The 288358-nt window shown below is 36.5% G+C and overlaps 2 protein-coding genes across 9 annotated transcripts; one reads left to right on the top strand and one right to left on the bottom strand.

Moving 5' to 3' along the window:
• The first annotated feature begins 83507 nt into the window (after positions 1-83507).
• Positions 83508-224721, top strand: Pde7a (phosphodiesterase 7A). Of its 7 annotated transcripts, none has more exons than XR_010050154.1 (14): positions 83508-83665; positions 159199-159259; positions 162860-162943; positions 189738-189889; positions 191960-192023; positions 204949-205044; positions 205551-205651; positions 212122-212253; positions 212450-212541; positions 214759-214903; positions 215732-215828; positions 216579-216659; positions 219846-221032; positions 222793-224721. XR_010050154.1 is itself a non-coding variant. In XM_063257390.1 (14 exons), exons 3-14 carry the CDS (start codon positions 160631-160633, stop codon positions 220049-220051), a joined length of 1266 nt encoding a protein of 421 aa, XP_063113460.1. In that variant the 5' UTR covers positions 159238-159259; positions 160337-160495; positions 160598-160630; the 3' UTR covers positions 220052-221659. The 7 variants fall into 7 exon arrangements, 6 of the variants coding, with proteins under 6 accessions (XP_063113461.1, XP_063113457.1, XP_063113458.1 ...); XM_063257390.1 differs by lacking the exons at positions 83508-83665; positions 222793-224721 and adding exons at positions 160337-160495; positions 160598-160646 and having other exon boundaries at positions 159238-159259; positions 219846-221659; XM_063257391.1 differs by lacking the exon at positions 219846-221032.
• Positions 224722-227703: 2982 nt separating this feature from the next.
• Mtfr1 (mitochondrial fission regulator 1) lies at positions 227704-274825 on the bottom strand. Of its 2 annotated transcripts, none has more exons than XM_063257392.1 (8): positions 274806-274825; positions 260530-260671; positions 252747-252845; positions 236815-236930; positions 234554-234786; positions 232110-232353; positions 231380-231548; positions 227704-230205 (listed from the first exon to the last, which is right to left on the bottom strand). In XM_063257392.1, exons 2-8 carry the CDS (start codon positions 260593-260595, stop codon positions 230137-230139), a joined length of 996 nt encoding a protein of 331 aa, XP_063113462.1. In that variant the 5' UTR covers positions 260596-260671; positions 274806-274825; the 3' UTR covers positions 227704-230136. The 2 variants fall into 2 exon arrangements, with proteins under 2 accessions (XP_063113462.1, XP_003480124.1); XM_003480076.5 differs by lacking the exon at positions 274806-274825 and adding an exon at positions 273636-273821.
• Positions 274826-288358: the final 13533 nt, after the last annotated feature.

Below are 288358 nucleotides of genomic sequence, written 5' to 3'. Positions count from 1 at the left end.
GATACACCTTCAAGATTTCTTGCATCCCCTCAGAGGTCTGGAGGAGGATTCCTGGCTCTCCACTCAAGTGGCTTACATCAAACCCTAAGAGAGGAAGACACAGTTTGAGCAGGAGAAGAGATTGATCAACTCTCATTAGTTGAGGCCATCCTCAGGGGAAGGAGGGTTGAAATGTTGTGATTGCAAGTGACTGCTGAATAATTGTGTGAATGCTTGCAATGGACAGTGAAAGTACTAGACCATTGTGCCTGTACTCTACAATGAAGGGTCCCTTTGGGACCCCAGAGCAATGGAGCTTGAGTGGGTCAGTCTTCTGTGGTTCTATAGTTTCATCATATGGCTAAAAAGTGATCCAATCTCTGTAATGGGGTCTGACCAGACCCAGATATCATATAGGTGCACCCATTTCCAGATGACCTCTAATTCCCATGGGAAGAGTGGCCAGAACACACGAACACTTGGTTCTTCATTTGAGGAGCACTCATCCTTTGTCTGTTGTGCCATTGTTCAAGGGTACACAACATACACCCAGAGTAGATGGAGTGAGTGCAAGCCAAAGGAAACCCATGGTCCTTGACTGTATGCTGAAAAGCCTTAGAAGAGGACTTTCTGATGACTATGGGGTGAAAATGAAACCTAAGCAGCTCTGTCCCTTTTGTGAAATTGAATGGTCAGAACTTTGCCCTGATTGGCCAACTGAAGGAACACTTGTTGAAGTTGTTCAAGTTGGAACAAAGTGACAGAATGAGGCCATCCTGACCAGTTTCCTCCTGGCTATGTCACAGCCTCCCTGCTTGGCTCCACACTTGCATCCTGCATAACAAAAAAACCATGCTGGTCATCAAAACAAACGCACAAGGTCATCTGAGAGACTCTCAAATTAAGCCCAAGCCAGAAAAGCTTTATCCCATTCTGCCAGCCGACTCTGAGTCTGACCTCCATACATTCATTAACCCAAATCCAGCCTCAGTGTCTCCACTGACAGCCCCGTCCTCTGCACCACAGTCTTCTTCTCCACCAGTAACATCTGATGCACCTCCTGAGCCCCAAACTGACACTGTCGTGGCATCAACATTGCCAGAAATATTGGCTGTCCTGTTGACGTCTCACCAAACATAAATTCCTGTCACCAAGCCACTCAGTCTCCTGGTTTAACCCTATACTTTCCAAAGGAAGATGATGCTTGACTTGCATCAGCTTAAGACAGATAACCCCAATTCTGAAATTCTAAGAACTCTCCTCTCGGAGGTATAGGCGTGGCCATTAACCATGCCACCTCACCACAACTCCCATGGCTGTCTGATGTCATGGGAAACACAAAAAGGCACCCAGCCACACATCAGCCTAATAGACTGTTAATCACCTTGGGGAGGATCTCTGTGCCATCATTGGCACAGCATCATCTTGCATGCTATGGTTCCCAACATTTACACCCTTTTTGAACTGTTACTCAGTTGCCTCAAGGATATAGTAACTCTTCCACTGTTTGGGGGAAAGCCCTAGCAATAGATCTGGCTCCAGGAATCCTGTTTCTCTGTCCCTTCCAGGTTCAGCACAGTACCCTAAGAAAGAAAAAATGAGGCTTCCAAACTGTAAAATGTCTATAGACTGTCAAACTACTGAAATATACCTCTCCTGTCTGTAACGATCTTCTGCGGTGCCAGTGCTGCCATGATTGCCCTCCACATGTGCTGCCTCAGCCTTCTGCCATTAACAGCTTACTGGTACACCTGCCTGATCCTAAAGAATGCCTTCTTCTGCCTTGGATTGGCTCCTGTGAATGTGTCCCTCTTTACTTTTACATGAAAAGACCCCAGGTCTGGACTCCAAAGCCAATACCAGATAAATAACTATACTACTAATCTCTATTAGTTAATCAAAAAGAACAGTTTATGTTTTCACTGATTGTCTCACCATTTTTTATGCCTAAATCTTGTAATCTTGTAACTACTATTAAGATAACAATAATAATTAACTAGTGTTAATTTCCTATTATTTTTTTTGAAATTCTGTATCATTATTAGCTTTTGTTTTTTTTTGTTGTTGTTGTTTGTTTTTTTGTTTTTTTTTTTTTTGAGAGGTGGTACCGAGGATCAAACTCATGACCTTGCATTTGCCAGGCAGGCACTTATGCTGCTGAGCTAAATCCTTGGCCCTGTTGTTTGTTTTTAAAAGAAAAACAAAAGCCAACTGTTGTAGTTAGGGGTTATGCAGAAAACAATTAGAATCAGGACATGGAGTTTATAATATTATTTTTATAATGGTCACTGGGAGTTAACACAAGAAAATGCAGGAAATCTATCTGCAATAACAAAGACATAGAATATTTAGTCAAGGGCCTAAATTCCACAGCATGTCCCACATGAGTCCAGTGAAAAACCCAGGGCTCATGACAATGCCTCCCATGAGTCCAACTGGAGGTACAGAGCCCACAAGAAGGAATCATGCCTGTCTCTTTTACGAATCTGTGCTGGGAAGGCCCAAAGGTCAACAGTGGAAACCAGAAAGTCCATGCCAGCGGGGTGAAGGAGCTGTGCTGGTGGGATGAAGGTTCTACGCTGGAGCTGAGAAGTCACACTCACAACAAAGACCAGGGCTGTCCTGAATGACACCACAGCCACCCTCAGCAACATGGAGGCTCCAAGCTCCTCCTACAACAAGCACAGTCTGGTATGTGCTAGGAAGCCAGTGTGACAAGTTCATCCTGGAGACGAAGTAGCACATGTCTTCCCCTCTGGATCCAGAAAGCAATGCTCAATGTGAGGACCAAAGCTTCTCCAGGAGAACCAACAGCTCAAACAGCAACACATAGGAGAACCCACAATGTCTCCATGCAACAACACATTAACGCCTTAACGTCTCAACACCTCCCTTCTCCACCTATTTATGCTGGCAACTTTCCTCAGGTGGAACATCTTCGCTCAGTGCCATGCTGATATAATTCAGCTGGCATTAAGTTGACCACCAGTTCTTAATCCATAACACCAACTGACCTAGACTCGACCAGCCAGAGGCTCAAAAACTTGTTTACACTCTTTGGAAAAGCCCTCACAGCTGATCACTGCACTTCTGATTGATGACACCAACCTGCTTACTGGAAAGACACAAAAACTCTGCTGCAATGTCTGGCAGAAACTGGCTACAAGAAAGAAACTCCACAAATCTCTGGGAGATTCTGGTTTCTATAGAATGTAGATCCTTGAGTTCACAAAAACAGTGATGTTGACTCAGACTGTCAGGCCCTGAGAGCACCCAGTGGCCTACCTGTGCAAACACTGGGATCCAGTTGCTAAGGGTTGCCACCCACTTTGCCTCCACATCCAGTCACTGGCCTTCTGATAAAGAAAGCTGACAAGCTCACCTTTGGCCAGGACCTAACTGTCTAAGTGCCACATGCTGTACTGGACTGAAGAAACTGAACCTCCTGACAGATGCTGCGTATACCCTGTTTGTGGATGGAAGTCAATTTGTTGAAAATGAAGTCCCATGGGCTAGCTACCCTGTGGTCTCTTTGGACAAAGTTATTTTGACCAAAGCTGTCCTGATGTTGCTTCCTGATGCTATTTGGAAACTATCCACCAATGATGCCAACACCAAAGCCCCCTCCAGGGATAAAACTAATGGAAACACCTTCACCATTTGTTCTAAAAACTCCTGCCACAGAGCTCACACTTGTACCTCTATAGCCAATTCAGGCTTCCATGTCTGTGTCACTGTTCCTGACTTCATACAGTATAATGGATTCTACATAGAAATAAAACAATCTTACAAAAAACAGCTCATAACAAGTTAAAAGACCAGCTATACATGTATACATTCCTACACACATATAACTCATATACATATGAGTTACCTCCACAACTTTTAGAAATCTGGCCTTAGATCTGCCAAAAAATTTACTTGGATGGCCCCTCTGGGGCTCACTCTGAACACTGGATGCACTCAGAACCCTGCTCCTGTCACTCTGGGTGCTGACAGGTCAATGTATGGCCAAAGCTTGAGGACAGTGTTGTGACTGTTTGCCCCAGTTTTCTCCCATTTGTACCTGATATTGGGTTATTAGCTTGATTCTTGCTCCCTACCCTTTTACTGGCCATGACCTTTGCCTTGGCCTGTGGACAGCTGCCCAAGAAAAGTGGAAAGCAACAAGTAAGGCTCTTTATACAGTTTTGTTAGTCAGACTTGTTATTGTAAACTGTCTCCCTCATTTAGAAAAAGCCTAGGGCTATCAGTTATAATTAGAAAATGTTTCTTGTTACTAATGTGTTGGCATTTAATTTGGGGGTCTGGAATCTGTTCAATTTAACCATGGGAAATCAAATTGTCATGATCTAAGGCCTCACTGAGTTTCACCTGATAAATACTGACAACTGGGAGATAATTCAGCCCAAAGTCTGGGATAGACATGGCCTAATAATTCTTGGATTTGATCTCTGCCAAATTATTACCATTCCAGACACATGGATGCCCTTTTGTCCAAAAGGGCCCAGAGGAACCCATAGGGAATTCACTCCGGCAGCCTTTGATTTCTATCTGTGCCCTGGGGACAGGTTGTAGATCCAGGATGGACTTCAACTGTCCCTCCTGAGCATGTGTGTCCATAGCCTCCTATTCAGGGCAGAGGGCAATGACAATTGAGCCTTTCAATTTTGGTCAGAAACAAAGAGAAAACAAAAATGTGTAGCAGGCTCATACAATATGATGTCTCCCTGTCTGTGACACTAACGACCACTCCTGGTATCCTGGTCAAACTTAGGAAATATGACTCTGGTCCACTAGAAAAGATCTAAGAGGATGCTTTACCAGCCAGCAATTATCTTTGCCTACAATCCACAAGATAATAGGAACAGACCACCTTAAGGTCACCCCTCAATTAGCTGAGCAAGACAAAAGTGATATAAAGAGGCAGCCTGATTCCCCCAGACATGTAACCTATGCTACGGTCTGCCCACGATATACTTACTACACAGATGTTTAGTTGCTTCTGATTGTTAGCTTTGTCTTAGGTCTGTACTCCCTTTTCTATGGAGCTCCTACATACGTGTATCCTCAAAAAGGCTCACACAAATGTAAAAACTAGTTGCTGTTTTTTTCCATTTATGGAAATGTAACTTGTGTTCTCCTACCATGTACTCCCATGCCTCCCTGTATTCTGGCCATCTGTCAAACGGCGGGAGCCTGACTTCTCCTAACAATATGCATTTCTCCTGTCCTGATGTGGTAAAAACATGCCTGAATAGCACCCAAAAAGGGGCCTGTGCCCTCATTATCATCCTACCACAAATATAAGAAGCCTGTGAGGGAGAGGAAAGAGTAAGTGTCCTGGCCCCCTTGGCCTCTCACAGGTTTAAGAGGGCCATCCAGATAATACCAGACCTAACAGGAGCGAGCCTAGGCCATGTGGTTAGACTGGGAACAACTGCTGGAGGGTCTAGGCAGTGGGACTAAACCAATTAGCTGAGGCCATCAACCAGGAACTCCAAAGTCTACATGATACAATGTCACCGTAACAGGACAAAATAGGCTGTCTTGCTAAAGTTTTTCTCCAAAATAGGAGTTTAGATTGAGTCTTTTTATAAGAGGGAAGAGTTTGTAATGCCCTAGGAAAAAACTGCTCTTTCTGTGCTAGTAAGTCTGAAATAATCCAAAATGGTTTGCAATAATGACAAAAGAGTTTAAACAACTGGGCTCAAGAACAAAACCAGAAACAGGTATGGTTCCAAGGTCTGTCTGACTTGATACCATGACTGGGCCCCCTGACATCCCTTATGTTAATAATCCTAATAGGGCCCTGCCTGATTAATCCGATGGCTCGCTTTATTTCAGAACAGATAAACAACAGTTTTCAAGTGGCCTTAAGTACCCTCTCTTGTGCAGTTTTAGATATGAGAAACAGCCTCAACACTGAAAAAGATTTTTCTAATTAATAACTAGGGGGGAAATGCAAGTAAAAAACTGCACTAAATAAATTGTTCTTTTTAAAACTATGTTCTTTAAAAATTGCCTGACTCTGTAATTGTCTCATGACTCTGTAATTACTTTCTTGACCCCCATAACCACAAGAGCATAACCAAACACGCAGGATGTCTGATTGTACCAGGCTTCATGATCATTAATCTGGCCTTGTAACCAATGATCTCACCCTGCAAGGTAATCAGAGAACTACCAGGCTGCCCTGTCTTGCCTTTATATCATCTGCTTATGCCTCATATAAAAATACTAGCTAGAAGTGCAGAGAGCCTGGCTTTGTTGTGGAAACTGATTCCAGCCAGGATCACTGCCGTAAAATACAGCTGTTCCCTGCCTCTAAATCTTGGGTGTCGTTTTGGTGTCTGCTTGCCATAACAAGCTTAAATTACCTAAAGGGCATTTCATTTTAGATGTCTGACAACCGTAAATACTGATAACTTAAATAATTAATGTCGTCCCAAAGTCCACCTTCAGATTTACTATTTATCCTATGGTACTGGCAATCTAAAGGTACCATGATTAGACATCACCTTCATACTTGTCTAAGGAGTATGGTTGTTGTCACCGTACTCCTCCCATACCTGAACGGTACCCAAAAAGGTGCCTGTGCCATCATTATCATCTTACCACAAATACAAGAAACCTATAAGGGAAAAGGAAAGAGTAAGTGTTCTGGCCTCTGCTTTGATTCACCTACATGTCCCTGAAATTTATTCCTCCTTCTCCACTCCTTTCTCTAACATACTCATGTGACTCTTTTAATAGCACTATTGTCAAGTTGTCTAACTGAACACATCTCTAGTGTCTACCTGTTCCATTTTTCTGTGCACTACTAATTTTTCTCCATCTCCACTTAAAAAACATTTCATCCTTTGCATTTACCTCTAAAATACAATTTATTAATCTGAAATGCTAAATCTTCTACAATCTGACTGTGATATATGTTGAAATATGTATTTAGTCTTCCTTCTCATGTCTTATTATAAAACTCCTAAAATACTTGGACTATCCAAAGTCATAAGAGTCATTTAGTATGGTAGTGAGTTGACTGATGGCTGGCAGACACTAAGTAGCTTCAAGATCATCATCTTGGTCAGAAACCTAGGATAGCCAAGCCCTGAGCACACAGGTGCACACACACCTTCGGCAGATGGACTGATCAGAACCCCGAGCCCCAGGACGGCTGGGCCCGGCTGGGCCCGAGGTGTGCAGGGGCACACATACCTTTGGAGGCATAGTAATCAGTGAAACCAGAAACACAGCAGTGTCTGAAGGAACAGCAAGGAACCATCAGGTAGGCCTTGGAGAACTCTGAGTACCAAAAACCAGTTCTAGCCCCGTATCCAGAGCTCAATACCCAGCACATTTCTGGGATCTAACATGTCCACTATTACAGAACTGTAAACACCAGAGGTATTTTATTACTTTTATTCTCCCTTATTTGCCCAATTGGCTATTCTTTTCCTGTCTGGTAGTAAGTCATCTTGTTTTGTTTTGTGTTTTGTGGTTATTTTTGTTTGGGGGCTCATTTTTTTCTCCACTCTATCACTGGTCTCCTTTCTTTTTCTTTTCTTTTTTTCATTCTCCTCATTCTTTCTTCTTTTTTCACTGTTTAGGTTTCTTACCTTTCTTTCTCACTTTCTTCTATTGATCCTCTTTCTCTATTTCCTCAATTACTTGTTGAATTTAAACTTTAAAGTTAGTAAACATTGCTTCTCCCCTTTCTGATTACTCCTTTACGTTGTATTTCACTCTTTCCCACCTGTGTCCTCCAGTTTTCCAACACCCAGGTGATCATCCTTTGACCTCCAGTCTTTACTATATTTGACCTCATTCATCATTTTATCCAGTCCATTACCCATTGTAACCTCCTGCCCCATACAGAAGGATGAAATTACTTCACTAAGGGGAAATCACAGCATACAAGTATGTGATATATGCTTGACTTAGTTATGTAACTTAAGAGTTTGCTCCTGTGGTCAGAGGTAGCAGGTTAATGGTTACTGTAGTTTGTCAGTAGTTAAACTGTACTTGAAACTATTGTTATTACTAAGTATACTCTAGTCAGGAGGTTATAATCAGTTTTTCTCCCCTATATGAGAACACTGTGATTGTATGGCATCATAATCATCACCACAGTCCAAAGAATTGAACGCTGAGCCAAATAGTAACTTTTCATCCTTTATAAATAATGAAGATAGGTTCTTGGCATAGCTATAAAGAAGCACCTACATTTAGAGGACATCTTTGAAAAACAGACATCTCTTAGGGATGCCTCAAAACTCGAGATAAAGCTATCTATCGTAAGAAATTGGCAAACATCAACATAGAAAACAAAACAAAAGAGAAAAGACATCCCTCCTACCACCTGGAGAACTACAGCAGCTAGTGGTTGTGTTAGTTACACCTCCCCCCACCTAGAGGGCCTCAGAAACTTGTTAGAGTATTGGCCATCCCTCACCCCACCTGGAGGACCTTGGCACCTAGCAGGAGTGCTGGCAACCACGCCCCACCCAGAGTTCCTCAAAATCTGGTAGGAGTGATCCATCTCCCCCTCTGCATTACCTCAGTGGGCTGGTGGGAGCATTGGTAAACCCTACCCCTACTGGAGGACTTTAGTGGTCCAGCAGGAGCCTGGGTGACCCATTCCCCCATCCAGAGGACCTCAGTGGGTAGGCAAGAGCACAGGTGAGTCACCCCCTGCCATAGCCACAGGGTCTCAGTAGGTTAGTAGGAGTCTTGGTGACCCTTTCCCCCACCTAAAGAACTCTGGTGGCATGCAAGGGTATGAGTGAGTCTTTCCCTCACTGGAGGAACTTAGTGGGCCAGTGAGAATGCCAGTGAGGTCTGTTCCCGCCCAAAGGAACGTGGCTTTGCCTGCAAGAACCCCAGTGACACACACAGTAGGACCCCAGCTGGGGCACAAAATGGATATGTAGGTCTGGCAGCTTGAAACAGTTTGAAGCCACAGTCAAAATATGAGCTAAGGGCTGGTTTATACCAATATTCATAGGCTAGTCAACCTGGGAAGAATCTAGGACTCACTCAACTGGCCCTGAAGGAGAAATTCAAGTGATTGGTTTTTCTCCTACACTGTGGAACCCAGCAATTGGGTAAACATCAGTCACACAGTAGATCCCTAAGAAACACATGATGGGAAGTGGAACTAGTAGGAATGAAAAGCTCTAAATATTACCAAAGAGGTGAAAATAACAAAACAAAAAGCAAAATACAATCTCAAAGCCCCAGTCCATTTGGAACAAGTTCAGGAGACACTGACATAGAAGAGAATGGAAGTTGAACACCTGAAATTTCTGAAAAGATTGCAAGCAAAATAAAGAAACAAATCCATGATGCTATACAGAAAATCAAATCAAAAATAATCTCTCATATAAAAAAAAGAAATGAAAACCTTTATGAAAGAACTACTCAGCATAGCTAGAGAAGACATAGATTAAAAAAATACACAAAAGCATAGGAAAATGATGGGAACTTTGAATGAACAATATAGAAAAGAAATAGAGTGCACAAAACAGGTTCAAAAAATATTGAGGAAATTAAAAATTCTATTGAAAGCTAGCAAGCTAGCAAAACCCCTTGAATGAAACTGAAAATAGACTTTCAGACCTTGAAGACAGGATCACAACTATTGAATAAAAATGATAAAAGAGATCTGGCCATGGTGGGACTTAGGCAGCTTATTCTTCCACTTCTCTTGGTAAGTGCCCCTAGCGTGCACCAGGAGAAGAACCAGCAGCTCCTGTGAGCCTACCAGCACAAGGGCTGAGAATCAACCCCCGCCCCACCTCCTGTAGCTACTGGGGATAGATGTCTCAGCATCTCTTGGCAGGATGATCATATGCACTATAGCTAATATGGGGGATTTCCTTCTATCTTCTGTTTGAGGGCAAAGGCTGTTTTCACTGTTTTGTTTTGTTATGTGTCTTTTGCTCTATTCAATACTCTCAATTGGTTTTATAATGTTCTGTTTTTGGTTTGATTTCACTATACCTAACTGACTGGACAACTATTGTGAAGATAACAAGATATACTGTAGTAACTATTACTCCCATCCCAGTATCCTACTGTGAAGTTCTGTACCAGTTTCACTTGATTAACTCTGTTCTGTCTTGTTCTGTTGTATTTTTACTACTTTCAAAATAAAATTTAAAAAAAGAAATAACGAGGAATAAATGCAGTAAAAAAATAAAAATTTAAAAATAACAAGGAACCAAGAAATAACAATTCAACATCTCCAATTTGATGCAAAGAAAAACAATGTAAGTCTAATAGATGTCAACGAAAATATAAGAGACATAAAAAACTATTTGCAGAAGTGATAATAGGAAATTTCCTAAGCATATGAACAAAATCTGATTTACAGATAGCTGAGGCATATATAATTCCAAAGAGCCATAACCAATATAAATCTATACCCAGATGTAATAATTAACATCCCAGAAGTTCAGCACAAGAACAGAATAGTGAAAGCTATTAGAGGAAACAAACATGACATATCAAGGAAAACCCATTAGAATCATGACTGACTCTCAACACAAACCCTCAAGTCAAGAAGAGTTTGGAGTGAAGTATTTCAAGCCCTAAAAGAAAAATGTATCCTGCAAAGCTATCTTTCAAAATTAATGATGAAATAAGATATATCCATGACTAAGAACAACTGAAGAAATTCATGATCATCAAACCAATTCTGAAAAGGCTTCTAGACAGAGACAAATACTGAAAGAATCAGCTGTAGATTGTTTGGAAAGACATAACACTTTTACACAATGGAGAACTACTCAGCTATAAAGAAAGAAAACCTTGAGGCTGTTGTAGGTAAATCGATTCAACTTGAGATCAAGCTCAGAAAAGTTTCAGAATCCCTTAGGTAAATAGCAGGTTGCCTCCCTAATCTAAAAACTAAAAGAGTTAGTGGGATACAAAATGTACAATGTACCCTGTGAAAGTGAAAGGAAAGGAGCTGTCTAAAAAAGGGAAGGCAGTGGACATTGTTAATCTTGTATCATGATTTGAAACCCATTTTGTTTTCATTGCTCTGTTTAGTTTGGTTATACTCTGTTCCAGTTTGTCTACTTGTACTAGACTTGAGGGCATAGACAGCTATTCCAAAGATAGCAAGATATACTACAGTAACCATTTTTAATTTCCTATTAACTTAATCTGAAGCCCTGTATTGCTTTCACTGACTTATTTTGACTGATTTTATTTAAATCTGTTTTGTTTGATCACTGTCTTGTCTTGACTGATTTTATTTGAATCTGTTGTTTGATAGTATCAAGTCTGAGAGTATAGGCAACTACTCTGATGATAATAAGATTCACTGTGATTCCCATTCTGGTTTGACCATTACGCTCTTTTGAAGTCCTATAATGTCTACAAGGTTTTGTTTTTATTGATTTTGTTCTGCACTGCTATGTTCAATTTTACTGTGCCTGATGATATGGGCAATTATATTGAAGATAACAAAAGACATTTGTAGATTACCTTGTATTTTGTTTTTAAGTCATGTACTATGTCCACCCTTTTGTTTTGAATGACTCCATTTTGTTTTTTCTCATTTGGTTTTATTTTTTTCAAAATAAAAAAAAAATACTGAAAGATATCCTAGATGGAGTATTGAAAGATAGTCCAGACACAGATAAAAAATGACCACAATTCAAAGAACAACAACAAAGAGAAACCACCAGGCAAGGCTAACAATTAAACAGAAGGAAAAGGAGGGCATTAACAGTAGAAAAATATCAAGATGAAAATAAGCCAGTATATATCAGTTATAACAAACAATGTAATGGCCTCAATTCACAAACAAAAGAAACAGGTAGGCAGAATGGATCAAGAAACAGGATCCAACAATATGATGTATACAAGAAACATTTAACTCAAAAAGAAATTCATGGGCTGAAAGTCAAGGGATGGAAAACAATTTTCCATTCACAGGAACCCATAAAAAAGCAGGGGTAGCTATTCTGTTGCAGGCAATGTAAACTTCAAACCAACAATGATCAAAAGAGATAAAGAAGTCACTACATGCTCATTAGAGGAAAACTGTAAGAAGGAGAGATAACAATCATAAATACATAGCACCAAATACAGGAGCACTCAACTGTATAAGGCAATTATTAATAAACATGAAAAATTAAGCAAGCAAAAACAATTGTAACAGCAGACCTTAATGCCCCATTGTCTCAAAGAGATGCATCAACTACACAAAATATCAGCAAAAAAAATTAGAACTGAACCAAAGCTGTGAACAAATATATTTACTAGATTTCCTAGATAATTCCATCTAACACCATCAGAATGCACATTCTTTTCTGTGCAAGGGACATTCTATAAAATAGACCACATTTGAGTCCACAGAACATGATTAAGTCAGTACAAAGTAACTGAAAATTTCTCATGCATACTATCTGACCATAATGCAATGAAATTGGAAAAAAATGGCAAAAGAAACTGCAAAAGCTCCATAAACACATGGAAATTAAATGACATCTTCTTGAACAACTAATGGGTCACAGATGAAATTAAGAAACAAATCAAACAATATTTAAAGCTAACAAGAATCCAGATAGTAAATGGTGCTGGAAAAACTGGTTTTCTATTGCCATGCACTAATATCATAATGGACCAAAGATCTAAATATTAAAACAGAAGCACTAAATCTATTTGAAGACAAGGTAGGTAGAAATCTTGAAGACATTAGGGTAGTCAAAGTTCATGAACAAAACCCAAACTGCATGGAAAATACTTCAAAGAATCAACAACTGGGATCTCATCTAATTAAAAAGCTTTTGCACATCAAAATAAATCACCAACAGAGTGAAAAGATAACACACAGAATGGGAAAAATTACAGCCAATTATCCTTCAGACATAGGACTGCTATGTAGAGCATATAAGGAATTGAAAAAAATCAGGTCCCCCAAATTCAAAGACTCAAACAAAAACTGGTCATTGGAGATGAATGTGCATTTCTCAGATGAAGAAATACAAACGTTGTTGGGAGTATAGGCTGTTGCAACCACTGTGGAAATCACTGTGGTGATTCCTCAAAAACTAGGATTGGAGGTCTTATTTGATCCAGCTAGTCCCCTTCTGGATATTTCCCCATAAGAACTGAAAGCATCAAACCACAGTGATATGTGTGCATCCATGTATATAGTAACACAATTTTTAATAGCTAAGTCTTGGAGACAATTTCCATCAACTGAGGAATGGATAAAAAGGACATGGTCTTTTCATGTAATGGAGTACTCCTCAGTCATAAAGAAGGATGAACTTGAGGTAAATAGATGTAATTTGAGGCCATACTCATAAGTGAAACAAACCAAACTCACATATGTAAACATTGTATTGTTTTTGTAGCGTAAGAAACGAAAAGTATAAATAAGATCCAAAATGTACAATACATATTGTTAATGTGAAATGGGAAGAAACTGTTCAAATGGAAAGAGAAACTTTGGTGGGGAAAGGAGAAAGAAAAAGAAGAAAAAATATACATATATACAATTTAGTTAAGATAGCTATCCTACTAATTTCTATTAGTTGATTGAAAAGAAAGGTTTGTGCCTATATTGTTTTATTATTTTTTCATGCTTATATCTTGTAATATGAGTAAAGATTTTGAAGGTGACAATATGCAATGTGTTAACCGGTGTTACTCTCCTACAAGTTTGTTTTGAAATTTTGCACCATTGTTTTTTCTCTTTAAAATAAGAAAAAGATAATGGCTGGTCACCAGAAAGACCAAGAAGATCAGAGGATCAGACTTTTAGCCCCTTCTCCCAACCTCCAAGGAGAAGAGAAGAGCTGAGGATTAAACTGACCACCAATGGCTAAGGATATAATCAAAATGCCTATGTAACGAGGCCTCCATAAAACCCAAAAGAATGGGGTTCACAGTTTCTGAATAACTGAACACATGGAAGGTCTTGGAGGGTATAGTGCCGAGAGCAGAGACACTCCATCCCATTTTCCCCACACTTCATTCTATGCATCTCTTTACTGAAGTATCCTTCATAGCAACCCAACAAATGTGTTTCTCTGAGTTATCTGAGCCATTCAGCAAGGATTTTGAGAACCTGATTTATGGCTGGTTGGTCCAAAGTATGGATGAAACGTCCTGGGGTTTTCAAATGATGTCAGAATTAGTGGAGAGAAGTCTTGGAAACTGAACCATCAGCCTGGGATTGGGGAGTTCTGTCTCCAGACAGATAGGGTTAGCAATGAATTCAATTAAAGAATACAGTTAGGGTTAGGGTTAGGGTTAGGGCAGCGCTGGTTCCTTGTTGGGCGGGAGAAATCTCCACTCACGTGACGTCAAAGTGTGTTGTTGAGTGAAAGTATAGAGAAACTAGAGATAAGTTTTATTTTTATGTTAACTGACTCAATATCTTTTCCCAGTTTTAAGAACTGAGAATTCTAAATGTTTATTACAAGCTCACTTTGAATCAAAGGCCCACCTCACTCTAGTGGACCATAATCTGGAAGCCAGGGTTATGCTCAAGTATGATTTTTCTGAATACAAAAGAGCATTTTTCTATGAAAGGATACAAGCAAGGAGAAAATTATTTCTGGTACTAAGAAAATGCTAAGTTATTAGCAGTACCAAGAGTGATTAGGGAGGCTTTGGCCTCTCCCACACCCAACTAATTATCTTCCGGCTTCCCTTAATGTATCTGCACATAAATGAGTGCATGGTTGTCCTAAATTTATGTGAATATATTCTCTTCCCATATCTATGCAGTCGGTACATCTGCTGTCTTCTGGGAAATGCTGCACCAGATAATGAAGATTCATGCAGGGATGACAAATTTGTTGGACTTCGACCATGGCCAAAAAGACAGCCAATTTGTGTTGCTTTATTTGAATATTTGTTCTGAAGTGATAACATATAGCAATAAATCTAAAATTTTAAAAGCCAAAGGGATGTCTCATATATATAGGATTGGTCCAACAGTTTGATTCCTTGACTCTTTTGTAAATTATTTGAATGAATAACAGATCCTATTGTATACTATGAAGTCAGAATGACACAGGTTTAGAAGCAGGTATATATATACACACACACATATATATATATTTACTAGAGTATTTTGTGTAGATTTAAAGTAGATAATTATGTCATAGAATAAATATTGAAATTTAGTATAAATACAAAGAATTGTTCTAAGAGATTAAAATAGAACTAATAAAAAGGATAAGAACTCAATATTAAAAGGAATTTGCAAAAAATAAGAAATGAACACAGAAATAATCTTCACATAGTGTCAAAGAAAAAAATTCTCTGACTAGATTTTGGAGGATATCTAATTTAAATATTTTTATGGATATATTTAGATACATTTCACGTAACCACAAAATTCATCCATGTAAAGCGTGCAGGTCAATGGTTTTTCATATACTCACAGAGTTAAGCAACCACCACCAAAATGTAATTATAGATTTTTTTACTCACTCCAAGAAAAGAACCATTAGCCACCATTCCTCAGACCCTGACAACTATGAGCCTACTTTCTTTTTCTAAGGATTTTTCTGTTCTGAACATTTCACATGCCTAAAATCATACAATATGTAAGCTTTTGTGATTGGATTTTTTTTTCATTTAGCATCTTGAGGTTCACTCATGATATATATCATTACTTCATTCTTTTTTACGGCTAATAATGCTCCATTGTATGACTAACCCACAATTTTTGTATTCATTAAACAACTGTTAGACATTTGGGCTTTTCCTATTTCTTGGAAATTATGAGTAATGTTGCTATGAACATATGTTTAAACATGAACATATGTTTTCATTTTTCTTGGATATACCCAGGAGTGGAATTGCTGGGTCATATGTTAACGGTATGTTTAACATTTTGAGGAGCTGCTAAACCCTTTCCAAAATGATTTCAGCATTTTATATTCCTATCAGCAATACTCGAGAGTTCCCCTCACATCCTTGCCAATGATTGTTAGTGTCTATCTTTTTATTTTACTCACCCAAATTAATATAAAGTGGGGTTTTTTACTATAGGTTTTGGTCATCCTGAGCCAAAAACTGAAACATTGAGTATCATTCCTTATGTCCCAGCTAGTTCTGAGCAAAATCTTACTTACAAAGATGTGTTATAATGGAGAGAGAGAAATGAAAGATATCTAAATAACTGGTACTCTTGTTTACTGAAAGGATTAAAGGAAGTAAAAGGGAAAGGATTAAGGATTAAAGGAAGTAAAAGGGAAAACCGTTATTAGCTCTTTTCTTTTATATTCATCTCTTGTTAAAATCAGTATTATCTGAATATGTATTACTTTAATAAAATAAAAATATCAAAAACCAAAATGAGGACTTCTAAGAATAAAGCAGAGCATAAGTAGATAGAAATCAACATCTCCAAGATTCAGAATCCAGACACTAGAAAATAACAATCTGTAAATAAAAGAAGGCAGGAGGTGAATACCCGGAACTCAGAAACAGTGTGAAGGAAAAATTGGAGCCCACAGAGAAGGTGAAAAGACAGACAGATCTCAATGTGACAAAAGGAGAGAGCAGTTTGTACTACTTCCCAGCTTCTAGACTCATAGCATGAAAAAGGAGGATCAAATGTGTGGAGACACAGTGAAAACAGATGACTACAGGGAAAGAAGGTGACTTTAGGGAGAAATACAGCAGTGGAGTGGGGCAGAGCTGTTGGATACTACAACAGTCAGTAAGTGACTCCTGTAGTGCTTAGTCAGAGTCCAGTTCATGGAGGGGTCAGCTGAATCCAGGACTCAGAGCAGTGATTAGCTGGCTTCATCTCAGGGCTCCTAGTATTGAAATCCCACAGTGACCGGGTGAGGAATAACCACAGGAGACATCCAGGGTCAGGAAGCCATGCTCAGGCCAGCAAGAGCTATCCAGAGTACTGTAGGCTGAACTACTCAGATCCCAGCTCCACAGAGAAGCCAGGATCACCCTTAATTTCTGTGAATTTGACAGTCCTAATCATACTGCAGACTTGCTGGGATTATCCAGCATGAATTTGGGCTCTGACTGCTTCCTTTTCCCAGTGATTTTATTGTAAAGGGAGAAAATTGAAAAGAGATAAGAGAAACAAATAGAGAACTAAATGAAGAAAAAGAAATTAGAAGTGAGGTTAAAAGGGAAATGAGGATCACCTAAGTCTTGGAAAACTGATGAAGACAGGAAGGTAAGACAAAAGGAAAAATCAAGAACAAAACAAAAAACTAATAAAAATGTTCATATTCATACTCACACAACCCCCGCTCCCAATTAACAAAACCAAATGAACAATAGCAATGCTCAAAACCAAATAGGGAAAAAATCCATTTTCCTGTGCTTTCAAGCTTATAGTTATTTTGGGGGTCTACGGTTTTGTGGTAGTGTCCAATTTATGGCATGGCCCTGCTCTTGCTGGTAGACAATAGAGCAGTGGAGTGGAGCAGAGCTGTTGGATACTACAACAGTCAGTAAGTGACTCCTGTAGCCCTTGCAAACAGTGCTTAGTCAGAGTCCAGTTCATGGAGGGGTCAGCTGAATCCAGGACTCAGAGCAGTGATTAGCTAGCTTCATCTCAGGGTTCCTAGTGTTGAAATCCCACAGTCAGAGTTAGGCTTTTGATTGGTAATCATTATATGAAAAGTCTCTTTAAAATAGCATGAAAATTTACCTGATAACTGCTGGGTAAGGCAAAGAAGATTAACATAGTGTTAACTGGAATCAGTGATCAATCAAAGGACAACACAAAAGACATAAAAAAAAAAAAAACCTGTTCACAAATGTAATAGTAGAAAACATTCCAGAAATGGAACAAGAACTTGAGACACAGATAATTGGGGCATATATAACTCCAAAAGTCATGATCAGAAAAAACTACACCAAAGCTTATAATGGCAAAGATTCCAGAAATACAACAAAAGAACAGAATATTAAAGTTAATAGAGAAAAGAAACAAATCACCTACGAAGGAAGGCACATCAGAATCATAGCAGACTTCTCAACTCAAAAACTTAAGGAAAGTATTTCAAGTCCTAAAGAAAACACTCTCCAACCCATATTGATGTACACCCACAAAATTATTTTTCAAAATTGATAGAGAAATAAGATATTCCTAGATTTTAAAAAAATGGAAGAAATTCATGATCACCAAATTAGCACTCCAAAAAGTTCTGAAGGCTATTCTAGAAAAAGACAAAGACAACATCCCAATAGAATGAGCCTGTTAGTCAAGGAAAGCCATTAACTAGAATGAACAGGGAACCAATAACAGGAAAATAGTATAACGATAAGGAGAAGTCAATACAATACACAAGTCAATGTGAGTGATATCAATTCACCATTCAAAAGAAACATATTGGCAGAATGGATCAAGAGACCAGATTCAACACATGCCACATACAAGAAACACATTTTACTCAAAAAAAAAAAAACCTCATAGACTGATAGCCAATGGACGGAAAACAATTCTCCATGTAATAGAAGCCCTTCCCCCACCAAAAAAAAAAAAAAAATCAGGAATGGCTTTCTACTTGTAGATAAAATGGAGTTCACACCAAGACACCCAAAGAGATAAAAATAGTCATTACGTACTTCTTAAGGAACAACCCAAGAAAAAGTGGTAATACTCATAAATTTACATAAGCATCAAATATCATCATATCTAACTATATAAAACAAATGGCAGAGGATATGAAAAATCACATTAACATATATACAGTTATGATGGGGCACTCCAGTGCTCTACTGCCACAAATACAACTATACAAAAAAACAAGAAAGCAATGTCAGAGCTAACATAAACCTTTGTGCAAATGGACCTAGGAGATGTCTACAGTGTTCAACCCAGCAGCAGCAGAATACACATTTTTCTCAACAGCATATGAGACTATATTAAAAAATAGACCATATAGCAGTTCATAAAGCATGCTTAAATAAATATAAAGAAACTCAAATTATCCCACACCTATCATACCTATCATACCACATGTAATGAAATTAGCAATCAATAGCAAAAAAACCTAAACAAACAAACAAACAAAAACTAACCAAACAAACAAACAAAACACACATGGAAATTAAATAACACCCTCCTGTGTGGAGGACCACCTGGATGACTCCACAAAATCATCTTCATTTTTGCTAAACCTGGCCCTTATTTCCATGTAAGTACAGAGCTAGCTAAGTTTTGTCCTTATGCCTTCAATTGACTTTAAGCAATGCAAATGGGTCATGATGTGTAGTCTTTGAAGTAAGATGATATGTTAGTGTTACCCTGTCCATAGCTCCCAAGAAGTATAAATGAGTCGAATGAGATAGCCATACTGTCAGCTGAGACCAAGCCTCAAGATGAGAGGCTATGACTTCTCAGGGCATAAACAATCACACATCAAAGCTGAAGCACCAACCCCAAAACACTAGATATTACTCCAGATTGTTATACAGATTACTCTTTCTGCCTCTCTCTCTTTCTCTTTCTCTCTCTCTCTCTCTCTCTCTCTCTCTCTCTCTCTCTCTCTTTCTCTGCATATTTGCAGAAGTGATTTCAGGCCTCCTACCTAGCCCAGTTCATGGCACTCATAACTTCCTGCTTTTCTCTCAGTCACTCAACCCTGAGCCACTTCCTTCTTCACAATTTAATAAAATTTGGGTTTGGTCCCAAGTCGAGGCCTTTGTTCCAGTTAACCATCATACTACCTGGATTTAGGACCTTTTTGGTTTCTCACGACTACAAATATGCCATAGTATCTATTTTTGCCATGTTTTGCTCTCAAAGTAATAGATAGGAATTAACTTGCTAGAATTTCCATAACTTTTCCATGGGATTACAAATGCAGATTCTTCTGGACTGCAATGAGGTCTAGAAGGGTTTTCTATACTCCTGAACAACCAATGGTTAGCAGCGGAAATTAAAGAAAAATTTAGTCAGTTTCTACAGTAAATGACAATGCCAATATGACTTGAAGAAGCTTAAGGGATGCAATGAAAGCAGTCCTATGAGAGAAATTTATAGGATTGAATTGCCATATCAGAAAAACTGAGCAACCTTAAATAAATAACCTACTCTCGAACCTCAAAGTTACAGTAAAAGAACAGCAAATTTAACCCAAAACATGTATGAGGGAGAAAATTTTAAAGATTAGAATAGAAATTAATGGAATTGAGACTAAAAAAAATACAAAGAATCAATTACTAAAAAGGTTGGCTTTTTGTTTTGTTTTGTTTTGTTTTTTTGTCTTTTTCATTTTTATCGGTACCAGGGATCAAACTCACGACCGCCTGCTTGCAAGGCAGGTGCTTATGCCGCTGAGCTAAATCCCCAGCCCCAAGGTTGGCTTTTTGAAAGATTAAATAAAATAAATGAACTCTTAGCCAACCTTACCAAAAAAGGAGGAAAAGACCCAGATTCATACAATTGGAATCAAAAGGATGAAATCACAATGGATCTTGAGGAACTCCAGCTGATCATCAATACCTACTTTGAGAATCTGTACTCTAATAAGATGGAAAACTAAGAAGAAATGGATATTTTCCTAGATATACATACAATACTAAGGCTGAATCTAGAAAACATAAAAATTCTAAATAACTCAGTGAAATCAAAGCCTTAATTTTAAAAAAAAAAAAAAAGCCTAGCACAAAGAACTCAGATATCGATGAATTTACAGATGAATTCTATAAGAAATTTATAAAAGATCTAATCTTACCATTCCTCAAACACTTTAATGAAACCAAAAGGGAAAGAACCAAGCTCGTTCTTGAAAGCAATGATTACCCTAATGCCAAAACCAGAGAAGGAACCTACCAAAAAATAGAACTACAAGTTAATATCCTTGATGGACAAAGATGCAGAAGTCCTCAATATGCACCAAATTATCAAGAATTATACAACATGATCAAATAGGATTCATGACAGGCATACAGAGATGGTTCAACATATGCAAATCAATAAAGGTAATAAGCCACATTAACAGAACCAAGGGTAAAAAAACATATGATCATCTCACTAGACACAGAAAAAGCATTTAACAAAGCCTAATGTCCATTCATGATAAAAACCCTACAGATAATTAGAATAGCAGACCTTTATGTCAATGTGATAAAAAGCCATCTACGACAAATCAGCATCACACTAAATGGTCAGCTTTCGCTCTAAAATCTGGAACAAGATAAGGGTGTCCACTATCACCATTCCTATTCAACATAGTTGAATAGGAAACATTAACTAGAGCAATTAGACAAGAGAAAGAGGTAAAATGAATATGGATAGGGAAGGAAGAACTTAAATTGTAATTATTTACTGATCACATCATACTGTACATAGAAGATCTCAAAAGACTCCTAGAATTAATAACAATTTAGAAGCATATTAGAATTCAAAATCAACATTAAAGATCAATAGGATTCCTGAATATAAGTAACACATTCAAGAAAGAAATTAGGGAAGCAACAGCTTTAAAAATAGCATCAAGAAAAAATGAAATATTAAGCAATCAATTTAACAGAGTAAGTAAAAGACATATACTTTGAAAACTATAGTACTCTGAAAAAAGGAGATGGAAAGATAATCTCTCTTCTTGGAGAGGCAGAATCAATATGCTAAAAGTGGTCATACTTTTAAAACTTATACAGATTTAATGCAACCCCAATCAAAATGTAAAGAGAATATCTACAGAACTATAGAAAACAATCCTACAATTTGTATGGAATCAGAAGAGACCTATAGTAACAAAAGCAATTCTGGGAAACAAGGGCAAGGCAGGGAAGCATCACAATTCCCAATTTTAAGTTATACTAAAAAGCTGTGGTGACAAGAACAGCATAGTATTTTTTCATTTGAGAAGTGTGTGTTTATTTCAGATGCTCAATTTTGGATTGGGTCTTGTATAATTTTTTTTCCAGTTCTTTATACATCCTAGAGTAAACAGTGTTCAGCGTTACTGGTTATTAGAGAGATGAAAATTGAAACCGTGCTGAGATTACACCTCACCCCAGAAAGAATGACTCATCAAGAAATCAATCAGTAACAAATGCTGCAGAGGTTGTGCAGGGGGCGGGGGGGGGGGGTGAGGGGGGGTGGGGGGGTGGGGTGGGGGTGGGATCCTTCTCTGCTGTTGGTGAGAGTGTAGACTGGGGCAACCACTGTGAAATTAGTGTAAAGAGTCCTCAAAAACCTAGGATTTAGAGGTCCCATTTGACCGAGCTATATATGAGCATATATTCTGGAAGAATTAAAAATATCATACCACAGTGAAGGAAGCGTAGTGGCACTGACATGAGTTTGAGGCCAGCTCTGGCCACACAGTGAGTTAAAGGCCAGGCTGAACCACAGAGTGAGACCCTGTCTCAAAATAAAAGGCCATCTAGAAACCGTCTAGAATGGGTGGCACTTAATCCAGGCTTCAGCCTGGGTTAGATAGGATCAGCACCCCTGATCTCACAAGGCTAATAAAGAAAGCAAATTCCAGAGATAAGAATCTACAATTAGCAATGTGCTTTTGCTTGCCCCAGAAGGCCAGAACTTTGGAATGAAGAGTGCAATGTAACTAACCATCATAAAAAGCATTTATAGAGACAGCGCTCCTTAATTGTTCTAGGATTTGTAATGATCTACAGCTTTACATGGCTGTAACACTTCATTACATTGTGAAAGAAGCTAGACTCTTTTAACAGCAAGTACATTTATTAGAAAAGAAGATAGTTATGAAATATCCTCATATCTTTCCCTTAAAAATTATAAAGAAGAGACAGAATAAAATTAAAAACAAATATAAGAAAATAATAAAGACCAAAAAACACAATCCCTTATCAAAATGCCAACATCATTTTTCATAAAAGTTAACATTTTGATTCTTACATTTCTGTAGAAATACAAAAGACTCAGAATAATCTAAATAACTTTGATAGAGGACCAAAATTAGAGCTCCAACCCTCCCCAATTCCCATGACTTATCATCAGGTTACACCAATCATGACAAAATGGCATTAATATCAAGATAGAAAAACCACCAAGGTACCAATATGAAGTCCCAAAATAGATGCCCACATAACAGACAATTGATTTCTGGCAAAGATGCAAAAGCAATTAAGTAGAGAAAGGACTGTACCTTCAATAAATATCCTGGAACAATTGGATATCCACATGCAAAAAAAAAACAAACCTTAGAGCACATCAAAAATTTCTTAGGACATCCAAAAGTTAACTCAAAATGGCTCACAGTGGGTTAAAGTAAAGAAAGAAGTTGAATTTGTAAATATATTTAGGATGAAAATTATGCTGTCCTAGACAGAATCCTGGATAACTAAGTAGGGAAGACAATTCGATTTAATAATCCATTGAATTTTAACTATATAGTTAAAACATGTAAGTTTTATGGTCATATAGCTTAACCAAAATCTCACTAATAAAAATAGAATCTACATTAAAAATCAAATTTTTAAAAATTTATAGGCTTCAGAAAACATATTTTAGCTTTAATATTCCTCCATTATTAAGCAGCAAATATTACAGAATGGAGAAAGGAAGTAGAACCAAATAAACATTGTAAAAATTATAGTATACAATCAACTCACATTCTTCCCCTGAAGTAATCCCACCTACACATTTACCAGTTACATCCATCATCAGGATATGTGTTATTATTTGCTTTAAACTACACCTTATGCTCCTTACATAGTTTAAAATACTTTTGACAGTATTTACCTTGTTTTATCAATTTCATTTCTTATTGATTAACTCATGTTAGATAACTAGGATCAGTTTGACTTAGCTTATCTTGACTCATTTAGAGGCTGAGGCATGTTTTGTAGAGATAGGAGCTTATGCAATTTGGAGGCCTTCTTCAAAGAAAGGAGTGCAAAATGAAAACTTACATTAAAAATCTAAATGATAATAGAAATTTAAAAATTTAAAAGCTCGGGGCTGGGGGTTTAGCTCAGCAGCATAAGCGCCTGCCTTGAAAGCAGGCAGTCGTGAGCTCGATCCCCGGTACCGATAAAGAGAAAAAAGACATTTAAAAAAAAAAAAAATTTAAAAGCTCACTCTGGATGGACATGCACATTGGCCCCTAACCAACTGTGGATCCTGGCCACCGACACCAGCCAAATCTGAGCAGGCTCTGCATTTTGCTTCACTCTCAGAAGAAGACAGCAGAGGCATGAACCAACTGACTGACTGACCTGACTGTAGAAGAGGCCTCACCTAGGCAAAAAAGGTGAGCCCAGAGGGCTGGCAGATTCAGGGAGAAATTACAAACCTGGCCAGCATGCTAGCCCCCAAGAAAAGCCCACAAGTATTGAAACTACAGAATCAGTGTGGCTTTTACTTTAAAAGTGACTCCTACATGATAGGATAGAATTGGAGAAGAAACTCAGCAAAAAGCTTGCCATACTGCCAGACAGTGTTTAATCTGACATTGTTTGGGGAAGGGATTAAGACTGCCACAGAACAACTATCTGAACAACTGTAGTTCAGGAATTTCAATGTTGTCCTCCCACAGTGGCTGGATGAAAGGTGATCATGGCAGAGAGCCACAGGATGGGTGTAAGTTAAATACAGATCCTCTGAGAAGTTCAAACTCAGGTGCAAAAGAACATGGGCCACACTCTTCATCATAAGAAACCAGGCCCAGGGAGAGTTGCTTTCAGAGGTGGCTGGATGTGAAATGACTAGCAGCAAGTCTGTCTGTCTCCTAATCCCCCCACCCTGCTGCCTACATCCAGCAGAGACCAGTGGTGTGAATGCTCCTCCCATCTACCAACATAAGCAAGGACACACCTCAGCTTAGCCAGTTGCCATGGACTGGGGTGTATGAGCAGAGGGGCCTCTGGAGTAGGACGGACACTTCACAAACTCACAGGCTATAAAACAAGGAAAGAAAACAACAGGTTCTAAAACAACAGAACCTAGAAAAAAACATACATTAAAAGATACAGGTGAGCCAGGTAATACCAGCACTCAGAAGGCTAAGGCAGGAGGATTATTGCGAGTTCAAAACCAGCCTGGCTACAAAGTGAGTTCAAGGTCAACCTGAATTACGTAGTGAGACCTTGTCTCAAAAGACACACAAAAAATACAGATGAATTTCTCTCTTGACTCAAATTTTTTCTTTTTTTTTCTCCCTTCATTTTGAGGGAAGGTTTTTTTCCCACATTTTTCTCCTTTTGTCCCTTCTCCTTTTTTCTTTCGTTTATTTTTTCCTTCATTTTACTATTTTCCCTTTATTTTTCTTGTTCTTATTCTTTTTTTTACTTTTATCTAACACTATTAATTTCCTTTACTCCTCAATAGGATCCTTTATCTCACTTTTCTCTCCTCCTTCTGATCTCTGTTTCAACAATTGATTAATTTTTTAAATTTTACTTTTTTCATTCTCTGGTTCACCACTTGTAATGGTTGATATATAGTGTCAGCCTGAGAAATCTAGAAGCTTAACTAAGTAATTCAGCAGTTCTACATTCTAGTGAGTAGAGGACATGCCCTTATCACTCTAGAATGTTGTTCATTATGTCAATTTGAGAAGTTTACAAATTAGGGCAAGGAGATGGTGTGAGTGCTACACCCACCCAAGGGTGGGTGCCTACAATATAAGGGAGGATAAGAGGCATGTTCGTCCCTCCTTTTTGGCTGTTGCCGTTGTAGATTTCTTCTGCTCGCTTGAACTGTCACCCCTGTGTCATGCCATCCTTCACTGCAGCCAGTTGCCTACAAACTGAATCCTCCACAAACTGAGCTGAATAAATTCCCTTCCTTAATTTTGAATGCCAGATATTCTGTCTTAGCAATGAGAAAAAATAACTAAGACACCACCCTCTGTATCTTTACTGGTATAACCATTAAACTTTGTTAATCTTTAGATAGTTAACTCTGTGTTACAACTGTTAAAAATTGTTCTACTGTTGGGAGAGGTAAAGTTGTTGCACTTAGAAAACATTTACTGAATGTCAATATTTGGTTTCTCTTAGTGTTTGTACTATAACCATAGGTCCGTTTCCTGTGGCTAAAGGTGGTACATTATTGGTTTTCAGGTTATGTTAATATGTAGTTTGCCCTTGATACTACTATTTTGCTGATTTTAATGCTATTGATAAGATGGCATAGTTGTTATTAATTGGTTTTTTCCATATGCCAACATCTTGTTAGATTTTAGTCGTTAATAATACAGAGAACGAGATGCTAGATCAAATACACTGCACCTCCCCAACCAAATAAGCAGAGGTAGCTGGATCTTGGGAGAGAGGCAAAGATCTAAACTAACCACACTGGGGGTACACAATTGAAAAACAGACACTAAGAGGCATCCACACTAGGAAATTCATCCAGTAAATAAATAAATAAATAATAAAACAAGATAACAAAATGTCTCCAAGAAGTCTCAAAATCTCCACAGCTAATCCATGGATGACTGAAGGGAAAGAAAACAAAAGCCACACAGATAAATCATTCCAAAGAATAAAAGAGATTGAAAAAAAAAAACAAGATCAATAAGATGTTCAGTGAGTTCAATGATGATATAACTAAGCAGATAAGGGACTTAACAAAATGATCAGTGAGTTCACAGACAACACTAACAAAAAGCGAGCTGAGCTAAAGAAAAGAAAACAAAATATGAGTGACCTGTTCAGCAAAATATTACAGTTCCTGAAAAAATACCACACAGAAATTCAGGAGACTAGGAACTAGCAGATAGGGCTGCTGTCAGAGACCAACTGTGCAGAGACACCTTCAAAACAATAAGAGAACATAAAAAACATATCCAATGTGCTTGATGATAAGAAGACTAGAGTTCTAGGGTTCATTAGAATTACTGAAAAATCAGAAGATGATATAAAAAATCAGTTTGGAGAAAAAATAGCAGAAAACTTCCCAAATATGGTGAAACAATTTAACAACAACAAAATTGATGTGCACAGAATGGCCACAATCAAAACAGAACCTCTCTGTGATACATCATAGTCAAACTCTTAGAAGTCCACACAAGGACAAAATCTTAACAGCTGTTAGAGAAAAGCAACAAAGCACTTCTAAATCCCATTAGAATTATACAAGACTTCTAAACACAAATTTTAAAGGTCAGCAGAGCTTAGAGTGAAGTGTTTCAAGACCTAAAACAAAAAACAATTTCCAAACCAGACTGGCATATCCTGCAAAATTATTTTACAAATATGATGGAGAAATAAAGTAATTCAAAGACAAAAAGCACCTAAGCAATGTCATGACCACCAAAACAGCACTTCAAAAATTCTCAAACAGATATACTAGATACAATGAAGCTAACAATGTAAAATGTCTAATACAATGAATACATCAGGAAGAGTGAGCTTTTAACCAGAAGAGAAATCACAAAAGTGATTTATGTAATGTAATGTAATGACAAATAAATTAATAACTTTGAGAAATAACTTATTGTGAATAGTCTTAACTTCCAAGCAAAGGACACAGATTGGCAGAATGAATCAAGAAACAGAAAACAGCTGTATGCTGTTGCATCACTCAGTGTTTTATTAGAGAAACAGATATAGCACAAGTCATGCAAGTGTACAAGAAATTATAACATTGGCTTACAATGGTCAGCCACAGGGTTAAGTAAGGAGGCTTGTAGAGGGTGTCCACACACTGAGGCTGAGGGTCTCGGGTGAGGGTCCAGCTTACAGAAGTGTCCATGCAAGTCCATATCAGGAGGCCAACAGGTCTGTGACATAAGGCTGAAGGGTCTAGGCTGGAAAGTTGAAGGATCCAAAGAAGCCAAAGAGTCTGCTCTAGAAGCCCGGAGATTATGTCCAAATTGAAGGCAAAGAGTAGAGTTCCTTCATCCCTTCTCACTTCCCTTTTATACCTTCCAGGTGATGAGCTGCCCTACGGTGGGTTCCAGACATCCTAGGATGTAGAGTTGCTGAGCCAATTTAATTAAGCTTCTAAACTTCTCAAATTGACACAATCAATTGATCATTATAATCCTCCCCTTGTCATAGTTGTTGTAATCATGGTTTACAAGGGAAAAAATTTAATAAAGGAGTATAATATATAGAATTATTTTTACAATATTTACCCAGAAAGTTAAATGCAAAATAGTGCAGGAAATCTGTACACATACTAGAGACCCAAAGAATCTACCTGGGGGCCTGGATCCCAGAGAAACATCCTTCATGAGTCCACCTAAAGACAAGGAGCCCACAGCAATGTCCTCCACAAGTCCAGCTGGAAGCCTAGAGTTCATGACAATGTCTCATGCAAATCTGTATCAAGGATTTTCACTGGGAAGGCCCAAAGGTCAGTGGTGGAAGCTAGAAAGTCTGGGCCAGTGGGATGAAGGATCCAGCAGACTGAAGGATGGGCACTGAGCCACGAAGGGAAGCTCAAGGTAAGGATCCGAGCTACCCTGAAAAGAACTTCAGCCATCCTCAGCAACAAGATCCCAAGCTCTTTTGACAATGAGAACACTGAGTTCATATCAGGAAAACAACACAACAAGCTAAAGGAGAATCAAAAGTACACCATCTTTCCCTCGGGTTCTCCTTTTATGCTGTTGGCAACAATCCTCAAGAGGGCTTTCCACACCCAGCACCAAGCTGACTCAGTTCATCCAGGTGTTACAAGTTGACCATTAATCCATCACAGTTGTATATAAGAAACATATTTATTCCAAAAGGAAATTCATGGACTCAAAATCAAAGGAAGGAAAACAATATTCTATTCAACAGGATCCTGAAAATAAGCTGAAGTAACTATTCTATTATCAGATGAAGTGTTCTTCAAGTCAAAACTGACCCAGAAGAGCCAAAAAAAGTCATTACATAGGGGCTGGGGATTTAACTCATTGGCTTAAGTGCCTGCCTGGCAAGCACAAGGTCATGAGCTTGATTCCCGGTACCACACACACACACACACACACACACACACACACACACGAAGAAAGTCACTACATATTGGTTACAAGAACAATTTAACAAGGAAAGGTAATTATAAACAACGAAAAGAGAAGTTTATACCTGAAAATGCCCAAATCAGAAAAATGTCACCAAAATATTTAATCTAATAATGCACATCAAGGAACAATCCAGATTCAAATATAGTACAAGGAAATTATAAAGGTCATAGCAGAAATTAATGAAATCAAAACTAAAATAACAATACAAAGAGCAAATGATTTGACTAGCTGGTTCTTTAAAAAATATAAACAAAATAGACAAACTTTAGCCAATCTGATCCCCTAAAAGGAGGAAGAAAAACCCCAGATCAATATAATTATAGAAATGAAAAGGTGAAATTAAAGAAGACACTATCAAAATTCATAAGATTAGTCACTACTTTAAACAAGTGTACTTCAATAAATTGGAGAATTCAGAAAAAATGGGTAGATTACAAAAACCAAACCAAGAAGACAAAGTACTGAACAATCTAATAATGGGCAATGAAATTGAATCAGTAATAAAAATCCTATAATAAAAAAAGCCCAAGTTCTGGTGGATTCACTGCTGAACTGTAGAATTTCAGGGAAAATTTAACACCACTGCTCCTCAAACTTGTTAAAGATCAGAAAGGGAAGGAGATTCCTAAAATCATTTCTGGAAGCTAGTATTACCTTCATTACAAAACCAGACAAGAATCCAATGAAGAAACTCTACTCTAGGCCAATCTCTTTAACAAACATAGATGCAAAACATTGTCAAGATAATGGCAAAGAATGCAACAAATCATTAAAAAGATCATACAACATGATGAAGTAGGTGTCATCCCAGAATTCAAGGATAGTTCAACATACACAAATTAATAAATATAATGCACTACACAAATAGGAGAAAGGACAAAACTCATATGGTCATCTCAATAAATGTAGAAAAATAGATAAAATCCAATATCCTTTAATGATAAAAAAGAAACCTGCAGAAAACAGATGATAGGGAGGACCTTATCTCAACTTACTAAAAGCCATTTATGACAAAATAATAGCAGGCATAATATTAAATGGAGAAAAATCTGGCAGCTTTCCCTTTATCCACTGTCCACTGTCCACTGTCATTACTCAAATTCAATATAGTACTTGAAACATTCACCACAGCAATCAGGCAAGAGAAAGAAATAAAGGGTATTACATATAAGCAAGAAAAGAAATTATCATTATTTGCAAATGATGTGATTCTCTACATAAGTTACTCAAAAAAGTTTCCCCAAAAGACTCCTAGAAAAAAATGATGAAATTCAGCAATGTAGCAGGATACAAAATCAACACACAAAAATCAATAGAATTTCTGTGCACCAATAATAAACACATCAAGAAAGAAATTTAGGGCTGGGGAGTTAGCTCAGCGGCATAAGCACCTGCCTTGCAAGCAGGCAGTTGTTAGTTCGATCCCTGGTACCGATAAAAAGTTAAAAAAAAAAAAAAGAGCAAAGAAAGAAATTTGGTAAACAATACCACTAATAATAATTTCAAGAAAAAACCTTAAGTATCAATCTAAATAAGGAAATAAAAGACCTCTACTACAAAACTGTAGTACTTTAAGAGAGATCAAAGATGACATCAGAAAATATAAAACATCCCCTATTCCTAGGTAAATAGAACAATGTTGTCAAAATGGTCATGCTTCCAAAACTAATTTTTTAATTTAATGAAATCCCAACCAAAATACCAACAGCATTCCTCACATAACTAGAGAAAACAATATAAATATTCGTGTTGAACCAGAAGAGACCCACAGTAGCAAAAGCAATCCTAGAAAACAAGAACAATGCAAGAGGCATCATAATCGTGGATTTCAAATTATATTATGAAGCTACAATGATAAAACAGCATAATATTGCACAAAAACAGTTCCATGTAGATCAACAAAACAGAACAAAGAAAGAATCCCAGGCACATATGCTGATTTGATCTTTGGCAAAGAGGTTAAAACCACACACTGGAGGAAATACAATCTACTTAATAAATGGTGCTGAGAAAACTGGCTATCCACATGGCAAAAAATGAAAATCAACCTATATATCTGTTCATGAACTAAACTAAAATAAAAATGTATTAAAGATATAAATATTAAAACAGGAAAAATTTAGAGAAAGATAAAATAGATAACACTCTTGAAGACATAGGCACAGGCCAGCACTTTTGAAAAGAACCCCAACTGCACAAGAAATAATGTTGAGAATCAACAAATGAGATCATATCAGATTAAAAAATTTGTGTAGCAAGGGAAACAACCAACAGAGTGGACAACATATAGAATGGCAAAAATATAGGATACAGGATATATAAAATATAGGATATATAAAAATGCAAAATAACAGACTGCCCAAGATAAAAGAGCCAACCAAAAAATGAGCAACTTAAATAAATGGACACTTCTCAAAGATGTTCAATAGTCAATATATGTGAAAAAATATCCAGTGTCTCATCTGACCATTAACAATGCAAACTATAACTCTGAGAATTCATCTCCTTGAATAAATGGCTGTCACCAAGAAATCAAACAATAATAAATGCTGGCAAGCCTGCAAGAAAAATGAAACTCTTAAACAGTGTTGATGGAAATGAAAAGTACTAAAATCCCTATGGAAGTCAGTATGGAGATTCCTCAAAATCTAAAACTAGAAATTCCATTCTATCCAGCTATTCTTCCAGGCATCTTCCTAAAAGTGTTACAGACATCATATTACACTGATACATCCATACCCTATTTATAGTGGCACAATTCATAATGGCTAACTTTTGAAAGCAGATTATATGTCCACCAAGAAGCAAGTGATTTGATAATGAAAATGTGATATTTATATACAGTGGAGTGCTACTCTGCTATAAAAGGGATAAATGAGTCATTTATAGGAAAATGGATGCACTTTGAGTAAATATTAAGTGAAATAAATCACACACATATATATACACACAAGCTTAAGTACTGGATTATTTCTTGTATGATAATCCTAAATCAGAAATAAAAATCAAAATAGAACACAGATACAGTAAAGACCTGACTTACAAACATGAGTTGTGAACTTTCACAGATAGCGATTATTATAACTTGTGTCTAGATGTGCCCTCAAAGCCTCATGCAGTCAATGGAGCTTTTTCAGAGGTGGCTGGAATCCAGAATGTGACGCTGGGATTGATTCACAGTGCAATGCTAAACTCAAAGGCACTAGGATTAAGGGTGTGAATGCTACCCACCCTAGGTAGCCTGGATAAAACATGAGGGCTAGAAAGAGGTGTGGTTAGCCCTTGCTTGCTTTTCTACCTTCCGTGCAACATGAACTGTTTCTCCTCTGCAGTGCTGTCTGCCATACCATCCTGCCTTGGAGCCAGGTGATTATGAACTGAAACTTCTACAAACTGTGAGCCAAAGAAACCTTTCCTTCATTAACTTTGAGTGTTGTGTATTTTGGCTCAGCAATGAGAGAAGTAACTAATACATCAATGAACTTTGCATTAGGAACATTCATAGATATGAGCAAATCACAGCAGAATCTCGGGTGTCTGCCAGACATTATCACTGGGCTTACTGTGCTTAAAAGTAAACATAGTTTGTTTACAGTACTTTTATGTGTGTGTTTGATTTTTTTATGCTTTACATTGTATATTTGTGTCAAAGGTGTATAATATTCAGTTTGTCAGGCTTATGATTGAGTTTGACTTAGGAACATTCCCCCAAAATGGACTTCATTCATTGTTGGGGGCTTACTGCAATAAGAAATAGGAAGATAAATGCAAATGGGATGAGGACCTAGAGATGGAGGGTGGGGCTGGAGAGGGAGAGCCAGATTCAAGTGAGAAATTGGGTAATAAAAGAATTGCTATGTGTTATATGCATCTACCAACTTCCCATGAGAAATATAACTGCACAAATGTATTACTAATAAAATAAACCTTTAAAATTAAATAATTTTTTAAAAAAATTCATTATATCTAAAGATGCACTGCCAAGAATGAGAGATAAGTGCATTCAAAATGAGAGTGTTTTAAGTATTTTGATGGGGCCTAATTGCAATGTGCCTTAACTGTAGTACATTTTTTAATTTAAATAATCACCATATTTTATGATCACTTCTCATTGATATTTACTATAATTTCTGTCAAATAGGGAGAGGGGTGGAAGGGGTAAAGAAGAATTAAGATGTGTTATGAACATGTACCAACTTCCATGATGAATGTAACCATTACATACTACAAAAATATTCTAGTAAAAAAATTCTAAGCCAAAGGTTTTAAATGCTGATGAATTCTATAAATATTACAAACTCTGGAAAAAATTATTTATCTTTATTAATTGTTTAACATGTCCTTATATTAATTTCCTTCCACATTTTTTGATACAATACTTTTGATAGCTTCTTTATATAATAGCTATTTTATCATATCATTTTCTACAAGGATTAGAAAAACATTTCACCCTATTTTGCAGTGTATTTGAACCATATTTATTTAGGTACTGACGTTTGTAGTGCATGAATCACCCAGTCTCATATACAGTTATATTTGCTGATTTTCTATGGCATAGTTTTGTGATCGAACCTAAAAGATTCAAATCACCACTGTGACACACAATTCTCATCACAAAAAAAAAAAATATGTATTGGTATGTTGAGAATTATAGATATTGCATCATCCTATGTATTCTCATTACAAAACTATACATATGCCTAGAATTCAACACATACTGAATCCTGTGCTTGCAACTGTGTACATCTGACAATTGGAACATTTTTCCATACATAAGCTTAAGATATTTCAAATATGTTTCTCTCACTTATCTATATAGTCATTGCAAGAAGTATAACAGGACACATTCACAAAGTCTGAACATTGGCTTTTTCCCCTTATGTCAAGGCTGGGAGTCTCAGCATAGTAAGTAGTAGACATATTATTGTATACATTCTTTAGCAGAACTTCTGGTTATAACTTTATCCTGCAAATGACTATAAAACACATAAATACATTTGGCCCTCTGTGTCTGAATGTTCTATATCTGCTGACTCAACTAACCAAAGTTAGAAAATATTCTAAAAGAAATTTTACCTGTATTGAACATGTACACTTTTAAAAATCATTTCCTAAATAATAAAAAACTTACATAGAATTTACATTTCCTTAGGCATAAGTAATTTAGAGATGGTTTAAAGAATACAGGAGGATATAGATAGATTATATGCAAATACTACATCATTTTATATAAGGTTCTTTACCACATAGTTTGGTATCCTCAGGAGTCTTGGATTTAATCTGGATTGCAGATTCTAAGTGATGGTTCTATATCCCATGAAACTTAAATGTATTACCAATTTAATCTCTCCTTATCAGGAATCTAAAATACATCTATCCAGCATCACAAAACGTAAGTTGAGTGAGAGAGAAGGGAAGTCAAAGGGCTGAGAGAGTACTGTTAACTGACAGAGCCTAAAGTATCTTCCCTTAGCAAATTTTATGAAAATAATGTGGAAGCCCACGCAGACAGCTCTCACTGAAAACAGAGCATTTGTCTCTATTTTGGCTAAAGTTGGCCCTGACTCAATGTACGGATGTGTACACAGCTGGTACACAGCTTCTCAGTTGACTTTAAACAATGCAAATGGGTCTAGCTGAGGTGCTGATGTCTAGTCCTTAAAGCAATACAGGTCAGTGATGCCTTGCCTATAGCTTCCAATTAGTATGCCTGAGCTAGGCGGAGTGATGTGCTGTTGGCTGAGGTTGGGCCTTGAGAAAAAGGCCATGACATCTCAGAGCATGAATAATTACACATCAAAGTTGAAGCACTGATCCCAAAACCAAAGATACTCCTCAAACTGTGTTATGCAAATTACTGTTTCTGCCTCTCCTCTACCACACACACACACACACACACACACACACCTCTCTGCATATTGCAGAGATGCTATCTCACCTCCTACCTGGCCCAGCTCAAGCACTCATATACTTCCCACCATTCTCACAGTGGCTCATCCCCAAGCCACTTCTCTCTTCCTGAATTAATAAAGCTCACGTTTGGGCCCTAGGTCAAAGCCTCCATTCTGGTTAGCCAATGTTCTAACTAGACATAGGACCCCATTGGCTCCCCACAGTTTCAAATATATGTTTACCTTTTTATTCTTGCTTTGGGTTGCACTGGAATTGGTAGATTGGAATTCTAATAACTTTTCCCTGGGATTACAAATATAAACTCCACCAGACTGCAATGAGGGCTGGAAGGGCTTCCTATAAAAATGTATGAAGTGTGAATTCAGTGTTCATATCTGTCTCAGATTTTATAAAGATCTGTCTCACAGAGACCTGAACCTTCTGCATCATCAGCTTCAACCAGTGTGCTCCTGATTGCATCTAGCCTCACTTGCAACATGTGTACGTGGTGAGCAATACATACAGATATTTCCATCTCCACATAAACATAGACCACATGATCTAAAAGGAATCCAGGCTGTCTCTCTAGAAGAGAAAAAATAGTTTTCACTTTTCATTACAACAAGTAAATTTTACAATTGGAGATATGTCCTTCTGAGTCTTCAGGAATCCTCAATAAAATGATCTTGGGGCAGTTAAGAAAAAGTATCTAGTTGAAAGAAAAAGGGGACAAATGCTCTGTATGCTGGCTGGCCTGCCCACACAGGGCCTGCCCACCCCTGGCAGTCGGAGCAGCAGGCGGGGCCTGGAAGAAGAGGCCTCAATAGGGGAAACGGGAAATACCAAAGATAACCTGCTACTGTCTTGACACTATGTTAACGCACAGGACAGAGCTACTGCGTGCCCTAACATAAATCTAAGTGGAGAGTCAGCAAGCTGGATTTATACGTATAGAAAACAAAAACAAACAAAAAAAGCGGGCAGTGTTACAAAAGTGTTTGAACTCCTGAGATAAAATATAATATGTAATACAATATATTTCCTCCAGATTAATCAAGACATACTTGTATATGAAGATAGAGCAGTGATTAGATGTCTTCTTACCACGTTACTCACCAGTCTGTGATACACTATGAGAGAATGCTGGAAATGCATTCAGAGGGAAAGACGAGTCACAGATAGTGCAGATCTGAGGGCTGCTCTTTGAACGTTCTTTACAAACTATGTAGGCTATTTAAAGTCTTTCAATCCCTAAGAAAACAGAAATTGTGAGCTTCAAATGTACCTTAGAAAAACCCAGAAAAATCTCCAAAATATTATTCCCTAATATGTTCTTTTTGAGTAATTTTTCCATTTCCATGTAAGTAGGAATAAAATAGAATTTTTCAAGCAAGCTAAAGTAATTTTACAACTCTGAACTCCTACAGGCAATTAAGCTAGGAAAAGCAAAACTTCTTGAGATTAAAAATTACACTTTAATGATCCTTAGAACACTAACTAAGAAAAATCATGGATATCTGACTGCTCCCAATATTTATTTTCCTAGGCTGTTAAGATCTCCTGGCAAGGGGCTGGGGATTTAGCTCAGCGGCATAAGCACCTGCCTTGCATGCAGGTGATTGTGAGTTTGATCCCCGGTACCAATAAAAAAAAAAAAAAAAAGAATCTCCTGGCAAAAGAAAGTTTCCCTTCCTTCCCTTTTTATTCACTTTTGAAAATGTGACTGTGCAGACAAACTTCTCATACTCATTGTCTTGGTGATGTCACATCATCACTGTCCAGAAGCACCTTTGAGATTCTATTGTAAATAGGCTAAAACAATTCTAGGTTGAGTTTTGTTTTATAAATGTATACTATTTTATAGCTACTTAAAATTTCAGATGTGATATTCAAAGTAAAACGAAATGCTGAAGGCAATATCTGCCTGCCTTACACATGCTAGATGTGCTCTACGGCTAACCTACTTCCCCATCCCAGGCAGTGACATCTTAAAGCAGGAGCATAAAATGAAATTTAGGTAAATCTAGTAAGGCCAGATAACATGGTACAGATTTTAGAAACCAGTGCCAAAACCGGGCATGGTGGCATATGCCTGCAATCCCAGCTCTTGGGAGACCGAGGCAGGAAGATTGTTGTAAGTTCAAGACTAGCCTGGGTTACAAAGTGAGCTCATGGCCAGTCTGAACTGCATAACGAAACCCTGTTTCAAAAAAGACAAAAAAAGAAAGACTACTTAATGACATGCTTTACAGTTATGAACACAGAAATCACCTGCAAAGGTAAAAAGAAACAGTAATTTTGGAAAGAAAAACTTTCAAATAATGTCACTATTTTAAGAAAGAAGATTTGAAAGTACAACTACATAAAAACATATTGACCTATTGGCAGGACTAGAAAGTAGTATACAGTAATGAAAAGAAAGAGATATTCTGGGATGACAGAGTGATATATTGTCTCAAAAAAGTTTTTAGTCTTGTTCTTGTAGTACCTCTATAACAACAATCTGACAATGGGTGAGCTATCTTGTTGGAAAAGGCAAGGCAAATAGTCTGGCTCCCGACAGAGGATGTGCCTGTCTAATTTTTTAGACCTGAGCATTAGGGAACCCACAGAATGGGGCTACACCCTCAAAGGAACAACTAAATCTGGAAATTTATCTCAATAGCTCAGTAGGAGGGAAGCAGTAACAAGTTATTGCATAAGATTAACACCCCTCAAGGAAAAAGGATAGAAAATAAACAGGTGAGTCCTCTCTTCTCAAGAGCCCCACAAGCTTCATTTACTTGGTAGCTATGAAAGAGAAAGACTGAGTCTATCCCAGAAATAACCACCTACAATAGGCCATGTGAGCCTTCATGCCAAGTTCTAACAGCCACCTACAAACTCAGGGAATGGATCAATTAATAAGTGATTAATCACATTATTTTAAAGAAGAGATCGGCATGAAGAAGTAAAAATAGTATTGTATCACTTTACTGAAGTATGTGTCTAATTTTGAATTTGAGAAATGCAGTGTTGAAGGGATCTAATGCAGAGTGCCACCCCAGACAGCAGACCTACCTTAGAGACACATACATACCCCATGTCCCAGAGGAGTAGCCCTTCTCCAATGAGAAATCTGACCCACAGTAGAGCCATTACATTTAAGAGAGCCAAACCAGAGCATACCCCTCCTACCTTGAGAGAACAGAGTTGGAGGAGCCCCATGTGAGAAAGCTGGCCCAGAGAGGTGTGCCTGACATGAGGAGAGCAGATCAAGGGTGATGCTCCCCTACATAAGACAGCATATTTGCACAGAAGAATCAGGGCCTCCATCTGATATGATAGAGCCAACATGCAGTGGTGCTACTCCCATACGTGAAAAGCTAGACTCATACTGAAGAAGTGAGCTCCATGCCCTCAGAAGAGATCCCATTCAGAGTGGTATCCCCAAGTGAGAGGACCGACCCAGAGCAGCGTCGCTCCCATGAGAGAGTTGACCCCAAGTGAACCCTCACAAGAAAACAGACCCACACCAGGGGAGCAGCACCCTCCCCCAATATGAGAGAGCAGACACCTGAAGAGGAATGTCTTCCTGCTCCCAGAAGGGCATAATAAGGGGCAGCAGATGCAAAGAATAACTGTTTCTGAACAAAACTCAGGAGACAAGGGAGCAACCGTATCTTAGACTGTTAGAAGTAAGCCCATCATCCCACCTGAACCCTTGCCTTGTGACCTACATTCAGGGAAAAACAGAGGGCTGATCATGCTCCTCATTTACCAAAGGGAGCAAAAATATGCCTTGGCTTGAGTGGTAACCACAGACCCGGAAAGCAAACAAACAGGCCTGTGTGTATATGGGCTCTTCAAAGACCCATGAGTTGTACCTCTAGTCACAGAAAATCATGTCTGGCTGGATCCCAAGGCTGAGGATTGTGGAAATGAACCACTCATCCAATAACACAGGAATTTTTTTTTTTTTTTTTTTTTTTTTACTCAATCTTGTTTTATTTTCCTATTTTGTGCTATTCTTATCTTTGCTTCATTGGGTTATTTTCTATGTGAGCCTTCATGCCAAGTTCTAACAGCTACCTTCTTTTTCCTTTTATCTTTTTTCCCTTTCAACATTGTTTCTGCTTTTTTCTTTCTTTATGTCTTGTTTTTTGCTGATTATCTCTTTCTAATTTTTCTTTTTTATGTTGACTGTTCTCTACCACTATTCATTTCCTTTTAATCCTTGTCAGGACCACTTTGTTACTTTTATCTCCTCACAATCTATCAAATAATTTTTCAAATTTTGCTTTTTTTATTCTCTAGTTTTCTATTCCTTTCACCTTTAATTTGCATAACTGAAAGCTTTATGAATCTACAGATAAAAGTTATACTTACACTATTTACTGCTATTGACTACTGTGCTGTTGTTAGTAGAGACAAAGTTGTTTCATTTAGTACATAGGTCAATATTTGGTATATCTTAATGTTCATACTATAATTATGGATCTCTTCTATAAATAAATGTGCTACTTTATTGGTCTTTAGGGTTTGATCATATTCATTTTTTATTTAATTCTATAATTGATGCTGACTTAGTTACTATAACCAGGTGTTATAGTTGTTGATACTCATTGGTTTAGATGCTAATATCACAATTGCTTAGAGGCCATTAACAATATTAACAATATTGGGAGAAATGGTAACTGAGCTAAATAGGCTACAAATTCTCATTTCAAGCAACCAGAAGTGGTTGGATCCTGGGGCAGAAGCAAACACAAGTAGTTAGCCATGCCCAGAGGACACAATTGAAAAGTACAGATTAACTAAAAGAGGCTTCCTACTAAAAATAAAACTTTCTACTACAGTAAATCCATAAGCCTCAACACAAAGAAAAGAATCCACCAAAATAGAAATATAAGAAGACAAGCCAAAAAATGCCTCTAAAACTCCCAACTCCCCCAAAGCCAATCCAGGAGACTTCAAAGAGAAGAAATGAAAAGCGTCACATCCAAATTATTTGAATTGGCATCAGGAGTTGTTAAACAGTTAAACAAAGTTATTATCAAGCTCTCAGAAGATATAAGTAAAAAGATATTGAATAAAATTATCAATGAGTCTAAAGAAGATAGTAATTAAAAGATAGTAGATCTAATCAAAACAATATAAAATATTCGTGAAAAGGACTAGAGTTTATAAGAGGGCTTCAGGAGATTCATAAACCTATTAGATGCTAGCCCTGGTGCCACCCTCTGGGGGTGCATCCTGGCTAGCTGCAGTGGTGCCCAGAGATTCTAAACTCTACCAAACCAGGCATAAAACCCCAGCATTACACTCCAGGGGTGCACCCCATCTAGCCACCTGGGTGCTGGAGGTTCTGAACTCCAACCAATCAGTCACAAGTCCCCAGGACCAGATTCTGGGCTTGCATCTTGCTAGCTGCATAGATCCCAGGGGATCCAAGCTCTGCCCAGCTCAACATTCCAGAACAATTCATCAGGAGAACACCCAACCAGCCACACAGGTCCCAGAGGTACAAGCCCTGCCCAACCCAGAGCTCCATACCCATCCATCAGGGAGTAACCAGCCTAACTGACAGGACCCAAAGACCCAGCACAAGACCTACATCACAAGACCCTGGCACTATAGTTTGGGGTGCCCTGGCTAGTCATATGGGTATCAGAGGATCAAAGTTCTGTCTAGTCCAGTGTCCCAGTGCAATCTATCAAGGGGGTTCCTGGCCAACCATATAGGTCCCAAAGGAAAATGACAAAATGAAACAGCAAGATGCAGTCTCAGTCCTCCAGCCCACTGAGAATAAACCCAGGAGACACTGACATGAAAGACATTGGAAACCACAAAACTGAACTTTTTGAAATGGTAGCAACTGAAGCAAAGAAACAATTTCATGAAGCTGTGGAGGAAATCATGTCAGATATAATTATTCAGGTAAAACAAGAAATGACAAATATTTTAAAAGAAATATTGAGTGTATCTAAAGAAGATGTAGATTAAAAAATAGAGAAAAACAAGAAAATGATGGAAACTTTGAATGAACAATATAAGACAGAATTAGAATGCATGAAACAGATTCAAAAGAATATTCAATAAATTAAAACTTCCATTGCAAATTGGCAAAACCACTTGAATGAAGCTGAAGATAGACTCTCAGACCTTGAAGACAGGGTGAAAGCTTATGCTCATGAAAGAAAAATAACAAGGAACCAGGAAACAATAATTCAACAGCTGCAAGATGATACAAAGATAAACAATACAAGACTTGTGTCAACAAATAGCAGGGGTCAACACAAATGACATAAAAATACTGCAGAAAAAATAGCATAAATTTTCCCAAACATGCAAACAGAATCTGACATATAGAAAGTGAGGAATATAATATCCCATTATTCATAACCAAAATAAATCTTCACCCAGACATACAATAATTAAGATCCCAGAAATTCAGTACAAGAAGAGAACACTAAACACTGTCAGAGAAAAGAAACAGATCACCTATGAATGAAAACCTATCAGTATCATGGCAGACTTCTCAACACAAACCTTCAAGAGGAGCTTGCAGTGAAGTATTTCAAGACCTCAGTGAAAACAAGATTTATTTTCTCTGGAAAACCGTCTTTGAAAATTGTTGGAGAAATAATATTTTTCCATGACAAAGAACAATTGAAAAAATTTGTGACCACCAAACCAATACTACAGAGTACTGAAAGATATTCTAGAAGGAGAAAAGGATGACTACGCTTCCAAGAACAATAGCAGAAAGAAACCACTAAGCAGGGCAAACAAGTAAACAGAGAAAAAAAGTGGACAACCACCAACAAAAAGATAACATGACAAAGATAAGACAGTACATATTAATTATATTAATCAATGTAAATGGCTTCAAGTCACCAATAAAAAGAAACAGACTAGCAGAGTGGAGTAAGAAACAAAATCCAACAAAATGCTGTATACAAAAAAACAAATTAAACACAAAATAAAATTCATACACTAAAAGTCAAAGGATGGGAAACAATATTCCATGTGACAAGAACCCAGAAAAAGGGGGGATACCTATTCTATTTGCAGAATATGTGAATTTAATACCAAGAATGATCTAAAGAAATAAAGAAGGTCACTACATACTTGTTAAGGGAAAATTTCAAGAGGAAGAGATTACAATTGTACATATATATGCACCAAATATGGGAGCACCTAATTATGTAAGACAAATTTTAAAAGAAATGAAAAACCAAGCAATAATACAGTTGTAATGGGCAATCTTAACACCTCATTGTCACAAAAGACAGATCAACAAAACAAAACATCAGCAAAGAAATAACAGCACTGAATCAAACTTGTGATCAAATGAACCAGTAGATGCTTCCAGAGTGTCCCACCCAGCATCAGAATACACATTCTTTTCAGCTGAACATGGTCATTCTCTAAAATAGACCATATACTAGCCCACAGAACATGTTTAAGTAAATTCAAAGGAATTGAAATAATCCAATATGTGTTATCTGACCACAGCACAATAAAATTGGAAATCAGTGACAAAAAACTCACAAGAACCCCATGAACACATGAAAATTAAATAACACTCTCCTAAGCAACCAATGTGTCACAGAAGAAATTACAGAAGAATTTAAACAATACCTACAATTGAAAAAAATGCAAATAAAACTTACCAGAACCTGCGGGACACAATGAAAGCAGTCCTCAGAGTGCTTTCCACATCAGGAAAATGAAAAGAAAACAAAGAATCTAACCTTGCACCTCAAACTTCTAGAAAAAGAAGAGCAAGTCAAGCCCAAAGCCAAAGAAGGGAGGAAATTATAACGATCAGAGCAGAAATCAATGCAATGAAACTAAGAAAGCAATACAAAGAATTAATGAATCAAAGAGTTGGCTCTTGGAAAGAATAAATAAAATGGAAAAAACCCTAGCCAAACTTATCAAAAAGAGGAAAGAAAAAACTCAAATCCATGCAATAAGAAATGAAAAGGATGAAATCACTACAGAATCTATTTAAATACAGATTATCAATATCTATTCAAAAACTTTTATTCTCATAGGTTTGATAACACAGAAGAAATAGTTTCCTAGAAACATATGAATTACCAAAGCTGAATCAAGAAGATGCAAAACTGCTGGAGTAACCCAGTTTCACCTAATGAAATTGAAAATGTAATTAAACCCTTATCAACAAAGGAAAGCCCACGTCCTGGTGGATTTACTGCTGAATTCTACAAGACATTTAGGGAAGACTTAATGCCAATGCTTCTTAAACTCTCCAATGAAATTGAAAGGGAAGCAAGTCTCGTTAACTCACTCCTGGAAGCTAATATTACCCAAATACCAAAATCAGAGAAACAACCAACCAAAAAAGGAATTACAAGGAAATCTCCCTAATGAACATAGATGCAAAAATCCTCAATAAAATACTGGCAAACAGAATGCAGCAATCATCAAGAATATTATATACTATGATCGAGTGGTATTCATCCTAGGAATGCAGGGGTGCTTCACCATATGCAAATCCACAAATATAATAAACCATATCAACAGAGTAAAAGACAAGAATCACATAATCATCTCAATAGATGCAGAAAGAGCTTTTGACAAAATCCAACACTCATTCATGATAAAAAAAAAAAACCTACAGAGAATTGGATTAAATGGTCTTTACCTCAATTTGATAAAAGCGATAAATGATAAACCAACATTCAACATCTTACTAAATGGACAGAAATTGAAAACTTTCAACTTAAAATGAGAAACAAAAAAAAGATGCCCATTATTATCACTCCTATTCAAGATAGTTCTGGAAACATTAACCAGAGCAATTAGGCAAGAGAAAAAAAACTAAAGGAATAAGGATAAGAAAGGAAGAACAGAAATTATTACTATTTGCAGATGACATGATACTCTACATAGAAGATTCCCAAAACTCCATTGAAAGATCTATAGATGTAATAATCAAATTGTAGCTGGATACAAAGTCAACATTCAAAAATCAATAACATTCCTGTATACAAACAACAAACTGAGAGAGAAATAAGAAAAATCACACCCTTCACAGTAACATAAAAAAAAAAAAAACAGAAACAAATACTTAGGAATCAATCTTTAAAAAGGAAGTAAAAGATCTATACATTGAAAATTACAAGACTTTGAAAAAAGAATTCAAAGAGAATTTCAGAAAGTGGAAAGACATTTCTTGTTCATGGATAGGAAGAACAAACCTTGTGAAAATAGCCATTCACCCAAAATTGTTATACAGATTTAATTCAATTCCAATCAAAATACCATTAGCATATCTTAAAGATCTAGAGAACTCATTCAAATCAGACCAAAATAGCAAAGGCAATTCTGGGGCAACAAAGGCAGGGCAGGAGGCATCACAATCCCTGATTTGAAATTATACTACAAAGCTACTGTGATAAAACCAATATGGTACTGGAATAAAAACAGACCTAAAGATCAATAGAATAGATTAGAAGATATAACCACACCTACAAACACCCTCTCAGCCACCTTATCTTCAACCTAAAAGGATCAAACATGTTCACTGGAAGAAAGATAGCCTCTTTAATAAGTGGTGCTAAAAACACTGGCTTTCCTCATGCCAACAACTAAAACTAGACCCATGTTTATCACCATACACTAAGCTAACTCAAAATGGATCAAAGATTTAAATATTAAAACAGAAACACTAAATCTGCTGGAAGACAAAGTAGGTAGAAATCTTGAAGACATAGGTGTAGGCACAGAGTTCATGAACAAAAATCAAACTACATAGAAAATATTTCCCAGAATCAACAACTGGGATTTTGTCTCATTAAAAAGTTTTTCATGTCAAGAGATATCTTCAACAGAGAAAAGAAATCCCACAAACTGGAAAAGTTCTCAGACAAATTTCCCTCAGACAAAAGACTTGTATCTAAAACACATAAAGAATTAAAAAAAAAAAAAAAACCCTCAGGCCTCCAAAATTCAAACATCCAACCCAAAAATGGGTATCTGAGGGTGAATACACAGTTCTCAGATGAAAACATACAAATGGCAAATAAATGTATAAAAAATGCTCAGTATCATTGTTTTTACAAGAAATGCAAATTAGAGCAACACCAATACTACACTTTACTCCACAAAGAATGGCCAAGATCAAGAAATCAACCACTAACAAATGGTGGAGAGACTAGGACATGGCTGGGGAGTGTAGACTGGTGCACCCACTGTGGAAATCAGTGTGGAGTTTCCTCAAAAAACTAGGATTAGAGGTTCCATTTGACCCAGCTATTCTATGTCTGGGCATACTCCCAGAAGAACTGAAAACATCATACCACAGTGATATATGTGCACCCATGCTTTTAGCTGCACAATTTGCCACAGCCAAATCTTGTAAACAATCCAAATGCCCTTCAAATGAGGAATAGATTAAAAACTTGTAGAGTCCGGGCCCCTGATCTTGTGTGGATTGAATTCCAGCACAAGGGGAAAACTTGGAAATTTGCTCGCAGGCTGTAAGACCATGCCCTGCATCTGAAATCACCCTAAGATGCACAGGAGGTACCAGCAGGCCTAACTGGGCCATGCCCAATGAACTCCAAGCAATAAGCAGGGCCCAGAATCCTGTTCCGGGCCCTGACCACATGTGGGTTGAATTCCAGTGCACAGGGAAGCCTTAGAACTTTGCTCCAAGGCAGTAAGACCATGCTCCGTGTCTGAAATCACCAGAGGACACATGGATTCCCCACAGGCCCAACTGGCCCACACCCAGTGAGCTCCAAGTGGCAAGCAGTTACCAGCAGTCTGCCCGGGAGCCAAAAGTGGGCCAGGTGATTCCAAGTACACTGAGGAAGCTTTAAAACATCACTCAAACCCAGAAATAGGTGTGAGTCCAGCCTGCACTGAGGAGTGCCACACCATGCTAGGAACTTGACCCAGGCGGCCGCAGCTTCCTGCACAACCTCCGCAGACCCTGGGGAACACCTGCTGCCCTGGGACCTTTGCATGCAGTCACCCACTTCCTGAGTGACTTCAGTCAGCGCTAAAGAACGCCAGGCTCTCCTAGTACCTTGACCCGCGCCCGGTGGGCACCCAGGCCCAGGACATCTGCTGGCCCCTTGGAGACACTCCCTACCTCTTGGACCTAATACTGCTATTCATCTTCAGCTCCCATCTTTTCTCCCAGAACCTTGGACTACAGCAAGTTAACTGTGCTAGCTTGAAGGGAAATTCAGTAACTGCCTCACCCACACAGAAGATCTCAGCAGGCTCTGGTTATTGTGGTGAGCATGCCCCTAAAATAGAGGGTATAGTGGGTAAATAGGGTTAGTAATAAAGCTGCCTCCAACTAACTGTAAGACCTTGGTGAGTCTGGCAAAAGTGTGGGTAACCCCTGCCTGCACACAGAACGCATCAGGCAGGGTGAGGAATATGCCAACAATGACCCCCCTCCCAACTTGGAGAAAATCTAAAAGGCTCTTGAGACACACAGGCACACAAAAGGGACACAGTAGAGCCTCAGCTGACACAAACACTATAGACAGGGAGATTTGGTGACCTAGAATAACCTAAAGATAAAGTAACTGAAGGAACTAAAAGTTGACCTACCTCAATACTACTAGGCTTGTCAGCCTAGGAAGAATATAGGACTCTCCCAACAAGCCCTGCAGTGGAAAGTCAGGTGACTGGCCCACCTCTTCAATGAGGGAGCCAGCAATTGGACAAACATCAACCTTACATTAAGACCTCAAGATACACACTACCAACAGTTGGCACTAGTGGGATTGAAGGACCAAATACAAATTCGAAAGGGGAAAATGACAAAAGGAAAAAGGAAAATGCAATCTCAAACATCTAGTCCACCAGGAGCAAGTACAAGAAACATTGAAATAGAGGACTTCAAAAGTAACACACTGGAAATCTCTGAAAAGATAGCAAGTGAAATAAAAAAAAAAAAAAACTCCATGAGGTTATAGAGGAAATCAACTTAGAAGTACTTTCCCATGTAAAGATAGAACTAACACCTTAGTAAAGGAGTTGCTGAGTACAGCTAAAAAAGAAATAGAGAAAAAAGTACAGGAGCACGGGAAATCTTTAATTTTTAGAGAAATCTTTAATCTTTAGAGAAAGCAAGCAGAATTCATGAAACAAAAGAAACAAAAAATTCTATTCAGAGCTGGCAAAACCATTTAAATGAAGCTGAGGATAGGATTTTGGACCTTGAGGGCAAGATTGCAATTAGCAATCATGAAAGGATAGAACTTTTAAAAATAACAAAACAGAATGAAATGACAAACCAGCAGCTGCAAGATGATGCCAAGAACAACAATATAAGATTAATAGGCATCAGTGAAGATTTAGGAGTCAATGCAAATCATATATCTAAAATATTCACAGAAGAAATAGTGGAAAATTTCCAAAACCTGGAGAAAAAAATCTGATATGCAGATAAGTGAGGCATATAGAATGCCAAACAGTCGCAACCAACATAAATCTACACCCAGGCATATAATGATTAAGATCTCAGACATACAGCATAAAAACAGAATACTATAAGCTGTTAGAGAAAAGACACAACTCACCTATAAGGAAAGCCCATTAGAATTGTGGCAGACTTTTCAGCAGAAACCCTCAGGCTTTGGATTGAGCTTTGAGTGAGGTGTTTCAAGCCCTGATAGAAAACAACTTTCAACCCAGCCTGATGTACCCAGAAAAACTTTCATTCAAATTTAATGCAGAAAAAAGATACTTCCATAACAAAGAACAATCGAAGAAATTCATGTCCACCAAACTAACCCTAGCAAGAGTACTGAAAGACATACTAGATAGAGATAAAAATGACCACAATCCCCAGAAAAACAGAAAGAAACCACGAGGTAGGGCAAGCAATTAAACCATGGGAAAAAACAGAAAGCAAATAACTGGAACATAGCATGGCAAACTCAAGCCAGTACATATCAGTGATATCCATAAATGTAAATGGCCTCAATTGACCTATCTAAAGAAATAGGCTGGCAGAATGGATCAAGAAACAAGATCCCACAACATGCTGTATACAAGAAACATATCTGACCCAAAAGGAAACTCATACATTAAAAGTCAAAGGATGGAAAACAGTATTCCATGCAACAGGAACCCAGAAAAACGAAGGAATAAATATTCTATTTGCAGATAATGTAAACTTCAAACCTAAAATGATTAAAAGAGATAAAGAAGGTCACTACATACTTGTTAGTGGAAAAATTCAACAAGAAGAACTAACAATTATAAATATATATGCACCAAATGCAGGTGCACACACCTATATAAGACAGATACTAATGGACATGAAAAACCAAATACACAAGAACACAATTACAACAGGGAACCTAACACCCATTGTCACAAAGAGATAGATAAACTAGACAAAAAGTCAGCAAAGAAATAACAAAACTGAATCATATCTGCAAGCAATTGGACTTAGTAGATGTTTGAAGAGTGTTCCACCCAACCACATTGGAATACACATTCTTCTCAGCTGTGCATGGGACATTCTCCAAAATAGACCATATAATATCCTATAAAACATTCTCAAGTAACTGCAAAGATATTGAAGTTATCCCATGCATATTTGACCATAGCACAGTGAAATTGGAAATTAATGGCAAAAGAAATTGCAAAACCTGCATAAATCCATGGAAACTGAATAGCAACCTTTAGAACAACCAGTGGGCTACAAATGAAATTAAAGAAGAAATAAAGCGATACCTACAATTCAATGAAAATGCAGAAACAAAATACTGCAGTCTTTGGGATGCAAATGAAAATGGCCTTAAGAGGGAAATATATAGCAATAAATTGTCATATCAAGAAAACAGAATGAGCACAAATAAACAACCTAATGCTTCATCTCAAGCTTCTAGAAAAATAAGAGCAAGTTAAACCCAAAGCTCATAAAAGACAGGAAATTGTAAAGATTACAGCAGAAATCAATGTAATTGAAACAAACAAAAAAAAAGAATTAATGAATCAAAAGGCTGGTTTTTTGAGAGAATAAACAAAATTGACAAGCTTCTACCTAGGCTTATCAAGAAAAAGAAAGAAAAAGCCCAAATTCATGCAATAAGTACTGAAAAGGGGGAAATTATTACAGATTCCATGAAAATTCAAAAGATCATGAATACCTACTTTGAAAATCTACTTACATAGAGTGAAAAACTCAGAGGAAATAGACAGATTTCTAGAAACATGTGAATTAACCAAAGCTCAACCAAGAAGATACAGCAATTTTGAATAACCCAATATCAGCTATTGAAATTGAAAGCATAATTAAAAATTTACCAACAAAGAAAAGCCTAAGTCCGTATGGATTCACAGCTGAATTCTACAAGAAATTTAGAGAAGATTAGATGCCAGTACTCCTTAAACTGTTCAATGAAGTTGAAAAGGAAGCAATTCTCCCTAAATCATTCCTGTAGGCAAGTATTACTCTGATACCCAAACTAGAGAAAGACCCAACCAAAAAGGAGAACTATACAATTGCACTAATGAACATCGATGCAAAGATTCTCAAGAAAATACTGGTAAATAGAATGTAGCAAATCATCAAGAAGATTATACATCATGAGCAAGTGGGATTTGTCTCAGAAATGCAGGATGGTTTAACATATGCAAATCAATAAATGTAATACACCATATCAACAGAGCCAAAAACAAAAACTACATGGTCATCTCAATAGATGCAGAAAAAGTTTTCGGTAAAGTCCAACACACATCCATGATAAAAAAAAAAAAAAAACCCTTCAAAAAATCGGAATACACAGTGTCTATCTCAATCTTATAAAAGTCATCTATGAAAAACCAACAACCAACATATTAAATGGACAAAAACTGAAAGCTTTCACTTTAAAATCAGGAACAAGACAAGGATGTCCACCATCACCAGTTCTACTCAATATAGTTCTGGAAACACTAACCAGAGCAATCAGACAAGAGAGAGAAATAAAAGGAATAAAGATAGGAAAGGAAGAAGTTAAATTATCACTACTTGCAGATGACATGATACTCTATATAGAAGATCCAAAAACCTCCATTAAAAGACTGATAGAAGTAATAAACACTTCAGCAGTGTAGCTGGATACAAAGTCAACTCTCAAAAATCAATAGCATTCCTGTACACAAACAAAAAACTCACTGAGAGAGAAATTATGGAAATATCACCCTTCACAATAGCAAATTAAAAAATGAAATACTTAGGAATCAACCTAACTAAGAATATACAAGACCTCTATACTGAAAATTAGGCTCCACTAAAAAAGGATATTGAAGAGGATATTAGAAAATGGAAGGCTATTCCTTGCTCTTGGTTAGGATGAACCAACATTGTGAAAATGGCCATACTCCCAAAACTGTTATACAGATTTAATGCAATTCCAATCAAAATACCATTAATATACTTCACAGATCTAGAGAAAACACTCCTAAAATTCATTTGGAAACAGAAAATAGAATAGCAAAGGCAATTCTGGGCAACAAAGGCAAGACAGGAGGCATCTCAATTCCTGATTTGAAACTATCCTACAAAGCCACAGTGATAAAATCAGCATGGTACTGGCAAAGAAATAGACCTGAGGATCAATGAAACAGATTAGAAGATGCAAGCGCGATTACAAAGACACTCAGCCACCTGATATTTGACAAAGGGGGTAAACATGTTCACTGGAAGAAGGATAGCCTCTTTAATAAATGGTATTAGAAAAATTGGCTCTCCACATGTCAAAGATTGAAACTAGATCCATGCCTATCACCATAAACAAAACTAAAGTCAAAATGGATCAAAGACCTAAATTTTAAAACAGAAACACTAAATCTACTGGAAGACAAGATAGGTAGAATTCTTGGAGACACAGAGGTAGGCAGAGAATTCATGAACAAAATGCAAACTGCAAGGGAAACACTTCAAGGAATCAACAACTGGGATCTCATAGTATTGAAAAGTTTCTGCACTTAAAAAGAAATCACCAATAGAGTGGAAAGAAAACTCACAGAATGGGAAAGAATTTTAGCCAGCAACCCTTCAGACAAAGGACTTATATCCAGAACATATAAAGAATTGAAAAACATCAAAGCCCCAAATTCAAAGACCCTCTCCAAAAATGGTCATCTGAGATGAACACATAGTTCTCAGATCAAGATATACAAATGACAAATAAGTACATGGAGAAGTGTTCACCATCACTGGTCATTCAAGAAATGCAAATTAAAACAGCATGTAGATTTCATCTCACTCTGGAAAGAATAGCTGCCATCAAGAAATCAACTGATAACAAATGTTGGCGAGGCTGTGAAGGAACACTTCTCCACTGTTGGTGGGAGTGTAGACTGGTGCAACCACTATGGAAATCAGTATGGAGAATTCTCAGAAGACTAGGACTGGAAGTTCTATTCAACCTAGCTATTCCCCTCCTGGGTATTTTCCCAGAAAAACTGAAAAGGTCATATCACAGTGATACATGTGCACCCATGTTCATACAGCACAATTTGTTAATAGTTAAATCTTGAAAACAACCAAGATGCCCATCAACCACAGAGTGGATGAAAAAGGTGTGGTATTTTTATAATAGTTTTGCAACAAATATAATATAATCCTAGAAAGTCTATCTTCACAGATTCTCCTGCATAGAATTACACTGCTGCATGCAGTACAAGGTATCTTAACTTTTGTTGAGGAAAATTCATTTTAGTTTGGAATAAGAATTTTAAGGTTGATTAATAAAAGGGATAATTTCAATAATGTTTATTTTTTACTAAAGTGATTATGGCATTGAGCTTGCCTCTAGAAAGCAGTAAGTCCAAATTACTCAAACAATACTTTTAATGGATAATTCCTTCAAATGGGACTTTGCCAAATATATCTTAGAAGAACAAAATGTAAATTATATCCAGAAAGTAAAACTCAGAAATTAAAACAAAGTGCATTTATCAAAACCAAACCAACTGAAAACATCAGACCACAGTGATATGTGTGCACCCATGTTTATAGCAACACAATTGTAATAGCCAAATCTTGGAAACAACCCAAATGACCTTCAAATAAATAATAGATTAAAAATGTGGTAATTTTATACAATGGAGTACTACTCAGCTATAAAGAAAGATTGCACTGAGACACTTATAAGTAAATGGACACAACTTGAGACCATACTCATAAGTAAAATGAATCAAACTCACATGTGTAAATAACGTATTGTCTCCCTAGTGTAAGAAACTGAAAAATTATATATGTCCCAAACTCTACAATAAATACTGTGTAAGGGTAAAAAACTGCTCAAGGAAGAAAAGTAATTTGAATAAGGGAAAAGAGGAAAAAAGGAAGAGAAAAGGAAAAAGACATAAATTTGTGTGTATATATATACAAGATAAGTAAATCCACTATATTACTAATTGTATTAGTTATTGGAAAAGAACAGTTAATACTCATGTTTAGATCAATTTTGTGTGTCTATATATCTGTTAATTTAAGCAACCTTTTTGAAGATAACAGTATACAATATTACAATCATTGTCAAGTTCCTGTCATTTTGTAAACCTATACTGCTATTATATTTGGTTTCTTGTTATTTGTCGGTCTATATTGCTTTTTTTTTCTTTTCTGTGTCTTTTTATCTTAAATTTTAAAAATTAATGAATAAATAAATAACCAAATCAAAACCCTCTTTGACAGACTTGCCACTAAAACATAGACCTGGAAAATCAGCAATTGAAATGAGTTGGAAGAAATTGCTCCTCAGAATTTTGCTACATCATAACTAGAAGCTTCCATTTTAAAGGCAGCATCTAAGATATACCAATCTTTACCCCTTTACTGGAATTTAAAGTGAAAGGCAGTCTGATGAAAACAGATGCCTTGATCTGTCATTATCATCTTACTATTATCAGCAATACTGCAATTTTTCCTTGAGGCAAAAAGGGAAACTAGTTTGGCTTGTAAAGCAAGCCTTAGACATTTCATGTGGTCACAATTGGACTCTGAAATGTCAAAATATGTTAGGTAGGCAAGTGCTACTGAGCAGCATAACATGGAAAGATGGCTTGTATTCTCAGTTGTTTACGTCCAATTTAAATAATGTTAACAGGTAAATCAACCTACATGGTCTTGAGAAATTTGCTATAGCTCTGAGAATTGTTTTCTCATCCATAAAATGTGAATTCCAATAGCCATCTCCATGAGAAATAAGTGAAATAATGTTTACAAAATATGTCTAGCACATAGAAATAGCTCCAATGATGAGTAACCACAGTACATGAATAATGACATGTAACTCACTCCTGCTTTATCTTTTCTTTTCTTTTTTATCAGTACCAGGGATTGAACTCACGACCACATGCTTGTTAGGCAGGCACTTATGCCATTGAGCTAAATCCCCAGCCCCAACTCACTCCTGATTTACAGGACTGTTCTGAGGGTAGTTTTTGGCAGATGGCAATATAAATCAGGGAGAGAAACCCACAGAGCAGAGCCAAGCTGTTGCTGTGATGATGAAGTCTCTGACTAGAATAATTTAATAGAAACAATGATACTTACATCGGAACAAGAGAAAGGAGGGTGGGGGAAGCCATCCTGAATATTTTCAGAGCTCATAACTACATTTTGCTAATCAATGACTGACAAAATCCGTATTTTGAATATAGGTTTCAGGGATTTTTTAAGTCAGGAAGGAAACTGAAAGAGATAACTTACCCAATTTTATTTTTTACACAAAGAAACTAAAGGCTAGGGAGACAAAAGCTTTTCAAAAAGTACACAGTGACAACAGTGGAACATAAAATGGCTGCTTTCTACAATAGTTCTTTACCCCCATGACTCAATACTATCTGTCACATAAAATTGATTAAATCTTCATGAGAAGTTTAGAAATGTCCAAGCCAGGTGTGGTGGTGCATGACAGTAACCCCAATGTTTGGGAGGCTGAGGTAAGAGGATCACTGTGAGTTTGAAGCCAGCCTGAACTATATGGTGAGACCCTGGCTCAAAAAAAAAGTTTAGAAATGTCCAAAATGCTATTAGGAAAAAGATGAAAAAAACCCAGAAGACTGGACAGTAGAAAGCATTCATGTAGAAAACAATTAATTTCTTTGGAATTTTTTCTTATGAAAGTCAAGAGCATGTGAAAAATGTCTTGTGGGTTTTTTTATATACAGTGGAGTACTACTCAGCCTTAAAGAGGGATAAATTCAAGACATTTCTAGGTAAATGGATGCTCCTTGAGACCATACTCTTAAATGAAATAAATCACACATGTGTAAATATCACATTGTTTCTCTGCTGTGAGAAAATGAAAATGTAAATAAGGAAAAAAATGTATAACAGATATTGTGAAATAGGAAGAAACTTCAAATGAGAAGCAGAATTAGGGAGGAGAGAAGGGGAAAAAAGGAAAAATGAAAACAAAGCTTTTGTAAATATTGAGGGGAAGCGGGGTTGAAAGGAGGGTAGGGAATAAAGGAAAAAAGAAGAATCAAGATATATCATGTACAGGTACGAAGTCCCTATCATGAATGTGATCATTATACACCCATAAACAATTTTTTAAAAATATTTCAAAGAGAGATTCACAACAATAGCAGATATCCAAAAGCAAATGTACACTTGTTATATATAATGGGCTTAAATTGATAACTTTATAATAATCTCTGTGTAAATGATGGACATAAAAATATGTAAATAACAGAAGATATTTAATATATAAAACACTTTAGGACAACTATATACATGTCCAAAATACTAAACAATAAGGAATTCATTACAATTTAAGACCATTAATGTAAGCAATTTTACAGAAAAAACTAATAAATCTTAAATTGCCTTATTATTCTTAAAATTAACTTTCAATCTTTACCATCATACAAAATGCACTCTTGAAATTAACTTTCAATCTCTATCAACATCTAAAGTGTGTTGATACATACAATTAAATTATTGATATAATGTGTTTATACCATATTTAATATTAATTTTCTTTAAATTTGTTTCATACGTTGGTTTTCACAAATCAGCCCAATCTATATACTTGCGAATCTTAATGATTACAAATGCTGGCAAAGTATTAATACCTAACTAATGTGTTCATCTTGTTCCTTGCTTCCTGCTTTGTATTACCATTTTAAGTGCTAACAGAAATGTTTTGGTTTAAATGTCCTCCACCTAAGGCCACCTTTGGAGTTATTTCCATGAAGTGTATTCTTTAATTTACAATTACTAATTCAAAACAATATGTGAATAACAATAGCTAACATTCATGGTGTTCATTTTATGTACCGTAGATATTATCACAGTTATCCTAAAGACACCCTGTGAGACAGTGATTATCTTTAACCTATTTTGTTATACTGAAACTAAGAGCAGTTGAACAATTTACCCATGGTGATACAGAAAATAAATGTGAGAACCAGACTTGAAACTTTGTTCCACGTTGCTCCAAAGACCATGCACATTACAAAATATTAGTCATTCTTAACCTTTGTTATCTCAGGTCTCCTTCACACACTTAAAAATTATTGAAGTAAGAAAAGAAGTTCTAGAAAATAAAAATGAAGATTCAAATAAAATGATCATATTCAATTGCCAACAATAACAGCAACTGGAATTTGAAATTAAAATCATAATATCATTTATATAAACACCAAAAACAGTAAAATACTTTGGTTATAATTTAATAAAATACTTGCAAGAAATATAAGGAAAGGTTTAAAGCACAGATTAAGAAATCCAAGAAGACCCAAATAAAGGGAGAAATAGTTCATGTATCTGAATACAAAGTCTTAATGTTTTCAGTATATCAGTTCTTCCCAATTTGATCTTTGGCCTCAATGCAATTCCATCCATGAAGTTTATTTTATAGCCATCAACAGCTGATTCTAAATTGGTAAGGAAAGGTTAAAAAAAATAAAACTACAATAGCCAATACTGTTGAAGGAGAAGAAGGAAGAAGTGACACTACCTGACTTAAAGGCTTGCTATAAAGTTACAGTAATCAAGTTAGTGTACTACTGGTAGAATACATAGATCAATGGAATAGAATAGCCTCTTAAAAATATAATTAATGAAGGGCCAGGGATATAGATCAGGACTAGAGCTCTTGTCCAGCATGCACAAGGTCCTGGGCTTGAGTCCACAGTGGTGAAAAAGCAAAAATAACAAACAAACAAAAACAAATGTAGTTAACTGATCTTTGCTGAGAGAGCAATGATAATACAATGGAGAAAAGATAGTTTTTGCAACAAATGGTGCTATAATTGGACAATCACATGGAAAATAAGTAAATAAATAAATCTAGATACAGGATTTACACGACTCACAAAAATTAACTGAAAATAGACATTTGTAAATGAAAAACTAAAAAAACTCCAAGAAGGTAACAAAGAATAAAAATCCAAGTGACCTTGTGTTTGGCAATGACTTTTTAGATACAATATCAAAGGCATGATTCATGAAAGAAAAACAAGCAAGCTGTGCTTCATTAAAATTAAAAGCTGCTCCATCAAAGTCAATGTTAACCTGGTACCGATAAAAACGAAAAAGACAAAAAAACAAAACAAAACAAAGTCAATGTTAAGAGAATGAAAAGCAAAACCATAGACTAGGAGAAAAAATCTTTGGAAAACACACATTTGATATTGGATTGGTATACAAAAAATGTAAAGAACTCTTAAAACTTAACCCAAAAAAGATTAAACAACCCAATTGTAAAAGGAAAAAAGATCTGAACAGACATACCACCAAAAAATATTCAGATGGCAATAAGCACAGGAAAAGAAATTCTACTTCATGTATCATTAGAGAATCATCAACTGAAACAATTAGATTTCCCTGTACTTCTCTGAGAATATTAACTCCAAAACATTAACAAATGCAAGCGCTGGTGAAGATACGAAGCAAGAGACACTCTCTTTCATTGCAGGTCAAAATGCAAAATGGTACAGCAAGACCATCAGGTTTTTTTGTTTGTTTGTTTGTTTTTTAATTGGTACCGGGGATCAAACTCAGGACTGCCTGCTTGCAAAGCAGGTGCTTATGCCACTGAGCTAAACCCCCAGCCAAAATGGTACAGCAACACAGTAGAGAACGTGGCAGTTTCTGACAAAACTAAACACACTCTTGCCGTACAATCTAGCATTGACACATTTTGGATTTACTCAAATAAATTGAAAACTCATGTCCACATAAATACTTGCCTATCAATGTTTATAACAGCTTTATTCATAATTACTTGGAAGCAACCAAATTTTCCTTCACTAAATGGGTGAACAAACATGTAAAATTCATACATTGACATATCATTCATGCTAATAAATAAATAAAAATAAAAAGCTATAATGTCAGGAAAAACATAAAGGAAATTTAAATGCATATGGCTAAGTCAAAGAAACCAATTTTAAAAGGATACACAGTCCAGATTTCAACTACAGGACACTCTGGAGAAGGTAGGAGTAGGGACACAGTACAAGGATTAGTAGTTGCCAGGAGTTCAGGAGGAAGAGAGAGAACCAAGAGTGACTGGGTGAAGCACAGATGTTCAGAGAGTGAGACTAATCTATATCACTCTATGCCTCGCCATATGTCATTATACATTATCAAAAACATGTGAAATGAACAACAAAAAGCGAATCCTAGCGTAAACTACGGAGTATTGTTATAAGAGTCTATTAATATTGGTCCATGAGCTGTAACAAACGTACTATAGAGGGGCTGGGGATTTAGCTCAGCGGCATAAGCGCCTGCCTTGCAAGCAGCCAGTCGTGAGTTTGATCCCTGGTACCGATAAAAACGAAAAAGACCAAAAAAAAAAAAAAAAAAAAAAACAAACGTACTATAGCTATGCAGCCTTCTAATACATAGAAAGCCATTGTGAGTGTGGGAGTGCACCCCAAGAGAGGAGATTTATTTATTTTATTCTGTTTTTCTATACATACAGAATTGCTCCACAAAAATCAAGTTTATTAACTTAAAAAATGTTTTTAAAAAGTTACATTCAGTAATAAAAAAAAAACTTTGTGGACCTCAAGAGTGTTTGTTTATGTGTTACATCTAGCAATATTTACTATATTATAAATTTACATTTTAGATATATTTACCTAAAAATAACTATAATAAATCTATTACAAGTTAGCATAAATAAGATTTATGAAAAAGAATTATATTTTCCAAAACAAAAATAGTGAAGTTTTGTGTTTTTTCACATTTTTGCAAATCTTTTAAATATTTGAATTAATAGAAGACAATCAGATTCTTATATTTGCTTTTCCATTCAAACTCCTGCATTATGTTGTTTGAAGTATATGAAGAAAATCTGACCTCACATACATGTGCATTTGGGAAGGGGCGTTATAATTTTTTTTTTTTAAATCTGTACCAGGGATTGAACTCATGACTGCCTTTTGCAAGGCAGGCACTTATGCCTGCTGAGCTAAATCCCCAGCCCCGGGAGTTGTAATTTAATAGGCTTTGGAGACAGTTTTTGATATTCTTTGATGTGACACCCAAACTTAATGAATGGTAATTTGTTAAGGAATAATGCAGTGTGGAACTAGGGCCCTCCAGGGACTTTTCATATTGATTACATTAAAATCTACTGGGCTTTCTTAAACTCTAAGTAGATCCTTTTACCATATAGCATATTTTTTTTTCTTTTTATCGGTACCGGGGATCAAACTCACAACTGCCTGCTTGCAAGGCAGGTACTTATGCCACTGAGCTAAATCCCCAGCCCCAATATAGCATATTTTTTGTAAATCAAAAATTAGTCATTTGTGAAATATTGATTCATTTTGTTACATAGATTTTTCAAATATATTTTATCACACAATAGAAAAATTACCCTTATTACTATCACTGATGATTACATAAAATTATTTGAGAATTAAATTCATGGCAGTGGGTCACAATTCTCAAAATCCTAATATTTCCTTTGAAGTTTATATTTATCATGGACAATAAATATGGTGAGGTATTTATCTTGAGGTAACTGGATATTACTTCATTTTAGAGAAGATATCTATCAGATACTGACATTTTAATAACCATAAATTGTCAGCTAATCCTTCTTTCAAGTAAAGCAGTGCTTCATAAAAACCTCAGCTGCATAAATTCCCAGCACTGGCACAACTGTTTTCCTTGCAACAACCATCGAGCAGTACAAGGATTTTACACATGTCTCATTTCATTGTGCAATATATTTGGAAGTGGACTTAAGAGTTGATATATTGCAAAATAATATTTTTTACCCTAATGACATGCATAAATCAAAAGTGGCATTTTTGGAATGTGTACATTGAGGTATGTTGGGAGTCAACAATTTTTTGATCATTTCTGTTATGCCACCATTGCAAACATAAACATAGTGAAAAAGACAAATATCTTTGTACTCATATAAAAATAATTTACATCTTATATACACCCACCCTCCCCTGAAAGGGAGATTATGGACCACACTTTGAGAACCATTGAATCACACTTTATTATTAAGGGTATAATGAATATAATTGCTACCATTGATATGCTTGTCTCAGGCATATATTTAATTTCTTAAGATGTGCCACTGTTCATTTATTATTAATCATTTTATTCAACATATAGTTTTTGCATGTTAGGTATTTGTCTTAGTTACTGTTCTCATCACTAAGACACACTATCCAGCACCTGTAACTTAAAGAAGAGTTTATTTTGGGTCACAGATTGTAGAAGCTTCAAACTATGGCCAGCGAGGCAAAAGTAGCATGGTAGATGGGTCTGCTGTGGAGGAAAGATGCTCATCTCATGGCTACCAGGAAGCAGAGAGTATAAAAGGAACAACCAGAAATGAAGAGAGATACTTCCAGGTCACACTTATGGTGACAGGCTTCTTCCAGTCAAACCCTACATACCTATAGCAGTTATATTGTCCCCTAACATATTTTCTAAAAACATGAAACTTTGGGGGTCATTTTAAGTCTAAACCATAACATTCCTCCCTGGGTTTCAAAAAACTCTCTCTACACATCTCTATGCAAAATGTAGTCAGTCCACCTCTAAGAGTCACCAAAATTTTTAACAGTTTCAACATAACTGAAAAGTTCAATTACTCCTTTAAGACTCAAAGCAAACACATAACCATGAACCCTATCAAAAGAAAGTTAAACACTTCCAATATACAATGGCACAGGCCAAACATTTCCATTCCAAAAAAGAGGAATAGGGGAATAGAAAGGAATGGAACAAAAGCAAGTCAAAATCCAAATTTAAAAGTGCATTCAGCCAGGGGAGGGCGAGGCTGGGCCCGAGCGGAGCGAGCGCTAGGAAAAAAATAATTAATTAATTAATTAATTAAAAAAAACAAATTTAAAAGGGCAAATATTCAATCATGTAACTCAATGTCCAGCACCTAGGGCAAGCTGCAGTGAGATGTGACCGCCGAAGGACTTAGTTTCAAATCTATTGCATTGGTGGTAGATGTAGCTCTCATGGCCTCTCTCTTGGGCTGAATTTGCTCACTGCTTGCAGCTGTCCTCAGCTGTTCCTCATTTATGCCCTCCCTAATGTTCTTGGGGCCTCCACTGTAACTCTGGCTTCACTCTCTCAGCTTCATGCACTACTCTCTCAGGGGCACACTGCCTGGCCTTTCAAGCCTTCTTCTGAAATCTGGGTTTAACGTTTCTTGACCCCAAAACTCTTGCATTCTGCGTGACTATATATACTCAGCACCATATGGATAATGCCAAGATCTATCACCAGCGTGATTAGTGGATGGGCTCCCTGGTATCACAGTAGTAGAGATCCTGAGTGCTTGGGTGATTGAGCACTGTAAACTGAGTCCCAGGGAACTAATTCCTTAGGCCATCAATCAAAGAGTGAGGACTTGCTAGTCTATCATGTGCCCTTAAGACATCTTTCCTATTGTCCTGATGTAAAGTACTTAGCTTCTTTTTAATGCTACTCTTCTCAGCAACTAAACTTGCCTCTGGTCCAACTATGCCAGGCTTACTTTTCTGGGGAAACTGAAAACTTTATGGATTTTTTCTCTTATTTTGAATATAAGCCTGACTAACGGCAGTGAACAGTATGCACGGTATGGCCTGAACATTAAGCTGTCTTAAAATCTGCCCTGTCAGATTAATTAGTTCACTTCTCTTGTTCTCAGCTCCTGAGCAAATGCAGACAAATTTTTTGCCAGCATACAACACACGTGGTCTGGCATCCAGTTACCAACAGAGCAATCTTGCCTAATTGAAATCCTTTAGCCTGGTCCTTATCGTCTGCCTTTTTATTGACATTCTGGTCTTCTGAGCTCCAATCAGAATCTCCCATCAAACTCAGCATACAACAACATCATAAGGTTGCTTCTCGAGCACCACATTTGAAAGAAAAAGATTACAAAGAAAATCTGCTCAGATTCTGAAACTGAGAGTAGATAAGAAAAAACTTGAAGTGGGGAACTGATATCTCGTCCAGAACAAAATTTAGATCTTTATACAATTGTATTAAATGTCACAATGAAAAATAATTTATAATCTGATTTTAAAAGTCAGTGAGTTAATATATGTTACTAATGGTTTGGATTCTGAATGTCCCCAAAGGTTTTTTATGTTGTTGCTATTGGAAGATGGGGGAAGCTTTGAGAGATGGGACCTAGTGCAAGGCATTTACGTCACGGGGGATAGGACCTTGGAGAGGATAGTGGGATCTCAGTCTCTTCCTCTTTCTTCGTTTTGCTTACTACTTATGAGGTGAACAGCTTTACTCTCCCACAAACTGATGAAATGAAGAAACATCTCAAGGAAAACACTACGCCCACCAAGGATTGCCCAACAAATTATTTCCCCAAGTTTGTTTTCTTTTGTTCAGTTGACATGTGTTATGGATTGAGAACTGGTGGTCAACTTAATGCCAGCTGGATTACATCAGCATGGCATTGAGAGAAGATGCTCCACCTGAGGATAGTTGCCAGGATAAATACGTGGAGAAGAGAGGTGTGGAGGGTTGAGGCATTAAGGAGGCATTGTTGGTTTTCCTACAAGTTTCTGTCTGAGCTGTTGGTTCTCCTGGAGAAGCTTTGGTCCTCACATGGAGCATTGCTTCCTGGCTCTGGAGGGGAAGACATGTGCTGCTTGGTCTCCAGGATGAACTCATCATGCTGCTTCCTGGCACATACCCGACTGTGCTTGTCCTTGGAGAAGCTCGGGGCCTCTGTGTCACTGGGGACAGCTGTGGTGCCTTTCAGGATAGCCCTGGTCTTTTGTGAGTGTGACTTCTCGGCTCAGCGTAAACCCCTCATCCCACTAGCACAGTTCCTTCATCCTTCTGGCATAGACTTTCTGGCTTCCACCGCTGACCCTTGGGTCATCCCGGCACGGATCCATAAAAGAGACAGGTGTGATTCCTTCTTGTGGGCTCTGGACCTCCAGTTGGACTCGTGAAGGCATCATCCTGAGCTCTGGGTTTTTATCTGGACTCATGTGGAACATTGCCGTGGGGTTAGGCTCTTGACTAAATAATCTATGTCTTTGGTGTTGCATGTAGATTTCCTGCATTTTCCTGTGTTAACTTCTGGTGACCATTATAAAAATATTATAAACTCCATGTCCTAATTCTAGTTGTTCTCTTTGTACAACCCCTGACTACAACAGAAATTGGCACCAGAGGAGTGAGGTCATTGCTGTTATGTTGACATGATACTCAAGAGACCACTGTAGCCGTGATCTGCATGGGCACAGGTATAAGCCCATGCTGGTAACAGATGCTGCCATGCTTCATATGATTCTAGTTTTACAGGTATGCAGAATGCAAGAGTGATGGATCCATGGAGGTTTTTCACTAAAATTTCAAAATAAACCTTGGAAGATCAGGCAGTATATGTCAGGGTTAGAGTCCTTACAAGAATCTTGCAGTGGTGCAATGCATAATATATCTATGTAAGTGACATTGAAGCTACATTGGAAACCCCAGGAAAGCACAGGTGCCTGCAACTTGCAACACAAGCTGAGAGAAACTGTAGACGGTATACAAAAATCTGCCCCGAGATTTCACATAGAGTGCAAGTAGCAAAGCCATAAGGATCGGGTTGTCAAGCCTTTGGGAGTTCATCCTACAAAGTAGAGCCTTTGGGCTGGACATGAACATTTTGTATTTAATCTCTGCCTTCAGGGTTTGGTCTTCATTTTGCTCCCTCCTTACTATTGTCCTATCCCACTGGTACACAATTTTGGAATAGAAATGTTTCCTTGTGTTGCCCACCACTGTATCTTGGACATATGTAACTAGTGTGTATATGTGTGTGTATGCACTCACAAGTGAATTTTCCTTTAGTCTCAGATCAAGCTGTCAAAGTGGTGACAAGAATATAGAAAATAAAGTCAAACACATAGTTTCAGATGAAAATGGGGATTCTATTGGAAACTGGGCAAAAAACCATGCATGTTAAATTCTGGCAAGGAATTCATCTCCAGTTTGACTATGCCCTAAGACTTGAAAAAGGCTGAAATGAAAGGTGACAATTGAACTGGTAGAGAAAATTCCACAGTAGCCAACTTTCAGACTGTGGTATTGGTACTTTTGGCTGCTTTTAGCCTGATCTATACTAAGAACCAGGGGGATAAAAAGCAGTTGAATGATTTGAAAAATTTTACTAAAGAAGGGAAGTGCCTATAAAGTAGAAGCCAAGAAAATCTTAGTTGCTGAAAATATTGATTATTTTTAAAAAGATAACTATTTTGCATCAGTCTTAAAAGCATCTTAGAAATTGGCCGGGCCTTATCCTTCAGAAGCACAAGGGTATAAAAGGGTAAATTCTTTTTTTTTATTTTTTATCAGTACCAGGGATCGAACTCATGACCGCCTGCTTGAAGGCAAGTGCTTATGCTGCCGAGCTAAATCCCCAGCCCGCAAAAGGGTAAATTCTTTTCAAATATTTTGCTTTGAGAAGAGAATCCTTTCTCTCAGTTGAGGTTAGCCAAATTTAGCCTTTCAGATCCTCAGAGCCATGATCAAAGGGTCAGCCTACTGCTTGAGTTGGCTATAGACCTTGGCATCATCAATGTGATACTGTTTTTTCAGGCACGCAAAATACAAGAGTTGTAGGGTTATGAAGGCTTCCACATTTCAGAGGAAGACGTAGGAGGCCAGACAATATGCCCCTGAGAGGGCAATGTATGATGCTAGGAAAATGAAGCCAAAAGTTCAGTGGAGACTCCAGGAAATTGGAGTGCCAGAAATGTGAAATACTTACTTGGAAAAACCACTAGCAGTGCATAGAAGCTGCCCAAGACAAAAGCCATGAGAACTACAACCAACAAGGCCAGGCAACAGGACTTTCCAATTCCTTTGGAGCTCATATCTTACCATAACCTGCCTTGGATGCTGGACACGGAGCTACATACTTTAATGTTTGCTTTTCTGGTTTTGGTTCTGTTTGATCCAATTATTTTCTGTCTTTTGCTGATCTTTTGAAATGCAAATGTTTATCCTATGCCACTGTATGTTAAAAATATTTAACATTTTTTTAAAAAATAGGGGCCCACAGATAAGAGTTTGACTTGAAACTCAGAGGAGACTCTGGACGTGTAGGTTTCAGCAATTAGAACTGTTAGGACAAGAGAAATTCTTAGAGATGAATTAAATGCCTTTTGCATAATAATCTAAAATTTGCCTTGCAAACACATGAACCTTTTGTGGGGCAGGTATACTGTATTATGATTTAGATACAAAATATCCCCCAGAGTCTCACATGTTTGGATCATGGATGTGGCATACTCATCAATAGTTTAATTTACTAATTAGACTGATTAGTTCATAGCTAACCTGCAGTGATGAGGTGGGTGCTAGTTGGAAGTGGGTCACCAGTGTGTGACCTGGAAAGTTGTATTATTGTCCTTGGCTCCTTTGTCCCTCTCTGATTCCTATTGGTTGACCAGCTTTCTTCTGTACACCTTCTTCCATGCTTTTCTTGCCTTGGAGCTTGCTGGCCATGGACTGAACTCTCCCAATCTAGAAGCCAAAATAAATTTCTCTCCTTTTAAATTGCAGGTGGTAGGTATTTTGTCTTAATGACTGGAAAGTGACTAATACTCCACCACCCATCTTGGGGAAATGCCTATTAATAAAGTCCTATGAAATATATATCGCCATTCACAAGTGCGTTAAGATAGTTGGTTTTACAGTACTTAAGAGACAGATTGCTTTCAGCTGAGGAGCTCAGGAAAGGCTTCATTGAAATGTGACATTTAGACTGCATCATATGACATAGGATTCAATCTCAGAGGGGCTAGAGGCTCAGTGGAAAGGAGTAGGTATTCAGTTTAGAGGAAGGAGTATGAACAAAGGCTTGAAGAAAGACTGGGAAGACTTACTAGAAGTTTTAGATGTCAGAGTGAGAGGTCTGAGGATACAAGTGGCTTCAAAGATTCAGATGTTAAAAAACTTGTCCCAGACCAGAGCCCTCACCCTCCCTTGCTCCATTTGAGTTATTTATTCTCCAGAAGAACTCGTATATTTTTTCATTGATAACTTTTATTTATGAATATGGGAACATTTATTCCTATTTCCTTAGGGAATGTCACCACTAGTACATTTATAAAAGGGTTTGGGATTCCACTTAAATGTGATGGAGTAATGGAAGGTCATCTGACGATTCTTTGGCAGATGAAATTTTTCAGATTAAGAAAAACATTTCTTTTATGTAACTAAAATTTGTCTAAGGTAAAAGTAAAGTGTCTCTTGTAATTTTTTCTAGAGGATTTTAATGATGTGTTGTTGGGAGCCTGCCGTATTACCCATGAGAATATAGCCACAAGATGGCGTCCGCCTACCGCCTCGCTGCTCCCCCGCCCATCGTGTGCCCAAGATGGCGCACACATCCTGCTTCCTGGTTCTTGCTCGGCTTACTGTCCCCGCCATATATGGTAATGATTGATTGCTTCCTTGTTGCCGCCCAATCGCCTGTCCCCACGTGTAATCCCATGATTGGATAACATTAGCTATATAAGCCCAAGTATAGGAAGTGCCTGACGCACAACACGTAGGAAGCCGTCAAGGACGGACGTGTATTGAGGTTGTAGCCCAGTCAATAAAGGAGCCTGCAGAGACAAAGTGTTCGTGTGCCTCATTCTGCGGGACAGACGCGGCGCCGGACAATGTGTGATTTTGTATTTTAAAAAATGAATCTACTTATAAATTATTTTCATTTAAATTTTTGTTAATGTTTTAGTTTACTTTTTGGCTTATGTATTCCTTTGTTGCTCCCTCTCCTCTAGTGTGTACTAATTTTTCTTGTACTTCTGAATTGTAGTCTGTTTGGTTCATCTTAATTATCAGCAGTTACATGGCAATTATATTATTTTGCGACTAGGACTGGATAAATTGCTCAATCCAAGGAAACATATACAAGAGCTAAGTTGTAAAAGCATATTATTGTCAACAAAGTAAATATGTACTATTGACAACATTCATGTCATTTTCTTTAGGCCCAATCTGAATTAAAGAACCAACATGTACAAAGTATCAAGAAAAATTATAAACATACAAAGTTCAACTTGGTAAACAACTTCCATTTTTTTGATCAACTTAGTATATTAGAAATAAAAAGAGAAAGTAAGCACCACATACTTTCAGAAAAGTTTTTAAAAGGCTTTCTGGGAAAAAACAATAGACAAGTAAGTGTACAGTAGGAACTCCAGTGAGACAGATAGACTACAGTACCTGTAGTGAGGGAAAGCTGTTACTGTGCTCCAGGAATGTAACACACTTCCCACACAGTTGGCAGCCTGACTCCATAGGTGTTTCATTCAAGAGCTCAAGCAAAGGTGTTTGGCAATGAAATCTTGTAGCAAATACCTGTCTCTATCTTTTGTACATGTCCTGGGTGAGGTAGAGAAGATGTTGTGATAAAAATGTCTAACATGAAATTTACATTTCAAAGTATGGAATTCAGTGGCATTAAGTACAATCAGTGCTGTGCAATCATTACCAAAATTTCCAGATTTTTCATTCCAAACTTAAACTCTGTACCCAATTGCATTCCTCTCTGCCATGGTTTGGATATAGCTTGTCTCCATCAAAACTCATATTGAAATATAATTGCTAAGTAATGGTATTTAGAGGTTTGTAGGGCTTTAGGAGGTTCTTTGGTCTTTTAGGGGGGATTAATGTTTTCTCATGGAAGCACATTCTTGCTCTGGACTAGTTATCTTGACAACAGGTCATCATAAAGCAAGGTCACCTCTCACTTCCTGCCTCTTCTCTCTTGCATGGGTACAACCTCTTTGCAAATGCTTGTTTCTTGTTCCATGTATTAGCCATGTTGTGACACAGAATCAGATCCTCACCAGAAACTTAGAAGTTGCAGATGCCACACTCTTGGACTTCTGGAACTGTGAGATAAATGAGTCTCTTTTATTTATCAATTTCCTAGCTTCAAGTATTTCGTTATAGCAAGTGAAAATGGACTGAAAACATTCACTGTCCTCAGTTTCTGGTAACTTCTAGCCTACTTTTTCTTTCTTTGGATTTGATTATTCTAGTTACCTCATGTAAGTCAAATCATACTGTATTTGTTGTTTTAAGTGTGGCTTATTTCATTTAATACAATGGGGTATTAGTTCCTTCACACTATAAGCTATATCTAAATTTCTTTCATTTTAAAGATGGAATAATATTCCATGCATGTATTCATCACATTTATCATCTGTTGATGGACATCTGAGACATTTTATTATTGATCCGTTGATGGACTTTTGGGTTTTTACTCTTTGTGAACAGTGCTACTATAAACATTGGTGTAGAGTATCTGTTTACACCCCAGGTTTAGATCTTTTGAGTATAATATCAGAGTGCAGTTACTGAATCACATGGGAATTCTATGTATAAATTGCCAAACTATTTTCCACATCAAATGAACTATTCTATATTTCTGCAAGTGATGTCTAAAGTTTACAATATCTTCATATCCTCACCAACATCAGTTATTTCCTGTTTTGTATGTGTAGATTGATGGCTATAGATACATATTTTTTAAATCCTTATGGGTATAAATAAAATGTTCTGTTGTTGTGGTTTTGACTTGCTTTATCCTAATGGCATATGATGTTTATCTTTCCAAGTGCTAACTGATCACTCAAATATTTGGAAAAATATCTGCTCAGTTCTTTTGCCCATTTTTGAACAGTTTGACTTTGTTCTGTTTTTGGTCTCAGGAAAATGATTTAAAACTTTGACTTTAGACATTTAATTATTCCATTTTCTAAAGTCAGTGACCACTAATGTTTGTTGTATTTCTTTTTCCCCAAGTGAATAAATTTCACTGTAAACTAAATTGAATTTTGAACATTGATTCCTATAATAATTTTGGACTTTACTAGCTCTTAGACAATGTTGATGTTTCTAAGTAGAAAAATTATTTTAGTTAAATTTTAAAATTTTATTATTGTTAAATATCACATATAACTTATTTTAGTATATCTTATAAAATTTTTATATTATTGAGTTTTTTACCTTAAAAGTAAATTCATTTTATTGGGCACAGTGGCATATGTCTGTAATCCCAGCACTGAGGGAGGATGAGGTTGGCAGATTGCAAGTTCAAGTTCAAGTTGTCAACTTCATGAGATCCTGCCTCAAAATTTTTAAAAAACAGCTGGGAATGTAGCTCAGTGCAGAAGCCCTGGATTCAATCCCCTGTACCACAAAAAAATTGTTGTGACATTTTTCAAGAGTTATTTTACTGTATCCATCAACTTCAAAGTTATTTTTTGTATTTGATCTAAGAATAGAGATTTAAATGGATGTCATCTTGTTTAGAGAGAATTTCCTACTTTTGTAATCTAATGAATTTCAGAGAATGTGTAAGAATCTGATAATTGTTATAATTTTAACTTAAAAAGACATGACATTTGTAAGTTTAGATTACCTAAAAATTTTCATTATATAAACGTGCATAGCACTGCCTTCATAAACACTGGAAGGCATCACCATCTTTACTTGAAACTATTTAAAAGATGTTACTTTGATTTCTTTGCTTCTACTCTTCATCTCTAAACTATTGTCTATTAGAAGCTAGACAGATCTTTAAATCATATAAAATACATATGAATGTTACTTTGTTAAGCAAAACCAAAACCGAAACCAATGGCTTTCCATCACACTTAATTCAATTCAAATCTACAAGGACTTCCATCAGTTTGATCTTTTCATCCTGCTTGTAAATCACTGTCTCCCTCTGTACTGGACTTATTCATGCACTAGTTACCTGTACTGGTTCTATCAGGAAGCTCTCTCATTCCCAAACCTTACTCCCTTGATGCATTCAGCTATTTGTTCAAATGTCATATTCTCAAAGATGGATTTCCTGATCTCTGTGTATGACACTGTAGTACAATGTCGCTGCTTTTTTTTTTTTTTTTTTCACTGCACTGCTGTGGTTTGGGTAAGTGTTCCCTAAAGGCTTATTTATTTATTTATTTTGGTATCTGGGATTGAACTCACAACCTCACGCTTACCACGCTTGAGCTAAATCCCTGGCCCTAAAGGTTTGGTCCTGGGCTGACAGCTCTTAGGAGGTGTGGAATCTTTAGGAGGCGGGTCTTAACTGGAAGAAATGAGAGTTTTGGTGGTATGTCCTACAACCCCAGCTCTTCCTCTTCCTCTTTCACCTTCTGACAACTATCCCGTGCACTGCTACCCCTACAAGGCGCTCTCGCTATTGTTGCTTTACTACAGGCCCAAAAGCCAACCACCACCTGCAAAACCCCAAAAGGATAAACCAAACATTTCCACTTTTTATGTTGCTTCATCTCAAGTATTTTTTATAGTGACAGAAAGCTGACTACTATAGCATTTAATAGTATCATATTATGTATTTATTTTCACATTAGAATATAGGACAGAGACTTTATGTGATTTTATTCCCAGGACCTAGCAGAATATGTAATGAATGCATGGTATTTAGTCAGAAAATATTTGGTAAATACACACATGGAAAATACTGGCATTGAAAAAAAAGGACTTCCTCCCTCCTATTAGAATTTTGATGAAAAATCTGTATTTTAGTTTCTTATGGCTTGTGTAACAAGGGACTAAAAACTGAGTGATTTCAAACAATAGAAATTTATTCTCTCATGGTGCCAAAAGTCCAAAACCAAGGTGTCAATGGGTTGTTTCCTTCCAGCAGTTCACTGACAATCTGTTCCATGTCTCTCTCCTAATTTCTGGTGATGGCTGGCAATATTTGATGTTACATGACTTGTAGATACATCAATCCAATTTCTGCTTCCATTCTCACTTGGAGTTTTCCTCATTTTAATACCTTTGTATTTCTATCTTCTTATATGGACACTTCAACAGACTGTATTAAGAACCAACTTAGAGCAGTCTGTTCGCACTTTTATTTTAATAGTTTCAAGTACAATAATCCTATTTCTAAACAAGGTCACGTTATGAATAACTGGGCGGGCTGGTCCGAGTGCAGTGGTGTTTACATCTAATTGATCACAACCAGTTACAGATTTCTTTGTTCCTTCTCCACTCCCACTGCTTCACTTGACTAGCCTTAAAAAAAAAAGAATAACTGGGCACTACGACTTCAACGTATTTTTTATTTTGGAAAGGTAAGGGTACAGACATAACTCAGTCTATAGCACCCTATAGCCAACTGCTTTAGGATCTTAAATAGTTCACTATTTGAAATAAACATCTATTTGACCCAAAAATGGCACACTGGAAACAAGAAGCGATGTAAATAACACACTACCTTCTTTAAATCTAGTATTATTTTATATAAAAACAATAGTTAACAAGTTCAGAGACCCTTAGTGGAAAAAACTGTTTAGTAAATGATTTTCAGGTTCATGTAAAATATTTTGCAGTTCTAAGTAAGATTCATTCTGTTCAGCATTTTAAATTATTATTCATGGGAAGTGAAGAAAAGGGTACTTGTTTTTGTAATTATTCTTCTATAGAGATATCAGTAGAGAATAGTGTTTTTAAAAATGGAAAGTACATTTCAGTCAAGTAATCACTTCAATATTTACCACTAGAAACTAAAATTTGTGATTCCATGTTTGCTAGTCCTCCCATATCTTTTTAATAAAGAGATTTTACTGTACCCCCAAAGTAATTTGATTTGTTGTTATTGTTACTTTGTAGTCCTTAAGTGTGAAAACAAACTTAGAAGAACCGATCCTTCATGAAACATCTCCTTGTTTCAGGTACAAAGGACTGAGTGACACCTCACAGCCTAGCATACTTTTTGTCACTTCAGGGAGAACCTGGACGTGTCCCACCCATGTTTATTCTTTAGAATAAGTTTCTAGATGAATTATTAATTTTAATTCTATGAGTTTTACCATATTAAACAATGATTGTCGAACAGGAAAAATCACAAAAATGTTGAGTTTTTAATATTTATTGTTTATATAAAAGCAACATTTCAACATTGGTTTTTGGTGTACAAAGTTTAAAAAAGAACAACAGAAATAAATTCTTATATCTACTATAATGAAAATACCACTAGTATTCTGGTACTCTACAAAAAAAACTATTTCAATTATCACATCTAAGGCTGTCTTCACACATGACAATAGCACATTTATACATACGTATCACTTACACTGACAGCACATATATTTTACTTTCCTGACCTTTTCGTAGGACATACTTGACATGTGGCTGGCCTTGTCAACAGGTTCTTATTATATTATGCAATGTGTAGTTAACAGGAACATAAAATATCAATAAAATGAAATATTAAACTTTGAATATAAATAGCATGTTTAGAATAAACAACATTTTCACATCAGTTGTGAATTACTTACAAAACCTGAAAGATAATGTTGGAAATAAATTTCTCTATGAATTAAAATGAAAACACCAGTAGCACTCTACCAAAAAATCTTTACTTCAATTATCACACCTAGATAATAAGAAAATAGATGTCAACAAAATAAAATATCAGATGTGTAACAAGTGCTTAGAATAGACATTAACATCTTCACATGAGTCGTTTGCTCATTTACAAAATCTAAGATATAACATCACAAATAAAAACCTATGTGAGCTGCAGTGTAAACACAAACAAAAGAATCTGTGCTTCAACTGTAACACCCAAGGCAGTGTTCACATGACACTCGTATGTTCCATGAACACATCTCACACTGACAGCACATGTGTGTGGCTTTCCTTTCCTGTATGGCAGCCACTCTTGTCACTTTTTTCTATTTTCTTAGGAGCCTCCTACTATGTTGTATAATATGCATTTAGCAAGATATCAACAAAATAAAATATCAAATGTGTGATGAGAGCTTAGCATAAACACTGAAATTTTCATATCAGCTGTTAGCTTGCTTACAAAGCCTGAGAGATCCTCAGAAATAAAAACCTATGTGAACTATAATGAAAATAACACTGGAACTCTACAACAAAAAGATCTTTGTTTCAATTATTAAAACCAAGGCAGTCTTCACACATGAAAACTGCATGCTTGGGGGCTGGGGATTTAGCTCAGCGGCATAAGCACCTGCCTTGCAAGCAGGCAGTCGTGAGTTCGATCCCTGGTACCGATAAAAAGGAAAAAGACAAAAAAAAAAAAAAAAAGAAAAAGAAAACTGCATGCTCCATATACAAGTATCACTTACACTGATAGCACATATGTTTTGTTTTCCTATCCTTTCTTGTAGCGCACAGTTGACATCTTTTTGGTTTTCATGTGGTCATACTAGGTCTTTGGAATGCTGCATCTGCCTATTCACCTGTCAGCTCACCAGTGTGATCCACAATTTTTTTTTTTGCATAGTTTTTCCTCCACTGTAAATGATCTCTGATGAGTTCCAGTCCAATCCTCTAAGAAAATTTCTACAACTTTTTATGCACTGGTTATTTTCTTTGTAAACTATCAAACTACTTATGCCACATATGTTAAAGTTCAAGTAAAACACAACCATTGGCCAATTCTCTGTGTTTCAAATGACATCATAGTTGCTACATAACTCATCAACAACATGTGCTCCACCTTTGGTTTCGTTGTAGAAAATGTCCATCTCAGTCAGGGTTGCCTTTTTTGATGTTTCCCTATCATTATTTCCATCATGGTGCAATGTTGACATCAACAGTTTTTCTTTGCCCATATACGAGGCCAATGTACATCTTTCTGAAATCCAAACATCGTACTACACAATTCTAAATTGCAACATTTCATTTGGAATTTCTGATTTCTGTGTACAGTTCCTGTGCTCTGTTAGCAAGTGTGTACAGCCAACTTGTGCTCTGTTAGTAAGTGTGACATCAGTTGGAAACCAAATGTCAAATGCCATATTCTGATTAGTTTGATGTTGTTCACAACATCATTTGGTTTATTACTATATGAATAAGAACCTGATGGCTGAGTTCCAGGATAAATGTCTAACTTGAAAACTTAAGTCTTCACATCCACAAGGTAATAAATTTTTATACCATGTTTTGAACCATTGCTTTTCCATAAGTCTTACATTCCAGTAATTGCCATGAAAAATGCCTGCTAAGAACAACAGACTTATGAATGCTTTCAGTACAGCTAGTGAGGTATCCATAATAAATACACTTTTTAATATGGCTATTGGTGCAAACGGAACATTTTACTTGCATTCAGTTTTTATGTATTTCACAGAGTCTGAGGTATTCTATCTGTTACAATTTCCAACACTGAATAGTAGTGCTGGTATTCTGTCAAACATCTTTCACCCTTGCTGAGACCCTCATTTTATTTTTGGACCTAGTTCTAACATTGAATTGTTCCACTGGGCTGCATGGCTAGTTTGCAACATGTCGACTAGTCAAACGTGTACTCACTTTGCTGTTTTGTCATCTGAACCAAGGAGATTTGCATTCCCTGTGTCTATATCATTTGCTCCACTTCACTGAAGTTTATTTAATTCCCAGGACCAACGTCGAAGTCATCATTGCCCATCATCATCATCATACACTCACACCATTCTTCTACTATGAAAGGGTCTATTTTACCACAATGGATCATCTTCATAATTCATACATGAGTAATCTGATGATTCACTTTTAACTGTCTCCAAAACCTGCAAATCTGGTTTTTCATGTGCCATAGTACCAAGCTGGGTTACTTCTACCAAAGAAACTAAAGGAAAACTTTTTTTTAACAAATCCTGGAGTACAATGGGTCTGTTGGACCCTTTGTGATGCTCAGGTAAACATACGCAAAAACTGTTCTCTGGAGGATAATGGAAGTGTAAACCCTGGCTTGACACTTTTGCACACATGCACACATCTTGCATTTTGTCATACCAACTAGGTAAACACAAAGATTTAGTTCTTGTGTTCCTCAGGGAAAGGTACTGAGACACACACCCAGCTACTATTATGCTAAAGTAAAAATTTACAATAGAAAAGAGGTGTATATGTGATACCCTCTGTTATGCTTGGAGGGGTTAGTTACTGTACTGGCTCCTAAGGATATCATAACAAATGACTATAAACTGTGAGCTTAACCATTAGAAATTTATTCTTTTACAGTTCTGGTCACAGCAAGAACAAAGTTGAGATGCTGGCAGTGTCATATCCCTGCTGATTACTGTATAAAACAATCTGTTTCATTCTTGTCTCCCAGTTTTTGATGGGTTGCTGGCAGTTCTTGGGGTTCACTGGTTTGTACACAAAACACACCAATTTCTGCCTTTATCTCCAATGGCCTTATTCCCTTTGTGTACGTATGCCTCCAACATTCCCTTTTCTTATAAGGATATCTGTCATTAAATTGCAGGCCCAGCCTAATCCTATATGATCTAATCTTAACTTGGCTCCATCTGCAAGACTCTATTTAGAAGCTAGGATTTCAATATACTGTATCCTTTGCCAGACACAATTCAACACACTGCTTTTTATCTGCATGTTTTGCACATACTTTCTAGAGTTCAATAGTTCTACTAATCACATTTCTATACCAATTTTTTCACTGCTGAGGCAAAAATGTTGCTTCACTGCTTCTAGTTGTTTCATGATTATTTTACTGTATTATTAAATCATATCTAATGTTTTATATTATCAATTAATAGTCTACTGTGAAGTTAGGAACTTTGCTCATACTGTTGCAGGCAGCCGAGTTAGTAAGACAGGGCTAGGTCCTCAATGGATACCTGGCAACTGCAGGGGGAGACTGACGCCTCCTGCTGTGGGCCAGGCCTCAAGACAAAAGACCAAACAAATGCACCCATATCCTGAGGATTGATACCCTAAATAGTTCCCATCCCCCTAGGGAAGAGTCACTGCTCCTTAGGAATGCCCGCTTTCTACATGACTGGTTTCATTTGTCCCTAATGTAATCAATTTTACCTGAACTATTGATCTTGTTGGCTAACTATAGTTTTTTTTTTTTTATTTATTTATTTATTTTTTTTTTGTCTTTTTCATTTTTATCGGTACCAGGGATCGAACTCACGACCGCCTGCTTGCAAGGCAGGTGCTTATGCCACTGAGCTAAATCCCCAGCCCCTGGCTAACTATAGTTATGTCCCACCTCATGCCCATCTGCCTTGTGAGCTCCCAGCCTTCCCCCACTTTGAACCCATGGGTTTACTCTATAAAAGTCCTTGGAAAAGACAGAGTCCTTGGTAACCCACTCGGGACCCCTTCTGTCCCTCTTCAGATGGAAGATTTCTTTCAATAAATATATTTTGCTCTTAACCTCTGTTGTTCCTAAAATTCATTCTTCAATTTTAGAGAACATGAGCTCGTACCTGACATAGTAGGTTGGGAGTTTCATTCCCCTATATCATTCCCATCTTCCCAACACACACACACACACACACACACACACACACACACACACACACACACACACACACATATTCATCTGCTTCCCAATATAGCTATAACACATTTAAAAATCAATATTCAGTGATTACATTATAAATATGTAACTATTATTTAAAGAATGGTCATATAATATATGATGGTTAAAGTCCTTTTACAACTTTTTCTCAGGGTTAATAATTGAATTTTTTTTCATAAACTTCTGTACAGGAATTTGCTTAGTCTCAAATTCTTTGCCAGAGTGTCTCTCACTGTTTGGCCACGTAAGGTCGTGGGTTAGTTTCATTCTTTCTCATATCCCCCTTCTACCCTGCTCTTACATAATGCTGCTGTTTTCCAAGTTTTCTTAGTAGCTATCACCTAGGAACTATCATTCTGCGGACTCCCTTCACTCTTGCCTTGAAGTTTCTGTTTACTCCATTCTATTTCTCTCCTGGTATCATCCCCTTTTCTTTTTACACTACAAATTTCTAATACTTTTTTGAGAAAAAGTACATTGGTAGGCAAATGCTTGATTTCTTCAATATCTGAAAAATAACTTTGTTGCTCTCTCACTACTAGTATGGTCAGCTATCCAGATCCCTAGCCAGAAAATCCATTCCTGAGAATTTTGAAGGCTTTATTTCATTGTTGACTAGCTTTTCATTTGCTGCTGAAATTGCTTTTGCCATGCTGATTCATGATCTGTTGTATTGACCTGCTTTTACTGTTACTCTCTGCAAGATTTTAAATTTTAATTTTTTACTGATTGTTCTAAATTTCACTATGTTTTGGTGTGATTTGTTATGCTAGGCACGAATTTAGCTGTCACCATCTGAGAAACGAGCATCACAGTTTTTCCTAAGTTTTCTTATTTTCTTCTCAAAATGTTTTTTTTAGTTCTTTTCTTTCTGAATCCACTCTTATTAGGATGTTAAGTTCATTGAGTTGGAACTCTAATTTTGGTACCTTTTTAATATTATTTGTATCATTAGGGAAAATATCTTCAGCTTTGTTTTCTAACATATTTATTAAATGTTTAAACTTTACTCTTATCATTTAAAGTAAGTATTTTCTGGGTGTGATGGCTCACATCTGTAATCCCAACACTCAGGGAGGCTGAGACAGAAGGACTGCAAGTTTTAGCTCAGTCTGGGCAACTTAGCAAGATCCCGTCTCAAAATAAAAAAGAAAAAGAAAAAGGTTGGGGATGTAGCTCCACATACAAAGGAAGCAACATACTTAAAATCAGGCTCAAACATGTCTTTAAAGACACAAGTACATTGTATGAATATGCAGCCCAGCTACTCATAATCCCTACGATTATTGTTTCCTTTCAATTCAGGTCCAAGGCCACAAATCCCTATAACCTGTTGAGAAAGTTATTGGGGACTCAATTACAGGTATTTCTGTATTTTAAGGTACAGAAAGTAGATAGCTATAGTATGATAGCTCATTTATGGGGAGATCCTGAAGATGGTAAAGAGAAACACGGTGACAGAACTTGGTGCAATGTTTTTACTAGTCTTGCTCTCTGAACAAAAAGAAAGAAATACAACTCTATTGATTCACAGGCAATACCTGTTTGGCTAGATGAGCTTGAATTTAGAAAGCTGATGATTAGAAAATTGATGACAAGGAGGTCTAGAAAAGAGGACATGTGGATAGGGTAAATAGGAAGTTGAGACTGACACTTGACACTTTCCGGTCCCCTGTGCTATTTTAATCAACTTACCAAAAAGGAAGATATTTGTATCTTAGTGAATACTGACCAAAGAGGAACCTTATGAGAGGACAATTGTAAAAACCAAGTTGGTGAAATGATTTATTCTGTATCCTCACCTCTACTCCCCTTTATTTCTACCTTTGCCTAATGGACTAATGAAGAAAGGGCATTGCAGCAGGATGGAGGTTTGACATGGGTCCAGACCTTGGATTTTCACTCTAAAAGGCCAGTTTGGCTACCGGTATTATTGAGTAGCCAATTTTCTAGCAACAAAAATCAAGTCAAAACCTCTAGTCAGCAAGCATATTACATTGGGCAACATAACTGTAGTCCTTTTTTTTCACTAAACACTTAATCATGAATTTCTTTGTTTGCAATACTTCTACTAAAATCATCTATAGACTTACAGAGTGCTTTAGTCACCATCTTGCTATTACAAGAAACTCCTTCTAACAAAGCAAAAATGGGTTTAATGCTCATTATAATTCACTGATTTTACTATCTTGCCCACAGTAGTAGCTGGTCTGATATGATAGAATTGGCCTTTTTCTTTCTACTGTGGTTAGAATCACATTATTAAAAAATTGTCATTTTAACTATTTTAGAGTATATAATTCTACGGCATTAAACTCATTTACAATGTTTTGTAACTATCATCATCTGCCTCCAGAATTTTTCATCATTTCTAGATGAAACTCCATACATACTAAGCAGTCCTCCCTAACCTCTCTACCTTCTCCAACCTCTATCAACTACAGTTAGTCTTCAGTCTCCATGATTTGGCCATGTGATATTTCACATAAATAAAAGTATCATTATATAAACTTTTGTCTGTAGCTTTTCTTACCAGGTTTTTAGAGCTTATCTATATTGTGGAATTGCAATGGCTTTTTAAAGACTCAATAATCATGACACTTGTACAGCTGGCAACATCTTAAAAGGCCAGATGTTTTTCAAGCTTCAGTATGTGTTCTAAATAGGTGACCGATATGTAGTCATGACCCAGGATTCCAGGTATAGGCTTGGTTCCAAGTGAAACAAGTCCAAAAGTTTTGTTTTACACTCTTACAATTTTGGGCACCTCCCAAAGACTGCACCAAGTCTGAATTCAAGTAAACTGGAAGCTGAGACTGACACTTGATAGTTTTGGAACCCCTGTACTATTTTAATCAACTTACCAAAAAGGAGATTATTGTCATACCTGGAATGATTAATTTTATCAAATAGAATTTGGTGGATCCTATCCATCTACTACACACTAGGAGAAAGGAAGAATATGCATAGAACACAGTGCAAGCAGTTCTTTGGGGATACTACTTGGTATTTAGCAGTCTTGCAACATACGAGTTAATTGGAAACTATAACAATCTGATAGTTTCTTTTCTTAATTTTTTTTTTTTATCTTTTTTTCATTTTTATCAGTACCAGGGATCGAGCTCACGACTGCCTGCTTGCAAGGCAGGCACTTATACCGCTGAGCTAAATCCCCAGCCCCAAAGCCCCAATCTGATAGTTTCTATGCTAATGGCTCAAACTCTTCAGGAATAGAGGTTTAGGTCATACCATAAGACAAGAAACCAGCTAAAATTTTTGCTGATGACAAAAGGAATATAAAGCAGGTAATGGAAAAGAAAGAAGGTAGTTATTAGTAATCACTATATTACCAGTTGCAGACACAAGGACTGTAGCAGTTATGAGTTTTCTTTGATATATTTGTGTAAATATATTAACCATTATTTTCTCTCATTGTCCTAATGTGTTCATCGTTCACATTATTATAGTTCATCATTTAAAGGTAGGCAGACCTATGGCTTAGTACTTAAATTGAAGGTACTCATCAAGAGGATTCCTAGATCACTCCAGGAACTGTACATCCTCATTGGGAGTAGGAGTAGTGAGCTGATTTTGGTTGTATGAGAAAAAAGTCACAGCTTACAGGCATAAGTATGATCATGCTATGGGCTTTATTTGAAAATTTAATCAAAATTAATGTGTATGAAGGTCCAGGTAACAAGAGGACTCAGTGGTTTTATACTGTTAACTGTGCGAAGCTGAAACTACATTTCCCAGAACTCTCTTTTATGGCTTGGCCCCAAGAAAAATTTGCAAGATTTGAAAAGTGGATGTGGAGTAATTATCCAGGGAAGATCTATGCGGGTCCCACACACCTTTACAACTTATATATATTCACTGATCTGACTCATCTCACTGCCAAGGAGCAGTAGCAGGGCCTGCAGCTTCTCCAGTTTTTCTGCATTCAGAGGTAGGCATGTGCAACTCCTCAGGTCAAGGCACCGGTTCCTTCTATCAAGTCTCTTATTCTCCAGTCTATCAGCTGAGGTACTAAAGAATGCACTCTTCTGCATATTATGTCATGTAGGGCACAGTGAAAGAGATTGGTTCCAGTTTTTCTCACAGTTTCTAACTTGCTTAAGCTTCATTTCACTTTGCACCCAGCTTTCCTTCCCATTGCCTGCAATGCTGGCTTACACCTGTCTTCAAACCCACTAACAGACAGTAAGGCAAGTCTTTCTTACATGAATTCCCCTTTATGGTCCTGATTTTGTGATACCATAATCATACCTTCCTGACCTTTATCATCCCACTTTCTCTATAATATTTTAATAAACAAGAAATCCCTGCAATAAATCCTTTATTCTATATCATTTTTGTTTTTTTGGTAATGGGAACTGAACGCAGGACCTTGTACTTGCCAGGCAGGCACTGTGCTGCTGAGCTATATCCCCAGCCATATTCTGTATCACCTTTAGCAATTCTGATTCTCAGAATCAACCCTAATAGATACTCATTTTGGGTTTTTGTTATTGTTCATAATTTTCCTGGATAACTTTACAATTTTATATCCTTTTTCCCATATGATCATAGAATCAGCTTATCTAGTTAAAAATGTTTGATACTATGTACCAGTCATGTTAAAAGTATAGATTAATTTAGTGTGAAACTGATTTTTATTTTTAGCAGGTTGTCTTCCAATTCAAGGGTTTGGTATTCATTTTTTTCTAAACATTCAAGTTCACTTTTGTACTTCTCACATATAAGTTCCCGTTGTATGACTCTTGTGTCTTAAGTTATTCTTAAGCACTTCTGGTTTTATAGCTTTAATACAATTTCTTCCATTAGTTAGAGCTTGCTCTCTATGATCATCAATTTTATGTAAAAGTCAGCTATGTTATAATGTTCAACTGTTTAGTCAAACCCTTCAAGATGTACTGTAAAGGTATTTTTTGGATACAAATTGCATTTATAACCTGGTGACTTCAAGCATAGATTACCCTCATTAAAGTTGGGTGGTTCCATCCAATCAGTTGAAGGCCTCGTCAAAGACTCAGATTTTGGGAAGAAGCAGCAATTGTACCCTGTGCTTTGATACAAAAACTGTATTTGAGTTTTTGGTTTGTAGTTTGCCCTTCAGGGTTCAGACTCAAAAGTGTAACATCAACTCTTACTTTAACTTCCAGCCTTACAGATTTCAGACTTGCCAGGGTCCTCAATTACAAGACGATTCCTTAAATCTCTCTTTCTCTGTGTAATACATAAAACGTATATGAGATATGTTTTATATTATAGGTTATCTGATGAGCCCTAACCAATACTTTCAAGCACAATAAAGAACACTGAAAACAGATGGCATTTTGGTCTTGAGATACTACATAATAATGTGGGAAGTGCCCAGCATTGAACAGACAATTCATTGTGGAAAATAACTTATGTAGGGAGGGGCTGGGGTTTTAGCTCAGCGACACAAGCACCTGCCTGCAAGCAGGCAGTAGTGAGTTCGATTCCCAGCACCAATGAAAAAAGAAAGTAACTTCTGCTTTTGGAAGCTCATTCCTTATGCATAGAATTGGGATAAAATTACTCAACTTATATAGCTATTCCATAAAGGTAAACAACATGCCTAGGATATCTACCATGATTTCTGACTCACACCAAATGTACAGTAACTTATTATGGTGACAGAAGATATACTGTTTAGTTCCTACTTAGTGTTCTGAGTTTTGTTAAGTGATTTTATCAAACTAAGTCTCTTAGATGCTATTACATGCAATATGGCTACACTAATACCACACTAACTCCATCTTCTGGGTAGTTATGTGTACACAGAACTTAAACATTACTTGACGCTAGCTCCTGCCACCTAACTATATAAGCTGTGGGGCAAATTTGTTTAGTTTTCTTTCTTTTTTGTTTTTTTACTCGGTACCAGGGATCAAACTCACGACTGCGCGCTTGCAAGGCACGAGCTTATGCCGCTCAGCTAAATCTCCAGCCGCAATGGAGCCAATTTGTTACCGGGGCCTATTTTCAATTTAGATATCAATAACTGCCTTACGAGTTGTGCGAATTAAAAGTGATAACCAGAACATGCTAAGTATAATTCCAAGCATATAGCAGATGCTCAATAGATTTACCAGATATTATGTCATATTGATTGTCCCACTGAAAGCTTCATCACCTAGTGAAGACAAAAGAGGACACCACCACTACAGAGTTATATCTCTTTTAATGAAGAAGGCACACAAGCAGGAAAACAGAGGAGTTTTGGTTTAAGTAATATAAAATAAAGAGATGTCATGAGAAGATGATAAAAGATCTCTCAGATGTCTCATTTTGCGGACCATTTGGTACCGGATCTCATCATCAGGCAGAGGTTGTGCAACACGATCAAAAGTGTGCTATCTTGCCAGTGCCAATCATCCCAAATAAGTGCAAGACTGAATACTTTGAGAACTGAGCCAAATCGGCCTTTGACAGCAGGTGTTTGTTTAGGTTGAAGTAACAAGCAGGAAAGCGTTAGGAACCATCAACTGCTGCTGAAAAACTGACGGTTTGAAGAGAAATGCATCCAAAATGAACAGGGCGGTTACATAACTAGCTTACCAAACAATTTAGAAGCTCTTCACTTCTTTCACTTCCTAACATCAAAAGCTAAAAACAAAAACCACTTGTCGTTAGGAGAACGCTTCCCGCCCCCCTTTGTCTTCTAAACACCATCCTTTCTCATTGTTCCTTCATTGCATGCTCCCCGTTTTTTCTTTAACCTTGTTTCTTTCTCCACCATGCAGAGACCCCCCTCCTCACTTTGGGGTTCTCCATTCCCTTCTCCACCCCACTAGACTGCATGGCTTCGGGCCTCACCTGCCAGCGAAGCCCTGGCGACCTGCTCCACCAAGGTCCAGGCAGTGACGTAGCGGGGTAGACGGGGCTCGCGAAGTCCGCTGACGTCACTGCCGCAGCGGTCACGAGCAAAACCCAAGAATGAGACTTTAGGGAGGCAAAGGAGGCTGCGCCCCCGCGGCCAGGGCTGAGCACGCCAAGAACGCCAAGTGCTTTGACTTTCTGGGGTCGCCCGACCGAAACGGTGTCTCTTGCGCAGGCCGGAGCAACCTACACTTTCAGCGCGCTCCAACGCCAGAACGCAGCACTGACTACGAAGCCCCGAACCGCGGGGCTGCCCGCGCACGCGCGATTGGCTGCGGGGAGACGGAGGCGGGAGCTGCGGGGCGCGTCAGGGGAAGGGGGAAAGGATGCGCGCGACGGGAACGGACCTGGCCGAAGCGCAGGGTGCGGCGCAGGACGAAAGGGGCAGCGCCTCGCCTCCAGTCCTGCTCCCCGCTCCCTGGGCGCTGCGGCGGCGCGGGGCGCGGGCCTGCGGCGCGGCGTCGTGACGTCACAGTGGCGGCGGCGGTGGTTGGCGCAGGGTCCGCGGCTGCAAAGTGTGAATTACGCCGGGCTCGCGCCGGCGGCGGAGTGAAGTCAGGCTCCGGGGGAGGCGAGGGGAGGGGCAGGGCTCCGGCGGCGGTGGCGGCGTGGCCCGAGCTGCTTGCTGGTCCCAAGCCGCGCGCGTCCTGCTGCTGGCTCCAGCCGTCCTTTCCTGCACCGCTGTGCTCCGCTCGTGCTGGGCTGACTCCGACCCTCTCCTTTCGGCCGAGGAGCCCTGCGGCGGCGCGATCTGCACTCCCGACTGTGCCTGTGCTGCCTGGGCTGGCGCACCGTCCCCACCAGCCCTGAGCAGGACGCGCGCGGGTCCCGGTGACTGGCGCTGCGGCGGCCCGAGAGGAGGAGGCGTGAGCGCGACTCGGCGGCCCGGGGTCAGCGCGCGCCCGCCCTGCCCGGTTCTTGGCCCGGCGCCCCCGAGCCGCTGCCCCCTCCCAGCGCAGGGGCCGGCGGCCGCGGCAGGGCGGGCGCCGCGCGGAGGCAGGGCGGGCTTATTCAATGGAAGTATGTTACCAGCTGCCGGTGCTGCCCCTGGACAGGCCGGTACCCCAGCACGTCCTCAGCCGCCGAGGAGCCATCAGCTTCAGCTCCAGCTCCGCGCTTTTCGGCTGTCCCAACCCGCGGCAGCTCTCACAGGTAATCGCCTCTGCCGAAGCGCTGGGGCCCACACCGGGGGGCTCCTCGCTTTTGTTTCCAGTGCCCACCGGCTTCATCTCCCTACACCCCAGCTCTTGCCGCCTAACCTGACCCCAGCTTATCTATTGTTGGGGGATTCCTAGACTGGGGCTTCGAATTGAGAGCCTTTCTTTTTCATTGCTGCTGCTGTCCACCTTCAGTTCGACGGCCTTCTCAGACCTGTACCCCTGGGGACCTCGCAACCCCTCCCAGGCCATCATTGTGCCCAGCAGTTTAAGCCTCAGCATAATTTTGCCCTTTAAGGTTTTCTCGATGTCTCCTTTCGAAAGTTGGGCCCCTTCTTTAGCAGCAGCCCTGGAGCACACCTGTTCACCTCTGTTCCCCTCACCCCGCACACCTGTGCCAAGCTCACGCCCCTCCAGCTCTCGCGCGCACTCGGCGGTGCTCTTGTGCTGCGGTTCTCAATGAACAATAGGCCCAGATACCCTGTTGCCCTTTCTCCCCTATTCCTGCGTTTCTACAGATGGGCCTAAAGTGGTGTCAGAGGTACAAGTCTGCGAAGTTGATAGCTACAAATCGGCTTTGTTTTTAATTTGATGCGATTTTTGGAGAGGAAACCACTGAGGTGTACTCACAGGAATACATTTTGAATGGCTCAATACCAATTGCTCCTGAGAACTTAAATTTTTCCTATGGTGATACCTGTGTCCCAGCTTATTACTGGCTGGTTTTAATGGCAAGATTTAGAATGGAAGACAAAAATAATTTTGCTTTGTTTATGAACTGAGTGCCCTCACCGCTTTCTCTCAGAAATTATGTGGTCCTGGTCACTTGTTAATCAAATTGCTTATTTGATGAAATTTCTCTCTCCAGTTATGTTGTAGGTATCTTGAGCAAGGTCAGTATTTTTTTTTTCAAGTAGTGTGCACAACACCTTTTAGAGATTTTCTTTTATAATTGTCTAGTAAATATCACTTGTCATCCACCTGAGTTCCTTGTAGAAAGAGCAAGAGCCATACTAGTTGTTTTCTAAATTCTTTTTATTTGAAATCAGACTTCTTTCAGAGCACAAGATAGGATGCTTACAAAATCAGTGTAGGCTTGTAAAAATTACTAAAATGTTAAGTGGCATTTCAAGTAATATTACACTGTTACCTACTATGAAGGTTGGTTCTGCGATCTGCATTTTTAGTACTGCTAAAGTATTTCAGGTTACAGAATTAATGTTGAATAGGTATTAATACACAACTAAAAAAGGTTTTTAATAGTGGTAATTAAAGTTCTTTACTGATAGAAACTTTATTTCTAAATATTATTTTATTTCCTCAGATCAGCAGGCACATGATTATGCCTATTTCTAATTACGTCTAAATAATGGATTCACAGGTCATTTATAAATTATAAAATGCTTCAAAATTTTTCTGCTCCCTTAGGAGAAAATGAATGAGAAGGAAGATTCCAAGGGATTTAAAACAAGGCTGATGCCAAGATGTCTTAATTAGTCTACAGGGACCAAATTTAAGTTCTACTCTTTTTTTTGACTCATTTCCTAGACTTAGATGTAAATGAGTTATGAAAATTTAAAAGTATGATTGTGGCAAAAAAAAAGCAAATACTGTAGAATTACTCTATGTTTACTAACCCTTGAAATATAAAAATGGGGAAAAAAACCCAAAATATATAAGTACTTGTTATACTTTGAACAGAAATTTTCCTAAATTGACACTTTTTCTCTGCTCAACATTGCTCAGTGTTACAGTGATGTTAAACTTAACAGGATGCTGAAATGAGTATATTTACTATTATGAAGACTTTACATAGTGTTTAATAATAGGGCATATAGGCATTTAGCTCACTGGCATAAGCGCTTGCCTAGGTCTTGAGTTCGATCTTCAGTACCACCAAAAAAGAAAAAAGAAAAAAAAATAATAAAGCCTATTGTGGAGTTGTTTGGGGATGGGAATTTGTAATAGGAAAAGGAGTTTAAAAAAAGACTTATTCAGAGTACTATAAAATAAACATTTGCTTAAATCAGAAGCTTCCTTTACCCCTGAATAAAGTTAAGCATGAAAGTTATAGAAATTGTAAAGAGTTTGTAATTTATAAACAGCTTACAATTTTACTTGAGACTTAAACTTTTTAACAGCTTAAGTAAAATACTTCAGTTTTTCCAATTTTAAAATATATTCAAAAAAAACACATATTCAAAACTTTCTCTTTTTTGATTTTTTTTTTTTAAACAGGCTATCACTATGCAATTAAGGCTCTCCTTGTACTCACTATAGTTCACACTGACCTCAAACTCTCTGTGATCCTCCTTGTTCAGCCTCCCCAGGTGTTGGGATTACAGGTGTATGCCATCTGGCTAAAACTAGACTTTTCAGTTCTTTCTTTTTATCATGGTGGAGTGTAGCTTATACTAAGAATTTAATAAATATCTTGCATGATTGAACAGGAAATGAAATTATCTTTGACTGAACATCAGTTCTAAATAATGGTGTAAGGACATCATAGTAGAACAGAGATACATTTATCTAAAATTTGGTTTAGAACTGGTAATTGCAGGCCAACAGACCCGGGAAATAAGCAGAAAAGACTGAGCAACCAAAATAGATTGGGAGATCCTCTGAAGGCATGTGAAACTGAGACAAAATTTTCTAAGTAGCAAGAAATTTGAAGTGGAATGAGAGGCAGCTACCAGCTATTCACAGGGTAGAAATTGATAGCTGACACACCAAACCTGGGAATGGGAAGAAAAACCCTTCCAACTCGGCAACCTGGGGACTTTTAGGCACTTGGGTATTGGACAACACAATTATTAGTTATAGTGATGTTAATAGGTTCTGGTTTTACAAGTTGGAAGATTTGTACTTTTTGTTATTTTTATTTTTTAAGATTTCCGTGCCAGTTTAAATGTTGGTTAAGTGGACAAGCTTGAATTATCTGCAAAATTCTTTTATTGGAGCTGTAGCTTTTTTTTTTTTTTTTTTTTTTTTTTTTTCTTTTTCCTTTTTATTGGTACCAGGGATTGAACTCACAACTGCCTGCTTGCAAGGCAGGCGCTTATGCCGTTGAGCTAAATCCCCAGCCCGGGGAGCTGTAGCTTTTTTAAGGACGGCAAGTACAAGAACATTAACTTTTTATTTTAAACCAGGTTGTATACTACCTTTTCAAATAGTTGATGTTTCTTTTAATTATTTGAATATGAATAAAACCCGTTCCCTGCTGTATTTGGATATCTAGCTGACTTTAAACATTTATCTTTCAGTAGAAAGTTCTTACTCACCACAGATGCTTTCCTTAGATAGGGGCTCAGAAATGTGGAAGTTGGGTTAGTGTGTTGATACTAATGCCAAAGCACTGCTGGGGTCGAATGGGGTGAGGGATCAGTCAAGATTTTATATCTGCTGGAAACATCCAGTTTTAGAATTTTGTGGTTTAATTTTTAAAATATATCATAAAAATGTCATTGGACAAATTATTGGGATCTAACACATAGCGTGCTTTTAATACCATAATAAGCCAAATTTAGCATCTTGCCTTTTTTTTTCCAGTAATAAGAACTGAACCCAAGGCCTTCACATTGAACCACAGCCCCATCTTTTTTTATAGGCATGTGCTACCACACCTGTTTTCTCCTTTTTCTTGAGATACTATATTCTTAGGCATGATTCAGCACACCCCTAATCCCATCCCTCTGGGAGGCCAAGGCAAGAGCATTATAAGTTTAAACCCAGCCTAGTAAAATTGTCTCAAAAACAAGACGAGCTGGGGATGTCTCTGTGTGAAGGCCCAGGGTTTAAGCCCTAGTGCTGAAAAAAAAAAAGAAAAAGAAAGAAAAGAAAAGAAAAAAGAGGCACAAAAAAACTATTTTACTAATATTTACTCACAAAATACCTATGAGGCTGCTTGTAGTTAGTATTAAAAAGTAAAAAATTCATAGTTAAAAAAATTCCTTGTGACCCTGTCTCAGCCACATTTTCTTTTGTCTTCTTACCTTACTGAACATTAACAATTTCCAGTTATAATCTCTGTCCATTCTTTCTTTTTTTAACAGTGTTCATAGTATATCACACGTTTTCAAGGCCCTGTCTGTGCCAGAATAGTTTAGAGCCTCTTGGATCAAAGCTAGTTCCTCCTTCTAGATATCTGCAGGGTTGTGGTGGGAGAAAAGCGAAGGTTATATGTGGTGTGGTTATTGCGTTAGATTTATCAGGGTGTGCTGAGACCCCAAGGAAGGAACACCTAAATGGCTGGGATAAATCAGGGTAGCTTCATTTAGCTGTAGAGGCTTAGGCAAAGTATTACGTGTTAAACAGGTGTTTCTAGATAAATTGGTGAGTGTCGGGGGAAGAGGTCAGAGGGGTTCCATTTATTCAGATACACAACATGTAGACCAGCACTGTCCTGTAGAACTATTTGTAATGTTGAACATGTTGTCTTCACCATCCAGGATGATAGTAGTTAGCCATATGTAGGTATTGGTCACTTGAAATGTAGATTATATAACTGAGAGAATGAATTTTTAGTTGTTTTAATTAAGTAACTGCACATCACCAGTGGCTACTGCAATAGCAGAGCAGATGTATAGATCATTACTCTATAGGTCAGAAGGACAACAGTTTGATCTGGCATCAACATGTTCTCCAAATGTCAACCATTTATTTTCAAGTTTTTCTTGTACACAAAACTTCATTTAATAAATTCCATAATGCATTTTTGATAAAGTTTATAGAATCACTAGGTTCAGTCAAACGGTAAGAACATTTTTAGGCTTAATCAAAACACTATGCTTTGACTATGCTAGGGTAAATGATCATAACCCTTTAATATCCAATCATAGACATTTTGCTACTGTATTGGATGCACTGTGGTACCTGAGTTATGTAAATTATAGTGAACAAGAGGTTTATACTTTTTGCATTTCTTCTGTGAAATTTTATTTTCATTACTCATTCATATATATCCAACAAAAGTTTGTAAATATACTTTATTCCAAGTTGATGGTATAAGTATAGTAGCTTCTCAAAACCTACATTTGGGAGCTGATACAAGGGATAATGTAGGCCATTAGTGGTTCCCTTTGTAAGGGACCTGTGCCAAGGATTTTGTGGTTGATATCAAAAGTGTCTCTGGTTTATAGTTAATTTCTTTGGGATTTTTGAATTGCTGCTCCATGCCTCCACCTACTGGCAGAAATAGCTCTTCATTTCAGAAGATGATGGGTAAGGAGGGGGAGGAGATAATTGAAACAGGACAGAGTATGATAAAGAAAATAAAATTGTTAATTCGATAACTGAAATTCAGCAGAGCCAAAATAAGAGTTTTGAATAAACTGAACTCCAGCTTAGAACCATATAAAGTACTTGGCAAAGGGTGCTTACTAAAGACCCAGTAGTAGTCTTGCTTTAGTGATAAGTCATTTCTGGTTTTGGAGTAACTTCTGCATTGCAGGATACTTTAAATTTTGTTCTTAATCTTTATAAAAATTAAGATAGATGGTATGGCTCAGATTTCTACCAAGGGTTAAAATAAGTTTTGAGACAGTAACTTATCTTTCGCATCACAGGAGCCTTCGGAAAGTCCTATCATGTTTGATCTCCCTCACTTTTAATCTGGTCTGCCTCAGTGGTGGGTAGTATAGTTAAAATGGTAAATTCATATATTACGGATTTCATTGGCTGATGGGGTAAGAGAAACTGACTGAGGTGATCATTTGAAATGGCTACTTTCACTCTGGCCTTTTCAGATCATATCTGGAGCATTCTGTTCTAGATTCTGTTTTCTGGAAGATATAACTATATTAAGTCCTCCTCTGAAGATAGTGTCTAGATTGGTAAGGTGATTTGAAACTACTTTGAAGAGTGACTGAATAAATTATAGACACATTTATTTAACTTGAAGGGAAATAACTCAGATTTCAGGAGGGGAGTGGATGGAGATGGGGAGTTGACAGTGAAAGATGATAGAATATTGCTTTCTTCTGAGATGTAAAGCACCACTACACTAATGAGGAGATGTAGGGCAATACAGATGTTGGTTTCTCATGTGTTTTCAATTACTGCACCTTTTCCCGAAGTCACGTGAGCTCTAACTTAGAGAAGAGACAAATTTAAAGTTATTTGTGCAAAGTAGCACTAAATAAAAATGAGTTAAACTTGAGATCACTCTAAAACCTGTGCATTCTCTTCTATTTCCTGTTGTCACATGTGAAGAGTGTTGTCTTAGAACATAGAGTAAGGACCAGTAGCTATGTTTGGGGAATAGAAAAGGAATTTGTGTTTGACCACACTAGTAATTAAAAAAATGGATGCTAAAGGAAAGACTTCATAAAGTATTAAAGTGTATTAGATGTTTTAAGTGGTGTTTTTAATCCTTAACAAAAATTTTCTTAAGCTAGATGACATTACTCCTATTTTACCAAGCAGTATCCTGGGCTTCCAGACATCAATACACAGACTTTGAGGAAGGCTTGTCCTGTTGCGGTTTCCTCACCAGCCTTTTTTGCTTTCAAATTCATGGATTTTTAGGAAGTGAATGTAACAGGTTACATTTGTACAATGTTAGTATGATTGTAAATTGTAAATTTTGAAAATAATTTGATAATTGAATAAAAAAATCAGTACTTTGAAAATAAATACTTTTGCTTGATAAGTTTTGGAAATCTGTCCTCAGTAAATGGCTAGAAATGTTGGTAAAGATTAACCTTTCAGAATATTCAACCCATTATTATTTATAGTTCTGAAAAATTGGAAAACAAAAATAATTCACAAATCTTACGGAATTCAGTTTTATTTCTGTGTTTAACAACTTAGATGCTTTGATGAATTTCAAGAATTTATAGCAATGTAGTTTAAAAATAGCTAAAGAAATGTTAGCATTTTTTATTCTGTATTGTGTAACTACTAAAATGCTTTGAATAATTGGAACAGTATTGACTCACACAGGAGAAATGCTTCCAGTATTATTCAGTGAGGGAAAAGCCCCAGGGTATCTAATGATTATCCCAGTTTTGTTTTGTGTTGTTTTTTTGTTTTACAATAAGACACAATAACTTTTTCCTTGGGAAAATACCAACTGGCAGATGATACCACCAGTGCAGCGTGACACAGGTGTAGTGGGCGGTGCCTCCTAGAGATGCCATTCTTGTGAGGCTACAGCAGGGGCTTGGCTGAGGCCGCAGGGCTGGCAGAGGCAAGGCTGAGGACCATGAATGGATCCATATCACCAAGCTAGCCACTGATCAAGGTCCTAAAGAGCACATCTCTGAAGGAGAGCTTGCTCTTTTCCTTGCCTATCAAGGAATCTGAGATCGTTGACTTTTAAAGGATCTCTCTCAAGAATGAAATTTGGAAGATCATTCCAGTGCAGAAACTGACCAGTGAGTCACATTCAAGGCATTTATTGCCATTGAGGACCACATGGGTCGTGTCAGTCTCCAGTGCTTCAGGAAAGTAGCCACTGCCACCTAAAGGGCCATCATCATGACCATGCTGTACATTGTCCCTGCACAGAGAGGCTACTCCAGGAACAAGCTTGGCAGGTTCTTCCACATATCCCTTGTAGGATGGTAGGACACTGTGCCTCTCTGCTGGTTTGCCTTATTTCTGCCCCAGAGGCAGTGGTATTGTCTTAACCCATTTCAAAAAAGCTGCTGCAGATGGCTAGTGTCATAGATTGTGACACCTCTGCCAGGGGCTGCACTACCAACCACACTGGGTAACTACTAGGGCCACTTTTGATGCCATCCCAAGACCTACAGGTACCTGATGCTCAACTTCTGGAAGGAGATCATGTTTGCCAAGTCTCCCTACAAGAAATTCACTGACTATCTTGTAAAAACCCACACCAAGGTCTTTGTGGCTTCAGCATCAGGTTTTTATGCAAAAACAAACAAAGCAAAACAAAGAAGAAAATCTTACTATATGCATATGTACATACTATTGCATGCTTGCAGAAAAAAAAAACAAAAGCTAAATGTATTCTAATCTGTTAACTGAAGCTCTCTAGGTGGTGAAAATATAAATGATTTTTGACTTTTTATTTACAATTTTATGTAATGTCAGTATTTTCGTATTCACATAATTCTGGTTTTTAACCAAACTACTGTAGGACTAAAAAAGTCAAGCCAGTTGTATTTGGACTGAGATCTTTGGTAGATCCATAAGATTATATGGATCCTATGGCTGCTCCATAAGATTATAAATTCTCAGTGACAAAATGATAGCTTGGAAGATACTTGGATGAGGATAGTATCAAGAATTGACTGTTCCGGTTTCTTTCAACTTCACCATTCTTAAATCATTTGGGTAATTCATTTATATGCATGTGGGTATGTCTATATAGCTCTGATGATTGTGGTTTCACCCTTTGTGGGAGATGCTGGGAAGTAAAATGGTAGTTTTTGTTTTGAAGAAAGGCTATGTCTGGTTACTTTTCTCTTGATGCTAGGACAAAATACCTGACATCTAAAATGAAGGAAGGAAAGGTTTATTTAGCTTACAGTTCTTGAAGGTTTCAGTCCATACTCAGCTGGTTCCAAGGCAGGGTTGGATGGCTAAGGGGCATCTGTTCATGGCAGCCACAATCCACAAGAGAGAACAGGGTAAAAGATCTCTTTCCCTCCTTTGTATGCTGGCTTCCTGTCCCTGGGAGGTGCAACACTCAAACTGCCAGTCCTAGTGCTAGACAATGAACCAATTACAAATGCCAAACTCAAACACTTGTAATGAACCAATTACAAATGCCAAACTTTTCACCTTCGAAACCCACTCCCATGACCACATGAGGGGGGACATTTAAACACAAATCATAACAAGCTATAAATTAACAGCTAATAAAGAGGTGTTGAACAATGGAAGTGGCAAAAGGAAAAGAGATAGGATGTTAGGTCTTAGGAGTTTATTTCCTTCAGGAGGGTAGAAGAAAATGTCTTTTTTAGCTTGGGAGACCATGTAGATGATGAAACTAGACACTACATTTAGAGGGGAAGAGGAGAAAGGGTCTGTCTTCCACCTGCCTTTCCTTTTTTCTTTCCTTCTCTCTGTGTTTCTCTCTTCTTCCTTGGTGCAGAAGGAGCTGTATAAGAAGTTTACTGTGAGTATGTTGAGTTCTTATGTCAGGGAACAAGCAAGTGGAGAATACATTAAGTAGTGTCTTTAAGAGGAAGTTTAGGGCTAAGAGCAGATTCTGAAATTTATTACAAGGGTTTAAAAAACATTTTTTCTATATCCCTTCAAAAGAATTTAGGAAATAAAAGTCATACCTTCTCTCACTCTTTGAATTTTTCTTCTAACTTTGAATATTTGTAAGTGATGTGATTTCTGATGTATTGTTTAAATCTCAATTTTTAAATGTATGTTGTTAAAATTTAAGTATGGTTAACAATTCAACATCTTCCATTGTCTATTTCAAAAAAATGTATGAGCAAGCTCTTTTAAGTATTTCTTTTTCTCTTATTTTCATTTTAGCTTTTCTACATATTATTGCCCCAATGTATTCTTTTATATTTGAAAACATTTTTATCAGTCATGTTATATTTTTCAGCAACAATTTAAGTAAATTCATTAATGAATTCAGTAGGTAGGAATGAAAAGTGTTTTATTTTAGCACCCTGTTTTTTGGAATTCGATGGACACAATTATAATTTAGAAATACAAAATTTCATGTATTTTGGACTGATTTACTAATGCACTTATGGCCAGTAGACAGTCAAAATAGCATGAATTATGACTTTTTTTTTACTAGTACCGGGGATCGAACTCACGGCTGCCTGCTTGCAAGGCAGGTGCTTTATGCTGCTGAGCTAAATCCCCAGCCTGAATTATGACATTTTAAGTAAATAGTAACGTAAAATTTTGTAAGGAATGCATTTTTAGTGGTACAGATGGGCTGATTTTTTTTCTCAATACTGGGGATTGAAACTAGGCGTGCTGTACCAAGGACTGTATCTGTAGCCCTTTTTATTTTTCCTTTAAATTTTGAGATGCTTTCCCTGGCTGGCCTTAAATTTATAATTCCCTTGCCTCAACCTCCCAAATAGCTGGGGTTACAACACATGCTACCACACCCACATAAGGCTGATTTTTTCGATTATTATCTTTTTTTTGCAAATTTTATCAGTAAAAAGAAGGGGTCTTGCCTTGATTTTGTTAATATTGAAAATGTGTTAGCTTTCTGTCACTATCAGAGAAAACCGAGTTAAGTATTTTATAGAGGAAAAAGGCTTATTTTGGATCCTAATTTTGGAGCTTTCAGTTTATGATCAGCTGCTAACATTGCTTTTGACTTATGGTGAAGCAGGGTGTTGTATTGAGAGCATATACAGAGCAAAATCACCAACAGGAAATTGGAATCTGACCTTTTTCTGGGGTCCAACCATTTACCTTTGGGGGACAGTTAAGATCCAAGATATAACAGAAAATACTGAGAAAACCTATTTTTGAATTTAAAAGATGGTAATATAAATTCATTAGTAGTGTTACCCACTTTTCTAAATTGTATGCTTAAAAGTAATCCATAATTAAAATTAATGGTGTCATGGAGCAACTGGATCTGATTCGCTACCATTTTCAAGATGAATATTTTGAACTATCCATTTGACAGGCCAGGTGTTGCTAGGCCCCAGGGCAGTATTCTGTAGTAAGTTTCAAGAAGTATGACAGGTAAGATTTTCTTTTAGAAAGTGGCACAGGATGGGGAGGAAAAAGAAAATCAGCATATGTTGTCAACAGAATGGTTCTAAAAACTGTACATGTGGAAATTGAGGACCTACTAATTTCCTGAAACACTATGCTCATGACTTCCAAGAACATGCATGACACAGTTTGTAATCTGCTGGTTTATTTCAGTTTTATATGGCTATAGCTCTCAATTTTGTGGCCTGGTTTTTGATAACTCCCAGTATTGAACTGTTATATTTACTTTTCCTTAGGAATGTCAAAATATTAATGTTTGAATGGAACCATATAAATATAATTGCATTCCATCATTTTAAAGGTTAGTGACAGATTGCATAATTTTGTCTAAAGTCACATAATTAGTAGAGAAGTTAGGACTGTAAATTTTGCTCAGCCAATTTTTAATCTGTTGCTTTTCTTACTATATCCCAATTCATTCATTCATTTCTTCCTTTGTTTATGTGGTAAAGGGGACTAAACCCAGGTCTTTTGCACTGTGCTGCATCCCCAGTCCTCCCCCACCCCCGGAATCACTAAGTTATCCAGGCTTGGCCTAAAGTTGTCCTGTATCAGTCTCCACAGTGCTAGGATTACAAACATTGGCCACCACACCTAGCTAACTTATACTTTAGAGTGAACTTATAATCAACACTTTTTCACTTTGGAGAATAAAAGAGAATGTTCCTGGTATACAAAGAGCTCACGCTTTAGAGTTTTATATATTTTGTTTTTATGAAGTGGTATGTGTTGGAATTTTTAAAATTTTTCTTTTAATTTTTGTGTGAATTCTTGAACATAATGAACATGTATTTTAAGGAAAACAATAAAATTCTTAAAAGTAGTATAGAAAGACATTACTATTAATAAGAACAGTACAAATTTTAAGAAAATAAAACTACGTATTATTAGAAAACTCGATTCTAAGAAGAAGCAAATACACAACACCTCATAACAAAGGAAATGTAAATAAAAGATTTTGGGAGGAGGTCCTGGGATGACTATCTTATTGGTGAAGACTGAAAAAACCTAATGTGGCAAAGGTTGTGAGAAAATGAGTATTCTTATGTGGAGACAGTATATCATTTGATTCAACCTTTTGAGAGCTGTATTGCCCAAATGAAAATTTTAAATGTGAATACAAAAATTTTCTGCAATCCTGGAATTTGTCCAAAGGGGTATTTATTATTATTATTATTATTATTTTGAAGTTAGTAAAATACAGCAGAACAAGATAGAATAAAGCCAGTCGAGACAGTGCAGTGAAATTGGGACAGAACTTCAGTGCAGGATACCGGAATACCAGTAACAAGTGCCACAGTATATCTCATTATCTTCACCATAGTTGTCCTTTTCAATCAGATATAGCAAAATCAAGCCAAATATAGAATATCCTAAAACCTATCAAAACAATATTGAATCGAGCAATACAATTAATCAAATCAAAGCAAAATAGTGACAACAATGTTTGCCTTCAAAGAGATGGTAGAAGGAAATCCCCGATATTTACTATATTGCGTATGGTCAACCTCCCAAGAGATGCTCAGATCTCTGGTCCCATTTGCTAATTAGGGGAGGAAGGCGGTTGTTTGTTTCTCAGCTCCCACCACCCCTCAAGGCTCACTGGGTTGCTTTCTTTCCCAGCGGCCTAAGTTCCAACATGGTGCGGATCTAGGGAGATGCTGGCTGCCTGGTTCTCTCCCTGGGTCGCCTGCTGCTGGCTCCAGCCACAGCTACTTACCAGGGAGGCGTGCAGGTTCCAAAGGGGCATTTTAAAAAATTTTCTAAGATACATGTAAATAAATTTTTTTGGTTCTATTTATAACCTTGTAATGGTGAATATTTGGTTTTATTTCAGTGCTCATCTATGGTTAAATTAATGCTAATTTGACAGAAAGTTGCAGTTAATTGAAGCTATATAGCCAAGTTTGTTGTAGAAAAATGTAATAACACTGAGTGTGGGGAGAAAATAATGACAATATGGCATGATGCATTAGCATGTTAATAGACCTTCCTACAGAACATACGTATTTCTAGATAAATCATGGGGGATACTGTATACCAATATGTGTATAATGTTAATAATAGTTATCACTGAGGCATGAGATTTCTGGTAATGTTTATTATCTTTTTATATTTGTGATTTTTGTTAATAAAAACATACCGTTTTATAATCAGAAACCAACAAAGCTATTTTTAAAAACCTTTGCAGTAGGGGCTGGGGATTTAGCTCAGCGGCATAAGCATCTGCCTTGCAAGCAGGCAGTCGTGAGTTCGATCCCTGGTACCCATAGAAAGGAAAAAGACAAAAAAAAAAAAAAAAAAAAAAAAAAAAAAAAAAAAAAAAAAAAAAAAAAAACCTTTGCAGTAAAGAAATAATTTGTACCTGTTAAACTATCATTTATGTAGAATTTTAATATATGAAGAGAGTAAGGTATAGTTAGAAGTTGGTTATTTACTCTGCTATATTCCTATATGCCTGGCATATAGTATGTGTTCAGAAGTATAGTTTATTAAAATGAAAGTGTATATTTTTTATGTATGAAAGAATGCACTGTATTAGTGAAAAATGAAGACAGAGTGGGTATAATAGTGGCTATATTACAAAAATATTTTTTGCCTACTTCAGAACTTAGAAATTAAGCTTTTTACTGCAGTTTAATTCAAATATTTGAAGGTCTCTGTATGTTTAACTCATATTTATTAAATCTAAAACGTCCACAAGAAAAACTTACAGGTTAAAATCTTAGAATATTAGTGTTAGAACAGGCATTAGAGCTCATCCCCTTAACATGCAGATGAGTAATAGGTTAAGACACACCAAGGCAATACAGAAATCTCTTCTGTGCTGTATATGTGATTTTGGCTCTTCAACCTTACTTGAATATTTTTAGAATGGGATGACTAGTTTATAAAACAATCTGTTGTGGTGTTGAATAGTTTAATGAATTCAAGAATTCATATCCAGCAAGAACCTCAGGATGAAGCTTTATTTGGAGTAAGGGTCTTTGCAGATGTAATGAAGTTAGATGAGAGTAAGGATTAGGAAAGGACCTAAATTCACTCAGATACACAAGGAAGAAATGGTCTGAACATGTTTCAGAGAAAACTCTGGAGGCAAAGATTGTAGTAGTGCAGCTGTATGCCAGCCACTCCAAAGATTGCCAGGAGACAACAGAAACAAGGAAGAGGCAAAGAATATTCTCATCTAAAGCTTTCAAAAGAGACATACGCTTTTCCATACCTTGGTTTTTTTATATTCAGTCTCCAGAACTGTGAGAAAGTAAGCCACCGGTATATAGTACTGTTTTACAGCAGCCCTATAGAATATAATGGCTGTTTTAATTTTTATGTTCCTTCTTTGAATTGGCAGGTGTTTACGGAGCACTCTTAATGTGCCAGTATTGTGAAAATAGTTTCTGTTTTCATGGTTGGTGCTCAGTCCTGTAGGAATAGTAGTAATGGAAATCCATAATTACAATACATTCTGATACTTATTCACTGGATAGTTTATAAAGTTCGGAGGGGTGGTACTGGAGAAGGAGAACTAGGGCAGCTTTTACAAGGTGAGATCTTTGTGCTAGAATTTGAAGACACTGGAACTCAACTAATGTGGGAATTTTATCCTGCCACCTCTAGTGCTGTCACTCTTGTCTGCACAGATGGCTGAAGTAATTTCTAAAATGCACTCCGATCATGTCATTCTGCTAAAAATACCAGTGAGTTCTTATCATAGTTAAGATAAAATCCAAACTCCTTTTTTGTGCTGTGACCCCCACATAATGTGGTTCCTGGGCCCCTGCTGTGTCTTCAATCTCATTTCTTTTCACGGCTACCTATGAATATACCAGCCTTGTTTTTATCTTTGACTTTGCTTGTCCTATTCCCTCAGACTCAGGCTTTTCCCATGACTCCATGTGCAATTATCAGCCCAGTATTTGTAGAAGAACCTTTTGTGTCCCAAATAAAATAGCAGCCCTTCTCCATCTGTTGGTTTTTTTTTTTTTTTTTTTGTCTTTTTCCTTTTTATCGGTACCAGGGATCGAACTCATGACCACCTGCTTGCAAGGCAGGTGCTTATGCCACTGAGCTAAATCCCCAGCCCGAACGTTTTTTTAATATGGCACACACCTTTAACTTTAACTTTCTTCCTCTTGCTAGCCTCATCTGCCATAGAATATGTGGTCTGGAAGTGGAACTTACTTCTTATATTTGTTCCTGTGTTCCTTGTGTGCAAAACAAAACAAGGTTTTTATACAGAAAAATGAAGGAAAACTTTTTTAGTTTCATTCTTCTCGTTGGAGGACGCATGCCACCATGTTTCCTTTGGATGAATCCCAAATTGTACCCATAATTTCATATTATAATTCTGCCTTCATCATTATTCCTCTTCTGAATTATCTTCTGAGGAACTGAAACTCTCAATCTCTAAATTTATAGAAGTCTCTTTTAAGAATACACTCAGATTTAGAAAAGTAAATTGTTCACAGGGACACAAGTGTTAGTGGTATTTCTAGGATCTGAACTTAGATCTCTTTCTAACTAGAGCGCCTCTGTGCTGTGCTAGTGTGGAGGCTGATGCTTTGGGTGAGTGGGAGGTATAACTCTAGAATTAGAATAGAAGCCTGTTCCTTTGGAATAGAAATAGCACTTATTGTTTGTTTCTATAAGAAGAACTGGGTTATATTTGTTAAAAGGAACTTTAAAAAGTAACTTGAAGAATTTTTTTGGACTAGTGTTAATATATGCTTGTTATAAAATACAGGGAATATGCCAGAAATAGAGGGAACATCATCTGTAGTCCTGGCCCCTAGAGATTAACTAACATCTTAGAACATTTTTATCCACTAGTTTTGCTATGCAGAAATGAAATATTGTGCTGATAATTTTTATGAATCTTTAATTTTTGAAATAATTTCCTATTGTAAATCCTAAATTAAAAGATACTGTCAGGTTTTCTAGAATGAATAGCATAGCCAAGTAAGTACTTTCTTGTCCTTTTTCATTGTGTTTAGTTTCTGTTTTTGCTAATAAACTTACATGTTTATTATTAATTAGCTGCCGTGTGTCATCCATAAATTATGTCTGTTGCCTGTTTTTCTGTGGGCAATTTAATCAATTAAATCAACTTCTGAATTATACCAAGAAGGGAAAATGGATATTTTGTCATATTTACATCATATTTATGTAATACCTGTGTCATTTTTGCCTTAATTTTAATAAAAGTGTCAATTTATACTGTTAACTTTTATTTAGTAAATCATCTACTTAATGATGTAAAAATGGGGTTGTTTTATGGATCAAACTCATGACTTAGCGCTTGTGCCACTGAGCTAAATTCCCGGGCCCAAATTTTCAGTATTTAAAAATTTTCAATAATGTAACTTTACCATCTACTTATAAGTCTGATAACGATCTTTTTTTTTTTTTCATTTTAATCATTGCAACACATTATTGGCTAGTTATCTCCTTATATTTTCAATATATGATAAAAGGAAAGTGGCAGTATAAATTTGTTTTCTGTAGCTCAGTACATGGAACTGCAGGAAAAATTTTATGCTTGGGTAGTGTATTGAAAACTTAACTATTTGAGAAGCACATGTATTGCTGAAACCTTTTCACGGGTAAGGCAGTCATCATGCAGGCTCCCCTGCAAGCACATGTTTTTCATTTTTGGTACTTATAATTTGAAACAACTTAAGTCTTTAAATTTTAAAAGAGAATTTGTACTTTTTAGTAGTTTATTATGTAGAATTCAACAACTGAAGATGAAAGCAGAACATAGATTACTTAAAATGTGTTTTCTGTTTCATTTGTTTTTCTTTTATATCACAATGAAAATATACTAAACTCATTTTAAGGAAACTCGGGAAGTAACTGAGGATTTTTGTGGCAGGCCTCAGTGCATTTCCATTTGAGATCATTTTAATACCTCTTTCTCTTATGTACAGTGTTTTAAAATTTCTTATTTTAATGTTAGACTTAGTGCAGGATCTACTTGGGCTGTACCATCATATTTGGAAATATAAAAATATGATTTTGTGTTTTTAATTTTTTATATCCTACTTTTATGTTTCATGGAACATATAAGGTGTGTGTGCTGGGCATTTAACTTATAAATGTGTGCATTAAGAAAGTTGATAGCTGTAATGTTTTTTCACACACGCACATAAATGGTGGAAGGAGTTCATATAAAAAGGTATATAACATTTCAAAAGGTTCTTAGTGTCTGCTCCTGAAATACCAAGACCCCTTAAACATAATCCTTGCTTCCTGAGTCCTTACTCTCAGCTTTTGACTGCTATTTTAAGTTTCTTAATTAACTTTGGTTTTAGTCATTAAGATTACAGCTCAGGATTAACTCTTAGCACCATTGCCCTTGTCCATTAGTCCGCCCTGAGTTCAGTTACCTTGGTTAGCCTACAAGATGAACTCCTTAAATGCAGACAGCTTATTTAGCTCTGTTCATCTCAGTGTTTACCCAAGTGGATATTCAGCAAATTTAAAGTACAACAAACTTACTAGTTGTGTTGGTGTCCTAGTTCTACTGAGACTCTAGCTCACTCTTGTACCCACCACTTCCCCCTTTTTCTAAGCTTCCCCATTCCTGCCATAGCATCAAGTCTTTATGTCATCTCAAGACATCTGTTAATTCTTAGAATGATGACTAAAGGACATCTGGTAAGGCTCTTAGGTGGCATTAGCATTCAAATGTCCTCTATATCAGAAATGTAGTATATGATGGAGTTAGAATGAAGATCAGATTTATAAACCTTAAGATTTAATAAAAGGTCTCTGGATTTCTCCTGGAGTCTTGGTTGTTGGAATAAGCTGACCGATCATTGAGTAACTGAATGACTAATGGCAGCCCTTATCTTCAGTCACTTTTAGGATATAATCCCAAGCCAACACTCTGGCTTTGTTTTTGTGTGGCTACAGAACTAGAGAGTACTACAACAAAAGGAAATTAATAAAATTTTTGCTCATTAGGAACTGGATCAGCTTCATTTGATATCCTGTAGAAATACATAGTATGAGCCACATATGTAATTTTGTTTTCTTATAGTCATATTCTTACAAATAAAATAATTAAAATTTAATATATATCTTATTTAACTCTATCCAAAACATTAAACATATAATCAATATTCTAAACACATTAATGATTTATTTTTCAGATTTGAGATATTAAGTCTTCAAAATCCATTATTGTATTTTATATTTGGAGCACTCGGTTTTAACTAGCAGTATTTTAAATGCACTAATCACAGGGCTAGTGATTGTTAACGTGACAGCAGAACTTTATAAATCATGACATTTTATGGTAGATACTAGGAAATCAGAAATCTCTTTAATTAGATAAATCTGTAATAGTACTAGTAGTAGGATATAATGGGGTTATGCACATTACCACATGTGTTAAATTCAATTATTAGGCATGGTGATATCAAGATTCTGTATACATTGGTTGCATTGTTATAGAGAAAATGTTTCAAATGTGAGTGGATAAGAAAACTGAATGCTGTTTTCTTTTGGTTTGACTGTTTCAGTTTTCTTGGTTTGGGGTTTGGCTTTGGGAGGAGGAAACGTTAACCTTAAATTGCTGTTCTCATCCTTCTTCAAACAGATTTTTAGGTTGAGGGAAGCTAACTGCTGGCTGAGAAAAGGCATAAAGCTTTTTTAGGGTCAAGTTTTCATATACTGTATCTCATTGCATTGAAATTTTGTTTTTACTAAGCATACATATGCAAAACAAAGCAAAAGGGCTCTTTAAAACGTAGAGAAGACCTAGTTATATGGATCTAGTCTTATTTGATTAAAGCTATACTAGTGCTTCTGAGAAACTTCAGTGGAACGCAGTGGCTGGTTTGTAATTGTTTACCAGTTTTAATGTTAAAAATTGTTAAAGTAAGCAATATTAAAAATCTGGAAAATGTCTATTCATAGTCCCTCTGCCATAATTCTATTTTTATGTGTTTACTCTGTTTGTATGCATATTTAAAATAGTTGTGATACATGTAATTTTCTAGTGCTTTGCAATGTAACACTTTTTGAATGTGGATGTGTAGTGTTAGTTGGTCTTTATACTAGTGCTGCATTTTACTGTCTCATAATGTCTTGGGAGTGTATATAGGCTGGTAAAACAATTCTGTTCTATGAAGTAATACTGGGATTTGTGCGGCAAGGTTAGTGAGCAGGAAGTTAAGCCATTTTTTTGTTTTGTTTTTGCTTACTTTTAAGTACTGAGAATTCAGTCTCATGGTCACACACAGCTTTGACTCTGGAAAATGGGACCTAAGTGGCTAGTAATATGTTCAGAAAGAATATGAGAATAGATTTTTGTGAGACAACTAGTGGTTTATGCAGAAGTTACATAAATTGGTCTTAACAACTTTTGTCAAAGGAAAAGATTATGATTACAGTGAATAATTTTTTTTTATTTTAAGTATTAAGGATTATATAATTTATCAGATGTGTATATATTAGTTTAATTGATACTCCACTTTGCTGAGTTTACAGTGATTTAAATATTTTACTGTACTACTTATAAGAACATACTAAACACAACTTTCTTTATATTTTGAGTTGTTTCCCAAAGAATAGATTTTGTAGAAATAGAATTACTGGGGGGCTGGGGACTTAGCTCAGTGGCATAAGCACCTGCCTTGCAAGCAGGCAGTCGTGAGTTCGATCCCCGGTACCGATAAAAAGGAAAAAGACCAAAAAAAAAAAAAAAAGAGAGAATTACTGGATTAAACAATCTGAATATTTTAAATGAATTTTTATGTCAATGATAGTTTTCTGAACCAATCATTTTATTGCTCAAGAGAGTGACTAAAGACAACTTTGAAAAATGCTATTGAGAGTAGAACAATGGAAACAGATGACATTCTAACCTGAGACTACTTACATTCCAGTCTGTCCCAGGTTGTTTGGTATGTATGTTCTGCCAATGTTAAATAGGAAATAAAGGCCTCAATTTTAAGAGACTTGTTTTCAGACAAATTGTTGATACCCAGTTGCACTGTCTGTAAGTTTTTAGAGGTGAGGCAGGACTAGTGGTTTATCTCAGAAATCCTGAACTTTAAGTAGTATTTAGATCATAAACTCCATGTTTAGAGTACTTTTTTTTTTAATTAAGGAAGTCTTTCACTTTTTTGTTAGGTTAATTCCTAAGTATTTAATTTTTCTTAAAGTTATTCATGGTATTTTTTTTTTACTTTAAAAACAAAAAAAGGGAATAAAAATCATACAGAATTTCAAAACAAAATAATAGGAGATTAACACTGATTAGTATATTGCATATTTGTACTCAATGTATGTACCATTGTTGCCCTGAATTGTCATGGTTTGAAATTTTGTTTTTTTTTTTCTCTTTGAAATAAAATGGATTTGAAAAAAATATTGTGTATTGTTATCTTCAAAGTAGTTGTTCAGATTACAAGATACAAGTGTGAAAAAAAAGGATCAAACAGTCAAACAATGGAAGCTGTGCATGGTATTTTCCTAATTGTTTTTTCAATAGGTTTATTACTTTTGAGCAGGAATTTATTGATTTTTATTTGTTGATTTTTTTTTTATTCAGATACCTTGCTGAGTTTATTAGTTTTAGGAGTCTTTGGGTATAATTCTCTGAGTCTTCCATTTAGAGAATCATGTCTTCTGCAAATAAGGATAGTTTCACTTCTCCTTTTTCTGTGTGTATCATTTTTGTTTCTTTTTCTGTTGAATGATAGTGGCGAATGATTGATTTCTTGTTGGACTCAATGAAGGCCATAATGCTGTGCAATGATATCCAAAGTATTTAAGAGAATAGCTGTATAGAGAATTCTATACAGTGGACCCTTGAGTTATGACTGACTTCACATACGAACAACTTGGGTTATGAACAGAACTTAAGTTTAACTTATAAAGTCTTGAGTCACACCTGACTGCCGGTCACTTGTATGGTTGTAAAAAAGACTCATGGTGCCAGAAAAGTGTCTGTAAGTGAATGTAAGTGTCTGTCTGTGCCCAGATTCCTGATGTTTTTATGGAAAGAAACTTTCCTTTCAAACAATAACTACCTTCCATAACTTATTGATGAATATACAAGGAAAATTATTGGTGTTTCTGATAAATTACACATATCACACTTTTTTTTAATGAAAAGGTTAGTTAAGGATTGCTTTGGGAAATTTGGAATGCATTATAGGTATTTACATCATTTTTTATCGGAAAAATAGTCTTGATTTACAACCAATTTGAATTCAGCGGCCCTCATGAACTAATTGAGTTCATAAATCAAGGGTCTGCTATATTTAGGAAAACTGTCCTAAAAATGAAGATGAATTAGGAAGATAATGGCTTGGTGAGCAACCGCAAATCACGCTCTGAGATTGAGAGACCAGACATCGGAGTATAGTAGCTTTGGGAAGAGGAAAAGGTAGGTGGTGGATCCCTGAGACCCAGGAAAGTTCTGAAGGGAGAATTGGAGCCCACAGGGAGAGAGAGTGTTGGGCTTTGTGGCAGAAGAGGGAGGTGGCAAACTGCTTACTCCTTGACTTCCAGCTCACTGGCAGACTGCAGATCTCCCTGACTCCCAGCTTGTGGTATAAGAGAGGAGTCTCAAACCTACAGAGATTCAGTGGTGGCAGGGGCTCCAGGAGACTTCCATAGAGAAATAAGAGTGGGGCAGTCGATGTTAACAGCTGGTGATTGATGTCCCCAGAAAAGGGTAATTGTCTGGATGCCCTTTTAGAGGGGGATTGCTGAACCGGGTACTCAAGCAGCCATGAGTTGTCTTCATCTCAAGGCTTCCAGTATTGGGATGAGACCCTACCCTAAGAGACACCAGTGATCGAGGAACCAAGGTCAAGCCAGCAAAAAATACTCATAGTATTGTGACCTGAATAATTCAGGTCACCAACCCACAACCACCCTCCAAGATCAACCTGAATGTCTGTGGAGTTGAATTGGCACCCCACCCTATTCCTATGCGAGCTTCCTAGGATTATACAGCATCCTACTGATCCTACTGCAAGCTTGCTGGAGTCATTCAGTACAGATCTAAGCTCTGCCTGCCTCTTTTTTCTACTAGTAACAGCAGAGACACACACTGAAGTGGACACTACCACAAATCTGTGGACACAAGAAGATAATGAGAGGCTTGAAGTCACAGAGAACTCTCTCACTTTTATCATATGTTGTTGTTTTCTCATGAGTGTTCACATTGTTTTTAGGTTAGGTTGGTGTGGTTTGTTTTCTTTCTTGTTTCCCTCCTGTCTTCTACCTGCTGAAAGACAAAAGAGGTCACCTTGCTTCTGGTCTTTGTCTTTTTTTATTTCTCTTTTTCTTGCTATACCTTTTAAATCTTCTCCCCAGAGGGTAAAATTGCTCAGTTAAATGGCTATTTACTATATATAATTATCTGTTTTAGATTTTGTCATGTAACTATAAATCTTGTTCGTATAGTTAGAGGGGCCAAATTGATAGTTACCACAGTTTGTCATTTTCTAGGCCATGCTTCTTCCTGTTGTTATTACTCATTGTTTGATCTGAGCCAAGGTGGCATAGTTGTTCTTCCTTATAAGACAAAAGCAAGAAGTTCTGAGGGTTATAAATAATAACATTAGTCTAGAATAAAAGGACCAGGGCCTATGCCAATATACAGCAATTTCTTTTCCCTAATAAATTGAAGAGGTAATACCATCTAACAGACTCAAAAGGCAAAAGCTAATACTTCCAGAAGACGTCTCTGAAAAATAGTGGTTTCCTAAGGAGTTCTCGTACTAGTAATAAAGCTACCTACCATAAGCAATTTATAAGCATTAATATAGAAGAGAAATTTTTTAAAGAATAGAAAATGAGAAGATGTAGAAGCAACGATGCACCCCCAAATCTCCAGCTTACCAATGGTAAACTCAGGAGTCTATCAAGTAGATCACACCAAAACCATCCAGTTGGGTTCTGAAATAGTAACAGTGGAAGTTACAGCAGAGGAATGAGGGTCTAGAAAAAGAAAGAAAAATCTAAAATAATTTCTCAGCTGACCAGAGAGATGATGGCCATAATGAAGGACATGGTTAGTGAACCTAGAATACATAAAGGTAAACATATAGAGGAGCTTAGGAAAATGATGGAAATCATGAATGCCCAACATAGAGAAAAAATGGAATCCATGCAACAGATTCATACAGATATCTAGGAGCTTTAAAAATTGTATTGAAAATACGCAGAGTGGGGCTGGGGATTTAGCTCAGCGGCATAAGCGCCTGCCTTGCAAGCAGGCAGTCGTGAGTTCGATCCCCGGTACCAATAAAAAGGAAACAACAGAAAAAAAAAAAAATATGCAGAGCAGAACCATCAATGTGAGGACAACATTAGCTCTAGAAGACAGGTTTGTCATTAGTGATAATTAAAGAATTCTTAAAAATAGCAAAGGACAATCAATCGAACTGCTAGACAATGCAAAGAATAACATAAGATTGCTCAGAATCCATTAAAAAGTCAAGAGTCAGTGCAAAAGACATTCTAAAAACTGTTCACTGAAGTAATGACAGAAAAACTTCATAACCATGGAAAAAGAAATTGACATACAGATAAGTGAGGCATACAAAGTACCAACTAACCATGATTAGAAAAAAAAAAAAAAAAAAAAAAAAACACTGCACCAATGCATATAGCAGACAAAACTGTTAAAAAAAAGAAACAAATCACCCCTTAAGGAAAGCCCGTCAGAATCACAGAAGACTTTTCAACACAAATCCTTAAGTCAGGGTGAACTTGATGTGAATTATTTCAATCCCTAGAAGAAAAAGACCTTCAGCATAGGTTAATGTACCCCCACAATTTTGAATTATCTTTCAAAATTGATGGAGAAATAGGATATTTCATTCATACATATTACCTGAAGAAATTAATGGCCACCAAATCAGTCCTTCAAAATGTTCTGAAAGGTATTCTAGAAAAAGATAATGAAGACTACAGTGTTTTTAATCCCCGATACAATGAATGCTCCAGGCAAAGCAGGCAATCAAACAAGGAAAGGAAAGGAGACCAACAACAGGAAAAAAAAAAATATGACAAGAATAAATCAACACATATCAGTTATAAACATCAATCTAAATGACCCCAGTTCACTAATCAGAAGAAACAAATTTCCACTGTGGATCAAGAAACCAGATCCAACAATAAGCTGCATACAAAAGCACATTTAATACAAAAATTCATAGACTGAAAGTCTAAGGATGAAAAACAATATTCAATGCAAGAGGAACCAAGAAAAAAGCAGGGGTAGCTATTCTATTTGCAGACCGAGACAAAAAAAGTCACTATATACTTGTTAGGGAAACAACCCAAAAGAATGAAATAGCAAACCTGAATATACATGTACAAAGTACCAGCAAAATGAACTATGTAAAACAAACCCTAATGGATATGAAAGATTAGTATTAAGACTGTTGCAGTGGGGGACCTCAGTACCCCACTGTTACAAGTAGGTCATCTAGACAGAAAAAAGTAATATCAGAGTTGACCTATACTTTTGAACAGATTGACTTAGTAGATCTATAGTGTTCCACCCCACATCATCAGACTACACATTCTTTTCAGCAGTACATGGAATTTTCTCTAAAGTAGACCACAAACTAGCTCATAGAATATTCTTAAATAAATGCATAGGAATTGAAATTATACCATCCATATTATCTTACCATAGTGCAATGAAATTGACAGTCAGTGACAAAAGAAACCACAAAAATGACATAAACACATGGAAATTAAGTAATACTCTCCTGAATGACCAGTAGATCATAGATCAAATTAGAGAAGAAATTAGTTTCTGCAGTTAAGTGCCAGTACAGCATGCCAAAGCTTATAGGCCATAATAAAAATAGCTTTACAAGGAAGATTTATAGCACTGAATTTCTATGTCACAAAAGTTAAGTTCAAATACCTAATGTTGAATGTCAAGCACCAAGAAACGGAAATTAAGTCCAAAGCATGCACACGGGGAACTTACAAGACTCTGAGCGAAATTAATGTGATCAAGACTAAGAAAACAATACAGAGAAACAATGACTGGAACAGTTGGTACTTTGAGCAATAAAATAGATAAGCCCTAAACCTTATTTTTAAGAAGCTAAGAAAAGACTCAAGTCCAAGCAATTAGGAATGAACGGGGTAAAATCACAAGACACCCTACAGAAATCTACTTTGAGAACTTACTTTGAGAATCTATAATAATATGGAAGTCACAGAAATGGACAGATTCCTAAATGAATTGCCAAAGCTGAATTAATAAAATACAAAAATTCTAAATAATTCATTGTCATTGTCAGTGATTGAAGTTGAAGATGTAATTAAAAACCAACAAAGAAAAACCTAGGCCGAATTCTACAAGAAATTTCGAGAAGACCTAGTGTCACTACTTCTCAAACTCTTTAATGAAATTGAAAAGGAAGTAATAGTTCTAACCTCATTCCTGGAACTGAGCATTGCCCTGATACCAAGGCCAGAGAAGAACCAACTAAAAAAGAGAATTAAAAGTCAATCTCCCTCATGAACATAGATGTAAAAATCCTCAATAAAATACTTGTAAACAGAAGGCATCAAATCATTAAGCAGATTATATACCATGATCAACTAGTATTCATCCCAGAGATCCTGGGATGGTTCTATGTATGCAAATCAGTAAGTGTAATTTACCATATTAACAGAACCAAAGACAGTAAAAGATCACATGATCATCTCAATAGACACAGAAAAAGCATTTTGTAAAAGCAATACCAGTAAACATGTGGTCTTTATCTCAATCTGATAAAAGCTATCTGTGACAAACCAACAGAGTTCGCTTTGGTAGCACATATACTAAAATATAAGACCAACAGCCAACATCATACTAAATGGACAAAAAGTGAAAGCTTCCAGTTTACAATCAGGATCATGCTGAGGATGTCCTTTATCACTGCTCCTTTTCAATACAGTTCTGAAAACATTTTCCAGAGCGTTTAGACAAGAGAAAGAAAAAGAATAAGTATAGGAGAGGAAGAAGTTAAATTATCACTATTTGCAGATATGATGGTCTTAAAAGACCACAAAAACTCCCTTAAAAGATTTCTAGATTTAATAAGCAAATTCAGTAGCATACTTGGATAAAAAGGCAACACTCACAGATCAGTGGCATTCCTGTACATAAATAACAATCTCAGTGAGAGAAATTAGGAAATCACGACTTTTATAATAGCATCAGGAAAACCATGAAGTACTTCAAAATCTTACCTACTGAATACTACTCTGAAAAAGGAGATCGAAGAGAATATCAGGAAATGCAAAGATATCTCCCATTCTTGGGTAGGAAGAACCAATATAGTGATAATGGCCATAATTCCAAACTTACAGATTTAAAGCAATCTCAATCAGTGTACCAACAGCATACCTGACAGAATTAGCAAAAACAATCCTAAAATTCATTTGGAGTCAGAGGAGTTTAGAATAGCAAAAACAATGTGCAGCCACGGCAAGGCAGGGGACATCACAATCCCTGCTTTGGAATTGTACTACAAAGCTACCATGATAAAAACAGCATGACACTGGCAAAAATAAAAAACAGACCCAAGGTTCAGTGGAACAGATTAAAAAATGCTGAAACAAGCTCAAACATACTTAGCCACTTTATCTTTGACAAAGAGGCCACATACCTTCACTGGAAGAAAGTCTTTGTAGTAAATGGTGCTGGAAATACTGGCTTTCTACCTGTCAAAGATTAGACCTAGATCCATACTTCTTACCATGCATGCACTAGATAAAACCTGAAGTGAATCAAAGATATTAAACACGTAATCTACTAGAAGATAGAATAGGGAGAACTCAAGACATAGTTGTCGGCAAAGACTCTAAAACTCCAGTTGTACCGGACATATTATGAAGAATCATCTCATATTAAAAAGCTTTGACAGCAAAAGAAACCACCAACAGTTTGAAAAGACCTCCCACAGAATGGTAAAAAACTTGCCAAATGTTTCTTATTCAAAGAGAATCTAGAATATATAAATCAAAAAAGATCAGACAGTCCCGTCCCAATTTAAAGACACAATGCAAAAATGGGCATATGACATGAATATACAATTCTCACATAAAGTACAAACAAATATATGAAAAACATTCAGCATCACTGGTCATTCAAGAAATGGCAATTTAAACAATGCTGAGATTCTGTTTCCACAAAGAATGGCTATTATCAAGAAATCAACCAGCTACAAATGCTGGCTGTGAGGAAAAAGTAACCCTTCTGCTCTGTTGGTTTGAGTATAGACTGGTGCAACCACTATGGAAATCAGTGTGGAGATTCCTCAACAAATTAAGACTAGACATCCTATTTGACTTAGCTATTCCCCCTTGTTGGTATCTTCCCCTCAGAAAGAAATTAAAACATTCCATGGTGATACATGCACACCCATGTTTATAGTGGCACGATTTATAGTAGCTAGATCTTGGAAACAGCCCAGATACCAATCAATAGATGAATGAGTAAAGAAGATATGATGTTTTTATATAATGGACTACTACTCTGTCATAAAAAGGATAATCTTGAGACATTTCTAGATAAATGGATGCATCTTGAGATCATACTTAAGGGACATAAAGCTGACACAAGTTTAAGTATCTTCTTTCTCTGGTGTAAGAAACTAAAAGAGTAACTAAGGAACAAACTAATAGGTAATTGGAAAATAGGAAGAAAAGTTCAAATAGAAGGGGACAAGTTGTGGGGAGAAAGGAAAGAGGAATAAAGCTTAAAAGGGGAAAAATGGAAACAAAAGTTTTAGCACTAAGGAGAGGAAGACAGTTTGAAGGGAGGGGAAGTAATTAAAAAAGAATCAAGATACAGTATGTATAGGTACAAATCCCATATGATGGATGCAGTCATTACTTGTATCTAAAGTATACAAATGAAATAAATATGTTCTTGCATTAAGATTGGAAGAATTTCTAGACAGTATTTTTGTGATTTTTTTTTTTTTTTTTGTCTTTTTCCTTTTTATTGGTACCAGGGACCGAACTCACGACTGCCTGCTTGCAAGGCAGGTGCTTATGCCGCTGAGCTAAATCCCCAGCCCGAAAGTTAATATTAAAGGCTAGAAATACATCTCTCTTCATGTCTTCCTTAAAAAGAATTGAATTCTATCAAAAAAACAAATGTAATGATGTCTGTAACATTTCACTTCTTTCCTGTGTTCATCTATTTTTCACGTTTTCCTTTCTTGGTCTATAAGATAAGACTGATAATAATGGTTGTCAGAATCTTTAGTTTCAGGTTTTTCCACTCTTTGTTTAAGACTCCAGTGCACTTTTCCTTTGTGTGTTTTAGTCTCTTCTGTTGCTGGGGCAAAATACTCAACATCCACAGCTTAGAAGATGAGAGGTTTATTTGGTTTATAGTTTCCAGCGGGTTCAATCCAAAATCTGTTAGCTGCAATGCACAAACAGCATGTTGCAAGGGCGTAGGGAAGGAGGCTGTTAGGACGCAGAGAGAGAAGGGAGGAAGCGGGGACAAGAGTGAGTCTCTCCAGTTCACACCCCGCAGTGTTTGTCTGTTCTGAACAGGACCTTCCTGTAGACACGTGAGACTTTGAGCAATAATTTTAGGTGGAAATTGTAACTGGATTTTATGTATTGATGTTCAATATATTAGAAGTTAAAAGAGAAGTTTACTTTAAAATAGCAGTGCCAATGCATATTAACAAATACCAATTTTTATCAGAAAAAATGCATTTTCCCAAGCAAAATAGGAGAGTGGGTTGATTTTCATTTTCACATTCTGTTTGTGTCTGCCATCATAGACGATTAAATTGTCACACAGGCCACTGCACTGAACCTGTTGCAGCATGCTGCTGTGACTGAAGCATATGAAGAAAATCTGGCCTCAGGCAGCTATAACTGGAAAAGGAAGGTTTTTTATTTTAGTTTTCAGTGTCAGGGATCAAAATCATGGTCTTGCCACTGAGTTACATCTCTGTCATTTATAAAATTTTTACGTTATGAGACCTAATTATGCTAAGTCATGAAGTTGCCCACTTAGGGCTCAAACATGCCCCTGCCTCAGCTTCCCAGAGTGCTGGGATTACAGGAATGGGCCACCACACGTGCCAGAAAGGTGTATTTTAGAAACCTTTTCATCTAGCCATAAAGTTCCATGCTACACTGAAACTCAAGTGTGAGTATTGAAAGGGTTATTTGCAATGTGGAATGTGAAACATCAGTAAATTTTTATATATTATGTTAAGGTCTGTCATTCTGTCATCCATTCTGATGGGTCTTTTAACAATGTATAATTTTATCTCTTGGAATTAGTGAAAGGATCTGCATTCCTGGGATACTGTTTGACAGTATGGGACTGTTTTATCATTTTTAACTTTCACTGGAGTACAAAATGAACATAACTTTTTAAGTAAAAAGATTTTAGGACACAAAGTTCCTTCCGTGAGTATAGGTATTTGTTTTATACTTAAAGAGTTACTTTTGCTTATTTTTCCCTAAAATAAAATATAAAATAAAATATAAAATTTTATTTTATACTTGATATCTTAAGTTTAGGTCCTATTTATCACTAGTGGATAATGAGATACAATTTTCTGTCTAAAGTAGATTTGAAAACAATAACAAAAAGTCTTGTTAGGACTGTTGAGTATCACATAGGAGTATCTTGAAACAGCTTTTAATTAGTATTTGAGATTTCTAAATTTAATTCCTAATGTAAGTTAGAACTTAATCAACCAATAACAAATACTGCCAGGTTGTAAGAAATAAGGAACCCTCCTCTACTGCTGGTGCAACATAGACTGGTGCAACCACTGAGGAAATCAGTGTGTAGATTCCTCAGAAACCTAGTATTTGAAGTCTCACTTGACCCAGCTGTTCCCCTTCTGGGTATCTGCCCAGAAGAACATCATACCACAGGGATATATGTGCACCCATGTTTATAGCAACACAATATGTAATAGCCACATATTGGAAACAACCTAAATGCTTATCAACCAAGGAATGGATAACAAAATTGTGATCATTTTCTACAAAGGAGTACTACTCAGCCAGAAAGAAGGCTAAACTGGAGACTTTTCATTATTTTAAATATTGTTTTATACTTCTTATAAAGTTAAATAATTTAGAAGGATATAAAATGTAGTTAAAGAAAATTTCATATCACTTCAAGAATTAAGCAATATTTAAGGTTGTTTGAATACTTATCCTGAAAATTTATTCTCCTATACTTATAAATGTTATATATATTTGTATTATGTGCATGCTTATGGTTATGTTTTAAACAAATGGAATCATACAATATAGTTTTGTTAATACATACATCTGGCACATCTATTATCAGTATAGTATATGTGTCATTCTTATTTAATATAGTTTAGTATCTGTTACAAAGTTGATTGTGTAAAGATCATTTAAAGAAATGTTTATTAGTAATGAAAGCACTTTTAAAATTAGTTCCCACTCAAATTGTTCATGATCCTTTATGAACATTTTTAAATACAAAACAGTAAAATTAGTTTTAAACTGAAACTTCATAGCTTATAAACCATGCAGGTTTTTATGAGAAGTTACAAATGGATGTGATACTAAAGAGCTCAAAGATACTTACAGATTGTCAATTGAAGAGAAAATTATCAAAGATGATGAGGTACCAGATCCTTTAGCAGGCAGGTACCAGCCTGTTTGTCTACCAAATAATTAAAGAGAGACCTTTCAAGAAAAAATGATGAGACTCTTCTCTTTTTACAAAACTATTATTGTTTTTAAAAGTTGCACCAAAAATAAACTTGCTGTATGTGTGTGTGTGTGTGTGTGTGTGTAAGGAATGAACTCAGGCCCTCAAGCATGCTAGCTGGGTAAGTGCTGTCAGTGAGCTACACTCCAGCCCCAGATTCGTTCTTTTATTGTAAGAGTTTGTGTAGGATTGAATTAAATGTTGCTTTAAAAAGTCCAAATCTTGAAAATCAACTATAATTTTCATATTTACAATTATATTTTGGTCCCTAGTCCAAGAGGATTCACTAGGTCTTTTCCTAGTACCAGTCATCTTTGCAAAACTGGAATCTCATGACTTCTGTCATGTGAATGTAATACGATCAGATCTCTACTGGTCAAGAGAGTTAGAGTTTAACCCTCTTTGGTAGCACTCAAAAACTTTTGTGCAGTGAATATCTTTGTATATATCTGTACATTCCCATGCAAATGTATTTGTGGTATACATTTATAGAAGTCTAGAGGTGAAATACTTTGAATCAGAAGCTGAATACATTTACAATTTTGTTGTCTCTAAAATATTTACACAAAATTACATTCTCACTGCAAAACTTTTATTTTTCGACTTTTTTATTAAACTTATTGGTATGTTTTAGGTGTAAATACATAATGATTACATTCACTATAAGAAATTTGTACTTGTATATAATATAATTTAATTCTCTCTCGCCCTTCCGCTACCCTCCCTTTAACCCCTCTTTCCCTTCTTATTTATAAAAGACTTAGGTTTTTTGTTTGTTTGTTTGTTTTGGTACCGGGGATCAAACTCATGACCTTGTGCTTACCAGGCAAGCTCTTAAGACACTGAGCCAAATCCCCAGCTATAAAAGCTTTGTTTGCATTTTTTCCTTACCATTTTTTTTCTTCCCTTTCTTTCCCTTCCCCCTCACCCCTTTCTTATTCCTCTTCTCATTTGAACATTTAATTCCTGTTTCACAATGTCTGTTATACATTTTGGTCCTTATTTACACATATTTTCTTTTTCTTTTTTTTACATATTTTTACGTATACCTTATTTACATATATGCTACAAATACTTTCATAATGACTCCCTATTGTCTAGGTCTTTTTTTTTTCTCTCCCTTTGAATTAACACACTGAGTACGAATAGAGGGGTGTATGGTGTTATCTGAATCTATTTAGTCCTTGGGGTTTGGATAGCCAGAGTAGGGGCAGTTCACATAATGATGGGTCCACTTGAAATTTTATGTAGTGGTTTTGGAACCTGAGTTGGCTACTGAGAATTTGAATAATTAGGTAGCTATTTCTTTACCATCTCACATGTATATGTTCAATAGCACTAAGGTATTATGAATTATGAATTTTATTTTTGTCAGTGTGATACATTAAAAGTTGTCTTGTTACCTTTGTTTTGCTTCTATTTAATATGGGATGCTTCTATTTAATATGTGATAGTTTTTAATTAGCAGTTATTGCATCACAAGCTTAATATTACGGTATTAAGGAATAAGCTTCTATGGTGATGTTTTGTTTAATTGCTTGAGTTTTTATGATGTTCTTTTTGTAATACCTTTTTCCTGGGTCATTGTGTTGTTCTCCCCTCTAAACATACTGGTGTTTTGTTTTTTTAAGGACTAGGCCTTGTACATGTTAATCAAGCCCTCTATCTCTGAACTACATCCCTAAAGCTTCTGTTTGTGTCATGTTTAAAATGTTATCTGTTATCTTTTCAGCTTCAAGATATTCATTCTGGTGTACTACAAGTTTTTTAAACATTATTCTTTATGATTATATTTTTATAGTTTGATCCTTGTCTTATCTGGAATTTGTTGTGGTATAAGGAATGAAGGAGAGATCCAGCTTTTTTTCCCCCTCTACTTATTAGCTGACTTCCTCTATATCCTTTAGTGGATAGTGCACCCTTTCCTCATTTATTTGAAATGCCACCTCTGTTAAAGTGAAATTCTTGCATTTATTTTGGTCCATTCATGAATTTTCCGTGTTCAGTTGACGTAGATATGTGCCACCATCAAGCATTTTAAATTACTACAGCTTAGTACTTTAATTATTTGGTAGGACTACTCTTTTTCCCTATTTGATTTTACCTGTTTATCACTGTTGTATTTTGACATAAAGATTACAAGTCAAACACTCTTCCTTCTCACTGCTTACAAACTATTACATTGGTATTTTTACCAGGACTGTTTGAATTTGTAATTTTTGATAAATTAGCATTATTAAACTAAGAATTAGAATTGTGCTCATCGTATTCTAGTCTTGTTTGGGATCCTTTATATAAAGATTAAAATTTTCTTTATAATGTCCTTTATAGTTTTGGCCATTTATACCCAAATTTATTTTTATTTGGTTGCAATTTTAAATGGAATCATTCATTATATTCTCTGTTTGTTGTATGTAAGCACACTATTGATCTTCGTGTGTTAATTTTATAAATCAGCTGTGTACTGAATTTGTCTCTGTTTTCCAATACCTTTTACTTGATCATCTGCAAACAATGATAATTTTCCTTTTTTGTTTAGGAAGTATTCATTTGGGAATGGTGCTTAATGTATTCAGAAATTTGGGGACATCTATTAAAAGCTTAACATTTTCTTTCACCTTTGCCGTAATACCTACAGTAAACTGTCTTAGTAGATTGTCTCAAAATTCATCCTTATATTCCTTGAGTGAGTCTTACTTAGTTGGATATTATTTTAATGATTTTTCTTCCTAATATTTTATTAGAATTTGTAAACAAAATTACTGAAAATGATTTGTAGATTTGTTTCTACTTGGTGTCAAGTTCTGGTAATAGAACTCTGTTGACATTGTTTTTGACTTTTTGTTTGAGTTTCTCTTATTATTTTGTGTGTCTTGTTTTTGACGTAAGTTAAAAACAGAAAAGCAGTGAAGAAAAGAGATTTAGCTTTTTTTTCCTTCAGATACATGTTCAAAGCAATTAGCAAGTTAACTTGTAAACCAGTGAAACTGGTAACATTGCCCTTATCAAGCTATCCTTTGTATCACGGTAGAAAAAAGTACAGCTGGTCACGACTGAAAATATGTATGCAATGACGTACTGACATACGTCACTTCACTTGATTGCTTCACCTACTTTATCTCACCATATGAAGAGTAGTGATTAGGTGTTGTTAGCTGCATGAGAAGATTTAGGGTCAAAGAGATTACTGCTTGATAGAGTAACGAACATGGCCAGTACCGTTTAGCTCGAGAGCTAGAACACAAGTCTGCCCCATGCTTCCGTGCTCCATGCCTCATTTAATGACCTACTTGTTTAATGACTAAGACTTAATACCAAGGCACACTGTATTTATGACCTGCGACTCAGCTTTACAATCCTTACCTTTTTTGGTACAGTTCTGTACATTTGTCATGCAGAAATGAAAAGTGTCTGCAGGCTATTGTACTTTCAGGTACATTCACTGAGCATGCTGTGCAGATAAAAAGCATACATAAAAAGAAATATATTTTCCAAATTTGTATTTCTGTATTGTCTGATAATGGGGAAAACTAAGCTACCTGATACCTTTTGAGTAAGAATTTGCTTTTTTGCCTCAATAACCAAAAAATACGTAGTTTGCCTGTTGTGATGCAGAAGGGAGTGATTTGGAGGATGGTCATCTGAGACCTGTTGATCACATGAGGTAGGCAGAACAGCTGTACCAAAGGGCCGGAAAACTTCATCAGTGCACTCTTTCTATTGAATTCACTTTTTAAGGGCTGTTTGCTTCTGATAGTTCCTCAGATGATAAAAAGCAGATTCACTTGGAGTTAAATAAATGCTCAGATACTTGGCATCATGTTGCCTTTGAAACTTTTTGATGTATAGAAATGTCTTTTTTTTTTTAATACTGGGACTCAAACACAGGACCTTGATAGGTAGGTGCTTATGCCACTGAGCTGTATCCCCAGCCCTAGAAATGTCTTATCTCAGAAGGGTGCACATATTTTCTCAAGTGTTACAGGTACACTTCCAAATAATTGAACAGTTAACTATCACTGTTATTCTTGACTCTGTGATTGTTTTATCTGTTTAAATTTTGTCTTATGCTCCTGGCTAGGAAGCTTCTTTACTATGTACTTTGTATATCGTTCTACCCTCCAAGATACTTACTGTAGACAGAGCAGTGCCTCCATCAATACTGGTCCACTGTCAGGATATTTGGCATTTCCAGTCATTTTTGCAGAGTCAAGCAGGTTCATGGTTCTGTGTAATCTTAGTAGTAGTATTTAGTTTTATTGGTCCCTTGCAGTGACCTGCAGAAGCCCCATCATTAATGAGCCAAAATTGCAGATTCAAAACACAGCTTTCAGCATTATCAACTGTGTGATTAACGTAAACTTGAAGAATTCATGGAAGCTGCTAAGATGCCATAAGAGGTCATATGAGAAAGTGATAGGATTAGATGCTTTATTAATTTGCTAAAGATTACATCTTGCAGGGCTGGGGATTTAGCTCAGCGGCATATGCACCTGCCTTGCAAGCACGTGGTTGTGAGTTCAATCCCCGGTACAAAAAAGAAAGAAAGAAAGATTGTATCCTGTTTGCATCTGCCTTATAGTCATTATTGATGAGCACGTTATATCATAAGATACTCTACATTTTCTGAATAATTTTCACCTTTACCTTTTCTGACATGTGAAGGATCAGCATTGCCTGAACCCACCTGATGTGATGATTTGTTGGTGACTGCTGTATTTTACTTGAAAGGTTATTGGACAGTATATGTTCTTGAGAAAAACAAATCATTTTCATTGAACTATTTTGATAATATGATGTTTAATACAGATATTCCTCATTTAGTGACCTGTTTAATGAAAGTTTGGACCTAAGACAAAGGTACACTGTTAAGACTTATGACCTGTTTTTTGTAACAATTCTATACATCTTGATAGAGCTTCAGCGTTTTTATTTTGTGTGCAACATACCTGGTTTATGCAATACTGCAGTTTTCGAGGATTGTACTGCACAGTACAGTGTTTCAGTTTTGTATTCCATTACATATTACATAAAATGTACATACTCTTACATACATATAGTACCACATGAAGGAGTTATGCAAATAAAAAAGAGTCATTAAATTGGGAGTTTCCTTTGACCATTTTGTTTTGTTCTGAATATTGCAATATACATACTATATATAGTTTCTCATTTAGGAGCCTACTGAACTAGTGACCTAGTCATAGACCTGGAACTCATTAAACAGGAGTATCTGTATTATTATTTTGGAATACAGTGAATGCTATTTTATGAATTAAAACGCATGTTTCAAAATAGAGACCTTGGCTCACATTATAGCAATTGTATGTGAAGAAGTTAGCACGTGGAAAGTATATTATAATTCAGTTTATGACCACAGTATCTTGAGGTATTTAGATGGCATGTTTATATCTTCATACTACAGACAGCAACACAGAATCATTCAGTTTAAAAACTAACTATTTTTCTACCTGGGAATGGAATAGGTTTTTCCTTGATACAAATGAAAGAAAAAGATAGTATCTTCATGTGCTCATGAACAAAATATACAGTACTGAATTTCTTTTCTAAAAAAAGATCAATTTTTCCCTTATTACTAAGTGATAATAACAATGAAAATGATCATAATGAAAAATTAAAGGGAAGAACAGACAAAAATACATAAAACATTTGTAATTTTACCATGAAGAGATACTGGTATTTAGCTTAACAGTTTCAGTATCTATCCATCTAAACATATTTTTTTCTCTTACTGTACGTAATATTTTATAAAGTCTTCAAAAATTATCAATACTTTTGCATATTAAATATTCATAATGAAAAATTCTGGAGGCTTTTTCTAAAATTTTGGAATGTATCTAGTATTTTATTGGTAACATTTTAATTTTAATAAACAACTATTATGGGAATAGAAAGGTAAATTTGATGAAAAGTTAAGTTTGAAATGGGCTTTATACCTAGTGATATGTGTAATTGTGTACTGACCATTTTATTTGCTCATATTAGTACGTTTGTAATACATGATGAATATATTTATCCTGGGGAGTTGGTCCATAGTATACAGCATCTTATTTTTACCGCCCACCCTATCTCTAGATTCCATTCTTATCTGCAAAAGGTCTGCTTTCCTGTTTCCCATCACCTGCCTTTTTTTCTCTTTAAGAGTATCTTGAAATAAAAACCCTGATTTGTAGTTTTTGTTAGTTACTTTAGTATACACACATAATTGATTTGAAAGAACAAACATAATGTTAGTAAGTGAGGAGTTGAGAAGAAATCCAACCTTGGCTCTCCTGAACTAGTGTGAGCAGGCTCCCACAAACTGTTGGCTGTATCAGCTAGAAGTTTTTTAGTTGTAGAAAACTGATTTACCAAGAAAACTGAAACAACTCCTGGATGTGGTTAACTCAGCAGCTCAGAATCATTGTAACCCCTTGTCTTTCTTTTTGTTTTGCTCCTTTTAGTCTATTGGAATTGTGTCCACACTAACTCCAACATGTTACAAAGTGACTGTGGCTTTAGCAATCCCATGTACTCACATGTGAACTTCCAGGGGAAGAGAAAGGTTCTCTGTCTTTTGTGTAATTTGTAGAGCTCTCAGTAGACTTCCCCACACCTATTTCATGTAACCATTTCTAAACCTGTTTAGATTATTCTGTTGGACCAGTTAGGGCCCCACTGTTCAGAACTGAGGCTGCAGCCGTACTACTATTCCTTCAAACAGGTGGACGCCCAGACGCCAGAGCCACAGTTTACTTCTTTCTCTAAAGAAGGCTTACACAGCCAGCAGTTTTGCCGTACAGGGGCTAGAGATGATATTTCTAATCATATTACTAGCTTTAATATTTAACTTTTTAATTTTGATAATGTGTCACTAGTTTTTTTCATTTATCTAGAAAAAAATTGCAAAGGACGACAGTGTTCTTCACAGCTCATTCTTTGAGGCCAATATTAGCCTTGTACTAAAACCCAACAAAGACATCACAAAGAACAGGCTGTCCACTGTATAGTTTAGTAATACAGAAATTTGAAGCAAAATGCTGGCAAACAAATCCAGTAATGTAGAATTTCACATCATGACTAAGTAGGATTTACCCCGAGTGAAAGATTGATCTACCATCAAAAATCAATTAATATAACATTCTACCTAAAAAGAATAGAAAATAAAGCCACACAGTTACCTTAATAGATACAGAAGAAGTCTTTGACAGAATTCAGTACCATTTCATTATAAAACTACACAGAAAACTAGGAAAAGAAGGAAACTTCCTTACCTGATGAAAGTGTCTACAAAAGACAGGCAGTTAACATTGTACTCGATGGTGAAGATTGGGTGCTCTCATGATATCACAAGCAAGATCAGTATGTCTGCTTGCAGATTTCTATTGAATATTAAGACCCAAGCTCGATCAGATAGGCAAGGGGGAAAAACATCCAGACTGGAAAGGAAGAAGTAAATGTATCATAAACGCCGTGGTTGTCATAGAGAAACTGCTAAGGAATCTGCCAAAGAATTATTGGAAGTAGTGAATTCACCAAAGTTTCAGGATGCATGATTAATATGCATATTCAGTTTCATTCTATGTACCTGAACAACTTTAACATGAAGTCAAAACAACTTTACTTTTAATAGTATCAAAAAGAATAGAATATTTAGAAATAGATTTAACAAAAGGGGTCTAAAATGTATTCTGAAAATTGTAAAATATTGTTAAGATTGAAGATTAAAATAAATGACAAAATGTCCTATATTCATGAATTAATATTGTTAAGGTGGCAGTGCTTCTCAAATTGAGCAACAGATTCTGTAAAATCCCTGTGGATAGAAGATCCCAGCTGACTTCTTTATAGAAATTGATACGCTTATTTGAAAAGTTATGTGGAATAGCAAGGAATTCAGAATAACAAAAACAATCTTCAAAAAAGGAGAACAAAGTGTAAAGGCTCACACTTGCTTATTTCCAAACTTACTACAAGCGTGACAGTAGTCTAGACAGTGTGGTACTGGCATAAAAATAGGTGTAAATCAATGGAATAAATAAAGTTGAGAGTCCAGAAATAAACTGATGTGTCTATGGTCAAAGGATTCTTAACAAGGGTGCCAAGGTCGTCGGTGAGGGAAAGAATAAGTCTACTGAAGAGATTGTGTTGAACAACTGGACAGCCACATGTAGAAAGAAGAGGTTTTTGTTTCTTCAGTAAGTTTATTTTTATTGGAACATTGTAGGTATGCATAGTGATAGCATTCATCATAGGGAATTTGTACCTGTACATAACATATATTGATTCTTTTTTCGTATTCCCCTCTCCCTCTTAATTTACAAAAGGTTTGTTTCCATTCCCCCCCCCCTTATTTTCTTTCCATTTCCCAGGATCGGTTATACATTTTGGTTGTTATTCACACTTTGAGTTTCTCATACCAGAGTGGAGTGAGTTTCTGAACATGCTACAACTGGGGTGGAGGCAGTCAGAGCCCCGACTTTGGTAACTGATAACACAGGTATAAAATGTCCAGTCCATGCACAAGCAGGTTCATGCAGAGAGGCGCCTCGAGACAGCTTCATTGAAGATTTGTATAAACACATTCATCTGGCAATATAAATTAATATTATGGTAGGACTTTATGAAGATTTAACTTTTAAGATGTTTGAATATGTATAATTATGGAAAAATTTGCATACTGTAAAATTTGGCCTTTTAAAGTATATAATTAAGTAGTTTTTAGTATGTTTGCTAAGTTGAATTTTTACTCATACCTAATTCAGACCAGTTTCATCACTTCAAAACAGAAACTCCATTATTTAGCAGTCATTCCTTACTCCCGTTTCTCCCCACTCTTCTTAGTAGTCTATTCTGTGTCTACATATTTACATATTATATGTATGTGTTTCTTTTAATACAAACTTGAAATAATTAGAAGTATTTAATAATCAAATTTAATCAGTTGGGAAATGTGTGAACATTTGTTTTACAGCATGTACTTTAAATGATTTTAGATATTCTATATTTCTGTGTAATATAAATCAGATAATTGGTCCTTGTTGGATATTTAAAATGTTTACAGTTTTACTATTAATGCTGTAATGAACATCTTTGTAGCTAAGTCTTCAGGCTCATCCATGATATTTCATTAAGATTAATTCTTATAAATACTATAGCTCATTGGAATATTAGGTGCAGTTTTAATTCTTTGGAGAAACATTTCCAGATTATCTTTTGTGAAGTTTGTACCAATTTTCATTCAATAATGTAATATATACTTGTATGTATTTTAAATTATAGTGATGCTGTGAATAACTATTTTGTTTTGATTATATTTAATATAATTCCCAGGTAAATGTTTCTTTGAATAATTTTGAAAAAAATGCTTTTTGTTCAACACTTTAGAAATTTTAACACAGTCGTTTTAAAATCAAATATGCTTAAAACAGTAATAAATAAAATATGAAATAAAGCTATTGGTACCAGCTTCTAGGTACCAAACAAGGTATTCTTTAAATATGTATTATTTTTCAGTTGTTAACTGCCTGTTCCGTACTGGATTATCCACAGAATGAATCAAACTTTTCATCTTTATCAAATTTCCTAGTTTTTATGACTGGGCTTGGTGGCGCAGGCCTATAATCCCAGTACTTGAGAGGTAGACAGGAGGATCGCTGTGAGTTCAAGGCCAGCCTGAATCCTGTCTCAGAAAGAAAAAAAAAAAAAAAAAAAAATTCCTAGTTTTGTTTTTTAAAGCTTCTCCAGTAAATCTTGAAACAACCAATTCCTTTTTTTTATGGATAAAAGGTAAAACAAAATTTTATATCAGAATAATAGAATAATGACAGCTAGTAAACTACATGTTATTTTTAAAGTAGTTACTCAGGATGCAAGACATGGGCATACAATTTTCTGCCATAGCTGTTAGCACAAACCTTTTTTAATGAACTAAGAGACACTAATAGTATAACTAGTTTGCATTTTTTTCTTTCCCCTACTGCCCTTTCCCCTTTTACACATCCTAGTTCCTTTTTCCTTTTGAACAATTCCTTCCCATTTCACAATATCTGTTATACAGCTTAGAGCTTATTTATTCTTTCAGTTTCTCACACAGAGAGACTGTATGGTGTTTACACGTGAGTTTGATTTATTTCACCTATGAGTATGGGAAACAACCAATTCTAATAACCAAAAATGAATAAATTTTATTTTTCTCTTTATGCCCATGTGTTGAAGCTGTTAAAATTGATAGAACTTTTTGGGGCAGGAAGGAATTCATTCTGAATTGAGAAAAATAAGTTGGATAATGTGACACTGATAACACCAAAGCTGTCTTCAGGAAATTGTGTTTGGAATCAGGAATAAATACCAGGTAAACATGAAATGATAGGGTTAAATTTGTACCAGGAGAAAGAATTTTAAAATGGTATTCTTTGTCTTTTTTGGCAATAGAAAGTATGTTGTAAGGTAGGGAATGATAAATGTAAGGCACTGTATATGCAGTTTGATGAGAATTATATTTTACTCTATGATATATACCTTTTTTTAAACTTTGATCCTAGAGATATTTCTTGGCAGTTTGAGTTATATCAGCTTTTTAGAAAAATGATATACTAGTGCACTGATCAGTCCATATCTGTACTCTAGCAGGCCTGTAGGAGTGAGCAGGTACTCTCAGCAGTGGTTCTCAGTTTATGGCAGCAAATTCCAGGAGATTGGAAATTTGCAGGGGATTCAAGAATGTATATACATTTATTTCAAACATGAATTAAAAAATACACACATGGATAAGTGTTTTCCAAATATAACTGCCATAGATACTGTCGTGCTTAAATGAAATTCATTTAAATATAAATACCAAATTCATAGTAATATTTCTTTTTTGAACTTTCTCAGTCATTAGATCTAGAATAAGACCTTTTATGTAGAGCATTGTAGTATTTTGACATTAAATAGGAGTTACCATATTTCAGGTTGAACACATATATCTCAACTCTTGAAAGAGTAAAATTGTAATTCAGACTATGAAGTACTTGGACAAATTTTTGACTTTTAAAATTGTTAACTGCACACCTGGTTACTTATGCAGACAGCAGAAAATTGACTATTACTGTTGGATGCCATGAGTATTAGCTAACAGAAATTTGAAAAGGGGAGCATTGTGGTCAAACTCCTACATAATGATAATGTTATGTACTTTAAAATATTCTTCTATCTCTTACCACAATTTAGAGAAAGTTGGCAGTTTAAAGAAGAAGATTAACTAATGGCTGCTTAGGAGAGAGGGGAAGCCATTTTAAAGAATTTGAGTCAAGTCTTTTATGAGTTTGAATATATTATCACACCATTGATTAAAAGGAGTTAGGTGATTTTTAAAGGTCTGCAAATTTAGTGAATAAGTCTTTATTTGCACTGTACCAGAGAATAAGAGCATCTTGGTTAATTTCCTGTATCTTTACAAATGCCTTATTTCTTATGACTGTGTGTCCACGTACTCCCATTATCCTGGTAGTGAAAACTGAGGTTTAGGGTTTAACTTGCATTGAGACTATGGAGATAAAAAGAGTAAATCTTAAATTTGAACTGTCATCAGATGAATCAAGTCTAGTGCTCTCTTCTAATTTTAATAGATTATTTACATGAATTTTATACCTAAAAGAATTCCAGACTTTAAAAAATGGTATGCAAATATTTTTTCCTTGCATTTTTTAACAGTGGTAAAACATAACTAATACAAGAGCTATCATTTTAACTATAAGAATAAAATCTGGGATCGCAAAAAAATAATAAAAGTAAACAAAAAACAAAACAAAGAATAAAATCTGGGTCAGGCATGGTGGTACACACTTGTAATCTGAGCACTCCAGAGATTGAGGCAGGAGGATCACTGTGAATTCAAGGCCAGCCAGTTACTAGTGAGTTCAAGGTCAGCCTAATTGCATCACAAGTCCCTGTTTCAAAAACACCACAAAAGAATAAAATTTGCTGTCACTAAGTACATTCAGAGTGTTGTATGATCATCACTGCTATCTATTTTTTGGATTTTTCATCATCCCAAAATGAAACTGCACCCTAAACAGTAACGCAGTGTTTTTCCCTTCCACAGCCATTGGCAACTGCTATAATATTTTTTTTGTCTCTAGGAAGAAAACATTTTTTAATCAGAAAGTTTTGTTGGTGTTAGATGATATATGTTAACTTTTAAATTCCTTCATAGAGTGCTAATTATAAATACAGTTCTTTTGAACAAGAAGTACCATGTACTTCAATGCCAATTAAAAGTTATTTTTGCCCTCTTAGTTCTTCACTATATTTTAAACAAAGCATTGTAATTATATATACTAAATACAGAAGACTTCCTGTTCTCTTCACTTTATTAAATGTAAGCAAATGATGTTAATTCAAGAGAAAATAATTCTTTTTTTGAACCTCACTAAACTGTTTTTATATATTGTTCTAGTTAAAGCTCCTTAAATTGCATTAGTCTTAATTTCCTTTATAAGTAAATTCTCAAAATGGTAGCAAATCCAAGAGAGACCGTGTTTTTGCCAACTTGCATAAATTTATATCATGTTCTCCTGGCTAATAGTTACCCAAATGCTCATTATTTGATTCAAGCTTTAAAAACAAATGTGGATTATAATTATTATTGTTCGTTGTATCCCATTAGTAGTTATTGGCAGTGGCTTTATACTTGGAAGATCCAGACTTTGTCATTTTGTTGTTGTTGTTTTTCCTTTACTCATGGGGGTCTGAAAAACCTAAAACTCGGGTCTATCTACTTTATTTTGACCTTGAGGTGAAAGCCAGTATAGAACTCTGCTTATCTTGTTCTAATCTTGACTTTCCTTAGGTTTCTTTTTTACTGAGTGTTCCTTATTTATTACGTATTCATGAAGTCATTTCAAAAGATACATTCAACGTTACTGCATTTTCTGCTGTTTTCAGGGCATACTCAGTTCTTTCAAGTTAGCTCACTGTTTGCAAAAGAAATATTCTTAGAGACTTTGCTACACAGATGCAGTGATCCTGCCTAGGATATAGTAATGATAGGAAAACAGATTTTGTCTTGGTTAGCCACTATTTTCTTATTTTCTTCTAAATTAGTGTCTGTTTCATAATCAGGTGAAAGAATTTTCGGTATTAGTCAATATAGCTTGCTTTCATTTTAAAGTACTAAAAGAGCAGTGATTGTGAGTAGGGAATGTTTGAATCAAATCTTTCTGTCCTCTGGTCCAAAAGTGATTCAATTTGGTATTTGTTGACCCTTGTCATTTGTTATTTGTATTGTATTAAAAGTTTCTTTTTTTGGCTTCACCGTTACTGAGGTGTGGAAAGGCAAGGTATATTAATCTCTGTGTGTATAACATACAAAATAGATGGCGGTTGCTAGTTTGACTAATTACCATTTGTGAATTTTGGCCTTTTACCCTCTGGTCATCTTTTTTGTGACCCTGATGGATTTGGGTGTTTCCATCTTTGTTCTCCCTTCTACTAATCTTATATAGGGTCTTAATTAATAGAGGTCTTCTCCCAAATCCCTCTCTCCAATCCTACTGTGCTTCCAGGCCTTGAGACCCACATGCCTAACTACTGAATGCACATTGGTATCCAAAGACACTTACCCTGCTAAGACTTTAAAACAAATTCGCCTCTTAACTCCCCTCACTTTTCTCTGTCCTCACAGCCACTATCTTTTGAACTAGGGAACCTCATTTCTGGATTAAAGTGATAGCCTTATACATCTCCCTGAAGACTGAAGTCTTCTACGATGCTAGGACCCAGAATATTTTTCCCAAAATGCAATTTATTACTTCTCTTGGAAAAAACTCTTGGGAGTTCTGTTTTGTATATAATTCATATTTCTTTACATGACTGACACAATCTTTATTATTTCTCTAGTCTCCGCCCCCTCCTCACTTCCAATTTAAGTTTATATTTATATTACACTTCCTTTGGAACTCAGTTTTATTGAAGTGTAATTTACACACAATTTGATGAATGTGTGAGCATCCATGTGCCATATCTAATCAGGATATTGTACCAGTCAGTCACCCTAGAAATGTCCTCTGGGCCCCTTTGCAGTCAGTCTCCTACGCCTGGCCTCAGCTCTAGCCTACCATACCTGACTCCCAGCACTGTTGATGAGTTTTGCCTGTCGTAGGACTTCATTTAAATTGATTATACAGAATATATTCTTTTCCTGTATTCTTTCTCTTAACAGAGTGCTTGTGAGATTTATTTCCTGAATGTATCAGTGGTTGGTTCCATTTTACTGCTAAATATGTTCTGCTCTATGTACATGCCTTAATTTATCCAGTCATCGGTGAATGTATACTGAACTTTAATATTTAAGTCAATTTTTGTGTACATTTTCATTTCCATAAGAGTTCTCAGTGCTCCACACTCCACATCACTAGCTATTATCGATCTGTTTTTTTAAATTTGACTGTAGTTCTAGGTGTATAGTAGTATCTTGCAGTTTTTACTTTACATTTATCTAATGATTAAATGTGTTAGACATTTTTCATATATGTATTGGCTTATTTGCACACTTTCTGTTTATTCAAGTCCATTGCTTTCTCCAAATAAGTTCTTTTTGATAGATATCTCAGGGTTAGGATTTTGACATCATCTTTTATGGAAACAATATGGTATATTTTCCCATTTATTTAGGACATTAATTTTCCTAAAAAAGGTTTTATAATTTTTATTTTGCTGATCTTACACGTGTCCTATTAAATTTACTATACACATAAGTATTTTATATTTGTGCCTGCTTTTGCAGATGAGATCTTTAAAATTTTATTTTCCACTTATTTCTTATTAGTGTAAAAAATACAATCAAGCTGGGCATGGTGATGCATGCCTATAATTTCAGCACTTTGGAGGTTGAGAGAGGAATATTGCTGTGAGTTGAGGCCAGCCTGGGCTACAAAGTGAGTTCCAGGCCAACCTGAACTGCATCATGTAACTCTTATCTCAAAAACAGAAAAGAGGGGGCTGGGGGTTTAGCTCACTGCCTTGCAAGCAGGCGGTCGTGAGTTCGATCCCCGGTACCGATAAAAATGAAAAAGACAAAAAAAAAAAAAAAAAAAAAAAAAAAAAAAAGTCCCTTGACCGTAGTCTTTAGGATTTTCTACAAAATTATATTGTCTCTGAATAAAGGCAGTATCTAGTTATGTTTCTTTTTCCTGCCTCAATGCTCAGTCTTTGAGTTTCAATACTATGTTGAAGTGGTGGAGTATATATTCTCATCTTGTTCATAACCTTATAGCAAAAGCATTTAGTCTTTAATTGATAAATATAGTTGTAAAATACCTTCTTAGGTAAGGAAGTTTCCTTCTACTCCAAGTTTAGTAACAGTGTTTATTATAAATGATTATCAAAATTTTTCAAATGCTTTATTTTAATCAGTTAAACTGAGTTTATGATTTTTTAAATTGTATTAGTATTGAATAACATATATTGCTCATTTGCTTGTTACATTAATTTTGGATTCCCAGGATGATCTGCACTAGTGATAATACATTTCTTTTTAAATATTGTTACAATATTGTCAAAAATTTTTGTATCTTTATTTTTTTAAAATTAGTACATAAGTTTAAAATTTTTCATGCATAATGATAACATTTAACCTATAGAATTTGTACCTGTACATATCTTTTTTTTTTTTGGTTCTGGGGATTGAGCTCACGACCTCATGGTTGCAAGCACTTACATCACTGAGCTAAACCCCAGCCCTAAATGCTTGTCATCTTTTATTTTATTTTATTTTTTTAGTACTGGGGACTGAATTCACGATCTCCCACTTGCCACGCCAGTGCTTATACTGCTGAGTTAAATTCCCAGCCCTTCTGTACATATCTTAATTCTTTTTTTCACATTCCCTTCCCTTTAACCTTTCTTTCCATTCCTACTTACAAAAGCTTTCTTTCCATTTCATTCCATTTTCTTTTTTTTTCCACTTTCTTCCCTTCCTCTTCCCCCACCCCTTCCCTTGTTTGACCATTTGAACATTTTCTTCCTATTTCCCAATACCTATCCTCCATTATGTTATTTATTTACCTTTTGAGTTTCTCACACTAGAAAAACAATGTGATATTTAAATTTGTATGTCTGATTTATTTCACTAAAGTTTATGGTCTCAAGATGCATCCATTTTCCTACAAATATGTTTTAGTTACTTTTTTCATTACTGATATAAAATGCAACAAGTTAGCAACAAAGTTAAAGGAGGAAAGGTTTATTTAGCCAACAGTTTGTAGAAGTTTCTTATATAGGTGGCAAACATTACCCTACTACTAAAACCGGAAAAAGACCCAACTAAGAAAGAGAATTACAGGCCAATTGCTCTAATGAACGTTGATGCAAACATCCACAATAAGATACTAGAAAAGAGAATGCAGCAAATCATTACGAAGATTATATACCACAACCAAGTGGGATTCATACCAGGTATGCAAAGATGGTTCGCCATATGTAAATCACCATATTAACAGAGCCAGAGACAGAAATCATATGATCAGCTCAATAGGTACAGAAAAAGCTTTTGAAAAAGTCCACCACCCATTCATGATAAAAATCTAGAGAAAATTGGAATAGATGGTCTTTATCTCAATCTGATAAAGGCCATCTATGACAAACCAATAGCCAACATCATACTAAATGGAAAACCATAGAAAGCTTTCTAAAATCAGAAACAAAATAAGCATGTCCACTGTCCCACTCTCCTTCAACATAGTCGTAGAAATGTCAGCCCGAGCAATTAGACAAAAAAAAAGAAACTGAAAGAATAAAAATAGGAAAGAAAGAAGTTAAATTATTATCTGTAGATGACATGATACTTTACATGGAAGACCACAAAAACTCCACTAAAAAAAAAACTGGTAGATTTAATAAGCAAATTCAGTAGTGTAGCTGGATCTAAAGTTAACATTCAGAAATCAATAGCCTTCCTATACATTAGTAACAAACTCACTGAGAGTAAAATTAGGGAAACAGCACCTTTCACAATAGCATCCAAAAAGATGAAATACCTAGGAATCAATCTAAGGAAGGATGTAAAAAACCTCTATATTGAAAACTACAGTACTCTTTAAAAAAAAAAAAAGAAATTGAAGATTTCAGAAAATAGAAAAGTATTGCTTGCTCTTGGGTAGAAAGAACCAATATAGTGAAAATGACCGTGTTTCCAAAACTGTTATACAGATTTAAAGCAATTCCAATCAAAATTCTAAGCACATATCTCACAGAGTTGGAGATAACAACCCTAAAATTCATTTTCAAACTGGTTAGAATAGCAAAGAATAACAATAGCAAAGGCAGTTGTAGGCATCAAAGACCAGGCAAGAGGCATCACAATCCCTGACTTGAAACTATAATATAAAGCTACGTGACAAAAACTGCATGGTGCTGGGGGGGAAAAAAAACAAAGATCAAGGAAACTGATCACTAGATAGTGAAACAATTCCAGACATACTCAGCCATCTTATCTTTGTCAAGGTGCTAAACATATTCACTGGAAGAAAGTCTCTTTAGGGCTGGGAATTTAGCTCAGTGGTCTAAGCACCTGCTTGGCAAACCTAGGTCATGAGTTTGAATCCTGGTACAAAAAAAAAAAGCTTCTTTAATAAATGTTGCTGGAAAAACTGGCTTTGCACATGTTGAAGATTAACACTGAATCCTTAGCCATCACTATACATTAAACTAAATTTGAACTGGATCAAATATCTAAGTAATAAGACAGGAACATTAAGTCTGTTGGAAGAGAAAGTACATAAAACTCTTGAAGATATCATTGTAGGCAAAGACTTTGTGAATAAAACTCTGATTGCACAGAACCTATCACAAAGAATCAACAACTGGGATCTCATCTTATTAAAAAGTTTTTGGATAGCAAGAGAAACTACCAACAAAGTGATGAGACAACCCACAATGTGAGAAAAAAATGTTTACCAGCTGATCCTCAGACAAAGGGTTACTATTGAGAACATATAAAGAATTAAAAAACATCAGACCTCCCAAATTCAAAGATCCAATCCAAAAATGGGCATCTGAGATGAATACACACTTCTCAGATGAAGAAATACAAACAACAAGTAGATATATGGGAAAAAATGTTCAACATAACTGGTCATTTGAGAGGTGCAAATTAAAACAACATTGAGATTTCATCTCATCCCAGAAAGAATGGCTATTCTCAAGGAAGGAACTGTGGGGAAAAAAGAACCCTTCTCCACTGTTGGTGGGAATGTAGACTGGTGCAGCCACTGTGGAAACCAGTGTGAGTGTGGAGATTCCTTTAAAAACTAGAATTGGAGATTTCAGTTTGACCCAGCTATTCGCCCTTTGAGTATCTTCCCAGAAGAATTAAAAACATCCTACCACAGCAATAGATGTGCAGGAATATGTTGATTCTCTCTCTCCAAGAATTGGGGATCTTTCCATTTTCTGATATCCTCTTTGATCTCCCTTTTAAGCATACTGCAGTTTTCATTGCTTAGGTCTTTGACTTCCTTTGTTAGATTGATTCCTAAATATTTCATTTTACTTGATGCTACTGTGAAAGTATATTTCCTAGTGACTGCTATTTGTGTACAGGAAGGCTATTGATTTTTGAGTGTTGACTTTATGTCCAGCTATGCTACTGAGTTTGATTATTAATCTAGAAGTCTTTTGGTGGAGGTTTTGGGGTTTTCTTTGTAACATATTATGTCATCTTCAAATAATGATAATTTAACCTCTTCCTTTCCTATTGTTATTCCTTTGGTTTATTTTTCTTCTCTAATCAATCATTCTGGCTAAAGTTCCAGAACTAATTGAATAACGTTGGTGATGTGTACCTCCTTGTCTTATTCCTCATTTTAGAGTGAAATCCTTTAGTTTTTGTCTATTTAGTATGATGTTGGCTGTTGATTTGTCATAGATAGCTATTAGCAGATTGACATAAAGACCATCTATCCCACTTTTCTGAAGGGTTTTTTTTTTTTAATTACAAATGGGTGTTGGTCTTTTTAAAAATTTTATTTAAAGAGACTAAACAAAACATACAATGGGTAGAAATAATACATACTTTCAAAGAAAAAAAATAAACAATAAGAAATCACTAGTTAATGTTTACATATTGTCCTCTTACAATAGTTATTCAAGATACAAAAGTGGGAATTCAAACAGCGAGACTGCAAACAGTTCTGTTCAACTATTAAATAAAAACTTAGTAATATGGTTATCAATCCTATATACTTAAACATACATGCAATTATCCATAGTTTCATTTAGTTGAGATTAAACAAACCCAAGCAGGATAAAATTACTCTGAACAAAGAATATTATTTGCGGGGTTTCACATCATGGCACTCTGGGATCAGCACCAGGTACCGTAGTGTGTCTTTTTCTTCATAGTATTCATTTCATCCTGTGTCATAAGATCAGTTCTCATAAGCTGTTTATACATTATACGTATAGACATGTATTTCTGTCTTTTCTATATTAAATGGAGAAACAAAACAAAGCAAGACGAAACAACACATATTCCTATAAACACATGAAACAAAAAAGACATATAAAATCACTATACAAGGAGTTCTACCATGGTTACTGTGTTGTCTCTTCAATAGAATTGGCTATATCATCAGACATAGTAGAATTGAATATATCAGTGTATAACAGTATTAATAAAAACACAACTTTGTAAATAGTGTCAAAAACAGGTAGTAATCAAATCATAATGGCTATTGTAGTGAGTCTTGTCATCTTCAGTGTAGTTGCCTATACTTTCAGACTTGATACTATCAATCATAACAGTTTTGAATAAAATCTGTTGATACCAAACAGCAATCAAACAAACCAGATTTAACTAAGATCAGTCATGATAAAACATTATAAGTCATAAGGGTTCCACATTAAGTTAATAGGAAATTAAAGATGGTTACTGTGCTATATCCTGATGTTTTTGAGGTAGCTGTCTGTGTCCTCAAATCTAATGCAAGTAGATCAACTGGAACAGAATAAAATCTATCTAATAAGAGTGGTACAAGTAATATGGGTTTTAATTCTTGATATACTATTAACAATATCTTCTGCTGTCTCTTTTAAGACTACTCCTCTTTCACTTCCCCAGGGTGCACTGTGCTTTTTTGGGTCTCAACAAAACTCTCGGTTTTAAATTGGGGTAGAGGGGAAACCTGCTGTTTACCTAAGTGGTTCTGAACCTTCTCCATCCTGGACTTGATCTCTAGTTGTATTCCCTTACCCATTAAAGCCTGTCTTTCCAACCTATCCACAAATACTGGTCTAGTTGCCCCTATTACTCTCTGGTTCCCTGTCACATAGAGCATTGTTTTCTCATATTTGATTTTCAGTCCATACACCCTTTTTCAGATTAATTATATTTCCTATAAAGAGCGTCTTGGTGGACCCTACCTCCTGATCTACTCTGCCTGTGATTATTTCTTTTTTTTAATTAAGTGTATCAAGGCCATCTATATTAGAGATTATAACCAACTCTCTCTGCCTCATTTCTATTGTACTCTTTTTCTGCCATTAGTTGTCTGCTTGTCTTCACTCTGTTTTCTGCTCCATTCATTGAGGCCTCTCTGCCACTATTCCTGGAATCCTGGTACTTTTCTCTCTCTAGAATGTCCTGCAGTATCCTCTGTAGAGTTGGGTTGGTGGTCACGAATTTCCCCAGTTCCTCTTTGTCTTGGAAGCATCTTGTTTCTCCATTAATTTCTAGAGACAGTTTTTCAGAGTAGATCAATCTGGGCTGCAGGTTATTTTCTTTCAGGGCTTGGAATATTTCGCTCCATGCTCTTCTTGACTTGATGGTCTGTGTTGAGAAGTCTGCCCGTAATTCTGATGGGCCTTCTTTTATAGGTGATCTGTTTCTTATCTCTAACAGCTTTTAATATTCTGTTCTTATATTGAATTTCTGGGATCTTGATTATTACATGCCTGGATATGGGTCTGTTTTGGTTGTAGGTGGCTGGAGTTCTGTATGCCTCATACATCTGAATATCTTTTCCTTTTCCTATGTTTGGGAAGTTTTCCTTAATTATTTCTGTGAATAGCCTTTGCAGTTGCTTTGTTTGTGCCCCTGCTTCTTCATTCATTCTTTATTCTTAAGTTATAGATCCTCTTGTCATCTTCTAGCCTTTGTATTGTTACTGCTTGTTTCCTTGTTTTTTTTTTTGTTTTTTGTTTTTTTTTTTTTGTCTTTTTCATTTTTATCAGTACCGGGGATTGAACTCACGACCGCCTGCTAGCAAGGCAGGTACTTATGCCGCTGAGCTAAATCCCCAGCCCCTTCCTTGTTATTTTTAAGAAATTTTTCCTCTATGTTCCCACATCGCAAACCTGTCCTCCAGTTTGGATAAACTATCCTTAGTTTCTTTCAAGCAGTTTTGCCAGCTTTCAATGGAGTTTTTAATTTCCTGGTAATCTCTTTGAACCTGCTTCATGTATTCTATGTTTTCTTTATATTCTTCATCAAACGATTCTCCCCTTCTTGTGTGTTCCTCCATTCTTCCATCTGTGTCTTCTTGAGAGGTGCTTAGCACATCTTTTATTAATCTATCTATTTATAGCTTGCTTTACTTGGTTAAATATTTCCCTTTTGAACTCGTCTATGAGGTCCCGAAGATATCTCTTTATGTCCACTGATGCCACTTCTGATATTGCATGTTTGCTGTCCTCAGTCTCTTTTGTATTTACTTTTCCTGGATCAATGTTCTCAGGGTTGGGGAATAGGGGCTTTTTCTTGTTGCTTCCTCTTCTCATATTTTTTGTTTCTTCCATACAGGTATATGTAGGAGGCCTCGGTCTCTTTCCTTGTTGGTTACGGTTCTCTGAAGCGCACTGGCCAGGTGATCCTGCCCCCTCCAGGGTGCTATTATGGTGTAGACAAGGGCGGTGTATGCTGACCCCTCCCCTCTGGGTCAGTCAACTTGCTAAGGCCTTCACTGTGTTAGTGTGCGCCGCACTGCAGGCCGCTGCAGGTCCCTGGCTGGCTCTGCTCTCTGCTGGTCTCGCTGATCTCTGACTTCAGAGCACCTGCACTTCAGTGCAATGGGTTCCAGGGAGTCAAAGCAGTGGGAACCTGGTCAGCCTGTTGAGTAGCAGCTGCGCGAGTTCATGCACACCAGCCAGTGCAGTTCTCTGGTTTGTTGCTCCCTTTTGCCCTTACCTCCCCACCAAGGTCTTCAGGCTTGCCTGCCACCAACTTAACTGTGCCCGTGCATCTCCGGGTTCCAACAGTGCTTCTGGCTCAGTGGGACTGGCTCTGGTGAAAGTGCTACCAGCTACCACCTTCCTCTGTTCCACTTTTTCTTTTTTTAAAATTCTTTCTGTGGGCTTTGTTTCTCACTTTATTTTCTTCCTGGGTGGACCTATGTCTTTCCTGCTTTTCTTCTCCAGAATGCCATATTCCAGCATCTGGGCTGTTTCTCTCAGAGAGGCTTTCTACTCTGCTGCTTACTGTTCCACCATCTTCCCAGACTCCTCCTGGGTGTTGGTCTTTATCAGTTGCTTTTTCTGATTCTGTTGAGGTGATTGTGTGATTTTTGTTCTTTGTTCTGTTTATGTGGTATATTACATTTATTGATTTGCATATGTTGAATATCTGTGCATCACTGGGATGAATCTTACTTGGTCATTTTGTGCAATCTTCTTAATAATTTGCAGGCTTCTGTTTGCCACTGGCTTATTGGGGATTTCCACATCTATATTCATTAAGGAGACTGACCTATAGTTTTGTTTTTTGCTGGATCCTTCTCTGATTTTGTATTGGGTAATGCTTGCTTCCAGCAGTGAGTTTAGAAGTATTACTACCTTTTCAATTTCATTAGTGTTTGAGAAGTAGTGGCATTAGATGATCTCCAGATTTTTTGTAGAATTCAGCAGTGACACTGTTAGAACTTGGAATTTTCTTTGTTGTAGTTTTGTTATTATTATTATTATTACTTTTCAGTTTCAGTAACTGACACTGGATTATTTAGAATTTTTATATGTTCTTGATTCAGCATTGATAATTCCCAGTTATCTAGGAATCTGTCTTCTGAGTTTTCCATGTTTTTAGAGTACAGCTTCTATAGATTTTGATAGTCTTCCATATTTGTGTAGGATTTATAGTGACTTTACTCTTTTTATTCCTAATTTCATGGGTTTAGGTTCCCCTTTTAAATAAGATTGGCTAAGGGCTTTTCAATTTTATTTAATTTGTAAAAGAACCAACTCATTAATTCATTGATTCTTGGTATTTTTTAGTCACATTAATTTCTGCTCTGATCTTTATAATTTCCTCCTTTGTGCTTTGAGTTTAACTTGCTCTTCTTTTCTTAGAACCTTAAGATTTAACATTAGCTTATTTATTTGACTTTGCTGTTTGCCTGATGTGGGGTTTCTCCATCATAAATTTCCTTCATAAAACTGCTTTCAGTGCATTCCGTAAGTTCCTGTATGTTGTACTGGGGTTCTTGTTTCATTGTACAAACAGCTTAATTTCTTCTTTAATTTCATCTCTGACCTATTGGTTGTTTAGTAGGGTATTATTTAATTTCTTTATGTTTATCCCATTTTTGTGATTTCTTTTGCCATTGAGTTCCAATTTCATTGCATTTTGGTCATTATATGCCTAGTGTAATTTCAGGTTTTTTTTTTTCTTTTTGCAATTATTTAAGCATGCTCTATGAGCTAGTAGACGGTCTGCAAACCGTCTTTTGCAAAAAGTTCCATGTGCTGCTGAGAAGAATGTGTGTTCTGTTGTGGGACAGAACACTGTAGACATCTACATCCATGTTTTTCAAAGGTTTGAGTCAGCTCTGATATATATTTCTTTGTTGATATTTCTGTCTTGTTGATCTGTTTGTGACAGTGGGAGTATTGTGGCCCCTCACTGCAGCTGTCTTACTGCTAATCTGTTTTTTCCTGTCCATAAGTGTTTATTTTACGTAGTTCATTATTCCCTTAACAAGTATATAGTGACCTTCTTTGTCTCTCTTTTGTCTGCAAATAGAATATGGACCCAAAAAAAGAATAGCCTCTTCTTTTTTTCTTTGTTCCTCTTGCATTTAGTATTGTTTTCCATTCTTTTACCTTCATTCTGTGAGTTTCTTTTTTAATTAAATGTGTTTCTTATATGCAGCATATTGTTGGATTGGGTTTCTTGATCCATCTACCATCTGTCTCTTGAATAATAAATTGAGACCATTCACAATATATAACAGTTATAACTGTTATATATTGACTTACTCTCATTATATTATTTTCCTGGCATTGTTTTCCCTTTCCTTCCCTTTTATTTAATGGCTTTCCTTGCCTAGTAGGCTTCTTTCATAGGGATTCATAAAATTGTTGTCTTCTTTGTCTTCCAGAATATTCTGGTATGCTGGTTTGATGCTCATGAATTTCTTCATGAATTCTTTATCATGGAAGTATCTTATTTCTCCATCAATTTTGAAAGATAATTTTGTGGGGTACATCAATCTGGGTTCAAGGTTGTTTTGTTTTAGGACCTGAAATACTTCCATCCAACCCCTCCTTAACTTAAGTGTTTTGTTGACAAATCTGCTGTGATTCTTTTGGCTTTTCTTTTATTGATGATTTGTTTCTTTTCTCTAACAGCTTTTAGTATTCTGTTCTTGTGTTGAATTTCTGAAATCTTGACAATTATATGCCTTGATGTAGTTTTTTTGAACCTTGTTAATGGCATATGCCTTACTTATCTCAACTTACTTTCTCAAATTATTTTTTAATGTTAGGATGCTTTCTGCTGTTACTTCTGTGAATAGGTTTTTATGCCCTTTGTGCTATCTTCTAATTCTTAATCAATTCCAGTTAATCTTATGTTAGTCTTCTTTGTATAATCTAACAGTTTGTGGATTGATTTTTAATGGTCCTTTGGTATTTCTAAATTGTCTTTCATTTGATTGCTAACTACAACCTTGTCTGTAAGTCTGATAGTCTGTCTTCACATTGATTGACTCTACTCTGTATTTTTTTTAATCTGCTGGATTTGTATTTGAGCCTGTTTTATAGAATCCTTTTCTGTTTTGGGCATTCATGGTTTCTATGTCATTCCTAAGCTTTCATCTCAGTGCTCCCTTGATTGCCTTGAGTGAGTTAGGATTTATGAATTGCATCTTCTGTTTTTTCACTTTCTATTTTTCTTGTTTGTCTCTGCAATTTAAATTGCTTATGGTGGACAGCTCTATTACTACTGCTGAGATCTCTTATGGAAATGACTACTTTTCAGAAATGTCTCTTAGTCGTAGCTGGCTGGTAGCTTTTGAATTTGTTCCAGAGTCTGCTCGTCAGTTTATTAGAGATGAAAGATTCCAGACTGTTTGTCCTGGTACTTAGTTCTTTGATACTGGACTATAGTATTATTTACGATCCCCAGACAATCTAGGTATTGGCATAGAAGGATGATTAATTAATCAGGAGAACTATGTCATCTTGGCTAAAGTGGTACCATCAGTAATAACAACAGCACCAAGCAGACTGGAAAATGATAAACTGATTAACTATTAATTTATCACCTTTAACAAAAGGTACATTTATAGTTCTACAACAAAATCTAAGACACATCAGAAAATTATATACATTAGATATCCACTCACTAGAGTGCTGTTACCTTCAGGGGAAAACTTTTAAAAGGGATAAGTGGGAAAAATAGAGAAATAAAAGAGAAAGAGATTAGATGCAAGGTTGAGGGACACAAGAGCACTACCCAAGCATTGGGAAACTAGTGAAGACATGAAGAAAGAAAGAAAAAAGAAAACAAAACAAACAAAAAATCTAAAAGCAGTGTCACACTAAAAAAAAAATAAATGAATAGAAAAAAATTTTTCTCTGTGACTTCAAGCCTGTAGTTATCTTCTGAGGTGTACAGTTTTGTGGCAGTTTCTAATTCTGTGCCTGACTCTGTTCTCAGTGGTAAAGAAAGGAGGTAGCAAGATTACGGATCAGTGATAGACAATTGCAGCAAACCTACAGCAGGCTGAGTCTCTAACACTTTGGTGTCTTTTGCCTGCCTGACCGCAGCTTCATGACCCCAGATGTCTCTCAGGTTTGTTCCTCAGCCAGTCTTGGTTGGAGTTTAACACTGAGCATCCTAAGATGACGCCATCCCCCAGCTGCTCTGAGCCCGGGGTTCAGTTGGCTTCTCCCTGGAATAGTATCAAATAGGCACTGTCTCCAGGGGACACTGTAGTGACGAGGACTGGAGTCTTCACCACTTGTTGTAGAGCACAACGTCCAGTGCTGCTAAAGGCCTCTACAGTGTCACCCACTTTCACTTTGATTTTCTTTTCTGTCACTACAGGCCAGAAGCTAAGAGCCAGGACCCAAAGAGGATGTGCAGATTATTGCCTCCTCCTTTTTCTGTGTTTTGGTCGTCTCTTCACTTTCTCTGTGGGCTCCAGTTTTCTCCTCAGAATCCTCTGGTGTCCTGGGGATCCACCTCCCTCACCTCCTTTTATTTTCAAGTGATCATTTTCCAGTATCAGAGTTCTGAATCTTGGCGAGCTTATTTTATCTGCTTATTGCTCTGCCATCTCCCTGGAAGTCTTTTTTAAAATTATTGTTTAATTTTCTTTTTAAAAATTATTGTTGTTCCACTTTTGTTGCTGTTTTGTTTTCTTTTGTTATCCGCTTCTGGAGATTAAACTTTGGTCCTCGTCCATGCTAGACAAGTTCTACCACTGAGCTACACACCTAGCTTTTTGTGGATCCTTAAAAGGGATATTGGTCTGGTTTTCTTTCAGTTGTCATTTCTCATTTTTTGGTGTTAGCTAGTTTTCAGCAATTTGATTGTTACCTATCTTTGTATAGTTTTCTTTTTCTATGTATTTTCCCTGTTGACTTTATTGAGCTACTTTGACATATGGATTGGTAATTGTCATCAGATTTGAAAATTTTTGACCATTATTGCTTTAACTATGTTTGCTTCCTTTTCATTTTGAAAGTCCAATTACTGTAAATGAGATCACTTGATAAGAACTGTTTTTAGTTTTTTCTCCTTCTCGTCCTCTCTTTTTTTTTCTTTCCTTCTGTTCCTTCCTTCCTTCCTTCCTCTTTTCCTTCCTTTCTTCTGTATGTTTCAGCCTAGGTGATTTCTAATTATGTTCCATTTTATCTGCTTTTATACCACACTGGCAATTTTTAAAATTTTAGTTACATCTTTTAGCTATAGATGATCCTTTTTTATTTATTTTAATTTTTTTAACTAGTACATGTTTGAGTACATAATGCTAACATTTTCATGGGGGAGTTTGTACCTGTACATATCATATCTTATTTCATTTCTCATTACCTCCCCTCTTTATCCCTCCCTGCTTTCCAACTCGTTTCCCTTCCCATTTGAAAAAGATCTCCCAACTTCCGGGAGAACATGGCGGATAGATAGCAGCAGCTTTGGAGGCTCTCTGAGCAACCACACTTAAAATCCAGGAATGGTGCCAGGCGAGAAGTCCTAAGCAAGGGGAGATACACCCTGCCGACCCAGGAACAGACTAAACTAAGAGAAACCAACTGGAAATGCAATCCTGATGATATAACAGGAACAGATAAAGTCTCAGTGCGGAAGCTGGAGCCCGCGCCACTGGAAGCTCTGATTTGAATTTCCTGCAGCTGCTGCTGCATCCCAATCAGCACAGCAAGGAGAGAGGTGCGAAAGCTCTGAGAGTGGGAAGCGGTGAATGGAGTTGAGAGCGGGACTGGCCAGGATCCCTGCATCAACCTGCGGTGAGTGAGCGAATCAGAGACCCTTCCACAGAGTAGGAGGCTTCAGCAAAGGACATACTGGGAGCGGGCAGATTAGCCAGAACAAGACGCTGCAGTGTCCTTGGGCATATATTCCCCTCTCAAGCAGGATTGGTGGGGAGTGCCTGGCCTGGGTGACGCCACTGACTTAAGACCCAGTAGGCTAGCCCAAACCAGGTCCCAGTGCCTGGAGGTGTACCCTACCAGTGAAGCCTCCAGTAGGTTGACCTGGAGGGGCGGGCCCAGCAGAGGCTGCCCAGGTCTGTGTCTCCCTGGTACACTGCAGTGGGTGGGAATACCTAGCCGGCTCAATTCAAACAAAGTATAACCGATAAAGAAAGAAACTGGGCCTCCTATATACACTTGTATAGCAGGAACCAAAAATATGGGAAGAGGGAGTAACAAGAAAGGGTCCTTGGCCCCCAATCCTGAGAAACATGCAATAGCAGACACGGCACCAATAGACGTAAAGTGATATCTCAAGAACCTCATAGACGAGTTTAGGAATGAAGTTATTAACAACCTAAAGCAAGATATAAGTAGAATAGTTAGAGAAATGCTAAGCACCGCCCAAGAAAAAACAGATGGTGGAATGGAAGAACAGAAAAAAAGGGGAGAATTGTTTGATGGAGAAAATAGAGAAAACATAGAATACATGAATCAGGTTCAAAGAGATTACCAGGAAACTAAAAACTCTATTGAAAGCTGGCATAACAGCTTGAAAGAAACTAAGGATAGATTATCTGAACTGGAGGGTAGATTTGTAATTACCATGTAATAATGAGCATGAAATGAAAAACTTCTTTTTTTTTTTTTTTGGTCTTTTTCATTTTTATTGGTACCAGGGATCGAACTCACAACTGCCTGCTTCCAAGGCAGGTGCTTATGCTGCTGAGCTAAACTCCCAGCCCTGAAGAACTTCTTAAAAATAACAAAAAAACAAACAGCAATAATACAAAGGCTAGAAGATGATAAGAGGATCTATAACTTAAGAATTAAGAACATAAAAGAAGAAGTAGGGACAAACAAATGGACTAAAAAAGCTATTCACAGAAATAATCCAAGAGAATTTCCCTAATTTAGCAAAAGGTAAAGATACTCAGATGTATGAGGCATACAGGACCCCAGCCACCTACAACCCAAATAGAGCTACACCCAAGCATATAATGATCAAAATTCCAGAAATCCAATATAAGAACAGAATTTTAAAAGTCGTCAGAGACAAGAAACAGATCACTTACAAGGGAACACCCATCAGAATTAGAGCAGACTTCTCGGCACAAACCATCAAATCACGAAGAGCATGGGGGGAAATAATTCAAGCTTTGAAAGATAATAACCTCCAGCCAAGATTGAAATGTCCTGCACAACTGTCCCTGGAAATTGACGGAAAAACAAGGTATTTTCAGGATAAAGAGGAATTCGGGGAATTTGCAACCACCAATTCAACTCTACAGAGAATACTGCAGTATATTCTAAAAAAGGAAAATACCAAGATTCCAGAAACAGTGGCAGAGAGGCCACAATGAATGGAGCAGAAAGCGAAATGAAGAAGACAAACTGACAACAAACGACAGAAAAAGATCTCAACAGAAATGAGGCAGAGAAGATCGGATGATAGGAACAGCTATTTTGGAGAAAATAGGACATCATAATAGGTAGTGCCAATTTTGTATCATCTTGTTTTGAAGTCCCATCAAGCTTTTATTCTTCTGTCTCCATCGGTCTTAACAGGTTGTATCTTATTGGATTTTATTATATGTGATAATATAAGTAAAAACTTGTATAGACAAGGAGATTATACAGAAACCATTGTTCATTTTCTGTTAGCTGGTTCTAAATACCATGTAATGTTGAATGGTTTTACAGTGTCTTGATATGTTTGGTGCTACAATATACAAAGTTATATTCAAAGATTTCAAGGAAAAAGTCAGTATGACTACTTTTATGTCAGGATATCTTGAGGTGAAACACTATTTTGCTTAAATGGTTATGTTTTGACCTGCACTGTTCTGTTGTTATGCCCTCTTTTATCTCAACCCCCTTTTTTTTCTTTTTTTTTAAAAATTATTTACTTCTTTATTTTTATCTTTTCAATTAAGGGAAAAATAAATTTTAAAAATAGCCGGAGACATTATAGTAACCTACTTTGATTTCCTGTTAACTTGATTTGAAACCCTGTATTGCCCTCACCATCTTGCTTTGACTGATTTTCCCCTATTCTGCTTTGTTAGATAGTACCAAATTCGAAAGTATAGGCAACAACTGTGAAGACAATAAGATCCATTATGGCACCCATTCTTGTTGACTATTATCTTCTCTTAAAGTCCTGTAAAGTCTCCAATGTTTTGGTTGTATTCTTTACTGTTTTGTTCAATTTTATTATAACTGATATAGGCAATTCTTCTTAAGATAGCAAGAGGCAGTATGGTAACCATTGTTGATCACCTTGTATTTTGTTTTTACATTATCTGTTATGTCCATCCTTTTGATTTGATTGACTCTGTTCTGATACGTCGCATTTGGTTTTACTCTCTTCAAAAAAAGTAATAAGAACTGTGGAAGTAATAAAACCCAAAATGTGTAATTGTCATTGTATAAAAGAAAAGAAAAGAAGGTGCTCTGAAGGTTATAACTACATATATGTTTGAGTGTATAAGATGGATAACCATATTACTGAGTGTTTTTGGATCATTGAACAAAACTGTTTGCACTCTCACTGTTTGAAAGTCCACTTTATATGCTTCAATTTTGTAACTTGAACAACTATTTCTAAGATGAGAATATGTAATCTATTAACTAGTGATTTCTTACTGTATATTTTTTAAATTTTGTATTACTTGTACCCTTTCTCTGTTTTTTTCTTTTTCTTCTTAAATTAAAAAAAAGATCTCCCTACTTTATATTATTTATATTTTATTTTGCTCTTTAATTATATTTTGGATTTTTTATATAAATCACGTATTTAATCTTGTGTGTCTGATTTATTTGACATAACAGTGTTCTTGAGATGCACCTGTTTGCCTGTATATACCTCAGGTTTATCCTTCTGTATGGCAGCATAGTCCTCAATCATGTATAAATACCGTATTTTCTTTATCCATTCATCTGTTAGTGGGTATCTGCTGTTATATAGTCTATTTTCAACATTTAGCTATTACAAATTGTTCTCTTTTAAACATGGGTATGCATGTATCACTGTAATAAGATGACTTTAACTCTCAGGAAGATATTTAGAGGGAATTTGAATAGGTGTATCAAATGGATTTTCTGTTTTCAGGTTTTTGAGGAATCAGTATACTGATCTCCTTGGAGGTTCTACTAGTTTATACTGTTAACAGTATAGAAGGGTTCTTTTTTTGCCAAAAATCTTGCCAGCATTTGTTAATGTTTGATTTCTTAAGCACATTTGTTATTATTTGATTTCTTGATGATAGCCATTCTTTCTGAAGTAAGGTGCTATTTCAGTATTTTAATTTGCATTTCTCTGATGGTCAGTGATGTTAAACATTTTTTCTTGTATTTATTGGCCTTCTGTACTTTTTCGAAGTGTCTATTCATTTTGCTTGCACACTTTTTGATTGGGTCTTTTATTTTGGAGAATCTGCTATTTTTAGTTCTTTATATATTCTTCTTGTGAGTCCTCTATCTTGTTGTGAGTTAGCGAATGTTTTTTTCCATTTTGTAGGATGTCGCTTTACTCTGTTGGCTGTTTCTTCTCCTGTGTAGAGCTTTTTAATTTCATGTGATCCAATTGTTCTTGGTATTATTTCTTGCACCAAAGTTCTGTTCAGAAAGTCCTTGCTTATGCTTTTGTTTTCAAGGGTTTTATTTTATCTTCTAGAAGATTGTTTCTGTTTTAATACTTTAGAACTTTGATCCATATTGATTTTAGTTTAGTACATGGTGAGTTATATGGGTCTATATTTAATCTTCTGCATGTAGTTATCCAGTTTTCCCTGCTATCTTTCCACTGTACATAATAGCTGAATGTGTCTGGTGTTGTTTCTGAATCATCTGTTCCATTCCATTGATGTACTTGTTTGTTTCTGTACCAAAATCATGATGTTTTTATCACTGTAACATTGTAATGTAACTTCAAATCAGAGATTATGATGCCTCCTGTTTTGCTGTTGGTTAGAACTGTTTTTGAGTCTCTCCAGCTCCATATGAATTTTTGGATTGTTTTCTTTAGATTTGAGAAGTATACTATTGATATTTTGATTGGGATTGTGTTAAATCTGTGTGTCAGTTTTGGAAGTATGACAATTTTGACTGCATTAATTCTATGTATGTAGGACCAGGGGATTTCTTCCCGTTTTCTGATTACCTCCTCCGTCTTTTTCAGAGTGATGTAGTTTTTTTTGTAGAGGTCTTTCACTTCTTTGGTTAGGTTAATTATTAAGTGTGAAATTTTTCTTGATGCTACCATGGATGGTATTATTTTCCTAATCTCTTTCTTACTGAGTTTATTATTATTGTGTAGGAATGCTATTAACCGAGTTTGATTTTGTATCCTGGTATATTTCTGAATTTAGTTATTTTAAGCCTATGTTAGTGATATTTTGTATCTTATATAGAATCAGCATGTGCTAAGAATGATACTTGGACTTCTTCCTTTCCTATGTGTACCTCTTTTAGTTGTTTCTCTTGCTCTGGTTAGTGTTTTGAAAAGTGTGTTGTACAGTAGTAGTTAAAATTGATATCTTTGTCTTGCTGATCTATTGTTTTTAAGTTACAGGACTTTTTTCATTGTGTGCATGTTTTCCTTTAAATCTTTGAATGTATTTCTTATTATTTAAAATAATATTTACATTTACTTCATTTACAGTAATCAAAAGTTGGTGAATGAATGAATGAGCAAAGTCTTCCATATGCACTCAATAAAACATCACAAAATGCCAAAATAATAAACAGTTGGTGTGGGACACTGAGTTAATCTTAAGAGCATTCTGTTGAATGAAAGAAACCAGATGTTCAACTACTTGCATATGATTCTAATTTTATTAAATTCTATAAGTGGCAAAATTTCAATGACAAAAAGAAGGTTGATGTTTGCTAGACTTGGGAACAAGAGAAGGGTTGGGCTGCCAAGAGTACAAAGTGATGGAAGTTTTTCTATCATGATTATTGGTAGACTATACACATTTGTCAGAATTTGCTGAATTAGATTCTCAGTTTTAGTGTGTAAGTTATACCTTAACAATGCTGATTTTTAAAAGAATTATAGTTCACTATATTTTTATGTCTTTATAACTTTGTGATGAAATATACACAAGAAATGTAAGAAAAAAGCAGAAATCATTAATGCTATAAAACTTTCTATGTGTAGTTAAAATATTAAGGTTCTATAACAGGTTTTCAAGTAAAAGTCTAATTTAACTTATTATTTAGAGAAATATAAATACAATATTTATACAATTACGAACATTCAAGTTGTGAACTTTCTGCTGTGTAAGATTCACAGGTGTAGTGTACAGCACTCTGTCAGATTATGAATGAATCTGACTTTGAAACACTCAGAATGGAACTTGTTCATAAGCCAGAGATTTATTCTACACTTAATTTTTGAGCACTTCCTGTTAGCTGAATATTAAGGGCCAGAGATCTAGCTAATATTCCATAAGATAGAAATCTTGTGTCTGAAGAATATATTGCAGAGGTAGTCATGTAAATAAACAAATATGACAACAGTATAAACCTTTGTATAACAAGTAGTAGCAATAAACTCCAGGTCTATTATAGCATCATTTTTAATCTTCTTCTAACTCTATTATCTTGTTTTGCGTTTTTACTTGTTTTCCTCTTGCAGCTTGAGATTATTTTCTTTATTATATATTTTGTTTCATCATTTTCAAAATTATATTAAATTTTGATCTGGCAAGCAAGCAATTACTTGCAAATCTAGCGGATTCTTCTATATTTATAAGCTTCTTAGTGTGTATCTCCAGTGATGCTGTGTGATGGAACTACACAGATGGGCACTTCTGGGTCTCCATGGAATGTTTTAGATGTTCTGAGAGGTCTTTTTTCATAGTTGGCTGGAATTCATCGTTGCCCTTTCTCTGGTTGTCCTTTGCCTGGTAGTTATCCTTTTCTGGTCTCATCGAGTCTACTGTGGGCATGCCCTGCTTAATATTCAGCCACAGACTAGAAGACCCACCTTCCGACTTGTAGAACTTATTGTCTCCATAGCTCTCTCTCTTCTCTCTTACTCAACCCTGCCAATTCCAGGTGCCTCAGCCTCAGTGAACTCTAGTTTCTACTTCAGCATTGTGAAACTTCTGTACACTGCAAGATTTCTTGCTCCACATCAAGAGTTGTGACTCTTGGGGCTGGGGATTTAGCTCAGCGGCATAAGTGCCTGCCTTGCAAGCAGGCAGTCGTGAGTTCGATCCCTGGTACCAGTAAAAACAAAAAAGACAAAAAAATAAAAGAGTTGTGACTCTTACAGGAAGAAATCTGGGAAATCATAGGACTCATCTTGGGGATTTTTTTATCCCTTCTCTTAAGTATCAGAGCCATGCACCACCAATTCCTGTTTAACTTCTGAAAACATTGTTCCATAGTTTCATATTAAAAGCCCAACTTTCTAGTTAATTCATGAGGGGAGCATTAGTCCTGTACTAGGTTCCTATAATTTATTGAACCTTGTTTATATTTTAGTTGGCCAACATCTAGCTAACCTCTTACAATTTACACACACTGGTTTTTCTGCCCGGAGCCTTTTCCCTACCTTTTGCATCTGTGAAACTTGCTCTTTAAGAGTCATGTTTCACATCACTTTTTCCTGATAGTTTTCTTTGAGGTTACCAGATCTGGGGTGGTATTTGAAATTCTCATAGCACCTTAAATTTGTTTGTACCTGTAATTAGGTGGTGTACATTGTATCCTCAGGGCCTAACAATAAAGATCTCAAAAATCAATCTCTCTTCTTTCAACTATTTTGTGTGGAAACAAAATGTGTTATTCAATTCAGTGTGCCTCAAGTATATTTCAGAATTTTGGGGGCTTCTCTGATTAGTTTGGAAAGTGAAGCAGTTGCCACCTGTATTGTCTTCTTTTTAAATTGGTCCTATATGTACAGATTAGTAATTTGCTTCTTTAGTGTCTGTGTTATAAACATAATACATAGTTAACCACAAATAGCAGTCAGTAAATAATACTATTTTTAGAGGAGAACTCCCCCACTCCCCAACATACAAATAGGTCTTATTAAAATATATCTTTCAAGATAAGCACCAGTAACCACCTCCTTGTTTTGGTGGCTTTGAGGAAATCAGTGTGGCAAAGTCTCATGTGGGATGTGGTTGGAGATATACCTTTCCACTGAAGAGCTTTTTTTTTTTGGTACCGGGGATTGAACTCAGCACCTTGCACTTGCCAGGCAGGCGCTTATGCTGCTGAGCTAAATCCCCGGCCTTTGAAGAGCTTTTAATAACAGTACCTTTCTTTAAAAGACATCTTTAGGGCTGAGGATTGAGCTCAGTGGCATAAGTGCCTATCTGGCAAGCGCAATGTCATGAGTTTGATTCCTGGTACGGAAAAAAAAAATACTTGCAGAAAAAGACATCTTTAATTATTAAATTCAAGAAAATATAATTATATAATAGTTTTATCTTTTTTATAAAAAAATATTTCTAGTTCTCATTTTACTTGTTTAGAAAGATTTGTCATAAATTTAGTTCAGGTTTGCTTTAAATTTAAAATTGAAATTGTTGGCCCATAAGCAATTATAAACTGTTCATTTATAGTACTGCAGATCTTAGAATTGTGAAGGTCATTTGACAATTGACAAGGTGAAATGACCTTGAAGGTCATTTGTTCTAGCCTGCCCCTTGAGCTCCTTGACAGAGGCCAGTTACTGGCAGCTCCTTTTAGTTGAGATGGTTTTAACTGAACAGAGTTGTTAGAAAATGTAAGTTCTTAGGCAGTAATAATGGGTCAAATCTTATTTTCTATAAATTTCTCTTAGAGTTCCCACTTCTGCCTTCTATAAATTTACAGATTTAAACTACTTGTCAGAGTATTTCATTATATAGCAGTTTAATACCTGTTTTGTCCTGCTTTAAAAAAAAAATTGGGGGGCCGGTGATATAGCTCAGTGGCATAGTGCCTGCCTGGCAAGTGCAAGGTCCTGAGTTTGATTCCCATATATATATATTTTTTAAGGCCATGTATTTAGCTCAGCAGTGTAAATGCCTGCCTGGCAAATGTGAGGTCATGAGTTCCATCCCCAGTACCAAAAAAAAATTTTTTTTCTTTTTCATCTCATGCATCTGTTGTAAAACTCTTCTTCATTTTTATCTGTCCAGTATGTATGCATCTTATAGTGTGCTCTACAGACATGAATCTAGTGTTCTAAATGTGGCTTATATTAAGGACGTTGTTACATTCCTGATTTATGTATTTGTCTCATTCTTCATGCCTTCTAAGATTATTGACCCGAATTTAGACATGCTGGCTTACTTTCTCTCCAGAAAATTTAAAATCTTAAAATTTCAGTGAGGCATATGGTGCACATCCATAGTTCTAACTGAGGCAGGACTATCCCTGAGCCCATGTCTTCAAGGCCAGCCTAGGGCAGCATAGTAAGACTGTCTCTTAACACATACACAACTTTTAAAAAATTTTTTTAAACACCTATTTTCTTTGCCATATCCATACATTATTTTATGCTAAAATTTAAGCTGTTTTTCTTCTAGTTTTTAATTCAGCATGCTGGTTTATTCTTTGTTTTTTATTTGTAGATTTGGTATATTTTTGTCTGTTCTCCATGCCAGAAAATAAATTGTGAATTAAAAAAAGGTCAAATTTAGCATTCTTTTAGTTATCTCCAGAATTGTTTTACTTGTTTAACATCACATACCATTATCTCTGGGTATTCTTCTTTGGTCAGCTAGGAATCCTCCTAACTGTATTGCGGAATTCACCTTGCTCTTCTTGAGGATGTCACCAGAGGCTTTATGTGCATCCTGGCTGAAATTAAAGTGCCCTATCTGTGACATTTTCCTTGTCCAGTATACCAGTAGCAGAGCTTACAGAGTATTTGTTGAATGTTCCTTTTCTATGTCCAGAGTCAGCAGTTGTTGGGACTATGCTACTGTGTTTTTCTTTTTACAGTTTGTGGCAACCTTTGCTAGTATGTTTTGTGACAATTTTCTACTTTCCTATACTTTTTAATATGTTATAGTTAAATAAGCAAGCTCTTAAATTCTCTTGGTATCATAGGACGGTGTTTTGTTTTGAAAGAAGACAAATATTTGTAAAATGACAAGGTGCTTTATTATTTCTTGCATGCCAGGAGGAATCACGGGGCTGTTTCCATCAAATGTTGAGATACCATTTAAAATAAAAGCATAATTCAGGACTCGAAATCTACATGACAGAAGCGTCATGGGGTAGTAAAATTCTTCTATTACCATAGCTTTTAAATAATCTTTGTGGTTGTTGTTGCTAATGGAAGCCTAGTAGGGTTTTTTTTTCCTCAATTTTGTATCTCTTAGAATTCATTCTTAATTTTATTTCTTGAAATTCATTTGAAAAATAACCCCTGGTTTTTAGAAAAAGAACCAAACCAGAATACCAGTCTGGTTTGTTATTAAAGTAGGTTGGGATTCAAGGTGATAAAAGTACAATTGAAATGGTTTTACTGAAGTGTTCACATTTTTTGTATCATAAATTTGGTTATAGTTTTCTATAGACACTACATTGTATAAAGAGCTGTGATAGGCTATTTCTGTCCATGGGATTCCAAAATTATAGACACTGATGTCAATGCAGATGAGGTTAACCTAATTTGGTCAACCAATAGGGACATGCTGAGTCTCTATATGGATAGCTAAAGGTTATTGCCAAGATTGACAGGTGGATGGCAGGGAGTCCTGAGGATAAAATTTGCTCTTGGATTACTTTCCTAAGAAACAATTACCAAAGTCATACCTTTTTTTCTGCTGTTCACACTCAAAATGATAAGGTCTATTTTTAATGTAGATTTTCAAATACTGTATTAGCCTTATATAGTCCCAGAAAGACAAAGATTTATATTTTATTCTTTTATTCTTATTTATGAAAAATCAGTACTAAATACTGATCTTTCAATTTATTGTTTAAAATAGAATAGTCAATTTATTGTAAGCCTGTCATGTTTTACTAAGACTTTGAGACTCTTAAGAAAATAGTTAATATAAAAGTACATTTATTATTAGTGTAAGAGGCAACTAATTTGATAACAACCTTTGTTTTATCTTATTAAAAATGTTTTATTGAGAAAAGCATTATAAATTACACAGATAAATTAATATTATTGTATATTAAAAAGTTAAAGCCATTAGATTCATGACATTGAAAAAGTTAAATGTACTATTTTGAGGGAAATGTTTTGACTGAGATTCTTGTGAGATTTGAGTAATGTAAACGTGTCATTAGCAATGAGGACTCTGATTTTAGGTGTAAACTCAATAGCTAGTTTTATTCAAATAGCATATTTTCTGATCTGAGAGGATCGTCTTGGTTATCTCTGTGTTACAGTGTGAGAGATACAGTAGAAACAAGAAGCAGAAGCTGGAATAATAGTACTAGGAAATGAACTTACTAGCTAGTGTGAGAAATGGAGGTCAAAAATCTAGTACTACCAGGAATGAAAGGTTTCCCAGGCACTCAAGCCCAGTGCAAGCTTGCCCAGAAGACACTGTGGAGTTCAGTGAGGCTCAGAGGTAAGGTGAAGCTCAGCAGTGAGGACATTATCATCTTTCGATCATCTTTCAGGTGTTTTAAAGAAATTTGCTAAAATTTATAAAAACTCCACTGTGAGCCAGCTATTCAGAGAGAGAGAAAGAGAATTTAATTACCATGAAAGAGAGAAAAATACAGCACAATGAGGTAAATTTTCCTAGGGTCACTCAGCTCATGGCAGCAAAGAAATAGGCTGTATGCTCTCATCTCTAAGACCCGTAGAGTTTTGAGATAGTAAAAACATAATATCAACAGAAATTCATTTAAATGAGAGAACCACTGGGGACTTACTTTATTTCTTTCTTCCCCTTTCAGTCTTTCAGTTAGACTAGAAGAAAATATAGTTTCTTGTGCTTCTGTAAAACCAAAAAGACTTTTATAAAAATATTTCAGTATTACATAAAAAACAGTGCAGTAGTCTCATATTTGCTTCCCAAAATCTGACACTGTTCAAGCAGCTAATTAGAAGTATGAAAAGGGAACCATCTCTGGGCTAAGCCTCATGATATGGATTTTTTTCTTTTTTTTTTTTTTTGTACCAGGAATCAAACTCACAGCCTTACATTTGTCAGGCAGGCACTGTGCCCCTGAGCTATGTCCCTAGCCCCAGCATCATAATACGGTAATAAGTTGATTTGTAGTATGCAACTCATGCTAGAGTGGCAGGGAGTAACCTTGAAATCCTTGCTAGCCACTGTCCCTGGCTGCACATAACACTCCCACCTATGAGAATCTGGCTAAAATATACTCTGTTTCTCTCCATTCTTGAATATCTTGGGTGTTTGATTGTCTGAACCTTATTGGAACAGAGAGTAATCAAAGGCTCCAGTATTATCATGTCAAACCCACTCTATGAGAAAATAAAAATAACATCTTGTTTCATGCAGGGATTAAAATATTATAGTTTGTTAGTTGTATGCAAGAAGTAAAAATTTTGTGACCATGTGTTACGAATGATTTCATTGTAGGAAAATATTTAGATGTGTATGTTAATCTGTACTTCGTTTCGACATGCGGAATTCTTATAAGTAAACTCCTAGTGCTGAGGATTGGGTAATGAAAGTAACATTACTATTTAAAGTATTTGGACTCTTTTTAAATATTTTAGAGCCATCATTTGTCTACTGTGGGTATGCAGATGCTTTGCCTCCTCTGGACTGCAGCCTGCAGCCTGTCATCTCCCACATAGTCGTTTCTTCAGTCAGTCCAGACTCCGTCACCTCTCCACAACCTCTGCAGTGGCAGCCTCCGTGCACATCAGCCCAACCCTGAACAGAGTATTCTTTCTGAAATCAGTATCTGCTGAACGTTTTTAGCAGGATAGAAACAAGACACTTTCACAAGGCTTCTAGGAGGCCCTGCAGGCTTACCCTCTGTTCCCTACTGTAGCTCCATCAGGACCCCTTGTGCCCTCTGATTACCCACTGGGCTTGCTTTCTTCCTCTGGTACTTGCCCTGTTCGGTTTGGCCTCACTCCTTGGCCCTGGGACCTGCTCTTCTGGCCGCAGGATTGTACCTCCTCTAGTCCATGATCTCACCCCGTCATGTTCAGCTCAGGGACATTTCTGTGACTGGAAAGATGTTCCTGTTCTTAACTAGGTCAGACTCAGGCTTTCTTGGCAGTTCCTTCATGAGACTTGTTACAGTGGCAATTTTATGTTTATCTGCATAATTGTGTTAATGCAGACTATGAACTGTGCCACAAGGTCAGAAGTCATGTCTACGTTTACTCAGCCTTACTATTTGGCATAGTTCTGCACATAGTAACAGTTCAGTAAATATATGCTGACTACTTGAAAATTTGATGGAATTCTTTTGTTCAGCAATACTACCTGTATACTGGTAGCTGCAAAGGGAAGTCATGAAGATAAGTGAGTAGAAATACACTTTTAGACAGTTGTGAAAGTATAACATACACCAAAATATTATAAACTAGATTGTTGAGTGCTTTAGAAAACAATATACTTTTTAATTATTTGAAAATGCCCTATTAGACCGACCTTTTTCAATAAACCCAAAGTGAATGAATTATAAAGTAGCACAGACAATATTTATGATAACCTCTGGCATTCACAAAGTAATCCAAAGGAAATAAAAATTTGAAGAAATTTGTTATTAAAAATTAAAAACAGTAAAATACATTAATATTTCTAAATACAAGAGTGTCACACCTGTGAAACAGGTCTATGTGGAAAGAAGGAGGAAATTTTTTGTCTTGCTAAATATCCTTTGAAAATCATTTGCAACCTGAGATCTCTTTTCTCCCTATTTTGTGAGATTGTTGGGTCACACAGGAAAGTTTCCCCTCTTCCAAAAGTACTTAAGCCCTTCTGCCCCAGCAGTAGGATTGTGGCATTAGGCATGCACTGGGCAAGAAGGCTGGCTGGGCTCTGCATTCCCACAGGGGTCAGCTGATCGCTGTTGGAAAGCAGCTGCCTGAGGCTTATGGCAGGCAGTGGCCCTCTCTTCTGCTCTGACAGCTGCTTATTTTCAGACTCCTGAGAAGTCTTTCTTGCTCATTGCTCCCCGGGGGAGGAGAGAGATTATGCAGCAGGCTTTTGATTGATCCAATGGGAATTACATTGATCTGGTGTCTGGCCTTAGTTCTTATCAAGTGGATCACGTCTAAGGTAGGCCATTTTTATTTTGAGGATTGTGACATTAATCATTTATTTGCATATTTGATAGGAATGAAGTAACTACATAATTGTCTTTTTCATCAGTTTTTATTTTATTAATTAAAGGAGCTATGAGTTCTATCAGCTAAAATGCTTAAAATTACTACTTGTAATTTTTATTTTTACCTCACTTTATTCCTTGTCAAGGGCTTTTTATGGTATCATTCCTCACTATCAAAGTAGCTTTTCTTAGTATCAATCCCTTGAAGAAATTTTTATGATTAAGAAGTCCAACTTTTATTATTATAAAATTAATGTGGACTTTGGGTATACTCTTTTTAAATATTCTCTTTTGGAGAAAGAAAATTTACTGTTGCTTGTATTTTAAAATTATAATTATTGAGTATTTCTAAACAATGATAAACTTTTTAAAAACTAAAGCTCCACCCTATGTCATATTTCCCTTTTAAGATCTTGCTAATAATAAATGTGTTCCTTACCTATAATATATTGATGAAAATATAAGGTTATATACGTCTTGCTTTTGATTGTTTAATAGTAAACATCAGGCTTAAGAAATGCTTGATAGAATGCTAACTGCCCAATTGCCATTTGGACAAGTGCTTAAAACTAAAGAAATATTTAACATTATACTATTTTAAATTACTTTTTCTGCACTTACATAAAAATGATATCTGTCATCTACCATCCATCTTTTTTCTTTCCATGTTAAAATATTGAAGAGTATTAAATTAAAATGTGTGAGTCAGTGAGTCAATTAAAATGAGACCATCACTATTTGCTAAGCACCACTTTGCTAAGCAACATAAAGCTCCTGAAAACTTAATTTGTTTTTTCAAGCAATATTTTAATCTCTGCTATGTATTTGCACATTTTGGTATGTTTTAAGCATGCGATCTCTTACTTGAAGTAGTCCTCTTAATGAATATAATTGAAGAAATCTCTTTAAGAAACAAAACATAACAAAAAAATCTACTGTTTTAAAAGTTAAGGATTAATTGTGTCCTACTGGCAGCTATTTACTTGGTTTTTATTTTTTTAAGGATTGGCTTGCCAAGTTATGGAATGAAGGTCAAGTTAATATTAATAATGCACTAGTTGAATTGTGGATTTTTAAGTGGCCCATCAAAAACTAAATTTTTAAACAAAAGAATGCTAATGTCTTATTTTTTTAAAAATAATGTTAGAGGAAGAATAGGAAATGGACAAGTGCAGTATTTGAATACTTCAGGCAGTCAAGCACAAGTGTATTTTTCTAACATGTAAGGTATATATATTCATAGAAAGCTTATTGTATGTATCAGAGAGAACTGGTTGGGAACTTCAGCTGTGCTTATGGTACTGCTGATATGGTACTGTTTTTTGGTATTATTACCAGAAATTTTATTTAGTGCTACCGTGTTTAAACCCTTTAGTCATTAATTCACTTGAACAAATGGAACAAACTAAAGCCTACCTTACAGAGTTATTTGGGCAAAATGAAATTTTGTATGAAGGCACTTACAACATTTTCTGTTATTGGTTTACTTTGTAGGAAAAATATACTTGTTTTTGTGTACTAGATCATCTAATAGAAAACTTGAGCAAAATAAATAGTAGTACCCTAGATGTGTTCACTGCAATTTAAAACATGTCTGTCAGTGCAAGTTATTAACTAATACAGTGAACAACTTTTATGCATTTTATCATTTGCCTTCAAGTCAAATCTTTATGCAAGAATGATTCACCCAGATTCAAGGTGAGTATCTTATCAGAACTCAGAATGCCTGTGAGCACAGACAGTGTGGAGGCTTTGGAACCTTACAGTTTAACTTGTTTATGCTGTGGCTGTCAGTTTCTGGTTAGCTCAGCCTCGCCCATGTTTTGACCTATACTAGTTTGCTTTACAAGCTGTTCCCAGGATGGCTAAATTAGGAGCCTCAGTTATTTCCATTCACTGGTTCGTTGAGGTGGGAGTGTGGATGTGAGCTCAGGGTAGTTGGTGACAGGAGTTTAATGAAATTTATTTAACTGTTTTTATTAAGAATAAAATTCTAAACAAAAAATAAAAAAATTCTAATGCATAGTTTTTAAAATGATAATCTTCAGAGTACTATATATTAAGTGTATGCAACAGGCTTAGTATATAAAGCACAAATTTTTAAAACAATGATTCTAACATAGAAGCAAAATTGTGTTGTCCCAATTCACGATTTGTAGTGTATTTTTCTAAAATGAGTTATTTTGTTTTCTACCAAAATTGCTTACTGAATTTAATAAAATACTCATTGTGCTCTTAATCCTTAAAAGAGGTAAATGATTTACCCAGATTGTATTCATTGATGGGCTCAGACTTAATTTTTAAAGTTTATTCTTTTTTAAAAAATTGTCTCTGTTGGATTTATTTAGTAATAACTATGTCTTGTTCTTCAGTATAGCATGTAAGCTAAATATCTGTAGACCAGCCTTGCTTAATACTCTTCAATTAATGGGAGGATTTGAGTAACTTGTATATCCTTAAGTAATTTGTTAATACATACTTAAATGTTTTTTTTGGTAGAGTTTTGCTAATGTTAATATAGGGCCTACCTTTCAAATATCTAAATTAGTGATTCTCTAAGTAAGTCTAAGTGATTACCTTAAAATAAATTTAGTGTGCCATAACTGCTAATCTACATGATTTTCATTACTCATTTTTTCTATTGTTAGAAGTCATGCTAAGTAGGCTGCTGGAGATGTGTTCTGTATATTTCAGTCACTTGGAGTCTGTGATCAGGCTTTACTTTGTAAAGGACTGTTATTTTACTTTTAATTTTATTTTGTGATTATATAATGACTCTACTTTCTACAAAAACAAAGTATAAAGCTGTACATTGAAAGGATCCCACCTACATCTGTCCCTCACCCTTAGAGACAACCAGTGTTGATAGATAGAATTTATTTTTGTTTGAAATGTCTGTTTCTCTTACATTTCATGAACTTAAAAAAAAAGAATACATGAAGTCATGCACAATTCTAATTGATATTTTTATCTTAAATCCTAAGTATTAAGGATATAATTTAAGGTTCAAGGAATTGTTTTTGCATACTAAATCTTTATAATTTAAAAACTTTATGGTTCCCTTGAGATTTGTAAATATTTGTTGAGGGGCTGTAAGCCCCATGCCAGAGTTTTTGAAGATCATTAATCCAACAGTCAAAATGCAAATTATGCTTTTAATGTGTATTTCTCTTTTGAAAGAGGTTGAATACTTTTCTTTGCACTTATTAATGAATAATTTGACCTACAGGTTTTAAGTCTTACATTTATCACATTAAGTATTACTGTATATTCTTTAAGTTGTTTCTAGATTCTCTTTTGTTTTCCTCATTTCTTTGCAATTCCTTTCTTTTTTATATATTGATCTCATAGTTACAGTTTCGTTTATTACTGCTTTTTAAAAATTCTTTGACCTTTTAATTAAACTACTTTTATTGATTCCTACCATTGTGCCAGGCTCTGTTCTGAATGTTGGAATTTGCCTTAGAGCTGGTGATACAGCAGTGAACTGAGCCCTTGCCTCCACAGAGCTTAGAATCTAATGAGACATTTGTTCAGTTTTGTTAAGGATCATGGGCACGACATGGGCAATTTAGTGACTCAGTGAGACCTTGTCTCAAATAAAAATAAAGGGAAGGCCTGGGAATGTAGGTGCAGTACAGAGGCCCTGAGTCTAATTCCTAGTAACCCCCCCTCCCCCCGCAAAAAAAAATCAGTTTGGATCACTCACAGTTCATTTCCATTCTGAATCTAGTTCTGTGGTACTATTTTTTATTGTATTAAAAGTATTTGTCCTTCAATTAGACATTTCCAGAGCAGATACCACATGTAATTCCCTTTTATATGTCCAGCTTCTCTTGATCAATGCTTCACAAGTAATATATAATAAAACCATACTTCTCTGAAGTGATTTCATATTACATTTCATTATCGTATATTAAAATGGGTTTTGTTTTGTTTTTTTCTAGAGGCGTGGAGCTATTTCCTATGACAGTTCTGATCAGACTGCATTGTACATTCGTATGCTAGGTAAGCCCTGTTCGGTTTTCACTGTCTTCAATTAATTTGATTATCATATATTACTATTTGAGGTTCATATGTCTTTCATTGGGTAGTTTTTCATAACTATTTGTAGAAGAAATAACCTATTGCATTAAAATTTAGAGTCTAAAAACCAATGTTGAATGTGATATGAACAAAGAAAGGCATTTTAGATTTATAGGTAATTGAGAAATCACTAACTTAATAACTAGGATGCTTTCATTAATGCTGTTTTGTTTTGTTTTGTTCTGTTTTGTTTTGAGACAGGTTTTCACTAAATCACTGAGTTACCAGGTTAGGCTCAACCTTGTGATCCTCCTGCCTCAGCCTGCCAGAGTGCTGGGATTACTGGAGTAGACCACATGCCCACCTTATTAGTATACAATTTTATACCAACTTTGAATATTTTTTGTTGAAAATAGGTTTGTAGAGTTGCTAAATGAAGGAGATGAGTGCCAGCATGGATGAAGATGAGACCATAAAATACCTGATCTGATAGACCTGTATCTGGAGATACTTTGTTCTCAGTTGACTGATGTGTAAACACATGCTTGACATGTCTTTTCCTTTCTTTGCCAGGGCTGTCTCTTCCTCCATGCACTCAGTGACCCCTTTCATATTATTGAACTATATGTCTATCGAGGGTCCAGGAGGCAGATTTACTCAGCTTTTGTTAGAGGAGTCTCCTGGGGCTCCTTTCCTCATGCTTAGAATTCTTCTGTCTTTATATTGAGCCATCTTTATTTTTCACATACCTCAGTATTTTTTAAGCGTAAATATTATGCAAGGTTTTGATTTTGCTTTTTTCCTTTTAGTGTACCTTCTGTGTCTTACCTGCCTCAGTTCTAGTTCAGCTTTTTCCTCTTTACCTGTTGTATCTCATTCTATGAACATGTTTAGGATTTTCTTATCCTGAAAACAGCACTAGGTATTTTAATAGAGAGTGTGATGGATAAATAAAGTGAATATTTAAATTTTTTTTAAAAAATTATTAGAGTGAAAAACACATGGCAATTTATGCTCCTCAAAATATTCTCCTCCCTTTACGTGTGTCATTCTTGCCAGTGTCTGAAGCAGTTCTGGAAGTCCCTATTTCACGTGTGTCTTCAGTTGTGCTATCATGTCTGCTTAGTATCTTGAATAAGCTTAAAATACTTACCTTTCGTGGACATTTTGACCTTGGGGAAGAGCCAGAGTTGTGCAGTGCCCAATCCCGTGAATAAGGTAAATATGAGGACACACCTTAGTGCTTTTATGAGCCTGCCTTTCTGTTGACTGGTACTTGGCAGCAGCATTTACCGTGTTTTTTTATTACATCTTACAAAGAGACAAAGAAGAATTCTAGAACTGCTTCACAAAATGACAAGAATGACAGGTAAGTCTGTCTGAAGTAAGAGGGATTAATGATAATTTGTACTTGCACATACTGAATGTTTTGAAATTTAAAATTTACCATACATTTTGATCACCTGTTGTCCTTAATTTTTCAAAACAGCTCCACATGGGTATGTTTGGATATCTCAAATTTAGCATGTCTTAAAAAAAAAAAGATTTATGTTTGCTAGGTGTCTTTGTTTGGTAATCTTTTTGCCATGCTGGTAAATTTAACTGTAACTGTAGTTTTCCGATTCCTGACTTTTCTGTCTTCTACACTTCATGTCTAACTCATCGGCTAACCCCTGTTATGGTGCACACCACCAATATACACGTAGAATCTCATCAGCTGACGTTTCGCCCCAATATAAACCACATCTATTGCTTCTATTTGTTAGCTAGCTGGTCCTGTCTGTCCTGTGAGGCCATAAAATACCTGATATTGTATCCACCGGTCTTGTAGCAGTCAGAAGAAACCTTTTTAGGCATGTTAAGTCTTCTTACTGTCTGTTTCAAATCCGCTCGTGGTGTTTTATGTTACTGTAATAACCAGAGCTGCTATAATGACCACACAGGCCCAGTGTGTGGCTCTCTGACCTCAGCCCCTACCAGTTCTTTCCCTCACCTTACTCCCGCCACACTGACCTCTTTGTCTGTCTTTGAACCTACCAAGTGTACCGCTGTCTCAGGGCGTTTGTACCTCTGTCCTTCATCCTTGGAAACTGCTTCCTCCTGATACATACGGCTTACTGTCGCCTTTCCCTCATGTCTGTCCTCGTACACATCCTTTTCAGACCTCACCTCCCTGTTTTACCCTCCCTACTCCTCTTACCTTATTTGGATTTCTCAATGGCTTCTTGCCATTTTCCATAGAATGAAGTTACATATTCTCTGTTTTTGTCTCATTCAATGAGAAGATAAACTTCATGAGCAAGGACTTGGCTATGTTGGTCACTGCTGTGTGTCCAGCGCCTACTACATATAGGTGTTTAGTAAATGATTGTCGCCGTGTGAGAGGAACACGTGGAAGAAGCAGGCAGCCATTGTGGAACAGAGTCATGTGAGACAAAATGAGCCTGGAAGGAAGGGGTGCTCTTCCAGGAAGGCCTTCCAGACAGAAATGCCAGAGTATGGGGACTGGGGCTGCAGAATTGGGAATATGAACTTGGAGGCTGTCAAAATGTAATGAAAAAAGTGCTTTTTTTGAAACTCCTAGAACTAGATTGTGCTTTGTGGCCTGGAGCCTGCTGTTTAACTTCTCAGAGGCCAGCTTCTGTGTCTATAAAATGGAGATTAAAATTGCCTGAACTGCCAGGCGTATAGCTCAGTGGCACAGGGCCTGCCTGGCAAACACAAGATCAGGGGTTCAATTCCCAATACCAAAAATTAAAATTAAAAAAATTTCCTGAATTTTATTAGAGAATTTAGTAAGGCCATTCCTGTAAGACAAAAAGAGTGCTTGGTATATGGCTGCTATGGTCATGTTGTGAAATAGAGAAATAAATCTTTATGTCATGTACGTACATGTAAGCACTAAGCTTATAAAAACCAAACTTTAAACCAGCTAAAAGCCTTGAGTATATCACTGACAGTGAGATAAGAGAAGATTAATCAGCTGCATATGACAAAGTCTGTAACTTAATTTGCCACATATTTATGGAATTTTTAACTGTGCTTGAAAGTGAATAATGTACTTTTCTATTTTTTGTGTCCCTTATAGTTCATAGTATAGTGCTAGACACAGAACAGGCACTTAATAGATATTTATTTCTTGCTGTGGTTTTTGAAGGTTTTGTTCTGAGGATTATCTGGCACCTATAAAGTAGATTTTATTTTCCCTTTTAACTCCATGTGATGTTAGGTTGGATTATCATGCATGTGAATTGCCTCGCCAAAGACAATAATAATAATTATTATTCATGGTAGTAAATTTTTTAAAAAAGATTATTATCCAGCCTTGTAATTCAGTACTGAAAATTTGTGAACCCCTTCAATAGAACTCCTTGCTATGGGGCTGGGGATTTAGCTCAGTGACATAAGTGCCTGCCTGGCAAGCGCGAAGTCATGAGTTCGATCCCCGGTACCAAAAAAAAGAACTCCTTGCTATTATATCATTAATAGGCCATTATTTAAATAATACCCCATAGGCCTCCTATGCATGTATAAACTTCTTCACAAATGATAGGCTTCTAAACTTACATTGTGTTCTTCCAGGAGATGTACGTGTAAGGAGCCGAGCAGGATTTGAATCAGAAAGAAGAGGCTCTCACCCATACATTGATTTTCGTATTTTTCACTGTAAGTGTTGGCAATCACAATGTTTCCTTCAGACTTTCAAAATTAAACTTCAGGTCTTCATAAAGGCAAAAGGAAGACAAGAAAAAACTATTTCATGTTAGAATATTTAGGTCATAAGTGTCACTGTATTTCTAGATGATGTTAATAAATTTTTAGAGATGATTAGAAAAGGAGAGTATTAAAAATATTGATAGTTTAATTATCAGTAAGTAATCACATAATTAAAATGTTAATAGCCAAAATAGTTTTTCTTCTCTTTTCTAATTTAATTATAAAATTACTTTGGTAAATTCTTCTTAAATTAAGAAGAGTTGATCTTAGAGAAACGAAAAGTAAGCAGGAAAGCCTTCTAGGCAGAATTGTAAAAACATGGTTGGGGCTGAACTTGGAAGTTGTGAAAATGTAATAGAAAAATCTTTCAAAGAATTTTTAAAAATCAGTTCATTACAAATGGTTTGTTTTCCTTGCTTCAAACAAAATGTTTTTGTGCAAATGATATTTATAAAATTAACAAGGTTTTTTTGGTTTATTTGAAAATACATATCACCTTTAAAGATACTAGAAGAATGCACACTTTAAAAGAAAACATTTGATGTGTGTCTAGACTATCATGAAGAGAAAGGGAAAAAAAATGAATTGTTAACCCCCTTAATATTAAATACATTAAGGAGTGGACTTCTGGTAATGTTGGAGAATGAGCACTCTAAAAATTGAGAAAAGTGGACAAAATATGGAAGACATGTATTTGAATATACCAGAATACTAGTAAGGCAGAAAGACAGAAAGAGATGACCCTAGCATTTCAAACCACCTTTTCCTTAAGTATTGTGCTGATTCAAAGAAAAATGAGTAAGAAACTGAGCAGAGTTTTGATGGGCACTTAAGTTTAGGGAAACAAAAACAGTTATTTAGAACCCACTACAGTTGAAGGGTTAGTGTTGGTAAACCCTCTGTGCTTAGATTGGAACCCCAAATTGCCACCTGCATCATCTTAGAAATTAATCCCAGCTTTGAAGTATCTCATTCAGTGATTATATTAAGTTGGTCTGTCACTGTAATACTTGTAGCCATGGGTGGAAAAGAGATGTGCTTATCCTTCAAGTTGCTAGCAGTATCCTTAGCCCAGAGAAATAGCCCAGGTAAAAACTGGTGAGGTTTTACATTCTTGAAATGCATAGTAAAAATGTGCAGGAATACTCAGGACCTCCATGGAGGATTCTTCTTCCAATTGTAGTAACTCCCAGGTTATCAGTATAAAACAACCACCTTTTGTGTGTATGTGGTTCTACGAGTCAGGAATTCACTTAGATTCTGTTAGATTTGACTTGCTTGTGCTGTACAATATATTGGTCTTCATTTGGGATGGTTTAAAAAGCAGAGATGACAGGGATGGCTTCACTGAGTCCATGTCTAGGGCCGTAGTTTTTCTCATCATCACCTGGGGCAGGGACTTCTAGAATGGCTTCTGCACTCTGAGGTCCGATGCTAAAACAGAGAGGACTAGCATCTCTGTAGTTGTCCAGTCTATTTCTGTCTCTGTCTGTCTGTTTCTCTCTCTCTCTCTCTCTCTGTCTCTCTCTGTCAACAGTAGTTTCAGGGTGCATTTCAAGAGAGAAGCAGTGTATGTAGACACTGTCAGTCACCGATGGTGTGGGCCTGGACCCTGGCATAACATCATGTTTCTGTACTTTGCTAATCAGTCTTGTCTGACAGCTTGCTTGAACTTATGGAGAAGGATATGAACCTAGGTATCAAAAGGAGTAAGGTTAAAAAAAATTAATCTTTGAGAGATAGAAAACAAATACCATCAAGCCAGGGATTTAGCTCAGCGGTGTAAGTGCCTGCCTAGCAAACTCAATGTCCTGAGTTCAACTCGTGGTACAAAAAGTAAAGGAAAAATATATACTGTCAAAGGAACAGTTCTGAGATTGACTGAAACATTTAATTTTTTCCTCTCGTTCCTCCTGCTTGGTCAGTAACTCCACAGGAAGCACTGGCTTCAGAAGCAGCTTCATTCTCAGCATCCTGGGACAGCAATGAGAGCAGGGCTGTGCCTGCAGGCTGCAGAGGGGGGTCCGAGGGACTGTACCGTGAGGTAGTGCTGAGGCAGAGGTGTTTCATTTGGGGCAGAAACCAAGAAGCTAGAAGACAGTAGAAAGATAGCTCTGATGTGCTAGGGGAAAAAAATAGCTGTCAAAGTAAAATTTCATCTACAAATTCTTTAGGGGACAGAGGAAATGGAACACATGTCAGGTTATTTGGGTAAGGCCAGCATAATTTTGACACTGCGCTCTGATGTGGTGAGGACAAGAACAGAAAAATCACAGCCAGATCCCTCATGAGTACAGATGAAGTATCCTAAATAATATATTATTAATTAAATTTGCAATATGTTAGAATATATTTTGATCCAATTTGTATTATTTTAGGAAATATAAGTTTGGTTATAATATAGAAAAAACTGTAATTCATTACATTAATAGAATAAAGGAAAAATATGGGTAGAACAGTGTGCTAAATGCTAAAATGATAGTGCTCTATGCCAATAAAACCAAATGCTAAAGAAAAAAAAACTTCTCATGAAATTCAACATTCTGTGTCAAAATTTTAAACAAATTATGAATTAGAACAATAAGTTAAGTAATCTGAAGAACGGTATCTGCAAAACCTGCAGCAAACATCATATTTAATGGTACAATATTAGAACTTTCTTAATGAGAAGAAAGGCCTAGCCAACACAATAATGTAAGAAAAAGAAATGAAAGGATAAAGCTTAGAAAGTGCTATTATTTATGGATGTTACAGTTATATACCCAGGAAGTTACTAGGATGAAGCAGTGAGTTTAGCCAGGACCAAAGTCAATATATAATTGTCTTTCTATAACGCAAGACTGACAAAATTGAGATAATATGTAATTTAGATTTCTGTCAACAAATCACATATGTAGGGACAAAAATCTAATACACGCATGACAACATAGAAGACTCCTAAGTCTTTACAAAGAAAAGGTAAATGAGTGAGAGGAGAGAGATAAAAAAATATAATTGAGATATGTTTTATACATTTACAAATTCCCCATGATGAATGTGAACATTATGTACTGCAAACATGAATTAATAAAGAAAAATAAAGCTTAAAAAAGGACCTAAATGAATGGAAGCATAAACTTGCATTCATGGATTTCAAGATAAAATTATTTATATGTTAGTTTTTCTCACATTAATTAGTGAAATCACAGTGAAAAACTGACTTTTCAAAGTATAATCAACAAGCTGATTCTAACACTTATATAAGGACTGAAAAAGCTGAAACTAGCTAAGACAATCGAGAAAAACAAATTATGAAATTTATTTCCAGATATCAAAACTCAAAGTATAATAGTGGTTCAAGACTGACAGATAATGGCACTTTATAGAGTACAGAAACATGTACACATATGTGGCACTTGATTTGTGACAAGTGGTAGAAATGAGATGGGTAAAGATAAATGGTGCTTAGTCAAATGATTATCCATATGGAAGAAAATAAATCCTGGCTCGTCTTTATACCAGACATGAAAAAAGTCAAATTTATGTGGATTAACTTTGTCAAGTTATGCTGATAAGTGAGATAAGATGAGGAATGAGAATTAATTTAGTTGTGTGAAGGTGGTAGTAGCAGAAGCCTGAGATTAAAATAGATTTAAGAGAGCAGGAATTAGATATGGTGAGTAGAGCCAACTCTCTTAAGAGTTTTGCTGCAAAAGGGAAGAAAATCAAAGCTAGAAATTAATAGCAAAGCTATAAGACAGTTAAAGACTACATAAAAAAAACTCTGAAGTTTAGCTAAAGTAGTACTTGTAGGAAAATATATAGCCTTGAAATGCTTGTATTCAAAAATTAAAAAGAATAAAATAAGTCAAATAAGTAGTCCAATCAAGAAGTTAGAAAAAAATAAGGTATAACAAGAAAAGGTGAAAAAAATATATTAAAGATAAAAAATAAAAATATATTAGAAAACTAAAATAAAAATAGAACTATGAAATAAACTAAGAGTTGATTATTTAGAATAAATTGATAGTTTAAGAAACAATTAAGAGAAGCTAAATACATAATACTAGAGGAGGTAATCCCCATAGACAGAGAATTAAAAAACCCGATTCCTTTTTGTAACCTTAAAATACATTTGAACAACCACAAGATCCTAAAAATTTTCTTGAAACTTGCAGTTTATCAAAACCAAATGAAGAAAATATGAATAAACTAAGCTAGCAATATAAAAATGGGGTCTCAAGACCCTGGGGGCATTCATGAAGTTAAAACTGTATTTTCATATTAACATTAACATATTACTTGTTTTTTCACTTTTATTCTCTCAAGGGCAGAGTGGAATACAGTGTGAGGCTGCATAATGTGGCATTCACATCAAAGCATATTAGCAGATATGAGAAATAGCTGAACAATGGATTTATAAAAATATGAAACAGTGCCATCTTCTTGTTAGGCCCCCCACCCCCAGTTATCCCCCGCGCCCACCCACCAAGGTTGAGACTTGTTATGTTTTCCAGCCTGGCTTTGGAACTCCTGGACTCAGGCACCCTCTTGCCTCAGTCTCCCAAGTAGCTGGGATTACAAACATGTGCCACGTTCTTGATTTTTGCTACATTTTTTTGTTGTTTTGGAAAACATCTTTTTTATAAAAATCTTTTATTTCATGTTACCAGGTGTGGTGGTACACAAACATATTACAGATGTCTTGCTTTATTGTTATTTATTGTTACAATACTGGGAATAGAACCTATGGCCTTCACACTAAGATACACCTTTGCCCTTCTATTTTTTATTTTGAGACAGAGCCTCTGAGTCACTAATTTGTCCAAGGTAGGCTTGAATTTGCAGTCTTCCTACTTCATCCTCCCAGATGTATTCTTATTTTTAAGTGAAATAATAAATATTTTACAGTTTTATTTAACAATTCTATATTTAATTTCACAAAATTAAAATTCTCAAAAGGTTAACAGAAACCAAAAAGTAAATAAAAAACCAAGTTCAAACTTACAGCAAATTTACTCTCCTGCTTTTTTTTTTTTTTTGTCTTTTTCATTTTTATCGGTACCGGGGATCGAACTCACGACTGCCTCCTTGCAAGGCAGGTACTTATGCCGCTGAGCTAAATCCCCAGCCCCTCCTGCTTTATATTTATTTGATAACAGCTAAGATTCAGCGTTGCCTCACATTTATTCGATTACACCTGATTAATATTATTTTACTGTGAATTTGGCAAGATGTCAATATTTTTCTAAACATTCTGCATTTTTCAAAAGTATCTGTTGTAAACATAGCACAAAATACCTTTAATATACAAAATTAATTAGAAAAGCACCAAACATCATTCATTAACCAAAAAATATGTTTTAAAGCTACAATGAAAAGCTAACATATGAAATAGAAATTTTCCCTCATATAATTGATAATAAAGTTGAAATAACAATTAGGGAGAAATTTAAAAGCAATACTTATAAGTAATACTTTCAAAAAATTATAAGAAATACTTCATCCCAGAGATGCAAAGATGGTTCAACATATGTAAATCTATAAATGTAATATACCATATTAACAGAGTCAAGGACAAAAATCATGTGTTTATTATAGTAGATGCAGAAAACGCTTTTGAAAAAGTCCAGCGCCCATTCATGATAAAAGCCCTACAGAAAATTGGAATAGATGGTTTTTCTCTCAATCTGGTAAAGGCCATCTATGACAAACCAATAGCCAACGTTATACTAAATGGACAAAAACTGAAAGCTTTCTCTCTAAAATCAGGAATAAAACAAGGATGGCCACTGTTTCCACTCTTATTCACCATAGTCCTAGAAGTTGTAGCTGGAGCAGTGAGACAAGAGAAAGAAAAGAAATAAAGATAGGAAAGGAAGAAGTCCAAGCTATCATTATTTGCAGATGTCATGATACTCTATGTAGAAGACCCCAAAAACTCCACCAAAAGACTTCTAGATTTAATAAACAAATTCAGTAATGTAGTTGGTTACAAAGTCAGCACTCAAAGATCGATAGCCTTCTTGTACACAAATAACAAACTCACTGAGAGAGAAATCAGGGAAACAATACCTTTTACAACAGCATCCAAAAAAATTAAATACCTAGGAATCAATCTACCAAAAGATGTAAAAGACCTCTACAGTGAAAACTACAGTACTCTGAAAAAGGAGATTGAAGAGAATATTAGAAAATGGAGAGATATGCTCTTGGGTAGGAAGAACCAATAAAGTGAAAATGGCCATACTTCCAAAACTGTACACAGATTCAGGGCAATCCGTATCAAATTCAAATAGCATATCTCACAGAATTAGAGAAAGCAATCCTAAACTTCATCGAGAACCGGAAGAGACCTAGAACATAGCAAAGGTGATCCTGGGCAATAAAGACAAGACAGGAGGCATCACAATTCCTGACTTGAAATTATACTATAAAGCTACTGTGATTAAAAACAACAACAACAACAGTGTGTTACTGGCAAAAAAAAAAAAAAAAAAAACCAGAACCAAAGATCAGTGGAATAAACGGAACATGCAGAAACAACACAGTCACACTAAGCCATTGTATCTTTGACAAAGGTGCCAAACACATTCACTGGAAGAAAGCTAGCTTCTTTAATGAATGGTGCTGGAAAAATTGGCTCTACAGATGCCAAAGATTAAAACTGGACCCATATCTTTCACCATGTACTAAGCTAAAATCAGAATAGATCAAAGATCTCAATATTAAAACAGAAACATTAAATCTGCTGAAAGACAGAGTAAGTAAAACTCTTGAAGACACTGGTATAGGCAGAGACTTTATGAACAAAACCCAGGATTGGGTACAGGAACTATCACAAAGAATCAACTGGGATCTCATCCTACTGAAAAGCTTTTGCACAGCAAGAGAAACCACCAACATAGTAGAGACAATCCACTATGTGGGAAAAAATGTTTGTCAAGTGTTCCTTAGATAAAGGATTATTATTGAGAACATACAAAGAATTTTAAAAAATCAGTCCTCCCAGATTTAAAGACCCAATCCAAAAATGGGCATCTGAGATGAATATACATTTCTCAGATGAGGAAATACGAACAGCAAATTAATACGTGAAAAAATATTCAACCTCAACTCACTGGTTATTCAAGAAATGCAAATTAAAACAACACTGAGATTCCACCTCGCCCCAGAAAGAATGACTAGTATCAAGAAGTTAACCAATAGCAAATCCTAGAGGGGCTATGGGGAAAGAGGAACTCTTCTCCACTGTTGGTAGGAATATAGACTGGTACAACCACTGTGGAAATTCCTCAAAAACTAGGATAGGAGGTCCCACCCAACCCAGCTATTTCCCTTCTGGATATTTTCCCAAAAGAATTAAAAACATCATACCTCAGTGATATATGTACACCCATGTTTATAGCAACACAGTTTATAATAGATCTTGGAAACAAACTAAATGCCCATCAGCTGAGGAATGGATAAAAAAAATGTGGTATTTTTATATAATAGAGTACTACTCATCCATAAAGAATGATAAGCTGGACACTTGTATAAGTAAATGGATGCACTTTGAGACCATACTCATTAGTAAAATAAAGAAGACATGCATGCATAAACATCATATTAGTTCATTAACTGAAAGAAAAAACATGTATATGTGTATGTATATTAAAAAGCTAGTTAAGATAGTTATACTTCTGATTTCTCTGAAGAGAAAGATTTGTGCTGATATCATTTGGACAGTTGAATGCAGATGTCTTGTGTTCTGGGTGAATGATTTGGGAATGACAATGCACAATATGTGTAACATTGTTACCCCCAGACTGACATGCTTTGCAATTTTGTAGTTATTTTTCTTCTTTTTTTCCTTTCTTTTTGTCTTTGAATAAAATGAATTTTTAAAAAAGTACTTTGTGGGCTGGGGATTTAGCTCGGCAGCATAAGCACCTGCCTTGCAAGCACACAGTAGTGAGTTCAATCCCTGGTACTGATAAAAAAAAAAAAAAGTACTTTGTAAGTATGACTTATAAAAAATACTATAAGAAGTACTTATAAGTAGTACCTACAAGTTGCCATTAAAATATTAATGATTGGGGGCTGGGGATTTTGCTCAGCGGCATAGGCACCTGCATTGCAAGCAGGCGGTCCTGAGTTCGATCCCTGATACCGATAAAAAGAGAAAAAGAAAAAAAAATTGAAAAAAAAATATTAATGATTGTAAATCCATGTCAAAAAATTTTAAAATAATACTTATGTAATATTCACATATTTAAATATGAATTATCTACATTTTGTATTTTTAAATGAATATTTGAATAATATTAAAATTTCAGTTACTATCATGGTAAATACCAATAGCCAGTTTGTTGGTGTGGTCAATAACTTTTGAGTGCAAAGGAGTCCTGAAAACCAGTATGTTAAAAAAAGCTGCATAAGGTTTTCCTCTCTGAAAACCTGCAGGCCAGAGATTATTACAGCTCTTACTTGCTTGCAGATTATAAAAAAGAGAAATTTAAGATAATTTTATAAATCAAATATATCATTTTAGAAGTATGTTTACCACAAATATCAGTTTAGAAAACCTTCTAAAACTTTTAACAAGAAGTATTCCAATTGCTCAAAATAATGCTCCAGCCATACTATATTTTCCCCCTACTGGTACAGTAGGTTCTGCTTACCACACAGCTCAAAACTTTTTAAAACCTTTAGTCCAGTGAGTTTTGTGAGATGTGATCTAATCTGGGAATGACTGTGTGCTCCTGCTATGACTAAAACCTGTTAGCCATCTTCAGACTTTCTCATACGCCGAATTCTCTGAACGTCCTACGGGTTTGCCTGAACTTGTTCTCTGTGGGAGTCAGCTTATAAAGCTTTTCCTTATTTTAACCCCAGACTTGAATTATCTAATGCTGGTTGTGCGCTGCCTCTGACTGCAAGCCCAGCAAGGACTGTCATTCATTTCTTCCCAGCTGTGAATCTCAAGGTTTCTTCCTTATGGAATATTTCATTTCTTTTCCCATTAGTTGAAGAAAGATACCAAGAGCTTGTTTTTGTGGAGGAGGCAGGTTGATCTTCAGTATCTCTACTTCCCTGTGCAGTGTCCTTGCATTAGAGCACCTGTGACTTAGGTCACGTTGCCATTCAGCTTCAGTAATCTCAGACCTCATGAAGTGCTGCACGTAAGCAACTCTACAGGCTGGCTTTAAACTTTCAGGGGCAGGGAAGTACTGAAAAGATTCTAATGAGCCTTTTCCCTTATTTATGTAATTGAAACTAGTACTCTTTTTCACAATGTCAAAATCTTGCATATGTGCTGAAATAAAATAATTACTAGGTGTTTTGTTTGCAGAATTCTGGATATCAGTATATTAAATTTAGTGAGGCTAGAATTTTCTCTGCCTCTAATTCTTCAGCTTACTTTGTGTACCTATTTACTTTTTAGTCCAACCCCATTATTAATTTCTTTGTTATAAAATTCTTGTTTTTGTACTTTCATTGCTTAAATTCAATCTGTCACTAAATCCCATGTATTTTTTGCATTCTAAATAGTTGCCATCTCTAAAATGGCTGGTTTATCTCATCACCATCTTCCTTGTCTTTTATACTCTTTAACATGACCCTTAGCATCATTGTCTGGAATTACTCTAGCATTCTCCAGACCATTGTCCTTACTTTTAGGATTTTGGTGCCTTGTTTCCTCCCCTTCTCTGTACTCAGGGTCAAGTCTTTCTCAAGAGTATAATATATTTTCCCTTAAAATGTAAGAGAAAATAACAGATTAAAGAAATATAGTTAACTATTGTATGTTTGTTAAAATTATAATTTTGTCTTTTTTTTACATGTGCTTCATGTCTGAGGTGCTGCTGACTGGTTGTGAGATACTGAAGTAGTTTTAACTTATTTCTGGATTGTGATTTTCTCTATGTTGATCATAATAATGGTTTTTGCACTGGGTATGGTAATGCATGCCTGTAATTCCAGCACTTTGGGAGGCTGAGGCAGAAGGATCCCTATGAGTTTGAGGCCAGGGGGTTATGTAGTGAGTCCAGGCCAGCCTGAGCTACATAGCAAGACCCTGTCTCAATAATAATAATAACAATAAAAATAAATTTTTATTAAGTTTACCTGGAAATTAAACATTCATACTTCGATTTTTAGGATTCATTCACTCAGCAGTACTAGAGATTCAGCCCAGAACATGTTCTCCAACTAAGATACATGCCAGCCTTTATATTTTGTTTTGAAACAGTGTCTTACTATTACCCAGGTTGGCTTTAAACTTGTAATACTCCTGCCTCAGCCTCCCAAAATGCTGAGTTTGCAGGATAAGGTATTGCCTCCATGCTTGGCTAAGATTTTTTAATGTAGTTTATTACAAGCAACATTTGGGCTTTCACTGTACAGATTTCATTCTCCTGTGAACCGGAGTGCCAATGTAGCTTGCCCATTAGGGAACAATTATAGGCTCCAAAGTTAACAAGAAGGATCATAACAATAATTTTGTCATGTAGTCAGCACAGTATGTTCTGCCATGATTTTTTGTGGTTTGACTTGTCCTTTTGTCAAAATCTTTATTCTGTGAGGACTATACATGTACCTTCATGGTGGACTTTGCCATAGATTATATTATCCAGCAAGTTTTAACTCTTAGAAGTTTTTCTAAAAGGAAACAGAAAGGCAAGAGAAGAAAATTAGTTAAACAGAGAAACATGTTAAAACCCCCAAAACAATTAATCTTACTACTAGTAAACAAACACATTTGTATCAGATTTAGAAAGTTAAACAGATGATAGGTTAAGCTTTACATGGTATGAATTTAGGTTGTTACAGACTCTTGAGAAGGGAGTTTGGCAATGTGCATCAAGAACTTTAAACTTTATCCTCTTTGATTTCTTCACTAAAAATATAAAGATGCATTTACCTTGGCTTTGCCTATAAAATGAAAATAAATTATAATGTTGTTCACTAAAGCATTTAAGGATGAACATGAATAACCTCAATGTTTAGAAAAGGAAGTAGGTGTCTACACACATAGCAAAAGTAAAGCAGGCATTGACAATGGCAAATTTGAATAGAAGGGTGTTCTTTGTACTATTTCTACTTATATTATAAAACTAGTTACTTATTAAAAATTATGGGCTTATATTCAGATCATCTATTTGTTCGTTGCTAGACCAGTCCCGTGGTTTTTGTGAACTATGAGAGTTCAAACTCGGAGAAGACATTTTGGGACTGACTTGTTCTCATGGCTACAGGAGTTGGAAGAGATTTTGATGATCATGAGTCCTGTTTGCAAGACATGTTTCCCAAAGATCTAGTATAAATCTGAAGTCAGGGCTAGCCTCAAAGCTTTGCTGCAATAATTCTGCTTTAATTAATAATGTCTGTAACGTTTAAGTTACATATTGTCTGAGATAGCTAGATCATAGAAAATCTTTCACTCTGAACTTTTACTTTTTTGCTGTATGTTTGCTACTGTTAGTATTGTCTTCATGTTAAAATGAAACATTTCCCCAGATACCTCTCACTCAGGAAGTTTTCTGAAGCATTATTTGACCATTATTTGTATTTTTATGAGCTGTATCTTTCTATTATAACAGGAAAGATATTTATAAGATATGCCAAAAGTGTACAGTGAATGTTTAAATTTTTAAAATGTATTACAATAAAAGACACATTGCCATTAATCCCTTTTAAAATACTCCCCTTGCTTCAAACACTCTTATCACATTGTTCTTGCCGTGTTCTAAAATAGTTATGGAAGTCCTCTTTCATGATATGTTAATGAGATGTGATAAATACAGTAAACGTTATACTGCTAAGTGCCATCCAATGGAAAACCAGGCTTATAACAATACTATTATGTGCCTTCATCTATCTCATTCACAAGTTCTACCACTGATGAAAGAAAGCCCCAGAACACCATGTTCCAGAATTTGATCATCAAGATCAAGTTCACAGTACTTAGCAATCCAGGCACTCAATCGCTGTCTCCAAGAAAGGGGAAACTGGCTACTACTGTTCCAGCTGGTGCCAGACCTTGGCATCATCTACATAGTGCTGGTCTTAGGTGCATACAAAATGCAAGATTGTTTCCACTCAGACCTCAGAAGAAAACCTGAGGGACCAACAGTGTGCCCCCGAGAGGGAAGGCAGTATGTTAAGCTGTGAGGATGAAGCTGGGAGTGCAGTGAAGACCCAGGAGACTGGAGAAGCCAGGCACGTGGATCATATAAAGAAACTCTGAAGGGCTGAGCAAAGCCAGCCCAAGAAGAAGCCAGGGGAGCTATGACCACCAGAAGTGCTGTAGGGGCAGAGCCACCCAAGCCCTTTGGAGTTCACATCTTGCCACAGATTGCAGTAGATACTGGACATGGAACAGTGGGCTTTAATGTTCGGCCAGTCAGATTTTGGTATTGCTGTGGGCCAGTTTCTTTCTATGCCCCTATTTGTACCTTTTGGTATAGAAATGTTTATACTGTGCCATTGTATGTTGCAAGTTTTTAACTTTTTTTTCATTTTTATAGAGGCTAGCAACTCATAGTTTGCCTTAAATCTCAGAGGAGATTTGGACTTGGACTTTTCAGCAATTCTGAAACCATTAGGATTTTGGCAACTCTTAGAGATGGACTAAATGCTTTTTGCATAAAGGGATGCTCATGAATTTTGGGGGGGTCAAGAATGGAATGTTACAATTTATATCAATGTCCTGCAAAGCCTCATGCCGTCATAGATGGGGCTTTTTGGAAATGGCTAGATCTAGGGCAGTGGTGGCTAACCTGTGGCACACTTGCTGCAGCCTGCTGTTTGTATCACTGAAAACTCTAAAAAGTTTGCCATCACAGATTAGGGTGTAGGATACTGGGATTAAGAGTGCGTGATAGTTAAATGGGGTTGGCATAGTTCTGAGTGTGGATAATGGAAGTCCTGTTGTGGGTGGGACTGGAGCCAACCCATGGTCATGTAGCCTGGATGCAATATGAAGGGACAGAAGGCAGGACTGCATCTTGCTTTGTGCTGCCTTGCTGCCTGCCACTCCATAAACTATTTCTCCTCTGATGCCCCTCTGCTGTGCCACCTGCCCGGGAGCCAGACAGCTATGCGCTGAGACCTCTACAAAAGACGAAATTTACCCTTTCTTCCTTTAACTTGTGGGTGACACTATTTTGTCTTAGCAAGGAGAAGAGTAACTAAGACACTTATGATAGCTTCCCCTACCTGGGCTTTCACACAACTAGGAAAAGAATCGAGACCCACTTTCATTCCCATCACTTGAATAAGTTGCTTAAATTCAAGAAGTTGAGATAAAAACCCCAGATTTTCTCTGCTCTGTTGACCATGTATCTGATTGCCTGAATTAAAGTAGTTACAGTCTTAAATGAGCTGGACATAATAAAATGAATTCCATGGGGTTTTTGTGAAAAACTTTTATTTGCTCTAAACGTAGTGTTTCAAAGTTTATTCATTTGTTCAGTTACACATTAGCTTGTATAATAACAAATACTAGAATCTATAGACATGAAAGAATTATTATAATCCCTTCCCATGAACCCACTTAGAAATTTGGGCATGCTTATTAACTAATAATGGAAATTATCATCCTGACAGTTCTCTTCATGAAATCTACCAAAGTTCTTTGATGACATCCAAACTGAAGGACATAGTCTCTGCCAGGATCTGACAAGATGGAATACAAGAGATACGGTTTTTTTATATTTCGTGTCCACAGAATGCATGTTATAAAAATTTTTTTTATTCTTGGCACATAGTAATGTTCCAGTGCCAGTACTTGTGTCTTGCCCATTATCTTGAGCTCTTTATGCTTTTTAATACTGTACCCCACCCTATGCTAGGCCAGCAGGAACTTTCAGAATATTTACACTGTAGCTTGAAAGCTATTACCTTGAGACAGTGTCTCACTATGTAGTGCAGGCTGGCCTTGAACTCATTTATGTAACCCAGGCTGGCCTCAAATTCATGGTGATCCTTCTTACTCAGCCTCCTGAGTGCTGGGATTATAGGTGTGTGCCACCATGTCGGGCCTAAAACTATATATCTTCTACCAGGTAAATTTTATTTATTTTTTTGTTTTTGTTTTTTGGTACCAGGGATTGAACTTGCGACCTTGTGCTGCCAGGCAAGCACTTGAGCCACTGTGCTAAATCCCCAGCCTGACCAGTTAAATTTTATAAGGTCTCTGTAGTTCTCTAAATATAATCTGTTTGAACTGTTAAGCTGGTTGCTGCCTTTCTAATGTGTCAAGTGTCTGTCACATGTTGTCTTTATTATAGTGAGACACTGTGAAAACATGTAAAATTCTCCCTAAATTTCCTCACATGCATTTGATTTGGGGTTGCCTTTTATCTGTCTAATAAGACTGTGTTGGACTTGAATTGTTTGTTTCATCGTTCATTATGTGATAATAAAGTGCCTCTGTTAACACTTATGTCTTGAACTTTAACATTAGGATCATATTGGTTTTGTTGTCTGAGATTATCTTAGTCTTCAGTACATCATTAACTCCCTTACAGGAGTAATTTCTATTAGATTTGGAAACTTTCAGTGCCTTGTTCACATCAGACATGGAGTTTTTGCCTGGAATTTTTCTCTGCCCTGCACTTTGTTAATTTTCTCTTAACCTTTGTACTGTACTGCCTGGTCATTATTTTTATTTTCCTATGGATATTCTTTTCCAGTGATTATTTTTTGGTCTGCTGGAATGGCTACATATTTCTAATTACTTTCTCACAAGCATGCCAGCCTGTACATGTAAGTGTGGCATTGTGGACTGTGATCATATTTTGTTTGCCGTTTCTGTTAGTTTATTCCCAACCATTTATTTGTCTTGAAATTATATATGATTGTTTAAAAAACCAGTAATTCTTTGAGTTCATGGAGATGTTCTTGAAAACCCTAATTTCTGAGACTCGTGCTCCCCTTCCTGTCTTCTCCATGACTAACATCACATGTTGTTGAGATTAGCACTGCTGTGTTGAACTACATTAGCATTCAGAGCGTTCTGACCCCACGTGTCTGTGTTTAAAATATATTTAGTTTCCAGGTGGTTCTGAAATGCCTACATTTGAAAATAACTGGTTTTTGTTTTTTCTTGTCCCAAAGATGTAAGAACAGAATGTTCTATTTTGTAGATACCATCTCTAATTTTAGCAAAATTGACATGTATTGGCCATTTCCCTTAATCCCATTTAACATGTTCACAGCAGAGCTGTGCATGCATGGTATTCGCAGTGGAACAGTCATGTGTGTACCGCTGATGACTCAAACTAGCTGGATTTTAAGGGTTGAATGCTACTTGTGCAAAGGTAGATTGGTGAAATGGGATTCAGTGTACAGCTTTATTGTATGTGTTACATTTTGAAAGAAGTGGTATTTTAAACCCTGCGTGTTTCTCTTTTCTGGCTGCCTGCCTTCTCCTTTCTTTCTCCCTTTCTTCTCTGCCCATTAGTAAGGGAATTAAGGTTTCAGTGAATAAGGAGCTAAGTTCCAGCCCTGAGTATAGACATAAGAGGGACTCGGATACCATGGATCCCAGCTCTGAAGTGTGAAAAACGCCTAATTTTCAACAATAAGAGTAGTTTGGGGAGAACTTTTCAAAGTAGAGATTGGTTTTTCGTGAACTAAGGTTATACAAATTGCTTATAGGCAACATACTGGTTATGTATTTTATTCTCGTTAATTGTGATCTAATTTTAGATTATGAGTAGCTTGGTTTTTTATCTATAATTAAATCTATATCTATATATTCATTTTAAGGTGATGAGACTATGGGAACTTTGAAATCTTTAAAATGTGTGCAATTATTCCTACAGTTCTTATATTCAGTGTGTTTTAGAATGAAGCTGTGTAGTCATGAGAAATCTGGTTTGTTATGAGTGTGAGGTCATGTTTAAATATTTGCTATATTTAATAATGAAATAATTATATTCATTAACTTTGTTTTGGGCAAAAAAAATGTGTAAAAATGCGGCATGTATTATCTCATTTAATCCATACAACTGTCTTGTGGGGTCTGTTTTACAGATCAAGAAATTAGGGATCAGAAACTTTAAATAACTTGCTTTAATATCACAAAATTAGGGACAGAGCTGGGGCTGAAACTCACATGTGTTTACCTCTTAGGCCCATCTCTACACACTCTTGGTCCTCTCTTATAAGCATAGGCGTCTGCTGAAGACCTTTGCTCTAAGAGCCTAGTGCCGTTTCTCATCTGTCCCTGCCTGCTAAGTGTAAAGTTCTTCCAGGAAAACTCGCCCCATAGATGTAGGATAAATGTGATCTCTCAGTATTAACAGTTGGCTCTTAGATATGACTGTTACTCTTTTTGAGAGTAACAAAGAGGAAAAAAAGGGGAGGCGTTTATAATAAAGTAGTCTCTTTCAACAGTAAACCACCACCTCCCCGATCTTCCTGGCTTTCTTTGGCAGATAATACTGACTACAGTGCTCCCTCTTGTGGCCAATGGAAGCAAACAGTAGACAGGGTTCGAGATCCAAGATCGAAATTTTCTGTTAAAGACCTCTTTTGTCTCATTACTAAATATCTGAAGATTACTGAATTCCTGTCATAACCTTTGATATGCACTTTGAATGACAGGTACGGGTAATATTCCTCAAGGTGTGTTAATTTTACAGCCTCTTTCCCTCTTTATGTATTATATTTTCTACTTACTTTCTAATATGAAGAAAGAAAAACAAGAGCAGTTAAACTGCCTGCTAGCATACGTTTCATTGGCTTGGAGAAGCTAAGAATTAACGACTAGATATAATGCCCACATTCAGTGTTCATTTAGTTTTGGTGAAAACTGACTAATTTCCTCATGGTCTCATAGTGAGGTAATGCAACATTTTAGAAGACAGCTAGCAATGCCAAATGCTCTTTAATAGTAACTTGATTAATTCACTGAGCCTCCTGGCTTTCTAAGCTGGATTGGAATGTAGGTAACCATGTAAACTAGAACAAGCCTGGAACTTAAATAGTCCAAGCTTGATGGAAGCTGTGCTTTAATAAAGTTTAACAGATTGTATATTCTGCTGTGAAATAATGACTTGCATCATGCTTAAGAATGAGTTCATGAGCATATCAGTAATAGTCAGATTTTTGTGTAACTTGGCTAGAGTGTAGCTTTTTAGTAAATATCCAAATGAAAGGGTATTAAATTCTCACTGTCGCTCTCTCCTGTGCCCACTTCCTCATGTACCCTCTCTTCTATATTCCTTAAAGGATACCTACTATTGAGCTTGGTATCCTTTCCCTGTTTGCGTGACCTGTGTGCTCACTTCCTCTCTAATGGAGTTGGGTACAGTGGCTGGGGATGTTGCTCAGCGCTAGAGCACCTGCATGCATGAGGCCTTGGGTTTACATCTAGGATAGTCAAGAGAAGAAAAGGTGGTGCAGTCTTCCCAACTCTTACCCTGTCTTATTACCCCGGAAGATACATCTATGGGGTCTTCCAGCATAAGACTTTTATTTCTAGGAGCCAGAGGTTTAGCTCAGTGGCACAAGTGCCTCCCTGGCAAGGGCAAGGTTGTGCCCGGCAAGTACAAGGTCATGAGTTCGATCTCCAGGACCAAAAAAAAAGAATTTTACTTCTAATCCCTATCATGAAATTGTATGGGTGTGTGGTAAGAAGAGGGGAAATGAGCAAACTTGAGAAACAATCTTAAAATTAATCTTGTTTCATTCTTAATTTGTAGTTCTTTATCTTCTTAGATCATACTTTAGAAACTGTTCTAGGAAACTTCTCTAATTTTCTTTTATAAAATTTATTCTCCAGTTTAGCATATGTTTTAGACATCATTGAAATGTGTTCCTTGTACTTCAGAGGACTTATTCTCAGGCAGTCAGTTACACTGTGTGAAAGGATTTAGTTCAAGGTTGCTAATTGCAGAATTATTTGTTAAAAAAGTGAAAGAAACAATTTAACAATGAAAGATTGAGTAAACACTTCATATTTTAGAATAATATATAACTAGTAAAAATTGTTTCATATGTGTATTGACATGAAAAGATGTCCACTAATTACCAAATTTAGAAACATACTTTGAACTTTCTTAGATGGAAAAAAAAAACTGTTCATACATGCGTGTAGAAAATAATTTAAAATACTTTCTAGCATTCCAGAGTATTAAGAGTTGTTGTTTCTGGACAGTTACATCTTTTTGCAACTTGTCCCATTCTTAAACCTAGGCTAAGCAGAAGAGAGGGCTTGGGGTGGCTAATCTGACAGAAGACCAAGAAAAGCATATTGTTAAAAGGGAAGATGTGAAAGTCACTCAAAATAATAGGGTAAGAAGTTCCAGGGGTTGGTGTCTCAACTGAAATGAGCTCTAAATTGGCAGAGGGTGTGTGTGTGTGTGTGTGTGACTAGAATAAACTATTTCAGGACTCTGGATCCCGAGGGACTCAGAGTCACCAGGGAAGTGCTCAAAATGAGTGAAGCTGCTGGGTTTTGGCAGGACTCCTGAGCAAAAAACCAGTAAACAGCATCCAATACTTAGCCCATGACCTGTGAGAGAAGCAGCCCAGATAACTAGAGTAGCTGGCAGAAACCAGAGTGGGTAGTGCAGAACTTGTTCTCCGTAAACTTGGAGATGCATGTTTTAGTCACTCTGGTGGGTCCCTGGTGCAGATATTTTCCTTAATTTCTACTGTTTGCTCTAGTGACTTTCCAGTGGCATCTGTCAGAATTTTTTTAATCTTTATTTTTATTAGTACATATTTGCAGTGTGCGATGATTGCATTCATCATGAGGAGTTGGTACAGGTACGTTACACATCTTAGTTCTTTTTACATCCCCTTCCGCCCACCTTGCTCGCCTGTCAGATGGAAAGAAGGAGTACATCTCACCACCACTTTCTGTTTTGGAGCCTGATATGTAAGAAAATCTATGTCAGGTCACTGACTAATTACAGAAATAAGAAAATAGAAAATTTGATAAACTACACATGAGGAGTGGACAAAGGCAGATAAACAAGCAAAGGCAAAAATAGCTTGGAAAAGGCCTAACATGGATGACTGTAGCCAACAACCAGCAAGAGCGAGCAATCCCAAGAGAGCAAAAGTTTGAAATTTCCAGACCATCTCCAGTGCGGCTCACACTGTGTGGTCCTTAATTTAAAAACTACAAAACGGAAATAATAGCATGCCATCCCCAGGAAAAAAAAGAATCTGATTGAAACCATCCTAGAAGATGCACATGCATAGGAATTACCAGTTAATAATGTTAAATTATTTTAAACATGCTCCATGCACTAAATGAAAACATGGGCAGTTAACTAAAAGAAGTTAGGAAAACAATGCATGAGAATCTCAATGAATTGTAAAAGGAAGCCAAACAAATTCTGAAACTGAGAAGTATAATAACTGAAGTGAAAAATTCATAAGAGGCTTTTCAGCAGATTTAAGTAGGCAAAATAAAATCAGTGGGCTTAAAAGTGAAACAAGTGAAAGTATCCGTTCTGTGGAGTGGGAAGAGAAACAGAGCCTGAGAGATTGGCGTACACCACAAAGGAGAGCAGTGTATGAGTCACTGGGGTCTCAGAGGATGAGAAACGGGCAAATACAGAACATACGGGAGCAGCTCTGGCAATCTATTTCTTGTACTTTCCCAGGGTGATTGAGATACCTATATATTTATATGTACATTTGCAAAAATAAACTTCTCAAACCTGACAAAGGTGTGAATATACCCATCTAAGAAGCATACTGAACTCCAGTCAGGATAAACTCAAAGAAATCCACACTGCAACACAGCATAGTCAAATTTTAAAAATAAGAGAATTCTGAGAGCAACAAGACAGAAGCCATTCGTGTCATACAAGGGCTCTTCAGTGAGAAGTATTGGAAGTCCAGGAAGGCGGTGGGATGACTGAGAGTCAAAAAACAGAAAAGATAGACAGACAGACAGAGCAGCACAAACTGTTAATAAATTCTATATCCAGTAAAATACTTTCAAAAGTAAAAAATTAACATTTGCACACAAGTAAAAGGCGGGGAAGTTTGTTACCAACAGTCGTGTCATATAAGAAGAGCTATTGGAATCCTTTAGCCTGAAATGAAAGGACACAGGAGAGTTGCTGAACACCGTAAGAACAAATACAGGAAATTGGTAAGGGTAACTATGTAGGTAAGTTTAAAAGCCAGTATTACTACATTTCTGGATGGCACCTGTTTTTTCCTATATGGTTTTTTAAATGCATGTAACAATGATTGGTTTAGTCAGTATTAATGAACATACACTTTATATAGATGTAATCTGTGAAAATAACAATACGGAGGAAATACGGAGATGAGCAGGAGCAAGTATTTATTTGTATACCATTGAAACTCAGTCAGAATTCAGACAAAGTTGTTACAAACGTAGGATGTTTATTGTAATACTAAAGATAACACTAAAAATCCTACAAAATACACAGAAAGAAATCAAAATGGTATACTTCGTTAAAAATTGCCTAGATTTTTAAACGTAATGGAGGAATTAAGGAATTAAACAGGAGACATTCAAGAAACAAATGGCAGAATTAAGTTCTTTTCAGTAATTACATTAAATATAAATGGATTAGAAGTTTCCCTTTAAAGGCAGAGATTGAACAGATTGGATTTTAAACATATAGCCTCATATGATTTGAATCAGTCTTTCAAAGTTCATGGGTTGGAAGCTTAATCTTCAGTGTGACAGTGTTAAGAGATGGGAGCTTTTAGAGCTGACTAAGTCACAAAGGCTTTGCTCTCCTGCATGGGTTAATGCAGTTACCTAGAGTAAATTGGTTGTTGTGGAAATGACTTCCTGATAAGAGGGTGAAATTCCCCAACATACCTGCCCTCTTGTCCTTTTAACTTCTGCAGTGGGATGATACTGCAAGAAGGGCCTCACTAAATAGATTTCCTATTCTTACCTTTCCCAGCCTCCAGAATAATAATATAAACCCTATTCTTTATAAGTTATTCAGCCTCAAGTATTTTGTTATAACAGAACAAAATGGACTAAGTTCACCTGCTATCTAGAAGAGATTCACATTATACGTAAGAACACAGCATGGCTGTAGATTAAAGGCTAGGAATGGACCTACCACACACATAGTAACCAGCAGATCTGGGGCAGCTTTGTCAGGTAAAATAGGTGTTTAATTAAAAAAGGTTACAAGAGACAGAGATATTATATATTGATAACATTTTCAACTCAGCAAGAAAATATAACAATGATAAATAGATATACACCAGGAAAATTTAGTTCAATAATGACTCTTGCTAGTATAATTCCAGCACTCTGACAGCGGAGGCAGGAAGATCACAAGTGAAACCCACTCAAAAAAAGGAGGGGGGTGGGCTGGGGATTTAGCTCAGCGGCATAAGCGCCTGCCTTGCAAGCAGGCAGTCGTGAGTTCGATCCCTGGTACCGATAAAAAGGAAAAAGACAAAAAAAAAAAAAAAATACTGGAGATGTGTGAAGGCCCTGGGTTTAATATCCAGTACTGGGGAGAAAGGAGACTTTTAAAAACCTGGTGTATCAGATAATTTCATTAAGTAAAATAGAGGAAGAAAACATGAGGACTTAACAATTGAAAAGCACTTAGTAGGAAACGTTACCATAGAACTAATGATAATTGTAATCAAACTTTCTACTAGTCAGTAGTAGACTGACTTAAAAACTAAATGAAGGAATAACTTGACTATGAAGTACAAAGTCAAGACCTCAGGAACGAGGTAAGACAACAAAAAGAGCTGGAACACATATATTCAGTCAGGAAAGAGTAGAAACAAGATGTCAAATGTACCACAGAAAAGAAGAGACGTGGGAGTTCAACAAGATAGAGCCTGCACGAGTGGTGGTGAACCAGTGGCATATGTGCCACACAGGGCTGTTACCATTGAAAGCTCTGAGAGGTTTGCCATCTGTGTCTATACTAAATCAGTGGATATGGGGGAAATTAGAGGAGCAGGTGGAACAAATGAATAGTTAAAAAGAATTGGAAATGGGGCACAAACACCTGCCTGGCAAGTGCAAGGTCCTCAGTTCAATTCCTGGTGCAGAAAAAGAAAAAAGAATTGGCAGTGGTTAAGAAAAATTAACATGGGGCTGGGGATTTAGCTCAGCAGCATAAGCACCTGCCTTGCAAGCGCGTGGTCGTGAGTTCGATCCCTGGTACCGGTAAAAAAAAAAAAAAAAGAAAGAAAAATTAACATAGACACTTATAAGGCGGGGTGTTTCAACATAGACAGCTTGGAGTCTCTGCATAAAAACCCTGAGGTGGTGGAACGCAATCATAGAGGTACAGTTTAAGAAAGCTTTAAGGAAGTAACAGCAGCTTTATATTTGCCTAGTCAAAGAGCATACGGGCCCAGGGACATAACTCATAACTCAGTGGCACTGGCAAGTGCAAGTTCATGAGTTTAATTCCTGGTACCAGAAAACAAACAAACAAAAACCCCCACATATCACAGAAAAATCATCCAGAATGGTTTATACTTGAGATATATCTTAGAAAAGTCACTGGATTTTAAAGAGGGAATTCTGTGCGTGACTGCACAAATAGGCTAAGTTGCTTATAAGAGAGAAAATAATGGCCTTGCCTCAAATTTTGCAAACTCAATGCCAAAAGATAGTGAATTTTCAAAGAAGCCCAAGGAAGGAAAATAAGAGCCAGGATTTGTGTAATCACTCTGCTTGTTCTTAAGTACAAAGATGACGCAAAATATTTTGAGCATGTAAGAATATGTTGTATATAAGGTAGATTGCTGTGAGATACTGTTGTTTTCATGAGCCCTTAATGAAACTACTAGATGGTGAACATTAACAAAACAGCATTACAAGAGGACAGGAAAAGAAAATGCGGTATAGAATAACTTCTCATATGTGATAACTGAAAATGGGATGGTAGTTCCTAAAGCATATTTAACAAATCAAGAATTTTTTACTCTGTAAAAATTGTGATAATGCCCTTTAACATGGGACTTTTTAAGTAGATTATGATTTAGCTATATGAAAAAGTACTTAAAGCCTTATAAAACAATGAGGAAAATATGTAGTGAGATAGAAAGCTCCAGTAACATTAAAAAGCAAGGTGCAGAACAAGTTTTTAAATATGCTGTTATGTAAGTAGCATAAATACATAGGTATTTATATAAAAGAAGTAGAAAATAATGCATAGTGGTGTTTTCTGTTGTGTTGAATTTTTAAGACTCAAGAAGGCTACACTAGAAAGTAAGAGAAAAACTATCATTTGGGAATAAGTTTTCAGAGCTGGTTGAATGGAGAACAGAGTTGGCATGAGGTTTTCACTTTTCCTTCTTCCATTCCCCCCTCTCCCATCTCTTCCTTCAAATCACGTGAATGTATTACATATTCAAAAGTTAGGTAAGCAATGTGTGTATTACTCCTGATTGATGTTTTCAAATTTTGTTTTTGTTTTTTTTTCTTGAAATAAAATGGATTTGAGAAAAATGGTTAGATAAATGATACATATCACCAGTCATTTCCCCAAGTTCTGATCCCATATTAATTTTTAGACAAAACTGATATAATTTTAGTTGGCATCTCTGCCAGATATCATGGAATTTTCCGGCCTTTCCTGATGTGTGAAATTCTCAGGCCTTCAAAGTAGAGAACTCTAAGAGCATCATATAATAGGCTTTGAATAATTCTTTGTACCATCATCAGTTAAGATCATTTTCCAAATGACTGCCATTTCATCTAGGCAACCTCTTTTTCCTTTCTTAGCTTGTGAAATCATAACTGTTAAGGCAGATTCCATATCACTAAATAAAGATCCATTTCTTTTCCTTTCGTCTAACCTGATGTATGGGATTAGTCTCACCGGAGGGCACGGGGTTCCTGTTGTGGGTGAGCATTTCCCCTTGAGTGGCGTCTAATGTTTATTCCCCACTTCGTATGGCCATAACGGAAGTCTTGATAATGAAATCTAACTTTGGGCCTTGTGAAATAAGAAGAAAGATGTGAATTAGAATTAGTTTTCCTCAGGTAAGAAAAATAAAATCGTGAGATTGTGTTTTGTCAGAGTCATTCGGAGAATAAAGAGGGAGATAAGGATGTAGCCATTTTATGGACAGAACAGTGCAGATTGCCTTAACCGTTGAGAGTGCATTAACCCAAGTTGTTAGGATTTTTCCCCCTCAAGCAAAGTTGGTTTTTTGAACTGTACTGCAATTACCCTTGTAAAGAGATTCTCAGATTTTCTCTAAGGATGCGTTAGTATGAGTGTATAATGGGAAAGCAGTGATCCTGCTGTTAGTATATACACATACACATATACACAGTGCAGTACAGTTGCCAATAACAAAATTGGCAAATTTTGTATAATTTAAGATAAATCAAAGTGAATACTCGTAAAGTCATACTCTCATGGCCTGAGATTTTTTTACTTTTTTGTAGCCCAAGCTGGTTTCAAACTCACGGTGATCCTTCTGCCTCAGCCTCCAAAGTGCTAGGATTATAGAAATGCACTACCTTTCCCAGGGTCCTATGTTACTTTTTATAATGAATAGAAACTGTATCTACTACAGTATTTTCTAAAAATAGTCAAAGCAGTGAGCTCTAATGTATCACTGTACTACTGTATTTCTAGCTTGATTTCTAATGCTGTGTCTGTAAATTGAGGATAACCCTTGTCATCATCACAGGATCGCGGTACTAACTGGGAAAGCTTTTATAGAACTGGGAAGTATCTTACAGAGAGTCAGTGTCATGTGGATTCGGTCTTCCCTGTTCTCACATACGCATGCCATGCTGTGTTGCTTCTCCATAGCCACTCTGTACTGAGCAGCAGGGTGAAAAGGACCATGTTACATACCTAGAATATTCTTAAGTATTACTTTTACATGATTCTTTCTGTACATGCCTTCATATGAAGTAAGGACTATGTTGAGTACTTTTGTGTACAGACTTTTTATAATATTAAATGAAAATTTAGATATGTAATTTTTAAGTTTATGAATAATAATGCAAATGGAGGCTTTGTAAACAGATAATCTGTTTTTTTAAATTAACATGTTACCCTACATTGACTGTGTGACATTGGCTAAAGAACTTAAATTTCTTGTAAGACCAGTGTTCTCCTGTTTAAAGGGGATAATATTTATCTTTCAACGTTACTGAGTCAGTAATTTTTTGAAAGCACTTGGAATCTTGCTTTTCAGAACTTATTCTACCCTTATTTTCTCAAACATACTAATTTTAATTTAAACATTATATTTGGGTTATAGTCCTATTTATATAAATTACATTGAAAATTCATGAACTTCACAATTCTTTCATGTACTTTATACTGAAATGAAAAATGTAAGAAAGAAGCTATATAATAGTGTAATTATTTTACTTTTTGTGTGTGGGGGAACCTCAGTGCTCATCAGATTTCTCAAAAACAGTCAAGAATTCATTCAGGGTTTTATAATTACCTACTAAATATCTGGTACTATGGTTAGATTTTAGAATCTGAAGATAAAAATAGTTTGGAATTCTATTAAAGCTTGTGGTTGTTGATGAAACAGATAAATAAGCAACTATAATGCAGTATCAGAAAACTGTCATAGGGGAATGCAAAGAGAGCTTTGGGACTCAGAGTGGTGGCCTCCTGCCTTTTTGAGATGGAGGTGTGCATCCCAGGAATGTGGCACCTCAGTCAGATCTGGAGAGCCAGAACCTGGAACAGGGAGCGTCAGGCTAAGGAGGTGGAGTTCATGCTAGGATGATATGGAGCCACTGAGTGTTTTTGTTTAGAGAAGCATAAATAGATTTGACATTTCAGATAATTACCTGGCGCTATACCTCCAAGCAATGGGATCAGTGTCAATTTCATTGTAATCTGCATCACTACCGTTTTTAATACCTGCTATATATGTAACTCATGTATATATTCAATTCAGCACTCTTTAGATATTGTCACCTGTTTTACACATGAGAAAACAGACTCATAGCAGTTGAAATAAGTAGGTAGACAAATGAGAGAATGTTTGATCAGCTACCATTTCATTTACCCTTTCATTCTTATTTCTCCAATTAAAAATAGAACTCTCTTCTCTAGAAATGTACTATGATGATTAAAGAATTTTTAAAAATACTTGGAAATCAGTATCAGGAATCTTAGAGATTCCTCGAGAAAATAAAAATAGAATTCCACTCAACCCAGCTATTCCTCTTCTAGATATCTTCCCAGAAGCATTAAAGAGATCTTACCAAAGTGATATTCATGCCTATGTTTGTAACTACAACACACACTAACCTAGTGTATACATATCAACAATGAATGAGTAAAGGATAGTGATATTTATACACAATGGGGCACTACTGACAAATTTGAGTCACTTGTCAGAAAATGGAAGCACCTTGGGATCATAATATTGAGTGAAATAAGAAACCCAAAGTATAAATAAATTTTTAAAACTAAAAGATATTAGGAAACAGGATGGTAAGTCTTTTGCAACTGGGAAGGAAATCTAGAGATTGAGGAGTAAAAAGAATTAAGGTAGGTTAAGTACGTGCATCCACTCCCTACAGTGAGTGCAAATATATACTACAAATGTGTACTAAAAAGAAGTAATAATTCTAGCTTACTGCCATCTTTGTTTAACACTTCTGAATTGCAGTAGGATAGAAAGTAAGTCCGTACCTTTGGATATAAAAGTAAATATAAAGGTTTGAGTAGTCTTTCAAAAATACTTATATATAACTAGAAGCTGAGTTGAGATGTAGCATGCGCTCTGTTTGAGTTCTTCTACTTACCTCTGACTCCTTTTATTTCAGCTCAGTCCGAAATCGAAGTTTCTGTCTCTGCAAGGAATATTAGAAGGCTGCTCAGTTTCCAGCGGTATCTCAGATCCTCGCGCTTTTTCCGTGGTACTACGGTTTCCAGTTCTCTTAACATTTTAGACGACGATTACAATGGACAAGCCAAGGTCTGTCAAGCTTTTTCAAGAAAATGTTTGATAAGTTTTCTGCAGGCCTTTTTTCTCCATATTGTACTAACTTGCACATTGTTTTTCTGTCTTTGAAAAACAAATTGGACTAGTTTTTCAGATGGTTTTCTTTAGAGCAGCTGCTTGGTTTATGTTTAGGTGTGGCAGCACAAAGGAGATATGAAAAATAACTAAAGTAGTGAAAATGTTTTCATTTGTTGCAACATTAAGTAATGAGTAGATCAATAAAACATTAAATACAATTTACAAAGGTCACCCAAATCTTAATGTGGAGAAGAATACTAGAGTCTGATAGCCAGTCTAATATCTCTCTAGTCTGTCAGTAAGAAAACTGAGACCTCGAGGGCATGAGGGGCTTCGGTTCACCCAGCTAGTTAAAGGTAAACCCAGCAGCACACAAAGTTTTGTGACTTTCAGTCAAATGCATTTTGTGTAGACTCTTGCATTAAAGAGAGATTTTGAGGTTTTAGACATGTTTTAAGTAAGCCTAACTCATCTTCAAATACTTTAAAAGAGCCGGGCATGGTGGCTCATGCTTGTAATCCCAGCACTCGGGAGGCTGAGGCAGGAGGACCGTAGAGTGTTCGAGATCAGCCTGGGCTACAAAGTGAGCTCAAGGCCAGCCTGAACTGCACAGAGACCCTGTCTCAAAAAATTCCAAAAAACAAATACTTTAAAAGAAACATCTTAAGTTGAAGTTAAATAAACCTGTTTTTGACCAAATAATGATTTAAATAATCTTGATATAATATTTATAGGCCAGTTTTTGGAAATTTGTGTAGAATAGGCTGGGGTACATGTTTAACAGTTACATTATACTGAAAAACTTTGCTTTTTTGTTTGATAAACAGTATTGCTAAAAAATCGTTGTACTTTAAACTTGCAGAAAGACTCAAGCTCTGCTTGTTAAACTGAGTGTATTGATACAGGTATTATTGTTATTTGTATTATCATGATTGACGATCTCTACTAGTATGTTAGTGTTGCTCGTGTCTATCCATAAGTGTACACCATAATAAACTTGTAGATACAAAAATAAGTTTTCTTGAGAAAGTGCATAAAATGTTTAGATTAGGAATATATAATGCTCCCAGAACCAAAATAAAAAGAAGAATATATAATGCAAATCCGGGCATGGTGGTACACACACATAATCTCAGCTGGGCAGGCTTTAGGCAGGAGGATTGCTTTGAGTTTGAGGTCAGCCTGGGCTACATAGTGAGTTCAAAGCCAGCCCAAATTGCATAGTGAGACCTGGTTTTAAAAAAAAAAAAAAAAAGGATAAAGAATATGTGGTATAAAAATACTTAGTTTTTAGAATTTTTGTTGTATTTATTTTCTTTTGGAAAAATACATAACATTCTAAAAGGTAATATAATCGATTATTTACTCTATAATAGTATTTAAAGTTTATAAATAAATTTTCCAATGGGGGTATTCTTTAAAAACTTAATAACAAATAATGTAAGCATGGTATAGTAACAGTGTCAGGGGCTTGAGTTCCAAAACCAGATTCCTGATTTTTAGACCCCAGCTCTCTCATTTTCTGGCTTCACAAATAAGTTATTAACATAAGTTCCCTCATCTATGAAATGAAGATTGAAAACAGTGCCTGCTTGGATAGTGTTGTTGTAAGTGTAAAGTACTTATGCTAGTACTTGTGTTTAGTAAGTTCTCAGTACAGAGCTATTCTAACTCATGTTTACTAGGTTTACAAATCTAGTTTTAGATCATGTAACATACAAGTCAAACTTCTGTGATGCTAAATTATTTCAGAATTATTGAAAATTTTTAGAACAATTGAATAAGTTGAAAGATTAATCTGACCTGTACATTCACTAATTGAAAGACAAAATAATAATTTAATTTTTCCAATGGAGTTTATTTCTTTGATCATTTTTTATAGCTCATTGGAAAAGTCATGATTAAAAGGAGAATGGTAATTGGCGTTTTTAAAAATAAATTAGTCATTTTCCATTTTCGTTAATGAACTATCTAAAAATGTTATTGAAAATAAGTTACAGTAGAAATGTTTGGTTTTTATTTCAGTGTATGCTGGAAAAAGTTGGAAATTGGAATTTTGATATCTTTCTATTTGATAGACTAACAAATGGTAAGTGAAGAATTTGACTTACTGAAGTTAATCTAGCCTGTAGATTGTACAATGTTGGTATAGCCATTGGTGGGTTGTTACTTTCTTAGGTTCTAAGCCATCTGTTATCAGAGAAAACATCGTATTGTCCCTTTTTTAGTGACTTTTCTAAAAGCTAACAGAATTCTCACAATTCTATATTCTTATTACTAACCATAGCAGTAATCAAAAGTCATTATAACCAAGTATGGTGGCACCCATCTATAATCCAGCAATTCTAGGAGGCTGAGGGAGGCAGGCCAGCCAGAGCAAATTAGTGAGACAGTGTCGTAAATAAAATTAAAAATCAAAAGGGCCAGAAATGTCACTCAGAGATAGAGCACTTGCTTTGGGTGAGGCACTTGAGTTCAAGCCCAGTACCAAACCAAAAAAAAAGTCATCATCCTCAGAATATGACTGATTGGCAGTTAATGCTGGTATTGTTAATATCCCAAGTGAACGTTATTATCTCATTATGGTCTTGAGTTTCCATTTTGGTTCTTTCATATTGTGCTATCTATAGTGATACTCTCAGGTCGATCCTGTGCGTGACCAGCACAGATGAGGGGTGGATTGGCCACCTTCTGCAAGATACTTTTCCTTGCCCCGGAGCACTTGAGAGACCTAACGTGTTCCAGTCAGTGCAGTGGTTTCCTGGGGCGCGCACACACCCAGTAATCAACTGGCCTTTGCCCCTTTTGTCTAAACTGCTTTTTAATAAAGTGAAACCCTGGAACGTATGCAGAGAAAATGCCTCATCTGCCTATTTGGAATGATGAGTAAATATGTGACCTACTGTTATACTTTGATATCACCTGTCTTTTTTTTTTTTTTTTTTTTACTTTAGGATAAGACTTCTTTCATAAGGAAGCCAATATAGTATGTAAAATGTACAAGTGAACACAACTTTATTTATCTTGAGCAGTAGAGTCTTTCAGTGTCACTCCATTATTTATTTCCTGTAGGCTGTAAGCCACTACATAGAGAAAGAACCACTGTAGGCAACTTTTACTTGTGCATGCGTTGTGGACAGGAAGTGGCCTGGACTGATCATCACCAAAATAGTGAAAACAGCGAGGTTTTTCTTGTTAGCAAAGATTCCTCACTGCCCATTTCCCTGCCTTCCCCCCACGCCCTTGTTTTTTTCTTTCCAGCTTCTTTTTGCCATTTGGTGATGAGGTGCCTGTTCCCCTCTCTGCCCCCAAGGCCTGTGGGAAAGGCTCAAATGCTGTCATACAGTTGACTTTCCCCTGGGCCTTCTGTTAAAGGTACAGGTGGTAAAACATCAGGTAACCCAGCTCCTTCTAGATCTCAGAAATGCTCTTTTTCCTAATGACGCAAATATTCCTTCAGCTGCTACTTAAGGTACAGATTAAGTTAATGCTACCTTAGTACCTTCAAGGTTTAGCCTTGAATAAACTCTCACCACTCAGACGTCATTAGGCTTCTCAGTCACGTATCACTCATTGAAATAGTTCATTGTTCTCTAGATTTTTAAAATGAAGGCCCTTCGCGATGAACTAACAGAGATTAGTAGTGTGGCTACCTATCTTGCATACATATGCATACATACAGTTATATATGTATACCTACCTACATATAATCTTTTCCTTGCTTCCTTTTCTCCTTTCCCCTATCCCAGTTGTTCTCCTTTTGTGCACTTTCTTTCCCTTTCATTATAACCTGAACAACTACTTCTAAGATAACTAGATGTAGTATATGAACGAGTGTTAATTTCCTATTTTTTTTAAAAACTCTGTGTCATTTCTATTCTTTTTTTCTGTTTTGCTTTTTAAAATAAAATAAAAACTGCAGGCCCTGCCAGTCAGTGTTAGTGTGAAAGAGGAATGAGGATTGTAGTATGTAAGAAGGTCAGAAATGCAGAGGTAGTGACTGTCATCTGTGTTACTTAACTGCTTTCCCTTTGATCACCTCACTGTTTGAACTAGGTTCTTGGACAGGGTGATAGAATGGTTTCCTCTTAGAGTTGATTCCAAATCATTAGAGTTAGTAAAGTTCCACTGATAGTTAATTCCCCACCTTTGATTTCATAGGAAGTAACATAAACATTTATTTAAATACAGCATTCTTTACTTGAAGAGATATTACTGAAAAAAGGGCAAAACAATTCTTTCAACTTGCATTATGTAATAGAATGCATTTCTTTAATAGCTTCTCAGCCTGCAATTAATTATAGATGACACATTCTATCTAAGTGCGTAGTGTTGCCTTCTCTCTTACTGACCCAGCAGTAAGGTTTCAGAGATTATACTGGGAGAGGAGAGGTGGGAGGAGGAGAAGTCAACAATTCATGGCAGAGAGCCGTGGTCTTTACCTCTGCCCAGAGAGCAAGATCGTTATTGTTTTTTTGTTTTTTGTTTTTTTTTTTAATTTAAGAGGAAAAAGAGAAAAACACAAAACAAAACAAAGCAGTGTAAGGTTACACATAATACAGAACTACAAAAAAAAAAACATAACAGTAAGAAATCACCTGTTAATAGAGTACATATTATCATCTTGGAAATAGTTGCTCAAATCACAGTATCAAAGAATACAAAGTAGACATTCAAACAGAGAGACTGCAAACAGCTGTGTTCAATGATCCAAAAACATTAATATAGTCAGCTATTTAATACACCTAAACACACTTGCTGTTATATCCGTTAGAGCTCTTTTTTTTTTTCCTCCCTCTCTTTTTTACAACAAAATTTACACATTTTGGATTTTATTACTCCTTAGTTCTTATTACTTTTTTGGGGGGGAGAGAATAAAGTCAAATATGGCAAAACAAAGCTGTAAGTCAAAACCAAGGATAGACATAGCACATGATGTAGAACAGAGTACAAGGTTATTAACAATGGTTATCAACATTGTCTCTTGTTTCCTTAAAAGGAATTGTCTATCTCATTAGATATTATAAAGTTGGACAAAACAGTGGAGAACAAGACCAATAAAACTTAGGCATTGTGAACATTACAGGACTTCCAAAGGAGACAATAGTCAAACCAGAATGGGAATCTTTGTGAATCTTATTGCCTTCAAATTAGTTGCCTATACCCTCAGACTTGCTACTATCGCACAGAATGGAACAGAGTCTAATCGTCAAAACAAGATCTTGGGAGTATTACAGGACTTCAAAACAAGTTAATAGGAGATCGAAAAGAGTTACTATTATATATCCTAATTTTTTTAATTTTTCCCTTAATTAAAATAAACATAAGAAATAGCTAAATAATTTTTTTAAAGAATAGTAGTTACCATAGTGTCTGTCTTTTTCCTTAAAATATTTGGATAAAACTTCATATACTATAGCTTCAAATATTTCCATATCAAAAAGCCCAGAATAAAGCCTTTCTAATTAATAAGTGAAAATTTTATAAGGCTTCAAGGCCACATATGGGGAATCATGATTATCACATATTTTTATATATTTGAATCATTACTTACATTAGGGAAACTATTCGGTATTCATACATGCGAGATTGATTTATTTCACGTATGAGTATGGTCTCAAGCTGCGCCCATTTATTGATAAATATCTCAATGCGATCCTTCTTTATAGCTGAATAATACTCCATTGTATAGAAATACCACAACTTTTTTATCCATTCCTCAGTTGATGGACACTTGGGTTGTTTCCAAGATCTGGCGATTACAAATTGTGCTGCTATAAACATAGGTGCACATATATCCCTGTGGTATGATGCTTTCAGTTCTTCTGGGAATATGCCTAGAAGTGGAATAGCTGGAATAAATGGGATTTCCAATCCCAACTTTTTGAGAAACCTCCAGACAGACCTCCACAAAGGCTGTACCAGTCTACACTCCCACCAACAGTGCAGGAGAGTTCCTTTTTTCCCACAGCCTCTCCAGCATTTGTTGTTGTTGGTTTTCTTGATCCTGGCCATTCTTTCAGGAGTGAGATGGTATCTCAGTGTGGTTTTAATTTGCATTTCTCTAATGACCAATGATGATGAGCATTTTTTCATGTATTTATTTGCCATTTGCATTTCTTCATCTGAGAATTGCGTATTCATCTCAGATGCCCATTTTTGGATTGGATCTTTGAATTTTGGAGGTCTGAGTTTTTTTAATTCTTTATATGTTTTAGACAAGAGTCCCTTGTCTGAGAGAGAGTTCACTAAAATCTTTTCCCAGTTTGTGGGTTTTCTTTTCACTATGCTGGAGATTTCTTTTGACATGCAAAAACTTTTTAATAAGAAGTGGTCCCAGTTATTGATTCTGGGAAGTATTTCCCGTGCAGTTTGAGTCCTATTCATGAATTCTCTACCTACTCCTATGTCTCCAAGGTTTCTACCCAATTTGTCTTCCAATAGATTTAGCGTTTCTGTTTTAATATTCAGATCTTTGACCCATTTAGATTTTAATTTAGTACATGGTGATAGACATGGGTCTAGCTTTAGTTTTCGGCAAATAGAGAGCCAGCCTGCAGAAGCCCCTTCCTTTGTCGTTATTGTCTTGTAGATACATTTGACGATCCTTTTATGGTGATGAGATGAGGTAATGTGAGAGCAGGATACAACTTGTGCCAGCCTGTGCTGAGGTGATAGCTCTTGTCAAGGATCATTTTCTAAAAATTATCAAGGGCCACTTTGTCAGGCAGTACTGTATTTCAGTATTTTTGTGTGTATGGTAGCTTTTCTATAAATACAGTTTTCATTTTTAAGAAAGTGTTCCATTTCCATTTTTAAAAGTTCTTTGCCTTTTAACACAATTAAGCATCTCTTGTTTTGGAAAGTTTTACTGACTTGTGTTCTTATTCACCGATATTAAAATATTTAATATTCTGTGAACTCACAGGAGACAAGGAATGTTGCATGTGGTTTTTTTTTTTTTTTTAATGATTTGAGTACACTTTAATATATTAGTTCTTGGTACTTATCTCTTAATTTTTTAAGGAAGGGCATTATGTGCATCTTGTATACCATTTGCCTGAGTTCTGAAAGAGGCTGTTTTCCCAGTAGGTGATAGCTTTCATAACTTATTCTAGACACTGAAAATCTGTCCTTTTTTTTTTTCCTTGTCTTTTTGAGACAGAGACTCGCTGTGCAGTTCAGGCTGGCCTTGAACTCATTTTTGTAGTCTAGAATGGTCTCGCACTCACAATAATCTTTGTGCCTCAGCCTTCCAAGTGCTGGCATTACAGACTTGTGCCACCATGTCTGGCTTGGTCATTTGTTTTCATAGGTTTGAAAAATAATTTTGAAAGAACCCAATATATATATAAAATTAATATATAACATTAGTTGTAGTTTACTAGAGAAAAAAATTAATGCAAGATATACAAATATGTAAGAATTTACAAGATTGGCTTTATAGCAGCTGCCCACAGAGTCAGATATGGAAGGGTGCAAAAGGTCTGTCTGCTTGCTGGAGAGTCCAGTCAAAGCCCTGGAGTTCACTGCAGTGTCCATGTGATTCCATATTAAGAGGCCAAAGGTCTGTGCTGGCGCAGGAGATTACATCCAGGGTGAAGGTTAAGACTCCTTCAAAAAACATAAGCAAGCCTTCCTGCATTTCCCTTTATACCATTCTGGTGACAAGTCTCCTTCAGATGGCCTTCCATACCCAGAACTATACTGATCCAGTTGAAGTGGGTGTTTCTTACTCAAGTTAATTAATTGTCACAGTTCACTGCTTGTCAGCTTGACAACCAGATACCTTTCTTTAAACCAGTCTCTAGACACAAAGGCAAGTTCATAGCCAGATGTGCACTACACATTTGAAATCCCAGTACTTGGAAGGCTGAGGAATGAGGATCACTGTAAGTTCAAGGCCAGCCTGGACTACATAGCAAGACCCTGTCTCAAATTCCTTCCCACCAAAAAAAAAAAAAAAAAAAAAAAAAGCCAGGTGTGGTGTTGTGCACCTGTAATCTCAGCACTCAGGAGGCTGAGGCAAGAGGGATCATTGCAAGTTCAAGATCAGCCTGAGCTACAAAATGAGCTCAAAATCAGCCTAATCTATATAGTGAGACCATGTCTCACCAAAAAAAAAAAAAAAAAAAAACTAATAACCAAAGAAAAAGAGAGTAAGAGTGACAAATTCATAATTACCCTGCATACAATCCAAATGCAGTAATTCCCTCCTCAGAATAGAAGTACGTTTCCTTTGGGTGATGTTTACACCTAATACTCATAACTTGAATATTATAGCATAGGTTTAACAATACTTAAGAGTCAATTTTAAGGGACTGGAAATTTAGCTCAACAGCATAAGCGCCTGCCTTGCAAGCATGTGGCCCTGGGTTCGATTCTTGCTACCAAAAAAATAAATAAATAAAATTCTAAAAAAAGAATCAATATTAAGTCTATCAAAATTATATTACAAAGGAAGCATATTAGAAAAGAACTGTTAAGATTACAGTCCCTGTTTCTGTAGACGATCATGGGGTCTTAGCTGGTATTTAGAACTACCTTCCTGTGCTACCTCTTGTAATCCACAAACGAGCCCCCAAACTCGAGTTCAAAAAATGGGGCAAAAACATATTTTAAAAAGCAGCGCTGATTTATTTTATCCTGGGCCCAGCGGTTGGAGTTTGCAAAAACTGTGTGTCCTCTTGAAACTTTTCAGCCCTTTTTGTACATATCACAATTTACAAAGTAAGGGGTTGTGGGCGTGGATCATTTTGTACTTCCTTGGCCTTCAGAAAGCATCTCAGAAGGTCATTATTTTCCCCTGAATGGAGTGACCCATGCTTTCATTCTGAAGGCCCTGGACCATTTGTCCTTCTGCCTAGGTTGGATCATCATAGTTTCTCATTGACTTTAGTAATAGGGAATGATCATAACAGGAGGTGCCCTCTGAGAGCCTTACACTCCACGCATATTCTTCCTTCCCTCCATTGTGCAGTAACAGTCTAATTTCCTTTTGATGGTCTGTTAAAGCTGTAATTGCCTTTTTAGCTTGTTTACCAAGAGGCATGAGGAGATCAAAAAGACCACAAAGAAGTTTAAGCATCCAGTTTAGTGGTATCGTTGTTGTGCTTCTTGATACAAGCCTTCCTCACTCTGAAACTAAGACTTCTAAGGCAGCAGAGCATAAGGGCGTGAGAACAAGAAACAAAAATTTTGCTGGTGGATCACTTCAGGTAATTCTGAGTGGTATCATTCCTACTTCCACCGCTTGATTCCTGAACTAATGAATCCTGGTTATGGAAGAAGACACAGTTACCATATAGTGAACACTGATTCAAAATATATATAGCCTTTTGAAGAACCTTACCTCAGCCCTACAAGCTGTTTCCACCCAGCCAGCAATGTATCCAGTACTTCAGAAAACCATTCCACCTTCCTCTGAATTCAGCCACTTCTAGTTGGTAAGGAACATGGTAACACCAGTGAATTCCATGAGCCTGAGACCACTGCCTTCTTTGGCCATAAAATGTGTTCCTTAGTGAAAGGCAGTGTTGCATGGAATTCTATGACAGTGGACAAAGCATTCTCTGAGTCCACAGATGGTAGTTTTGCCAGAAGCATTGTGTGCAGAAAAGGAAAATCCATATCCAAAATAAGTAACTATACCAGTAAAGACAAAGCACAGTCCTTGCCATGATTGAGGTAGTCTAGTATAATCAATCTGCCACCAACTCACAGGCTGACCACCCCAGGGAATACTACCATATCGGGGACTCAGTGTTGGTCTCTGCTGTGGTATATTGGGCATTTAGCAGTGGCTATAGCCAGATAAGCCTTGGTGAGAAGGAGTCCACTTGCTAAGCCCATGCATAACCTCCATTCCTGCCACTGTGGCCACTTTGTTCATGAGCACATTGGAGAATGACAGGAGTGGCTGCAAAAAGAGGTTGACCGCTATGTACAGAACAGGTCATCTTATCCACTTGATTGTTAAAAGTTCTGTTCTGCTGAGGTCACTTTTTGGTGAACATTTACAGAGATGTTTTCACATCCTCTGCCCATATAGAGAGGTCTGTACACATACCTCTTCCATAGATACCTTTATCACCAATATTCCGGTTATGTCCCTTCCAAATTCCTGACCATCCCACCAGGCTATTGACATCAGCCCATGAATCAGTATATAATCACACATGTAGCCATTTTTCCTTTCAGGCAAAATGTACTACCAGGTGTACTGCCCAAATTTTGCCCCTGTAAAGATTTCCTTTCACCACTGTCCATACTGCATCAGGGATGTCTTTGAAAGGGGCTATGCAGTGCTACAGCTGTCCACTAGCAGGTGGTGCCTGGATAATGTGCAGAGCCATCCATAAACTAGGCCCTAACTTACTCTTCCTCTGACAGCTGATCATATGGTACAACCCACAAGGCCACTGGTGCATGCTGGGAAAGAAGACAGGATAGCAAGAGTAGGAGCCATGGACATTTGGGCAAGTTCTTCATGTAATTTACTTGTACTTTTAGACCTACTCCAGTTCAATCACATGTGGACTGTTTCTCAGCACGTCCAATCTTATGACTCAGTGGATCAGATAATACCCAGCTCATGATACCACTCAAGTCATGTGGTAACCTGGTGTCCTGTTTCCAGAAAGGCCCAGTAGCAGGCCAAGAGCTGTAGTCTCTGCAGATAATAGTAGCATTTGCTGCAAAACCTTAAATATCTCTGCAATTGATCTTTAAGGGCCTGCCACACACTGCACACGGCATCTCTACCTGCTCTTGACACTTATGAGTACCACTGGCCTCCTGGATCATAAGGCCCCAGGGGCAGAGCAGAGGAGACTGACCCTGTTGCAGAGCCTTTTCTTGTTCTTGGCCTCACTCAAAACCAGCAGCTTTCTAAGTCACTTGGTAAACAGGCCAGAATAAAACACCGAAGTGAGGAATGTGTTGCCTCCAAAATCCAAATAGGCCTAAGCATTGCATCTCTTTTTTAGTTGTGGAAGAACCAGATACAACAACTTATCTTTTACTTTAGACAAGATATCTCTACATGCCCCCACACTATGGCGCTCCTAGAAATTTCACTGAGGAAAAAAGATCTTAAATTTTAGTTAGATTTATTTCCCATACCCAGTTTCTCAAATGCTTTACTAACAAGTAGAATGGTTGCTACCTCCTGCTCACTTGGTCCTTCAGCATAATGTCATCAATGTACTGAACCAGTGTTACACCTTGTAGGAAAGAAACGCTATCAAGATCCTTGAAAACTAAATTATACACAGAGCTGGAGACATAATATAACCCTGAGGTGGGACGGTAAAGCTGTATTGCTGGCCTTGCCAGCTTAAAGCACATTGTTTCGGATGAGCCTTATCTGCAGGTACAAAGAAGGCATTTGTCTAGCCGTAGACTGCATATCACGTATAGGGAAATGTGTTAATCTGCTCAAGCAGGGACAGCACAACGGGTACAGCAGCTGTAATTGCAGCCACCACTTGATTTCGTTTACAATAATGTATTGTCATTCTCCAACACCCATCCTTCTGCACAGGCCAAATGGCAGATTAAATAGAATCTGCCATTTATCATGCCAGATATCATGAGAACCACCACTCCTGTATCCTTCAAGTCCTTGAGAGTGACACTAACCGCTGCAGTCCCAGGGACGCAATACTGTTTTTGGTTTACTATTTTACCAGGCAATTCGCAGCATCTTTCATTTGGCCTTTCCAACCATGATAGTCCTCACACTACAAGTGAAGGAAGCAGTGTGAAGATTCTGCTAAGTATGAAGTATATACATTTACAGAACGGAAAATGACTACAGAAGGCATTGAGGACCAGATGGACCCACTGAGTCAGACTTCTGCTAAAACTCCATTGACCAGCTGACTTCCATAGGCCTCTTCTTTTACTAGAGGGCCATAACATTCCACTGGAATCAGCATTAGTTCAGAACCAATATTCAGTATCCCTGAAATGTCTGATCATTATCTTTCCCCCAGTGTACAGTCATTCTGGCAAAAAGCCTTTGGCGAAAGGGGAGAAAGATTTTTTGTGGTATACCAGGGTCTTTGTTCAAGGGGACCGACCCATCCTCCCCTTCATTCACAGGGTTCTAGGTTTGTAAACTGGCTCAAGTGTGAGAACTGATCAAAGGACCATGATTCACTGTTACTATGATTTGAAGCAGGTTTTTGTTCCTTTGCTCTTATTTTTTTTGTAAAAATTATGTAGACTTCCTGTGTACTTCACTTTTGGAAACACATGCATGTCAGACCATTCTGATCATTTTTCTGCTCGTTCTGTGCATTACAGTAAGTGTGTACACCTTGCCTTTGAAGATTAAGTGGTGCCACTTAACCGCTGCCACTCCACAATCCCATTGCCCTTAAGTTTACTGCTGTCCCTACTGTAAGGTCTGGCATACAGAGGAAGAGCAATGATGGGACTCTTTCAGGGACGCTGGTCCTCCCCTTAGCGGTGTACATTTTCTGGATCATTCTACTATGGCAGATTAGGTTTGACATGAAAAATCCACTCTAGCATTTTCATTTGCCTAAGGCCCTGAATCAACAGTAAACCATGGACTATCGGGCATCTGAAACTCATTCACACTGGGCCATCTTTTGAGCCTTACTTCTGCCAATAAGCCAAACTATTAACACCTTTTTTTTACTTCACGAGCTGCTTATAGGCTCATATTGACAAACTCAGCCTGTTCCAGGTTTGTTTTCTTCACCATTATTTCACATCCATAAAGTCCAATCTCACACTTGCTCATCAAGCCTCTATTTTTAAGAGTTAGAAAACTCAAGGAGTTCGTTGGGAGAGTAATAGATCTCCTCATGGGGCACACTGACTACCTCACTCTTAGGGCCCTTCTGTGATTTGAGCCTGGTTATAACCTAGAGGCAAAAGTGGGTGGTAGAGTGGGTCCTGAGGAGTGCCAGTGTTATCACACTTGGTCGACACAGGACTGGTTGCCTCTGTGAGGTCTATGGGGAAAGGCCAACGCACGAGGGGGCCGGGGCCGGGGGGGGGGGGGATGCCTCCGCTACTGTGTAGGGAAATAGCTTCCTCCAGAAAAATAATCTCAGAGTGTAGGAGCTGAATATCCTCAGCCTCAATAGGCTCTTCCTGAACACCTCCATCCCAGTTTTGGGATCCCACTCTTTTCCAGTACGTGCCCCCACTTCACTTCAGGTAATGTTCAAGGCTGAGCATTAACCTTACTCCATGCTTCAGCAAACTGAGTTGTGAAGGCCTGTGTCTGGTTTCTGCAGTTTTGGCCCAGTGGCCGAAGGACAGGAGATTGTCTTTCAGGAGACACTTAGAAACTTGTAAATTTTTTATGTGTGTTTCTGGAGCTGGGAATTTGAGTCTTTGAGCTATTTATTTTCCTTTATTAATTTGTTGTTAGAAGATTTCATATTTCCTATGAATGTTTTGACTTGTAACTTCATTATTTTGTCCAGAGGTGCTGAGAACAGCCAGCCAGTATCATTATATTTCCCACTCTGACAGAAATAAAATACAAAGTTGCTAAATTCCTTGTATTTCACAAGTAGTGAATTAGCATAATCTAACAGGTCTGCATTGTACCACGGACTATTAGTATACCTCACAGTATCAGGAGAGACCATGGCTTCTTTAGGTCCCATCAAATTAGAGAGCCAAGTCCAAAACGTTTAAGGCCATTAAAGAGTTTCATCTTTACAGTTCTGCTTCTCAAGAACTACTACTGGTGCCAAAATCTGTATCAGTCAGTGCTTCCTGGAAAAGCAGATTTAATGTAAGTTATACAAATATGTAAGAGTTTACAAGACTTACTTACAGTACCCTCCCACGGAGTCAGAGGTGGGAAAATGCAAACTGTGCCTGCCCACTTGAAATTGAAAGGCTCCAGTCCAAGGCCCGGCACTCAGGCAGTGACCCATGTGACTCTGTATTAGAAGGCCCAAGGGTCTGTGATAGAAAGGTGCAGAGTCTGTTCTAGGGGCTGAAGAGGGTACACTGGAGGCCAAGAGATGATGTCCGGGGTGAAGGTGGAGACTGGAGCTCCTCTGAAGAAACAAAAGCGAGTCTTCTTCATTTCTGTTTTATACCATTCAGGCAACAAGCTACCCAATGGTCACTCTTCCATACCTAGGACTATGCTGATCCAGTTTAGTTGGACATTTCTTACTCAAGCTGACACAGTTAACTAACCCACCAACAAAAGGTTGGCTATTATAGTAGAAACCATTACAACAGCTCAATTCTTCAGAGTGGTTCTCAAACCATGTGGGCTCCTGTTTGTTCCAGAAGTGACAGCAGGACTTGAATGCATCTTAACATTGATTTTCTTTTTTTTCTTAGAAGAGGATAGAAAAGGATAAATGCAACCATGTTTTAAGTGCTTTGGAAAGTTGAGTTAATATTCAGTGTTGGGCCATTTTCAAAATTTTCTACTATTGATTCAAGTTATTTTTTTTTTTATCGGTACCAGGGATCGAATTCATGACCGCCTGCTTGCAAGGCAGGTGCTTATGCCGTTGAGCTAAATCCCCAGCCCCAATTCAAGTTATTTTGGTGTCTTAGAAAATCAGCCTCTTTAAAACAATATTTATATTTCAGTTCCTTGATTATGGAAAACTTAAACAACAAAACATTTTTTTCTTAGATTAAAAAACATTTAAAGTTCATAACTGATAAAATAAGAATATACACGTTTTAGGTAGACAAAAGTAGGAATTAGTACTGTTTTTCCATGTTGTTTATTCAAAATCTTTTTTTTTTTTTATTGTTGTGTTGTTTTTCTGTTTTAATACAGTGCTTGGCTATGTAGTTCAGTCTAGCCTTGAACTCACTATGTAGCCCAGGGCGGCCTTGAACTCATGGCAATCCTCCTGTCTCAGCCTCTCAAATTCTAGGTTTACAGTTGTGTGCCACCATACCCAGTGTTCAAAACCTATGTTTAAGAGCACGGTGTAATCAGTGTATTTCCTACTAATGTAATATTTCTGTTTTCTTTTTAGGAAATAGTCTAGTAAGTTTAACCTTTCATTTATTTAGTCTTCATGGACTAATAGAATACTTCCATTTAGATATGATGAAACTTCGTAGGTTTTTAGGTAAGTGATTCAAACCTACCTAACAGTAAAAAGATTTATAAAGAACTTATTTAACTTATCAATTTTATAAGGTAGCCACTGCTCTATTAAAATCAAATTCAGAGGCTTCAAACACACATTTACAATTGGCAACCACATGACATTTTGATCAGTGACCAACTGCACATGTCATGGTGGTTGTCTCAGAATATATCCTCTAGTTGCGTCACATACCCATCTTAATTTGTATAGGTACATTCTGTGACTTTTGCACAATGAAATCACCTAATTGCACATCTCAGGATGCTTTCTAGTGTTTAGTGATGAAAGACTATGCATATGAATTGTAAGGTGAACAATTTTGATTCTGAACAATCTTAGTTGACAGCGACATGGAAAATGAGAGGGTAACATAATTATCACAGTTTTTTAATGTGTATGTGTGATCCATTGTAAAATTGGAATCATTGCTCATTTATAATCTTGCCCATTATAAAGTTGGGGTCATTTTTTTTTCTTTGATGTAGTTATGATTCAAGAAGATTACCACAGTCAGAATCCTTACCATAATGCAGTCCATGCTGCAGATGTTACTCAGGCCATGCACTGTTACTTAAAAGAACCTAAGGTAAGAAGTTGACTTTTACTTTAGGTGAATAGTACTAGAAGATTTCTTTGGGTATACTTTATCTTAAGTTAGTTACTCAAAATCAGAAACTCTTCCTTCATAAAGATGAGATCTAGTTTGAGCTTCTAAATGTGGCCATATTTGTAACTGCAACAAGTAGAGAATTGGGGTGGTTGTTGAAAGAGGCTAAAGAATCTCAGGCAAGACCATATCCTTGAAACCTTGAGCAGTGAAGACACTCACTTTTACAGTGAGTGCCACGAGGGCAGGAAATGAACAGGAAGCTAAGGAAAGGCTTCGGGGGACTAGAAACTAACCTGGCTGTGGTGTGAAAATAAAGCAGACAAGACCAGAAGCATGAATCTGCCAGGAGCCATTTCAGTGGCTTCATTTCATTCACTCAAGAGAGCCTGGTAGCCTTGGAGGAGGAGAGAAGTCGGTGGTTTGTCTAGAATTAGTAGAACAGGGTGTGGTGTGTGAATGCATCTCCAGGAAGGAAAAAGAGAAGTCAGTGAAGACTGGTTTGGGCAGGTGAGTAGAAGGTAGTAGTCTTCAGTAGCAGGAGGAATGTAGAACTAGGGCGAAGTGAAAGGGATCTGTATGCAGATAAAATGTCTCCTAGGTGGATAAGAATCCAAAGAAGAGAATCACAGCTGAGGTACAGATTTGGGAATCATCAACTGTAGAAGTTATTAAAAGCCATCTGCCCATAGAGGTCTTCTGTTCTATTCTGTAAGGCCCTAAAATTGCATCTGACCACTCCTGGCACTGTTTAGTACCATTCTCTCCCTGGATCTCCCATCTGGCTGGGTGTTCCGAGGAAAGTACGCTGATGAAACTGGATCATACCAGCTGATGCTGACATGAGAACAGAGCCAGTCATTTCATCTTTTGAGAGACAATGGTGGATATGAAAATATCTCAGTTTTTAAAATATATGTGTCATGACATTTAAAAAACAATCTTTATTGTGATGTTATGTACAAAACAAAACTTACACATTTTATGTCACAGTTTTAACAAAAGTGTACTCATAAGTGCCCTAATTTTTTAATCAAATTTTTAAAAATCTATGTGCCAAGCCTGAGACCTCTGCTCAAGAATGTTATGGAAGAAATTGATAAGGAATCACGATGCAGTTTGGGAAATGAAATAGAAGATTTCTGTGGGGCTCAGAGGAGGGGGACTGGACAAGAAGGGCTTCTCCCATGAGCCAGCCCAAATGAGGCAAGGGCAACAGGAAAGCGGGGTGATGCCATTGACCAGGGTAAGGGAGATCTGTGTATAAATGATCCAAACATGGTTTTCAACACTTTCTGCCAAGTGCTCTATAACTCCGATAATGTTAAACACTTACCACCATTAACAAATTCAGCAAACTCTAATCAAAACTTTAATGCAGGGTATAGATAAATCACTGAGTCCTAAATTCAGCAACTCTTTTCCTTCCGTATGTTCACATTTTAAAATGGTTACTCAAAGTGAAGGTGTTTTGTTTTGTTGCTTTATTTTGTTTTGTTTTGTTTTGTTTTTTGAGACAGGGTCTCATAGTTCAGGCTGGCCTTGAACTCACTATGTAGCCCAGGCTGGCCTCAAAATGCAGTCATCTTGCTTCAGCCTCCCAAGTGCTGGGATTACAGGTGCCCACCACCACATCTGGCCAGTTACTCAACGTTTTTAAAGTGAACCCTAAAGTTTGGAGGCTTTAAGATTGTGTGTGTGAGCGCTAGGTGACATGCCACTTAGGAATCTAGGGCAGCAGGATTGCCTTGAGTTCAAGGCTAGCCTGGGCCACTTGAAAGTTTGAGGCCAGTCTGCACTATAAAGTGAGACCCTGTCTCAAAAAAAAAAAACAAAAGAAAAACCAATTATATCTCTTTTATATCCTGGGCTTTTATTTGGCATCACAGTTTTTTAAATGTTTTCATTAGTTATCAGTACGTATCCACTGGAGCATCTGCTGCATGCTAGGCACTGACCTGGGGACAAAGCAGGAAAGACACTTGTCTCCATGAGCAGTCATTAAACAAATACATATGATTTTGACATAGCCTCTAGTAATTACTGCTCTGGACAAAGCAAAACATACGGTGTTGTGGAGAGTGACTGTGTCAAGTACAGGAACTTACAATTTTAGATGAAATGATCAGAAACCCCTTAAATGGAGGAGTCAGCCATAGAAAAAGCCAGGTGCAGAGGAAGTAGGAATCAGAAAAGCTTAAATAGGTATGTTTAGTGAAAACTTGGTCATTAGCTTTTATACCTTGTGATTTATATGAGAGAGTTTAGGAGCCGGGGGTTTAGGTCAGCGGCACAGTGCTTGCTTGGCAAGCATGAGGTCATGAGTTCAATCCTGGTACCGAAAACAGAGAGAGAGAGAGAGACAGAGAGAGAGAGAGAGAGAGAAACACTAAATGTTGTACTCTTACCTGAGTGGAAAAAAAAAAGAAATATTTTAAGCCAGAGAAATTACTAGAAACATGAAGAAAACCCTTCTCTCATTGTGTGCATCGCCACTGCTTAGTGTTTGATGTCAAGGCTGAATTTACATGGTTTATACATTTCTATTGGTTGAACCTAGTGTCCCTGTGATTTCGTAGTTGTCAGCTGAAGAAATTGCAATTTTTCAGTTTCCTACTTCAATGTTTATCTTCATGCTTACACATAGTTTGAAGTTAGCTGTTGTGTATTCACCGCACAGTATTCTTGTAAAGTTGGTTCCAGAACCCCTTCTTCCCACCATTAGTTCTCTAGTCTTTACATCAAATGGCATTACATTTGCATGTAACCTACACGCTTTCTCCCATGTACATACATTAAATCAAGTCTAGATTGCTTATAATATCTAATGAACGCTATTTAAATAAGTATCATATTCTCCTATTCAGGCAACAAAACTAGTAAGTATTTAGTAGGGACGCAGTTTTCCCCCCAAATATGGTAGATCCATGGTTATTGAATTTATAGATGCAGATCCTGCAGATATGGAGGACCAACTGTTCCTAATTAATACACACTGAAAATAGGCCTAGATAAACCATTTTATATATGAGCCAGGGATTTGGCTGAGTGATGCAGTGCCTGCCTGGCCAGCATGAAGTGCTACATTTGAGTCTCGGTATCCTCTGCCCACACGTTCCAGAGATAAGCAAACCAGCTTGCATATGAGATCTTTAAATATTGCTCTGCTTGTCCCTGGCAGTTGACCTAAGAGCCCATCTCACCACTTCCACCCTACCCCTCTTTCATTTTAGCAAGTCTGGTGATAATTGAATTGTTTTTACTGTAGATGTGCATTTATCCATGCACCAAGTGAATATGTGTCAAATAACATGCTAGTTGCTAGTCTTATTCACAAAAAATGTGAATCAGATAGGAATTTGGACCTCTGAAATGTTAATTGTGGAGCATGTTGAAACTTACTGTAGAAACCACAAGAATGTCAGCGCCACCACCCCCACCCCCGTCTGTTCACTAAAACAATGCCAGCTCATGGTGTACAACTCAGTTATTTCATTAACAAAAAGGTGTTTCTGTATGGTCTTTAGAATTGACTGGCTTTACTGTAACTGTTTTCTCTGGTTTTAGACCTGTAGATTGTACCTGATTTTACTGTGACAGCTTTCAAGACAGAAGCCTCCCTGTGCTTTTCTTTCAGTAAATTCTCCAGACTGACATATGACAGTCTGGACATGAGCTATGGTACACACCTCTAACCCAGCTACTTAGGAGGCTGAGGCCGGAGGATTGTTAAATTCGAGGCCAATCTGAGCAACACAGCAAGACTCTACCTCAAAGGAAAGCATAATAAAATGAAATACGCTGGGAATGTAATTCAGTGGTGAAGCACTTGGCCTAGCATATGTAAAGCCCTGGCTCAATCTCCAATACCATCAAAAATCATAATAAAGCACCTAGATACTTTATAAATAAATATTCTCCTTGGTGAAAGCATCACTTATTTTTTTCCCTTAGCAAGGCATCAATATCTGTTACCTTCTTTTGGGCATCAGATTTTTTTGTTTTTAGACTTAGAAATGAAAAGAAAAAAAAAAAAGAAAAAAAAATTCACTGTACCTTTTTTGTTGTTGTTGTCTTTCTTTCTTTCTTTCTTTCTTTTTTTCTTTCTTTCTTTCTTTCTTTTCTTTTCTTTCTTTTTTTGAGACAGGGTCTCACTGTGTACTTCAGGCTGGCCTTGTAGCCCAGGCTGATCTCAAACTCAACATGATCATCCTGCCTCAACCTCCAGAGTGCTGGGATTACAGGCGTGCACCACCACACATGGCTGCACTTTTTTTGAGTTTAGGATTTTTTTCTTTGTAATTCCTCTTTGGGCTAATGCCTGTTTAGGCCTTCGTTGTTTCCTAGAAGTATTTTCTGTAGCGTATGGGGTTTTAACTTCAAATATGGGTTATTTTTCCTGTTTCCTTACATCATAGCTGCTGAAGTTATTTTGAAATCAACTAAAGTCTTGTGTTAGATTTAGGTACTTATAATAACCATTACAGTGGAGAATCAGCACAATGCTAGCAAACTATTAAAATAGATTATTTTTGTTGAATAAAGGAAAACTCATACAGGTTTCCTATTTTATTGAAAGTGGATCTTGATGATAGCTTTGTACCTACAAGTGAAATTTGACTTTCATATTCATTATCAGATTAACTGATTCACAATGTCTTCTTCACAAGACTTTTATTATCAGATCAGGTACTACCAGGTATTAGAACAGAATAAAAATAACATTTGCTTTTCTAAAATCCACTCTAAAAAGTTGTATTACCATCATTTAATTTTCTTTGTTATAATAGTTTCTTTCTTCTGAAAGATTGTGTTTTGTTTTGTTTTGTTTTGTTTTGTTTTCGGTACCAGGGATTGAACTCACAACCTCATGCTTGCCAGGCAGGTGCTATGCTGCTGAGCTAACTCCCAGGCCCCTGAAAGATTGTTTTTTACAAGCACAATAGTTACTCTATTTTTATAGCCACTTTCTTATACTTTGCCTATGTGGTTTGTTTTCAAACTTTATTTCCACAGAATGTTTAAAACTTCAGTTGCTGCTTCTCATGTTTCTGCTTTTATTGGCTAACTGTTTATGTGATATTTTGTGAAATCAAACAGTTTTATAATAAATCTGATTCTGGATTATTGTATTCACTTCTAATGGCATATATGGTTCCCTCCACTTCCACTCCTAGTTATCACTAGACTAGCACACTTTTTACACCTGGCTTAATAAATTGCATTTATAGGGGCTGGGGATTTAGCTCAGCAGCATAAACGCCTGCCTGGCAAGCATAAAGTCATGAGTTCAATCCCCGGTACCAAAAAAAAAAAAAATTGCATGTATATTAGATGTACACACCCACCTGCCCACTGTTTATGTATCAGAAGAGGATTACCAGATACACCGTGGGCCTTTGGTCATCTTTATTAGTAAACAGTGCTTTTAAAAAATCTGTTTTAAAATACTTTTTCATGAGATATGCATTTTCTTCACCATCTTCTCTGTATTTATTATTGAGCTTGTTTTCCATGTACCAACTCTATATAAAATTAAATAGTACATATTTTCTATCTTCAAACAACTTACAGCATCTGAGAAAATTCATGCCATTAGTGACTTCTGAGATAAGCTTAACATGGAGTTATGAAGAAATGATTTATTTTAACAGAAAGAAATAATTAAATTTGCATCTAAATTTACTTTCCTCTCATGTAAACTTTTTTCAGTTTTCATCTTTGCTTTATAATATGTAATATATGTTAGGTCAGTATCAGAATGTATAAATAAATTACCTGTCTTAGTGATACATGCTCAAAATTTTCACCTTCAGGGTGTAGGATGTAAACATTTGGAGAGTGTTACCCAAAAATAAGCCTAAATCAAAATATGCTCAGATGACTGCTGTCCTGGCAGGACCATGAAGTGCTGTAGGAATTCACACCATTCCTTTGCTGGGCAAGGGGCTGCAGAGCACAAGGAACGTGGTGATGGAGTTGCTTGCAGGATCCCGAGCAGCTTTCTTAAGCATGATGCCGTAACCTTGCCTTTTAGATTGGATCACTGAAATACAGTGACCAATTTGTTAATAGATAAACACCCTCAAAATTACAGTCTTCTGTTTGGTAATGGCTACAGTAATAAAAAATACACAAGCCTTTGTTATTTTGAGGCCACTGTTTCTCAAGAATAATAATTTATACTTTAGCTGCCATTTTAGTAAATATACTAAAATAAAGGAATCTAAGGATGAGCTCTGTAAACTCCTTACAGGCAGGGACACTGATATCTGGGTGTCAGATGGGGGACTGACCGTTTCAGGAAGGTACTTGATGGTTAGTTAATGAACAGTCTGCCTGGGCAAAAAACCAACATGAGATGGGAGAAGAGTCAGTAGCATAACATTGTTCTCATAGCGTAGGGTTTAAGTATGTTTGCAATTAATTACTCTTTTGTCATACTTCAGCTTGCCAATTCTGTAACCCCTTGGGACATCTTGCTGAGCTTAATTGCAGCTGCCACTCATGATCTGGATCACCCAGGTGTTAATCAGCCCTTCCTTATTAAAACTAACCATTACTTGGCAACTTTATACAAGGTTAGTACAACCTTACCATCTACATTTAATGTTTTTTTTGTTCTAGAATAAATGTTTCATGCTTTAAAGAAATGAAAATAGTGAAAATAAATTCTCAATAAATGTTAGAATTTTATCAGATTAATATTACTGACCCATAATTCTTCATGTTCAGAAAGATGCTTGCCATTAAATAACTAAGAAATGTTTCTTGTAGAATACCTCAGTACTGGAAAATCACCACTGGAGATCTGCAGTGGGCTTATTGAGAGAATCTGGTTTATTCTCACATCTACCATTAGAAAGCAGGTAGGTTGGATTAACACAAATTGAATTTGTAGTCAACTATGGAAATTAAGTTGGCAGAGCAATTTATAGTTTTTATAACTATAGTGTTATGTTAAACTGTTCCACAGTTTCCAGGTTGTTAAATTTAATCAATAAATTACAAATTATAAATGTAATTATAAGTTGTTATATATAAAATAATTTTTAAAATGTCAGTTTTAATTATTTAACCCTATTCAGTTGTTCAGTCAGTAATATTTTAATAGATTTTTAAATGAAAGACCATTCCATGAATTTTAGTACTGTAAATTTACATCGGTACTCTAAATATACATCGGTTCAATGATCATTTAGTATTTTTGTATATCGATAGATAGTACATTTTTCCACTTTATACTTAGCTGAATAAACCCATAGGGTAAAATGCACAGGAGGTAAACATTCTCCATAATAAGTAGATTGATTAAAATCTATCTTTGGAAACTTTCAAAGTGGATAAGAAAGTAAACATAATGTTTATATCCTTGAAAACATAGTCTTAAAGACATTTTTGGAGCTATAGGACAAAATAATGAATCAACAGAATAATAAAATATTTTTTAAAATAATGTTAAATAGGCCATTTGGGGAGACTATCCAAAGCATTAATATAAACTAGCCTAACATGATGGGGATGCAGATATCTCACCCCACTGCCATAGCATTGTCCACAAACCAGAGCTTTTCCAGGTGACATGTTGAGAGAAGACTCATTGTAGAAAATGACAGCTGGGCATGGTGGCGCACACCTGTAATCTCAGCACTAAGGCTGAGGCAGGAGAATCACTGTGAGTTTGAGGCCAGCCAGAACTGCATAGTGAAACACCACCTCATGAAGAAAAAAAGGGAGAGAGAGAAAGGGAATGAAGACAGACAGACCAACATGTGGGTCATGCTCCAAGTCAAGCAAAAGGGTGAAGGATACAAATTGATGTTCAGATATTAAAATTTACACTTTTCTTTCCTCTTCCCTTTCATAATTTAAAACTACTTAAAACTGTTTTGTATAATGACTATAAGGAAAAAACTGGACTTTATTTTTTTATTTTTTTAACTCTTTATTTATAGTTACCATTTGGAGTATGACAATACTTAAGTAAAACAATTTCTTGCCATAGTACAGATATAAACCAACTAGCATTTGGATATTTAAATTATATTTTTTTAAGGCAGATTTAAATGCTGCTTCAACATTCAGTTTTTGTCCTGTTGATTAACCTTGTGTAATTCATAGACTTAATAAAAATAAAAACTTTAAAAATACTACTTAATAGCATATTTTATGTTTTTTTCATATGGGGCTTTTACTTAACCAATATTGTGCTTTAATATATTTGACAGCTCTTTAGTTACAGAAAGATTTGCTACTATAGCCTGTTAAAACAAAAGACAGGAAATTTTTTTGTTGTTTTTTTGGTTTTGGGACCGGGGATTGAACTCAGGAATGCATGCTTGCAAAGCAGGCCCCTTTGCCACTGAGCTAAATCCCCAGCCCAAGAGAGGAATTTTTTAAATGTGTTTCTCCTGTTACTTGACATGGGCAGTTTTTTAAATGACATAATATATTTGTTATTTGGGTTAACATGTTACCTTTTTCCTTACAGGTAGAAAATTTGGGTGTTCATATAGATAACTGATTCTTGAGTTTGACATTGAAAATTTAGTCAAATATAAATGTTACTAAATTGTTTAGTTGGAATTTCATTAAAATTTCAGCAGATATCGTAATCAAATTTTCGTCAGAACTTAGTCTAAAGTGGTCAGGTATTGAACAAGCTAGTATTCTCTCCATTTTCAGTCTCCTTTCTGCCTTTCAGATCTCAGACCCCAAAAAGAGAAACCAAAGTCGTTTACCTTCAGCAGACTTTTCCAGCAAAAAAACCCTAGCAAATAATTTTTTCAGACAACATACAATATTGATTTTTTTTAAACAAATAATTCCATCTTGGCTAGCAGGATAAAGGTACTCCTTTTGGAATGTTTGCATATTGGTACAAACTCTCTTGGTTTTAGTTTTGATTACTATGATAGTTATTTAATGCAATCTTTAAAATACATCTTTTGTGATAGATTGTAAATTAAATGGCAGTTACAGTATTTTAGGCCCCTTGGAATTATACATTCTGTAAATTTACAAGAAAAAACAACAATTATTTAATTAAAATTATTATATTTTTCTTTATATATCTCTAATTCTAGGCAACAAATGGAGACTCAGATAGGTGCTTTGATCCTAGCCACAGACATCAGTCGCCAGAACGAGTACCTGTCTTTGTTTAGATCCCATTTGGATAGAGGTGACTTATGCCTGGAAGATGCCAGACATAGGCATTTGGTTTTACAGGTAAACTGGAGCTTGGAAAGATTGTATTTCCAGGGTTATCATGAGAATATTAGAATAAAAATGAAATATTACAGCATATTTTTTCAGAGTGGTTGAATCTGGAGGGAAAACTGAAGAGTTTCTTTCAATTAGTGTTCATGCTTTCTAGAACATCACTGACAAACCTACCGAGAAACCAGTGTTAGTGTTTTGGTATTTTTCATGCTTAAGGTTTCTTATAAAGCCGAGCATGATAGCATACATTTGTAATCCCAGCACTCAGGAGGCTGAGGAAGCAGGATCACTGTGAGTTCAAGGCCAGCCTGAATTATACAGTGAGACTCTGTCTCAAAAAATAAATAAATAAATAAAAGATTTTTGATGAAAAAGAAAATTTCTAATATATTTCCACATGTGAAAAATGGATAAGGAAATAGGTTATTTTTTTCTAGCTTATTAATTTATACTTATGGATAATCCCGTCATAGTGGCTGGCCGTTCGAGATTTCCAAGCATGGATAGCACAGGCTAGCAACCTTATAGTATCTTTGTCAGCATTGCTGGAAAAATAATGGGCAGACCCAGTAGTGTCATACAATTAGTATAAAAGACAATGATTTTCTGTTAAAGTACTTGCTTTTTCTTTCTTTCTTTTAAATTTGTTTGGTTCAGGGGAGTGAACCAAGTATTTCATGCGTGCTAAGAATGAACTATATTTTACTACTGAGCGATATTCCAGCTCTGCTCTTTTTAAAGTGTTCTTTTCCCCTTTATTAGAGTATACCACAATGTAGTACAACTGAGATACTACTTTTTTTCCTAACACAATGTTAATATTTTGTTCGCTAGATGGCTTTGAAATGTGCTGATATTTGTAACCCATGCCGGACCTGGGAATTAAGTAAGCAGTGGAGTGAAAAAGTAACAGAGGAATTCTTCCACCAAGGCAAGTTGCAGGATCAAGTGATAATTTTTCAGTTCATACTTTTGCCTCATATGAATAAAATAAGAACTCAGCCATTCATAAGAGTCTTGGAGTACTTGATATATTAAGCAGCAATTCACAGTAGATGTTCATGTAGTCAGTAATGTACAAATGGAGCATGTTTTGAAAATTAATGGTCCCCTTTTGGAATGATCAGATATATGTATATTTATTTATTAGCATGCGTAGAGTAGGCTAGAAAATGTGCTGCCCGGAAAGCTTTCTCTGAACCTGCTCCATCCCTTGTCATGTGTGGGGGTCTTGGCCAAATAAACACTGCTCTGTGATTCAGAGCTAGTGTGGTCATTTCATGCCACCTTCCTTTTTAAAAATCTAAGTTTTAAACTAATCTGCTGAGAGATTACAGTTGGAGGGAGGAGTAATACCAAATAAAAGTTTTTATTTCCTCCATTTAAATAAATATATCAATTTGGCAACCTTAAACTTTAAAAAAGAAATAATTGAGAAGCCATCCTCTCATGAGAATTAAATTTATTCTAAGGAATAACAGGTGTGGGGCTGGGGATTTAGCTCAGCGGCATAAGTGCCTGCCTTGTAAGCAGGTAGTCGTGAGTTCTATCCCCGGTACCGATAAAAAGGAAAAAGACAAAAAAAAAAAAAAAAGGAGTAACAGGTGTAACAAACACATTAGTTGTATATTTAACCAATAGATATGTTCCATTTTAACAATTCTTTTTTTTTTATTTGTAGGAGATATAGAAAAAAAGTACCATTTGAGTGTGAGTCCACTTTGTGATCGTCAGACTGAATCTATTGCCAACATTCAGATTGGTAACTATACATACTTAGATATAGTTTGTTATAAAGATGCCACTCATTTTATCAAGAAGTAAAATACATTTAAAATATGAAATACTAAAATCACACTCATTTCTTTTTAAAATAATTTAAGAAAATTTACCTTTGTTTTCCTTTGTTCTGACTCCTTCAGTCTATGCCCTGCCTGCCCTTCCCATCTGTCCCCTAGACTGCCATCTCTTGTCCTCCTGCGGAGGCAGTTAGGTCTTCCTCTTTCAGGCTTCTTCTGCAGTGGTTAGATGACTCTCAGACCCTTGCCTCTTCTTTGGTTGTACATTTTAAGGCCTTGCATGCACCTGGAAGCAGCACTTGAGAACTGTTTGTTGAATGAACTAATAGCTGATAGAAAGCACAGTGAAATGCCCTGTGATGGCAGGATTGAAGCTTGTAGGAAAATGTACAAAAGATCAATTACTATTATATGTACCAGGACTCGATTGTAAAGCAGAGAACAGTAAGGAGAAATAGCCCAAGAGAAGAATGTAGTTTTGGTTCCTAGTGTTGAGGGAGCCTTTGAGCATTGGGTTGAGCTTGGTGAAATGTGTACACAAACTTCAGAAAGATAGTTTCTAGAACATCAGAAGATGGTACAATCCTGTGTCATAACACTCAGAAAGGAGACCATGCTCAGAGTCATAATTCTCATGTTGTGATTGCAAAGATCCTTTCGGGGAGGAAAGCAGGTCATGACTGATTGACTGCAGCAGATGAGGAGGTGGAAGCAGGAGAGAGTGACACACAGGTACAGAAGCTGCAGGGAGGTCACACCCTCAGGAATGCCCAGACTGGTGCAGGATGCTGAGATTCTTTTTGGGAAAATAAATCAGTTCACAGACAGATCTGCTCTGTCTTGATTGTTAAGTAGGATGATTTTTAAATACAAAAGAATAGATGAAATGTGGCTGAAAGGAAATTGAACTGAAGATAGATGAATGGGTAGTATGTATACTCACTCGAGCTTCTTTACATAAATGTCTTTTTGCCTGAGTAAATTACTCCCTAGTTTAATATAAGAACTTGCAAGTGAGCTTTAAATATATATATATATATATATATATATATATATATATATATGTATATAGTTTATATAGCAAAAGCTTGGCCCTTTATGAAACTGATCCTCTTGAGATTATGGTTCTGTCAGAGTTGGACATTTCTAGAGTGGATTGTCAGAGGGACAGGAATAAGGTAAATGATGATGGCACTTGACATGTACTGACTCTACAACCACCCTAGGAGGCAAGTGCTATTTTAAGTATTCCTTTTTCAATTTCACAAAGTTTCAGTTTCAATTAACAAGTCTGAGGGCTGGCTTTAGACAGGTCTTTCTAACATCCAATCCGAGCCTCTTAACTAGTATAGTGCAACTAAACAGTGGTTACTCAGAGGCAGGATATTGTCAGTAAATGCAAGTCATGTTTAATATTTACTTCTTTGATATGAGTACTGGTTTTATTGAACAAGTACTGAATAAGAGTAAGGCATCGATGGGTAAAACATACTGTGATTTTTGTGCAAACCAAATCATGTAAGGCTGGTACAGATGATCCACAAGTGGTTGAGCAGCTATGCCTGCCGTCCTAGGTAGAGTTACCCCATACAGCTGGGTCTGCAGCCATGGCTCATGCATTTTTATTAAGTTTATGAGACCTAAATGAAATCGAAGATTGACATAGAACAAAAAGTGACAGCTAATTTGTTGGAGGTAACAGGCAATCCCCAAAGATTTCAACCAGTTGGGACAGCAGTAAGAATTAAGAAAGATGAGCCATGTAAAATCTATAATGATTCTGCGTTTCAGTGCAGAACATCAGCAGTTCATGACTTAACTGTGGCACACTGAAAAGACAGGACTTCAGATTACTAACTTACTAGGACTTGGATGTGTGAGGAGCACTGGAAACATAGGACTTCAGGTTACCAGCTCACCGGGACCTGCATGTATAAGGAAGACTGCCAAAGGCTGCTCTATTCTTTGACTGCAATAATGACATCTATATTGGTTGTGTCTTTCTCTTCACTAGATCACAAGCTGCTTGAGGGTAGAGATTTTGAGATCTTTTCACTGCCGTATTTCAGCTTCCTTAGAACAGTGCCTAGCTTATTGGTCCTCTACCTAACGTGTGCGTAAGGAATGAATCAAAGAAAGAAAGATGTATGGCAGATATCAGATATTCAGATGCTATAATTATATATTTTTAAAAAATTTAACCATCAGACTATGACACTTTCATAACTAAAAATAGTGTGAGCTAGTTGCTTTAAATCCAGTGGTATTTGCATTTTATGTTGACTGAATGGCATCCAGGTTGTCTGTGATCCAATGATCTTTTGCTGTAAGAAAAGTCTTAAATGTGAAGACTTAAAAACTGATAAATAAGCAGTGATAAGAATTTTAGGAAGGTGACATATTTGTTCTCAGTATACATTATGATTTGGTCAGCTGTTTTCTAGGTTGCTTCTTTTGGGCCCTGAGTTAAGTGAGATAAAATATGCACCAGAGTGCTTTATGAAGAATAGTGGTTTATAAACCTAAAGACAGACATAATCCTGAAATGACTGGTTTTCCTTTTTGACCTTGGATTAAGTGAATCAGTTAAATGAGTTGTTTGTAAAATAGAATCTTAATACAATTTTAGTGTTAACTTCAACAATTTTGTAAACCGATTTCCTTTATTTTTAGTTTAATTCTTCTCAGGAGATTTGGCTTTATAAATTGTGAGTTAAAAAAACATTCAACATAGTCCTGACCAGGAGTGAGCCTTGGGTCCCTGAGGGGACAGACTGTGCATCCTAGCTAGCAGCTCACTTCAATGCTAGAGTACAGCCTGTCCTTCCTTCCACTTGTCTTACTGGAACTGTCCCTTGAATTAGGTTCTTAGTATCCTTGAAGAATTGATGTGACCACTGTATGTCTGCTTAAGTAGAAAAATGTGGTTGTTCAGCTGAAATAATTAAAAAGGATTTGATAATGTTTACCAGTCTACCTTTATAGTCCCGTTGAGTTAAACAAATTCTTTATAGAAGACATGTACATTATACATACATATCTTTTGAAAAGTAAGATGTAAATATTGGAATAAGACTTAAGATTAACACTAAGTGCTTTTTAAAGTTTCAAAGCATATGTTAATAGTTATTTTCTCTCACTTTCTCAAGGTTTTATGACTTACCTAGTGGAGCCTTTATTTACAGAATGGGCCAGGTTTTCAGATACACGACTGTCTCAGACAATGCTTGGACATGTGGGGCTGAATAAAGCCAGCTGGAAAGGACTGCAGAGAGAGCAGTCCAGCAGTGAGGACACTGATGCTGCATTTCAGTTGAACTCACAGTTATTACCTCAGGAAAATCGGTTATCATAACCCCTGCCCCAGTGGGACAAACTGCCTCCTGGAAGTTTTTAGAAATGTGAAATGGGGTCTTGAGGTGAGAGAACTTACTCTTGACTGCCAAGGTTTCCAAGTGAATGATGCCAGCATTATTTATTTCCAAGATTCCTTCTGTTGGATCATTTGAACCTTCTTTTTAATTATAAGACCTGAACATAACAGCAATATGCATTTGGCTTTTGTGTGAAACCTTGAATATGCAAAGCCCAGCAGGAGAACCTGAAAGGAATAACAAAGGAAGTTTCTCAAGTTGTGCCATGTGCTTTTCAAAATATTCATTCTTCAAACTCGTTCTTCAAACTGTGAAACTTGAACTGAATATTTCAGCAGCAATCTCTTGGAATCCAGCCAGTCTGATGCAACAGTGTGTGTCTGTATCTTCCACTAAGTTCTCTGAGAAAGCGGAAATGTGAAGTGCCCCGCCTCTGCTGCCTCTGGCAAGACTCAATGTTTACAAATCAACTCTGAAAATCTCGGTTCTAAATTGCCTTGGAGCATGATTGTGAAGGAACCACTAAAAAATTTAAAGATCAGACCTTAGACTGCAGCTCTTCCCCCTGGTTTGCCTTTTTCCCCCTTCCTTTGGATGCCACCAAAGCCTCTCATTTGCTATATTTTATTTTGTGCACTGGAAACTGAGCATTTACCATAGAGTACCGCCAAGCTTTCAATCCAGTGCTATTTGGCAATGCAAATTTTTTTAACTGTTAAGTTTTTAATTTGGGGCGGGAGGGGAAGAACACCAATGTCCTAGCTGTATTATGACTCTGCAGTGAAGACATTGCATGTTGTTTTCACTACTGTACACTTGACCTGCACATGCAAGAAACAGGTGGAATGTTTAAAACACCATAATCAGCTCAGGGTATTTGCCAATCTGAAATAAAGTGGGATGGGGAAGTGTGTCCTTCAGATCAAGGGTACTAAAGTCCCTTTCGCTGCAGTGAGTGAGAGGTATGTTGTGTGTGAATGTATGGATGTGTGTTTGCATATGTTTGTGCATGTGTGACTATGCATGTGTCATGTTTATCCATGTGGGAAAAGATTGGAAATGTATGCTTTTATTTATTTTAGAATGTGACATAATAAGCAGCCTCACTTGGGGGAGGGGACGGGAGGTAAGCTGTACCAGATTGCTCCAGTTGCCTTAAACTATGCACAAAGCTAAGTGACCAAACTCCTCATTTTGATTTGAAAAAGTGCATTGTTTTCTTGTCCCTCTTTGATGAAACATTACCCTCTGAATGGGCCTTTTGATGTGAACAAACGTTTTCTAGGACAAAATTTAAGGACTAATTTTAAACTTAAAACATTCCACTTTTGTAATTTGTTTTAAATTGTTTTATGTATAGTGAGCACAACTGTAATCTAGTTTTAAGAGAAATCGGTGCTTTTAGTTCATTTGTATTTCCCTTGTTACTGTAAAAGACTGTTTATTAATTATGTTTACAGTTTGTTGCAACAGCCATTTCTTGGGAGAAAGCTTGAGTGTAAAGCCATTTGTAAAAGGCTTTGCCAGACTCATTTTAATATGTGCCTGTTGCTGTTAACTTTTGATGAATAAAAACCTATCTTTTCACATTTTTATCTTTGATATTTACCTTAAAACTCAATTCTTTGGGAAGAAAAACTTCAATCCTTTGGAAATCACAGTGCTTAATTACAAGTAAGTCCAAGTTAGCTGTTAGGCTCTCAGAGACTCATCAGAGGTTTATCCAACCATAGTTATGTGCAGGTACCGTCTTTGGGGTTATCTGCTGTTTTCTGTACCTTCCAAGTATGCACGCAGCCCTGTGTACATAGTTTGCACAGTCCTGACTAGTACATAGCAGAGGTCAGCTCTGAGTCAGGCCCTTGATTCCATAGCCACTGATTCCCACAGTTGGGAACTGAGTAAATCACCACCTTTGCAAGCACTAGAATATTAGTCATTGGCTAGTACACTGTCATTGGCTTTTTTAAAGATAATATGAAACAACCATTTAATTCTGGATTGACATCGATGTAGGAACAGTACCACCAGGCTTCTCCTGTATTTATTTTCCCAGGTCTAATTAAATAGAAGGGATATAGTATAAACTTTAAGGTCAAACATATTCTTCACTGAACAGAAAAGCAAATGTCCAGTAGAAATATAATAAAAGCCACTTAAATAATTTTCAGTTTTCTAGTAACTACATAAAAAAGGAATACATGGAATTTTAATAACATTTTATTGCAATATAGCAAAAACAATCATTTCAACAGGTAGTTTAAAAAAAACATGAGTTTGTTTTGTTTTGTTTTGGTACAAGGTATTTGAGATCAAGTGTCTATTTCACACTTCCAGCACATCTCAATTTGTAGTGACCACGTGTCAAGTACCCACATGTAGTTAAGTGTCATGTAGTTAAGTGACCACGTGTCAAGTATGCACATGTAGTTAGCAGCAGCCATATCAGACAGTGTGGGTACAGAGGTCTGAAGGGAACAGAGCTGAGTTGTTATCTGAGGAAAACCAGCTTTATGATCTGAAGTGATTATCACCTTGGCAAATCTGATTTGTTAAAGATCTGATAAGTTTTACAGGCTCACACATCATTTGTCAGTAGTACATGGAGAGTAGAACTCAGGGCATATTCATATTAACCAAGCTCAAAGTAATGTATTTTTTAAAAGACAGTCTCAACAATTTATAATGAGAAATGTAACTATCAGTCATTCTCTCCTTTTAGGCAAATCTTCTTGAGAAGCCAAACTGTGAACTGGGTGAGCGTGGATTCTGAGCAAGGGAAGCAAGTTGCCTCATATGTCTATCTCCGTATGGGATGCGTCTGTTGTCATCACCTCTGTGGACCCAGGTTGCCTCTTCCCCGATGATGCTAGAGATGCTCTGCCAGTTGCTTCTCCACACTAGCTTCTGATGGGCAGCTCCATTAGATACAACATCACTTTCAGCTGTATTTCAGTTGAGTTTGTCTAGGCTCCATTCTGCCTGTATGATTGCTTACTTCTTGTTCTGATTGTTTGTCTTACAGTTTAATAACCAGTTTCCTATTTGCACATTCTCAGGGACACCTCAGTGTTGCTTTCATCTTTCTGCTTAAACATATAATAAACTCAATGAAAACTTGCTATATATATGTATATATATGTGCATATGTATATATATGCACATATATGGGGATCACCTTCTTCTGTTGCCCTGTTTCTTAGACGTAACTTATATTCCTTGAACTGACTTTTCTAGAAATATTTTGGTTTCATTTTTTCTTTAAGCAAATATTACTGAACAGAATACAAAATCCACACAAATTTTCAAGATAAAACGAGATTTCAGAGAACTGGTGAGCATGTAGAAGCCCCTTTGGTCTCCCTGTCCAACATTTTAGTGGGGAGGATATCTGCTTTAGGGGTAAAAATCCTTGGAGAGAGTTCTGACAAGTCCCAGTTCAACAGTGATAAAAACTGGTTCCCTGTCATTATTTGTATTCACTGTAAATTCAGTTTCTAATGGTCCTCTTTGTATAAAAGAAGCAAAAGCTACATTTTATGTCTTTAGAAACCTGAAAAATATCCTTGTACCTGAGGTACATGTTAAGAGGTGCTAATAATTCCTTCAGATTCCAAAAATGGTCTCTTAAAATTTCCTCAGTGCTTTCTTGGCTTTTATTAAACTATTTTCTTAAAATTTTAAAATTTTCACATCGAGTTTCCAGTATCTTCAAGCATATATAAATATTTTAATGTATATTGTTTAAATTCCCTTCCAGTTGTGTCTGCCAATTGACAAAATACATATTGATCAATAATATACTGCCTTTATTAAAAGAAATGTACATGCTAGTGACCACAGCATCAACATACGTTTGAAACAGGGTAAATATAGACAAGACTTAACCTGCAGGCATTCCTTGCTAAGGACCTATAGCACATATGATTTGGAAGACCCGGAGCCCATAGTCTGTAGGAAGAGGGATCACTACTTGGGGGTGAACTGACAAAGGGCGCATATTGGGTAATCTGTCTTCCTGGTTCCTGTGTTCCATATAGGGCTGGTATAAATTGGGCCATCAATAAATGTTTGTTGAACAAATGTAGAGTTAATGTGTTCCCCTTTTAAAGAAATTATTTTGAAACTATTTGTGCTGAAGTCATGTGGTAAACAATAGGTGAGTTCCTGGTGTGCACAGAGCATGGCACTGGACACAAAAGGGCATTGAAGATTACTAACCATGGTCTATGTGCTTAAAAGTGTTTGCAAAGTATTATATAACACTGGCTGATTTCATGCTGTACAAAATGACTAAAGCATTGGAGTGCTATTTAGGAGAATGAACCAGTTTGGTTAATAATGAAAAGGATGCCATTTCTAGACACTGTTATATTTTTTAAAATATTTAATACTTTTAGCTTTCAAATTTGATTATGTTTTAAATATTCAGTATGATACTTTTAAAAGTAAAATACTAATTTTTATCAGTAACCTTCTAAAATGTTATACCTATAATGTGGAAGTTGTCCAAAGCTTGGTAGGATGGCAGAGTTTTTGGTATTAGACTTCTTATTGGCTGTTATGTAAGCCTGAAAACACTGGCTTAGTCTATCTCAGCCTTTTAACCCCATCAACAGTGTTTGTTAATAAATTCCATCTTGTACTTCAAGCTGTGCATCTGAGTTTTTTAAATTTAAATTTGAAGTATTTCTACATTACTGATGTGTCCTATGAAAAAGTTAGGAGGCTATTCCTAACTTACGTGTTGTTTATCTTAGCTGAAATTTGTGAAAATTATATAAATTTTGAAGACAATAAAGGTTTCATTTGCTCAGGTTGCTATAGCTAAAACAAAGAAAACAAAGGCTGTTTCTCTTTCACAGCTCTGGAGGCCTGGAAGCCAGAGATCAGTGTGCCAGGACAGTTGTGCTATGAGAAGACCTGCCAAGTTGCAAATTTTGCCAATTCAGATTGCATTCTCATGTGGCTGGTGGAAAGAGGATTAGCTCTTTATGAAAACAATCCTATCATGGAGCCTCCAATTTCAGGCCTAATTACCTTGCAAAGGCCTAATACCATCCTATTAGGAGTTTGGGTTTCAACAACGAGCAGGGAGAGGGTGTTATACAACCATTTAATTCCAGTGGTTAAAATTCCTAGGTATAGAACTGTACATGTAGTTTAGTGCTTGCCTAGCATCTTGAGACCCTGGGTTTGTTCCCTAGCCCCACTGCCACCACCAAAACATACTAGATAAATGAAATACTAGATAAAAATTTATATAGTTTTTGTTGTTTTTTGTTGAGTTTTTCTTTTTTTTTGAAACAGACTCTCACTATGCTTGACCTTGCAGCCTAGGCTGATCTTGAACTGGTGGCAAGCCTCCTGCCTTAGCCTCCAGATTGCTTAGGCGTGTGCCATCACAGCTTTTGAATTTCTAAAAGTCACCACAAAATAGAAGTTAGGTTTCTCTATCATGGGGGTCAGAGACTTGCTCTGGTGTGATCATGGTGACCACTCTTGTGAGGTCAGCCTCAGGAGCAGGGCCAGGATCCAGACATGATGAGGAAGTTACTTGCTGCATCGCTGTTTTCTTCCACACTTGGCTCTTGGCTCATCTCTTCTCTATCCTGCAATTTCTGTGTAGATGTTATAATATGGTTTTTAAAAAACATATTCTCTTAACTTTCAGCAAGTTAACCCATTTTTGAGCGGCTTCCTAACCTGCAAAATGCCTCTTAGTAAAAGTATGTACTGGCACTAAGTGCTAAATCAGTGTCTACTGTGAGTACTTTTAATTCATTTCCTCATAATACATGTATCAATTCATGGACTCAGTTGTACCGCGTGACATCCATACTAGCTCCTGATAGTAACAGCCTCATTTTTCAGGTTTCCTTATTCGGATTCCTGGAGAATAATTGAAACAGCTCATCAAGGCTGTGTAGCAGAGTGCCACAGTCTGCATTACCAGTGGTTGTTCTTGCAGTAGGGTAGGCCAAGAATAAAAGACTGCCTGGGCCACCTGATTTCCAAGGTGAGCACCTTATGTACTGATGTAGCCCTGCTGTTAATGCTATTACTTCACAATGACTTCCCAACTGCACCTCATCCATTTTACTCTTAAGATGATACCAGCTTCCACAACGTAATTCCCTGAAAGTACACTTTCTTCATCCTTTGATAAAAGCCATGTCTGGCTAATGAGGAACAATGGCCACTAGGCAACATTAACAGAAACTTGATAAAATTCCTATTGTGAAGAGCCTGTCCTGTCTCCTCAGATTAAGGCAACTAAAGATTGCCTTAAGACAACCATTTACTCTCCTAAGAATTACTCATGTTTTTGTTTTTCGTTTTTTTTTTACTTCTATTAACCTAATGGAAAGAGCCCTCTGACCTTTGTAAGGAAGTATGAAGAATCTTACCAAAAGAGAAAAGCTGAGAAGGTACAGCTGTGCAACATCGTGAACTAAGGTCAACAGTCTCAGAAGGAAATGTAGGATTTCTGGGTCCTTACTTGGTCATGCTAGTTTTATTCTCCCATCTGATCTCCAGGGCTAGCATCAAAACCAATGGAAAGCTTAGCCTGCACATAGTTTTTAAAGAAGTCTAAGATGAATCTAAGGCATAGGTTCAAGAAGTAACTCAGAAGGCTGGTCTCTACAGGAGGAAGGAGGACAGTGACAGGCCCTAGGAAAGGATGAAGGCTCATGAGACCCAGTGTCATTCTGCTCAACAATTCTGAGTTGAATTTATAGAGTAAACAAAATTTAAACTTCTGTCTGTCAGAGACTATCATACACAGAGTTTTTGGAGAAGTTACAAACTGGGTTTTCCAAAGTGTGTTTCTGGTAGCTACTATCTTCTGTCTTCCTCTTCACTTCTGAGACACAGACTCATAAGATTTCTTAGCATAGTAAGATGTGTCTTATGAAGAAGGAAGGGCCTGTCACTGAGGAGGCAGCCAGAGTGAAAGGCGCAAAGTTCTGCCTGTCCCACACCAGACATGTGAAAGTGAAAGCATAAGATGACATTCTTTCTAGGGAGCTAGAGATCACATGTTGCAGGAAAAAAGATCCTATTAGAAATCAAAGACATTATGTAAAATAAGGCAACAATAACTTAGTACTTTAATATTCATTGAATGAGTCCAGAATTATTTACATTCAGTCCTCAGTTATTTTTGAGCTATTACTCTTTTTAAAAAGAGGATGTCACTTTGCCAGGATCACATAGGCCTCCAGGTCCAGCGCTGACTCTTAGTATCTCTTTCTATAAAATGAGGGTCGACAAACTAGACAGTGGACAAAACATCACACCAAGTCAGTTACCTCTGTGTGCTTTCACTATAAAATGTAGAAGAGCTCTTACTCAGATATTATGTTAAGCAGGAGCACTGCAAAGTGAATAAGGTAGAGGTGGGAAGAGAGAAAACAGGTCTCACCAATCCCAAAAACGGTTCTGGGTTTCAGAATTCTAAAGAAACTCAGGTATTTCCTGTGTTAATGCTGAGATCTCTTTAAGACAAATAGTGAATGAGAAGTGATCCAACTCATTTTAAGAACTATATTTCCACTCGAAAGAAGCAACATATGCAATGTAAGTCTTCTCTGTTTAAAAGAAAAATACACAGGCAGTGTGGTCCATGGAGAATTAAAAAATAGTCTGCTTTATTTTAAAATAGTTACTTCCTTATATTGGAGCACTAGCCAAAATTCAATACTAATACAAATACAAATTTCTTAGGAGGCCAAAATATGTCAGGCAAATGTTTTTAATTTCTTAGAGACAGAATTTTTAAGCCATTTTAAAAAATTAGCAACAATATACATTGACGTCAACATTCCAAACATTCGCATTTAGGCTACATAACCAAACCATATCAATTGCTTCAAATAACTTTTGAACTACTTAGAACACACCAGGCCGTGACCCATGTCCCACCCCACAGCAGCCTTTACTATAATCATACAGGGGAGGACAGGGCCCTGAGTGGGCATGGGGATGTAGGGCCAGAGACCTGAGCCTATCAAGACTCGAGTCAGGGGAGACCCCCAAACCTCGCAGCATGGTCTGGACACTTGGATCCCTTGGCACAGCCAGGGCTCCCCAGAGGAGATGACGGGTGTCAAGCACATACAAAGGCCTGGCCTGTACGCCTCAAGGGCCCTAAAGGCCACCAGCCACCAAAAGATTTCAAGCAAGGGTGAAGTTGAGAGAAGTGGGGCAGAGCTGAAAGGACCATGCAGCTCCTCGAAGCTGACAACAGAACTACACAGGGTCCAGACTTCTATGACAGGTCCAGGCCCGAAAGCATAAAACCTGGACGCAGACAGGGATCTGTAGACCCATGTTCATAGCCACGTGATTCACAAGAAGAGAAAGCCACACAAACTGATGAACAGAAGTGGTGCAATTCCTGCCATGTAGTAGAATATCATTTACCCTGGAAGGGGAGGAAGGCCTGACACTGCTACAGCCTAGACAAATTTGATACTGCACTAAAACCAGCCAGTCCCTGAGGACCCCACTCACAGGAGATTCAGAGATGCCAGGGGACAGGGGTGGGCGAGGGGTAAGGGGTTGTCTAACAGAGCAAGGATGAGGAAGGCAGAGGTGGGCCAGTGGTACAGACTGCACACAGTACGGAGGGGCTCAGGGCCAAAACGGGAAATTTTACGCCAGGTGTATTTTATCACAATAAAAAATAACATTAAAAAAACAATATATTTCAATAACTTAAAATGTCTATCTATAATTTACCATCTCTTCATCCTCCCAGGAAGTACAACTTTTCCATAAATTTAAACAACAAATTCAAATATTTACCTATGTAGAGATTAACTATGGCTGAGTTTATCAGAGTCATGAAAATGTACTAAGCATTTTAAAATGGTCACTTGTACTAAGTTCTTACAGGCCCTAAGGGAAAACAGTTTTCACTTTGAGACAAATCCTCATTAAGCTGCTCAGATTCTAATTCTCCACTTTATTTTTTTTTTTTTTTTGCAAGACAAGATCTCATTATGTAGTTCAAGTTGACTGAACTCACTATGTAGCCCAGGGTAGTGTCAAATTTATAGTGGTCCCCTTGCCTCAGCCTCCCAAGTGACAGGCTAATAGGCATGTACCACCACATCCAGCTTCCACTTTCTAATAGCACCTAAGGTTTTATATGGTGAAATACAATTTCTAGAACAGCACAGGGACCAATAACAGTAATTCATAGGAAAGTCATGCACCTACTTAATAAAATTTCCTTACAAATAACATTAATATTTTCACCAATATTTTAAAAAATTGAACTCCACTATGCTGATGTCTCCAGAAATATTAACTCAGCAGTACGTCACTTAATGATGCCATTTATTAAACTGAAAAGAAAGAACATAGTACATTCTGGTTTCTACCTAAAAAGTAATTAATTCAATCATCTGTCACTGCCTGTAAACTATATTTGTCACCTCAGCACTGGGTGGCAACAAGGGGCAAGCCAGCCTTCCTTGTCCTCACCTTTGCTCTACTGGAAAGCATTTCAGGGTCTCTGCAGCAAACACTACTCAGCTCCTATGCGAAGCCCACCTTCAAACCATGGGCGCACATCTAAGATGGAATTCTACTCAAGGTAAAAAGAGTCCAATTTCAGATATTTCACTTCAACAACTTGGGTTATACCAACTGTTCCATCGCTGAACAGTAAACGATACTTGAAAATGAATGATGATAATAGTACCTCACTGCCATCATTAATTTTTACATGAACTGTTTTATATCCAGATATATAAATATAAAACATTTATAAGATCAATTAGTGTTAAGAGTTTAAAATGTGTAACACCACAAATGTCTTTTTCTATGTTCTGAAGTCTTACAAATGTTTTCAATCTGAACACCATAGCTATGTATCAAAAACATCAGAACCAAACTTATAGTGCACTCATTATTGCTTAATCCTCTAGGTTAAAAAAGAAACCAATGAATACTAAAGGTATTTACTAAATAGTGCCGATTCCTACTACCCAAACTCAGCCCTCACAAAACAGCAGCTGAACCAGGATAGTCTCTCTCAGTTCACTGTTCATCAGGAGTTAGAAACATTTTCAATTAGAGCCTTCATTTTTCCTGTAGACTTCAACATATGTGGCCCAAACTGAAAAAGAAACAAATAGAAGGTATAAAGACAGATATTAGTGCTTGCAACAGTAATGCTGTGCCCCCCTCCAAAAACCAGATCACAGAACTAAATATGTTCTACATTTGAAAAAAACCAAGCAGCTCTCAGTAATAGTAAAAGCTTTAGGGGCTGGGGATTTAGCTCAGCAGCATAAGCACCTGCCTTGCAAGTAGGCAGTCGTGAGTTCGATCCCTGGTACCGATAAAAAAAAAAAAAAAAAGAAAGCTTTATGGATAGATTATTATAAACACAAGACATACAAACAAAATGAAAGGCAGTGAGGTAACCAAATTTCTTCCTAGAAAAGAAAATTATAATCATCTCAATAACACTCTTATTTCAGTCCAATTTTCTCAACAGAAGTACAAAGTTTCCCTTGCAATGTATAAAGAGTTTCAAGGGAACCACAATTTGATGTCTACCTCTCTGGAATAGTTAAGCACAATATACCCCTATGAAAGTTAATATGCATAATGGGAGTGTAGAAATTACCATATGAAAGCCCCTATGCAATGCGCTAAATCTTCACCCATGATTTGATGCACATCTTCAACGCCCACATCTCAGCTCTCACCCCCTTCAGACTGTCTTCAGAACGCCCAAAGAAAATGATTATTGCTTTGTTTTCATTTTTTGAGACATAGTCTTACTATGCAGTTTGGGCTGGCCTCAAACTCACAGTAATTCTCCTGCCTCAGCTCCCAAATGCTGGGATTACCGGTGTGCACCACAACACCCAGGCCAAAGAAAGTGATCTTGCTTTGAGTTTACATACCACAACACATACACAGTTCTATGATAAAAACCCTATTATACTGACTTTCACGTCATTAACCATACATGTAAATGAACCCTGCATATTAGAAAACAGTGGAGATTGATATCCATCCAGTGAGATCCAAAGTTAAACTTTCTTCATGTTCTTTAAATTCTCAAATAAACAGCTATCACCATTATAGTCAGGAAAATAAAAGTATAACTGTTAAAAAAAATGTCATCCTGCAGCTAACTGCAGTCTACTTGTAGGTAGGGACTAAATCACACATCCCAATGAATCTTGCAGAGGACACATCCAATGACTAGCAAATGTAGAGGCTCACTTATGGGGTGCACTGCCACATAACAGTAAAGAATCTCAGCTAATACACACCAAAGCAGTCTTTGAGGTGGTCTCTGATTCAGACTTCGGAACTCCTTTTTCAGCTTCACCTTGGCCACTGCTTTCATACCGATAAGCAAACTTCTTTTTCAGAGCCTCTGCTATGAGAGCAGCAGGGTCAGTAGTATCCACTGGCTTGGGCTTTCCATCTTGCTCTGACCTTAGAGAAGTGAACAAAGAGACAAGTAGATATGCTGGCATCTCTCAGGGAAGCACTCTGTTGGTCTTTATCTAGTGGACAAAACACCTCTAGCACCACAGTCAATAATAACACTCACTCACAAGCATTGCTAGCAAGGAGTCTGATAAAAGGCGATCTAGCCCACCACTTGCCTGTGGTCTCCTTCAGGGCAATTAGGGTTCTACCTTACATGTGTGTTCAGTGTCTACCCACACTTGGATGCATAAAACACCTTTACTGAACTACTAAGCAGTCATAATATAGACTTTATATGAAAGGGTAATACTTAAATGGGAAAAATAAAAAATGACCTGAATTGCTTGTTTTACTACTATTAGCTACTATGCATAGGAGGAACCAATAAGGTCCACTTTTTTTTTTTAATTAAAAAATGCTAGGCTGGGGACAAACTCAGTGGTACAGTGCTTACCTACTATGCATAAGGCCTTGGGTTCAATTAAAAATTACTCATGGCAGTCAAGAAGCCTGGTGCTTTAGTTTCATAAAACACAAGTGGAGAAGAGCAAGAAACACCCTTACCTCTTGACTGACCGAAGCTTTACACTGTTCATATCTTTAAGGATCTCTAGCATATTTGGCATGTCAGATTTCTTTGGGTTGTTCTTAGCCAAAGTCTTTCCAGAACTGCCTTTTTGCTCTCTACGTTCTTTAATCAGATCAATAGCAGATACACTTTGGTGGAGCCCCACTGGAAGGGGTGGTGGTGGTGGAGGTGGAGGTGGAGGAGATGGTGCTGTAGTAGATGTGGTAGAATCTAAGTAACCTACAGAGTAAGGAAAAATAAACAATCCTGCTGGTAATGGACAAGCAAAACACAGTCTTTTAAAAAAGCAAACAATGTTAAAGACTATTCTTAAAAAGAATCTCAGTTATGTCATAAAAAAGCAGTTTTCAGTTACTTTGTGAGAAATGCATAATCTGAGCTATTGTATCAAATGTCTGAGCAATCTAACTCTTCAATGGAAAAGTCCCATTTAACAGGAGTGTTTTTGTGGCCTCAAATTCTCAAGTTTGACTGTAACACAGTACATGATCACTTTCATCAGAAAACATAAAGCAGTTTTTACCACACAAACATCTCTAATTCATAGTTTGACAATTTAGCACTACTACAACTATCAGAAAAAAACTACTAAGTTTTGTTTCATTTAAAGTTCATGTTCCTATGGCAGGATTTTGTGATGCACATTTGTAATTTCAGCATGCGGGAGGATGAGGTAGCAGGATCATTGTGAGTTCTAGGTCACCCTGCACTACAAAGTGAGCTCAAAACCAGCCTGAACTGCAATAGTGAGACCCTGGCTCAAAAAGACAAAAACAAACAAAACAAAAAGGTTATGTTCATGTAAGATGCATTAAGCATTGAAAGTTTATACTGACTGTATGTATGGAAGATTTTTAGATTCATTATTGAACAAACTTGCAGAAGGAGAAAAAAGTGTTATGCCTAATTTTCAAAACCAGAAGTAATCCCAGCACTCAGGAGGCTGAGATAGGAGAATCGCCGTGAGTTTGAGGCCAGCCTTTGCTACATGGTGAGTTCAAGTCTTGGCTGAACTATATAGCCAAACTCTGCCTCAAAAAGCCAAAAAATAAAATAGGCAATGCTCTTGGGACACCCTCCTGTCTCTGAAGAGCTATTCCTATTCCTCAATAATTCTACTACTAAAATAAAAAAGAAATAAAAAGAAATTTAGAGTTAAAATGCTATTAAATAAGGACCTAAAATTAATCTGCCTGCATAATTAGAAGTTGGAGAGTTACTACATGAACTGTATTGATGGAGGAACAAAGGAAATAGCAGAAATGCAATAGTTTTAATCAAAAGACTCAAACAAAAAGATCACCTAAACATAAATTCCAAAATAACTATTTATAGGATTTTTCCTAGTCTGCCAGAAGAGGGAGATGAAGCAAAAGAAAACAGCAATTTAAAGAGAAGGGGAAAAAAAAAACTTGGGCTGAGGATTTAGCTCAGCGATACAAGCACCTGTTTGGTAAGCACAAGGTCATGAGTTTGATTCCCAGTACCAAAAAATAAAAAACAAACTTTCATATTTCAAGGTTCATGCAGTTTATTGAAGGAATACCTATTATCTCTCCACTGCCCAGTGTCCACAATGCTTTCACACACCATCTTGTCCCGGTTGAATGAGGATTCCAAGATAGCATGAGCAGAGTGACCCAGAAGCAGGATACCTAATCATTCTCATCCTTTTGATAATTAATTAATAATGAGACTATCCAGAACTTGGGAACAACAGGAAAAACAACTGCTATCTGCCAACAGGTTAGCAGGCTAGGATTTCAAGTCTATACTTTCTTTCCCAAAGAAGAAATAATGCTAATTAAAGTAACAGTATTAGACCAACAATGAGAAGACCTGTATTTAGTTTTCACTCTCCACAAAAGGACAAGGCACAATCAAAAGTAGCTTCTGGGTGCAAAGCACATTTTAGATACTTTATCCCCTGCCCTCACACTGTAACTCAGTAACACAGGTACTACTATGCCCATTTTAGAGAAAAGGAAGTGAAAGATCAAATGCTTCCTCAGGACACGCACACAGTACATAGCATGTGGCCCAAGTCTTGCCATAATCCCAGGCTCCTTTCACTAGACAGAAATCCACGGGATGAGCTCATGTTAACAGAGGTGGGGTGATTATTACAGACAGCTAAGTTCTTCATAAGGAAAACATTCACAACAGTAGCAGCTCAATAATTCTAGTGTTTTCCAAAGAGATTTCCTATTCATCCTCTCTGACAGCATTAAGATTGTTTAAAATACAAAAAAAAAAAAAAAGATCTCCCTAATCTTTACCAGGTTCTGCACTGGACAGGCAAGAGCATGACATCTGATTTTCAAACTGTAAGAGCTATTACTTTCCTAATAAATCATGAATTAAATGGCATTCTCCTAATTTCTAGTTTCTAGTTAAGACAAATACAAAGCATACAGACCTGCAGTAAGATTTTGCTGCTCTTGCAGGGTCACAATTTTAGCAATCTGAGCTCGGAGAGCAGCAAGTTCATTTTCAAGTGCACAGATCTTCTGTAATGCTTCTTCATTTGCCAGGACTGTAGTCTTCGGTGGAGGCTCTTCTTGGGACAAATTTGGTAAGGAAATATGCCTGGTTGGGGGCTTCTCAAACAAAAGGTCATCCTGAAGTGGCAGGCTGGATCTGACCTCTGTCCTGCAAGGAAAGGGTGGTTTTCACAGACTTTGTAAGGCATTATGAGAAATCACTACCCAATAAGGAGTACCACAGCATAACATCCACAAACCACTTTTCAGGTAGAGATCTTAAACAGATCTCCTGTAAGTGTTAACAACAGCAAAGTACTTGTCAACTTCATTAACTATATACCACACCTGGGGCTTTCACTGTCACCATTCTTAATCCTAATCTCTACCAACATTATCAACAGGTGTAACCTGTTCTAGTATTCCGACAAATGGTCTGCTGACTCAGGTTTTGTTTGTGCATAAAATAAGACATTTTTAAAATGCATTTCAAAATGGTAAACTATATTTGACCACAAAATCAGATCCTTTTCAGGGTTTTAGCTTCTGCATATTAATCAATGTCAGTGCTTCCTATGTACACAACACATCAAATTGCAAGACATGCATGACAATGTTGGTTAAATACAGTTCAAGAGAAGAAAAAGGAAGTGAAAGATCAAAGGAATCATTATAATTGAGCTGTGTAGTAATTCCATAGATGGTCTTATTTTCATTTGAATATAAAATTTTTCTTTTAGACATATACAACAAAAATTTGCAAATGGAAATCCTCTGGATTTGAGAATAAAATTCAGATTTCTTTTCAACTGTCAAAGTAAATACTTATCCATTTTCTCCTATTTTCTGCAATCAAATTTTCCTGGCCTGCATCTCCAAGGACATTTCCTATCTTAAATTCTGTCCCTTAAAAAAACAAAGAATGGATTTCTGTTTTTTCAACCCGCTGATCTCTCTTGGCTTTGATTTTTTCTTCTGCTAGTTTCTTATCAAATTTTGACAATCTACTGATCTATCTCCTGATGTCTTCCCTTTATTCTTCATACTATTTACAGATTAATTGTACAAAAATACAAATCTGATCATATTACTGTAGTGTTTAAACTCCTTTCTTGAACCCACACTGCTTTCTTAGAGTAACATCTCTGGCCTTTGAAATTCTATCTACTTTCCATCCTAATCTGTAGCTCAAACTTCTCTGGGATTATGTAGTCTCACTGAACCATTTGGTATGTCCCAAACATGCCACCTTGTATCTTGACTGTACCTTAAACAGGTTCTTAGCTGGGTATTGTGGCACAATGCTGTAACCTCAGCTACTCTGGAGGTTATGGCAAACTCAAGGTCTACCTAAGCAATTTAGTGACTTAGACCCAAACTCAACTGCCCAGTACAGTAGTGATGGAGGAAGTGGAAGCAGAAGACCAACAGGAAGAAGAGGAAGGTGAGGAGAAAGAAGAAGAAGAAAAAGAAGAGGAAGAAAAGATAAACAGGAAGAAGAGAACAGAAAGAGGAAGAGGAAAAAGAGCAAGAAGAAGAAGGAGGAGGAGAAAGAGGAAAAAGGGGAAGAAAAAGAAAAGAGCTTTCCCATGTGATTGACTCCTACTAACCCCCTGTAATCTAGTTGTACCATCCCCTTCTCTGAGAAGCTTTACTGAACCTCTCACCCTACATGGCCTTCTATAATTATTCAGTAGACTTCCCAATATCAATAATGTTGAATATCCTTTTAATCTCCCTCTAGCACACTAAACTTTCCTCATCAATACTTTATTCAAGTTCTTTCAAATAAATGGAAGCACTTAACTCTTATACCCTTATTTCCTTTGACTCACAACTCATCTTAATTCATAATTTTTAGGAAACATTCTATAAGAGTTCTACTGCAACCTAGTTTGATTTTTCTGCTCCAAGGAAACTATAATAATTACTGTACTTAACATATTATGACAGTCCTTTCTGGACCCTCCTACTAGAACATAAACTTCTAAAGGGCTGGATATATGATTCATAATGCCTCAAGACACAATTATATGTCCCCAGAAACATAACTGAATGTTAAAGTGAAAAGAAAGACATTGATCAAGAAAAAGGGGTTACTTACCACAGCTCAAAACCAAGCTATTAAAAAGAAGCATTGCAAATTACCCTCAAAAGCTTTAATGCAGCAGACATTGCTCAACTCTTCTAAACTTACCTGAGTCTCGTTGAGTTCTCTCCTCCTTCTGTGGCTACCCAGGCAACATCAGCAAATGACGCCACTGCATCCTCTCTTGGGTGACTAGAAGTCCACTCCGTCACATGGCTAGTAAGCTGTCAATTACAAACAGGGAAACTCCTTTTTCTGACATCAAAACATTTTTACTCACCTAAAAAACTAGCAAGCTTTGGTGGTACAAACACCTGGGAATTTTCTACTAGCTCCACTGCAAGTTTCTGTGAAAGAAATTACAAGTCCTATGCTGCTGTCTAATAGTGTACAACAACATCTGAACTACAATTTAACTTAGTTTTTTTCTTTTCTTTCTTTCTTTCTTTTTTTTTTTTTTTTTTGTTTGTTTTGGAGATAGGGTCTTGCTGTGTAATACAGATTGACCTTGAATTCACTATGTAGGCCCAGGCTATCCTCAAACTCATGGCAATCCTCCTGCCTCAGCTTCCTGAGTGCTGGAATTATAGTTATGTACCATCATGACCAGCAAAAAAATTATGAACTCCCTAAATCTCTTTTCAACAGTATTAAAGAACAAAAATAATAAAGAACAGTAGAGCAGAATTTAGCAGCCTAAAACTTAACACATAGATGAAGGAAACAGTATTTTGAAATAAATACAAGAAAAAGCATGCAAGCCAGAAATGGTGGCATACAATTGTAATTGCAGAACTTGGGAGTTTAAGGCAGAAAGATCATTGTGAGTTCAAGGCAAGCCTGGACTACATACTGAGTTCAAGGCCACCCTTACCTACAGATGGAGACTGTCTCAAAAACTCAATAAAAAAGAAAGAAAAAGCACGCATGGACTAAAATTTATCTTTAAAAGTGGAAAGATAATTTAACTGAATTTAGGTGACATCATACTTATAATGCTACAAGAGTTAGAAAATCAATGAGTAACAATTTTAAAATAAAGTCAGGAAGTTAATATACTTCCAAAGGTTAGAGGTTAAAAAAAATTTTTCACTATTTAATTTACTAAATTGGGAAAAAGTATGTAAAAGGTCATAGAAATTTTTCATTAACATATTTATCAAAAAAGTTCTACTGGCTCTCATACTATTCAAATCTTTTTACTTTAACCTAAAGGCTTATGCATGCTAGGCACTTCTACTACTGGGCCACATGCATACTCTTTTATTTACAACCTTTTCAATGACACTATTGCCAAATCAAGTTTCTGAAAGTCACAGTTCAATAATCCCTTTTCCTTAAATGCAAAATACAACACACAAACATATAAAAACTAACAGAATTGAAAGTTTAAAATACCTTTAAAATACTGTAAGTATTTTACTATAAGTATTTTACTTACTTATACTTACTTATACTATAAGTAAGTATTTTACTTACTTTATAAGTAAAAATTTAAGAAACTATATCAGCTACTGGCATATGGATTTATTCTGGCATCATTAGTTGATATACTCAATGTAAATAGATTAAGAATGAAATTTTAATAGTAATGTACTAAAGATATCAAGTACACAAAAAAGTCGTAAAATATAGCTTTAGGTGGGATGTGGTAGCTTATGCCTGTAATCTCAGCATTTGGGAGATTCAGGCAGAAAGAATACCAGGAGCTCAAAGCCAGCCTGGCCTGTATAGTGAGTTCAAGAACAGCCTGAATTACATAAGGAGACTCTGTCTCAAAAAAACAACAAAAACAAAAACAAAACAAACGTAGGCTTCGGGGAGAACCAGTAAGGAGAATATGTTATATCAGAAGTAGAGATTTAGTTGGGCATGGTGGCACATGCTTGTAATCCCAGTACTCAGGAGGCTGACACAGGGAGTTCCTCACAAATTCAAGACCAACCTGGGCTACAAAGTGCGCACAAGGTTAAAATCTGAATGGTGCCTTCCAAAGGGGCTACTTCATGATGATCACTCTGATGAACTCTGTTTACAAAATTCTGTTCCAGAACAATTACTATCTGACAGGGATGTAGTCGCATATAAGATAAAGTACAATTCTGACTCTTTCCTATGGTTACAAAACTTGCTAGTTTCTTCTAAAATATTTATAAAAGGAACCAATGCACTTCTTTATCAGTACACACTCAAACTGGGTATGACGGCACATGCCTATAATCCTACCCCTCTGAGGCTGAAGTAAGAGGACTGAAAGTTTGAGCCCAGCCTTTAGTAACTTAGTAAGATCCTATTTCAAAATTAAAAAAGAGATGTAGCTTAGTGCAGAGGCCCTAGTTCAATCCCCAGTACCCCCACCTGTCAAAAAAAAAGTCAAAAGGTATATAAGTTAACCAATTTTCAGGGTCTCTTAAATAATAATTAAGGATCAAACATGTTTCTCAATTTTACATCTGTACCCTAAATATTAACTATGAATGTTGTTTTTTGCACAAGCTTAAAGAAAAAACCTCCAACTATTAGTTTGCAATCTTATACAAGCATTAAATACACTTAGAACACTATAAACTGAACATTTGCTCAATGAGATGAAACTAGTAATAATATGCACTGTCAAGATCCACCAGTACCACTGCTAGTGAATAACCTTCCTCCACCAAACTAGTAGTTTTGTCATTTAAATCAAATTCATACAAAAAAGTGAAACTGGCAAAAAAAAGTTTACAGCCCTCCTGGCTGTTGCTGAGGAGAATATTCATCAAGTAATGGAAACATAAAATGTGAAGGACAATTTCCAGGACAATCCATTCAATGCAGTCCAAGCCAGAGTGAAGTCAGCTGTGACAAGGGGTGTGAAAATGAGAGGCTCCTGGGAGTACAATTTAGAATTCTCCCCTAATACACACGGATGACTGATGGGAAATGTGCAGAAAAGAGCCATTTACTGCCTGTTTACAGCAAAGTGTTATCCTATTACTACAGCTATGGTTCAGTAGGAAAGGGGAAAAAAAGTAGACATAGAAAATTTAGTGTAGCATTTTATTTTTACTTGTTTTCAAAAGTTCACTTTAACATTGGAAAAATTTACCTAAAATTTTACTTTATAAATCTTACTACATCAAGATTTACTTAACTCATAAAAGTCTGATTAGGATTTAGCTCAGTGGCATAAACACCTGCTTTGCAAATTAAGGTCATAAATTCAATCCCTAGTACCACAAAAAAAAAAAAAAGACAAACAGTCTGATTAATGTAAAACTATACTAAGAAAATATATCCTGTAATACTCCCACGATCTTGTTTTCACTGATTAGACTCTGTTCCATTCTGTATGATAATATCAAGTTTGAGGTATAGGAAACTACTTTGAAGGCAGTAAGATTCACTAAGATGCCCATGCTGGTTTGACTATTGTCTCCTTTGGAAGTCCTGTAATGTTTACAATGCCTAAGTTTTATTGGTCTTGTTCTCTACTGTTTTGTTCAACTTTATAATATCTAATGAGATAGACAATTCTTTTTAAGGAAACAAGAGACACTGTTGATAACCACTGTTGATAACCTTGTACTCTGTTTTACATCATGTGCTATGTCTATCCTTGGTTTTGACTGACAGCTTTGTTTTGCCATATTTGACTTTACTCTCTCCCCCCAAAAAAAGCAATAAGAACAAAGGAGTAATAAAACCCAAAATGTGTAAATTTTGTTGTAAAAAAGAGAGGGAAAAAAAGAGCTCTAAAGGATACAACAGCAAGTGTGTTTAGGGGTGTTAAATAGCTGACCATATTAATGTTTTTGGTTGGATCATTGAACACAACTGTTTGCAGTCTCACTGTTTGAATGTCCACTTTGTATTCTTTGATACTGTGATTTGAGCAACTATTTCTAAGATGATAATATGTAATCTATTAACTGGTGATTTCTTACTTTTTTTTTTTGTAGTTCTGTATTACGTGTACCCTTACACCACTTTGTTTTGTTCTGTGTTTTTCTCTTTTTCCTTTTAAATAAAATTAAAAAGAAAGAAAATATATCCCTAGCACTGCAAAAAAAGGTAAATAAATTAGTTTTAATCTTTTTAAACAGACAAAATAAAAGTTACATAGTTTACCATGCAGAATGTGTTTTAAAATATGTGTGTATTGTGAAATGAGCTATTTAACAGGTGTATTACCTCACATATTTATTTTTTATGAGAATACTTGAAATCTCATAATGATTTTCAAAATACAATCCACCATTACCTATAGTCATCATGTAGCTTTCTTTTTTCTTTTTTTCTTTGTACAGGGACTCAAACACACTTTGCACTTGTGAGGTAGGTGCTTATGCTGCTGAGCTAAATCCCTAGGCCTTATAGTCACTATGTTGTACAGTAGATCTCTTTGTAATCACTTTTTTTGTCAAATATTTATTAGACATTTCCATACACAAAGTGAGACAGTGATGACAGAGAGGGACAGTGATGATAGAAAAAGGCAGCAAGCGACAAGTGAAAATAGGAAGGAAAATGTGCCTGTCTCTGAAAATAACCTTGGTAACAGTATCTCTAGGGAGAAATTCACCTGTAAGAGTCATTACTAGCCAGACTTCCGGGAGAACATGGCGGACAGATAACAGCAACTACCGGAGGCTCTCTGAAAACTAGGCTCAGAAGCCAGGTATGGTGCGGACTAAAGAGACATAAGCAGGTGGAGTTATGCTCTGCTGACTCAGGAACGAACTCGGCTGAGAGAAACCAACTCGGAATGCAGTCCTGGTGCTAAAACAGGAACAGAAAAGCCTCGCTGCTGAGGCTGGACCCCACGCCATTTGGGTTTCCCGCCGCGCGGTGGCTGGCTGCCTCTACATCGGCTCGGCAAGGAGAGAGACGCGCGGAAACTCTGAGAACGGGAGTCTGTGAACGGAGTCGAAAACAGGACGGGCAGGGAGGCATGTTCTGACTTGTGGCGAGGTGAGTGAGAGAAACTGACACTCCACCACAGTTTGACTCCAGCGGACTTTCTGGGCCCGGGCAGTCCTGCGGGAGCAGGGCGCGCTGGCGACTCCAGCCACACATTCCCCTGTCGGGCGGGATTGGTGAAAAGTGCCTGGCCTGCGTGACGCTGCCAGCGGACCCCGTAGGCTGGCCCAACCCAGATCCCAGAGCCTGACGGAGGCCGGGAGGGGCGGGCCCCCGCGTAGGCTGCCTGGTGTGCAGCAGTGAGTGGAAACACCTAACCGGCGCAATTCGATCAGGCTGTGGCTGACAGAGAGAGAAGCTAGGCCTCTCATATAAGCTTGCATACATAAGGAACAGAGAATATGGGAAGAGGCAGCAACAAGAAAGGCTCCTCGGCCCCCAATTCTGAGAAACAGGCAATAACAGACACCGCACCATTACACATAAGGCGCCATATAGAGAGCCTCATAGACCAATTCAGGAATGAAGTTATCAACGACCTGAAGCTAGAAGTATGCAAAATAGTTAGAGAAATACTAAGCACCACCCAAGAAAAAACAGATGGTGGAATGGAAGAACAGAAAAAGAGGGGAGAAGTGTTTGATGGAGAAAACAGGGAAAGCATAGAATACGTGAAGCAGGTTCAAAGGGACTACAAAGAAACTAAGAAGTCTATCGAAGACTGGCATAACAGCTTGAAAGAAACTAAGGACAGACTATCTGAACTGGAGGGCAGAATTGTAATATGGGAGAATGAAATGAAAAACTTCTTAAAAATAACAAAGAAACAAACAGCAATAATACAAAGACAAGAAGATGATAAGAGGAGCCATAACTTAAGGATTAAGAACATAAAAGAAGAAGTAGGGACACAAACAAATGAACTACAAAAGCTACTCACAGAAATAATCCAGGAGAATTTTCCTAATTTAGCAAAAGGTAAAGATACTCAGATGTATGAGGCATACAGGACCCCAGCTACCTACAACCCAAACAGAGCAACACCCAGGCATATAATAATAAAAATTCCAGAAATTCAATACAAGAACAGAATATTAAAAGCTGTCAGAGACAAGAAGCAGACCACTTACAAGGGAGCACCCATCAGAATTACAGCAGATTTCTCTGCACAAACCATCAAATCACGAAGAGCTTGGGGGGAAATAATTCAAGCTTTGAAAGATAATAATCTCCAGCCAAGATTGAGATATCCTGCACAACTGTCCCTGGAAATTGATGGAAAAACAAGGTGCTTCCAGGATAAAGAGGAACTGGGGGAATTTGCAACCACTAATTCAACTCTACAGAGAGTATTGCAGGATATTCTAGAAAAAGAAAAATACAAAGAATCCAGAAATAATGGAGGCCACAACGAATGGAGCAGAGAACAAAGTGAAGAAGACAAACTGACAGCTACTGACAGAATAAGAGCTCAACAGAAATGAGGCAGAGAAGATTGGATGATAGGAACAGCTATTTTGGAGAAAATGACATCTTAATAGGTAATACTAATTTAGTATCATCTTGTTTTGAAGTCTCATTTAGCTTTTGTCCTTCTGTCTCCAATGGTCCAAATAGGTTGTATCTTACTGGATTTTATTATGTATGATAGTATAAGCAAAAACCTTTTAAAGACAAGGAGATTATACAGAAACCATTGTTCATTTTCTGTTAGTCGATTCTAAATACTCTGTAATGCTGACATTCTCTTGAATGGTTTTACATTGTTTTGATATACTTAATGCTACAGTATACGAAGTTGTACTCAAGGATTTCAAGGAAAGAGATAATATGGTAACTACTTTTAGGTCAGGATTATCTGGTGGTGAAACACTATTCTGCTTAAATGGTTATGTTTTGATCTGTGCTGTTTCGTTGTTATGCCCTCTTTTATCTCAATCTCCACTCCATTATTTACTTTTTTATTTTTATCCTTTTAATTAAAGGAAAAAAATAGCAGGATATATTATAGTAACCCACTTTGACTTTCCATTACCTCGATTTAAAGCCCTGTATTACTCTCACCATCTGGTTTTTAACTGATGTTCCCCCATTCTGTTTTGCTGGATAGTATCAGGTTCGAAAATTTAGGCATCAGCTGTGAAGATAATGAGATTCATTATGACGCCCATTCTCATTGACTTTTATCTATTTTTGAAGACCTACAATGTCTCCAATGTTTTGGTTTTGTCGGTTTTATTCTTTTTTTTTTTCTTTTTTTTTTTTTTTTTTTTTTTTTTTCATTTTTTAACGGTACCAGGGATCGAACTCATGACTGCCTGCTTGCAAGGCAGGTGCTTATGCCGCTGAGCTAAATACCCAGCCCCCGGTTTTATTCTTTACAGTTTTGTTCAATTGTATTGTAACTAACAATATAGGCAATTCTATTAGAGATAGCGGGAGGCATTATGGTAACCATTGTTGATCACCTTGTATTATGTTTTCACATTATCTATTATGTCCACCCTTTTGACTTGACCGATTCTGTTCTGTTATGTCACATTTGGTTTTACTCTCTTCCAAAAAAGTAATAAGAACCATGGGAGCAATGAAACCCAAAATGTGTAATAGTCATTGTACAAAAGAGAGGAAAAGAAAGTGCTCTGTACTATATAACTGCATGTATATTTAAGTGTATAAGATAGAAAATGATATCACAGAGTTTTATTGGATCATTGAACAGAACTGTTTGCAGTATCATTGATGGAATGTCCACTTTACAAGCTTTAATTTTGTGACTTGAACAATTATTTCTAAGATGACAATATGTAATCCATTAACTAGTAATTTCCTACTGTTCATTTTTTTTTCTGCAAATCTGTATAACTTGTACCCTTTCTCTGCTTTTTTTCTTTTCTCCTTAAATAAAATTTAAAAAAAAAATTAAAAAAAAAAAAAAAAAGAGTCATTACTAGCCAGACATGGTGGTACATGCTTGTAATCCCAGCACTCAGGAGGCTGAGGCAGGAGGATCATAGTGAGCTCAAGGCCAGCGTGGGCTCCAAAAATGAATTTAAGGCCAGTCTGAACCAATACACAGAAACTCTGCCTCAAAAAAAGACCAAAACATAAATAAATGTCAATTATTAACGATCAATAAAATGTCCACAAACACTTGTTAGTTATCAACTCAGTCTTCAAGTCACTAGTCCAAAATTTTTAAAACATAACATTTGTAGTTAAGTCAGTTATCTTAATAGTCATTTTGTAGCTAATAAAGAAATGAACATCATATATGGTATAGTGTCACACAATAGCCACAATAGTGTCCATATCATCAAAGAATACCTGGAGAAACAGAATTAAACTTTTAATCCAGGTATTTAGAAAACATAGACATCACAGATCACCAGACCACAACACTTAGTCTACCACCTGACCAGCTGCTGACAGTTTTCTCTCCTGTCTTGGGACAGGAGCATCAGCTATTCTTTTGATCCACAATAATTCCCCAGACTCCTTTCTTCGGAACTCTACAAAGCTGGCTTGCTCTAATTTTTAATTGACAGTTCCTGAGAAGCCTTCCCTGCAGTTATTTCCCTTTTCTGTCCCACACCTAATTTATTTACTTGGCACTGATTACAAGTGGGGAATATACATTTATTAGGATATTTAGTTGTTTAATATCTCTCCAAACAAATCACATCAATCATTCAAATTGTAAGAACATTCACATGCTTGTTTTATTTACCACTAAATACCAGCATATAATTAACAAAAAAAGTACAGATTTCAAGCTTATTTGTTAAATAAAAATCAGCTGTAACCAGTGACCATTTTATATGTCCAGATTTCATCATGGTGTGTGAACTTTAGTGAGAATTTTGTTCACTGCTTGTTTAGTTATAGAATATTCTATTTTGCCATCAATTCCAACAGTCACTTCTCACAATCTAAGAAAACTAGCTAAGGTAGGGCTATCACAGAGGGAAAAAAAAAGTAATCTAAGATAAATGACCCAGATGTGGGATTCAAATTACTATACCACACAGCCAAGCCTCCAACTCAGGTTAATCTAACTACTTATCTGTTAGTACTCTGGATCACTTTGTGCGTGTATGTATGTGTGCACTCATGTGCCTTAAACTTTCTAAGTGTAGTATTTAAAATTCCCAGTAGCTGGGCACAACAACACATTCCTGTAATTCCAGTTACTTATGAGTTGGAAACAGGAAGATCTCAAGTTCAAGCTCAAGCTCAAGCTCAAGGCAATTTAGTAAAACTTTGTCTCAAAAAAAAAGGCCAAAGATGTATTAGGTAGAACACAAGCTTACCAAGTGTGAGGCCCTGGGTTCAATCCCCAGAAATAATAATAAAACATATTTACACTCTATGTTTTTCCCCAACAATTTAAATGTCTTTAAAAAGTGTCTGAAAAATGCTTTAATAATTATTTCCACAACTGCCAATTATCATTATCTTACTGCTTTAAAGAATGCTTTCTTTTAGAGCTGGAATGTAGCGCTCAGTAGGAGAACACTTGGTTGATCACAAGGCCCTGAGTCCAATCTCTAGCACCACCATTGGTCAACCAATTTTAAACAAAAATACTAAAATACAGTATGTTCAAGTTTGCAATCTTATCTACATAAGAAGCTCAAGAAATTTTTAAAAACATGTGTAAAATTCAGATCTAGTAAGGTTTGAATGGGATTGTGTTTATTAAAAAATTCCTGATGTATTTTTGCATGAAAGCAGGAAAGGCACATAGAGCCACCCTGGAAAACTAAGGCCTCATTGTAGGCATTTTTTTTAAAATCTAGTGATTTGAATATGCCTTTAGACCAGTGCATCTCATCTCTCCCAATCCCCCGAGCTTACTATTTCTGCAAGTACCTCCATGATCTGAATTTTCTTTTGGTTTCACAAACATACAAGGAAAGAAAAAGGACATGTTCCAATTTGTCTTTATTTGAATTTCTACCTTCAAGAGGATCACAATATTCAAATATACAAAAGTGTATATTTGAAGTGTTTAGTTGTGACCCAAAGCTGAAATGCACATACATAAAAGCTATGAAAGGTCTAGGGAAAATTATTTTCCTTTAAAATAAATGGAAAAAGCCTGGAGATATTGTGTTGAATGTAACGTAGCTAACTCATACCTATTACTCTCTAATAAAGTACAAAGGAAGACAATAAAACCTATGAGGTTACTAATAAGTCTTGTGATAATATTTACTGGGTGTCTTAGTTTTTCATTGATGACAGAAAATAGGCGATATCTAAAGTTAAAGATGGAAAGGTTTATTTAGCTCACAGTTTGTAGAGCTTTCGGTCCACAGTTGGCTGGCTCCATAGCAGTGTAGAGAGGCATCACAGAGAAACAGTTTGTGATGTGAAGAAAGCAGCCATACAGCAAAGCAGTACCAGCAGCAAGTGACAAGCAACACTCTCCAGGCGATCCGCCAGGTAGCACTCATACCCAAGGTGTGGCAGTCTTAATCACACCACGCATCAGTCCTAGCATCACATCCTTGATCCCAGTACTATACACCCTACATCCAGCCACCTCCCAAAAGCATGAGGCTTTGGGCAGACATCTAGACACAAGTCATAAGACTGTCTCTAATACGCTTTTTACATTTATTAATAATTTTCTGGAGCTGGGGGTTTAGCTCAGCAGCGTAAGTGCCACATGGCAAGCGTGAGGTCATGAGTTCAATCCCTGGTACCAGAAAAAAAAATTAATAATAATTGTTTTCCAACATGACATTGTCTACTAGAAATTTTAACTAAATTTGTTGGTCTGTGTTCTGATTTGTGACCCTATGAATATACAGAAATCAACTCTGTAGTAACAGGAAGTTAAATGAGAAAACCAAATAAAAAATTTTGCTCTGCAACTATAAGATGGCAGTAACAACAAAATCATCACCAGTAGTGGTACTTTTATTGAGCACTCACTATTCATCACTTGTTATTATACCCAGGTCTTTCATTATTATCTCATTCAACACAACCCAAAGTAACATTCTCATCTGGCTTAATGTTTACATGGTAGTCTTTTTTTGACCATGTGGAGGGTCTTTTCAGAGGTGTATGATGCTGGGATTAAAGGTGAGTAATCAGTTCACCGATTGTTTTGGCATTGCCCTGATCCCAACAACCTAAATAGAGTATAAAAGGCACAGAAAGACACTGTTAAACTCACTTGTTGCTTTTGTTCTCTTTCACTGCCATGACAGTGCTTTGGAGCCAGTGGATTATGAACTGAAACCTCTGCAAAATTTAGGCTAAATATACCCTTCTTTCTTTAACTCTGGGCATCAGGTATTTTTGTCTCAGCAAGAGAAAAGTAACTAAATGAACAACTCAACAGTAAGACATTTCCTGCAGATACTCCAAAAGACACTGAAATCATCTAGGACAAGAAAATGGTATTGACTACCTACTCCTATTTCTAATGATCCTATGAATGGCCTATTCTCAATTTAATTTATTTCAACTTTTGTTTCCTAAATATGGCCTTTATTACAATGTTACCTACTCTCCTTGGGCCCCAAGGAGGTTCCCCAGTCCTGTATTATGTATGTATTTACTCCTAGGCAGTCTAGATATACTTCTCATCAATTGGTCCCTCGATAAATCAGAGAAACATAAAAACAAACAAACAAACATTTTCAACTTGATTACTTTCAACTGAAGCCTCTATATTTTTTGAAGGCTCTAAATTTGTATTTCTGATACATACAAAAAGAAAAAAATAGTAAAAAATAGAAATGTAGATATGTAAATAGAGGATTTAAAATATCAAGTAACAGATAAAACACTTACTTTACTACTGAATTTTAAGAGTATACCTGGAAATAAAAATCTCACTATGAACAAATGACCCCCATCTTCTACTGCATTTTCAAATAAGTAACCAATGTTTCTCTGACCTTGCTATTCTCGTTAGTCCATCTCTTTTTTAATGCAACCCTGTGCTATCTCTTATACTCTGTTGTTCATTAAACAACTGAAAATACATTTACAGAGTATCCTTACAGGCATGGTGGCACACATCTGTAATCCCATCTAAGACTACATATTAAAAATCCTGCCTCGGGGGCTGGGGATTTAGCTCAGCGGCATAAGCAGCTGCCTTGCAAGCAGGCAGTCGTGAGTTCGATCCCTGGTACTGATTAAAAAAAAACGAAAAAGACCAAAAAAAAAAAGTCTGGCATTGGATAAAAAAAAAAAATTACTTCTTGGACTCCAATCTATGGATTTCTACACTGACTCACAAAGATTTAGCCAGCCAAATTTGCAAGCAGGACTACGAACACAGCAGTGAACAACTTTGTTAATCTAAAACAAAAAGCTATATTTAAAAAAAAAAAAAAAAAAAAAAAGCTATATTTCAACTCCTTATTTAGAAAAACATCTTCACCTTCATCTATAAGGAATGATTTATGAGTACGATGTGCTAACAAATAAGCAAGCACAGCATATGTGTGCTTCTAAATAATGAGTTAAATATTGTACATCTTCCAGATCTCTGTGAGCTAATCTATTAATTAAAGCTGGTAGAGACCTCTGTTGAATTTTACATTATTAAAGGGTGAACTGAAATATGTTGTCCTATTGTTGTCACAGAGAATTAATAAAAAAGAACAAAACCATATGATGTCTAACTATAATAAGGAACAAAAGCACAAAAAAGAAAATTGTAATGTCTCTAAGCAAAGAGTAGAGTTACTCTTGATACTAAAAGAGCCTTGATACTAAGCCTTGAGCCTTCAGAAGTACTGTAATTTAGTTGTTGACTCTCACTTCATTCAGATAACTACAATTACTTTTAGTTTTGGTACTGACACATAAGGCAATGGATATTACATTTAATGCTGAGTTTGAAACCAGTGTTGGAGAAAACTTATGCATCATCCCCAGACATCTAAAAACAAACCAGAGAAGCAAAGTGGCTGTCCCAAGAAGAACGATGTGATATTAAAAAAAAAAAATTACCTTCAGTACCCAAAGGCCTGTATTTGAGGTCACCTGATAATTAACAATGGCTTAGTCTATTATACGCTTCTAAATCTTCACAGAAGTATTTTTAAGAAGGGTAAGTGTCTTAAAGATCTGAAATAATCACAAAGGCACTAAAATTAGACTTGACTCTCGTTTGTTACTCTTATTTGATTAGTAATGGCATGAATATGGAAAAAGGTTGAGAATCAGCAAAGTACTTTTAAAACTATCTTGTAAATATTAATATTAAAATCTAGAATACATGAAAAAGGCCATCTATGACAAACCAAAAGCCAACATCATACTAAATGGACAAAAACTGAAAGCTTTCTCTCTAAAATCAGGAACAAGACAAGGATGACCACTGTCTCTATTCTTATTCAATATAATCCTGGAAACTTTAGCTGGAGCAATTAGACAAGAGAAAGAAAAGGAATAAAGATAGGAAAGGAAGAAGTTAAACTATCAGTATTTGCAGATGACATGATGCTGTACATGATGCTGTTCAAAAACATGACCATAAGACTTCTAAGATTTAATAAGCAATTTCAGTAATGTAGCTGGTTACAAAGTCAACACTCAAAAATCAATAGCCTTCTTGTACACGAATAACAAACTCACTGAGAAAGAAATCAGGGAAATAATACCTTTTACAACAGCATCCAAAAAAATTAAATACCTAGGAATCAATCTACCAAAGGATGTAAAAGACCTCTACATTGAAAACTACAGTACTCTGAAAAAGGAGATTGAAGAGGATATTAGAAAATGGAGAGCTATCCTATGCTCTTAGGTAGGAAGAACTAATAAAGTGAAAATGGCCATACTTTCAAAAGTGTTATACAAATTCAATAAAATCCCAATCAAAATTTCAATAGCATATCTCCAAAATTAGAGAAAACAACCCTAAACTTCATCTGGAACCAGAAGAGACCTAAAATAGCAAAAGGCAATCCTGGGCAACAAGGACAAGACAGGGGACATCACAACTACTGACTTGAAATTACATTAAAAAGCTACTGTGATTAAAAAAACAAAACAACCAGTGTGGTACTGGGAAAAAAAAAAACAAAAACAAAAATGGAACCAAAGATCAATGTGATACATTAGAAGATGAAAAAACAACTGCAGTCACACTAAGCCACTCTATCTTTGACAAAGGTGCCAAGCACATTCACTGGAAGAAAGATAGCTTCTTTAATAAATGTTGCTGGAAAAACTGGCTCTACATATGCCAAAGATTAAAACTGGACCCACATCTTTCACCATGTACTAACTAAAATCAGAATAGATCGAAGATCTCAATATTAAAACAGAAACTTTAAATCTGGTTGGAAGACAGAGTAGGTAAAACTCTTGAAGACACTGGTATAGCAAAGACTTTATGAACAAAACCCAGATTGCAAAGGAACTATCACAAAGAATCAACAACTGGGATCTCATCCTACTGAAAAGCTTTTGCACAGCAAGAGAAACCACAAACACAGTAACTAAGAGACAACCCCGCAATCTGGGAGAAAATGTTTGCCAATTGTTCCTCAGACAAAGGAGTACTATTGAGAAGATATAAAGAACTCAAAAAAAATCAGTCCTCCCAGATTTAAAGACTCAGGCCAAACACGAGTGTCTGAAATGAATACACACTTCTCAGATGAGGAAATACAAAGAGCAAATAATGTGAAAAAACATTCACTATCACTCGTCATTCAAGAGATGCAAATTAAAACAACACTGAGATTTCACCTCACCCCAGAAAGAAGGGCTAGTATCAAGAAATCAAATACAGAAGGGGCTATGGGAAAAAGGAACCCTTCTCCACTGTTGGTGGGAGTGCAGACTAGTGCAACAACTGTGGAAGTCAGTGTGGAGATTCCTCAAAAAAACTAGGATTGGAGGTACCATTCACCCCAGTTATTCCCCTTCTAGGTATCTCCCCAAAAGAATTAATAACATCATACCACAAACTCACGACTGCATGTTTGTAAGGTAGACACTATGCTACTGAGCTAAATCCCAAGCCCCTATAGCAGCACACTTTATAATAGACAGATCTTAGAAATAACCTAAATGCCCATCAGCTGAGGAATGGATTTTGGAGACCACTACGAAGCAGTTCTGAGCAGGATTTAAATTTTACTAGTTGGCTTTCTATGTTTACTGTGAGTCTGTCCTAGGCCTTGGCCCCTTGCCTGGCGGTGGGAGCTGATTCACAGTAAGTAAACCTCTATGAATCACTGGTCCTGGCTGAGGCCTATAGTGGCTTGTGAAGCCACAGATGCCTCAAAGGGCAAGATAAGGCCACAGCTGACACTTGGCTCCAACCCCAATTAAAAAGGTAAAAACTACAGCTACAAAAATTACTCCTACAGTCTCACTTCTACCATGTCTTCATGATAAGACAGTGACTTGATTCTTTACTTGAAGACATCCTTAAAGTGACTCCCAAGATTCTGCTCATTGCCTACGTTTTCCTCAGTTTCCCTGCCTTTTGTCCTTGGTCCTAATAAAACTGGGCTAATCCAGAAAAGTCTTTGTTACAGCCCTCAGAGTCTCAAGCTCAGCTAAAGGGTTTTGACCCTCCTGGAGCCCTAAAATCATACAATTTGTCTCTTTTTATTTAAACCTCTTCCATACCCTCATTTGGGAGACAGAGATCTAAGTCAAGACCCAATAAATGGATAAAAAAGATGTGGTATTTTTATACAATAGAGTACTACTCATCCATAAAGAATGATAAGCTGGACACTTTTATAGGTAAATGGATGCACCTTGAGACCATATTCATTTGTGAAATAAGACACATGTGTAAACATCATTTTGTTTCATTAATGTGACAAGCTGAAAGAAAAAAACATGTTTATATGTATATAAAAAAATTAGTTAAGATAATTATACTACTGACTTTTCTGAGTTCACTGAAGAGAAAGATTTGTGCTGGTATTGTTCAGACAAATGAATGCAGATGTCTTTTGCTCTGGGTGAATGATTTAGGGATGACAATGTGCAATGTATATACCATTGTTGCCCCCTGATTGATGTGCTTTTAAATTTTGTTGTAGTTTTTTTTCTTCTTTTATCTTTGAATAAAATGGATTTTTTTAAAAAAGAAATTTAAAAAACCTAGAATACATAAAATAAAGTACCTGAAACTGAACTCTTGGACACTGGATCACAGATAAGTTAGTGCCAATTTTCCTTACGATACTTCGAGATGAACCATATGGCTTTCCTGACCAAAGTACCTGAGGAAATAGGGGAAAAAACAACAGTTTAATTACAAGACTCCCAGAACAGTCAGATTTATTATTGTTGAACTATTCACTGTGCAACACACTAATATATTTAATTATGGCATCAAGATGTTCTAAATGTTATACAAATAGCTAATATTTTTCAATTCAAAGTGAAAAAAATATATATAACTGGTTGTTATTAAACTAATAAAGTTTAATATATAACATTATATAAAAATATAAATACTACATAGCACTTAGAGTAAAATTTTTATTTTTTTAATATGCGCTACTTTTGCTACATGAACTTTTCAAAATAAATCCAAATTAGTACAAAGTTTGGAATGTGAATTTGAGCCATGCATGCCATTTGCTGCACATGAATTGAGGGTATGGAGGAGTGAAATCCAGTTGCACTGCTCTGCAAGCATTACATCTTCTTCAATGGCTTTATCTTTAATTTGCATAAAGGCATTAAATGAGTTAATGGTATCTTAATGAGCAGAATTTACCCAATACAATAATGCACATGGGACATTACACTATGCTTAAAGCAAAAAACAAAAACCCCAGAACAAAAAGCAAACAAAACGCACACATGTACGATATTAAATCATTACAAATTGTACCTTGGAATTTCTCCCCCAGTAAATGATCTTCCCTTAAAGAGAAAAACTATCCGTTTTGAGTGCTACACCTGAAAGCCTGGACAGAAGAGGTAAAGAAAAGTAGTATGCCATTAAAAGCACTTTTAAAAGAAAAGAATGAGAATACCATGACTATTAACCTCAGTCATTAAACTTTAACATGCACCTATATATTCTGAAGATTAAATAATATCAACACAGCTATATATAGATTCTGAACAATGGACATTATTCCCTTCTTAAGGTTACTTTACAGCCACTCTAATTTAAAGACTGGAATTACCCTAATAAAAACAATATGACTGATGGGCGTGGTGGCACATTCCAGTAATCCCAGCACTTGGGAGGCTGAGGCAGATGGATTCTTATAAATTTCAGACCAGCCAGGGCTACAAAGTGAGCCCAAGGCCAACCTGAACCACATAGCGAGATCTTGTCTCAAAAAGACAAAAAAAATTTTTTAAATTACATATACATACATACATACACACACACACACATATGATCAAGTAATCAGTCATAGCAAACAGTAACTCCAATACCTAACCCAAACTAGGTCTTCAGAACCAGACCTTCTAGCTGTTCTAACAGTATGCACAATTTATAAAATGAGAAAAAAAAATTGATTTTTTAAATTTTAACAACCAAATTCAATTTAAGGATAGTAATAGAAATCAAAGTGAGATTTATGGAAGAATGAAATTCCTTGGCAATCTACTTTAATTTTTAAATAATTTATTATCATTTTTACATTCACTGACTCTTAGCAGAATTCCACAAAATATAATATAATATACACTGATAATCAACAGAACCTGTAATTCTTCCTTTGGAAATATAAATAAAATGGATGGTACAGCTGGGCAGAATAGTACATGCTATAACCTCAGCTACACATAGGCTGAAGCAAGAGGACTAAACATTAGAGACCAACCTAAGCAACTCAGCAAGGTCCTCTCTCAAGATAAAATATAGGAGGGGCTGCAGGATGTAGCTCAGGGGTAGAGTACTTGCCTAACATAGACAAACCCCAGTACTAAAAAACAAAACAAACAAACAAAAAAAACTTCTTGATGCAGGGTGAAAATTGTGCCTATAATCCCAATATTTTGGAAGGTTGAGGCAGGCGAATCAAAAGTTTGAGCCTAGCGCTAGCAATGTAGAGACACTGTCTCAAAATAAAATATAAGAAAGAAGAAGGGTTGGGAATGTAGTTTGGTATGAAGGCTTTGAGTTCAATTCCCAGTATACATACATACACACACACACACAGATATGAATGCTAAAATACAAATACTATAGCTAGACATCATGGCTCATGCTTGTAATCACAGCTGCTCAAAAGATGAGGCAAAGGACTATAAATCTGAGGCCAGCCTGAGTCACTCAGTAAAACTTTATCTCAAAATAGAATTTTAAAAGGATTGGGGATGTAGATCATTGCTGGAGCACCCTGAGGCTCAACTCTCATTACAAAAAAAATAAATAAATAAAAGATTTAAAAGAGAAGTTATTCCTTTAAGCCCCTTGAACTCACTACATAGTACACGCTGACCTCAAACTTATGGTGATCCTCCTGCCTCAACCTTTTAAGCGCTGGGATTACAGGTGAGCACGACCATGCCCAACCACGGCAAAATTACTCTGAAATTTAAAGTAAAGCATCTTTCACAGCAATGATCATTCAGGGGATCATAACATACTCGTAATAACATGAGGACTGAGGTGAAAAAAATACCTGACTAGCGGAAAATGAGAAACTTCACTGTTCTACAAAATCAGTGAAACAGTCCCATCCAAGAAATATGGACAAGTAATTTTAAAATACAGTATTTAAGGAAACATTTGACTTATTTATATATTTTAATAGTTTTGATCTCTTTCAAAAAATAAACCCATAGGACAATGGTAATTACACCATTCAGTCTTTTCACTTTTGAATCTTCTAGTTAGTCAGAAGTCAAAACTCTCTTAGGAATATTTATACATCACAATGTGACAATCACATAGTCTAAAGTGAATCTTCCCATCTCTCTAGGAAACAAAGATCCTGCCCAAAGATGGAAAGGTCAAAAAGCGCACAAAGAAAATTTAAAAAGGATTTGCCAAGGTCAGAAACTAATGTTTCTGCCAGCTTTTAGCATTTCTCACTCTGCATGCAGCAGGGATAAATTTCAACTATTATCTTTCCATCTGTTTAATCTCAAGAAGAAAGAATACCAGGTGCTTTCTACAAGAGTAGTGGATTTTAACAACAAGGAAAAAGTAGACTATTTAGGTTTTGTCTGCAAAGTTAAAGGAAAAAAATAGTTTTTGATTTTTTTCCAAGTATACACAGTCAACTAACAAAATGTTGTTCTGTTACCTGTGAATTGTACAGTACTTAGCACCAAGATATATGAAGCAAGAATCCGTAAGCTAGTGATGAGAAAATTTGGAAAGGGCCACAATCTTTATTGAGTAATAGAAAAAAGTGAGAGGAAAGAGTAGCTAACTTTCAGGAACTTTAAAAAAAAACTAGGTATTGATACTTTATTTATTCATCCTTCATAGAGGGGAAGAAACTGTAAATGGCTGTGAAGAAACAGTGAACAGATGGTACCAAAAAGTCACCATCTGTGAACTGGGAAACTGCATGACCGAAGTGCAGCTCCCACCATAACTTGAACTCTGTCTTATCAGTACTGATTTGGAGAAGGGTAGACTTCCTCTAAACTTTCAATAATATTTCTTCAGATAGGAGAGAATGTAGGGAAAAAGCTATCACTACCAGGAAATTTGATCTCATTGAAAATAAAATACCTCAATTCCCTTAAGAAATAACTAAAAAGAAAACCAGCACTTTATCTATAAAACTATTTATAAATAATCTAATGAGTTGTCTGTGTCTAGTAATGACAGTCTGTAACACAGGGCAAGAGTCTGAAAGTGATGACAGCGAGGAGGATGACAACAGTGAAGCAGTCTGTTCTTTTTAGACATCATGAAACTATACTGTAGAAGTGACTGCTATGTGAGGTTACAATCTGAAGTTGTCATCTATCTCGTCCACTATAAACATACTCAAGTTTTATGTGGTAATTCATTTGTTATGAACAAAATATTTAGTAAGAGAAACTATAAATTTAACTCTAAGTACATTAAATATATTTTCCTTAAGAAACAAAGTGATACAATTTGATTCACAAATTCCTGAAAACATAAGAATATGTAACTGTTTTCTGAGAAGGTCCATTCCAATAGTCAAGTTTTTAAGGAGTCTATGAGCCACAAAGTATAAATTCTTAATTCCAAAGTGTAAAGTATTAATTCTTAATGAGTGTCAGAGAAGAAATAGAAAAAAAGATAAAACTTGTTAACGTTTTCAAAATCACTAACTAAAAATTAAGACTTCTGTTAGTTATCCTCTTCTTTTCTCAGAATTCCTAGCCACATTCATATTATTCTGCCAAAGCACAAAAGGAAAATAAAGGTATAATTCTTAAGTATTATTATATTGAACTCACAACCTCATGTTTGCCAAGCAGGCACTTACACTGCTGAGCTATACCCCTGGCTATACACAATGATTTCATTCCTTATAGGAACTTGGTACACATATGTGGGACATTACAGTCTGCCCCCCTTTTAAATCTTCTTGCTCTCCCCTCCCTCCATCTTGCTATTTCATATAAGCTCTACCTTATGATTAATAATATGTATTTCTGAGGATCTGAGATATAAATGAATTCATTACTATGCTTGAAAGTACCCTAAGAATAGAAATACAGAATTTTTCCTGCACCCATTTTATCTGCTTTTAATTTTTCATTTTTTGAAACAGGATGTTGCTGTGTAGTTCAGGCTGGCCTTGAACTCACTTTGTAGACCTTCTAAGCTGGCCTCAAACTCATGGTGATTCTCCTACTTCAGCCTCTTGAGTGCTAGAATTATAGGTATGTGCCACCATGCCTGGCTTTATCTACTTTTTAAAAAATAGTGTAAATTTTTAAATCAGGATTTTGTTTTGTTTTTACTGTTAGGATACCAGTGATAATTAGCTTTTTGTGTTTTACTGTACATATCAACACCACCAAAATAGCCACCTCAGATTGGCTTACTGTACTAACGCTTATAGTACCCAGTGGTTTTGCATAAACTATGAATATTTGGTTGAACAATCTTCTTTACAGATAGGAAACCTGAGGTTTACCATGTTTGACTATTGTGACCAAAGTTAAGGATTACTTAGTGGTAGAGCTGTAATATTAAAAAAAAAAAAAAAAAGAGGAAACCATCGTGCAGTACAGAGGTATTATACATACAAACATATATATATATATATGTATATATATACATACATACACACACATATCTATAAATAAATGAAGGAGTTCAAAAGATGGGAGGAAAGAAATGAAGTTAAAAAAAAAAGAATTAAAAAATATCATTTATATGTACCAACTCCCCACGATAAATATAATCATTTTGTACTACAAATACATTCAATTAAAAAAAAAAAAGAAAGAGAGAAAGGTAGAGCTAAGAAACTTTCTGTTAGGGCCAGGAATGGTGCCACATGCCTGGGATCTCAGCACTCAGGAGGCTAAGGCAGGAGGATCACCACAAGCTCAAGGCCAGCCTGAGCCACATAGTGACTTCAAGGTCAGCATGAAATACACAGTAAGATCTTGTCTGGAAGAAAAAAAATAAAAGAGGAAGCAAAGAAGGAAAGCAAAAATGAAACTCTTATTTTCAGATGTGCAAGGATATAATCTAGATGTACTACATCTCTATTTTTACTCTTAGTCACCAGATTAAAAATACCTTAGAAATTAAAACAAAACAAAGCAAAGCACATATAAACTGTGTACTATGGTACACTCCTGTAATCTCAGCTACTCTGAAGGCTGGGGCAGGCAAATCACAAGTCAAAGCCAGCCTCCACAACTTAGAGAAACCCTGTCTCCACAATAAAAAGGGCTGGAAGTTGTGCCCCTGAGTTCAATTCCCATCACTGCACATAACAAACAAAAACAAAAAAGCTAGATGTGACGGTAGGAACTGTAATTCCAGCACTCTGGGAAGCTGAGGCAGCAAGATCCCAAGCTTAAGGCCGGCCTAAGCAATTTAGCCACTTAGCAAGAACCTGCCTCAAAAAAAGGTGTGAGGGAGGAGGAATTGGGAATGTAGCTCAGTGCAAAGGCCCTGGGATTTTCAGCAAATTGATTAAACTGAGTAACTGATGAATATATACTAGCCTACATATATTTTTAAGTGATCTTTTTTTTTTTTTTTTAATCGGTACCGGGGATCAAACTCACGACTGCCTGCTTGCATGGCAAGTGCTTATGCTGCTGAGCTATTCTTATTAATAGGAAATTCCCTGAGTGATGCTTTCAGTGTTTTGGGCTGGCTCATTCTCTGATGAAAGGAACCCATTTTATAGTTTAAAATGAACAAAGCTAAATAAAATGTGCCTGAAAAATTCTGCTTTATGCCTGAATTAGCACCAGTAATTATCAGCCTAACTTAGAGAGGACAAAACAAAAACACAGGAAACCAAGTCAGGTATGGTAGAGCTGCCTATAATCCCAGTACTTGGGAATGAGTAAAACATCACATTTTGAGTACCTGGCCAGTGTGAACTTCAGAGTAAGACCTTGTCTCAAAAACAAAAGAGTAGCAAAACAATCATTACTGAATGTAGTCAACCATATTCAAGGAAGGTACTATCTATATTAGTTGCTCTTCCTACTATCACAGGCTAACTCTGCAGGAGCAATTTTATGTATCCCTATTTTGTGATGAAGACAGTAAACACCAGGGACAAATCTCAGATCCAAGTTTCTTTAAATCCAGGATCCACAATCTTGCCCCTAAACTATTCTTTATATTGAAATTATAAATAAATACACTGCTTTGGAGAAGTCTCTTCCACCACTTTGAGGGTAATCTTCCATTCTTTCTGGAAGTAAAAGAAACTCTTTTGCTATCACTACTAAAATGTTAATTTACCCAAATGGTGGTTAAAAAAAAAAAGTGAAAATAGTGCACTAAAAAGTACATATTCAAATGATGTAATTTGCCTATATCATTAATAAAATTTAATTCACTAGGCATGGTATTCAGAAAGCTGAAGTAGGAGGATCACTTGGAGTTCGAGGACAGCATAGGCTACCTAGTGAGTGCAAGGACAGCCTGAACTACATAACAAAACTCTATCTCAAAACACACAAATGTGCACGCACACACATACGCACACACACAAAAAAACTTAATTCCATGTCACAGATATTAGAACACTGAATTTGAAAATGAAATGCAAAGCCAGGTGTGGTAGCACTTGCCTATAATCCCAGCACTTTGGGAGACTGAGGAAGAACTATAAATTCAAAACCATCTTGGCAACTTAGCAACTTAAAAGAGATCCTGTTTCCAAAAAATTAAACATAAGTGGTCTGGAGATGTAGTTCAGAGAAAAGGCCCTTGGTTCATTCTCTGGTACCACTATGTCCTGTCCCTCCAAAAAAAAGAAGAAAAACAAGTATTGTACAAATGTGCTTGACACAACTACTCTAATAACTATAGTGGAAGTAGATCAAAACAAAATCTTTATCAGTAGAAAATACTTATAAAAACTAACATCCCTGACATAGTACAATCATAATACTAAAATATTTTTCTTTCTAGTTATATTTGTCATATCTTAGGAGATATGAATCATCTTTTACTTGTTTGATAAAACACATTGCAGCATTTAGTATTAGTAATTCCACATTCAAAGTTACTAAGTGTGAGTCAAATATATTTATTCAATGATTTCTTCCTCTCTAATAACACTGCTTTTAGTGATCACATGAATACATTACAGAAATTTTCGGATAACCCAGACAGCTACTCCCGTTACATACAACACTAGGAAGAGGTTCATTTTTGCGATTTAAATACTAAGCAAAATAGTACATAAACACTGAATTCAAATGTTGGTCACATAGTTCATTTTCTCAGAACAGTTCCTAAAATATCTAAATGTCTGGATTTTAAAATAAATTTTGAGCACTCACCGACTGCATGCTTACTCCAACCTGCTGAAAAACCATCCTCATCAGGCGCTTAATCCAGCCAAGCATTTAGATACCAAAGCCTTTCCAAATTTGCATTTCAAGTACTTCAGGCATACATAGCAGCACATGGTCCACAAAGCAACTGAAAATTTTAAATGCAAATATTAAAATGATTATTTACAACCTTTACTGTATACAATATGAGTTACAAAGTAAGGGAAAAGCATTTAAAAATTTCTTGTATAAATTAAAACAAAATTTGTCAGTGATCAGTTTGCTTAAAGTAGTAATAACAGTACAAGATTTTTTAAAAATTGTTTTTCCAGTCTGAGTTCTTGCTTTAAAATAAAAAAAATCTACTGTGGCTAATTTAAGTAAACTACATTTATGAAAAGATACCAGGTAGACAGTGATCTTCAAAGAACTTGACCAATAGCCTGAAGTGCAGCAGCACTGGTCCTGTGAAGACAAACTATACCAGTCCCCTCGGTTCCTCTTCTCTGCCACCAGCTCCTGAGTCACTCTATCCATAGGAAGACATCTTCGTGATCAAGACTAAAGCTCATAGCCAAACGTGGTGGTGCATTCCTGTAATTCCAGCACTTGGGAGGCTGAAGCAGGAGGATTATTGCAAGTTCAGAGACCATCCTGAGCTATAAAGTGAGCCCAAGGCCGGCCTGAACTACATAGGGAGACCCTGTCTCAAAAAAGACAAAAAAAAAAAAAAAAAAAGACTAAAGCTCATGTATTTTAGTTAGCAAATGGAGGCTGAGGAAGCAAGAAATTAAAATAGTAACAAGTAGATTTTGCTTACCACCAGAAATGAGGAAGATAGGGATTTGAATTTAGATGTTACAAGGTCAAAAACAGTGAGTCCTTTTATAATCAACGGCATCTCCTACTTACGGCCCCAGTCCCCATCACTTACTATATGCCTGACAGAATTAAAATGTTAACTTGTATCATATAGATAAATGCAATGAAGTACTTGGTCTCCAATGAGACAAATCAATACACTGCTTCCACATTAAGGAAATACTGCATTTAAAAGAAACAGTAATCTGGGTGTGGTGGCACACATCTGTTAACCCAGCACTCCACAAGAATCATGAGTTTAAGCCCATCCTGTCTAACTTATCAACTTAGCAAGACCTTATCTCAAACTTTTTAAAAAAGGCTAGAGATTTAACATAGTACAAAGTGGGGGCAGGGAGAGTACTAAACAAAGAAGTGTGCTTGGTCAGACAGTTGATTTACATTTTGATACAAGCTCCTTCTTTCATCATGGAGTGGTCTGTACTGTGAGAACTAAACAATCGTAGGGAAACAAGAGAAAAACATAAACAGCCACAAATATGGTAAACACTGTAAAACTGAACTGAAATGAGCTGTGCCCTACCAACAGAAGAGTGAAAAGGAAGATAAGCCCTAAGGGTAAAAATGAATAGCAATGGAGGAGCCAGAAATACAGGACTGTGTTTAATATTGGGGAAATAGGAAAAAGGAACAAGAATCAGACTAACAAAAGCTGAAACTGCATAGGAGAATCTGACTTCATATGATAAGACACTTCAGAAAGTTTGCTGAAGGGCTGTGTATCTGAATATGTAGCTCATTTGTAGAATACGTGTTCAGCATGAGAGGTCCCTAGGTTCAATCACCAGCACCAACACCAAAAAAAGTTTTAAATTCATTAATGTTCATGCTAAATATTATTTTTGATTCTTTGAACACTGTAGCAAGAAACACAGGTACATTTTAATGTACTCTCTACCTGTTTTCTTAGGGTCTCATTATTATCAAACTCACTATGTAGGCCAGGCTACTTTGAAGTCACAGCATTCCTCCTGCCTCAATCTCCTGAGTGCTAGGATTCTAGGCATGTACCACCACACTTGGCTCTGTAAACCAATTTTCAGCTAGTTTTGTTTTTTTGGCTTTTTTGTGGGTTTTTTTGCGGAAGGCAGAGTATCAGGAATTGGCATGCTTGCCAGGCAGGTGCAGTGCCATTGAGTTATAGCTCCACCACAGCACCAATTTTCAATAGAATAAGAAGAGATAAGCTAAGAAATTCTACAGGCCAAACTCAAAAAAAAAAAAAAAAAAAGTATTGATAAAAAGTGCAAAGAAGTAGAAGAAAATAAGTAGTCCTTGTAAAACACAGAAAGGAAGTCATACTTGGTAGTTTCCTACTGCTACTCTTTCACCAACCTTCTCCAATTCTCCAGCACACCTTCTGGAAACCATCAATGTAAACATCCCTCCAACTCCCTATCTTCAACATACTACTGTGCTCTCCCGGCCCACCCACTTCTTCATCTTTAACTTGGCTAACCCTTCCCACAATTTTCATCTATCTGACCAGGCTCTTCCTATCTTTATTTTCTTCTACCTAATCTAACCAAAAATCATTTACACCATTATTTTCAATTGTTTGTTCTACTAGTTTATGTATCCTGTAAGTCAGAATTTCATGAATCCAACAGCCTACATTTTCTAGGACTAAGCTACACAAAAATTACTAAATTTTTCATTTTGATGTTATTACAAATGTATTATCTCCAGTCTTAGCTGGATCCTCATTACTGCCTAGGAATCTAAGAAATCTTTTTTTTCTCTGCTCTTCCCAGTCTTGCATTCTTCAGAGCAACTATTTCAAACTTTCTCCATGCTACATGCTATAGTTTGAATGTGCCCAACAAAGTTCTTCCAATGGAAACTGAATCCCCAATGCGATGGTGTAGTGAGGTGATTAGATCATGAGAGCTTAGCCTTTGTGAATGTGTTAATATGATTATCAGGGGAGCAGATTTTTGACAAAAAGGATCAGTTGAGAGTAAAGCCCCTCTTGGATATACACACTTCCCCACTGCTCTCCCTTCCCCTCCTCTTTTCCCTTCCCTCCTCCCTCTTCCACTTTACACCACAGGTCAGCACCAAGACCCCTGCTACTACTGGTGACCACGCTCTTGGATGTTCCAACCTCCAGAACAATGTGCCAAATAAATTTCCATTCTTTATATCTTCTCAGCGGATGATCAAGTATATCACTTTAGAAAAATCCCTCACCATACTGCTATGCATGCTCTGCAGTCACCTCCCTCTGAGCCTTAGACAGACTGTCCTATTCCTACTTCCAAGAAGCTGCTCAGGAGTCCTTTCCTCTACCTCACCAGTCTCACATCAGAAACAGCCTGTCCTCTCCCTTATTCTTTCACTACTTGCATCGAGGTTTTCACATCTGTATTCAAACCAAAATCCAAAATCAATTTTAACTTTCTTACCAAATTTGTTGTTCATGTGTTCTTTGCTTGAGAAAATAAGTATTGGACCAGTTATTCTTTCTCTTTCATGTTTCACAATCAAGTTTTTTCCTCCTAAACATGCCATTTCATCACTACTGTCCTTACTACTCTAGTCCTTCACTAGTGTAAAAATCTATTAATTTGACAGTCTCCCACTTCTGTTCTTCCTTCCCATCCATCCTCAACACTGAAGTCCATTTTTATGGACTGGTCTCATTGTTTTCCCTCTTTTACATGCTTCATATATCCCTTGATCCAGTTGCACAGGTAATTCCAGAAATTCAACATGCTCTCTTCAACTCTGGACTTTTCTTCTATTCAGCATTCCACCTACCTACTGTATTCTTACAATAAACTGCCTCCTACTAATCCCTTTGTTTCAGCTTAGTTGTGCTTCCTCTAACAAGTCTCTGCTGCCAGGTGTGGCAGCAAATGCCTGTGATGTCAGCACTCAGAAGGCTAAAGATTCCAGGCAAGCTTAAGATCCATGGTGAACTCAAAGCCAGCCTAAACTACACAAGGAGACCCCACCCCAACCTCTATCTCAAAAAATAAATAAGAGTTAATATATCTAAAAGAGTTAGTTTATCTAAAAGTTAATATATCTAAAAGAGTTAATATATCTATTTGCATTATACATGAGTTAGGTAATTTCAGATACCCTATCCTCTCACTAAGGACAAGTAAACTAGCTGGACAAAACATCAAAAAGTTAAATGAAAGCATCAGAGAAATATGATCAGGGCAAGAATTGGTTCTTTGAAAAAACTAAATACAAAACTACAGACCCCTAATGAGACTTATCAAGGAGAAAAAGAAGGAATACGTTACCAATAACAGGAATGAAAAATAGAACACGTTATGTCCTACAACTATTAAGAAAATCATAAAAGGCAAAATGAGCTATCATGCATGAAGTTACAACAGTGGCAATCTTTGGGTAGGGCTGGTAATAACTGGAAGGGGTATCATTAAGAGGTTTTCTGAAGTATAAACCACTTTCTATTTCTTAACCTGGATGGCTATTATATGAATGTGATTATTAACTAAACTATACATGTTTGTGATTTTTGTTATACTTAATAAAAGAATTTTAAGCAAAAAGATCTACTTTGGAAACACTTAAAATTTTGCCATTGCAACAACAATTTGCTTTTATTAACTGGAACTCTACATATGTCAATTCTTTTACAAAACAACTTAAGTCAATGTATCTCTGTATTACTGTCCTACCTAAATCAGTCTTGCTTTAGTAACAGCTGTTTTATTAACCCAAGTTTGATTTAAAGTAAATTCTAGTTATTAAGCACTTTTTTTTAAAAAACAAACTCACTCTGTAATTTAGGCTGGTCTTGAACTCATTATATGCCCCTAGGCTGGCTCTGAACTCTAGGCAGTCCTCCTACCTCAGTCTCCTTAGTCCTGGGATTACAGGCATGAAACTACCACTAGGCTTATATACTTTTTTTTTTTTTTTCTTTTTCCATTTTATCGGTACCAGGGATCGAACTCACAACTGCCTGCTTGCAAGGCAGGCACTTATGCCACTGAGCTAAATCCCCAGCCCCGGCTTACATACTTTTAAAAAGAAACTCAGAAGCACCATTTTTTTGCACATACCAGCTACAAAATTCAAAATTTTTCTTATTTGGTTTAATGATTCCATTTTCAATCCTTTACATCCAAGATACTTGGTATTTCTGCATTATTGTGTTTAATTTCTTTTGATTCTATTTAATGAGGGTAAACAAAGACTTTTTGGCATTCCTATTCATTTGGTTGATATATCTGTATATTCATCCAACCATCCATCTATTCATTTAGCAGATCTGTCTATCTAATCAGTTTATCGGTACTGAGAATTGAACCCAGGCCCTTTGCACTTAACTAGCACTAAGTGAAATTTCCAGCCCTTTATAATTTGTTTTTTGAAACAGGGTCTCTCCAAAATCACCCAGGGCTGGGCTAGAATTTGCAATCTTTGTGCCTCAGCTTCCTTATTTGGTAACTTTATATATAAAGTTCTGGTTGCCAGGTCTCAGGTAATAAAGACATACAGATTTTTTTCTCTTTTTTTTTTTTTTTTTTTTTTTTGTCATTGTTGTATAGGAAACTGAACCTAGGACCTTCACACTAAGATATAGCCTCAGATCCTTTTTATCATCTATTTTGAGACAAGATCTTGCTGAATCACTAAACTGTACAGGATGGGCTCAAACTTGTGATCCTCCTGTCTCAGCCTTTTAACGTGTTGGGATTAAAGGCACAGTATCATAATGGATGAACAGTTGCACATTTGACGTTTTGTTTTTGAATCTTATTTTTCATTGCAGATTTGTCAATATAAAGTAAATCTTAAGTTTACGAATAAAAAATATTTTTTAAAAAAGCCAGGCATGGTGGCACACACCTATAATCCCAGCACTCGAGAGGCTGAGGCAAGAGGATCATTGTGAGTTTGAGGCCAATCTAAACTACATAGCAACAGCCTGTCTCCCCCCCCACACACACACACAAAAAAAAAAAGAAACAGGCCATATATATATATATATATTTTTTTTTTTTTTTTTTTTTTTTTGATACCGTAACCTCGCACTTGCCAGGCAGGCACTTATACCGCTGAACTAAATCCCCAGCCCTATTAGGCCATACATTGTTTCCTAGTTTCTCTATGTGAACATGAGCACAGGAGCATAAACAATTGAACTCCTATTCTCTCGCTGTCTGTCTCTCTCTTTTTTGGGGGGGGTTGGTTTTTTTGAGACAGGGCCTGGCTATGTAGGTCAGGCTGATCTTGAGCTCACTTTGTAGCCCAGGCTGGTCTGGAACTTACAATAATTCTCCTGCCACTGCCTCCGAAGTGCTAGGATTACAAGTATGTGCCACCATGCTCGGCTTTTACTCCTAGATATTTTATAAAATTGATATAGATTTATATTCTAACCTACTACAATACTATGAGAAATACAATCTATGAGAAATAACAAACTACTTTTAATGGAAGAGATGTTTGGCAGAGCAGTAGAAAACCAAGAAGAAATGAGAAATAAATACATTTTGAAAGCAGACTTTCTGCCCATTCTGGTGGCACAGGCCTGTAATCCTAGCACTTGGAGACTGGGGCAAAAGAATCACAAGTTCAAGGCCAGCCTAGGCTACACAGTAAGTTCAAAGCTACCCTAAACTACTCAATGAGACTCAGTCTCAAAAAATAATAATAATAATAATTTAAAAAAAGAAAACCCTTTCCTTCTCTCAGTAAACACAATAAAAAATACATACTAATATATAGGTAGACAAAATTTATAGCATCAAAGCAAAGATGATACAATCCCACCTTAACTTAATGAATATCTACTTTGAGATTATTATATAAAAGTTACTAGAATTTCACAATAATATTGCTAGCACTAAATACAAGATTGTCAGACGGATGTGGTGGTGCATGCTTATAATCCTAACACTCAGTAGGCTATGCCAGGACTGTCTTTTGAGTTTGAGGCCAGCCTAGGCTACATAGTGAGTTCAAGGCCAGCCTGCACTACAAAGCAAGACCTGTCTCAAAAAACCAAAAACTAAAGAATAAATAAATAAATAAACACAAAAACAACAACAACAACAAAAAAAAAAAAAAACCAAGAAATTGTCGTTAAACTTTAAATGACAAAAATTGGTAACTTTTAAGCTACAACAGTATGGCAGGACTTATTTTTATTTGGTCTTGATGAATTACTCAAGGAAACAGGCATCTAATTATCTGTACATTATCTTTACACCATGAGGAAAATGACCCATTTTACAGAAAATATCTAAACATGTTTAAGAGCAGTCTTAATTATTTGGTTGGCAAAATCATTAATATTACTAACTGCTCTTAGCATTACTAAAAGATTAGATAATTGTTATCAGTACAAACAACAAACAACAATCCATTCTGTTGCCAAACAAAAATGCAAAAGAAAAAAACAAAACCCAAGGGGCCAGGGATATAGCTCAGCAGCATAGTGCCTGCTGGCAAGCTCAAGACTGTGTTTGATCCCTGGTACCAAGAAAGAAAAAAAAAAAAAAACACAAACAAGAGAGTTAAAATAACACACAAAAAGATTACTGAATTTAAAGTTATTGTTTTATTTTATTCTTTTAGGATATAAGGTCAAAAAACACTTTTTTAAACTTCCTTTATCATATGAAATGTCAACCTCATATCAACACCCTATTGTACTCTTACTCTCTGGAAATTACACTCTGAAATTCAAGTATAATGACTACTGCTGTCCCTAACATCAGGTTGGTTATTAGTTAGAACTCACCATAACTACAAAACAATGACATAGTATTCAACTTATGGGTACAATTTACCAGCCACAATTTAAAAGTCTATCTATACACGCAAAATTAAGTACACTGCTATGTCCTCAGTACATAGCACAGAACTTGACATCTTGTTCACTGGACAATAAATCCCATAACCTTAGTACATCTCTCAACAACTTAAAAACCAATGAGATAAAGGTTTATGAACACAAACTAATTAAAACTTGATAAAATTTTTTAAAGTTAATGATCTTCAGAGATGAAATTAAACTTCTGAAGGACATTTTTAGAGGTAATATTTCTCTCTGCATGATAAAAGAGACATTATACATCCACTATAAAGGTCTACCATTTGCATGTGATATTCTTAGATGTAACCCTATAATGAATAATGTGTTTCATCAAATGTTTTTTGTAATTTTAAGCATGCAAATAAATTATGTACTGATAACTTTTTAAGACAAATCTTTTGAAGAGTTTAACAGAAATAGATATAAACAAACTACTTAGAAGTCAATAATATTTTTTCACTAAAAGTGCTGCCTACAGGTCTAAGGACATGATGAAAAGTGACTTATAGGTGACTGCGATGCAATGTGTGATAATTACTGTCCCCTGGATTGCGTGAGAATTACTGTACCTTGAATATAATCATTAAGTACTGCAAACATGTACTAATTAAAAACTTAAGAAAACAATTACTTTCTCTTGCACATGAGTGTTAGTGATGTGAAAACTTAGTAAACTCTTATCTTTATAAAAAGCACTTAAGCTCAATTTTTAAAAATATGGTAAGGATACAGGGCTGGGGATTTAGCTCAGCAGCATAAGCGCCTGCCTTGCAAGCAGGCAGTCATGAGTTCGATCCCTGGTACCGATAAAAAGGAAAAAGACAAAAAAAAAATATTGTAAAAGAGAAAAATCTGAGGCAATCTCAATGAACATCGATGGGGAAGTAGTTAAAGTAAATCCAATGTACCCATTCTAAGTTTATGGTCACTGTACTCTAAAGTGAAATAAAACGGACACATGCTTCAAAACTGCAGTTTCTCTTGTGTATGAAAAAAAAAGTGTAAATAAGAAACAAAATGTGGAATAGATATTGGGAAATGGAAAGCAAATGTTCAAATGGGAAGAGGAACAAGGGAGAGGTGAGGAAAAAAGAAAAGGAAAAATTAAACAAAGCTTTTATAAATAAGGAGGGGAAGAAGAGTTGAAGGGAAGAGAGAATGGGAGAAAAAGAAAAAGCAAGATATGTCCATGATGATACAACATTTCCTATGATGAATATGATTATATACATATCCAAAATGTACCCAAAAAGTTTATGATTAAAATAAAAAAGGAAACAAAGAAATAATAAATGTTTAAGAACATATATTTTATAAAGAACTAGAAGAGTCTGTAAAGAAATGGTAACAGTTTAAGGATAACTTACATATTTTATGTAAAAAATAGCTATGCATAAAAGGCTTTTCCTAATAAAACGATGAATGAAAAAAGCTCTAAACTAACATTGATATGTGATTCTATTTAAACAGAGACACACACACACGGACAGACCAGGGAGGTAACTCAGTAACAGTACATTCATGAGGCCCCGTATTTGATTTGCACTAACACATAAAAAGTCTACAATTAAAACAAAGGGTTATGGTTTAGATCTAGAATGTTCCCCCGAAGACTCAAGTGTTCAGAGGTAAGACTTTAAAAGACAACTGAATCATGGGGACACTGTAGCTTCCATGCTGTTAGGCTGGGCCTGGTTAAAAGAGGATAGTAACTGGTCATACCCTCTTCCAGGGATGTATCTCCCTCCCAGCTCCTCCCCACTCTGTTTCCTGGCTGCCATGATATGAGCAGCTTTCCTCCTGCAGGTCCTTCCATAATGTTCTTTCTACTTTGAAGTCAGCTCGCTGTGGAGTTAATCTTCTAAAAACCATGACCAAAACAAAGCTCTCCTTTAAATTGTGGGTGCTAGGTATTTTGTTACAGCGACAAAAGTAACAGACAGTTTATGATACCAAACAAGTCAGGTCGCTGCTTTGAGTATACTTAACCATGTGGACAGAAGCCTTTGGAACTGGTGTATGGGAGAAGTTTGGAAAGGCTTAGAAATGCTGGCTAAAGAAAATCTAGAATGTTGTCAGCCATGTTTAATGGGAGACTCCAGTCAAAGCAACACTAGTCAAAATGCTGATAGAAATCAGACACTAAAGGCTTGGCCCAGGAGGTTTCAGCTGAGAACAAGAACTCCATTAACAGCTGGACTCCAGACCATGTGTGTTAATACTCTGTCAAAAAAACTTTCTACATTACCTGAGCCCAAGTAGATGGGATTAAAAGGGAGGGGGGGCGGGCAGTTGACTAAATAAAAACAAAATGATTCTACTTACCTCTTTCAGGAAACCAATCTCTTTATGGCTAGTACCCATTACATACTGTAACAGAATCTACTAATATACAAAAAATCAATTTTGAAAAGTAACTAGTACACTGAGTGTGGTGATGCATACTTTTAATACCAGCACTTATATGGAGGCTAAGGCATGAGGACTGCAAGTTTCATTCAGCCTGGACAAGTTAGTGTGATGCCATCTCAAAAATCAAATAATAAAAAGGTGAGGGTAGAGATGAGTGAAAAGACTTGGGTTCAATCCCCAGTAGTGGGAAAAAAAGAGCAAAGTTTAAAATAGCTTGTTAATATTGTCATATTTTTTTAAATTGTCATATTTTAATGTTTACATGTTAAAGAATGTGTTACAATGTTTTTTAGCTGTGAAGAGTTAAATTTCCTATTTGACTTTTAACATTTTAACCACGAGTCAAATCCAGTTGTACAATTTAATGTTAAATGCTATCAAATATTTATACAATTTATTGGTAATAATAAATTCCCAGAAGAATACCAAGTTCAAGCCCAGCCTGGGTAACTTGGAAGATCCTGTCTCAAAATAAAAATTAAAAAAGGCTGGGGATGTAGCTCAGTGCAAAGGCCCCTGGCTCAATCCCCAGAATCACTAAACAAATAAATAGTACTTATCACTCTCAATCTATACAAAATAAAGCCTCACACTACTTTAGGCTATACAGTAAACTATCATTAGCAGGGCATTTTTCAATGGTAGGATTACAGTGATTTGTTTGTATAAACTATGCAACTTCTATCAATAATACATAATAAAAATATTTTTAAAGCTTAATAGATTAACAACATATCAAAAAGTAGTGAGACAGCAAAACAGCATATCATGTACAAGAATTTCCTATGATAATGTTATGATTATGTATATCTAAAATATATCAATCAAAAAAATTTTAGTTGAATAGGTGAATGGTAACTAATATATCAAAGAGCAGTGAGACAATAAGACCTCACAGGAAAACAAACCCATGGAAAATTAACATTTAACCAACTGTTATCAACACTTAACCAACTGTTTCATACTTTTTTTCTCTTTTTCATACTATCTTCTTTCTCCATTCTCTTTCTTATATTCATTATTTCACCAGTTTCCCATGTTTATTTCCTTTATATTTATCAGGTCAACCTACTAATCCTTTCATAACTCAGATGAATTGACAGTGCCATTTTACTGGTTTCCTACCAGATGGACAGAGGCCTTCTTTCCTCATGAAGTTCAACCTTCTTACATCTGGCACTCAAGTTCCTTCACAATAACTCTAAACTTGCTTTTAGGCTTCTGAATCACTTTTGCACGGGAGGAATCCTGAAGGTCTTCTCTGCTGTCCTGTAAACAACCTATTTCTCTCTCTCTAGAATCTTATTCCTCTAACATTATTTGGATGAAGATATCATGGAATAGTGTACTACTGGGAAAATGAGGGATATAGGTGAAATATTCACTATAAATATTCAGTATATACCAAATGCTAATGGAAGATAGACTACACGCGCGCACACACACACACACACACACACACACTTCTCTTTCCCTTTTACCTATGTTAAACAAAAATTTTAGTATTTTTTGAACTACATTGACACACTTTGCTCAAAACTTCAAATTCAGATTGTGTTAATCTTTCACTATTTCGAAGTAACAAAAACACCTTTATTATTTTGTACTCATGTACAGTTCAGGTTATTTTTCTTTCAAATTATGAATTTGTGACCAGAGAGATAATTTTACACGAAGTTTGCTACTAAAATCTTTAAAGTATTAAGTGTAAAAGAGCAAATATTCTGCAATGAGAGCGCAGTCAAGATTAGGGTCTTGAATTCCAGTCCTCACTTCTTTCAGCACTGTAACTTCAAGCAAAATTGTGTGACCTCTATAAATGTTCCCCCGCCCCCTGCAGTGGTGAAATGAGAATAGCTCATGCTTCACAGAGCTGTCATAATAATTAAAAGGTGGAAACAATTTTACGGTGCTTCGTACAAAAGAACTCTACAAACAAATTACCAATTATTAATGCTCAAAAGCTTAATACAATACTTATTTTGGTACTCTTTTGCTTAGTTTTTATTTTTTGAGGCAGGGTCTCACTATGTAGCCCAGGCTGGTCTCAAACTGTGGGAGATCCTCCTGTCTCAGTCTCTAGAGTGCTGGAATTACACCACACCAGGTCAGTACCTTTATTTTTTTTTTTACTTTTTAAAAATGAGCACAAGATAGTAAAAGTCGCAATACGCACTTGTAATATAAACTAAATTAGTAGTGTCGGTGTTTACAACTTGATGAGCCTTCTCTCTTAACTTCTTTTTTAAGATGCAAATAATTAGGAAAAAAGTATTCTTACTGATCATGACAAAGGTGTATAATATATGAAAGTGATGAAATACGTCCGGGGTTTACTTCAAAATAACTCAGAAAAGGGACCAAGACGAGCCATAAATTGCTAATCACTGAAACGGTGCATGGAATACACATTTAGAGTTCTCGGTCTCATTCGCTCAACTTCTCTATAATATCTAGAGTGCCAGTATTTCAAAAGAGGACTTTAAACTCCCAAAGGCTGGCCTTCTCTTCGGGGACTGATGCCAACTGGGCATGGTCAGGAAGATACACAGGAGGGAGGACAAACAGTGACACCGCGACACCGGCCAGGGGACGCCGACTTGGGAGAGGAGATGCGCAGCCGCCAAGCTGAGACGGGGCCTAGCACTCCAGGGATCCTCTGCCTGGTGGACGGCGCGCAAACTAGGGCTCCCAACACAGTCCCAAAGTCTGGGATAGATACAAGCGGGTACGGGAGGAGGCTAGGAGTGGTGAGCGAGTCCCAGGCCTGCGGCCAGACACCCGACCTCGCACCGCTCCGCCGACTCACGGGGCTCTGGGCCCTCCGCCACCAGCTGCCTTCAGCCGGTAGCGCAGACGCCGCGCCGGCACAAGGACCCCGCCGCCCTCTAGCATTCCCAACCAGGCCCCTTTCGCTGCTGTTCTGTTACCACGACATCCTGCCACAGGCAAACCCCACACCACTTTGTTTCCCCAACTTTTTCCAGTCAACAGCCCCACTTACCACCGCCGCGCGGCAGCCAGCAGCTTCTCCAGCGACTCGGGTTTCCAGATTGGCTGTCCCAGAACGTTGCCGCCAGTCAGCCAATCCCCGCCCCGAGCCCGGACCACACTGACCAATTAGTTATATGCTCCGGTTCGGAGGCGGGCTCAGAGAAGCCGCTGGCGGAAGGCGTAGAGATTGACCGGAGCGCCCGAAGCCGCCTTTCGCCGTCCTTGTGCGCATGCGTCCCCCCCCCCCACCAGGGGCGTGCGTTTTCGTGTGGATTTGAGTTTGTTATGACTACTCAGCTAGGGCTCGTTTTTTGTGTGTAAACCTTGTGCTCTTGGTGTATGTAGCCGCGAGTGTAGAAGAAAGATATGTTAAGCCCTTTTCGTCACAAATTGTGGGGACTTGAGGGCAGATACGTACCTCACATCCGGAATCGCTTCTGTTTAGGAGTACAAAATTGATCAGAGCGGATGAAGAAGTTACTTAAATTGATTTCAACTCCAAGACAAACAAGCAGGGTGTTTTCCTTATTCTTCCCTCCTTTCTCTCTTTCCAATATGTGGAATTTTAAATAAGATGGAGATGTCATTCGGGGAATAGTATTTAAAACCTCAGGAATTGACTATTAAGAATGAATTCAGTTTCAATCATGTGCACATTAAGTATTATTTTTTAAAAGTTTAAATCATTCTAAGCACTGCAAAGAATTGAAACCACATAGAATACTTGTGAGATGGGGTAGTGAGCTGTGGCTGCTTTGCTGACTTCTAAATAAAGTCCATCTAAATAAAGGTTTCTATTTTTAAAAAAATGTTTACTTTCCTGTCTATTTCTAGCATTTAGTCTGATTCATTGGGACATATACGTTTTACAATATTTGAGTTGGTAGTCTAAATTTCAAATAATTTGTGAAAATATGAGCATTTCATGTAGTTAGCCAGATTCAGCATGATAATGTGTGTAAGAGTGATGAAATATTAATATGTAGGAGGTGAGACCCATCAATATTTCTTTTTATGTTTCTTTTTGGAGACTACTGTAGCTATTTTGTCCAGGCTGACCTCAAATTCTTCATCCACCCACCTTGGAGAAGCTGGAATAATTACAAACATGCTCCTCTATACCTGCCTCTATTCTTCTTGTCCTTTCAGGAAGTTATTACTGATTGGCAGTCTCTCTTACCTCCCATTGCAGTTGATCCCAGAGGTTGCTGAGCAGACAGGTACCTGGGGCTTGATGTTCTTGCCCCAGGTAGGCCAGGCTTTTCCTACCTAGGGTTTCCCTCCTCCCACCAAGAGCCTTAATTCATTTACTCAACAAGGGCTTCTTGAGGGCCTACTATGACAGCACAAAGATTTTTTTTTTAAGTTTTGAACCACATGCTGAGTGAGCCTAAGGGTAAGAGAATGATAGAAACTCAAATTTAGGGGCTGGGGATTTAGCTCAGCGGCATAAGCACCTGCCTTGCAAGCAGGCAGTCGTGAGTTCAATCCCTGGTACCCATAAAAAGGAAAAAGACAAAAAAAAAAAAAAAAAAACCTCAAATTTAACCCATGGAACTAGGGATGGACCTAGAAGATACACCCAATCCTGCAGAGTGGCTCAGGGAACAATTTGGTAAGGGTAAGTACCTAATCTAAGCTTCATGAAAGATCAAGAGCTTCTGAGTTGAAAGGCTGGAAACAACAGATAGTGGCATTTCTGGCACAGGTCACTTGTTTGTTCTTCTGAGCTATGTTAGGATGAATTGGCTGCTGAACTAAAACTTGTACTTCAGAACCCAAAACTTGCACCAACACTTTCTAAGGCCCAAGGATAGACCAAGCCCTGAGTTCATAGGGTCAGATGTTATATTCTATATTTTAACAGGAAAATGTCTGAAAGCACCCCTCAAAGGGAGATTGGTTAAGTTGTTTTGTTTTTGTTTTGTTTTTTTACTTTCCCGCTTCTCTTCCTTCATACTTCACTCTAGGTTCCCTGGAATGGATCTGGACATTTTTGAGATCTGGGTAAGATAAAAAGAATTGAATTTGGGCTGCTTTGTGATAGGTTATTTTTGGGTCTTCAGATGATAAGGATGACTTCTAGGAATTTACCTAACCAAGTGGTATGCTACTTTAATGCTGTGACACAAAGGGCCTATTAACATTTCTCATGGCACCTGATGCTAGAAGTATGTGGCTAGTGGAGGACAACTAGGGTTTGATAGGTGCTGAGCCCAAAGCTAATCCAAGGAGAAATCATCCAGTCACCACACTTTGAAAATTGTGGCAAGAGCCAGGCGTGGTGCCTCATGCCTGTAACCCCAGCATTCAGGATGCTGAGACAGGAGGATGACTGCAAGTTTGAGGCCAGCCTGGGCTACAGAGTAAGTTCAAGACCAGCCTACACTTTGCAGTGAGACCATGTCTCAATAAACCAATGATAATAATAATAATTTTTAAAAAGTAACAAGATTTGCTTTTTGTTTTTAATAAAATTTACTTTAGAATAAGTTTAGATTTGCAGAAGAGTTGCAAGAGCACAGAAAATTCCCACATATCCCTTAGCCAGTTTCTCCTTGTTATGGCTTATATCTAGATGTTCCCCCCAAAGTCTCATATGATCATAGATAGGGCTTTTTCTGGGCTGGATCTAGAGTGTATGTGATGCTAGAATTGATTCATGGTGCAATGCTAGTCTCAAAGGTGCTAGGAGTAAGGGTTTGAGTGCTACCCATCTTAGGGTGTCTGGATAAGACATAAGGAATAGAAAGAGCTGTGGTCGCCCCTTGCTCGTTTTGTTACCTTCTGCTTGCCATGAACTATTTCTCTTCTGTGATGCCCCTCTGCCACACCACATTGTTTTAGAATGAGCCAATTATGGACTGAAACCTCTACAAACTGTGAGCTAAATACACTTCTTTAATTTCTGGATGTTGGGTATTTTGTCTTGGCCATAAGAAAAGTAACTAAGATATCTTAACTTCTTACATTACTGTGTATATCTACAAAACCAAGCAACAAGCACTGGTAGATTACCATTGATTATATTGCAAACTTTATGTGGTTTTTACTATCTCCTGTTTTCTGTTCTAGGACACAATCCAAGATGCCTGTTGCATTCAGTCAACATATCTCATTAGTCTCTGATCTGTGAAAGTTTACCTTAGTTTTTTCTTATTTTCATGACCTTGATGTAACCTCGATAGTTTGGAGTCCATCTGGTTAGGTATTAGGTAAAATATCCCGTGACTTTGAATCTATCTGATGTTTTTCTCATAAAATTAAACTCTGGAAATAAGGTTTAAAGAGAATACACAATTCAATATCTTTATGATATCAACATAATTTATTACTAATGATTTAACTTTGATTATTTGACCATGGTAGTGTTTAATAGTTTCTCCATGGAAAAATCACATTTTTTCCTCCTTTTCAAAATCTCTTCTTGGAGGAATGAGTCACTAAATTCTTTCCAATCTCTAGGAAAGTAAAATATTAAGTTTCAAGTCCTGCATAGAAATATCTGCATACATTAATTGGAATTGTTCTTTAAGGAAAAATGTCTCTCCTCCCTATTCATTTATATTTATTCATATATATTTACTTGATGTTTTGTTTTAATTTATACCATGATTTTTATTTTGTTCCTCAAATTGTTCCAATTTAGACTGGTAGGAGCTCTTATACTGGCCTATGGGTCTCTTTTTCTGGGTTTTTAAAACCTCCTTTCTAGAACTTCAAAATCTCCAAGATCATCTTATATATTTACTGTTCCAGCCCTTGAATCAGTCATTTCTCCTAGGAATGATATTTAGATACCAAGACCTAGACAGTAACTATGCTCATTGTCTTTGATTTAAAATAGAATCAGTAGTTATATTACTTCCTTGATTTATAATTCTTTGTTTATATCTTGTGATAGCCTTAAAGTGATCCAGATGAGCTCTGCCTCCTGATAAACTCATCCTTGTGTGAACCTCTCACCCTAAAAGTAGATTAAACCTAATGATTTAATTTGACTTTGTATTTTATTTTATTTATATTTGTTTTTTTGAGGCAGGATGTTGCTATGTGATTCCCGCTAGTCTTGAACTCACTGTGTATGTAGCCCAAGCTTGCTTTGAACTTGCAATGATCTGCCTGACTCAGCCTCCTGAGTGCTAGGAGGACAGGCATGCAGCACCACACCCAGACCTGTACTTGGATTTCTGATGCGGAGAACCTAGGAGACAATAAATGATTCTTACATAAAGCTAGTAAGTGTTTCTTTTCAGGCCTGGAGATTAGACCCAGAGCCTCATGCAGGCTAGGCAAGTGCTTCACCAGTGAGCTTCATCCCCATCCTTTTTATTTTATTCAAGATAGGGTCTCACTATGTTGCCCAGGCTGTCGCATATTTGTGAATTTGCAATCATCCTAAAGTAACCTCCCAAATAGTGGGAATTACAGAAGAACACCAGCAAGCCTCATGCTAAATTTTGTTCTAATGTACTAGAAAGCAATAGATAATTTATGTAATTTCTGTCTCTTCCACTAGATCAATAGTTGTAAATTTGCACTTTGGAGCTACTTAAAAATATGTATGCAGAAGAACTCCCTACTTAGAATAATGCAGGGTTTTATTTTTTGGGACTGAGACTTGAACCCAGGGACTTCAAACTGAGGTATACTCCCTATCCCTTTTTAAATTTGAGGTGAATTCTTGCTAAATTGCTGATCTGCCCAGACTGGGCTCAAATTTGTAATCCTCCTGTCTTAGTCTCCCATGGTGCTGGGATTATAGATGTGTGCCATCAAATTTGATGTAGGTGATCATTTTCTAAAGCTAAATTTGGAAACAAATGTAGAAAATTACCAGGCAGTCTTTTTGTAGGCCAAGCTTGCTTTGAACTTGCAATGATCTGTCTGACTCAGCCTCCTGATTGCTAGGACGACAGGCATGCAGCACCACACCCAGATCTGTACCTGGATTTCTGATGCAGAGAACCTAGGAGAAGAAGAAAATAGACTTTCATTTTTATTTGTATATGTTTGATCCTAGAGTTTTGATCAAATTGATGGCTTAATTTTCATGGCATAATCCAGAATGACTGGAACTTCATGTGCTATTTGCAGTATTTACTGAATAGGTGAGTTCTCTTACTATGGGCTTTGAAAATGTCCCTTGACCTTTGTGTGTCTCCAAATTCCCAACAGAAAACTAATACTATTTATTTATTATTAGATATATTAGATAATAGGTAACTAAGATTGATTTTGACCTTTCTTTCTTATAGATATTTAATAAAACATCATTTTCTCATTAATCTATACTGGTAAACTGTGAGGCTGTGTTCTGCTGTAGAAAAAGTGTGGACTTTGGAACCAGATAGAGTCAGAATGTTCAAAATATTTGTCTGGTACTGAGCAGTTATGTGCCCCTGGGCAAGCCAGGTTCTGGGTTTCATTTCCTGAGCTGCATACTAGGAGTAGTAGCCGCCTTGGAGTACCCTTTACGGACCAGTTGTATAACGTTTATTTCTCATATTCTAAAGACAATCCAGGATTATCACAAAGGACGCAAAAAATCACCATGAAGGACATGGATTCAGCTCCTGTGGTTGTGATCCAGTGATTATTAGGTTTAATGACAACCCATTTGATGAGAGAGGTTGAATAATCTGTAGAATTTATGCAATATTCTCTTAGACTTAAGGCTCTCTATCTTTAGTTCTGCTTTTATCTCTTTTCTAGCTCTGATTGCTTCTGTATGGAATATTAACACATTGAAATGGACTTCAAGAGGTCCTGCATTAGAAAACTTCTGGGAAGATGGTGGAGTGGTGAACATCTTAGAAACAGACTGTGCTAGTTACCTTTCTCTCGTTGCAAGATAAAATACCCAATGCCCAAAATTATGGAAGGAAAGATTTATTTAGCTCAGAGTTTGTGAAGGTTTTAGTCCATAGTATGCTAGGCCCAAGGCAGGACAGCTCATCGCAGAGGGCAGCAGTTCATCATGGCAGAAAACAGCAAAAACAAGAGCAAAAAGTATGGGGCAGGAGAGAAGTCTTATTTTATGCCTTATATTGTAAGTATGTCCCACCCTAAGGTGGGTGTAGCACTCACAGCCATAATTCCACCATTGGACCATGAATCAATCACAAATTCTAGAAGCCTGCCCCTATACTGCATAACGCTTTGATGAGTTCATCCAGACACAACACAGGCTCTCTGAAATTTGGTTTCCAGACAGTTGAATACAGCAACATGAGGAAGAGAAGAAGGAGAGAAGTGGAAACATTAGCCAAAGCAATTAAACAAGAGAAAGAAATAAAAAGAATAAAGATAGGAAAAGAATATTTTAAATTATCATTATTTGTGGATGACATAATACTCTATATAGAAGACTCAAAAAACTCCACCAAAAGACTTCTAGATTTAATTAGCCACATTTTATAGCATAACTGGATACAAAGTCAACACTCAAAAGTCAGTAGGGTTTCTATACACAACAAGCTCACTGAGAAATAAATTAGGCAACACCTTTCATGGTGTTTTATTTCACTAATAAAATACCTTTTAATCAATATAATGAAAGAAGTAGAAGATATTTACATTAAAAAATATAGTAGTCTGAAAAAGAACAATAAAGAGGTATGAAAAAATGGAAAGACATTCCTTGCTCTTGTATAGGAAGAACCAACATAGTAAAAATGGCCATACTCCCAAAACTTCCATACATATCTAAAGCAATTCCAATCAAAATACCACTAGCATATCTCACAGAACTAGAGAAAATATTCCTAAAATTCATTTGGAACCAGAAAAGACCTAGAATAGCAAAAGCAGCTCTAAGTAACAAAGGCAAGTAGAGGGCATTACAATCCTTGACTTGAAATTACTAAAAGTTGCAGTAATGAAAATAGCATGATACTGACAAAAAAAAATTCCTTCTCCCCAACATACATACAAAACCAGACCTGAGGACCAATGCAAAACAATAAAAGATGTAAAAATGACTCCAAACACTCTCAGCAACTTTCACTGGAAGGAGTGAACACCAGCAAACACCTTCACTGGAAGAAAGATAGTCTTTTTATTAAATGGTGCTGCAAATATTGGCTTTATGCATGCTGAAGATTAAAACTAGACTCATGTTTTGTGTCAGACCCTAAACTAAAATTTAAATGGATCAAAGATCTAAATATTAAAACAGAAACACTAAATCTATTAGAAATATAGTAAGTAGAACTTTTGAAGGCACTGGTGTAGGTAAAGACTTTATGAGCAAAATACCAGGCTTACAGGAAATATCTCAATGAATCAACACCTGGTATTTCATCTGATTAAAAACTTGCACAGTAAAGAAACCACCAACAGACTTCCGGGAGAATATGGCGGACAGATAGCAGCAGCTACTGAGGGTCTCTGAGAGACCCAGCTTAGAATCCAGGAATGGTGCGGAGTGAGGAATCCTAAGCAAGAGGAGATATACCCTGCTGACCCAAGAACGAACTGGGCTGAGAGAAACCAACTGGGAATGCAATCTTGGTGCTATAATAAGAACAGATAAAGCCTCAGCGTGGAAGCTGGAGCCCATGCCATTGGAAGATGCAATTTGGGTTTCCTGCCACTGCTGCTGTGTCTGAATCGGCTCGGCAGGGAGAGAGACGTGCAAAAGCTCTGAGAACAGTATTCAGTGAAGGGAGTTCAGAGTGGGACGGGCAGGGAGCCGTGCATAGACCTGCAGTGAGTGAGGGAAACTGGGACTCTTTCATGATCTAGGAGGCTCCAACAGAGGACATTCTGGGACCAGGCAGACCTGCCGGAACAGGGCACTGTAGTGACCTCAGTCACATATCTCCCTCTCAAGAGGGGGATAGCCTATGTGAGGCTGCTGGCTGAGACCCAGTAGGATAGCACAACCCAGGTCCCAGTGCCTGGAGGTGCACCCTAGCAGTGAAGCCTTTGGTAGGTTGACCTGGAGGGGCGGGCCCCGCATAGGCTGCCAGGTCCATAACTCCCTGGTGTGCTGTGGTGGGCGGGAACACCTAGCCAGCGCAATTCAAACACACTGTGGCCGACAGGAAAGGAAGCTGGGCCTCCTATATACACTTGTATATAAGGAACAAAGAATATAGGAAGAGGGAGCAATAAGAAAGGCTCCTCGGCCCCCAATCCTGAGAGACATGCAATAGCAGACACAGCACCAATAGGCATAAAGCACTATCTCCAGAGCCTCATAGACGAGTTCAGGAATGAAGTTATTAATGACCTGAAGCAAGACATAAGTAGAATAGTTAGAGAAATGCTATGCACTACCCAAGAAAAAACAGATGGTGGAATGGATGAACAGAAAAAAAGGGCAGAATTGTTTGATGGAGAAAAATAGAGAAAACATAGAATACGTGAAGCAGGTTCAAAGAGATTACCAGGAAACTAAAAACTCTATGGAAAACTGACATAACAGGTTGAAAGAAACTAAGGATAGATTATTTGAACTAGAGGGCAAATTTGTAATATGGGAGCATGAAATCAAAAACTTCTTAAAAATAACAAAAAAAACCCAACAATAATACAAAGACTAGAACATTATAAGAGGATCTATAATTTAAGAATAAAGAACGTAAAAGAAGAGGTAGGGACACAAACAAATGAACCACAAAAGCTACTAGCAGAAATAATACAGGAGAATTTTCCTAATTTAGCAAAAGGTAAAGATATTCAGATGTATGAAGCATGCAGGACCCCAGCCACCTACAACCCAAACAGAGCTACACCCAGGCATATAATAATCAAAATACCAGAAATCCAATATAAGAACAGAATATTAAAAGCTGTCAGAGACAAGAAACAGATCACTTACAAGGGAACACCCATCAGAATTACAGCAGACTTCTTGGCACAAACCATCAAATCACGAAGAGCGTGGGGGGAAATAATTCAAGCTTTGAAAGATAATAACCTCCATCTAAGATTGATATATCCTGCACAACTATCCCTGGAAATTGATGGAAAAACAAGGTGTTTCCAGGATAAAGAGGAACTAGGGAAATATGCAACCACCAATTCAACCCTACAGAGAATACTGCAGGATATTCTAAAAAAGAAAAATATGAAGAATCCAGAAATAGTGGCAGAGAGGCCACAATGAATGGAGCAGAAAACAAAATGAAGAAGACAAACTGACAACTAATAACAGAAAAAGAGCTCAACAGAAATGAGGCAGAGAAGATTGGATGATAGGAACAGCTATTTTGGAGAAAACGACGTCGTAATAGGTAATACTGATTTAATATCATCTTGCTTTGAAGTCCCATCAAGCTTTTGTTCTTCTGTCTCCATAGGTCTTAACAGGTTGTATCTTACTGGATTTTATTATATGTGATAGTATAAACAAAAACTTTTATAGACAAGGAGATTATACAGAAACCATTGTTCATTTTCTGTTAGTTGATTCTAAATACTCTGTAATACTGTCATTCTCTTGAATGGTTTTATATTGTTTTGATATATTTGATGCTACAGTATGCAAAGTTATACTCAAAGATTTCAAGGAAAGAGACAATATGGTAACTACTTTCATGTCAGGATTATCTTGTGGTGAAACACTATTTTGCTTAAATGGTTATGTTTTGATCTGCGCTGTTTTGTCCTCTTTTATTTCAATCTCCATTTTATTATTTACTTTTTTATTTTTATCCTTTTAATTAAAGGAAAAATAAATAAAAAATAAAAAATAAATAAAAAAATTCCTTTCAAATTTTTATTTGAAGCCCTGTATTGCTCTCACCATCTTGTTTTGACTGATGTTCCTCTATTCTGTTTTGCTTGATAGTACCAGGTTCAAAAGTTTAGGCAACAGCTGTGAAGATAGTGGGATTCATTATGACGCCCATTCTGGTTGACTGTTAATTTACTTTTGAAGACCTGTAATGTCTCCAATGTTTTGGTTCTGTTGGTTTCGTTCTTTACTGTTTTGTTCAATTTTATTATAACTGATAATATAGGCAATTCTATTAGAGATAGTGGGAGGCATTATGGTAACCATTGTTGATCACCTTGTATTATATTTTTACATTATCTATTATGTCCACCCTTTTGATTTGACTGACTCTGTTCTGTTATGTCACATTTGGTTTTACTTTCTTCCAAAAAAGTAATAAGAACTGTGGGAGTAATAAAACCTAAAAAGTGTAATAGTCATTGTACAAAAGAGAGGAAAAGAAAGTGCTCTAAATGATATAACTGCATGTATATTTAAGTGTATAAGATAGACAATGATATTACTGAGTTTTGTTGGATCATTGAACAGAACTGTTTGCAGTCTCACTGTATGAATGTCCACTTTATATGCTTTAATTTTGTAACTTGAACAAATATTTCTAAGATGACAATATGTAATCCATTAACTAGTGATTTCTTACTGTTTATTTTTTTTTCTGAAATTCTGTATAACTTGTACCCTTTTTCTGCTTTTTTTTCTTTTTCTCCTTAAATAAAATTAAAAAAAAAAAAAAGAAACCACCAACAGAGCACAGAGACAAACCACAGAGTGGGACGAATGTTTTGCCAGTTGTCCCTTGGACAAAAGAGTAATATATAGAATTATCAAGAACTAAAAAAAAAAAAAAAAAAAAAAGCAGACCTCCCAAATTTAAAGACCCAGTTCAAAGATGAACATCTGAAATGAATAGATACTTCTCAGATAAAAGAAGTAAAAATGTCAAATAAATATATGAAAAAATGTTTGACATCACTAATTATTTGAACAACACAAATTAAAACAGAGAGACTCTATGTCATTCTAGAAAGAATGGCTGTCACCAAGAAATCAACAAGCAACAAATGCTGGCTAGGATGTGGGGGAAAAGAACCCATCTCCACTGTTGGAGGGAATGTAGACTGGTGCGACCACTGTGGAAATCAGTGTGGAAATTCCTCAAAAAATAAAACTAGAGGTTCCATTTGAAACAGCTGTTTTATTTCTTGGCATCTTCCTGAAAGAATTAAAAGCATAATACCACAGCGATATATGCACACCATATTTATAGTGGCACAGTTTCTAGCTAAATCTTAGTAGTAGCTAAGTTAGTAGCTAAATCTTGGAAACAGCCCAAATGCCTGTGGACTGATGAATTGGTAAAAAAGATGTGATTTTTTTATACAATAGAATAGTACTCTGGCCATATAGAAGGATAGCTTGGAGACATTTCTAAGAAAATGAATGCAACTTGAACCCAATTTCTTAAGCGAAAGAAATTGGACACACATGTTTAAATACTGCATTTCTTGTCTGGTGTGAGAAACGACAAGTGTAAATAATGACAATGTGTAATTAGGAAACAGGGAGAAAATGTTCAAATGGGAAAGGGGGAAAAGGGAAGTAGGAGGGGAAAAGAAAGGAAGGGGCAAGAGAAAAATAATAGACGAAAAAATAGAAACAAAGCTTTTTTATAAAAAAAAAGGGGGGAATGAGTTGAAGAGAGCAGAGGAAAATGGTAAAAAAGGAAGATACAAGATATATACAAGATACAAAATCTCTATAATAAATGTTATCATTATGCATATCTAAAATGTACCAACAAAAAGAAGTTCTTCAATAGGATTCAGGAAAAACTGGATAGTGAGAGACCATCATGAGTTGCCCATGAATGTTTTGAGTTGAGGGTAGATGCCTCTGGGAGAAGCTGTGACCAGGATAGACTGGTGGGGCTAATTAGAAGGCCAGTGTTATAGACTCCAAGAGTCAAGAGATGTAGGCAGTGCCTGCATCAATATTGTTCACTTTGCTCCCTAGGACTGGGACTTGAACTCAGAGTTTTCACAGTGATCTGCATCCCATCCTTTAATTTTTTTTTATATTTAGAGCTTGAGTCTCACTAAGTCACTAAATCACTAAATCCCCTATGCTGGGCTTGCATTTCTTGTTTTAGCCTTCCAGAGCGCTGGAATTATAGGCATTCAACACCTCTGGTGGCTTCGAATTCCCTTAATCGCTATTAAAAGCAAAAAACAAAACACAACAAAAAACAATCTCTTAAAGGCAGATATTGTTGGGAGACGTTATCATTTTAATCCATTTTATTCATGTAAATCTCAACACAAATTAATATCTTAAGCATTGTGTCTAATGAGGCTGAGCTATTTCAATTTCATTGTTTAATTTTAGGTCTATTGTGTTGTTTTGAGCTTTTTTTGGTAATGTTCTGGACTTTTGCTGAGCTAAGTAAGTATTTTATTCTTCTACCAGAGTATGAAGTGATATATAAAAGTTCTGTCTTCAGTCTTACCAAAATGTGGTATTCCTTTCCATAAACCAGCCCTTGGTATCACCCCTGATCCATGGGGCTCCTTTTTGTATATGTGTGGTACTAGAAACTGAACCCAGGTTAGTGCAGAGGCATGTGATCTACCACTGAACTACATTCTTAGTCTAATTTACCTTTTATTTTGAGGTGGAATCTCAATAATTGCCCAGGCTGACTTCAAACTTGAGATCCTCCTGCCTCAGCCTGTTGAAGAGCTAGGATTACAGGTGTGTACCACTACAACTGGTTTATGTTTTTCTTTTCAAATTGCAAATATGGAAAATGTTACACATACACAATAAGAGAAAAATTCTAGGATTCCTCCTGTCCTAAATCTAGCTTCAACAATCAGAAGCTCATAGCTACTATTTCCTGTATAGGATTTTCCCTCTTCTGACTCTTTTGAGTCTCATTTCAGATAGATCTTTCCACTCATAAATATTTTAACATGTATCACTAAAAATAGTGACATTTGTCACTATTTTATTAATTTTATTTTAGGATTCTTTTTAAAATACATAAATACCATTATCAGACCTAAACATTAATTAGTTCTTAATATGAAATTAGTGCTCAAATTCAAGTTTGTCTGATTTTTAAAAAAAATCTAGTAATTTAATGGAATCAGCATCCAAAAAGCAACATACTGCATTTATCGATATGTCTCTTGTTGTACTCTAAGAAAGTAGCTTCATCATTTTGTGTATTATAGCAAACCTGTACCGCGGCTTACTAAATGTTTTTTTTCTTAACTGATATGTTAAGTGACCCAATTGATATGTTGAGCAATACTCTCCCCTGTAAAGAATTGCAAGAATTTCACTTAATTGAGATGTTAATCACGGAGCGGCCCTCTACAAACAAGAAGAGTGGTGCTAAAACAAGCTAACAAGGGCCGTTAATCACGGTTAGGCGCCTCTATTCTTCGCTAAAGAACTAAAGAAGACAAGAAGGCCCACTAATTTACACATTGTTTGAAGTAGCTTGTTTATATGCAGGGAGATTTGCCCATGAGTTTAACCTTTTTACCTAACCTTAGTTACTCTTCCCACAAGATAGATACTCGCTGTTTTCCTGTTCTGTAGCGCGCCTTATTGCCTCCCCCCACCCACCTATCTGGGCCATAAAGAATTTGGGTTTCTGGTGACCTCTCCCCGGCCTGGTGATGATCTGTCATAAGATGAGCCGGCCCCAATTTTAGGAACTACTTAGCTTAAGAGAAATTACCGGGTAACGCTATGGCCCAAACCTCGATCGGTGCTTTCCTTTTGTTCTGTATGTATCAATGGGTTAGATATCAGATCTTTGTAAAACTTAAGTTCCAGCATCTCATAACTCGTGACCCCTTCGCACTCACTGGCGAAGACAAGCTGTCCTGGGATAATTAACTCTCCACTTTCTTCTCCAAATATTGCTGCAGACGTGCCACTCTGAGATAATGTCAGTCTGCAGGATGGGAGTAATTTGAGCAACAACAGGAACTCCCGGGACTGTCAGAGCTAAGTGGACAGCAATACAGTTTCCAGATGCGGGTCAACAGGTTTAATGGCCTTACAGGTTTCCTCCCCACTTTCCCTTACTTTTAAAAACCCCTTTCCCCAGTCTTGGGCGCGCAGTCTTTGTGTTGATCCAGGAGAGACTGTGCCGCCAGGACTGGCTCAATAAAGCCTTTGCCACTTAAGTTTTGGACTCTTGTTTCCGTGGACTTTATACCGGGGCCCACGTTACAACATCTCTTAAATTTTTTTTTTTTCTGAGACAGGGTCTTTCTATGCAGTTTAGACTGGCCTTGAGCTCTCTTTGTAGCCTAGGCTGGTCTTGAACTCATAATGATCCTCCTGCGTCAACCTCCCGAGTGCTGGGATTACAGGCGTGAGCCACCATACCGGGCCTCTAAAATTTTTTTGTTTTACAGATTCTACTCCCTCTCTTTCCATTTTGTTGAAGAAAATTATTTTTGTTCTCTAGAAAGATGCTACTTAGGATTTTGCTAACTGAATTGTTATGGTGACACAGAACAAGTCGTTTTGTTTCTTTTTATTTTTGATAAACTGGCAGTTAGCTATAAAGGCTTAATCTGATCTTGGTAGTTTTCTGGCAAGAAGGCACATAATTTCATGTGTTTCTATCTTTTCTGCATTATTAGCTATTGATGATCTATGTAGATCCATGATTTCATTAAGAGATCACCCCTTTTCATTTTTTAGGTAGTTATTTTGAGACATGTTTTTCAAGAAAAGCAGGTTGAATGTTCGTTTCTTTTTTGTTTTTCTGTCCTTTTTCCTTTTCTTCATCTTACTAGGATTGATGCTCCCCCACTGAACTACACCCCCAGCCAGAAGCTTCTCTCTAAGAATATACAAGTTCTCAGAATAATTATTTTATACTCACTATTTTTGTTACTTTGAAATGTAGTTCTTATAAGCAATGAAGTTTCATAATTGATTTGATTCTCCCA

Source organism: Cavia porcellus, unplaced genomic scaffold (assembly GCF_034190915.1).
Source record: "Cavia porcellus strain 051 isolate PalLab524CR breed Dunkin Hartley unplaced genomic scaffold, mCavPor4.1 scaffold_10, whole genome shotgun sequence".
NCBI classification, from domain to species: domain Eukaryota; kingdom Metazoa; phylum Chordata; class Mammalia; order Rodentia; family Caviidae; genus Cavia; species Cavia porcellus.
The sequence above is the reverse complement of the archived record's forward strand: the minus strand, read 5'-3'. Positions and strand labels throughout refer to the sequence as shown.

Excerpts from the sequence above, each read along its gene's own strand:
- Pde7a (XM_063257387.1), top strand. The coding sequence starts at position 83,528 with ATGGAAGTATGTTACCAGCTGCCGGTGCTGCCCCTGGACAGGCCGGTA. Across the intron at positions 189,890-191,959 it reads ATTACAATGGACAAGCCAAG|TGTATGCTGGAAAAAGTTGG; the intron begins GTCTGTCAAGCT and ends TTTTTATTTCAG. Across the intron at positions 214,904-215,731 it reads ATAGGCATTTGGTTTTACAG|ATGGCTTTGAAATGTGCTGA; the intron begins GTAAACTGGAGC and ends TTTGTTCGCTAG.
- Mtfr1 (XM_063257392.1), bottom strand. The coding sequence starts at position 260,595 with ATGCTTGGCTGGATTAAGCGCCTGATGAGGATGGTTTTTCAGCAGGTT. Across the intron at positions 234,787-236,814 it reads GAGAACTCAACGAGACTCAG|GACAGAGGTCAGATCCAGCC; the intron begins GTAAGTTTAGAA and ends CTTTCCTTGCAG. Across the intron at positions 230,206-231,379 it reads CCACCTCAAAGACTGCTTTG|TTTGGGCCACATATGTTGAA; the intron begins GTGTGTATTAGC and ends TTTCTTTTTCAG.